We start from the raw sequence: 258,138 nt of genomic DNA on the forward strand, positions 1-258,138 counted from the left end.
CTTCCTGCTTTTTAATGGCAGTTTTAATACCTACTGGTAACCTAAGAACTTTCTAAATTAAAATACTAATACTATTATGAACTCAAAGCGCTCATCAGAATCAAGACTTCTTGGCTCTATCAGTGCTATTCATTTTCACATATTTAGATATATTGAGAGTATGTGTTTATTGCACCTTAAACTATACTATTACCTATTCTAGCTATACTGCAGCCCTTTTCCTAATCTTAATTGACCATAATTTATACCTGGAACAATTTCCTAATTCTACTGCCTCCTCATTTTTCTGAGGAAGGTAGTAGACCTTTGACCTTCTGTTCTACAATATGTACTTTTTTCTGTGAGGTTTTGCTGTAAAGACATTTCTCAGGTGGGAAGCTCCCACTAGTCACCAAATAGCAGAAATTTCTACATGCTCAGCAAATAGCAGACTGAATTTATCATTGCACATGGTTGATAAGAAAGGGCGCCTATTGTTTATTAAGTAATATTCCAGAGAATTCATGTGAGGGTGATGGCACCCAACCCTCAAAGCCAGAAAATAGCAGCATTTTTCAACTTCATTATAAGGTGAAAGAAAAGTTATTGCACAGTGGCTGTGAACAATGAGGGAACGCTGACCTTCCTAAATCAACCGTCAGTGCGGTCGCATAAAGGCCAAAGTGTAACTAGGTTACTAAAGATGTATGGAGAGAAAGGGAATTATAGTATTGAAACATTCTAGGAGCAAATAGTGGATGCTTTTCAACAGAGAAATAGGCCATTTAAGTCATTTAGTATACAGAATGTCCTTCCATGACCTTTCTATACTAAGGACATAAAATTAGCAAATTACATTTTCACTCACCAATTATATGAATTGTGAAATCTCAAGAGTTATTCTAGCATTATCTCAGGAGAGAGAAGTGGAAGTCATTTGACTATGTCTGTGCATCAAGAATGGCATAGGAGTATGAAGGGAAAGTCACCTAAACACATCCTTTTAGTTTGGTTCAGTTTCAACAGATTTCTCAGACAAGTAATTAAAAGACATGAGAGCCACAGTGTTTTGAAATAGGACATTCAGCTTCCTAACGTATATTGTTTTATTTATGTTAATAAGGAATAAGGATACCCTGGGCATTTTGATATTTAAACTTGGTCAGTGAACTTACTACAGCATTATTTCCTGAAGTATGTTCTGTAGGAAACTGGTCAGATAATTTAGGAAAATAGCGCAGAAGCTAGTGAAGGCTCTAAAAAACGCCACAATTAAAAACCCTGTTTAACTCTGTTTGCCATGGAGAACCTTATTGTTTTTATTGATATATGAACTTTTATTTATTTGATAATTCTTATTAATATAAACAACTCTAGGAAACTAAGAAATATAGCAACCGTTAAAGTGTTTATTTGTAGATGCCATGATAGCTTTTCAACCTTTAACATAACTAAACTTTGTTTAGGGTCAAATCATGAATCATTCTGATATTAATTAGAATGAAATAGCCCATAATCAAATAGCATTGCAGTTTTTAGTACAGGAAAATAAAATGTGGCTTTACAGCCTCCAAAATAGGAAATATGGTAACAGAATTGAGTAGTGGTAAAAAGAACACAAGTCACTGTGAAGAGTAACCAAACTCCATATGGACTACAGTATAATCACAAGATACATGCATTTAGTTTATGCAACTTTCAATTATATAGAAAGAGCAATAATCCCTGGATTTCCCTGTCATCCTTCTTCACCCCCCTGTCCATCTTCAACTAGAATTCAGTTTAGAAAAGTAGAAGTCAATGTAGAATCAAAGAAAAACCAAAGAAATGAATTTTAGGTCTTTAGTAGGGACTTTGTCCTAAATAATTCCAAGGGGCATCTTTCAGGGTCTTCAGGAGTCATACAGTGTACAACTTGTATCCCCATGTATTATGTACATCTCTGGCTTTTGTGCTCCTAAAGACCCGAGTCCTGGTGATATACCTATATGTATCTATATCTATGTATTCACACATTCACTAACCTTTTCAAAATAATACCCTTATATTATTTTTATATTAAAACTACAAAAATATCTCTAACTGGAATGCCCTTGTGCATCAGATCTTAGGAACAGAAATACAAATTTCTGTATCACTTACTTTAAGATCCATCAATGACAGATTCCTTTTTCTTGTTAACCCAAGCTTGCATTGATTTTGCTCTAGTTTTGTGCTTTATTAATATCTGTGCTTTGGGCTGTATTACCCTATACTTGGATGTATGTAAATCTTATTCATGCAGTTGAGCTCTATGACAGCAGAAATTACTTTTTAATAAATAATAAATTCTTGTTGAATGTTTGAGGACAGATAAATGGAGACTTGATCAATGAATTCACCACAAAAAAAAGAAGGGGTTATCATAGCAAATGTGAAAAAGGGGACTTCCCTGGTGGCACAGTGGTTAAGAATCTGCCTGCCAATGCAGGGGACATGGGTTCGATACCTGGTCCAGGAAGATCCCACATGCTGCAAAGCAACTAAGCCTGTGCGCCACGACTACTGAGCCTGCGCTCTAGAGCTCTCTTGCTGCAATTACTGAAGCCCGCCCACCTAGAGCCTGTGCTTCTCAACAAGAGAAGCCACCACAATGAGAAGCCCATGCACTGCAACGAAGAGCAGCCCCCGCTCGCCACAACTAGAGAAAGCCTGCACGCAGCAATGAAGACCCAACAGAGCCAAAAATAAATAGAATTTTTTTTTTTAAATGTGAAAAAGGCCAAAGGGCATAGATTCAGTGGCAGGTCAGAAAGCGTATGAGTGAATAGCCTGTGGCTAGTTACTTTCTTTGGGGGTATTCCTCAAATTTGAAAACAGAATTTCATGCAAGAGAAAAAAGTAAACAGAAGTTAGCAAGATGTGGGTTTTCTCAAGATACATCAAGTATAAGACCTAGTAGTGTCAAAAAGCAGGAAAAGACAAAAGAAACTGACAAGTGAAACTGACCAGGTATAAGTGGCTGATTTGAATATGATGGAAAAATTTTAAATCTCTAGTGTTCTATGGAGGATGAAAACATTTGATGTAAGAATACTGTAACATGTAAAAATAAAGTTGGGTATTTTTTGCTTTATCCGGCTTTTAAATGGTCTCCATGCTTGTTTGTTTGTTTTTTCCTCGTAGAATGCCAGACTCTCCTGGTGAAGTTCCCGAATATCCTTTGTTTGTGACGGTCGGTGACTGGCTAGATTCTATAAAGATGGGGCAATATAAGAATAACTTCATGGCAGCAGGGTTTACAACTTTTGACCTCATTTCAAGAATGAGCATTGAGTAAGTGGTGCTATGTTTATTACTATATTTAGATGCTCCACTCAGGAGATTATAAATTCAAATACTATATCAAGAACACCATGGTTAAACTACCTTCCCTAATACTAGGATGGTGTTTCCACATCTTTCCTCACCATTTCTGTCGATCATTCTAGTGAAAGTTGGACATTGCACTTTTAACTATTTTCCTTTGAAAGAATATATTTAATTCAAAAAACTATTTAAAATTTTAAATGCTTTCTAAAATGCATATTACTCTTGTTCACATCATAGACTTTACATCAACATAGTTTTACCTTTGCAAATTAGTTTTGACTCATGTATACTAAATCAATTCCTATTACTTTCATCAAATGTAATAATTGTAATAATACAATATTATGTTATCTCAGAGCTTTTTCTCTATGTTACAATGGTCCAGCATTTTTCCACTTTCTCAAATGCTATCCTTTCATGGGTGCAGTGAAAATGCTCAACATGTGCTTAAAAGAAAGATACTAAAACTAGTAGGTGAAGCCATATTAAATTGCCATTGTTGTAAAATAGTAATGGTAATTTCATACTGTTCAACATAATATAATGGCATTTTTTCAGATTATTGAAAGACCATGACAATTAAAATGGAGTCCACATTATACTTTCTATCCTACATGCTATTTTGCTAATACTGTTGAAAATTTATACAATTACATAAAACCCTTGGGCTTATGAAATATCTGAACATTACATCGGTACCTGAATTCTTTGTACCCTTAAATCTGAGGTTGACCTGACGCCTTCTCTGGCACCAGGGTAAAGAAAAAGGTAACAAACTCCTGTTGTTCATTTATATCTCTGCTTAAACTCTCATTTTACCAGGTATACAATTTTTGGCAAATCTGACATGGGGCACATTTACCATATCTAAATGTTCATTTCCTCTCTGTCATACTTACCAGATCTAAATGTTCATATTCTCTCTCTCTCTCTCTCTCTCTCTCTATCTCTCTCTCTCTCTCTCTCAATCTCTCACAGTGATATTAGAAGAATTGGAGTCATACTCATTGGACACCAGAGACGAATAGTCAGCAGTATACAGACTTTACGTTTACACATGATGCACATACAGGAGAAGGGATTTCATGTATGAAAGTACTACAAGCACCTGTGTTTTGTGCCTCAGCATTTCTAAAATGAAAGATATCCTCTCTACTACCCTCTCTTCTGATTCTCCAAACATCACTTCACAAACTGCAGTCTCCTGTCAGACTACGAGAACACACCCTTTGTTTATGCTTCCAACCTGGACTTAAAAATCACTCATCATAGCTCCTCTCTGAATAACCTGCAAATAAAACCCTGGCCCACTGCAGATTATCATTACACAATGGTAAATAACTCAGCATGGATGTGTAACTTTGTATAATTGTATTTCGGAACTGTTCAAGGACTTAACCCAAAGGAATTTGGGGTTAATGATGTATTTAGAGTTTGATGGTAGATTAAAAAAAAAGAGTTGACCTTGCTTTCATGTTTTGTGATCGAGTAGCTTCCAAACTGACATGAATATTTATTTTTTAGATAATTATATTCAACTCTGTGGGTCATATCGTTAACTCTATACTACAATACTTTACCTGTCGAAGCCTGATGTTGTTAGAATTATTTGCAGAAAAGACCAATGTTTCATGTAGTGAATTCTTGTCAAGTGTGACTGGGGTGAGAAGGAAGTTATCAGGGAGGGTGAGGGAGAAACATACTGTGCTTTTAAAACTTCTTAAGTCTTGGTTTGTCATTTTTTAAAATTAACTTTATAGTGTCCTACATATTTCGTAGTAGGTGGTAGTTTAGAGGCAGGCTTTCCCCTCTAATTTTTTACTAACTATAGTATATTTCTCTACTGTGTTATGAAGATCACCCCTGGAAAGACCAAGAGTGATTCCATTGCTCTAAAGGCTATAAACAGAGTGAAGCATGGAATAATCCATGACTGTTTCCTTGGTTCATCTTCACAAGTTTGCAAGAGTAATTATCAAAGCATTAAGAAAATTATTCTCAGCAGAATTGCTTTGAATAAAAGATCTATGATTATAGCCTTAGATTAAACGTAACAAGATTTTAATTTAAACAGAATTTTATGATAGTTACATGGTGGCCCAAGAAAATAAACACATCGAACTGTCTAATATTGGTACATTTTGCAAGTTTAAGAATTTTTATGTTTTGTTTGTAAAAATAAGTTACACGAACATGCTGAGCTGTTTTCCAAACCTTCCAAGAGACAAGTATGCCGCTGCGTACACCAAAGAGGGTATAAACGGATCTAGCACATGAGCGTATATGAATTGTGTGTAACCCGAGTCCTTGATACAGTAACATAAAAATGTAAACACAGCTAAGGTGTGTTGTTGCCATAATCTTCTGGAGGCTGCAAAAACAGGCAAATATACTTTTCATTGAATTAAGCTGAGTCAGCTTATCAAAACAGTAATGTCGTATGAACAAATTCAATTATAAAATCAGCTGTTCCCTGTGAAACTATAAAAATAACTGCTGTGCTAGGTGGAAGAGTAGTGAGAATGTCTTAAGAGAAAAAAAAGAGCAGGTTGTCTGAAGATGCTGATTTCATATAAAAATGAAGTTTTATTTGATCTCGCAGATAAAGGTACCCTACCCACATCCTCAAATTCCTACCTAAATTACATTTTTTGGTGATAGTAGTTTTCTTGCTATAAAAGGAGTCTTGATTTTTTTTTTCCTATTTTAAGATTTTTTGATTGTCCCATTAGACTAGACCCTTCCACATATTTTCTTTTGTTGATTTATCTTCTGATTTTTGCCTCCCACAGCTAAAATTTTCTCATTTCAAAAGAAACAGAGAGAGCTAGAAGGAAGAGTCTTTAAAGTATTCCTTAAAGTACAATAAAAAAGAAAAAAGTGGGAAATCCATCACTTTTTAAGTAGGTGTGTCAGAAATAGCTAGCAACATTTTCCAGCCATCACCTGCATGGTCATGCATCACTCACAGACTGTCTGCAGTTTGCTTGTTACATTTACACAAATCTGGATGCATTTAGAGGAAATATAAAATTTCCATATTTACCTATCTTCAAATATATATTAAATAAGAACAGATGTAAAGCAGATTAAATTTATTAATCATATATATTTATTTTTATAATACAACAAAAACATATTTAGAAAATAAGGAATAGAATAATTATGGTCTTCCATAGGACTCTGTCAGCAACATCTGTATACTTTGATGAAATAAATTCTATAAAGTATTTAAACTTCTATGGGATGGGCATTCAGTGCTTGCAAGATTTAAATTCTCTGTTAAGAATTTTTTTCTTCAAAAATCCAACGATCCTATTCTATATCTGGTTAATTCATAGTTTTTTTTCCTTCCCAGACATCTTTCTGTAGTATTATAAAACTGCCTTTTCACTTTGTCTCTTACCCCCAATCCTCTTTAAAATTTACATTTATATTACATTTATATTTTTTGCTACTGTAAGCATGATAATCTTTAGTGTAAATTTGAACCTCATCATGGTCAGAACAAGGTATGCAAGATTAAACAGAAACATTAAAAAATAAGTATATCTATTTCTTTACTGCCTACCAATCACGATTTGAAAATTTTACATGAAATAGTTTGAGATTTACTAGTGCACATATTCAGTAATTAAAGCTGTTTAATATTCATAACATAGAACGTAATGATAGAAAGAAAATGAGTAACTTCCATAAATCACAAGCCTCCAAAAATAATCTTTAATAACTAAAATATGCATATATAGTCATGTACCTGCTTTATTTTAAATTTCCTAGTCTATACTACTGAGGGGCTTTTTAGATTTTGAAAATCAGACAGCTGAAGGAACCATTTTTTAAAATTTTCTACGTGGTCAGTTTCCAGCCTATAGTCAACTCATTATCTCATAGTATATATAAGACATAACTGGGAAAAAATGTAAAAACAATGTACAATCAAGAAGAGAGATTAGGTATGTAAATCATTACACTAAAAAAGCCATCAGAAGTTGCAAAGCTCTTGGTTTAACAAAAATCAAGAATTACAGCACTTTTGCACTGAGTTATAACTTGATAAATAAGTTCTGCATGCCATAATCAAGAAGGATTTCTTATTTCACTCTGTATTACTCTTTAAAATCTATCCAACTAAATACCTGAAAAAAAAAATTTTCCAGCCACAGCTTTAAGGCCCAACTCAGCCCATGCATGGAAAACAAATCCAAATTTAATCCTTGAAAAGCAGTCTTTAAAGGAGGTCTTCGGAAGACGTGGTGAAGAATGAATTACATTACCTATCCCCAACCACAATTTTCTTAAAAAGCCATTTTTATGTCTTTCCCTCCAAATTTCTACTCTGTAAAGCAGTCAGTTAAATCTCTTATCTCAAAATGTTCACTAATACTAGGTATTTTGGGTCCTACCACATAAATGGGAGCATTTACACATACAGAGGGTATGAATTCTGGCTTTTCATTAACTGGAAATTAAGTGCTTTGGAAAGTAATTTCAAAATGGATGAAGATGATCCTTTCCTACTGCTTTAGCTAGGGAAATGTGTTATTAATTTAAAAGAAATAAATATTTTATGAATCAAAAACTGTTATCAACTCACAGTTGTCGTACATGTCTTTATATAACAAAGAGATTAGAAGAAGATATAATCACTTCTTTTAGTATCATCAACTTAACTTTTCCAAGTTCAAATTCCATTAAGTATCAAAGACTTATATTAACTTTCGATCCAAAAATATTTTAGTGCTTTTTATATGAAGACTCCAAAAGGTAGAGGAGCACACTGTGTCAAATTGATGGTATTCTTCCATTAGAGCACTGGGCACTGAAGTCATCCAGCTTTTGGTTTTTATGATCAACATTTTCAACAGATTTTCAATTTTTTATAATAATGTTCAATAAAGGTAGTGTAAACTTTAGTTCATTTTAACAAATATCTATAAGATGTCTCCTACATGCATAAAATTTTATGGCAAAGATGAGTTTGACTGTAGTGTCCTTACGTTCAAGTAACTCTTAAGCTTAAAACTTAAAGGTTAGAGCCTATTTGCTATGTTTGCTGTGATTGCCATGTCACTAAAGGTTAGTTCTTTCCACAGAACAAAAATACATTGAATAAATAAAACCTTGTCCAGTGTGAAATAAAACCTTGTATAAAAAAAAAAAAACAAAAAACCTTGTCCTATGGAAAGAAATATGTTGGACCTCAAATTTTCCATAGAACACTCCACACTTCCTCTGGCAGAAGGGAGCACACTTGCTGGATTCTCTAAGAGAATCTCTCTGTTAACAGCTGATTCTCCTCAGGAGTCACATACTTCTATTGTCCAGTGGCATACTTTTCAGTTCAGGTGTAGGCTCACTACCTCAAAGGTACTTCCAGTTAGAAAACATCAGCCATTTTTCAAAAACGATTCTGGGGTAATCTCTTGCCCAAGCCAATTCACTGGCCTTAGTAAATGTAATAATGAGTATACAGCTGAAATGGTTGCATAAAATTCTTTCAAACATGATATATTGAATAAAGGAAAGAGATGATTACTCATGACCAGAGCACATTTATTACTAGATGAAATAAAGGAAAAGAAAAATCTTATATTCCAGAAGAATAAATACCCCATCTTTCTCTTACTATTCCCTTAAAAAGATAAGTATTAGACAAGGGTTTCAAAGATTTATGAGGATAAAATGTATTTTTTTTGTTATAAGAGGATGTGACGTGATATACGTGTCTCCTGGGGGAAAAAGATCCAGAAGAAGATCCAAGTCATCAAAATGTAATTTTAACTAATCCTCTTTCATCTAATAATTATATCCAATTTCAAATTAATGATGGATTTAAATGTTTAAAAAAGCATATTTACATCTTAATTGGAAGACTTAGGTTCTTTGCTCTTAATTCAAAAGAAGTTAACAAAAACCTGGTTGGCATTGGCTTTTTTGGGATATTAGAATAGATTTAAAAGTCTATTTTAGCTTATCAGTATTGATTCAAAATTATTGTATTTAAAAGTGATACAAAAAAATTAAAAGTAAACTTTTCAATTACTATGGATAGCAAAGCACTACTAAAAAATTAACTTCATCTTTTGGAAAAGAATCTGGCAAATACAAAGTGTTGTATTTCTCTTAATGCTACCAAGTCACCTCCATTTTATTACACTTTTGCACTTATCCATTGAACGCAAAGTTTCTTGCTAAACAAAATAAAGAAGGTTCTCACTTGAATTTCCACACTAGTTTATCAGAATACCAAATCTCTATATTCTTAAGGGAATTTTTTATTTATTTCATTTAAAGGGGAAGATCTCAAAGAAGAATTCCACTACCTTTTAAACCTAATTCATCTTAAGAATATAAAAAGCGACGAAAGATCTCTTTTAAATGTAATGATATAAAGATGTGGTATCTACTTTCGATTAGGAAATAAAGTACAGATTAACAATAGAATTTCCTGGGAGTTGTAGAAAAGTACCAGAATTACTGAAAATCTCCTCTCAAGTAAAGCTCTGTTCTCATCCATATTCCTCCATTATTTGTAACCTCTGGTTAATCTTTAATTTGTCATGATAAACTTACTGTTGGTTAAGATAATGTTATCAACTCAAACTGTAAATCAGAACAACTGAGATGTGACTTTAAGGTGTTCAACAAAATAATAAAAGGACAACCCTACTTCAGGATTCTAATTTAGTTAGCATCAGAGTCTCCATTTCATTAGAGAGAGATTGAAGGGAGAACTGTCTTTATTCCAAAATAATATATTATTTTAAAGAAAACTCCAAGGACAGGAGAACCTTCATTTTTCATATATCTAAATCAAATTTTATATTTAGTTAGGCATTATTAACTTTGAAGATAAATGTCCTTGTTTTCATTGGTTAAATATGAGCTTTCATGGCAAGCAATATTGATGTGAACATTACTATACAGGTTTTTCTATGTTTATAGATCATCATCCTTAGAACAGTCTTAATTTGCCTTTGTTCTTGAAAGACCAAATATCATTTCACTTTTTGAAATCCTGATAGATGGAGTGAACAGTGCTAAATCATAAAGATGAATAAACAATACACTTTCAAGATTTTTACCTAATTTAAAATGTCCTCTTCTATTGCTTTTATAATAAATTAAAAGTCTCTCTTCCACATTTAGTAATTTGTAGAATGATATCTATGCATTTAGATAGAAATTGTTTTTCTAAAATTTTCACGTAAACACATCTTCACTCAGAGAGAAGCCAGAATATAATTAATTATATTAGTTCATTTTTCAAAGTAGTAACTATGCTCTTTTTAGAATTATTTACCCAGTATTATCATTTTTTAAGTTGTAATGAAGTTTTTACTTAACTGTGCATGTTTTATTTATTGCCACATAGTAATGCTTAAATAAATCTGCTTAAAATTGTTGTCTTTAGAAGCTCTATGACAAAATTAATGACCACTCATTTGATAACAGACTTGTAACTGAACAAGCTATTTTATGTTGATATGATTGATGTGAGCATTGTTAAAACCAATTTGTTTGAAAATCCATTGGTATTTTATCTAGAGCTATTATTGCAATATCTTCAAGAGTATCTTTAAAATAATAGTGACAATATAATAATAATATTCGTGGACAATATAAAAATAAACAGTGACTGAGGCTTTTTAAAATTTCTGCGCTGCTTGGAAAATAAGGTTTAACTTGCATAAATGTTTGTCATGGAGGTTTTTAATTTGCTTTAATGGATGTTGTTCTCCCTATGCCATATGTATGTATTTAAAGAAAATTGTATTAATATATTTATACAATGCAAAAATCTCATTTTCTTCTTACAGATATGGAGTTTTGATATAATTTTAGGTGTTTTAGGCCTCCAAGAGAAAAAAATCAAAATGTGAGATGGGAGCATTTTTGTTTTTGGTGGGGCACAATACCTGAGCGTTCCTAACAAACATGAATATGGGTAACACTGGACTTTAAAGATTACTATATGTGCTTTATTTATGATACATTATTAATAATTTTGTTAAGCATACTTCATCGTTAGATTGTGTCATTGGAAATTTGAATAACTTTGCACATTTTTCACAAACTATACTTAGGTTTAATTTTGTATGCAGTATAAACTTTGACAGCTTAATTTTGACTTTTGATGGAATAATTGTTAATTAACAAGTCTATGTTTCCTAAAATGTTAGTTATATCTTCTAAAATAACCTTATGTTTTAAAAAATCACAGGCAGAGCATGAATGCAGAACATGAAAATGGACCAAGTTCCATTAAAACTGAGGAAAAGGCAAAAAGGTAATATAAAGAGGAGTTTGTGTTAAAACTATTAATTACCTCATTAAAAATAACAAAAAATTAATAGAAAACTGTCTGAAAATTATGTCATGTTACTCTTACTGGTAATTTTGAAGCTAAAATGCATTTTGAGGATGAGAATCTCTAATATAAATAAGTCCACTAATATTTGTTAAAATATGTATTGCTATATAAAATTAGAAAGAAATCTTACCAAAATATCAAAAATTTAAATATATTTTTTAAAAGTATATTACTGAATGATCACAATTATTAACATTTCCATACTAATAGTTCTTTTGATTTCTAAGACATATATAATTAAGAATTTGACTCCCAAAAATTGATTAGACTGTCAAAGCACTTTATACATATCACTCCTATTAATAAAAAGTTTTTCCTTCTGCTTTATTAAATGTAAAAACAGTATATATAAGATGCAGGTAAAAATAATTGAGTTGAAAGGGTAGTCTTTTTGAATCAAGTTATGCTTTTATACAGATACATAAATTTTACACATAGTCTAAAAAATACAGGACCTACATATTAGTTGTACATTATATCTTATGATCTCTAAATGCTTATATTCTTTCAAGGAGATTGCCTTCTCTTTTCGGTTGTTTTAAGTATTAGGAAAAAAAAGGACTGCTTTATATATTTCCATTCAGTCTCTCTAATATTGCTTGTAACCTTCCAATTCTCAGAGAAGTTGCAGCTAAAATCCATAACATAGTGGTTAGAAATTATTATTTTTGAAGCTACTGCTCTTATCTAATACCAGTCATATATTCCATAAAGTCTTCTGGAAAGAGCAAAATCTTTTACTTTCTCATGAATGGAAATACAAAAAGAAAGTCTTCTATTAGACTTTGTATATTCAAAGTACTGTAGTGAACATATATTTTTATAGTTACTTTTCCACTGTTTATTCAATTTTTAAATTTCACCAAATGGGATACTTCAAACAAAGGTAAAAAGCTATTCCATTTTTGCATCAATTGCTTATTTTCTATGGAGTATCCAAAAATTCCTTTCAGGAAGCAAAACATTCCCTTTCCCACCTCACAACTTTGATCACTCTACCATTAAATGAAATAGTTAGGTGTCTGTATTTTAATATAAAGAATAGCAACAACAAAAAAATTATGATTTGTCCAGTTAAAGCTATTTACACTATGGGGAACAGATATAATAAACAAACAAACACAATTAAATCAAGTGTGTTTGCTAGTCCAAAACTGTATAATTCCTAATTTTAAAAATAGTATATATACATATATACTGATTTACTTTAAATGTATATTTATCCATAAATCCATTCATTAATTAACTAATACTTACTAAACATTATCTTGTACAAGTGTCTTATTCTCAACACAGAGGACACAAAGCGACCAAGACAAGCAAAAGCCCCTGTCTCATGGAATTGATCTTCTAGTGGAAGAAGTACTGATAAGTGCTATGCTGAAAATTAAATTAATATTGTTACATAGCATGACTGTGGCTTCTTTATATTAAGTGGTAAAGGAAGTCTTCTCTGAGGATGTGATATTTAAGCCGATGTATGAAAAGCATGAAGGAACCAGTCATGAGAAAATCTGGGGGAATTCCAGGCAGAAGGAATAGTTTAATGTGTGAGACTTCAGAGTGTTTGAGGGTAGAGAGTACAGTGTGCTTGGTACACAGTTGATGAGCCAAAGAGAGGCAAAAATGAGATGGGGGTCAAAGAACATTTATGAGGCTGCTACAGTAGTTTAAGCAAAAAAGAAAAAACAAGGTGGCTTTTGTTAGAGAAGAAGTAGTGAAGATGGAGAGAAGTGGATGGATGTCGGGTATGTTTGAAGACAGGGCTTGCTAATGGATTGGCCCTGAGGGATGAAGAGAGAAAAATTGAAGATAAATTCTACATTTGAAAAATAAGAAATGTAGTCAGTAGTGGTGCAGGAGAAGCAGGTTTGGAGGGAAAAAAATCAGGAGTTTGGTTTTAGCCATGTAATGCCTGAGATACCTGTTAGATATTCAAATGGAGATATTGAGCAGACAGTTGTATATAAGAGTTCCAAGGAGCGATCAGGGCTAGACATCAAGATTTAGAAGCCATCAATATATATATGGTATTTAATGTTTTTAAATCACCTGGGAAAAGCCTGTAAGATAGAGAAGTAGGGCTTGATTGAGATCCAAGGCATGTCAATGTAGAAGTTAGGTGGAGAATTAGAAACCAGCAGAGGACCCTGAGGAGTATAAGGTAACGTAGAGAACAAAAAAACCAATTGGCCATCTGGATTAAATGCTTTAAGAAGCCAAGTTTAAAGTAAAGAAATGGCCGTTGGGCTTGGCAACATGGAAGTTACTGACGATTTTGAAAGGGCAGTCTCTATGAAGTAGTGAAGTCAAAGCCTGATTGAAGTGGATTGAGAAGATACTTTAGAAAAGAAGGTGGAGTCAGTATCTATACACAACTCTTTCAAGGAGTTTTACCATAAGAAAGCAAGAGGAACAGGGCAGTAGCTGAGTAGTTGGAAGTAGATATGGGGTCAAGAAAGGGGTGTGTGTGTGTGTGTGTGTGTGTGTGTGTGTGTGTGTGTGTGTTTAGAGAAAGGATGCTAGGGAATATTTATATATGAATGAGAATGATCTGGTAGAAAGGGGAAAACTGATTATGCAAGAGAGAATTTAATTAGAAAAGGCTTTGAGAAGTAGAAGGGTTAGGATTCATAGCTTAAGTTGGAAGGTTAGTTTTTGACAGGAGGAGACAGAACTACAATGGGAGGGAAGGCAGAGTGTGTAATATGCAGATAGGTTGGTAGATTTATGGTAGAAATGTAAGGATGTTACTGTGTGAGTAGTCTTACTTTACCAAGAGGAAATAAAAGTCAGTATAAGGAGTGGGAAGCAGGTATAGGCTGGAGAGATGTGTAAGTAGTTGGAAAGGGGGAACACACACACACACACACACACACACACATAAACATATATATGTGCATATATAAACATAGTCAATGGGGATTTGTATGTAATACACCACAGGAAAAAGACCTATTGTATAAAATATATTAAAGCCATTTTACTAAATATTTTGAGACATCTTATTTGGAAGACCTGAAACTGAATTCTGAGCTTTTCCAAGGATGCTGATAACAGAGTCCCCTTTCCATAATGTAGAGATTAAGTGAGGACTTCTCAATGCCATAGATACTTCCCATGTTTTGTTATTTTTGTCTACTACAGTGTAAAAGACAGAAACATCTTGTAGCCATTCTAATTCAAAGCTTATGAAAATTAGTTACTGCTTAAAGATGTGTATTATATATTCAAGCTGTCAATTTTCTCAAAACACTATTTTGAGATGGTTTGAGCCCACATCTGAAATTAAAATAAATAACTAAATAAAGGTAATCAGGCTCTAATCGTTTGGTAAAACAATATTTTATTTTGTTTTGTTTTCATATAAAAACATCTGTCGTTTAGGAGAAACACAAGGGCGATATTTTTTTTTTTCATTGTGCCCTGTCTATCCTATAGGAAGGATGTGACTTTTTCATTGTGCTTGGAGCTTTATTTCTGGATAGGCTGTATGTAATTCAGTGTGTTGGAATTTATACGTGCATATTTGTTCTTTGGATTTGATGTAAAATTAGACTGTGAATAATGGAATAAGATTGCTCTCCATTTTTTTCTGTTTTAGCATAGCCAAAAATATAAAGATATATGTGTACATATAAATATGCATTTGATTAAATTCAATATTTAAATGGCCATATCAAGTATTAAATGGTAGATTTGACAGTTGCAGTGTATTCAAAATAAAAAAGTTATAAAAATCTTTGTAGCACAAGTCCTAAAAAGTTTATTTAAATACTAAATAGTACATTTATATTAAATGCCTAGATAACAACTGTCCAGGTTGAGACAGTCCCTCAGAGAGTAATATTTGCCTAATGATAAACTGCAGCTGAAAACATTTTTTCTTCCTATGATTTTTAAAATGTATCTCTTTGTAACCTGTCATAAAGTTATTTATCATTAATTATGGATTTAGCACTGTACCCATCTACTCTTGCAAAAACGGGAAAAGATCTGTTTGTGAGAAGGAAGTGCAGCACTGCATTATTTTTTCTCTTTAGTATTACATCACTATTTAGAGCTTCAATATATGCCTTTCACTCAGGTTCCTTACACAGCCTATGTTCTTTTTTCTGGTTGTATCACAATATGGTAGAAAGATAAACACAGTAAGAGGGTGTTTACAACAGAACTGCAATCCTACCTATTATCTACTTCACTATGACAACGAAGTAGTCCAGACTTACTTGAAGGTGGTATTGTTTTCATCTTATAAAATCTACTGTAATATTATGATGTTCCATGTATATTTTCACATGCTGGCATGCTTACAAGTTAGTGTTATAGAATGCTCAGCTCTCAATGAGGGATTGTTTGCGGTGAATTGCATTACATATGTCATCTATCTATTTGCTGAAAGAATATGGTGTTTAGCAAAACTACCTGCTGAGCAACATAAGATTTTTGTACAAAGTACAAGTTACTAATTATTGTATTTTATTTTTCTATGATTTCCTAAGAGGCATTATCAGGGTCTTACAGATGGAGTAAGCCTGTTTATTAAAATATCTATTAGCAAATAAAAGTTACAGTTCTGGTGGTTGAATTTGTGACTTTTTTGTATTGTCGTGTTGATCATATTTAATATAATTTATCTTTTACTCTATTAAATCTAGATGCTCTTTACATATATTAGTAATTTTGGAGACAAAATCATAGCTGTAATTTTTCACAATAATAGCATTAAGGTCAAGACATAAATTCACATAAGTCACTGTAAATAATTAGTACATATTTTTATAGTGATTTTATATCAGCAAAATATTTTGTGAGATTCAAGTGAATTAAATTGTTCATTGCATAGGTAATACTGTATACAAACTGCAGATGACTGACAGATACACATAATGTACAACTGTTCAAACAGCTTTAGACTATCAATATTTATTCCAAAAACATCCAGTAAATTACCAATCATGGATTTTCTATATTTTTTAAAAGTTTCTGGTAAGAAAATATAGTAAAAGTATCCTGAATTAATCAGAATAGCACTGTACTCACCATATCTCACTCTTCTCTCTTTTATAATTCTTACCACAGTTCCAAAAGCCAGTATGAAATTTAAACTGGTAATAAAGTACTTGAAACTTTCTTTCCTTATACAGGTATCTTAAGAAGCCTTCATACAATTAAGAACCATTTTTAAAGCTTCTTATTCTCATAATAAGGAGACCCAAACTAACTTCTTAAATCAAGTGAAACCAATTTTTATGCTGAGCCTTGAGTGTATTGTTGAGAGCTGTTTCGGTTGGCAAAGCACCAAAACAGCAGATTCAACCATATGAAGTATTCACTTTTTTAAAGGTTGTTAGTTTCAAAACTGACATTTTCTAGATTATTGAGTAGATTGTGGGTTTCATGACCACTATTTCATCTCTAATAATAAGAAGCCAACATATCAACTACACTTATCTAAGATAACTATTTACTTAGCTAAATTTTTGTAAGAGAATTATGTACCTTAAGATAACTATTCACTTAGCAAATTTTTAAAAAAGAATTATGTTATCTGCTTAAATTGACTGAAAAGTTGGATATCCAATCTCTCCATTTCATTTCCAGTGTTCACCGAATGTTTTGTACGAAGCAAAAACAGAACTCAACCTAGGGGCAGAAAATATCAACTCCAAACAGGAAAAATTGTCTGTACACTAAAGTTTCCTGAAACATAAGATTTCTACTTAGCTCTAAGGAAAAAAAAAAAAGTCAAAATCCGGCTGTAAGTACTTAGCTTCCAACTTTTATCAAAGTGAGTCACAATACCCAGGACACACAGAAAAGTAATTAATACCTCACTGTAAATTCAGTGTCAGAAGTTAATGGACCACATTTAAAAATCTTACCCATATAATAAAAATTGCAGGACAAAGGAAGATAGGAAATTGTTTATTGAACACCTACTATGTGCCAAATATACACATACCTCTGTTACCTACTTATTCCTCAAAACCACCAGATGAGATATTTAGTGTCTTTTTGAAGGTGAGGAAGCTGAACAATAGAGCAGCGTTAACTGGCCTAAGGTTACACAATAAGGCGGAATATATTTCCATACTCCATTTTTTCAAGGACATTGGTAAGTAAGTTCTTTTGGATACGCAACTACAGGTTTTTTTTGTTTTTGCGTTTTGTTAGTTTTCATCTTTCAACAAGAGTCACTAGCCCAGAACATTTTTTTTTCCATTGTAAAAATAACAGAACCGCATTTGAAAATTTGGAAAATAAAATGCATCCCATGATCATGCAAATACAATCTTTGCCCCATTATTACTTTTATATAATTCCTTCTAGTCTCTTTTTTCACCCTGCTAATCCACTTAATAGGCCGAAATTGATAAGCCAAAGAACAGGTAGGGTAGTTAATATAACACTAGGTAGCTGGAGGGGGTAAAGAATCTCATACTCCTGGCTAACAAAGGAGATAAGTCATTTACTATTACTATAATACCCCAGAGCAATTTAAGAGGGTGGCTAACTTTAAGCATTGGGACTACAGATTCCTGACCACCTGCCGATTTGATTCTGGGGACTGTACTCTAATCGCAGGGGATTATGCCTCGTGGAAATCTCTTCAGGAGATCAGACACCTCAGAAACCAGGTTCAGGCAGACTTCCTTTGCCGAATAATGCCTGTGAGTTTATCTCCTCTCCTTGCCCGCACGAACGGTTTTGCTTCTCCAGGACTCCGGGGTCTGAGGCCTAACAGCCTGTTAAAGGGTGGATGCGATGGGCTACCAGGCAATTCTGGCGTACTTCTCGCCCTAGAGCTCATAGTCGGGTCCCGCAGTTGTCGCCACCGCGCTGCGCCCATGCTCGACGTCGACGCAGACTCCTCAGCGCTCTGGGCGCCACAAAGTGCGCCGCTCCCTCTGAGCTGACTTTCCCGAGAGGGCGGAGAGACCGTGCGGCGAGAAAGGCCCGAAGCCAACGCGGACGCCGAACACTTCCCAGCAGGCTGTGCGCAAGCCTACAACTCCCATTATGCTCCACCGGGGAACAGCGCGGCTCCTCGCTGGGAGGCGGCAGTTCACCCCTTCAACCTCGCTTACACTTCTTCAATACTCCTCGCTATGCCTCTGGCATTTGGGTGAGCTCTTCAATCCCTTAACGGGAGCACAGCGGCTGACGCGCTGAGACCTGAGGAGGCGTGGCTCCGCACCGGAAAAACCTCCGGTTGCCCGGGGAACGCCACGCACCACGGCGTCTGACCCGCCACTGATGCTTGGGCTGAGCCAGAGGCTACCGCTTCACCCAACTTGCGGAGGCGGCTTTGCTCAGGCCTAGGAATCCTTCCTGTGGAGACCTAGAGAGGAAGGCTGAGGGACGCCCGCACCATATTCCCGTTGCCGAGAGGGATACGAGCGAGTGCGTCCATTCCTGTTCTTCAGCAGCTCCCGGGCCCGCAGGACTAATCTCAAAGACCAGGTATCTCCCCAACCCCAATTTTTGTACCCAGCGCCACCCCCCAGTCCCCTCCGCCACCAATTTTAGAATTGCTCTTCCTCATGGTTTTCACTCCGTGTGCTGGTTTCTAATGTGCGAGAACTAGAAAAGAAGAAGTGGGCTATGGACCCCAGAAAACTCATGGAACTGCTTTGGGTGAATTTTTGTTTGATTGGATGGTTTTAACACTACCCGATTTGGGCCTCTTTGCTGTGTGGGAAGTATAATTGAAATTTCATCATCAAAGACTGAAAGCTGAATAAAAATATTTATTGGGGGTAGTGAGAGTGTGCTATAATTCACTCTAGAAACATTTTTAAAGTTACAAAGTACCATTCATGGTGTTTTCTTTGCTCGACCACTCTCTCTGTGTAGCCTACCTTCCAAGCTCGTAACTATGGGTAACATCCTAATTCTTCAGGACTTTTCTGGCAACAAGTTAAAAAAAAAACTTTAGAAAGCAGATTCTGGGACTTCCCTGGTGGTCCAGTGGTTAAGACTCCTCGCTTCCACTGCAGGGGGCCCGGTTCAATCCCTTGCTGGGGAACTAAGATTCCCTCGTGACGCCTGGAGGGGCCAAAAGAAAGAAAGAAAGAAAAGAAAAGAAAGCCATTCCTCAGATAACAGCCAAGAGAATTTGATTGGCTGGTTTGCAGAGAGAGGAAAACAGTAAAATAAGAAACTGGAAAGGTAGATTGGAGCCAGATTATGAACAACTTTAAAAGCTATGCATGGAGGTTTAGACTTTATTCTAAAATCCTGAAGTTCTCAATAGTGACTGTACATCAGAAACACTGTGTAGCTTTTTAAAATACAGATGCCCTGATTCCATCTTCAGAAATACTAATCCAGCTAGCTGATTCCAGTGTGCAGCCAGGGTCGAGAATCATGGCTATAGGAGTAGGTTGCTACAGAAAACTTTCACTGTATCTCCTTCTGTGCACTTAGGACATGGTTAATGAATGTCCAGTGACTTAAGTTATCTTGTTTCCTTATTTCATGCAAGCAAAAAGTAAATTTATAAAGATGTATAATTACTAAGAAATAGAAGCATATATAAGGCTCTATGATAGTTGTTTATAAAGCAACTTCAATAAATGTAATTATATCTCTTAGAACAACTGACTTTTTTTATTTTATTTTTTTTTAACATCTTTATTGGAGTATAATTGCTTTACAGTGTTGTTAGTTTCTGCTTTATAACAAAGTGAATCAGTTATGCATATACATATGTTCCCATCTCTCTTCCCTCTTACGTCTCCCTCCCTCCCACCCTCCCTATCCCACCCCTCTGGGGCTGATCCCCCTGTGCTATGCTAGCTATCTATTTTACGTTTGGTAGTGTATATATGTCCATGCCACTTCTCTTTTAAATTGCATATCCCACAGTATTTCAATAACAAGCATCAGGTGTTTGATAATCCATGAAAAAGGGGAGAGAAAATCACAATCCGATGTTCTATGAAAAAACGAATATTCATGTATCAAGCTTTTGACAATCAATGCTTTATTGTAGATGCCCAGAGGGGGATGATATGAGAAGTGGTCATATTTTTTAAAATCTATTCAAAATTGTATGGGAATTGGAAAACAGGATATAAACCTATATCAATACGCTTAGTACAATTAATAACAAAGTGAGTAATAGCAAATTTGCCTTGAATTAAAATGGTCTGTGTGAATTGTTTCATGATATCCGAAGGCTAACTTAAAGTAGATTCTACAGATGTCTATCCCTAAGCTGAGATTTAAAGGAATGGGTTGAGTGAGATTTGAATCTCCAACACAAGGAGAGAAGTCGATTCAAGCGGCACAAATGGAGTACCTGAAGTCAAACCCATCCCTTGGGTAAGACAACTGTGGCCCCATGTTTGGGTGGGGCGCTTTACCTTCTCTTTTCTGCACATCATTGGAATTCAGTTTTGAAATTTCTGTCCATAATGATCTCTGAAGGGGCCTAAGCAAAACTAATGATGCAGCCACCTTTCAGATGCAGTTGTCTTGGAAGCTTCTTATTTTTTAAGTTGCTGAATCCTCATCCTTCAAGGTATGGTCTTGCCTTTTTGGTGTGGAATAAAAAAAATACTGAAGGAGCTGTAAGATGACAAGCTTCTGGAACCTTAGATGGAGATGAGAATAAATCTATTAAATGAAACTGATATTTAGAGGGTTTTTTGTTTTGTTTTGTTTTGTTTTTTAAGAGAACTTTGAAAATGGTGGTTTGGAGAGTAATAGGAAATGTTTGGAATACAGGTGTATTGTAGTTACTGCTGTAGCAGTCCCTGCAGCAGTTGAGGGCTGGCAAAAGTGGTATCTCTCTTCTCCCACCACATAATAATGTTTTGGGAGGTGGGGGTGGTGATGGACCCAAAGGAAGAACCTTTGGAAAGTTTCATTTGGAGACCTGAAGTCTAAATCTAACAGTACCTTAGAAGGGTATGAATAGCCATAAAGTTATCACATAGCCAGCAACGCATCATCAGCAGTTTTATCTGACTTCAAAATGCTTGTGTTTGGATTACTGACAGAGTTTTTTTGAAAGTTTGCATTGGAAGGATTTGTTTTTCCAAAGAAAGAATTGATAAACAAATGAACACTTCAGGGACAAGTTAACAAAGAAACTTTTATGGTATTTGAGAAAATGAGATGAAAATGTAAGATTGGTATTTACATTCATATTCTTTACTAGTACACTAGTTAAAATTCTTTTAAAATGATACTTAACAGGATAGTTCATGTAAGTTATAGTTTCAAAGAAACAGGTATTTATTAAGGTTCAAATTGTGTGTGTGTTTTATACACAACCTTCTTCCCAAATGGATTTGTGGTGACTTACAAAGATATACGTAAAGACTAAGGAAAAATTAAGATAAATATATCAGTTAGGATTTTTTGTTTCTTTTCATAGAAGACATAACCTAAACTGGATATAATCAAGCAAAGAAACAAAAATGGTGAATTTAATGTTTATTACTTTGTATTATTGCAAACTACAAGGGGACTGGCTTTAGAAAAAGATGTGACCAGTGGCTCAAATGATGTAGCCAAAATCTCAGTTATTCTCTGTTATTCTGGTCTGCCTTCTACTTTCTAAGCTTCAGCATCAGGCTCACATGAACGCCATTGCCCATCATTGTTCCAGATTTCCAGAAAAGGGTGCAAGTATTCTCAAGTATCACAAATGGCAGACTCCACATGATTCTGAGTTTAACCACATTTTCTTCTTAAGTATTATATGTTACGATGAGAAATGTCCAGTTACTTCAAGGGCATTATTCTGTGTTGCCAGGGGTTATTATCTGCCAATCTGCATTTCAGTTAAGACTCCTTTCTGGTAATCAGCTTAAACTCTGTTTACTAAATGCAAAGCTACATTGACATGGTTTTCACAATATCACTGTGTCTTTAAATTCTGAAATTTGGGATACATATGCTCATATTTTCTATTCTTAAGGTGCCTGTGGGTAATATATCTTTTTTTTTTTCCCCTGACTTGCAGCTGGTTTGTAAATACTTGACTCACATTATGGGATTGCTAGACAGACTTTCAGGCTTGCTTGGCCTGAGGAAGAAGGAGGTTCATGTTTTGTGCCTTGGGCTGGATAATAGTGGCAAAACAACAATCATTAATAAACTTAAACCTTCAAACGTAAGTATATTTATTAGATACTTTGTGTATTTTTTTTAAAGGACTGTTTTTTTATAATCCATTTTTTTTTTATTGGAGTAAATTTGCTTTACAATGTTGTGTTAGTTTCTGCTGTACAATGAAGTGAATCAGCTATACGTATACCTATATCCCTCCCTCTTGAACCTCCCTCTCCTGCTTCTCCCACCATCTAGGTCATCACAGAGAACCAAGCTGAGCTCCCTGTGCTATACAGCAGGTTCCCACTAGCTATCTATTTTGCACATGGAAGTGTATTTATGTCAAACCTAATCTCCCAAGTCGTCCCACCCTCCCTTCCCCCCATATCCACATGTCCATTCTCTATGTCTGCATCTCTATTCCTGCCCTACAAATAGGTTCATCTATACCATTTTTCGAGATTCCACATATATGCGTTAATACACAATATTTGTTTTTCTCTTTCTGGCTTACTTCACTCCGTATGACAGACTCTCGGTCCATCCACGTCACAAAGAACCCAATATTGTTCCTTTTTATAGCTGAGTAATATTCCATTCAATATATGTACCACATCTTCTTTATCCATTCATCTCTCATTGGACACCTAGATTGTTTCCATGTCCTGGCTCTTGTAAATAGTGCTGCAGTGAATATTGGGGTGCATGTGTCCTTTTGAATTATGGTTTTCTCTGGGTGTATGCCCAGTAGTGTGATTACTGGGTCACATGGTAGTTCTATTTTCAGTTTTTTAAGGAACCTCCATACTGTTCTCCATAGTGGCTGTATCAATTAACATTTCCACCCACAGTGCAAGAGGGTTCCCTTTTCTCCACACCTTCTCCAGCATTTATTGTGTGTAGATTTTTTGATGATGGTCATTCTGACTGGTGTGAGGTGATACCTCATTGTAGTATTGATTTGCGTTTCTCTAGTAATTAGTGATGTTGAGCATATTTTCATGTGCCTCTTGGCCATCTGTATGTCTTCTTTCATGAAGTATCCATTTAGGTCTTCCGCCCATTTTTTAATTGGGTTGTTGGTTTTTTTGATATTGAGCTGCATGAGCTGTTTATATATTTTGGAGATTAATCCTTTGTCCATTGTTTCCTTTGCAAATATTTTCTCCCATTCTGAGGGTTGTCTTACTGTCTTGTTTATGGTTTCCTTTGCTGTGCAAAAGCTTTTAAGTTTAATTAGGTCCCATTTGTTTATTTTTGTTTTTATTTTCATTACTCTAGGAGGTGGGTCAAAAAAGATCCTGCTGTGGTTTCTGTCAAAGAGTGTGTTTCCTGTGTTTTCCTCTGAGAGTTTTATAGTGGCTGGTCTTACATTTAGGTCTTTAATCCATTTGGAGTTTATTTTCGTGTATAGTGTTAGGGAATGTTCTAATTTCATTCTTTTACATGTAGCTGTCCAGTTTTCCCAGCACCGCTTATTGAAGAGGCTGTCTTTTCTTCATTGTATGTTCTTGCCTCCCTTGTCATAGTTTAGGTGACCATAGGTGCATGGGTTTATCTCTGGGCTTTCTATCCTGTTCCATTGATCTATATTTCTGTTTTTGTGCCAGTACCATACTGTCTTGATTACTGTAGCTTTGTAGTATGGTTTGAAATTGGGTAGCCTGATACCTCCAGCTCCATTTTTCTTTCTCAAGATTGCTTTGGCTATTCAGGGTCTTTTGCGTTTCCATACGAATTGTAAAATTTTTGTTCTATTTCTGTGAAGAATGCCATTGGTAGTTTGATAGGGATTGCATTGAATCCATAGATTGCTTTGGGTAGTATAGTCATTTTTGCAATAATGATTCTTCCAATCCAAGAACATGGTATATTTCTCCATCTGTTTATGTCATCTTTGATTTCTGTCATCAATGTTTTATAGTTTTCTAAGTACAAGTCTTTTGCCTCCTTAGGTAGTAGGTTTATTCCTAGATATTTTATTCTTTTTGTTGCAATGGTAAATGGGATTGTTTCCTTGATTTCTCTTTCTGATTTTTTGTTGTTGGTGTATAGGAATGCCAGAGATTTCTGTGCATTAATTTTGTATCCTGCAGCCTTACCAAATTCATTGATTAGTTCTAGTAGTTTTCTGGTGGCATCTTTAGGATTTTCTATGTATACTATCATGTCATCTGCAAACAGTGACAGTTTTACTTCTTCTTTTCCAATTTGTGTTTGTTTTATTTCTTTTTCTTCTCTGATTGCCGTGGCTAGAAATTCCAAAACTATGTTGAGTAAGAGTGGCGAGAGTGGCCATCCTTGTCATATTCCCAGTCTTAGTGGAAATGCTTTCAGTTTTTCACCATTGAGAATGATGTTTGCTGTGGGTTTCTCCTATATGGCCTTTATTACGTTGAGGTAAGTTCCCTCTGTGCCCATTTTCTGGAGGGTTTTTATCATAAATGGGTGTTGAATTTTGTCAAAAGCTTTTTCTGCATCTATTGAGATGATCATATGGTCTTTATTCCTTAATTTGTTAATACGGTGTATCACATTGATTGATTTTCATATATTGAAGAATCCTTGCGTTCCTGGGATAAATCCCACTTGATCATTATGTATGATCCTTTTAATGTGTTGTTGGATTCTGTTTGCTACTATTTTGTTGAGGATTTTTGCATCTATGTTCATTAGTGATACTGGTCTGTTTTATTTTTTTTGTGATATCTTTGTCTGGTTTTGGTATCAGGGTGATGGTGGCTTTGCAGAACAAATTTGGGAGTGTTCCTCCCTCTGCAATTTTTTGGAAGATTTTGAGAAGGATTGGTGTTAGCTCTTCTCTAAATGTCTGATAGAATTTGCCTGTGAAGCCACCTGGTCCTGGACTTCTGTTTGTTGGAAGATTTTTAATTACAGTTCCAATTTCATTACTTGTGATAGGTCTGTTTATATTTTCTAATTCTTCCTGGTTCACTCTTGGAAAATTGTACCTTTCCAAGAATTTGTCCATTTCTTCGTGCTTGTCCATTTTATTGGCATATAGTTGTTTGTAGTAGTCTCTTATAATCCTTTGTATTTCTGCGATGTCAGAAGTGATTTCTCCTTTTTCATTTCTAATTTTACTGATTTGCATCCTCTTTTTTTCTTGATGAGTCTGGCTAAATGTTTATCAATTTTGTTTATCTTCTCGAAGAACCAACTTTTAGTTTTATTTATCTTTGCTATTGTTTTCTTCATTTCTATTTCATTTATTTCTGCTCTGATTTTTATGATTTCTTTCCTTCTACTGACTTTGGGTTTTCTTTGTTCTTCTTTCTCTAGTTGCTTTACGTGTAAGGTTAGATTGTTTGAGACTTTTATTTCTTGAGGTGAGATTGAATTGCTATAAACTTCCCTCTTAGAACTTCTTTTGCTGCATCCCATAGATTTTGGGTTACGGTGTTTTTGTTGTCATTTGTTTCTTTTTTTTTTAATTTCTTCTTGATTTCTTCAGTGATCTCTTGATTATTTAGTAGTGTACTGTTTAGCCTCCATGTATTTGTATTTTTTGCAGTTTTTTTCCAGTGTTGTGGTCAGAAAAGATGCTTGATACGATTTCAGTCTTCTTAAATTTACTGAGGCTTGATTTGTGACCCAAGATGTGAACTATCCTGGAGAATGTTCCATGTGCACTTGAGAAGAAAGTGTATTCTGCCACTTTCAGATGGAATGTCCTATAAATATCAATTAAATCTATCTGGTCTATTGTGTCATTTAAAGCTTGTGTTTCCTTATTTATCTTCTGTTTGGATGACCTGTCCACTGGTGTAAGTGGGGTGTTAAAGTCCCGTACTATTATTGTGTTACTGTCGATTTCCCCTTTTATGGTTGTTAGCATTTGCCTTATGTATTGAGGTGATCCTATGTTGGGTGTATAAATATTTATAATTGTTATATCTTCTTGGATTGATCCCTTTATCATTATGTAGTGTCCTTCCTTATCTCTTGTAACAGTCTTTATTTAAAAGTCTATTTTATCTGATACGAGTATTGCTACTCCAGCTTTCTTTTGATTTCCATTTACATGGAATATCTTTTTCCATCCCTTCACTTTCAGTCTGTATGTGTCCCTAGGTCTGAAATGGGTCTCTTGTAGACAGCATGTTTATGGTCTACTTTGGTATCCATTCAACCAGTCTGTGTCTTTTAGTTGGAGCATTTAATCCATTTACATTCAAGGTTATTATCGATATCTGTGTTCCTACTACCATTTTCTTAATTGCTTTGGGTTTGTTTTTGTGGGTCTTTTTCTTCTCTTGTGTTTCCCGCCTAGAGAAGTTCCTTTAGCGTTTGCTGTAAAGCTGGTTTGGTGGTGCTGAATTCTGTTAGCTTTTGCCGTTGAATATGAATGAAATCCTTGCTGGGTAGAGTAATCTTGGTTGTAGGTTTTTCTCTTTCATCCCTTTAAGTATATCCTGCCACTCCCTTCTGGCCTGCAGAGTTTCTGCTGAAATATTAGCTGATAACCTTATGGGGATTCCTTTGTATGTTAATTTTTGCTTTTCCCTTGCTGCCTTTAATATTTTTTCTTTGAATTTAGTTTTTGTTGGTTTGACTAATATGTGTCTTGGTGTGTTTCTCCTAGGGTTTATCCCGTATGGCACTCGCTGTGCTTCCTGGACTTGGGTGACTATTTCCTTCCCCATGGTAGGGTAGTTTTCCACTGTAATCTCTTCAAATATTTTCTCAGACCCTTTCTTTTTCTCTTCTTCTTCTGAGACTCCTATAATTTGAACGTTGGTGCATTTAGTGTTGTCCCAGAGGTCTCTAAGTTTGTCTTCAATTCTTTTCTTTCTTTCTTCCTTATTCTGTTCCTTGGCAGTTATTTCCACCATTCTGTCTTCCAGCTCACTTATTTGTTCTTCTGCCTCAGTTATTCTGTTATTGATTCCTTCTAGTGTGTTTTTCATTTCAGTTATTGTGCTGTTCATCTCTGTTTCTTTGTTCTTTAGTTCTTCTAAATCTTTGTTAAACATTTCTGTATTTTCTCAATCTGTGTCTCCATTCTGTTTCTGAGATTCTGAATCATCTTTACTGTCATTACTCTGAATTATTTTTAGGTAGGTTACCTATTTCCTCTTCATTTATTTGGGCTTGTAGATTTTTTACCTTGCTCCTTCATCTGAAACATTTTTTTTTGTCTTCCCTTTTTTTGATTTGATGGGTGGGATTGTGTTCCTGTTTTACTGGTTGTTTGGCCTGAGGCTTCCAGCACTGGAGTTTGTAGGCTGTTGGGTGGAGCTGGGTCTTGGTGCCGAGATGAGGACCTCTGGGAGACCTCACTCCAATGAATATTCCCTGGGGTCTGAGGTTCTCTGTTAGTCCAGTGATTTGGACTCAGAGCTCCCACTGCAGGAACTCTGGCCTGACCCCCATCTCGTGAACCAAGATCTCGCAAGATGTGTGGGGCAGCAAAAAAAAAAAAAAGAAAGAAAGAAAAGGAGCAGAATGATAACAAAGAGTAAAAAATAAAATTAGGTTAGAAAACTAACAGATTTGTTAGAAAGAATAAAAATATAGTTGAAACAACAACAGAAGGTAAAACAGAGCCACAATAGTAAGGAGAAAAAGAAAAAAAAAATCCGGAAAATGCCTTGGCTGTGGGGGGTAGGGAGTAGGCAGGGGTGGGTTTCAGGTGGGGGTGGGGCCTATGCTTAGGACCAACAGAGCAGGAAAAGACCCTGGAGGTGCTGGGTGGGTGGGGCGGTGAGTCTTAGGCTCAATGCAGCAGGAGGAGCCTCAGCAGGAGGGGCCCAGGCAGTGCCTCTGGCCTTGGAGGGTGGAGGACCTGGACCCAGGACCCCAGCAGGCTCACTGGGCCCGAGTGGGCAGGGGAAGTGCTAAGCATATTCCCCCCAATCCTCTGATCCTGGAAGGACCCTCCCCATTGCCCTCTCTTCTTTTCCCCTCTCCTTCCCTCTTATGCCCCTGGGACCCACACAGCCAGAGGAGATCCTGGAAGGCAGAGGACCAGACCTGGAAGCCCAGCAGGCTTCCTGGGGCCAAGTGGGTGGGGGAAACGCCCACAGTGCCTTCTGTGATCCCCTGGCCCCAGATGGTCTGCCTCTCCTCCTCTTCCCCTCTCCTCCCTCCCTCCCATTCTCCTAGGACCCACAAGGCTGGAGGGGGCCCTGGAGATCAGAGCACCAGGCCTGGGAGCCCAGCAGCCTTCCCGGGGCCCAAGTGGATTGTGGGGAAACACCGGCTGCACCTCCCCTGATCCTCCGGCCCCAGAGGGCCCCTCCCTCCCACCTCTCCTCTTCTCCCCTTGCCTCCCTCCTATGCTGCTAGGACCCACGCTGCCCGGAGGGGGCCTTGGAGTCCAGCAAGCTTTTTGCGGCCAAGTGGCCAGGGCAAAGGCCTGTTGCACTTCCCTGATCCTCCAGTCTGGAAGGGCTCCTCCCACCCACCTCTCCTCTTCTTCCCCTCACCTCCCTCCTATGGCTCTAGGACCAACAGGGCCTTGGAGGGTGGAGGACCCTGCTGAGGAGCCCTGAGGGCTTCCCAGGGCCCGACTGGGCAAGGGAGACGCTAGGTGTGCTCTCCCTGATCCTCTGAGCCCCCAAAGCTCCCTCCAGGCATGGGAACCCCTCCCCTCTCCCACCCACCCCTCAGGTGCACCAGTCCTGTCTGGCCTCCACTTCTCCTCCCCCCTCAATCCCCCCTCATGCTACCCAGTTGCTTGGGGGTTCCTCCCATCTCCTAGGGCGTTGAGGTCCCCCACCAGTGTCCAGCAGGCACCCTAGTTGTGGAGAAACGTGAACTCCGCGTCCTCTCCTGCCAGCATCTTGACTCCACCCCCTGTATTTTCTGCTAAAGAAAGATAAGGCAGGATTATTTTGTTTGCCATTGTAACTTCATTATCATGTTATGAAATCTTGTCAAATTCGTGGTACCTTAAATTAATAAGTATCAGCCAGCCATAATTTGCAGTGTATTTTATGCAGGTAGGTAGGTAAATCTTTATTATTTAAACTGGAGTATTTTCCAAATGTCTTTGCTTCTCAGATGATCTTCACAAATTTGTGGAATTTACTTTCAGGTAGCATTGCCTTCTTTTTGGCTCTCTCTTTACAAGAAGAGCAAAGCAAAGGGAAAGGTGAATCATTTTTATAGATTCTAGGATAATTAGACAGTTTCCCAGGAGTGTGGTATGCATATCAGTAGTAGCAAGCAAGATGACTGAGTCATTTACGTAGTAAGTAATGGAACATATTATTTTAATAACTGAAATATATATAAAGCTAGCACATCTACCACATAATGCATGAGTTACAGTTAGGTTCTGCTACATATAAAGAAAACCCACATAACAGTGGACTGCATAAGATACTTATTTTTCTGTCATCTAAATAAGTCCAGAAGAGGTATTCCAAGGCTGGTGTGGCAGCTGCATGATCCAGGCATCTTCCATCTTTCTGCTTTGATATCCTTAGTGCCTGGTTTTCTTCAAGATCCTCAGGATCTCCACATGGCCACCTTAGTTAACTATCTTATCTATATTCTAAATCACAGGGATGAGAAAAGAACAGGGCAAAAGAATAAGCCTTCTTGCTAAATAAGCCCTCTTTAAAGAGCTTACCTAGAAGCCCCAACTGATGACTCTTTTACCTCATTGGCTGAGGCTGGATTTTTTTTTTTTAGGCAGGACATATTGCTGCCTCCATTAGTAATAGGGGTCCTGTAAGTATGAAAGAAGAGGAGAGTGGATATTGGGTAGACAGCTAACATTTACAGTTGTAAGTACTTTTATCTAGGTAAAAACCATTAGTCAATCAATGAAAAATGCTGAGTAAAAATTAATATAGACTGCATACAGACAGAACAAAAATTAGGAAGCTGGTACTCTTAATGACTGAATGGCTGGAGAGTGGGAAGCATTGCTCCTAAATATGGTAATTGAAGGTGGACTTCAGTGCCTCCAAACAGTGCTTCAGGTTGAGCAGAATGAGAAGCCTTACTGCCTTTTTTTTTTTCTTTCTCCCAACGGCTTCAGTTATACTTCTGTTTAGTTCGAGATTGCTTTGGAATTACAAAAATGCCATTATTTCTTTTCTTCTGGTCATCATTCCCTTCTTCTATGTGAGTGAGTTTGCCATGTGAAAACAACTAACTGCTGGTGTATTTTCAGGTGGGAGTTTGTTTGAGGCAGCCGTGATAAGAAGTTGAAAATGGATTTGCAAAGCAATTTAGGTGTTTTAAGGGGCTCCCCAGCCAAGCTGGAAATCAGCTGAGATATACATGCTGAAGTCAGGCAGAGATAAAAGCTAGCAGTTTTATTGAAAAAGGTGATTGTGGAGGGCAAGGTTTAGGTCTGGCCAGAGGACTTGCTAACACTCTAGTTTATGATTCGTGTCCCAAAATTCAAGCTTTCCTACGCAGGGAAAGATCCTGCTCATCTAGGTTTACTGCATGCTTAAGAACAGGTGAGAATGCATGGTTTCAAGAAGCATGTGGCTCTCAAAGAGACAGAGACAAAGAGAGAGGCAGAACCAAGGATGTCGGTTTCCATTTCATAAACTGAGAAGTCAAAGAAGTCTCTTTTTTTTTTTCCCCTATGAAGAGGAATAAATTTGGAGAGGGGAGACAGAGTAACTAGAAGTATTATTTTAATGGATTTCTCTCTATATAGAGGCAGAGAAAAAGAGATTCTTCCCCAATAAGGAAAAGAACAGGTCAAAAAGTCCATATACATTGGAGTCTGTCTCCTGACCTAGGTGATTATGAGAGATTTCTTTAACAGTCCTTGAGAGGAAGATATAGCATCCTACCCAATTGAATGGGGTCTGAATTGAATTTAGAGAATGATGGATGTATGGTAAAAACAGAACCATGTGCAGCTGTGCTTGGGTCCATAATTAGTTCCATGGATCAGCTATCAGCAGATCAACCTGGGCTAATAGTTAAACTTAGTGGCTGGTGACCTGCACTTCTGCAGGTAAGGCTGTGAGCAAGATTATAAGGAAATTCTTTAGGTAGGGTCCTTTAGGTCCTATCCTATAGGAGATATTTCCATTTTTCTCCACGTGAAGGAATATCCTCAAAAGTAATTTTTTTGTAAAAGTAGTCTCAAATAAGTACAAAATGATTGAAACCAGAGCCACAGTTAATAGCCCCAAAGTGGACCAGCCCCCCCAGTGCCTACTATACTCAACTTGGCAGAAATGTCATTCAAAGAACAAAACAGAAATTACATTATCTTTTTCCATCACCCCCAACAGTATAGTGATCTTCTGTCCCAAGACATGGTTATTACCGTAGGGATAATCTTTGATATGGGTGGGAACAGCTTTCTTCTCTAAACATTATTGGTCATTTGTTTGGGGTAGAAGGGGAAGGAGGCAGCATGAGCTCAGTCCATCATCTTGAAATATTCTAATATCCCAATTTCAGACTAGTCCTGTGAAAGTTCTACTAACCCTGCCTAACACACCACATTAGTCAGGGAGAGTCCTCAGGAAAACCTAGGCTTGCAGCCAATAAGTAAGACTTTTTAATTAATCTTGTTTTGCTTTCCAACATACCTATCTCTCTGCTACCTCTGATGAATTATGGAACTAGCCTAGACTATCTCCAGGGCTATTATTAAGGAGATAGCCTAATTTCTGACACCACTTCCTGAGCCTTAATCTTTAGCAACTATCCTGTCTCCTGAGAACAATTGACCTCTACATCCTGAGAGCAGAGTAAGTTGCTTTACTTTAAAAAAATTTAGAAAACAACTTGGTGACAGAAGCCAAGAGGACACTTGAAATGGGACTTCTTAAAAACCCCAAAACCTCTGTCATTCAGGCACAGATATAACACTTGCTTCCTCCCTACCTTTGAACTCAAGAAAAGTGTCTTGTGAGCTTACATCCACTATGAGAAATTCATTATTTTTTTTTTACATCTGTATTAGAGTATAATTGCTTTACAATGGTGTGCTAGTTTCTGTTTTATAACAAAGTGAATCAGTTATACATATACATATGTTCCCATCTCTCTTCCCTCTTGCGTCTCCCTCACTACCACCCTCCCTATCCCACCCGTCTAGGTGGTCCCAAAGCACCGAGCTGATCTCCCTGTTCTATGCGGCTGCTTCCAACTAGCTATCTATTTTATGTTGGGTAGTGTATATATGTCCATGCCACTCTCTCGCTTTGTCACAGCTTACCCTTCCCCCTCCCCATATCCTCAAGTTCATTCTCTAGTAGGTCTGTGTCTTTATTCCTGTCTTACCCCTAGGTTCTTCATGACATTTTTTTTTCTTAAATTCCATATATATGTGTTAGCATACGGTATTTGTCTTTCTCTTTCTGACTTACTTCACTCTGTATGACAGACTCTAGGTCCATCCACCTTATTACAAATAGCTCAATTTTGTTTCTTTTTATGGCTGAGTAATATTCCATTGTATATATGTGCCACATCTTCTTTATCCATCATCTGATGATGGACACTTAGGTTGTTTCCATCTCCAGGCTATTGTAAATAGAACTGCAATGAACATTTTGGTACATGACTCTTTTTGAATTATGGTTTTCTCAGGGTATATGCCCAGTAGTGGGATTGCTGGGTCATATGGTAGTGCTATTTTTAGTTTTTTAAGGAACCTCCATACTGTTCTCCACAGTGGCTGTATCAATTCACATTCCCACCAGCAGTGCAAGAGTGTTCCCTTTTCTTCACACCCTCTCCAGCATTTATTGTTTCTAGGTTTTTGGATGATGGCCATTCTGACTGGTATGAGATGATATCTCATTGTAGTTTTGATTTGCATTTCTCTAATGATTAATGATGTTTAGCATTCTTTCATGTGTTTGTTGGCAGTCTGTATATCTTCTTTGGAGAACTGTCATATAGGTCTTCTGCCCATTTTTGGATTGGGTTGTTTGTTTTTTTGTTAAGAGCTGCTTGTAAATTTTGGACATTAGTCCTTTGTCAGTTGCTTCATTTGCAAATATTTTCTCCTATTCTGAGGGTTGTCTTTTGGTCCTGTTTATGGTTTCCTTTGCTGTGCAAAAGCTTTGAAGTTTCATTAGGTCCCATTTGTTTATTTTTGTTTTTATTTCCATTTCTCTAGGAGGTGGGTCAAAAAGGATCTAGCTGTGATTTATGTCATAGAGTATTCTGCCTATGTTTTCCTCTAAAAGTTTGATAGTTTCTGGCCTTACATTTAGGTCTTTAATCCATATTGAGCTTATTTTTGTGTATGGTGTTAGGAAGTGTTCTAATCTCATACTTTTACATGTACCTGTCCAGTTTTCCCAGCACCACTTATTGAAGAGGCTATCCTTTCTCCACTGTACATTCCTGCCTCCTTTATTCCTGCCTCCTTTACCGTATGTGCGTCGGTTTATCTCTGGGCTTTCTATCTTGTTCCATTGATCTATCTTTCTGTTTTTGTGCCAGTACCGTACTGTTTTGACTACTGTGGCTTTGTAGAATAGTCTGAAGTCAGGGAGCCTGATTCTTCCAGCTCCGTTTTTTGTTCTCAAGATTGCTTTGGCTATTTGGGGTCTTGTGTGTTTCCATACAAATTGTGAAATTTTTTGTTCTAGTTCTGTGAAAAATGCCAGTGGTAGTTTGATACGGATTGCATTGAATCTGTAGATTGCTTTGGGTAGTAGAGTCATTTTCACAATGTTGATTCTTCCAATCCAAGAACATGGTATATCTTTCCATCTATTTGTATCATCTTTAATTTCTTTTATCGGTGTCTTATAATTTTCTGTATACAGGTGTTTTGTCTCCTTAGGTAGGTTTATTCCTAGATATTTCATTCTTTTTGTTGCAGTGGTAAATGGGAGTGTTTTCTTGATTTCACTTTCATATTTTACATCATTCGTTTATAGGAATGCCAGAGATTTCTGTGCATTAATTTTGTATCCTGCTACTTTACCAAATTCATTGATTAGCTCTAGTAGTTTTCTGGTAGCATCTTTAGGATTCTCTATGTATAGTATCATGTCATCTGCAAACAGTGACAGCTTTACTTCTTCTTTTCTGATTTGGATTCCTTTTATTTCCTTTTCTTCTGTGATTGCTGTGGCTAAAACTTCCAAAACTATGTTGAATAATTGTGGTGAGAGTGGGCAACCTTGTCTTGTTCCTGATCTTAGTGGAAATGGTTTCAGTTTTTCACCATTGAGGATGATGTTGGCTGTGGGTTTGTCATATATGGCCTTTATTATGTTGAGGTAAGTTCCCTCTATGCCTACTTTCTGCAGGGTTTTTATCATAAATGGGTGTTGAATTTTGTTGAAAGCTTTTTCTGCATCTATTGAGATGATCATATGGTTTTTATTCTTCAATTTGTTAATATGGTGTATCACGTTGATTGATTTGCATATATTGAAGAATCCTTGCATTCCTGGAATCAACCCTACTTGGTCATGGTGTATGATCCTTTTAATGTGCTGTAGGATTCTCTTTGCTAGTATTTTGTTGAGGATTTTTGCATCCATGTCATCAGTGATATTGGCCTGTAGTTTTCTTACTTTACGACATTTTTGTCTGGTTTTTGAATCAGGGTGATGGTGGCCTCGTAGAATGAGTTTGAGTGTTCCTCCCTCTGCTATATTTTGGAAGAGTTTGAGAAGGATAGCTGTTAGCTCTTCTCTAAATGTTTGATAGAATTCGCCTGTGAAGCCATCTGGTCCTGGGCTTTTGCTTGTTGGAAGATTTTTAATCAGAGTTTCAATTTCAGTGCTTGTGATTGTTCTGTTCATATTTTCTATTTCTTCCTGATTCAGTCTTGGCAGCTTGTGCATTTCTAAGAATTTGTCCTATTCTTCCAGGTTGTCCATTTTATTGGCATAGAGTTGCTTGTAGTAATCTCTCATGATCTTTTGTATTTCTGCAGTGTCAGTTGTTACTTCTCCTTTTTCATTTCTAATTCTATTGATTTGAGTCTTCTCCCTTTTTTTCTTGACGAGTCTGGCTAATGGTTTATCAATTTTGTTTATCTTCTCAAAGAACCAGCTTTTAGTTTTATTGATCTTTGCTATCGTTTCCTTCATTTCTTTTTCATTTATTTCTGATCTGATCTTTATGATTTCCTTCCTTCTGCTAACTTTGGGGTTTTTTTGTTCTTTCTCTAATTGCTTTAGGTGCAAGGTTAGGTTGTTTATTCGAGATGTTTCCTGTTTCTTGAGGTTGGATTGTATTGCTATAAACTTCCCTCTTAGAAATGCTTTTGCTTTATCCCATAGGTTTTGGGTCATCGTGTCTCCATTGTCGTTTGTTTCTACGTATTTTTTGATTTCCTCTTTAATTTCTTCAGTGATCACTTCGTTATTAAGTAGTGTATTGTTTAGCCTCCATGTGTTTGTGTTTTTTACAGATCTTTTCCTGTAATTGATGTCTAGTCTCATAGCGTTGTGGTCAGAAAAGACACTTGATATGATTTCAGTTTTCTTAAATTTACCAAGGCTTGATTTGTGACCCAACATATGATCTATCCTGGAGAATGTTCCACGAGCACTTGGGAAAAATGTGTATTCTGTTGTTTTTGGATGGAATGCCCTATAAATATCAATTAAGTCCATCTTGTTTGATGTATCATTTAAAGCTTGTGTTTCCTTATTTATTTTCATTTTGGGTGATCTGTCCATTGGTGAAAGTGGGGTGTTAAAGTCCCCTACTATGAATGTGTTACTGTTGATTTCCCCTTTTCTGGCTGTTAGTATTTGCCTTATGTATTGAGGTGCTCCTATGTTGGGTGCATAAATATTTACAATTTTTATATCTTCTTCTTGGATCGATCCCTTGATCATTATGTAGTGTCCTTCTTTGTCTCTTCTAATAGTCTTTATTTTAAAGTCTATTTTGTGTGATATGTGAATTGCTACTCCAGCTTTCTTTTGGTTTCCATTTGCATGGAATATCTTTTTCCATCCCCCAACTTCAGTCTGTATGTGTCTCTAGGTCTGAAGTGGGTCTCTTGTAGACAGCGTATATATGGGTCTTGTTTTTGTATCCATTCAGGCAGTCTGTGTCTTTTGGTGGGAGCATTTAATCCATTTACATTTAAGGTAATTATCGATATGTATGTTCCTGTTCCCAATTTCTTAATTGTTTTGGGTTTGTTATTGTAGGTCTTTTCCTTGTCTTGTGTTTCTTGCCTAGAGGAGTTCCTTTAGCATTTGTTGTAAAGCTGGTTTGGTGGTGCTGAACTCTCTCAGCTTTTGCTTGTCTGTAAAGGTTTTAATTTCTCCATCAAATCTGAATGAGATCCTTGCTGGGTAGAGTAATCTTGGTTGTCGGTTTTTCTCTTTCATCACTTTCAGTATGTCCTGCCAGTCCCTTCTGGCTTGCAGAGTTTCTGCTGAAAGATCGGGTGTTAACCTTATGGTGATTCCCTTGTGTGTTATTTGTTGTTTTTCCCTTTCTGCTTTTAATATGTTTTCTTTGTATTTAATTTTTGACAGTTTGACTAATATGTGTGTTGGTGTGTTTTTCCTTGGATTTATCCTGTATGGGACTCTCTGTGCTTCCTGGACTTGATTAACTATTTTCTTTCCCATATTAGGGAAGTTTTCAACTATAATCTCTTCAAATATTTTCTCAGTCCCTTTCTTTTTCTCGTCTTCTTCTGGATCCCCTATAATTCGAATGTTGGTGTGTTTAATGTTGTCCCAGAGGTCTCTGAGACTGTCCTCAGTTCTTTTCATTCTTTTTTCTTTATTCTGCTCTGCATTAGTTATTTCCACTATTTTATCTTCCAGGTCACTTATGCGTTCTTCTGCCTCAGTTATTCTGCTATTGATCCCATCTAGAGTATTTTTAATTTCATTTATTGTGTTGTTTATCGTTGCTTGTTTCGTCTTTAGTTCTTCTAGGTCCTTGTTAACTGTTTCTTGCATTTTTTCTGTTCTATTTCCAAGATTTTGTATCATCTTTACTATCATTATTCTGAATTCTTTTCAGGTAGACTGCCTATTTCCTCTTCATTGTTAGGTCTGGTGGGTTTTTATCTTGCTCCTTCATCTGCTGTGTGTTTTTCTGTCTTCTCATTTTGCTTATCTTACTGTGTTTGGGGTCTCCTTTTTGCATGCCATAGGTTCGTTGTTCCCGTTGTTTAGGTGTCTGTCCCCAGTGTCTAAAGTTGTCTCAGTGGGTTGTGTAGGCTTCCTGGTGGAGGGGACTAGTGCCTGTGTTCTGGTGGATGAGGCTGGATCTTGTCTTTCTGGTGGGCAGGTCCACATCTGGTGGTGTGTTTTGGGGTGCCTGTGGACTTATTATGGTTTTAGGCAGCCTCTCTGCTAATTGTTGGGGGTTGTGTTCCTCTCTTGCTAGTTGTTTCGCATAGGGTGTCCGGCACTGTAGCTTGCTGGTCGTTGAGTGAAGCTGGGTGTTGGTGTTGACATGGAGATCTCTGGGAGATTTTCGCTGTTTGATATTATGTGCAGCTGGGAGGTCTCTTGTGGACCAGTGTCCTGAACTTGGCTCTGCCACCTCAGAGGCCCAGCACTGACTCCTGGCTGCAGCACCAAGAGCCTTTCATCCACACGGCTCAGAATAAAAGGGAGAAAAAGAAAGAAAGAAAGCGAGAAAACAAGAAAGAGAGAGAGAGAGAAAGAAAGAAAGAAATCGAGAAAGAGAGAGAGAGAGAAAGAGAGAAAGAAAGAAAGAAAGAAAGAAAGAAAGAAAGAAAGAAAGAAAGAAAGAAAGAAAGAAAAAGAAAGAAAAGGAGGGAGGGAGGGAGGGAAGGAAGGATGGAAGGAGGGAAGGAAGGAAGAAAGAAAAGAAAGAAAGAGGAAAGATGATAAAATAAAGTAACATAAAATAAAATAAAGTTATTAAAATAAAAAATAATTATTAAGAAAAAAATTTAAAAAAAAACGGACGGATAGAACCCTAGGACAAATGGTGACAGCAAAGCTGTACAGACAAAATCTCTCACAGAAGCATACACATACACACTCACAAAAAGAGGAAAAGGGGAAAAAATAGTAAATCTTGCTCTCAAAGTCCACCTCCTCAATTTGGGATGATTCGTTGTCTATTCATGTATTCCACAGATGCAGGGTACATCAAGTTTACTGTGGAGCTTTAATCCGCTGCTTCTGAGGCTGCTGGGAGAGATTTCCCCTTTTCTTCTTTGTTCTCACAGCTCCTGGGGCTCAGGTTTGGATTTGGCCCCGCCTCTGAGTGTAGGTCACCGGAGGGCATCTGTTCTTCGTTCAGACAGGACGGGGGTAAAGGAGCAGCTGCTTCGGGGACTCTGGCTCACTCAGGCCAGAGGGAAGGAGGGGTGCGGATGCGGGGCAAGCCTGCGGCGGCAGAGGCCAGCGGGACGTTGCACCAGCCTGAGGCGTGCGTGCGTTCTCCACGGGAAGTTGTCCCTGAATCCCGGGAACCTGGCAGTGGCGGGCTGCACAGGCTCCCCGGAAGGGAGGTGTGGATAGTGACCTGTGCTCGCACACAGGCTTCTTGGTGGCGGCAGCAGCAGCCTTAGCGTCTCATGCCCGTCTCTGGGGTCCGTGCTGTTAGCCGCGGCTCGCGCCCGTCTTTGGAGCTCCTTTAAGCAGTGCTCTTAATCCCCTCTCCTTGCGCACCAGGAAACAAAGAGGGAAGAAAAAGTCTCTTGCCTCTTCGGCAGGTCCAGACTTTTTCCCGGGCTCCCTCCCGGCTAGCCGTGGTGTACTAACCCCCTGCAGGCAGTGTTCACGCAGCCAACCCCAGTCCTCTCCCTGTGCTCCACCGAAGCCCGAGCCTCAGCTCCCAGCCCCGCCCGCCCCGGCGCATGAGCAGACAAGCCTCTCGGGCTGGTGAGTGCTGGTTGGCACCGATCCTCTGTGTGGGAATCTCTCCGCTTTGCCCTCCGCACCCCTGTTGCTGCGCTTTCCTCTGCGGCTCCGAAGCTTCCCCCTCCGCCACCCGCAGTCTCCGCCTGCAAAGGGGCTTCCTAGTGTGTGGAAACTTTTATTCCTTCACCACTCCCTCCCACTGGTGCAGGTCCCGTTCCTATCCTTTGGTCTCTGTTTATTCTTTTTTCTTTTGCCCTACCCAGGTACGTGGGGAGTTTCTTGCCTTTTGGGAGGTCTGAGGTCTTCTGCCAGCGTTCAGTAGGTGTTCTGTAGGAGTTGTTCCACGTGTAGATGTATTTCTGGTGTATCTGTGGGGAGGAAGGTGATCTCCACGTCTTACTCTTCCGCCATCTTCCCTGAACCCCCCAGAAATTCATTATTTTTAATGAATTAAGGTGAATAATAGAAATCTACAATGCTCTATTAGAAAATGTCTTGCAGAAGAAATCGCAAATCTCATTTTATAGTATCGTATTTTGGGGGGATAAAATCAGTTTCTAGATGACAAGATACTTCCTGAACCCAAACTAGTTTTTAATATTAAGCTGTCCTAATGTTCATTTATTGTTAATATACTGAGGTTGCTGATCTAGGTTTTCTAAACTGATGAATAGAGAGAGAGGAGGTACATTTTAACTTGATAACTTTCCAAGAACCTGATCTTAGCTGTCATTTTCTTGAGATGTGCTCTGTAAACACCTTTCTTCTACAATTCCCACTTTTGCCCCACTCCCCAATATAAATGCTCTCATTCTATCACATCATCCAGTTTTATATTCTTAACATTTAAAACAATCTGAAATTACCTTGCATATACAGTTGTTGTTTATTAAATTTTTCCTCATTGTAAAATTAAATTCCATAAGAGTATAGATCTTGTATTGTTCAATACTGAATCCCAGACACCTAGAATATTGCTTAGTAGTTAAATGTATTTTTGGACAAATGGACTGATGGGTGATTTTTTTAATTATTATCTTTGGGCAGGGAGTAATGGTCGATAGCATCGAGGATATCATTTTTAGCAGTCTTAATAAAGCTAACCAAATAGGGTCTCTCTTAGAAATCTTGTTCTACTCTTATTGATGTTGGTCTATTCCTGGGCTGTCTCAGATAGCCTAGTCCACTTAGGTACTAATTCCTGTGCCCTTTGCTTGCTTGTAAGCATTCCCTGTCCAATTTAGAGAATTACCAAATGTATTTGTTCCTGGATAGAGCAGAGGAAAGTTAATCGGTGGAGACTATTTCGGAATTGTTTAGAGGAAAATCTGGAAGTACCAGCCCGCATATCTTGTCCTATCCTGATTAATTTGTGGAGTTTCTTCTTTCTAATTATCTTCCAATAGAACTTTAGAAGTGAGGGGAAGAAAAGAAAGTTGATTAATTTTATCCCTATTAAAACAGCAAGTTAAAGGGTAGCTTGTCTGGAAACAGAAGGAGTTTGTGAAGAAACTGGGTGATTGTGAAGAGGCTAGGCCAATTTCTAATTACAGCTCACTGAAGACAAAGCTACTCATTTGAGGTATATTTTCTGAGATTTCTTTAAACTTTTAACCTTTTTTATTATTATGTTTTTCCTAATAATAATAGCTGATGATTTTATCACATGATTGACACATGAAAATCCATAAAATCGAAAGTGTTGCATTTTGGGACAACAAAAATTAGGAAACTCTTTATTCCAAAGTTTGTTGTGCAATGAAAGACCCCTAAGGTATGAGGCAGGAATCTGAGTAGCAGGAAATAAAATCTGTCTAACATAAACAAAAAGAGAGATATTTTTGGAAGAATACTAGGCAGCTCACAGGATAAAAGGAAAAGCTGAATAAACAAATCTCAAAGCCAAAACCAGGGCAGCTCTGGGAGGTCTTTTCACTAGCACATTACTATTAAGGTGACGAAGCTACAGTGACTTTTCACCTTCTGTCTTTCGATTTGAATTTTAAATTTTCAGGAGTAGACTACCAAAGTGAACATAATGATGTGGAGCAACAATTTCCCCTCTACTTCTCCTGTTTTTACATAAAAGCAACAGAATGAACTGAAAGGAAATTTTTTTAAGTTACACTTTGGGCAGTATGGAGAAAATTGGGGAATGAAACTGAAATCAGTGAGAGTGTAATTCTAATAATAGCAAACATTTGTTGAGTGTTTACTATGGACCAGACACTATGTTGAGTATTTTGCATCCATTAACTTATTGAATTCTCATGATAACACTATGAGTTAAGGATAGTAATAATATATTTTACATTTGGGAAAATTAAGGCTTAGAGCAGCGGTCCCCAACCTTTTTGGCACCAGGGACCAGTTTCATGGAAGACAGTTTTTCCACAGGGGGGGTTGCAGGGGGGTTGGGGGGGATGGTTCAGGCGGTAATGTGAGCGATGGGGAGTGATGGGGAGCGGCATATGAAGCTTTGCTGGCTCACCCACCACTCACCTCCTGCTGTGCGGCCCGGATCCTAACAGGCCGCGGACCGCTACCGGTCTAAGGCCCGGGATTGGGGACCCCTGGCTTAGAGAAGTGAAGTAACTTGTTTAGGTAGTATATTAGCAATTAGGAGTAATCAGGAGGCTGTTGTAGTAATTTGAAGCAAGAAACGATAATGGCTGAGCTAAGTTAGTGAGATAGAACCAATAAAGCTTAGAGAACGGTTGTATAGGGAATGTAAAAATGGGAGGAGTTGGGGGCTTCCCTGGTGGCGCAGTGGGCGCGGGTTCGTGCCCCAGTTCGGGAGGATACCGCGTGCCGCGGAGCGGCTGGGCCAGTGAGCCATGGCCGCTGAGCCTGCGCGTCTGGAGCCTGTGCTCCGCAGCCGCGGAGGCCGCGTCAGTGAGAGGCCCGTGAACCGCAAAAAAAAAAAAAAGGGGGGGAGGAGTTGAGAATAAATCCTAGGCATCTGGGTCAGAAAGTGAATGGATTTTTATTCAAAAGGAGAAAGTTTTGATGATAGAAGTATTATGATGCATTTGATGAGCTAACTTGTCCATTTAAGACCTTTTACTTGCCTGTGGGATGTGTCAGCAGGTCTCCCACTATACTCTTGCCCCCTTATAATCTCTTTTCCACACAGTTCCCACCATGGCCTTCAAGGCCCTACCTATCTTACTTGGTTACATACAGCTCTTTCCCTCACTAAATATACTTTAGACATACAGGCCTTCTACTTTTTCTGAGTGGTGGTGAGTTCCTCCCCGCCTTGAGGTCATGCCCTGGCTAATTCCTTTGACTGGAATGTTCTTTGCCAATATCTTGTCATAGCTTTTCCCCTTCTTAACATTCACTCCTGGGTGAGATGTCCCCTCATCAGAGAGGCTCTTCTATACTAACCCTCCTCTGCCCCATTGCCTCCCACCCTCAATCACCTTTCATAGCACTGAGCACTGCTCAAAATTGTGTTCACTTGTAACTCAGTTGTTTATTGCTGTTTACCTCCTCCAGATTATAAATTCCATGAGAGCAGGGACCATGTATATTCACCATCTACACATGAGCACAGTCCTCTGTAGCATATATAAACTCAATAAGTATGAAAGATTAGAAAGTCCTATATGTGAGCTGAAGGAGACTTTTGAAACCACTTTAAGTCCGTGGTAACTTGCAGCAAGCCACAAAATGTGAATGTGAAGACACACATGCAGATTTATAATTAGTAAACCTTAAACTTTATAAAGAATTCTCATGCAGTGATCTCATTGCAAAATTTATAATTTTGTTTAATCCTGTCATCTCCTTAGTGGCAGATTTTAGAACTGGAAAATCTGGGTGCTTTTTTTTTTAACCTGAGGAAAAATTCATCTTTGGTCATTGCAATTTTCTAAACTTTGTCTTCTCTCTTAAAGGCTCAATCTCAAGATATAGTTCCAACAATAGGATTCAGCATAGAGAAATTCAAATCGTCCAGGTAATTCATTTTATTAAACTTGTGATTAAGAAGTTGTGGGTGAAAAGTGATATTAGATCTACATAGTTATTCCTCCTACTCTTAGAAAAAAGTAAGTTGCTATTTCAGAAGCCCATAGATATTAAAATACTTGTACCACTACCTCTGGATTATTCTAAAGAATTTAGAGTTTAGATAAACTCTGACAACGTCACTAGCAAAGGAAATATCTTTCTTATATGTTACTAATTGTAAAATCATATTTATATTCAAAAAATTCATTCTATGGCACTTGTACTTGAAAGCTGGCCCAAGTTGAATATTGTATATTAAGGGTGGTTTCTTTGATTGAAAACAATTTAAAATTTTAAGTAAAAGTTAGACTTTTACTACCTTATAATGTAATCATGTTTTTTCATTTTGTTTGTTTTGTTTTATAGTTTGTCTTTTACAGTGTTTGATATGTCAGGTCAAGGAAGATACAGAAATCTCTGGGAACACTATTATAAGTAAGTATGTTTGTGAATGTTGGTAAACTAGATGGTTATATTTTAATAACCAGTAATGATTAGAAATCCAAATGATTACATGGGCTAGGTTGCAATGTTTATTCTTTATATAATTTAAGTATACTTCCTAATTTAAAAAAAAAGTATAATCATACTTCACATTATTTCTCAAATGCTTCAGATTCTTCCTGACCTTGCATATGTTGTTCTGTCTGTTTTTAGTGTCCTATTCTACCCTACTTCTCTGCAACTTAAGGTTAATATATTTGTTCTTTAAGGACTAGCTCAAAAGTCACCTCCTCTATGAAGGATTCCACTGTTTTGCCCAGTTATTCTGTCCCCCATGTTGACACGGTACTTCGTCCATTCATATCTCTTGAATCGTACTTATTACATCTTAAACTCATGTACCATAGCTGCCTCCCTAGTGGGATTATGAACTCCTCAAGGGCAGGGATTTTTTTTTTATTCAGTATTTCTTCAAGACCAAGTATGATTCTGGCCAGATAGATCAGTAAATACTTACTGTATAAATTTAGTTAAAATAACAGCACTAATAGTTGATCCATGTGTTCTACAAGCAATTCTAAACAAGATATTTTTAGCATGTGCAAATCAAGTGCTCACCAATTTCTTCAGATTAATAGCTGTCAAGTTGCTAGGATCCAAGTGTGTTATACTTTCTCAAGATTTGCATGCGATGTTAAAATAAATTCATTAAACTTGTAATATTGCTAGGACTTCTTCATTTAAGATGAGTGTAACTCACTTTTGGAGTCTGAAATTTATAAACAGTATCTCTTCACTAAATGCACTTTTGTTCTTATGAACTCTTGTCTTGGAATGGTGTGTGATGACTGCCAGATCAGATTTTAATTTTCATTGGCTAATTCTTTCATGCTAATGTGGGGACAAATGTTGTATTCCTTGGGTAGGAACCAAAGGAGATTTATTCCAGATATTCTTTAAATATTGAGGGCCTATTTAAATCATATAGAGCCAGAGGACCTCTGAGGTAGAAAGAGAAGAATGCTTCAGATTTGAGGGCCAGTTTGGAAAAGGAGGGGTGGAATGTTTGTGGTATCCTACAATAAATTCTCTGGGGGAAATGTGAGGCGTTTTTGTTTTTAAGGAAACCTCAGTTTTCAGTATAGGATTTTTTTATTCTTCCAATTAGTAGGTAAACAATTCTTTTTTCTAAAAAAAAATGTATTTAGTTACTTTAAAAAAATGTAACATTTATTTTAATTACGGAAAACAATACTGCATAAAAAAATAGTACTTTAAAAAGGAAGCTTTTTTTCTGACTTTAACTTCTTTTTCTTCAAAATCTTTTTGGAAGAAGTTAATGAATTCAGGAGTATTATAGGTACATTGTAGGTGGAATGCCGAATATGGTTACTGTTGAGAAGTCTACAGTAATAGTAAATTTATTTCCTGTATCTCTATACTTTTCTAATTGTGAAAGAACAAGTGCATTTTAATCTATTAGACTGAAAGAGGTTAAAAAGATTAAGTCTACTGTTGGCAAAATAAGCCACTCTTGTAGTGAGAATGTAACATCTTTCTTGGATAATTTATCAATATCTGTTAAAATGAAAAATGTTCATGCCCTGCAGCCATAATTTTTGCTTTCAGAAAAGTACAGTATGACTAGGACTACTGGGCAAAGATACACAGAAAAGAATGTGTGTTGAGAATTATTTATAATGACATTTTTTCATATCAATTATATGAAGAAAAAAATTATTCTTAATAAAAGTATGTGCTTAATATATATGGAGAGAGAAGAAAATTCTTAGTAGAATATACCGTACCATTAATAGCATTTGTTTTGGGAATAAGATTATAAAGGAAGTTTAGTTTGTCATTTGTATGACTCTGTAATGTTAATTATTGTATAATTTTTGCATATTACTCTTAGAATATAAAAAAAGTAATAAAGCATAAAATATAAAGAGTGCATATTTGGAAAGGAGTTAATATTTGGAAAATATAGAAAAGCATATTTAAACATTGTTTCCTGTAAATCTCACTAATAAATTTACCATTGTTAATCTTTTGGGTATGTTTCTTCTATTTTGAAATATATAATATACACTTTACATAATTGAGAAAGTAGCCTTCTAAAGTATGTACCGTGTACTATATAGTTTTTCAGTTAACATTTTATGATAAGGGTGAATCAGGAAAAACATAGAAAGGATGTAACTCTCATGGCAGCCTAATATTTTTTCATATTCCTGTGCCCAAATTTGCTTAATCATTTCTCTATTTTTGGACATAAAGACTGTTTTCAGTTTTTGAAGATTATAAGCAGTTCTTCAGTTAACATATTACTGTATAAATCTCTGTCATACTTCATGTTTCCTTAGTATAAATTCCAGAAATGAAATTACTGGCTCAAAGTGAACATTTTTAAAGCTCTTGATAGGTATTTCCAATTATATCAGTTTCCATTTCCACTAATAATATGTGACTGTGATAATCTGCATTCATTTTTTAAATGATAGGAGAAAATGGTATTAAAAATTTGTTTTATTTTTATATGCATGTGGTTACTAATGGCATTGAACTTTAAAATCTTAATTTATGATTACACTGAGTCACAAAACACATATAAATGTCCAATAAATATATGAAAATATATTGAACTTAATGAGCAATTAACAAAATACAAAGTAAAATAATATGCTGTTAGGATGGTAAAAAATTGAAAAGAATGATAAGAGCCATGCTGGCAAGGGAGTGGGAAAAGTGCTGGTAGTAGTATAAATTGATATAACATTTCCAGAGGATAATTTATCAATGTTTATCTAAAACTTTAAATTTTGTATGTATTTCTGGAAATTTTATTCCTAAGAACAGATCTTAAAGTATCAAGAAATTTTTAAAATGTATTTAGGAGGATGTTTATCCCAAAGTTTTTCATAGTAATGAAAATTGGAAGTAACCTATGAAGTGCAAAAATAGAAGTTTGGTACAATATTCAATGACACGTCCATTATACTTTATAATCATTAAAAGAAAGATGCGAAGGAAATCAGTGATTTTTGAAGTGCCACTGTGATCTGTAAGTGAATCCTTATACAATTGCAGTGGCTGGTTATCAGCTTAAAAGTCAAATAGAATAAAATAAAAGCTCTTTGTAAGTATTGTCTCAGGAGACTATTTCAAATATATTTACATATACTTATGTGTCTAACGGCATCTTAATGTAAAATGTATTTCTCACTATGGTTATGGTAAAAAATATTTGAGAAACACTGGTGTAGAGCTTTAATGTTTCATATAAAAGTAGTTCAAACTATACTGCAAAAAAAGATCAGGGAAATGTACATATATTTCAGAAAGGCAGTATAAAACAGCAGGATTCCATTTAAATACAGATGTAGATATTCATATATGAATGTACACAAAGGAAATGTTGAAAATGATTTACATGAAAATATTAATGGTTGTATCTGTGTAATAGGATTATGGTTTTACTTGTTATTTTTTAAAATTATGAAATGTCACTAAATTTACCATATTATGATCCAAATGAAAAGAAATTATTTTACATGAAATATGACTAACATGGTTAATATATTAATTACTCATATAAACTAATAAGAAATAGCACCAAAGCCTGTAATGTATAAATGGACATAGGACATGAAGACATAATACACAGGTTAGGAATTGCAAATGGAGAGTAAACATAGAAAAATGTTCAAGTTTATCTTTAATATTTCTCATTCTTTATATTATACAGAGAAGGACAAGCCATTATTTTTGTCATTGATAGTAGTGATAGATTAAGAATGGTTGTGGCCAAAGAAGAACTTGATACTCTTCTGAATCATCCAGGTACATGTGTGTGTCTTTCAGTCTGTGATGTCTGTGCTTTGGGGTCTGTTTATGTATGATGTTTTGTTCTTTGGTGTAAGCAAAACGTGTTGTTTACGCTGTGTGATCTTTTATTTAAAATTTTTGAATTTTAAAACATATTAATTATGCAGAATTAACAATATCTTTACTTGCAGTACCATATATTTTTTAAATTTCAAAGCTTTTTGCAATGTTTTTATTTCCCTGAAAATGAAAATGCCCTTTTTTTCTGATTATATAAGTAATGTGTCAATAGCAAAATATGTGGATGGACAAAGAACAAGGAAGAAAGTAAAAATCGATGTTTCAACACATTAAAATTTTTTTGGTTACCATCTTTTTACGTGTGTGTGTGTGTGTGTGTGTGTGTGTGTGTGTGTGTATGTGTGTGATCACAGCATTTCTTAGATATTTATTGTGGGAATTCTTTTAAAACAGATCTTTTCTGTTTTTAAACTACTCCCAGCCCTCTTTGAAGATATCAGTATTAACAATTTGGTACTTTTACTTTCATACCTTTATCTATATTTCATATCATATATACATACACAAACATATACAGGTACCAAAGATACATATAGTCGCCCTTGGTACCTATGGGAGATTGGTTCTAGGATCCCCAAGGATACCAAAAACTGTGGTTGCTCATGTCCCTTATATAAAATGGTGTAGTATTTGCATAGAATCTATGCGCATCCTCCCACATACTTTAAATAATCTCTAGATTGCTCATAATACCTAAGAAAATATAAATACTATGTAAATAATGCCAGTGCATGGTAAATTCAAGTTTTGCTTTTGGAAACTTTCTGTAATTTTTTCCTGGCGTATTTTCCATTCACAGTTGGTCGAATCTGTGGGTGTGGAGTCCACGGATACAGAGGGCAAACTGTACAGGGTTGGGCGCTATGAGAATTGTCATCGTTATTTACTAGACGGGATCATTTTCTGTACACTCTTCTGCATCTTCCTCTTCTCAAATAACACTGCATGATGGAAATCCTTTCAAGTCAAATTGCATATATATAATTATTCTTTTTAATGATGCCTAATATGCCATACTGTGAATGTACCATAGTTTATTCAGTCATTCACCTGTTGCTAGATATTCTTTTTTTTCCCACAGTAAGTTTTCCAGTAGTATTGTGAAATTCTGCATTTTTAGCCTTACTCATGGAAAAACATTTTAAGTGGTCTTTGTACCTGTGGTTTTAGAAAAGGACTTCTAACAATTCTTGCTGCTTAACCATAATATCTTTGGTATTTTTATTGGACAACCTCAAGTTTATGCAAGTATTTGGGGGGGAAATTATCCAGCCTGTACTTTTTATGTGACTTTTTCACTTTTAAAAACTTAGTCTTTTATCTGGGTTGAGAAGGCACTTGATTCTACATTCCCTTTTTTGTTAATATTTCCACTTTCTCCCCCAAAAGTGTTTTGACGTTGACCAAAAAATGAAATAGTTCCTGCAAAATCTGCTTTAAATACCGTGGGATCCTTGGTTTCCTCAACTGAAGCCTTGCCCATGTATCTTTATGTACTTACTGATGCATTTATTTTACCGTTAGATTCCCAAAGGAGGAATTTCTCAGCTGAAACGTATATGAAGGTTTTTTTAAAATTGAAGTATAAGTTGTAATACAGTGAAATGCTCAGATCTTAAGTATATAGTTCTGTAATTTTGACAAATGCATACACTCATGTAACTACGTTCCCAATCAAGAAACAGAACATTTTCATCACCTCAAAAAGTTCCTTCATGCCCCTTTCCAATCAACACCCCACACCTGGAAACAGAGGAACTACTAATCTGATTTTGATCCCCAGAATTTTGCCTATTCTACAATTTCATATAAATGAGGAGAAAGGGACATACATTTTTGTGCCTAGGTTTTTTCATTCAGCATAATGTTTTGGGGAGGCACCCATGTTGTTGTATCACTTGTTTACTCCTTTTGCTTGCTTTGTAATATTCTATTATATGAATATACCACAGTTTGCTTATCCAGTCTCTTGTTGATTAATATCTGGGCTGTTTCTAGTTCAGGGCAATTATGAATAAAGCTGGTGTGAACATATTTTTGAGATATAATTCACATATAATATTATATCAGTTTCAGTTATTCAGCATAATGATTTGATATTTGTATATACAGTTAGCTCCTTGAACAACTGGGGTTTGAACTGCACAGGTTCACTTATATGCAGATTTTTTTGAAATAATGCTACAGTAGTACTACATGATTCGAAGTTGATTGAATCCACGAATGTGGAACCGCAGATACAGAGGGTCGGCAACGAAGTTATTCACAGATTTTTGACTGTGCAGGGTTCGGAGCCCCACCTCCACATTGTGCCAGGGTCAACTGTATTATGAAATGATCACTATAATAAGTCTAGTTAACATTTTTTTTTTTTTTACAACACATAGGGTTTTTTTCATGGAATGAGAACTTTTAAGATCTGTTCTTAGCAACTTTCAAATACACAATACAGTATTACTAACTGTAGTCACCATGCTATACATTACATCTCATGAATTATTTGATGACTGGAAGTTTGTGTTTTTTGGACCCTTTCACCCATCTCAAGCTCCCTCCACCCCAGCCGCCTCTGACAACAGCCAGTTTCTTCTCTGCATCTATCGGTTTGTTGTGTTTTGTTTTCTTCAGATTCCACATGTAAGTGAGATCATATGATATTTGTCTTTCTCTGACTTATTTCACTTAGCATAATGCATTCCATTTTGTCATTTCCTATCTTGCAATGCCCCCCCCCCCCGATTTTGTATTAGGGCTGTAGAGACCTCATAAAATGACTTGAAGAGTATTTACTCCTCCTCTATTTTTTTATCTTTTGGATTTGTGTAGAATTGATATTATTTCTTACTTAAACATTAAAATAGAATCTACCAATGAAGCCATCTGGGTCAGGATTTTGTGTGTATGTTGGGGGCATGAATTATAAATTCAGTTTCTTTAAATGATGTAAGGCTATTAAAGTTCTGTATTTCTTCTTGCGTCACTTTCGGTAATTTGTGACTGAATTTGTTAATTTGTTAATTTATCTAAGTTGTGAAATTTATTGGCATAAAATTGTTTGTAACATCCTCTCATTATCATTTTAATGTCTGTAAGACCTGTATGATATACATATCTTCTTTCATTTCTAATATTGGCAATTTATGTTTCCTCCCGTTTTTCTTGCTCCATCTTTTAAAGAGTTTATGGTTTTATTAATTTTCCAAGAACCAGCTTTAGGTTTTGGTATTTTCCTCTGTGGGTGTGTCTTTTTTAAACTTCATTAATTCCTGCTCTCTTTTTATTAAGAACTTCCGTTTTTATTATGAACTTTCTGTATTTAAATTGAATCTTTTTCAGATGTAAGTGGAAATTGTTGATTTTACACCTTTCTTTTCTAATAAAGCATTTTACACCTTTGTTTTATAGTAAAAGCATTTAAAGTAATACATATTTTCTGAGTATTTAGCTATATCTCACAAATTTTGATATATTTCTTTTCTTTATTATTTGGCTCAAAGTATTTTCCAGGCTTAACCTTGTAAATTCTTCTTTGATGCTTGGATTATTTAGTAGTGTATTATTATTTAATTTCCCAAATATTTGGGAATTTTCTAGGTATATTTTTGTGATTGATTTCTGATTTAATTCCATGTGATCAAAGAACCTATTCTGCATGATTTTTATTCTTAGAAATATATGGCCTAACATATACGATTGAGTGTGGTGAATGTTCCATCTGCAATTACGTAGAATGTATATCTTGCTGTTCTTGGCTGAAGAGTTCTATAAATGTCAGTTGATAGTGTTATTCACTTCTTCCACATCCTTTCTTTATTGAGGTATAGTTGATGTGTTAATACAATATCATATAAGTTTCAGGTGTACAGCATAGTGATTCACAATATATTAAAGTTATGTTCCATTTATAGTTAATATAAAATATTGGTTGTATTCCCTGTGTTGTACAATATATTCTTGTAGCTCATTTATTTTATACATAGTAGTTTGAACCTCTTAATCTCCTACCCCTACCTTGCTCCTCCACCCTTCCCTCTCCTGAGTGGTGACCACTAGTTTGTGCCCTACATCTGCGAGTCTGTTCCTTTTATGTTATATTCACTAGCTTGTCGTATTTTTTAGATTCCACATATAAGTGATATCATACAGTATTTGCCTTTCTCTGTCTGACTTATTTCACTCAGCGTAATACCCTTCGAGTCCATCCATGTTGCAAATGGTGATATTTAATTCTTTTTCATGGCTGAGTAGTATGCCATTGTATATACGTACCACATCTTCTTTATCCATTCATCTGCTGATGGACACATAGGTTGCTTTCATATCTTGACAACTATGAACACTAGGGTGCATATATCATTTCGAATTAGTGTTTGGGGTTTTTTTTTTTGATAAATACCCAAGAGTGGAATTGCTGACTCATATGACAGTTCTATTTTTGGTTTTCTGAAAAACCTCCATACTGTTTTCCATAGTGGCTGCACCAATTTACATTCCAACCGGCAGTGTACAAGGGTTTCCTTTCCTCTACATCCACACCAACATTTGTTATTTGTGTTCTTTTTGATGATAGCCATTCTGACAGGTGTGAGGTGATATCTCATTGCAGTTTTAATTTGCATTTCTCAGATTATTAATGATGTTGAGCATCTTTTCATGTACCTGTTGGTGAGCTGTATATCTTCTTTGGAAAAATGTCTGTTCAATCTTCTGACCATTTTTTAATTGGGTTGTTTGTTATTTTGATGTTGAGTTGTATGAGCTGTTCATATAGTTTGGGTATTAACCCCTATTGGTCATATCATTTGCAAATAAGTTCTGCCATTCAGTAGGTTGTCTTTTCATTTTTGTCACTGGTTTCCTTTGTTGTGCAAAAGCTCTTAACTTTAATTAGGTCCCACTTGTTTAGTTTTGCTTTTATTTCCTTTGATTTAGGAGACAGATCCAAAAAAAATATTGCTACAATTTATGTCAAAGAGTGTTCTGCCTGTTTTCTCTTCTAAGAGTTTTATGATTTCAGGTAGGCTTTAATCAATTTTGAGTTTATTTTTAGATATAGTGTTAGAGAATGTTCTAATTTCATTCTTTTACATGTAGCTGTCCAGTTTTCCCAGAACCACTTATTGAACAGACTGTCTTTTCTCCGTTGTATATTCTTGCCTCCTGTGTTTTAGATTAAATGACCATAAGTGCATGTGTTTATTTCTGGCCACTCTGTCCTAATGTGGTGTATCACAAGGATCAGTGGATCCTTCCACTGATCCATGTGTCTGTTTTTTTGCCAGTACTATACTGTTCTGATTATTGTAGCTTTGCAGTATAGTCTGAAATCAGGGATCATGACTCCTCCAGTTCTGTTCTTCTTTCCCAAGATTGTCTTGACTATTCAGGGTCTTCTGTGTTTCCATACAAATTTTTAAATTATTTGTTCTAGTTCTGTGAAAAATGCCATTGGTATTTTGACAGGGATTGCACTGAATCTGTATTTTGTCTTGGGTATTATGGTCATTTTAACAATATTAATTCTTGCAATCCATGAATACAGTGTATCTTTTCACCTGTTTATGTTATCTTCAGTTTCTTTCATCAGTGTGTTATAGTTTTCTGAGTATAGGTCTTTTACCTCCTTAGGTAGGTTTATTCATAGATATTTTATTCTTTTTGATGCAATTGTAAATGGAATTGTTTCCTTGTTTTCTCTTTCTGATAGTTTGTTGTTAGTGTATAGAAATGCAACAGATTTCTTTATATTAATTTTGTATCCTGAAAATTTACTGAATTCACTGATGAGCTCTAGTAGTTTTGGGGGTGCATCTTTGGGATTTTCTATGTATAGGATCATGCCATCTGCAAACAGATCCTTGTGATAGTTTTACTTCTTCCTTTCCAATTTGGATTCCTTTTATTTCTTTTTCTTGTCTGACTACTGTTGCTAGGACTTCCAAAACTGTTTTGTATGAAATTGGTGAGAGTGGGCATCCTTGTCTTGTTCTTGATCTTAGAGGAAATGCTGTCAGCTTTTCACCATTGAATATGATGTTAGATGTGGACTTGTCATATGTGGCCTTTATTATGTTGAGGTATGTTCCCTCTGTACCCACCCTCTAGAGAGTTTTATAATCATTAATGAATACTGAATTTATTTCAAAGCTTTTTTTGTATCTATTGAGATGATCATATGGTTTTTATTCTTGAACTTGTTAATGTGGTGTATCACAATGATTGATTTGTTGGTATTGAAAAATCCTTTCATCCCTGGGTTGAATCCCACTTGATCATGATTCTTTTGATGTATTGTTGCATTAGTTTGCTAATATTTTGTTGAGGACTTTTGCATGTATGTTCATCAGTGATATTGGCCTGTAATTTTGTGTGTGTGTGTGTGCACGCGTGTGTGTGATATCTTTGTCTGGTTTTGGTATTAGGGTGGTGCTAACCTCATAGAATGAGTTCGGAAGCATTCCTTCCTCTGCACATTTTGGAATAGTTTGAGAAAGATTGGTGTTAATTCATCTCTAAATATTTGATAAAGTTCACCTGTGAAGCCACCTGGTCCTAGATTTATATTTGTTGGGATTTTTTTTTTTTTTTTTACTACTGACTCAATTTTATTACTGGTAATTGGTCTGTTTATATTTTCTATTTCTTCTTGGCTCAGTCTTGGGAGACTGTACATTTCTAGAAATTTGTCCAGTTTTTCCAGGTTATCCATTTTATTGGCATATAGTTGCTCATGGTAGTCTCTTATGATCCTTTGTATTTCTATGGTGTTGGTTTTAACTTCTCCTTTTTCATTTCTTATTTTATTGATTTGGGCCCTCTTCATTTTTTTCTTAATGCGTCTGGCTAAAGGTGAATCAATTTTGTTTATCTTTCAAAGAACTAACTTTTAGTTTCATTGATCTTTTCTGTTGCCTTTTTAGTCTCTATTTCATTTATGTCTGCTCTGATCTTTACTATTTCCTTCCTTCTGCTAACTTTCAGCTTTGTTCTTCTTTTTCTAATTCTTTTAGGTGGTAGGTTAGGTTGTTTATTTGAGATTTTTCTTGTTTCCTGAGGTAAGCTTGTGTCAATATAAACTTACCTGTTAGAACTGCTTTTGTTGTGTCACGTAGATTTTGGATCCTGTGTTTTCATTTTCATTTGTCTCCAGGTATTTTTTGATTTCCTCTTTGATTCCTTCAGTGATCCATCAGTTGGGTGGTAGCATATTGTTTAGCCTCCATGTGTTTCTGTTTTTTGCAATTTTTTTTTCTTGTAGTGATTTCTAGTCTCATAACATTGTAGTTGGAAAATATGCTAGATATGATTTAAGTTTTCATAAATTTACTGAGGCCTAACATGTGATTTATCCTGGAGAATGTTTCTTGTGTACTTGAAAAGAATGTGTATTCTCCTGCTTTTGGGTGGAATGTCGTGTATATATGTATTAAGTCCATTGATCTAATGTGTCTTTTAAGGCTAGTGTTTCCGTATTGACTTTCTTTCTGAATGATCTGTCCATTGATGGAAGGGGCACTTAAAGACCCCTACTATTATTGTGTTACTGTCAATTTCTATATTTACATCTGTCAATATTTGCTTTATGTATTTAACTGCTTCTATGTCCAGTGCATACATATTTACAATTGTTATATCTCCTTGGATTGATTCCTTGATCATTATGTAATGTCCTTCTTTGTCTCTTATAACAGTCTTCATTTTGAAGTCTATTTTGTCTGATATAAATATTGCTTTCCTTGCTTTGTTTTGATTTCCATTTTTGTATGGAATACCTTTTTCCATTCCCTCACTTTCAGCCTGTGTGTGCCTTTAGATCTGAAGTAAGTCTCTTGTAGGCAGCATATGTACAGGTCTTCTTTTTGTATCCATTCAGCCATTCTATGTCTTTTGAGTGGAGCACTTAAGTCATTTGCATTTAAAGTAATTATTGATAATATATGTTCTTATTGACATTTTATTCATTGTTTTAGGTTATTTTCATATCTCTTTTTTGTTCCTTTCTTCTTTTGTTCTCTTGTGATTTGATGACTCTCTTAATGTTATATTTAGACTCCTTTTCTTTTTTTGGGTGTATATCCATTATAGATTTTGGGTTTGTGGTTATCATGAGGTATATATGTATGTATGTATATGCATATATGTATATTTGTTTTAAGTTGCTGATATCTTACTTTCAAATGCATTTTAACAAGCCTGCATTTGTACTCTCCTCCCCTCGTGATTACTGTTGTTGATATCATATTTTGCATCTAATTGTTTTGTGTATCCCTTAACTGCTTATTGAGGATATAGATGATTTTACTACTTTTGTCTTTTAACCTTCTACTACCTTTGTGCATAGATGGTTTCTTATCTTTGCTATACATTTGCCTTTACTGATGAGCTTTTTCCGTTCATGCTTTTCATCTTTCTCATTGTGTCTTTTTCTTGTTCACTTAGGGAAGTTCCTTTAATATTTCTTGTCAAGCTGTTTTGGTGGTGCTGAACTCTTTTAGCTTTTGCTTGTTTGTGAAACTTTTGATTTCTCCATCAGATCTGAATGAGAACTTTACAGGGTGGAATATTCTTGGTTGTAGGTCTTTCACCTTATCACTTTAAATATATCCTGCCACTCCTTTCTAGCCTTCAGAGTTTCTGCTGAAAAGTCAGCTGATAGCCCTATGGGACTTCTGCTGTATGTTACTCATTGCTTGTCTCTTGCTGCTTTTAATATTCTCTCTTTATCTTTAATTTTTGCCATTTTAATTACAATGTCTTGATGTGCTCCTCTTTGAGTTAGTCATGTATGGAACTTTGTATTTCCTAGACTTGGATGTCTGTTTCCTTTCCCAGGTTAGGGAAGTTTTTCAGCTATTAGGCCTTCAAATATGTTCTTAGGCCTTTTCTCTATCTCTTCTTTTTCTGGTACCCTCATAATGCAAATGTTAGTGTGCTTGATGTTGTCACAGAGGTCTCTTAAACTGTTCTCATGTTTTTTCATTCTGTTTTCTTTTTTCTGTTCCACATCAGTGGTTTCCACTACTCTGTCTTCCAGGTCGCTGATCTGTTCCTCTGTATCATTTAGTCTACCGTTGATTCCTTCTAGTGTATTTTTCATTTCAGTTATTGTATTCTTCATCTCTGGTTGTTCTTTATATTTTGTAACTCTTCGTTAAAAACTTCTAATTTCTCTCTCTGTGCATCCATTCTTCTTCTGAGTTCTTTGATCATCTTTATGATCACTACCCTAAGCTCCTTCTCAAGTAGACTTCCTTGCTCCACTTCAGTTAGTTCTTCTTTTGGAGTTTTATTTTGTTCTTTTGTTTGGAACATGTTGTTCTGTCACTTCATTTTCCCTAACTTTCTGTTCTTATTTTTGTGTATCTGATAGGTTGGTTATATTCACCAACCTTGAAGAAGTGGCCTTTTGTAAGAGATGTCTTATGTCTCAACAGTACGCTCCTCTCTTGTCACCAGAGCTATATGCTTCAGGGTTCCCCCTCTATGAGGCTGTATGGGTCCTTCTGTTGTGTCGGGCTAACTGTGTGGGTAGTTTCGTAGGCCTGGTTGGCTCCTGGTTCATTGGTTGCCAGGTCCTGCTTTGTGTGGAGGCTGATGGCCACTGGTTGGCAGGATCAGCTCTCGAGGTAGCTGACTGCATAAACTCAAGAGGCCCTAGGGCTACAGCTGGTTTACTGGTGGGCGGAGTCAGGGTCCAGGAGATCCTGGGGCTGTTGCCTGCCCACTGGTGGCTGAAGCCACATCCTGGAGCTAGTGCTGGCCTACTGGCAGGAAGAGCCAAGTCCTGGGTTCTGGTTGCAGGGCCCAGGGGTCCCATAGCAGGTGTTGAATCGCTGGTGGGTGGGGCCGGTTCCTGACACAGTTGGGTATGGGGCCCAGGGTGTCTTGAAGCTTGTGTTCACCCACTAGTGGGCAGGGCCAGGGCCCAGCCAGTCCCAGAGCAGGGTCTGGGCAGGGCAAGGCTGAGATAAGCTAGAGAAGGATTCCAAAATGAGCTTACTGGCACCAGTGTCCACGTGGTACAACAAGTTCCCCAAAGTGGCTGCCTCCGGTGTCTTTGTCCCCAGGGTGAGCTTTACCTCTCCAAGATCAGCAAGTAGGTCTGACCCAGGTTCCTATCAAATTACTGCTTCTGCCCAGAGTCCTGAAGCCCATGAGAGTTTGTGTGCACCCTTTAAGAGTGAAGTCTCTATTTCTCCCAGTTCTCTGGGTCTTCCAAAAGTGAGCCCTGCTGGTCTCCTAAGACAAATGCTCTGGGGATTCATCTTCCCAGTGCAGGACCCCTGGGCTCAGGTGCCTAGCATGGGGCTCAGATCTGTCCCTCCTTTGGGAGAACCTCTGCAGTTATAATTATTCACTCATTTGTGGCTCGCCTACCCAGGGGTATGGGATTCGATTATATCTCTACTCCACCCCTCCTACCCATCGTATTGTGATTCCTTCTTTATGTATTTAGTTGTAGAATATCCTTTCTGATATATTCTGGTCTTTTTCATTGATGGCTATTCTGCAAACAGTTGTGATTTTGGTGAGCCCATGAGAGGAAGTGAACTCCATTTTGCACCTGAGAGAGTAGAGAATAAACTGCCTGGGGACAGTCCGGGAAATGAAGGCTCTGTGCTGCGGTTTAAGATAATCATCTGGGACAAGCAGCAGCACAGCCAGGCATCAGATGTCAGGGGGTGTGGACAGGGAGCCTTTTCCTCCCACAGATGCCACCCAAAGTTGCTTCTTCATTCAGTCCTGTGGAAAACAATCACACATCTCCCACAATCTTACTGATTTTTTTTTTGTCTACTTGTCTATCAATTTCTAAAAGAGGGGTGTTGAAGTGTCCACTATGATTGTGAATTTATTTGATTTCCCTTTAATACTCTCAAATTTTGCTTTATGTATTTGGAAGCTTGTCTCTTAGATACACACTTAAAATTGTTTTGTTTTCTTGATTGCTTCACCTTTTTATAATTTTTAAATGCCTTTCTTTTTCTTTGCTAATACCTTTGTATATTGAATACTACTTTGTCTAATATTGGTGTAGCCATGCCAGCTCTCTTACACCTAAGCATACGCATAATATGTTTTGCAAGGCTTTTACTTTCAACTTGTTTGTGTCCTTATGTTCAAAGTGTGCTTCTTGTAAACTTCATATCTTACTTCATATCTTACTTTTTTATCTACTCTGAAATTCTCTGCTCCAGGATAAATTCCAGCTGGACTAAATATTTAAATATAAAAATTACACTATTACAGCAGTGGAAGAAACTATGGGAGAATTTTTAAATTAGAAATTTACATATCCTTTGACCCAGCAACTCCACTTCTCAGATTTATCCTATAGATGTTCTGGCCCCTGTACAAATTTTTGTATGTACAAGTTTATTCATTATAACATTGCTTATAGTTGTAAATATTGGCAACAATACAAATATATCTCAGTTGGGTACTAGATACATAAATTATGGTACGTAGTACTGAAAGACAGGACATTCACAACCGTTAAAATAATGATGAAACTGCTCTCTGTATGTACTGATATGGGATAATCTCCAAGCTATGAAATTAAGTGAAAAGCAAAAGGTGTAAAATAATGAGAATAGTCTGCTGTAAGAATAATATATAATAATTGTTTTCAAATATGTAAAATATTCATAAAAAGATGCCAGGATGCCAAGAAACAGATGATGATATGGGTTGCCTCTTGTAGAGAGGACAGGTGTATGGACTAGGACAAAGGTGGGAGGGAGGAGATTCTTTTGCTGCATACAATTTTGTCTCTTCTGAATTTTGAACTATTTAAATGTATTATGTATTCAAAAGTAAAAAAAAAATGCTCCCAAAATTGTAACAAGGTAAAAACATCTTGTTAAAGTATCTAGGTTACTTATAATGCTGCAACTAAAATATAAAACCAGGATCCATTTTATACTCCTACTTCTGTTTGAAGTTGACCTCTTTTTTTGTTGACAGTAAAAATGAAACCCAAAATGTGTGACCCTTTTCTAGGTGCTGTTCAGTAACTGTTTAATGAGCCCCCCACTCCCACCTCATCCATCTTTAGTTTACAGTTCCAACCAGAGGGCAGATAATCTTAAGAAGAGGTATTTTTAAAATTCTCCTGTCACTCAAATACATGCTTCACAGTATATGTCTTTAAATGTTTATGTATGTGTGATATGGGAAGAAGTGATTGGAAAACAATTTCATTGGATTACAGTTTTAAGGATTTGGGAGAAGATAACCCAAAAAGCTGGAAATGTGATGATAGCCTTATTTTCTCTTTTAGATATTAAGCACCGCCGAATACCAATTTTATTCTTTGCAAACAAAATGGATCTTAGAGATGCAGTGACATCTGTAAAAGTGTCTCAATTGCTGTGTTTAGAGAACATCAAAGATAAACCATGGCATATTTGGTAAAGTTTTATATTTACTTTTCATTTTATCATTCTGAAAAAAATCTCCAAACTTTAAGGGTTTTTTCCAAGCTCACTTTATAAGTGGTAGGATGTAAGGTAAAGATTTTGTTTTATAGAATCGTGGCTTGCAGGTATTCATTAATATATTACTGTTAAAACCTTTTCAAATCTTTTCAGGGATAGACAAATAAAAACAACTCTTTAAAAGAACAACTTAAACAACCTACTTACTCACCCAAGTTCAGCCACACTGATATCCTTCTGCACATTGAATCAGCCAACCACAGTCCCACCTGAAGGTGCTTGTACTTGTTACTCCCATTGTCGGAATCATTCTTTAAAATAATTTTCCTGCTTGTTATTGCACTTCCTTCAGGAAAGAGACCTCTCTTAATAACTCTGAAACATCACTATACCTTACCCCCATCTCTTGTTTTTTCCTTACTTTGCTTTACTTTTGTATTTCCTTATGACCCCTTCTTCTTTTATTTTTTGTTTTATAGTCTGTCTTCCTACACTAGTGCATTAGTACCATGAGAGCTGGGATTTCATTGATTTTGTTTACTCTGTAACCCCCAGAATAGTAATGGTACCTGCCACTTAGTAGATACACAATAAGTATTTGTTGATATGAATAAATAGAAATGCAAAAATTAATATTATTTGGACATACTAATAAGGTTGAACTCTTAAATAATTAGTGTCTGAAATTATTATACGTTGTTTATTTGGAAAGCAGTTTCTTACTAATATATTTAACTCCAGTGTGCCTTTCTACCAAAATATTCCAACAAGGATAACCAGAAGTTATATATTAGTATTTTAAAGCCTACCAATACCTTATGTTAAATTAACCTTCCTTCTAACCACCTGCTTACCTCTCCATGCTGGAAGATATCCTTCTCTTGCCATTTTTCCCCTTTTTATAAGAAGATATCTATAGAGCAAGGCTGAACACAAAACAAGGAAGTGGTAGAGCTCAGAGAAGAACTTTAAGAGCTAACCTTGGTGCTGAAAAGAGAAGCGCTTGAGAAAGCCCTTGAAACTTTTCTGTACCCAAGGCTTCATATCTCAAGTAAAACCCTCCTTACTTTGGAAATCAGAGGAAAAGTCAGTGTTTACTAAATGATTCTTGAGTTGGAATTTGAGGTTTTGTGGTATTTGGTTGGTGAAGAAAGGAGGGACTTGGGGTAGAGAAATATCTTGAGATAGAACCTTTGTATTTTTGTATATCATACTTAAATTGATAACATCTGAAGTAGAATAATTTTTAATTTTTGCATTAAGTGTTGTGATTGCTTTGATAGAAAGTACAACATTCAAAACATAGGTCTAATTAGTAAAAGATGCAGTCCTCTTAATTTCGAAGTAGAAATTAATTTTACAAATGGAAAAATCTTTCTACTTAAAATAATTAGTAATTGAATTTTAACAGATTTATTGTGACACCTGAATATTTTTTAGTGAGAGAAAAAAGTAATACCTGATGCTAAAAGGATATGGACTTATAACATATTGCCAGTTTCTATATTACACAACTTATAGAAGAATACCAAGTTTTTCTTTTGAATTTATCTAAAATTTTGACTTCTCCTTAATTCAAACTGGACATCTCACTAAGTTCCAATTAGTGTTTCACTTGTTAAGTTTGTTTTTATCTTTTGCAATGTTTTTAAAGCATGTATGAAATTAAAAATACATTTATCCATTAATTTTAGAGAAAGAAAGTAGCACTCAGTGATGCAGACATAAAATATTGCATCTCTCTTGTCTTAGGTACAAGTAAATTTGGTCAGTAAAAAAGAGCTCATAGAGAAATATAGTCTGGAAAATTAAAGGAAAAATTTTTTGGTTTATTTTTGACCAGTGTACTAAACATATAGTCAACTCTGATTTTCAGGTCTGATTGTGTTATTGTTCTTACAGTGTGTTCTTTGACTAAGTCCCTGGTGTGATATATGTACGTATTTGCTTTTTTACTATCTTGTGAGGGAGACAGATAATAAAACAGGTAAATAGATGTATAAAATGTCAGTTGGGAGGATGAAAAAAAATGAAGTAGAATAGTAAGAGAAAGAATAATGAATGTGGTCCCTCTCTGAGATCTAACTGAAGTCAGGGAGCAGTTCACACAAAGGTTTAGAGGAATAACTTTCCAGATAGAGAGGCCAGCAAGTGAAAAGGCTCTTGGATGAGAATGTGCCCAGTGTTTTCTAGGAACAGCAAGAAGTCCATGCTGGCTGGAACAGAGATCTAGGGGGAAATTGTAGATGAGGCCACTGAGAAATAACCAGGGGCCATGTCACATAGGGCCTTGTAGGAAATGATAAAGACTTTGGCTTTTATTCCAAGTACAAGTCTTACGATTTATTTGAAAGGAAAGGTAGAATTTAAACATTTGGGAATTATTAGGAAAAGATGCAGGGTTTTTAGTAGGGTAGTGACACCTCCACCAACGGGGAAGGATTTCTTCATGGTACTGTACTCTTGTTTGGGACTAGAAGTTTTTGATAAAATCAATACATTGATCTTACTTGATATAAGTATTTCAGCTACTGATGTTTTGCCATTAATATAGGTAATCCATAGTTTGCTTTGAATAATTGTGTATCTTATGCTGTTTGTTTCTGTCTTCCTATTTTAAAATAATTTTATGATAAGTCATATTCTTAGTCTAACAAGTAATTCCTTGGAAGTAATTTCTGTTTTGATTAGAATCCAATTAACAGCTTTAAGGTAATTGAGTACATTTTAAAATCATGCTTCAGCACACTAAAAGGAACCCTAATCATTCAGAAAATCTAATTACGTATACTAATTGTTATTATACGATTATATTTTGAAAGGAAATAACTATATCAGTAACATGTTATGAGAAGCTATTAGTCTGTGTCTTTGAAAAGGATTGTTTGATACCCTAAAAATCTTCTGCATTTTATTATTTTAGTTTATATAAGTTTTTATTATTTATAAAATAATGTCACAGTAAGAATTTAGGTTTACTCTCAAGAATGGAAAGACAATGAAAAGACCCTGTGTTCAGTGTTTTATATCCATATCTCAAATATTTAATTCTTACAATAATCACCTGAGGCCAATGGTGATATTCCCCCAGTTTACAGAGGCAGAAACTGAAGGCAGAAGAGTTAAACAACCTATCCAGGTTTTTGAAGCCAATAAATAAAAAACTATGGTTGAAATCTCCTGGAATTTTTTTATTCTACTAGTTTACCAAAGTTACAATTACAGGTTTATGCCTTTTAGATATCAAACTTCATATCAAATAAAGTCACTCCATCCTATGGCTAAATTACAACCGAAGTATAGCATTTCTAATAAATAAATGCTGTTGAATCATTGGGGCTGGTAGGGTGGTGTATTCTATAACGCTTTTCTGCTACTGGGACAATAACTCAAAGTGTATGTTTCATTAATGCCAGTCTGAGTAATATTCCTAGAATAGTAACTTTTTAGTGATACACTTTTCCAAATGTCCATATAAATTATGAATAATTTTCTCATGTCTTGCTCCTGAACACTTAGACTTTTATATCCTATATATATTCAGTTTCAGTGCTTAGCCAGTTTTGCTCAGATATGTTAGTAGAATATATTAATTTGCTATATGGCAAAATTGTAAGTATTTATTCTTGTAGTTTTATGATGTAATGAAATGGATTTTTTTTACGGATTTTATTGCAGTGCTAGTGATGCCATAAAAGGAGAAGGATTGCAAGAAGGTGTAGACTGGCTTCAAGGTACATCACAAAATACTGTGCATCTTCAGCCTTTATTTCCCTTCCATTCACGTTTTCTTTCCTTCTTTACATTTTATTTTTGTTATATCACTGCCTTTCTTCCTCTTGTTTCCATTTATTTCTGCGATCAGAAAAAACAATACAGTAAGTATCCAATACTTTGCTCCATTTACTTCAATTACATTTTTGTAAAGGATTTATTTAAATACAGTGCTTACATCAACATGCATGACATCTCTAGAAAATAATTTTAATTTATGGCAACAAATTTCTGTCAGATCTAGTAATAGAAGCACATTTGAAGTTTGGGACAAATTTTAGACCTTACTGTCAATAACTAAAAATAAATCTTCATGGCATGTATCGTTCAAGAATCATGCTATACACCATATGTAGCTCCATTTATTCATGGCGTGTTTTTACAACTTTTAATACTCATATTTAGTATTATATATGCTGGTATTCTATTAATGTTTTGTAATCACAGTTCTATTTGTTATTCATCACAATAGCTATCATAAATTAAGATATATCATTTTTCCTAAGGTTACATTGTCTGCTAGACACAGGAATGGATTGAAGCACAGTGACCCACAGAGAGCAACAAAATGTGAATGTGAATGAAACCAAGTTCTATAGGTCCTTCTTATTACAGGACCCTTGAAGATCAGGCCAAAAAATTTCCATTTTTGAGCAAAACAGTTGAGGATGATTTCTATTAGAATCTCCCTGCCCTGAACAAGGGTGAAATAACAAGAGATTATAAATTCTAGCCGTAGTCTTGTGGCTATAAATTTAATTTCTTCTACACAACCCTCTCAATTCCAGTTATTTGTGGGTTTTTTTCTCTTCTGTATGTCATAGTGGATCTAAGAGTAGCCTGCTTGTCCATACATAAAGAGACATAGTATTTCTTTGGTTCAAAGTACTAAATGTACTTCTGATAAATATTTCTATGTGTTATTAGTAAAATGTGGTGTTTTAGGTAACTGCACAGACCATTGTATTTTTTTCTCTTTCGTGTTGTCATCATGACATTTACCATTAAACTGCAAAGAACCTTCTAGTTATATTTTACAATTAAGTGAAACTTAACTGAGAACCTCTAGTAGTTCTCAGAAGAGCTAGTGGGATTTTTCTGTGAACATACCAACTTCATTTCCTAGACTGTGCAAAGAAGTGGTCAAAGTGACCACTCTGGGACTGATTCCCACATAAAACAGATAGGTTACAGAGGAACATTATAGAGAAGACACTAGAAGCATATTTTCAGCCTTTACTTCTTATTTTACAAGTGCTTATTATTGTTCACAGTGGAGATATAGCATGGATGGAAACACCACAATTGCTCATAATATAGTAATTCAAAGCATAGTAACTTACTGAAAATAGGTTGATGGTCATCTGAATTTTAAATTGTAGATCTCTTTTTTTGGGGGGGGGGGTGGTATTTTGTCTGTAACAATGAGGCCACTAGGTGTCAGTAACGATCCAACATCACAGTGCCACTTGCCAACTCTGGTCTTACCTAATTTTTGTGTCTTTGACTTTTCTGATCCATTATCTTTGCATCTTACCTCCCAAGTCTTTGTAAGAAGGATACTTTATAGGAAAAATTTTTGTGCCCTTCTGTTACCATATTATTTTATGTAACCTTTACAACAATTTTCTGCAAAGTAAGTAGTAGTATCCCATTTTATGTGGGCAGCGTGGAATAATAGTAAAAAGCACTTGGGCTTTCAAGTCTAGCAGATTTATTCCACTACTTATTAATTATTAACTAATGTCTCTAATTATCTTATAAAAATAATTTTCTTCATCTGTAAAATTAAAAAATAAAATTTCAAAAATTGCCATACAGATTAAATGAAATACTGCATGTGTTAAAGTGCCTACCATAAGAAAGCACTCAAAAAATGTTAAATTTACCCTTTTACCTAACTTCTCCATTTAATAGAGGAGGAAACTTAGTATGTAGATTTAAAAGTATATCAGTTTGGTTTTGAGTAGAAGATCCTTTATTCATAATGTCTATGTAACAGTAAATAGTTTACATTTTTGATGCTCCTAACTGTCTCTCTGGATTTGAAAAGAGGGGAAAACCTATACTGCAAAATAGGTAGCAATAAATATAGGAGACTAGTCTGTGCCTATATCTGTTAACTTATTAGCCAAAAGTTTTTCTGTAAATCTGTGAAGGATGTTCTGAACTTATATCTCTTCATTTTCCTTGCAAAATTCTGAAATTTCCTAGCATGATAAACCAGAAGGCCTGTGGTTCATTTTGGACGAATTTAATCTTATTATTTTAAGTTTACGGTTGAAAAATTGTGGGTAAAACATTAAATGACACATTTTGTGCCATGATTCCATTCTCTTTTGGAAGGATTCTTAATAATTACCTATGCACTACAGCCAAAGACAAGAACCCATGAGTAGACTATGAAATATTTTTTAAAACCACCAGAGAATATACAGAAACCATTACAGAGGTAAAGAGAGATATTTATAAAATGAAATCCTCTCATGTGACTAATGAAACTTATTCATTGTATCACTTTATCTGTATGTGAAAAGTTAATAATGCTTCCAGGTTTTAATATAAGAATTTTATAAACTATGCATATGAGTATTCCAATGAAAGACCGAGGATTGAACACACACTTAGTTTCATCCCCTCTTCAGATCTCACTGACAGTAAAGGGACTTTTGTTTAAAGCCATTTAACCCAAAAAAATGGGAGCGACAAAAATGGCAACCAGATTTTGGAAGCCAAATATCTGATGAATGTTGAATAACTTAACAGACCTGAGAAAGCGGAATTCTAAGCTAGCACTGGAGAAAGCTGGAAAGCATCCTAATTTACATTGCAGATCCCCTCAAAGGCTCAGAAATTGATGGAAATTGGAAATAAGGATGAAGTGAGACAGAAAGGAGAAGACAGTTATACATCCTTGCCCCAAAAGAAGATTGAAGTTTCATTCTTTGCAGAGAGTCAAATAGTATCCCTGGACTGGAGAACACCAAGCACAACTGTATGTTGGCATGCTGACCTGAAAATGAGGAGTAACTGAAAGTTTCATACTGAAGGTTATAACCGTCTTCTGCCTTCTCCTATTTCTCCTAGAAGACACTGGCAATGGGTAGGAGACAGCAAGTCAACTTTGAGGAGTCAGACCAGACTAAGAGAAAAGACCTGAAGGTATTAACATCAGAAATTCTCAAGGAAATGGCTTAGCTAGATACACTAGACTGAAGATCACTTTTGACAAGCCTCACACATGTAACAAAATTCCAATCAGCTTTATAGTGTTCACTCATACATATGAGAAGATAGCAAAAGATCACCAAGTATTTGAAGATCAAAACATTAGAATTATGGAACATAAACAAAAAAAAGCAGATTAGAAGAAGACTATTTAGGGAGAACATTTCAAAAAACTATTAGAGTAGCTTCAAAGAGATAAGAGAGAATGTATTACTTTCATGAATATGACAAGAATACTACTTGAAAAATAACAAAAAAAATGAGTTCTTGGAAAATAATAATAGAATAGTAGAAATGGAAAACTCAATAAAAAGAAGATAAAAAAGAGACAATCTCTCAGAAGGTGCAAAAAAGACAAAGAATGGAAAGAAAAGATAAAGTAAGGAGTCATTTTAGGAGGCTCAATAACCTAATAAGAAGTTCTAAAAGAGAGAACAGAGAAAAAAGAGGGGAGAAAGTCATCAAATAAATCATCAAACAGTATTTTCCAGAACTAAATGATGAGTTTTTAGTTGCAAGGCCCCTTGAGAGCCCAATGCAGTGGATGAAAATATTCCCACACCAAGGTGCATCATTATTAAAATCGACACTGTAAGACAGAGGAAGATTCTACAAGTTTCCTGAGAAGAAAATAAGAGGTTTCATCTAGAGGATAAGGAAACAAAGTAGCAACAGACTTCTCACCAGCAACACTTGGAAGCAATGCCTGGAAGAATCTAAGGAGAAAATAATATTCCCTGGCAGTATCAGTGTATTATAACTGTATAATTAAGACATCTTCAGCCATGTAAAGTCTGAAGAGTTCACTTTCTATACCATTTACTAAGGTAGCCACTGAGGTGTACTGATCAAAAACAAAAGAATAAACCAACAAGAAAAAAAAAAATAAGGGAAATAGGAAAATCTGCACAAGAGAGTTGGGAAGGAATCCCTAGGATGATAGTGGAGATCCTAGAGTGATAATGAAAGATCTCATATGAAAATAACTGGGCAAACATGGAGAACAACTGGTTCAGATTAAATAGTTTTACACAAGACTAAGGGAGAGTTCTTTAAGAAAGTGAAATTGATTGACTGTGTATTATGCTTCATAATAGTAAAGGTTGAAACAGTGTGAGAGTAGTGGGATTGAATTAATGTTAAGTACATTTTAAAAAAAAGCTAAAGCAGGGTTGGGGATGAAGAACAATTAGTAACTGCAGGGAAAACAAAATGTAGTAGAAGAAAGGAAAAGTAACTGGGGTATATCACTCATTTCAGCTGTGAATAGCATTCATATAGTCATCCTATTGATGACTACATCACTGTGTTAGGAAAATGGGAGTATTGGTCACATGATGAGCGTGGCAGAAGAACAGTGTACAAGTGTGTGAGAACCGAAGCCCCTTATTACATTGAAGGAACTGATATTTCAAGAAGTAATAATAAAAGCATATTATTTAGAGATACACAGGTAATCACCTAAAAGGGAGTTGAAAGTAGTTGCCTGTGAAAGGAGAAAGAGGGGATGAGGCAAGGAACTGCTTTTTTTAATACAAGCCTTGTAGAACTAGTTGATTTTAATTAGGTGCATGTACAATGACAGAAATACAAACTATAGTGTGAATTGTGCTTTTAAAAAGAAAAAAGCGTACACATAGGTTTCTACCATGTTCTTATGGATATGTCTTGGATTACTTTAGAGAATGGGTTTTGCCCTGTAGAGACTGATAATTTTTTATTTGGTTTTTATTATCAGATCAGATCCAGGCTGTGAAGACATGAAAAGATAGTATTCGGAAACCTCAACAATTTTCAATTCAAGGAATATATATTAAGGCAAACTGAATACTTTAAATTTTTTGAAAGTTTTTACATCTAAGAATACTTGATAATCTTCTGCTTATATTTATGGACTCTGAATGAGGTTTTTAAGAACATAAGACTTCAGGTATGCTAATCTGGCCATTAATTATATAAAAACTAAATGTTTCCTGAAGGGCTCCCTCCCCAGAATTATCAACTTCTTGAAAGGTCTACATTTGATTGTAATTAGAATGTGTAAAGTCAGAGTTATCTCAGTATCTCATCTTGATTTATGATATCTTTAATGCATTTTATTTTTTTAATTGTCTTCTAAAAACTTAGCTTATGATATAACTTTGTAGTAAGATTATGCTTGTGAAAAAGAACTTTTAAATATTTATAAGGGACCATGGGTAATTAATATATATTGAAGTTTTGCTATATGTCACCATCAATAAAACATAAAATGTAATATACAAACTAGTGTGCTTTATATGCTGAAAAGAATAATGCTGTGTTAATATGGTGTTTGGTATTTTACTGTCAAACATTTGTAAATTACCTGAGTCCAAGTTAAGCTGAATTTATTTATTCAGTGAATAAAACACTGAATAAATAAATGAAACATCTCTGTACCTATACTAGTTTGGCATTGTCCTAGGCAATGGTGATAAAAGGTAAACAAAACATATTCCTTATCCTCAGAGAACTTAAAATTTAATGAGGGAGAATTTGAGAATCTTTTCATACAGAGTATCTAATTTTATTTCATTGGCTGACTGAAAATATTGCATTTTAAGATTAAGAGGTATAAAAATGAATTAATGTGATTCTTCATAATTATTACAACTGCCTTATTCTTTCTTCCTTTAAAATGTCTCCAGTTTACTGCAGTACTTTGTTAAAATAGACTGTGACTCACCAACTGTGTTTTTCCTGGGCATAAACTGCTACAAAAATGTTTTTTAGAATTTTAAACATATCTCTGCCATCTACTGTATGCAAATTGTGTTACTTCTCACAACTTAGAGACTGCTTATAATTGTAAACTCTAAATAGAAGCTTTCATTTTTAATTAATCACTGGGAAACAGTGGATAGAGCAATGGTGTAAATCCTGAAAATATTACATATAAAGAAAAACTGTAATATATAATGTGTAACATCATAAATATCCTTAGGTGTGAAAATGATGAAAACAGAAGACAAAAGGTAAGTGAGTAATAAAGATGTATTATGATAACTACAGTAGTGGTATGTTTCACAGAGATTTGAATAAAATATTTTTAAAACTTCAGTAAAAGTTCTATAATTCAGTTTCTCTTAGTCCAGAAATCCCAGTGCTTTCGAATTTGGCACATTGAAAGTCATCCAGAATATTCCAGTGATCCAGCATTTTAGCTAGCTTGCCAGCCTCTCATAAATTGTTTTGATGAAGATACAAAGTAAGTCTCATTAATCTAGAGGTGCCTCAAATATAAAAAAACATGAACATGAAAACACTGTAATTCAACAAAAAAACCCTAATATGCTATAACTATTTTAGGAGGATGGAGAAAGGGGTGTTTTAAGAGAATTCAAATCCTCATCTACCGTAAGGTAACAATAACAATGATAAAAGCTATCACTATATTTTGAGCAAGATATTATTACATGTATGGGATTTTGCATCATATAATCCTCATAATAGCCTTATGTAGTAGATTCTAGTGTTTGTTTTATAGACAAGGAAACTGAGGCCTAAAAAAGGTTGTTTATGGTCACAGAGCTAGTAAATGGTGGTACTGGGATTCAGAACCAAACAGTCTGTTTAAAATGGATGATTCAAGAGCTAAGAGTATTACTGATTTTAGAAATATAGAGATATCTGCCATAAGAATAGCTAAAAGGATGGGAAAAATCTCTCACGGGGGTGGGAGACCAGGATTGGGGTGCTGGAGGTCAGGGACAAGGGACTACTGTTTTCTTCTTTTTGCTTGTTTTAAGTCTATTAACACTTCAAACTTTAAACTCTGGACAAGAATGACTATGATAAAAATGATTCTTGAAATTATGTTGATTTGTTGATTCTAAATTAGTATTCCACAAACTACAGTCATTTACACCTATGCAAATATGTAGAAGAGAGTACTAAATGCTTCCTTTGTTTTCATGATCTCCAGATCTAGTTTATAGTCTATAAACATCCATTCATACTCTACATTTTCATGTAAAGATTATGTAGAAGCAAGTTGGGCTACAGTGGTCACAGCATGCCATGTGTGCATACACTGAGGTTATTGCATTTGTATTTAACATATTATGCAATTAAAATTTATTGCATTAAAGCTCAAGCAAGTGTTTTTTTATGTTTAGACATCACTGTGTTAACAAAGTTTAGTTCATTAAACTCCACATTTCAATGTGACACCTCATAAAATGTTCAAAAGTTAGCCTATTGTATGTTTTGCATTTAAATATTTATAATGTGGCCCTATTCAGCCTGTGCCTTATAAATCACAAAAGAGCTGAGTTGTATATATTTTTCATTTATAGGTCGTCTGCTAAAAATTATGAATTGCCTTCTGATTACTTATTTTTTTCCCACCATATTGTGATTTCCATAAATATATGTAGTTACTCTAGAGAAAACTTAAGGCAAATACATCCTGCATGTAGCTCTGGTACATTAAAATACATTAAAAATGATTTGCTTTCTGATTTTTCCTTCTTGCTTCTTAGTTAAAAAATAAATAAAACCAATATTAAATGCTCACTTAAATGGATGTTATAATAGGTTTGTTCATTTCTGTGACTGGAAGGAAATACTTTGAGAAATGGTTATTGTGTTTAATTAAATGTTTCAAGTAACTTATTTATTACATTTTTATTGTGAATCTTTCTCATTAAGGATGTTCCTTCTGGGATTTACAAGGAACTGCCTCAGGACCATTACTGATTGTTCCCTCTGATCATTCGATTTTAATGCCACACTTGGCAGCTTCATGAACATATAGTATTAAGCTTTTCTCTGGTGATTTAGAATAAACCAAAAAGGAAAAATTTAATTCTTCACCAAATTTCAAGTCACCAAGTAATGCTAGAAGTCATAGAGGAATAGGAGGTACTTTGAAAATAAAATTTGGTTAGAAATATAGTAGAAATAATAAACATTTTTGTGGGTTTTACTATGTGCCAGGTACTTTCTAAGCATTTTATATATGTATATTACTTCATTTAATAACATAATATGTATAAAATGGATAACTAATAAGAACCTGCTGTATAAAAAAATAAATAAAATTCAAAAAAAATCATCATAACAGTTCTATGAGGTAGGCGCTATTATCTCTATTATGTAGGTCACGGGTCAGCAAACTACTAATCTGTCTTTGTATGGCCCTTGAGCTAATAATGGTTTTACATTTTTAAAGCGTTATTTAAAAAAAAAAAAAAAGGCAACAGATACAGTATGTGGCCCACAGAGCATGAAATTATTTACTGTCTGGGGCTTTACATAAAATCTTTGCCGACCCCTATCATCGATGATGAAAGTGAGGCAAAGGAGGTTAAGTAACTTGCCTACAGTCCCATTGCAAATAAACAAAAGACCCCAGATTTTGAGTCTAGACTATCTGGCTCCAGAATTTGTGTTCTTAACCTCTACAAGGTTTCTTGAAAAGCTAAAGAGCATTCTAAAATGGAATAGAACAATTTGAAATTACTTCTTTCTTAAATAATTATATTAAAGATGAAAAATCAGATGCGAATAGCTGAAAAGTAATGCTCATTGAAATCCTTCCCCCCCCCCCCCCAGTTATATTGATGTCTTGGCCCTCTGATGTCTTTTTCCTTCCTTTTCTTTAAATGGGTGGCAACAGATGGGGCTGATTCTGAAACATCAGACATGTTAATATTTCAAAGTTTAATCACACACAGATTATCCCCAAGCGTCTGGCGTGGTCTTCCAGATTTCTCAGTGACTTTTACCAATATTTTGAGTTAACTGATAACTAGTGTTGACAGTCTTGAAACGTGGTAAAATGTAGGCGCATTAATAATCCAATTTGTGGATATGCATTTTAAGTTGTGACCCCAAGTAACAACTATAGCTAAAAATATTTTCTTAATTGCAAATATTTTATGGCTTTGCCTCAATGTTCTAAATTTTTGCCATTTGACTATTGGAATAGCATATATCCATAAAGGCCTAGGCCCAGAAATCAGTGTGTGTGTGTGTGTGTGTGTGTCTGTGTGTCTCATTGTCTTTCGGAAAACTTTATAAACTCTTCCAATTATTTAATGAAATGTTATAATGTTACAGTAAAATATTACTGAGATAGGTTTACATTTCCTTTAATTGAGAGTAATCATTAATGTTGGAGTTAAAGCCAATTTCACATTAAGCTCTATTTAGGCTCAGTGTGTGCATGTGTGTGTCTATCAGAATGTACCATCCTAAGGTCATAGGAAGCTCTCACTTCACTCATTTTAGTGATCACTAACTATTTCCCCAGGGCTTTCTTGGGAAGGTTTATAGATAAATCTTACAGATACGTTATTCTTTCTGTGTTGTAGGGTTTTTTATTTTGTTTGTTTTTGTGATGCTCTTAAATGATACGTCAGTTCTTGCCATTTCTGGAAACTTTATTATCTACTTGATAGAGTTTTTACTGCATTTTTTAGATGCTGGATTATTAGTGTATTAAGTACTGTCCACTAATTCCATGAGCTTAATTTATAGATTCACAAAATATCACTTATTCCTTTTTACATTGTAAAACCCCCATACTGTGACTAATTTTATTTCATTTATACATAGCAGGACAAAATTTCTTAAGAAAAAATAAAATGATTTCCAAGACCCTGTATCAACATGGTATCTTGTTAATGTTAAAATCTGTTTTTCTAATTTGAAATATGTCTAACACAGAACTATTTTTTAAATATTAATGCTATGTTTGCTGATTAAAAAGTGTGTTGGTCTCTATAAAGGCAAGAGGCAGTATTTTTCTACTAATTAGACCTTCAGATGTAACAAGCAGATATATCAATACTTATCACAGGACTTGTCTATGTGGGAAATGGGTATAAACTTAAGAAATAGACTATAGTTCTTTCTTAGAGAGATCAGGACAATCCTGAGGCTTCGCCTCCATATCAGGAGGTCTTAGTCTTTTTTAGGAATAGGAATAGGGCTTGCCCTACTGTAGAAAAGGATTCGAGCAGCAACTTTGTCGAGGAAGCCTACAATTGTATTTCCTTTTAATATAAGAGAATTACTAGTGCCACAAAGAAGACTTTATTTACATTTAAAGATTATACAGTACTCTGTATTTAACTTAATACATCCTTATTTTTATTAGATTTATTTAAATATCTGTCTTATGTATCCTACCTTCCAGAAGGAGACTGAGGAATATCTGCATCCTAAGGTCACTTCATAATAAAATGAAAAACCGTAATGCTAAATGTCTTATTCTAAGGAAACTTAGAGGTTATTCACTTAACTCATGGTTAGTTTTTATTTTTTTCATCCTTTTTACTTTAGCCTTATTTCAAATTGTTCTTCAAAAGGCATAAGTTAATATTGATGTATATGCATTTATTAAGACAATCCTTTAATCAACTACAATCAGAAAAAAATTTCATAGTGTAACTTAAGTGTAAACTCTCTAATTATAAAGGAGGTACCCAAATCCTTACCTTCTCTTCCTTCTTACAGAAAATAGTATGGAGTGGGAGGGTTCAGTGGTGCCCTGGATGAAACTCAGATCTGGGCTAACTCACAGAAAAATCATGATTTCAGATTACTTCCAAGTCCTTGTAGCTATCACTGAGTAGATGGCTCTCTAAAATTGATAGCACATTTGCTTATTCCAGTAAACCCAGGTCACAGCCTGGAAGCCAGAATGTGAACACATTAGGGATTGACGTGGCTCTGCAAAGTAATGTAAATCACTTCACAGACTATATTTTATTTAGAAAAATTGTTTCCCTCAAAATTATTCTAGAATTTGACTCAGTACTTATTTTAGAGATGTGTGCATAACCTTGATTTGCAAGGGCAATAATTGTGTCTTGAATGTTTGAGTCTTTACCATAATCCTTTATTGAGGAAGCTGATGCATTTCATCTTCCTTTTTTACACATCCTAGTCACTCTTGTTTTGAATATCCACTCACCACCTAAGATCCTTTTCTCTGCTGGTTCCTGTCTTAAGTGTTTTCTAAGCAAGTATATCAGTTCCTAGGGTTCCCTATGGAAAGTCTTAACATATTCTATTTAATTGAACCATATGACATTGCCATTTTGTAGTCCCAAAGCAGCTGAATGATAGCACTTTCATATGGATCAGTTAAGGTCACCTGGAAACTTCTGAACAGCTTAATTTTTCAGTAAGTGTCAAAGAAATCAATACCTAAGCAGCCACAACCTAGCCTGGCCCAAAAAAGACGTATGGTTTTTTTGGCCACAATACTTGGTAAGTTCCATGCCTCAAACCAAGCCAGTAATCTGAGGGATTTCTTAATTTTTAAGGTATATATCATTTCAGACACACTTTATGAGCCATTTCAGATTCTCTCAGACTCACCATCTCTTGTTTCAGCTGCCACTGCTTTTAGGCTCCAGCCAACTATGTGTAGGTGCAGAGCACCCTATTTTTGTTCCCATGCCCCTACCCCTACCATTCCAAAACGCACATAACCCAGCAGGGGAACCATTGACAAGTGGAAGACAAGAACTAGTGAATAAATTCTCCCCTCTTTCTATTGTTCCCATCAATCATGGACAGTCTAGAGACTCACCATCTATAGCTTCCGGGGTGATTACTGTGACTCTAACAATTAGTCACACTCAGCAGCAGCCAGCTCAGAAACACCTCACATTGCCACTCTCCTAACCTGCTTCATTCTCCTTTCCCATGACTTTACTTCCTAATAATACAGAATCTCTCTGCCTCAACAATACTTTCTGAGGAACCCAGGCTATATCCAACAATATTCTCAAATTTGCATCAGAGTCACCTATGGTAGAATACATGCTGAAGTTTGAGAAGTATTCCCCTAGGACTTTTCTTTCTTCATTTTTATATTTTAAATGTTTTTAATATTTATTTTATATTGGAGTAGAGTTGATTAACAATGTTTTGTTAGTTTCAGGTGTACAGCAAAGTGATCCAGTTATACAAACATCTATTCTTTTTCAAATTCTTTTCCGATTCAGGTTATTACAGAATATTGAGCAGAGTTTCCTGTGCTATACAGTAGGTCCTTGTTGGTTATCTGTTTTAAATATAGCAGTGTGTACATGTCAATACCAAACTCCCAATCTGTCCCTTTCCCCCCCTGGATAACCATATGTTCATTTTCTAAGTCTGTGAGTCTGTTTCTGTTTTGTAAATAAGTTCATTTGTATCACTTTTTTTTTTTTAGATTCTACATATAAGTGATATCATATATTTGTCTTTCTCTGATTTACTTCACTTAGTATGTTCATATCCAGGTCCATCCATGTTGCTGCAAAGGACATTATATTATTCTTTTTAATTGCTAAGTAATATTCCATTGTGTGTGTGTGTGTGTGTGTGTGTATATATATATATATATATATATATACCACAACTTTCTTTATCCATTCATCTGTCGATGGACATTTAGGTTGCTTCCATGTCTTGGCTATTGTAAACAGCACTTCAGTGAACAGGGGTGCATGTATACTTTCGAACCATGTTTTTCTCTGGATATATGCCCAGGAGTGGGATTGCTAGATCATATGGTAGCTCTCTTTAAAGTTTTTTAAGGAACCTCCATACAGTTCTCCATAGTGGCTGTATCAATTTACATTCCCACCAACAGTGCAAGAGGGTTCCCTTTTCTCCACACCCTCTCCAGCATTTATTATTTGTAGACTTTTTGATGATGGTACTTCTGACTGGTGTGAGGTGATATCTCATGGTAGTTTTGATTTGCATTTCTCTAATAATTAGTGATGTTGAGCATCTTTTCATGTGCCTCTTGGCCATCTGTTTGTCTTCTTTGGAGAGATGTCTATTTAGGTCTTCTGCCAGTTTTTTGATTGGGTTGTTGGTTTTTTTGGTATTGAGCCACATGAGCTGTTTGTAAATTTTGGAGATTAATCCTTTGTTGGTCACATCATTTGCAAATATTTTCTCCCATTCTCTAGGTTGTCTTTTCGTTTTGTTTATGGTTTCTTTTGCTGTGCAAAAGCTTTTGAGTTTAATTAGGTCCCATTTGGGTTTTTTGTTTGTTCTTATTTCCATTACTCTAGGAGACAGCTTGAAGAAGATATTGCCGCGATTTATGTCAAAGAGTATTCTGCCTATGTTGTCCTCTAAGAGTTTTATAGTATCTGATCCTTCATTTAGGTCTTTATCCCATTTTGAGTTTATTTTTTTATATGGTGTTAAAGAATGTTCTAATTTCATTTTTTTTACGTATAGCTGTCCAGTTTTTTTCCCTGGGTCCTGGTGCACACAAGACCTTGTGTGTGCCCTCCAAGAGTGGAGTTTCTGTTTCCCCCAGTCCTGTGGAAGGATTCCTGTGATCAAACCCCTCTGGCCTTCAAAGCCAAATTCTCTGGGGCTCTTCCCCCCGTTTCCAGGCCCCCAGCTAGGGAGCCTGATGTAGGGCTCAGAACTTTCACTTCTGTGGGAGAACTTCTGTGGTATAATTATTTTCTAGTTTGTGGGTCTCCCACCCGGTGGGTATGGGATTTGATTTTATCACGATTGCACCCCTTCTACTGTCTCATTGTGGTTTCTTCTTTGTCTTTGGTTGTAGGGTATCTTTTTTGGTGGTTCCAGCATTTTTCTGTCAATGGTTGTTCAGCAATTAGTTGATTTTGATGTTTCCATAAGAAGATGTGAGCTCATGTCCTACTCTGCCATCTTGTCACCAGGATCCTCATTTCTTAAATAGACTTTATTTTTAGAGCAAATTTAAGTGCACAGCAAAACTGAGCAGAAGATACAGAGATTTCCTACATACTACTGCCCCCACATAACGCATATACCCTCCCACACTGTCCACATCCTGAAGCCCTAGGATTTTGAAGCACGTAAAAGTCACCCTCAAGTGAGCATAGTGATAAACAGTTGATCAAAAGCTACCTTGGAAGTTCTGCCTCTGGGTAAGTTAGAGTAAGTACACTCCATCCTATCCCCACCAAATGCAACCATAAAACCTGCATAGACCAGGTATTTGAATGCATGGTCCAGCTACTTGAGGACTCAGAGTGGCAGTCAGATTGAAGAAGACCAGAATTTAACATACCACAAGACCAACAGTGAGTTTACCCGTATTTTCCCCTTTGGTAGCCCCTCTACTTGGGCTTAAGGCTGCTTAAAACCCAGAATTGGGATTCTGTGCAGACAGAGCTCCAGAGAAAACCTAATTTTGGCTCAAAGAGTGGGAAGGGAGTCTCCTAATGACCAGCAAAAATTAAGAAAATACTCCATTCTCTTTTTCTATGTTTTCTTGCACACCAGCTCTCAAACAACCTGAGGGTGTCAGCAGCAACAACAGTGGCAGTGGCAAACCCACAGACACCTAAAATTCTGAGGAAAGGGAACCTTCGTGTACAATCAGAGGAGCTGTGGCCCCAAGAGGATGTGGTAAATCCCATTGCTTTTGTTCTCTCTGTCTTCCCACTGCTTGGCCCCAGACGGGCATATTCATAGAAAGTGTGTGGTAGAGCAGGGCACATAAAGCCTCAGCTTTCTAGCTGGGAGGTTAAAAAAAAAAAAAAGTAGGGGGAGCCCCTGGAACTAAAGTACAGAGGAGATTGGGAGATGGAAGAGATCAGCAAAGTAAACCCCATAAAGTTGCTTATGAAATCTCAGTCTTGCCCTCAGTGTGGGTCTGAGTCCAAACGGCATACACAGACTTGGAGAAGTAAACTATGACCCAAATCCAAGATTAGCCACTGGGTGGCTCACACATGGCCTAGATATGAATAAAACTCTGGAGGTTTTTGAAAACAGAAATAACATTGAACTATGACTCCCACAAGGCTGGTTGGAACTTTTGACCTGAATCTAACCAGAATGAAGGCCTGCTAAAGAAAAATTATCAATAATCTCCATAGAATTTAAAAAAGAGGGACTTCCCTGGTGGTGCAGTGGTTAAGAATCCGCCTGCCAATGCAGGGGACACGGGTTCGATCCCTCGTCTGGGAAGATCCCACATGCGGCAGAACAACTAAGCCCATGCGCCAGAACTACTGAGCCTGTGCTCTAGAGCCCACAAGCCACACTACTGAAGCCCACGAGCCACAACTACTGAGGCCTCTGTGCCTAGACCCCATGCTCCACAACAAGAGAAGCCACCGCAATGAGAAGCCCACGCACCACAACGAAGAGTAGCCCCCGCTCGCCACAACTAGAGAAAGCCCGCGTGCAGCAACAGACCCAATGTAGCCAAAAATAAATAAATTTATTAAAAAACTAAAACTAAAAATAAGTAAATAATTAAGACTTAGACTCTCATTACATAATACTCAAAATGCCCAGGACAATCCGAAATTACTAAGTATACAAAACCCAGGGAAAATTCACATGGGAAAAGAAAAAGCTGATGCCAGTACCAGCATGACACATATTTGAGCTATCTAACAAAAACCTTAAAACAGCTACTGTAAAAATGCTCAAAGTAAGTTTGAACACAAATTTGGTGAAGGGCAGAGTGTACACATTTCAGAAGCTCAGCTTGAAAGCAGCCAGAGAAAATGACATATTACTTATAGGGAAACAGCAATTTAAATGACTACTGATTTCTCATCAGAAATCATTGAGGCCATAAGGAAGTGGCACACCATTTTCAAATTGCTTAAAAAAAGAGAAGGAAGGGAAGGAGGGAGGGAGAAAGAAAGGAAGGCAGGGAAGGACTCTCAACCCAGAATATCTAGCAAAAATATCTTTTAAGGATGAAGGTGAAATAAAAACACTCGGAATAAGAAAAGCAAGAGCATTTATTGCCACCAAAACTGCTCTAAAAGAAATGCTAAAGGAAGTTCTTCAAACAGATGGGAAATCTTACCAGAAGGAAACTTAAAGAACATCTTATGTTCTTTAAAACATGTTTGACAGTTGAAAACATTGTGTTATGTTTCAATGTATATAGTTGTAACATATACTACAACCACAAAATAAAGGAAAATAAAGGGTCAAATGTGGTGCTTTTCTACTCTTGAAGCACAAAAATATTTTTCTAAGTAGACTGTGAAAAATATGTTTATTGTAATACCTAAAGAAGCCACAAAAAACTATACAAAAAAATTAAAATCATAAGTAAGTTAAATACTGAAATATATTCACATGATCCAAAAGAAGGCACAAAAGGGGAAGCAGAGAAACAAAATATGGAGGGAACAAACAAAACATAATTGTAGACCTAAATCTAAAAATATTAAAAGTAAGTGGCCTAAGCATACCAATTAAAGAAATTGAATGGATAAAAGCATTACAAAACTATATTTATTTGCTTACTAAGTTACTGTCTATAACCTCTCCCTCAACTAAAATGCAAGCTACAAGAGAGCACAATTTTTGTTTTATTCACTGCTGTGTGTGTAGTGCCTATAAAAGTATCTAGCATGTGGCAGTTACTCAATAAATGAATGCACAGAGAGATGAATGAATGAACTGCAAGTAATTCAATTCAAATATAATGATATAGGAAAGTAAAAAGGTAAGAAAAGGTTTACTATGCAAACACTAATCAAAAGAAAGCTGGAGTGCCTATATTAATATCAGACGAAGTAGATTTCAGAGCAAAGAAATTTATCAAGAATTAAGATGGGCGTTACATAATGATAAAAGGGTCAAGTTACCAGGAAGACAATATTTTTTTGTTTTGTTTGTATTTTATTTTATTTATTTTTTTATAAAGCAGGTTCTTATTAGTCATCCATTTTATACACATCAGTGTACACATGACAATCCCTATCTCCCAATTCATCACACCACCACCACCAGCCCCCGCCGCTTTCCCCCCTTGGTGTCCATACGTTTGTTCTCTACATCGGTATCTCAGTTTCTGCCCTGCAAACCAGTTCATCTATACCATTTTTCTAGGTTCCACATATATGCGTTAATATGCGATATTTGTTTTTCTCTTTCTGACTGACTTCACTCTGTATCACAGTCTCTAGATTCATCCATGTCTCTACAAATGACCCAATTTCTTTCCTTTTTATGGCTGAGTAATACCCCATTGTATATATGTACCACATCTTCTTTATCCATTTGTCTGTCGATGGGCATTTAGGTTTCTTCCGTGTCCTGGCTATTGTAAATAGTGCTGCAATGAACATTGGGGTGCATGTGTCTTTTTGAATTACGGACTTCTCTGGGTATATGCCCAATAGTGGGATTGCTGGGTCATATGGTAATTCTATTTTTAGTTTTTTAAGCAACCTCCATACTGTTCTCCGTAGTGGCTGTATCAATTTACATTCCCACCAAAAGTGCAAGAGGGTTCCCTTTTCTCCACAGCCTCTCCAGCATTTGTTGTTTGTAGATTTTCTGATGATACCCATTCTAACTGGTGTGAGATCATACCTCATTGTAGTTTTGATTTGCATTCCTCTAATAATTAGTGATGTTGAGCAGCTTTTCATGTGCTTCTTGGTCATCTGTATGTCCTCTTTGGAGAAATGTCTATTTAGGTCTTCTGCCCTTTTTTTGATTGGGTTGTTTGTTTTTTTAATATTGAGCTGTTTATATATTTTGGAGATTAATCCTTTGTCTGTTGATTCGTTTGCAAATATTTTCTCCCATTCTGAGGGTTGTCTTTTCGTCTTGTTTGTAGTTTCCTTTGCTTTGCAAAATTTTAGGTTTCATTAGGTCCCATTTGTTTATTTTTGTTTTTATTTCCATTACTCTAGGAGGTGGCTCCAAAAAGATCTTGCTGTGATTTGTGTCAAAGAGTGTTCTTCCTATGTTTTCTTCTAAGAGTTTTATACTGTCCGGTCTTACATTTAGGTCTCTAATCCATTTTTGAGTTTATATTTGTCTATGGTGGTAGGGAGTGTTCTAATTTCATACTTTTACGTGTAGCTGTCCAGTTTTTCCAGCACCACTTATTGAAGAGACTGTCTTTTCTCCATTGTATATCCTTGTCTCCTTTGTCATAGATTAGTTGACCATAGGTGCATGGGTTTATCTCTGGGCTTTCTATCCTGTTCCATTGATGTATATTTCTGTTTTTGTGCCAGTACCATATTGTCTTGATTACTGTAGCTTTGTAGTATAGTCTGAAGTCAGGGAGTCTGATTCCTCCAGGTCGGTTTTTTTCCCTCCAGACTGCTTTGGCTATTCAGGGTCTTTTGTGTCTCCATACAAATTTTAAGATTTTTTTGTTCTAGTTCCATAAAAACTGCCATTGGTAATTTGATAGGGATTACATTGAATCTGTAGTTTGCTTTGGGTACTATAGTCATTTTCACAATATTGATTCTTCCAATCCAAGAACATGGTATATCTCTCCATCTGTTGGTATCATCTTTAATTTCTTTCATCAGTGTCTTATAGTTTTCTGCATACAGGTCTTTTGTCTCCCTAGTAGGTTTATTCCTAGGTATTTTATTCTTTTTGTTGCAATGGTAAATGGGAGTGTTTCCTTAATTTCTCTTTCAGATTTTTCATCATTAGTGTATAGGAATGCAAGAGATTTCTGTGCATTAATTTTGTATCCTGCTACTTTACCAAATTCATTGATTAGCTTTAGTAGTTTTCTGGTGGCATCTTTAGGATTCTCTATGTATAGTATCATGTCATCTGCAAACAGTGACAGTTTTACTTCTTCTTTTCCTATTTGAATTCCTTTTATTTCTTTTTCTTCTCTGATTGCCGTGGCTAGGACTTCCAAAACTATGTTGAATAATAGTGGCAAGAGTGGACATCCTTGTCTTGTTCCTGATCTTAGAGGAAATGCTTTCAGTTTTTCACCATTGAGAATGATGTTTGCTGTGGGTTTGTCGTATAAGGCCTTTATTATGTTGAGATAGGTTCCCTCTATGCCCACTTTCTCGAGAGTTTTTATCATAAATGGGTGTTGAATTTTGTCAAAAGCTTTTACTGCATCTATTGAGATGATCATATGGTTTTTACTCTTCAGTTTGTTCATATGGTGTATCACATTGATTGATTTGCATAGATTGAAGAATCCTTGCATCCCTGAGATAAAGCCCACTTGATCATGGTGTATGATCCTTTTAATGTGTTGTTGGATTCTGTTTGCTAGTATTTTGTTGGGGATTTTGTTGTTGTTGTTGTTGTTGTTTGCGGTATGCGGGCCTGCTGTGGCCCCTCCCGCTGCGGAGCATAGGCTCCGGACATGCAGGCCCAGCGGCCATGGCTCACGGGCCCAGCCGCTCCGCGGCACGTGGGATCCTCCTGGACCGGGGCACAAACCTGCGTCCCCTGCATCGGCAGGCAGACTCTCAACCACTGCGCCACCAAGGAAGCCCTGTTGGGGATTTTTGCATCTATATTCATCAGTGATATTGGTTTGTAATTTTCTTTTCTTGTAGTATCTTTGTCTGATTTTGGTATCAGGGTGATGGTGGCCTCATAGAATAAGTTTTGGAGTGTTCCTTCCTCTGCAATTTTTTGGAAGCATTAGAGAAGGATGAATGTTAGCTCTTCTCTAAATGTTTGATAGAATTCACCTGGGAAGCCATCTGGTCCTGGACTTTTGTTTGTTGGAAGATTTTTAATCACAGTTTCAATTTCATTACTTGTGATTGGTCTGTTCATATTTTCTATTTCTTCCTTGTTCAGGATTGGAAGGTTATACCTTACTAAGAATTTGTCCATTTCTTCCAGGTTGCCCAGTTTATTGGCAAAGAGTTGCTTGTAATAATCTCTTAGGATGCTTTGTATTTCTGCGGTGTCTGTTGGAACTTCTCCTTTTTCATTTCTAATTTTATTGATTTGAGTCCTCCTCCTCTTTTTCTTGATGAGTCTGGCTAATGGTTTATCAATGTTGTTTATCTTCTCAAAGAACCAGCTTTTAGTTTTATGGATCTTTGCTATTGTTTTCTTTGTTTGTATTTCATTTATTTCTGCTCTGATCTTTATGATTTCTTTCCTTCTGCTAACTTTGGGTTTTGTTTTTTCTTCTTTCTCTAGTTCCCTTAGGTGTAAGGTTAGATTGTATATTTGAGATTTTTCTTGTTTGTTGAGGTAGGCTTATATAGCTATGAACTTCCCTCTTAGAATTGCTTTTGCTGCATTCCATAGGTTTTGGATTGTGGTGTTTTCATTATCATTTTTCTCCAGGTATTGTTTGACTTCCTCTTTGATTTCTTCAGTGATCTCTTGGTTATTTAGTAACGTATTGTGTAGCCTCCATGTGTTTGTGTTTTTTACGGTTTTTTTCCCTGTAATTGATTTCTAATCTCATAGCGTTGTGGTCTGAAAAGATGCTTTATATGATTTCAATTTTCTTAAATTTACTGAGGCTTGATTTGTGACCCAAGATGTGATCTATCCTGGAGAATGTTCCGTGCGCACTTGAGAAGAAAGTGTAATCTGTTGGTTTTGGTTGGAATGTCCTATAAATATCAATTAAATCTTATCTGGTCTATTGTGTCATTTGAAGCTTGTGTTTCCATATTAATTTTCTGTTTGGATGATCTGTCCATTGGTGAGGTGTTAAAGTCCCCCACTATTATTGTGTTACTGTCGATTTCCTCTTTTATGGCTGTTAGCACTTGCCTTATATATTGAGGTGCTCCTGTGTTGGGTGCATATATATTTATAATTGTCATATCTTCTTCTTGGTTTGATCCCTTTATCATTATGTAGTGTCCTTCCTTGTCTCTTGTAACATTCTTTATTTAAAAGTCTATTTTATATGATATGGGTATTGCTACTGCAGCTTTCTTTTGATTTCCATTTGCATGGAATATCTTCTTCCATCCCCTCACTTTCAGTCTGAATGTGTCCCTAGGTCTGAAGTGGGTCTCTTGTAGACAGCATGTATATGGGTCTTGTTTTTGTATCCATTCAGCAAGGCTGTGTCTTTTGGTTGGAGCATTTAATCCATTCACGTTTGAGGTAATTATCGACATGTATGTTCCTATTACCATTTTCTTAATTGTTTTGGGTTTGTTTTTGTAAGTCATTTTCTTCTCTTGTGTTTCCCTCTTAGAGAAGTTCCTTTAGCATTTGTTTTATAGCTGGTTTGGTGGTGCTGAATTCTCTTAGCTTTTGCTTGTCTGTAAAGCTTTTGATTTCTCCATTGAATCTGAATGAGATCCTTGCCGGGTAGAGTAATCTTGGTTGTAGGTTCTTCCCTTTCATCACTTTAAGCATATCATGCCACTCCCTTCTGGCTTGTAGAGTTTCTGCTGAGAAATCAGCTCTTAACCTTATGGGAGTTCCCTTGTATGTTATTTGTCATTTTTCCCTTGCTGCTTTCAATAATTTTTCTTTGTCTTTAAGTTTTGCCAGTTTTATTACTATGTTTCTCGGCATGTTTCTTCTTGGGTTTATCCTGTATGGGAATCTCTGCACTTCCTGGACTTGGGTGGCTATTTCCTTTCCCATGTTAGGGAAGTTTTCAACTATAATCTTTTCAAATATTTTCTCGGGTCCTTTCTCTCTCTCTTCTCCTTCTGGGACCCCTATAATGCAAATGTTGTTGCGTTTATTGTTGTCCCACAGGTCTCTTAGGCTGTCTTCATTTCTTTTCATTCTTTTTTCTTTATTCTGTTCCACAGCAGTGAATTCCACCATTCTGTCTTAGAGGTCACTTATCCGTTCTTCTGCCTCAGTTATTCTGCTATTGATTCCTTCTAGTGTATTTTTCATTTCAGTTATTGTGTTGTTCATTTCTGTTTTTTTGTTCTTTAATTCTTCTACATTTTTGTTAAATATTTCTTACATCTTCTTGATCTTTGCCTCCATTCTTTTTCCGAGGTCCTGGATCATCTTCACTATCATTATTCAGAATTCTTTTTCTGGAAGGTTGCCTATCTCCACTTCATTTAGTTGTTTTTCTGGGGTTTTATCTTGTTCCTTCATTTGGGACATAGCCCTCTGCCTTTTCATCTTGTCTGTCTTTCTGTGAATGTGGTTTTTGTTCCACAGGCTGCAGAACTGTAGTTCTTCTTGCTTCTGCTGTCTGCCCTCTCGTGGATAGGCTATCTAAGGCTTGTGCAAGTTTCCTGATGGGAGGGACTGGTGGTGGGTAGAGCTGGCTGTTGCTTTGGTGGGCAGAGCTCAGTAAAACTTTAATGCACTTGTCTGCTGATGAGTGGGGCTTGGTTCCCTCCCTGTTGCTTGTTTGGCCTGAGGCGACGCACCACTGGAGCCTACCTGGGCTCTTTGGTGAGGCTAATGGCAGACTCTGGGAGGATTCACGCCAAGAAGTACTTCCCAGAACTTCTGCTGCCAGTGCCCTTGTCCTCATGGTGAGACACAGCCACCCCCCGCCTCTGCAGGAGAGCCTCCAACACTAGCAGGTAGGTCTGGTTCAGTCTCCTATGGGGTCACTGCTCCTTCCCCTGGGTCCCAATGTGAACACTACTTTGTGTGTGCCCTCCAAGAGTGGAGTCTCTGTTTCCCCCAGTCCTGTTGAAGTCCTGCAATCAAATCCCGCTAGCCTTCAAAGTCTTGATTCTCTAGGAATTCCTCCTCCCATTGCCGGACCCCCAGATTGGGAAGCCTGACGTGGGGCTCAGAACCTTCACTCCAGTGGCTGGACTTCTGTGATATAAGTGCTCTCCAGTTTGTGAGTCACTCATGCAGCAGTTATGGGATTTGATTTTATTGTGTTTTTGTCCCTCCTACCATCTCACTGTGGCTTCTCCTTTGTCTTTGGGTGTGGCGTATCTTTGTTGGTGAGTTCCAGTGTCTTCCTGTAGATGATTCTTCAGCAGTTAGTTGTGATTCTGGTGTTCTTGCAAGAGGGAGTGAGAGCATATCCTTCTACACCGCCATCTTGAAACAATCCTCTATTTGTACTCATTCTTCAATCCAACTCAAGTTCTCAAATCAATAATGAGTCCTACAAAATTTGAGACATCCCTTTTTCATTTTCCTGTGACTCATACTTCTTTCTTCCTGGCAGTTTGTTGGGGTGGGGGTACGAGGAGGAACTCTCCAAAATCCGGAACTCCACACCGAGAAGACAATAATTTTAAATGTGCATTCACCTAAAAAACATCTTCAAAATACTTGAAGAAAAATTGACAGAGCTGAAAGAAATAGATCCACGGTAATAGTTGGTACTTCAACACATCTCTGTTAATAAGTGATAGAACCTGTAAACAGATGATCAGCAAGGTTATAAATGTCATCAAACTGCTATATTGAAATGACATTTATAGAACAACACTCAATCCAACAGCATCAGAATAGTACTTTTTTTGAGTGTATAGGGAATGAATCATCAAGATAGACCGTATCCTAGGTCATAAAACAAACGTTAAGAGACTTAAGACAATTGAAACCATTACAAAGTATGTTCTCTGACCATGAAGGAATTAAATTATAAATCAATGACACATTTAAAAATCTCTAAACACTTAGGAATTAAACAACACATTTCTCAACAATCCATAGTTCAAAGAGGATAATTCAAGGGAAATCAGAAAATATTTGTAACCAAACAAAATGAAAATGCACCATATCAAAATTTCTGGGATGCAACTAACAGCACTCCAAGGGAAATATATAGCATTAAATATATAGCATTAAATTAGAAAGAAATTATTTCAAGACAATAATCTATGCTTCTATGTTAAGAAAATTGAAAAAGACAAGAAAATTAAACCTAAAGCAAACAGATCAAAAGACATAATAAAGATTAGAGAAGAAACCAATGATATTGAAAAACAATAGAGAAAAATCAATGAAACCAAAAGCTGGTTCTTTGGAAGAAATAAACTACCATAGCTTTGAAAGGGGTTCTAGGCCCCTCACATATTCTCTTGTTTTCTGATCCTGATTTAGTTATTAGGTAAATCTCACTACTAGAAATAGAAAACACTTTATATGATAAAATCAGATTTTTGATGCAACCATGGGAGATTGAGGGATATTTTTCAAGGCCTTGACCAGCCATGTAAATCGAACTGTTTAGAAGATTGACTTAAGAACTGGAGACAGATAGTAAACAGCAGCATTGAACTATTTCTTATTCTGTGTTTTTGACAACTTGTTGTGTGTAGATATCTATGTAAATACACTATGTATGTATGTTTGAATCAGGACAGATTTAGGACTCTGAGAAGCTAGATAATTTTTCACAAAATTAATTTAAAAGAAGATTCTTTATATTTCTCCTTAGAAATTATAACTTATTAATACAAGTGATACCCTAAAGTTTCATAAAGCATTCATTCTCTGAAAAATACCAATACCTTTTAAGCTGTTAATGAGGTCTCCAAAATGTTTAAAATTTCATGCTTTTTGTTTCACATATGCACATTTTGGAAATCCTGGATGGTTATATTACAACAGTACTGATAATAAGTTTCATTTTCTGCTGTTAAATAAAGACCAAATGACATCATTTTGTACCCTATCCTAATATTTTACAGTAGGGTATGTAAAGAAAAGTGGGAGAATTGAGTAATCACAGTATTCACAATTATATAAACATGGCAAAATCAAAAGAACTTATCCATTATAATCAATATTCCATTCACTTTGCAAATAAGTATAGTAAGAAGATCCTATCTTTATATGTACCAACTTGCATGAGTTCATTTAGCCAATCAAAATAAGATATCAGGAATTAAAAATGGGTTCATTGATGGGACTTCCCTGGAGGTCTAGTGGTTAAGACTCTGTGCTCCCAATACAGGGGGCCCAGGTTCAATCCCTGGTCAGGGAACTAGATCCTGCATCCCACATGCCATAACTAAGAGCCCACATGCTGCAACTAAAAGATCCCACGTGCTGCAACTAATACCCAACACAGCCAAATAAATAAATAATTTTTTAAATGGGTTCATTGATAGCAAAGTAAAATAATGAAAATAATACTGAATGCAAATTATGATTCATTATGCCAATAATCAAATTGATAACAATTAAAATATGAAGAAGAGATATAATTTCTTCTCTCATGTCCCTCTTACAATCCATCAGCAAATCCTGTTTCAAAAACAAAATCCAGAATCTGACCTCACACCCCCTTCACTAGAATTTCTCTAGTCCATACCACCATAGCCTCCTGTCTGGACCTCTAAATTCACTTCCTAGTCACTCCACTTCCCTTCTACCTCAACAACAATGTTCTCCCTTCGCAGCAACCAGTGTCATTTTTCTTTTTAAAAAATAGAACATATCACTCTCCTATTCTGAACCTTCCAGTAGCTCCCCATCACATGTAAAATAAAATCCAAAACTTTACCAGGGCTTACAAGGGTCCCTACCTCATGTGTTCCAGCTACATCTTTAGTCTCCTTCCCAATAATTTGCTGCACTTCAGCTTATTAGTCCTCAAATGAGCCAAGCCCATTCTCTTCTCAAGACCTTTGCATTTGCTCTTCCCTCTACCCAGAATACCTTTCCCTGGATCTTTGCATGTCTCACTCCATTTCATTCAAATCACTTCCTCAGAGGTTTCATCTCTAACTATCATATTCAAACCAGCAAATTCACCCTCCTCTATTCTCTTCTCCTGCTATATTTTCCTTAAAGCACTTTATCATGACCTGATATTATTATATATATTTCTGTATTCATTGTTGGTCTTTTACACTAGAACATAAATTTCACAAGTGCAGGGAATTTATTCACACCTTACATTCCAAGTGCCTAGGACACTGCATGGTATATATTGTGCCCACATTTGTTAAATGAATGAATATGTAAGCCAATATTATATGTAATTTTTACCTGGTCCACAGATTTTTGGGGGCATATTAAATAAATTTGGAATGTTAGTGAAGGGTTTTTTTTTAATTTTATTGAAGTAGTCTTTATTTTTGTAAAACAGAAAAGAATAAAGAATAAAACAAGCAAAAACACCAATTATCCCTGTACCCAGAGAGTGTTTGTTAACATAGAGAAAAATTATACATACATAAGATTTTTCAAAAATTAACAGTACAGAAATGTAAATATTAAACAATGTCTCTCTTACCCACCTCCATGGTTTCCCCCCACCATCTCTCTCCCAAGAGATGTACCTATCACATATTTCTTATGTCCTTACAAAGAAAATAAATTAAATTTTATGGCATATATAGATCCTTTGAAAATGTATACACCATATTGTTACTCTTTATCTTCCTTTAAAAATAAAATTAATAGTTAACTATACTTACTGGCATTTTCCATTTCATCTCTATTCTTTTTAATGGCTGCATAGTTCTTTGTTAATATGTACCATTATTTGTCTAATTTGTCCCCTTAAACATCTCCATTTTTTCTACCACTTTTTGTATCATAAGCACTGTGGCAATGAATTTTTTTTTCTTTGCTTAGTATTTGTAGATTTTTTTAAGTTTATTTTTTATACAGCAGGTTCTTATTAGTTATCTATTTTATACATATTACTGTATATGTCAATCCCAATCTCCCAATTCATCCCACCACCAACACCCCCACTTTCCCCCCTTGGTGTCCATACATTTGTTCTCTACATCTGTGTCCCTATTTCTGCCTTGCAAACCGGTTCATCTGTACCATTTTTCTAGATTCCACATATATGCGTTAATATACGATATTTGTTTTTCTCTTTCTGACTTACTTCACTCTGTATCACAGTCTCTAGTTCCATCCACATTTCTGCAAATGACCCAATTTCGTTCCTTTTTATGGCTGAGTAATACCCCATTGTATATATGTACTACATCTTTATCCATTCGTCTGTCGATGGGCGTTTAGGTTGCTTCCATGACCTGGCTATTGTAAATACTGCTGCAATGAACATTAAGGTGCATGTGTCTTTTTGAAATTATGGTTTTCTCTGGATATATGCCCAGTAGTGGGATTGCTGGGTCATATGGTAATTCTATTTTTAGTTTTTTAAGCAACCTCCATACTGTTCTCCATAGTGGCTGTATCAATTTACATGGAATGTTAGTGAAGGTTAATATTTGATTATGTTAGTCTAAATAAAATATTAAATTATTCAGTGATTAGCTATTTTTATTTTTATTTTTTATTTATTTATTTTTTTGCAGTACGCGGGCCTCTCACTGTTGTGGCCTCTCCCGTTGCAGAGCACAGGCTCCGGACGCGCAGACTCAGCGGCCATGGCCCACGGGCCCAGCCACTCCGCGGCATGTGGGATCCTCGCAGACCGGGGCATGAACCTGTGTCCCCTGCATCGGCAGGCAGACTCTCAACCACTGCGCCACCAGGGAAGCCCAGGACATCATTTTGAAAACATACTTTAAAATGATTCAGGGAATAAAAAAGTTCTTTGTACTATTCTTGTAGTTTTTCAATAAGTATGAAATAATTTCAAAATAAAAATTATCTTTACATAAAAATAATTTTATACAAAACAGTAATATAGAGTAAGTGGCATTTTACATAAGAAGAACCAGAATAGAATATAGTAGATTTGAATAATTAATTTTCAAAAAAGAAAGTCTAAAATTGTATAACATAAAAATCAACGGCCTGAATATGTTGACAACTGCAAACAGTATGGGAAATGTGAATATATTTATTATATGAGTTATAGATCTCTTGAAATTTGTAGATATACTATTAGACAATACAGCACTGCTGCCAATTTTTAGAGGAAAAAAAACACTTTAACCACTAATCATAAACATGGACCAGGTGACTTCCTGGATTTCACAACAGAAATAATAACAACCTGACAAGTTAGAGTGAATTCAGTGAGAAAGGCAATTTACAAGAATGCCAAACAAATGTCAAACTGTTTTGGTTCTTGTATACACTTGATTTTGGTCCTAAATTAGATATTTGGTTAGTAGTAAGACTTCTCCATCCTGATTTACTGGTCTAACCTGTCTCAGTCAGTAATTGGCAGATATAACTCAGATTATGTAAATCGAGTTAGGATCAGTGCAGCAGTTTCTCTGCTTGCATATTTCTCATACTTTATTATTGTCGTCTACTTTTTAATTATGCTATTATTTTAAAGAATGAAGCAAGTAGTTCACTTAAAGGTAGTTTCATATTAACATACCAAAGCCCTTGAATATCCTTATGTTATACATATTATTTGATGATTCACAATGTAGTAGCACCCACTGACTGTAATGTCTCCTCACCAAATCAGATAGCAGATATTAATTATATGTCTATATGTCTATTGTATGCACTCCTGTTGGGCTTTGATACTGCTTTCTGACAAGTGTGACATTTCTAATATAAATGTTTCAACAGGTGTTTTAACTGGTTGTGGTTGCAGGACTTTCTGATCCATGTTTCTGGAGCCTGATTTGTGAAATCTATCCCTGACCTCAAGTACAGCCTGCCCAAGTGATACAGTTAGACACTTTCTTCTCCCCTTTTCCCATGTATGTATTTCTCACTTTTCAAATCTATCACACTGTCCTGTGATTTGTAACTGTCACTTAGTTCTGTTCTCCTTTTTTGAGACAATGTCTTGAGGTGGATCACATTCATATTCCAATCGCCAAACGCAGGGCCTGGAACAGGTAGAATGTTTATTGAACAGGTAGAAGCCCATAAAATAACTTTGTAGATGGAATATTGTTTTTTGGTTTTTCTTAATATATATTCCTCCCACCAACTTTCCTAATCGAGTTTGAGGCAGCTAACACTAGAAGAATGACTACTAGGTCAGTGATCTTGATTTAGGCTCTATCTAGATCTTTATTTCAGAATTTTCCATTTTCTTATTTTTTGTTTTGTTTTTCTGAAATGTAGACTGATTAATAAACTTTTCAGTAAATACTTAATTTTTAAAAATTTCTCTGTCTACCTTCCTTACCTACTAAGGAAGAGTTTTCCAGTAGCTACTTTTTAAATTTTATTAAAAGATGCTTTTTATTTCTAACCTAGATTGTGTTTTATTTAAGCTGCAGAGACTACATATACCTACAGAATGTCTTTAAGTGGTAGGAAAAACTAGAATGAAAGTGGCAGAATTTAAGATGAGTAAGTTAATTTCCATTCCCCTCAGACTGCATATGGTTTATAAAGTTGTGGTGTGGTCAGCTCTTTCATTTGATGATGTACATGACTGATCATTTGAAGTGGAGTTCCTGTTGAACCAGATAGAAATGGAATCATCATTTCTGGAGTTACTTAAATTAAGACCAACTGTGAAATTGATAAAAAACAATTTGTTCATTTGATTGTCTTCCAGACTTGATAATTCAAAGTCATATGTCAATATATTCACCTGTAGGAGAAATAAACCAAATGACTTATGATGGAAACTGACTACCCAAAAGTACTTATTTGGAGAGTTGGAAGAAAGAAAAGTAAAGTAGAAGATAGGATGTAGAAATGAATGAAACTTAAGAATGGTTGTTAATATGAAATCAATTATAAGAATTACCTTTTTACTTTGATACTGGAGTCAAAATATTCCTATTGTAACTTCTTCTGTTTTACCTTTTTTTCATAGGTAACTCCTTTTACTATTTACCAATGAAAAGTTGATTGGAAGAGGTGAGGAAGGAATTCAGTTGCTAACACAGACTGATGGAAATATTTGATGTAGGCTGCTTTTGTTCATTATTTGCAAAACCAATTAAGTTACAGTTTGATAAATTTTTAGAAATTTTTCATAATGAAAGTGGAGGCATTGAGAATGTACTTACTTCATTTCTAAAAAATCAAAATTGTATCCTCTGTAGTAACACTTGATTTTATAAGCTCCATATGGATTTTTAACTACATTTAGCAATCTTTTTAAGTGAAATTTCATGAAATTTGTTAATGATATTATTACTTCATAACGGACTATGTAAGATTTCCATAGGTAAGTATCAGTACTTCATCACTCCAGATTATAAACAAAGTGAATAAACATCTAGTCCATTCTATACAAAGAAAATTCATGTAAAGGAAATGATGCTAATCTCAATTTTAGATTAGGTAAAGTCCGCATTTGAAAACTGTGGCTTATCTTACGTGACAGCATGTATCATTTCCAGCTGCTTTCTCTCTCTAATCAAAACATTTGCTCACAATAACAGCTGCCTCTATGCCTTGCTTTTAAACCATTTGCAGCAAATCAAACTGGGAGCATGTCCATAGTAAGAAAACTCAGGATTCTGGGATATGTCTGTTCTCCAACTTCAAAATAAAAACAACAAGAAAGCTAATTCACAAACCAATTATCTTTTTCCTCTGAAGCTTTGTTTCATGAGCCCTAATAAACAAAATTTACAATAAACACTAAAATAGTACAGTCCAGAAATTTATAAACAATTGTTCTTTTCAAAATAAATCCATTTAAAATTGTATATCAGATATGTACAATACAGTGCATAACTTCTGTACTCATCAATTATTTTGAGAAAACAATATAGGAACTGAGTTTTGCAAATAATAGTAAATTATTCTTCTCAGCCATTATCTGTGTCATCTGTATGAAGCTGCATTACTAAAAGTTAATAGTCTACATATCACTTTATATTAGAGATAGCTTTTGACTCAAACAAAAGATATATCAAACTGAATTGGTATGAATAACTATTTTGGAATAGATTTTATAATCTATGTTTGCCAAAGAAATCCTTCTTCTATTTATATACCCTTTAGAATACAATGGTTTGGTATTAGCAAATTTTGCACTGTTTTAGATGAAAATATTTGTTAATGTTATAATTTTTTAAAGCATTCATTTCTCTTCATAAGTATCATCATCAATTTCAAGGGAAGAAAAGTAAATATAATTTAGGTCAGACTAACACATCTTAATTTAAGCATTAAAAGATGTGTGTTTGAAAGATGTCAATCTCCACATGTTCTGGAAATAAAAACCAGACAAACAATACAACAGAACTTCATGCATCCCATAGAAATCTGAATAACCAATTACTTAAAATTTTACCATCTGCTCTCATTGAAGCAGCAAGACTGAGACATTTTCCCGTGTTACAAACCATGATAATTAGAATGTAACAGAATGAGAAATGCTAACATCATTTTCCCCCCTTCCTTATTTGCTGTTGTGTTTCTTAATGAAAACCTGGGCTATACAAAGGAAAGGGGAGGACGTTCCCCCGCCCCATCTCCTAACTGAGGGCTTATACCAAGCAATAGCTTTCTACTGCCCTGGGCAGCGTGACATTGCCTCATTTGGCCAGCTATTATTCTAGGAGGCAGCTAGTGAAGTGCCCCGATCCATCTGCTTGCTTTTCATGGACTGGTGCTTTCCTTGATGTTGACAGCTGTCTTAGTATTCCTGGGCCACCTGCCACATAGTAAATACTGTGCTCCAACATATATACAGAAGCTTATCCCTCTGGTGGACTTTTTAGAACAAAAAGCTTAACATTTCTAAACTACACTTGCATCTTTGTTGAAATGCTTCAGAGTCAGCACTTTGTCTTTTCTCATACTTTTGAGGAATACAGTGCTTGTGCATTGGGAATGGTAGTTCAGTTACAGTGTGATGAACTTCAGCTTTTCTCAAACATCAAATAAGTATTGAATTGCAGACCTTTTGTGGAAGTCACGGTGGTCACAGGAGGCAGAGGGGAAAAAAGTTATCTCCTCTAGTGAGCCTTCCTGGAACCTTTTAGACTAAGTTGGGGTCCATCCTATTTATACCCATAGAAAGATTTTCCCTGTCCTACCTGCTTTGCTCCTCCGTTTACCCCATCAGACTTGCTCCTTGAGGGAAAGCACTGGTTTTTATTCATCACTGTATCTCTAAGAATGAGTGTGTATCTGACACATGGTTGGCACTCAAGGACAGACCAAGGTTTTAAGGTACGTGAAGATTTTTGCAATTTCTCTTTAAAGAGAAAGATTTAAAATTAAAAATAAAAATTAGATATAAAAGTGAATGAAGCCGCAACTACTGAAGCCCATGTGCCTAGAGCCCGTGCACCGCAACAAAGAGTAGCCCATGCTCGCCGCAACTAGAGAAAGCCCGTGAGCAGCAACGAAGACCCAATGCAGCCAAAAATAAATAAGTAAAAATTTTTTAAAGTGAATGAAAAAATAAATCATACAAATTACCAATTTTAAAAGGTTGGCTAATACTACAAATATCACGAAGTCTAGAAAAACAGTATTTTTTCCATTAACTGCCTGGTATACCTCTATAATATTTTTTTCTTATACCTTTGTTGGTATACTCTTTGATAGCATTTCATATGACAATGATTTTCTAGTGTCATTTTCTGTACATATAATGGAAAGAGAATTCAGTCTTTCCTCAAATTTGATTGAGTGTATTATTGATAGAAGGGCCAGGTAAACATACAACACTATACACTCACATACACACTCATTGTTTGTGGTATTGCCACAGGTTTTTGCCCTACAAACAAAAATTCTGAAAAATTCTATTTTACATGATTTTCATTTAAAAAAAGTTTGCTGAATTTACAATTATAAAAATTATATACACTCCATTATTGAACATATTACTGTTATGAGAGAAATTACATCAATTAGAAGTGATTCTTTCTGTTCTGGTTTTGTCTTCTGATGCCTGAAATAATTTTCTACAACTCACCTTTTGCTGTTGTACATTTTGAATCTTGTTTCACCTCCACTACCCACACATATTTTCAGTGTTAGGGGAATTAGGATGTGTTTATGTAGTGATAATGTATCCTGGGTGTAATGCTTGGTGAGTTGCACAATGGACAAATTGGAATTTAAGCAGTAACAACTATTCTTTGGAGAAGCTGACAACCAAAAAAATATATCCTACTAAATCCAAACTGAATGTATCCCCAGCGCAAATTTCCCAGCAGATCCCAAAGTGCCCCCAATAACTCCAATACCAACTGACTCTAGGCATAAGGTGATGGAGGGAAAATCCAAGTGGAAAGAGATTGTGGTCTTAATTGCAGTTTAAATGTTTGCTTTTGTAAATTTGTAAATTTCATAAACACACACAACCAAGTGATCACATTCCTGAGTTCACACTGGAAGAGACCGTACCAGTGGGATGCCCTGAAGCTTCAGCTTCATCAGCTTCACAGTAAATGTGCTTCTACTGCAGATACTCATTAAATGTCTTCAGGAAAACTGAATGAACAAATGAAGGCAACTGTGCTAAATTAGCATCTCTAAGATCCTTACAACTCTAAAATTCAACTTTTTTACAGACTTCCTAACGTAATCTTAGAACTTAGTATTAAGAAATTTGTTATTATGAGTTTAGAATAGAAGAATGGAGGACATCTAGGAACTGATAAGTACTTGAAAAGTAAATAAATTAAAATTCAGGAATCATTAATTTATGGTTTTAAGCTAATTTTTCATAGACGAAGTTTGCCTTAATGGAGGCAGGACACCATGTATACTTACCTTACAATTCATTTAAATGCTTTGTTCTACCACAGGCTGGAGATTAGAATATCGTTAGACATTGTTTCCTTCGTGAAGTAGTTGCTTTTGAGGAAAAAAATATATATATAAATATTTATAAAATATAAATATAAATATTTATATATATATATCATGGGTCTGTATTGGACCAACTGTTCATTTTAGGGGCCTCTAATAACATTTATATTATCTTATACCTTTGCAAGCTGTTTATTAATAGAAGGGATTCTAGCTGAATGAACATTAGCATTATTTCTACTACATATACTATCACCACCAATACTATAAAAAGTTTCTATATGAATGAAGGACTTTACCCATCATGATTCTATGCCTTCTCATTTACCAAGGATAGTGGTTATTGAAAGAATATGACTATCACAGCATTCTCCTTGACAACTATTTTTTAGAGAAATTCCTTTCTTTAAAAAAAGCATTATTAGATAAAACCATAACTCGGTAATAAATCTTACTGTGCCCAGTAAGTTTTTATCCCCAGAAAGACTTCCTGAAAATCTACCCTCTGGGTAGGTATTAGGGTGTAGGGCTTGCTTTGGTCAGTACAGTACAGTACAAGTGGTGGACACATCTGGTAGTTATTTAACATTCCTTTGGGGAGATTAATTCTCTAGCCCTTCTAGATGGAGGGAATGGTTTGCTTCATACTTTCTTTGCTTTCATATTCTCTGGGCTTTCTGGTAAGCTGGCCTTTAATGGAGATTCTTCCCTAAAATAATAAGGCTCGAATTGGGAATTTTACTTGTCTTATTCTAGTGTATTAATCTAGCTTTTCCCTTTTTTCTCAGACTCACAGAGAGGGAAGAAAGATTTGCAAAAGAGAAGGTGCTGACTAGCACTTTTGATCCCAGACGATTCCAATCTTGAGGGATCATCTGGGATGAACCCAACAGAAGGAAACTAGACTGATTTGACTTTGGTAGGTTAAATTGAGCCAGAACAAATTAGAGTGATTGGTTTTGGGCTCTGCTGCAGTTAGTAGGGGCTGGAGTGCTGCTGCGAGGCAGCTGTGGTGTGGCAGGGAGGCTCAACAGCCATCAGCTGGTGTTGAAATGACCTGGGGTGTATAGCCATCCAATCGACTCATCAGCAACCTTCTCTTCTTCCAGGACTCCAAAGAAAGAGGGGGGATGACCCCAGGGTACCTTCCTGCCCCTCCCCCAAGTCAAAACTGCCTTGGACATTTCATTTTTATCTCATTTACCTGTATAACATTTTCAGTGAACAGGTATAGGATGTTCACTTTTCTGATTTCTACACCCTCACAGGGGCAGCTTAGCTTTAAAACAAAACACCTGCGGTGTATGGGCCCCTTGATATTTTCTCTACTAGCCACTAGGGTATAAAAAACTAAAAAAAAAAAATCGTGCTACTATATTAGTGAAATAAGTCAGACATAGAAAGACAAATACTACACTATATGGATTCACTTATATTGATGAATCTAAAAAAGTCAAATCCATAGAAGCAGAGAGTGGAAAGGAGGTTGCCGGGGGCTGGAGATGGGGAAACAGGGCGGTATTATTCCAAGGGTACAAAGTTGATGTTATGTAAGACGAGTAAGTCCTAGAGTTCTACTTACAGCACAGTGCCTATAGTTCACAATACTACATTGTATGCTTAAAACTTTGCTAAGAGGGCAGATCTTACGTCATAAGTGTTTATAATAATAATAAGTAAGAGGGTGGGAGGGAACTTTTGGAGGTGATGGATGGTTTTATGGCATAGATTGCCATGATGGTTGCATGGTGTATATTTATCTTCAAACTCATCAAGTTGCATACATTAATTATTACAGCTTTTTGTATGTAACTTCTTTTAAAAACTGAGAAAATCCAAACTACAGTATTTAGACATATTTAAAAGCAAATCTTAAGGACCTTTTTTGTTCTCCAGATTTCAGTGACGTCTGTGTAATAACTACAAAATATTTGTTCCAGCATTTACAAGTTTGAATTACACTTGTTTTTGATCAGTGACGTTTTGCAAGAGGGTTCGCCGGGGAGTAGTATGTAACACGGAGTGTGAGAAATACCAAAACACATCTGGGTTAGGGTAAGTTACTCCACACAGTAGTAAGCCAGCCGAACAAGAAACGAGTTGTTGACAGATCTAGACCAGGCACCTACGGAGCCCTCCACTTCTAAGACTCGGCCACGGGGTAACCTCATCTTCTGCAGCCCCGGGTAGCTGTTCTAGGAACAGCTGTTAGTTAGCTGAAAGGCAGCCCAGGCCATTCTGGTACCGCAGTTTACCAGGTGTGTTCACAAACTTTAGTTAATGAACTTCTTTCAAAAGTCTGAAAACTGTTCCGTCCATTGGCTGGAAGATAGAAAAACAAATCAGTAATAGGAAGGAAAATTTGAGCGAAAAGACAAACGGGCTGGAGCTCGTTTGGGCGGGAATCCCGGAGCCGGGCGTAGCGGGGTTCCGCGTCCCCACGGGTCTCAGGCCAGCACCGGCAGCGAGGGCCCGGCCGGCGGTGGCGGACGGCCGCGGGGCCCGGGCTCGGGGCGGTGCCGCGGCCTCTGGCTCCTCCCGGGGGCGGGCGGGCTGGGGGCAGGAGGAGGAGCCGCCGCACAGCGCAAGAAGTAGCCGCGCTGGGAGCGCATCGTGCCCGCGCTTCTCCTGCCGGAGATGGACTGAGCCGCACAGCCCGCCCGCCCGCGCCGAGTCAGTCCTGCCCTCGCCGGGTCCCGCGGCGCCGGTGTCAGGGCGCAGGACACCGTCTCACGCGTTCCCCGGGGACGGCCGCGGACCGGCTGCCGCGCCGGGGAGATGTCCGGCGGCCGGAGGAGGGGCGGCGCCCCCTGGCACAGCTTCTCCCGGTTCTTCGCTCCCCGAAGCCCTTCCCGGGACAAGGAAGAGGAAGAGGAGGAGAGGCCGGGGACAAGCCAGCCGCCCGCGCCGGGCCGGGGCGCAGCCAGGTGGGAGCTGCGGGGGGGACGTCGGGGGGTCCTGCGCCGACTCGCGGGACGGGGGGCTCCTGGCCCCGGTGTCCGCAGCCAGCCGCTCTCGGCCAGGCTGCGCTCGCCACTTTCTGTTCCTCCATTGCTCAACTTTCGTCCTTCTCGCCCAGTTCTCTTGCCGCATCGCTTGGTTTGTTAAATCCGGGTGAAGTTCGTGACCCGAGGCCTCGCCAGCCCGCGGGGCGCTCTGCCTCCCCACCTCCCCTCCCCGGATGTGATTCGGTTCCCGTCCCACGGTCGCGTCTGCTCTCCAGGTTCTGCGGCAAAAGCGAGTCCCCCGGCGTCCTGCCGACAGTAATGGGAAACAGTTGTGAGCCCAGCCATCCGCCAGGGCAAAGAGGGCGCGATCCGAAAACCACTTCTGTGGGAAAGGTAACGCTTTGGAGCGCCACCCCCTTGGCTGGGATTTTACCATTTTATTCATAGTTTCTCAAAATGATTTTTTTTTTAAAAAAAGTATGGTGATGCTGAGTTCCGAAGACTCCATCAAAATATAAAACCCTCGCTAGGCTTATTTACCATTGCCTGACATTTAGATGATGCCGTCCTTCTTTCCCATGTCTCTTCGGAAACATCTGCCTCAAGTTCCCAGACAGATTCCAGAAACCAGAACTCGAGCTGCCTTGGTTTCAGTAATGAAAACTTGCCCCTTCTCTGCAGTCCTTTTTCCTTCTCCACCTGCTGCTATAAAATCGAAATTAAAAAAAAAAATTCATGTCTAATAAAACTACCTATTCCTGAGTCCTTTCATCTGAGTCCCGAGGGAGGAAGAGGGGTTAAGTGATATACAACTCGCTGTTTTAAACTTTTGATGGCAAGAGAGGCTTACTGCTCCGTCTTCCCCCAAATCGCACTAGAAGATCACTCATGTGATTGGAAGGACGCTCTCCAGAAAGCTGTGTTTACTTCAGATGTTAAAGCCTTCGTGGAGGCCTTCAAAGAAAAATGGATAGGAAACAGAACTGTAACTGTGACTGAGCTGATTCCATCAATATTCATTCAGGTCTTGTGATTTGATTCCAGTCATTTATGTGTTCCTCAGTTTCCCTATTTGTGAAACATTTCCATTTTGACCATCTGTTAATAAAATGCCACATCTTTCCAAGAAAGCTCCTATATAATATTTGGAAAACTTCTCCTGGGAAACTTTAGCTATTATTGCCCTGTTAAGAGAAAATTTAAAATTCAGAGTTACACAGTAGTTAAAAATAGTTTTGAAGTCTGACAGGGCTCAACCAGAATGTCTGAATGCTGGTGTGGGCAGACAGCCTGTGGTGCCTGCCATCACTGTAACAGCACTAACAGCCTTGGATAATATGGAGGCAGTGTTTAAAAGAAATCCCAAGTAGACTCAGCAAAAGTTGGAAACTTGTGTCAGTGTTAGCAGGGAATAGGCAGGCCAATTTCAGGTTTATATCAGAATTGTCCTGAAACCCTGCCTGCTGCCCTGCCGTCTTTGGGCTTTTTAGGCACTTCTCAAATCTCTTTTCTCTCTGGAGCTAACCGCTACAGCAACTTGTCTCTTGTCTTCTTACCACTCCTCCATTCTCATCTCCAGAGAGGCACACACTGTGGCTTTTTGACAATGAGAAATTTAATTGTGCTTATATGAACACTAATTGTGTCCTTATCTTTTTTAGAACTTGCCAGATGTTAAGGGGATAGCAGATAATCCTTTGTGTGGGTGTTTTACCTTTTAAATGAGTTTAAATCTTTCTTTTCAAGGATATAAACAGACACAAAGCGTTTATTGAAAGTTTAATGAAACTAACGGAAACAATGTCCTAGTAACACAGCACCTGGTGTTAACAAGATTGGAAACAGAATTGCGATTTGTCACTGTGATCTTATTTCAAAATGAAGGGGGTTTTGGCTGTTTATTTTTAGAGGCAGTAAAAGCTTTTGGTTTTATTGGGAGCCTAGTTTACCTTTTGTACTGGTGATTTTAGATGCAGGGGAGTCCGTTCGGACACGAGGGGCTTGGTGTGGTAGGGATGTAAAGATGACTGAGAAAAAGGTCCTTTCTCTCAAGGAACTGGGAGAAGGGAAGAAGACCACTTGAAAACAGTCATCCTACCATCTATGGTGTGTCTGGCCCATTACAATTGACAGAGTACTTTTAATAATATTACACTTTGAGGTTGGACAGACCTGTACGATCAGTATTTTCATTTTACTATAAGAAACAGTTAAAGAAACTTCCCCAGTCACACAGCTGCTTTTCAGTTAATGAACAAGTATTAAGTCCTATGCAGTGCCTGCAACTCTGAGCCCTCTTAACATACATTAAGTATTAATCCCTGCATTCTGACTTTTCCATGTACTCAAAACAAAATGCATTCTCTCAAACTTGGGTTGTATAGTCTCTGTTTCTGCACTTCCAGTGTTGGCTTACGTGAATTTTGTGATGTAACTGTGTGTGTACAAACAAATGGGACATAAATTCCTTAAGAACAGAATTCCTTAACAATTTCTTAAGAACAGAATTAAAAATTAAACACAAACGTAACCACAAGACCAATAAAAGTAAAATTTACAGCATTATCCTAACAGCTGTTTTTTGGCTACTCACAAAATGCATATGGTACCAACTGGGACAAACACAAGTTTTTTGGGGGTTGCTAGGATTCTAGCACTGTGTACCATGCCATGATTCAGGTTGTCCAATATTTCCCTATTTGAACCATAGGAAAACTTTTGCTTTTATGGTGTGCTGTTAAGTTATTTGGGCATCATTTGCTGTGAACACATCATTTATATATTGTGTTCACTGCTGTTCTCATTAACCTTCAGCAGTTAAAGAAGGCCTGTTTGCATCAGCACTGTTGTATATGGGAATTCAGGTGTTGGCAATGGAATTACATTTCAGTACTTATGTCTTAGGTGGTTGACCAGATCCAGGAAGTGTTTATATTAATTTGTTTTAGGTGTTATAGAGATGAAAACTGCAACTGAATTCAATTCACTGCTATAATGTTTAGCCCAGTTTATGAGCATGCAGTGAATGGACTCATTAGAAGTGATAGGGGAGAGCAGGGAGGGCTTCATGGTGGAGGTGGTTTTACCTGGGCCTTCAAGGCACTGGTGTTTTCCACAGGTAGAGAATTTAGCCACAAAGAGAGAAATAGGGAGTGGGTTTTCTAGGCTGAGCAAAAGCCTTCAGAGGTTATGATCTCTTGGGGGCTGTATACATTAGTGGGGCAGAGTGAAAGAGGCGTTAAGAAAGCTAGATTAGTGCTGGGCCATAAAGAGCGTTTGGCTCTCAATTTAAAGCTTAGAGAATTTTTGTGAAGGTCTTTCAAACAGATACTGCTAAACTGAAATTTGGAGGATACCTGCTTTCTAATTTTCCCCACTTTGAGAAGATGATTGCTCAGTTTTGTTTCTTTGCTATATCACACATGATGGACGTGTTTAAAATGAGCTCCGTACAGCGTTCATAAACTCGGGAGGGGGATAGTAAGGCGAGAACAGCATTTATTCAAGGGCCCACTGTGCACTTCCTCCCGGGCTGGGTACTTTTACTTGCATTGTCTCATTTAAATGTCACCCTCAGCCTGGAAGGTTGGTATGCTTATCACTATTCTGACAGTTGAGCACACTGAAGATGATAGGGTTCTTAGGCGTGGACACTGTTGGCATCTTGGGTGGAACAATTCTTTGTTGAACTGGGCTCTCCTGTGCTTTGCAGGACATTTGGCATCTGTAGCCCCACCCGCTAATTGCCAGCTGCATCCTCCGGTCATTGGGAGAACTCGAAACACCTCTACCTGGGTGGGTGGCAGGGAGAGTGATAGCACTCCCAGTGGAAAACGATTTACTCCAAATCATGACAGGAGTAAGTTTCAGGGGTGAGATTTGAAATTGGGTCTCTCTGACTCAGAAGCTCTGATTCTTTTTCCACACCATTCTGCCCACCACCCTGCTGAACTGTGCTCCTTCAAAATACATCTGAATATGTAAGTCAGTTGGACCTTTCCTTCCTTTATTCCAGAATGGGTAACGCTGTGGCCCGTTTCACATATACTCTTTTTGGTTGTTCCTTTGAGCGTCCCAATATAGTGCTATTGATAGAAGGTAAGACAGGATCACGAGACTCAAGGCAGGGCTGTGTCTCATCTTGGTGTCCCCTTTACCTAGCTCAGGTGAGGGAGTGAATCTCTGTTGATGGAGCATTAAAGCACTTACTACTGGCTTTAAGCGAGGGTTAGTACACTCCTACCCTTAAAGTGGGCATTTTGAAACATGGGGGGACCATAAAGCTCTCTAGACAGAGTGTTTGGCTATTGATTTAAAGTTCAGAGGATATTTGCTTTGCACCATGGCTGAGTGTGATTGATAAATGGGTAGAGCCAGGATGCTAATGGGATGCAGTGCAGGAGATAGTCTCATAAAAATGTCAATAATGCCCCTGATACCAGCATGAGAACTGTTGGCCTTCAAGTTAAATGTTGACCACAGCATCAGTTATGTAAGGAAAAAGAGCTTTGTTCTCCGAATTTTTATGATGATTGAATTTTCATTGATTTGAAAACGCTATAGAGAATAATTGATAACTAGTTTAGTGGAATAAGAGATACCTATGTGGTGTTGAAGGACCACATCTGTAGTTCATGCCTGCAACAGTAAAGATGACTGGGGGCTTCCCTGGTGGCGCAGTGGTTGAGAGTCCACCTGCTGATGCAGGGGACACGGGTTCATGCCCCGGTCTGGGAAGATCCCACATGCCGCGGAACGGTTGGGCCCGTGAGCCATGGCCGCTGAGCCTGTGCGTCCGGAGCCTGTGCTCCGCAACGGGAGAGGCCACAACAGTGAGAGGCCCATGTACCGCAAAAAAATAATAATAATAATAAAAAAAAATAAAGATGACTGGAAAATTCCAGAAGTCCTCAGCCCTGTGTATTTTGTGAGAATCTTGAGCTTCCAGGTTAATGGAAAGCACAGAACCTACCTTTGGCAGTGGATTAGAAATATAGACTGTTTTATGGTATTGAAACCATACTTTTTTTCAAGTGAGATTTCTGACTTTTGGGCTTAACAGGGTGTCTGCCAGATGCCTACCTTGGGGATTCTGTTTCTTGCTGAGGAAATTCCTTGAAAGCTAACTCAATTGTACACTCTAAACGGGTTCGAGTTGCAAGTGTACCTCAAATTGGCCTGCAGTAAATTTAATCAGCACTTCTAACTTTGAAAGTTCTGATTAAACAAACATTTTTGTTTTGTTTTTTTATCTCAGTGGAAAATACGTAAAAAGGATAATAGCACATTCTGTAAAGTAAGAGGAAAATAATACTCCCTCAATAAAATATTTTATCTCCTAACCAGAGTTTTGATGAAATACACTGATGTGCAGATATACCAGAAACGCCAGTACAACTGTGGTAGCAAGAAAACAGGTTGACAGAAATTGAAACTGGGGAAAGTAATCCAGGCTCTCTACTGAAAAGAGAGTATCGGCATGAAGTAAAAGTTAGTCCTATTTTTTTAGTCTGTTCATTCCATAAATTTGAGTGACTGCTACTTGTTGAGTATGTCGCTAAGGAGTGGGATACAAAGATGAATGAAAGACCAAAACTGCCCTCAGAGAGTTCCTAAATTAATGGAGGAGGTAAACATGTATGTCAGTATTTTCCAGATGAGCTCATTATGCGCCAAACATGTATTTGGTGTGTGTGACATGTGGTTCAGAACGCATGTACTGTATCACGAGGGTCAAACATTGTATGAAGACTTTCTCATACAAAGTGACCTCTCGCTGCTCTGAACTTCTCTCTGAGCGTGGTTTGATGAGCAGCCTTGGCCAAGGCAGACTAGTGGGGAGATGTGGCAGTAACTATACCAGCAGGGATGGAAGTGCTTTCCCTCAGTCCCGCCTGCTCCTCCTTGACTCAGCAAGTCTTAGATGGAGGCAGAAATGCGTATCCTTTCAAAAGTCCGCATGCCGGGCTTCCCTGGTGGCGCAGTGGTTGAGAGTCCGCCTGCCAATGCAGGGGACACGGGTTCGTGCCCCGGTCCAGGAGGATCCCACATGCCGCGGAGCGGCTGGGCCCCTGAGCCATGGGCGCTGAGCCTGCGTGTCCAGAGCCTGTGCTGCGCAACGGGAGAGGCCACAACAGTGAGAGGCCCGCGTACCGCAAAAAACAACAACCAAAAAAAGTCAGCATGCCAAGTAAGCGGAAATCCCTATACAAAATGGCTTGGTGTTGATAGAGAAATAAGTTGAAGTTTTGTGACCAGAAATAACCAATTCTTAATGTTTATTTGTCAGTTGTGAAGGCCAAGTACTGGTACAACTCCAGCAGGATTACCTCTCAGTGTTTAACTCCTGGGGGTATGTAATTGGAAATATCCCAAAGCAGCGAAACAACTGTTTGCTTAGTCAAGTGTTTCTTTTTGCCTGACAGATTAATGATGACAAAACTAAACTACCCTTAACCGGGAGATTGGGATTGAAACATATATACAGTAATATGTATAAAATAGATAACTAATAACCTGCTGTATAAAAAATAAATAAAATAAAATTCAAAAAAACCAAAAACCTAAACCACCCTTAATCGAGGCCCTAATAAGATCCAAGCCCTATGATTGGGGCTTTAAACATATACATTCACTTAATCCTCAAAGCAACCTTATGAGAGAGGAATCTTTACTCCATTTTACAGATAACATAATTTAAGGCTTGGAGAGGTCCAATAACTAATCAAAAGTGTCAACATCTTGTGGTAGAGTAAGGAGTCGAATTTTCCTTCCTGAATTCAAAGCCTACAGCATTATGTGACTACATCCCCTGCTTAACTTGGGAAGACCCAAACAGAAGGCAGGCCTTAGAAAATGGTATTGATGGCAATAAAAGACAATGGCATGCAGCTGGATGTCTGTCCAGATGGCCTGGATCAGTGCTCTGTACAATAAAGAATTTATGGTCCTGGAAGTTGAGGAAAATATATACACTTATACAACTTATAAATTTATATTTGAACACGTAAAAAGAGTCAGTCTCCTTCGGAAAAGATACAAATTAAGACTAGCAAGATACCATACTCCACCTGTTTGATAATCAAAACTTGAGTTTGTTGGGAGGAACTCTCATACACTACTAGCGGGAGTGTAAATTGATACGCCACTTTGGAGGGCAATTTGACAAGTTCTATCAGTATTACACATTCACATACTCTGATTTAACAGTTCTCTTCTAGGAATTCCATTGGCTGTATACAGTTTGTAAACAGGCCAAAAGTTGCCTCTACAAGTTTAATCATTGCAGTGTTGTTTTAATTAGCAAGAGATGAAAACTAAAGTGTAATCCCATCAATAGTGGACTAATTGGTAAATCATAGTATATCCATGTAGTGGAATATTATACAGCTGTCAAAAAGAATGATAAAGCTTTTTATATACTGATAAGAAAATGTCTCTTAGATACATTAAGTAAAAAATTAAAAAAGCAAGATACAAACCACTGTGTATAGTATGCTCCTGTTTGCATATGAAAATGGGGGAGTATGAAAAAAGTCTGTTACTAGTATTGTGTTAACTACTTAGGGAGGATGAGAGACTGGGTGAATTAATGAGGAACAGGAGGGAGACTTTTCATTTTAGACCTTCTTATACTTAAAAAAATTATGTGAATTATCTATTTCAGAAAAAAAAAAAGACTGGTTAAGACCTAGTGAATATCTCTGTATAAAAGAGGAAAAAAGAGAGAGAATTTATAATCCTGAGTTGGCAAAAATTCTCCAAAGAAAGAATGAACTCCATTAACTTGTTCAAGTGAGAAAAATTATGATTAAGCCTATAAGTAAATGGAATATTTATAATGCAGAATAATTAGATGTTTTGATACTTTCTGCAGGTATGAGGAAGGCTTATGTATTATTAGTCTGCAATGTGAAACTGGGTGGAGTTAACAGAGCATCAGAAATATCAACTGCGCTTCCCTGGTGGCACAGTGGTTGGGAGTCCGCCTGCCGATGCAGGGGACACGGGTTTGTGCCCCGGTCCGGGAGGATCCCACATGCTGCGGAGCGGCTGGGCCCGTGAGCCATGGCCGCTGGGCCTGCGTGTCCGGAGCCTGTGCTCCGCAGCGGGAGAGGCCCCAGCAGTGAGAAGCCCGCGTACCGCAGGAAAAAAAAAAATCAACTCATTTTTGTGAGATCACCTAAATCATCTGCTTTAAGTAGCAGTGTGACTCTGGGTAGTTCATTAGCTCTCTGTCTTTGATTATAAAGCGAAGGAGGTGGCCCTCATTGCTAAGGTCTCTTCCAGCTTTATCGTGCCAGCCAAAACTCCGTAGGGTAATAGGTGTGTACAAAATAAAGAAGTATGCCTTATAGATTAGGAAGACTTTTGTTTTACTGGAAAGGTTACATATGAATATGCATTGGGTATTTCCCTCTGTGGTTCTAACATTTTCATCAGTTGATTTGAAAACCTCACCAATGTTTTAACAAGAATTCATTTGGTACCACTTGTGCCAGGCCCTGTACTAGCCTCTGGGAATCCAGTGCAACATGGTCTTTGGTTCAAAACACTCCTGCAGTTTTGTGGGGAAGGCAGACATAGCACAAATCTTTCTTTCCCTCTTAAAATAAGTACCAAGGTGTCTCACAGGGCTGTGGAGGATTTAACAGGTGTAGGCCCATTCTTGAGACTCTCTTCTTAGAGGAAAAGGTTTTAGTCTCGTTTAAGCTGTTTCTTCTGGCCTTTCTGTACATGTGTCTATTTACTATTCTTTCTTGATTTGTAAACTTTAGACAGTTTATATTGATTTCTGATGATGGTAGATGAGGACTTAGCTATTTTACACCTCTTCCCACTTCCCTTTATTCATTCAGTCAAAATAAGTGTTATAATTTTGGGACTAAATCAGAAGTCAACCTTTCCATGTATATAAAATACAGTTTTGTTTAGAGTAGTACGACATGCTTTTGAAGGAGCACACCTTTTATATTTTCTTTATGACAAGAAGCGCAAATGGTAGTGCCAGAAATGACATGAAAATGGTATTTGAATGCTCTCACAAATACTAATTTTGTGTGATTTCTACATGATATGTTAGAAATTTCTCCTTTACTCTGTGCTAAAATTTATACAGAACGTGGATGCTACCTTAGTGGCAGATCATAATTTTTTATAACTGCCATGACAAGGAATGAAATACTTTGAATTTTAAAGTTTGATAACTGGGAACAGGTTGGGTGAGATGTAAACTCTCAGCTTTTTATTGTCTTTGTTGTCAAAGCACGAAGGATCATACCCTGGCTGGAGGGGTGGCATTGTGCTGTATTAGTCAAAGCTGAAAATATGTATGATAATTTTTTTTTTTTTTTTTTTTTTTTTGTGGTACGCGGGCCTCTCACTGTTTTGGCCTCTCCCGTTGCGGAGCATAGGCTCCAGACGCGCAGGCTCAGCGCCACGGCTCTCGGTCCCAGCTGCTCCGCGCCATGTGGGATCTTCCCGGACTGGGGCACGAACCCGTGTCCCCTGCAGCGGCAGGCGGACTCTCAACCACTGCACCACCAGGGAAGCCCAAATATTTTTGATTGTTCCATTGTTCTAGGTAGGCAGATAAGGATATTATTTGGCAATGTTGTATTTATTATGATACAGAGAAATTGCCATTATGAAATATTTGTACTGTTAGTATTTAGTTATTTGTTTACTTTAAATTTACTAGCATTTTTCACTAACTTGTTTTTGTGTTTTAAAATCAACTACAATACTTGTCTTTTCTTCCTTTTGATAGTAATATATGCTTTTCTAAAACAGCTATGAAATTATAAGAAAATCAAAAATTAAAAAAGCACAGCTCATACATAACCCTATCCACCCGGAGACGAGTACTGTTCTTCTAGATCATTTCCTATGTGCTTATCTACATGTATACATATTTTTAGAAAAAGTGAAAGTTCTCTTCAGGATTTTGAAACCTGAATTTTTTTTTCACTTAACAATGGTGCTTTGTCATTTTCTACAATAGTACATATACTTTTACAAATTATAAAGATAATTTTAACCCTTTAAAAAATCTTAGATGGGTCATTGCTTTTCAGAATCTAGTTTGAATATCTAAATGTGTCTCTGCTTACAGAGGGTTTGTATTCCGATGGGAAAGTTATATAGATTTATATATAATGTTAGCTTTGAAGTAAAATAAAGCTGGGTGAGGGAAGAGGACGTGATGGAAGTAGTGGGTCTGTAATAAGGTACAGAGAGGATGGTCATGAAACGCCTCTCTATTGGGTACCATTTGACCCAAGACCTGCATGACATTTGGAAGTAAGGACATGAGCAAATCAGAGGAAAGGTCTTTCCAGGAAGAGCGAAGAGCCAGTTTCAAGGTCCTGGGGCAGGACCATGTTGGCACAGATGCCAGAATAGGCAGAGACCACAGAATGGAAGGGAGCCAGGGGCCAGTTGAGGTAGGTCTTGGTAAGGAGTTGAGATGATGAGATTACTTTTTCTAAAAAAAGGAATCACTGAGGCATGGGTTTATATGTACTTGTATGTTTGTATATTCTCACACAGTTTATCAGCTTATTGGTATCCAGAAGACTTGACAGAGGACGAAGAGTTTGAGTTGGAGGTAAGGTCAGCCTTGGTCGGCTCTGGGAAGGCCCAGTCTCACCTGTCCTTGCATCTCCAGTGCCCCTCCCTCAGGGCAGTTTGTTGAATGGTACACGAATGGGTGTCCCATTTTAGACAGCAGCTAGAATACTGCTTTGAGTTCATGTCACAGCAGAAGTTCAGGGTATTGATTCTTTTTTTTTTAATTATTATTTGGTTGCACCCGGTCTTAGTTGCGGAGGGGTATTGATTCTTGTGATTTGGGTCACAAATGTTCAGAATCTGAAGGGTATGAGGAAGAAGACTTTGGGAAAATAGAGCAGTTGCTGATGTCATGTGTAGCTGGACAGCTCAGGTCACATCAAACAGACTGAGCTTCTCTATAGCCTGTGATTAAACTGTAAGTATGGGTCTTGTTTTGGGAGCATGTGATGGGAACAGGAAGTAAATAAGCTTCAAGGTGGATACATAAATTATAGGAGAGGGTTGACATTATGGGGAAAGGACTGTCAGAAGCTCTAAGACTGCAAAGCCATGAAGCTTCATAATCATGTCTATTACCTCTCCTCCTTGCTCCCGGTTTCTCTCCAAAGAGTTCCGAAATTTAGACGCCAGATGTTTGGGCTAAAATACATGCTGTTTGTCTTAAAAGTGCAGCATTTTGTTACCTTTTAATTTGAAACCCAGAAATAGCCATAACCACCTGTTTTATATTCTGTTAATAGTCATTAAAAAAAAATACAAGTACTACTCTACTGCTGGCAGTCACTGTTTATGAATGGGGTTGTTTGGAAATTGTCGGTGTGGAACTGTCTTTATTCCCATAGAAGCAGGGTTGGAGATGCTGGGTGGGATTCCAGGCCAGTGCACAAGTCAGTCTAATCCATAATGTACCTGCAGTATAGCAGTGAACAAAGAGAACTCTAGAGCTTGTCGTGTGAAGATGTGTTTCTAAGATCCCCAAGGTAGTGTAGATGCCCCAAGGAATGAGCAGACCCTTTGGAAGGTGTGAGGGTGCTATATTTAAGGACCCAAGTGAGGGATGAGAGGGAACAGCCCAAGGGAATAGAGGACAGACCCCGGCTTGGCCTCAGTCACTTTGAAATAAGGGACAGTAGAAGTTTCTGCCTCCTTTGTGATGCCCTGATATCAGTTTTGACTGAGTTGGTTTCTTGGTCACAGTCTTTTTCTTCCTTTACCACAGAAGCCTCAAGGTTAGTCTCCCTGTTCCTGTTTCCCCTCACTCTGCTTACTGAAGGATCATATGGGATTTTAGATATGGCAGAGTGCTGAGCTGACACTTCCAATGTACATATTTGAAAACATCAGATCCAGAAAGAAGCATTTTGACTGAAGTGCCTTTTGTCCCTAAGGTGCCATCCCTGAAACAGACCTATGTCCGTTTTGTTTTATTTTACGTCTGGCATAAAGTAAGTGGTTGCTTAATGACTGTAAGTTGGATTCCTGGTTTTCAGACATGGTCTAAATATGTTTGCTTCAAAAATGAGGAGCTTCTGTGTCACTTTGACCTTGATATTTATCTGGACCATTTTCAAAGAGTAATTTCCAGAGTTCTGTTAGCTAAGTAAGATGAGGCTATTAAAATTCAAGGGAGTCTTATTTGTGCCTACGTGTGATTATGATTACTGCCCCTCACCCCCTGCCGTGAGCAGAATGTGTGCTTTCTAAAAATACTGCTGTTGAAATAATTCCCGGGTCCCAAAGGGGGTTAAATTGTGAAAGAACAATAGGAAAGGCTTGTCGTCTTTCTTAACGTTTGAAGTCATCTGAATTGGAAATGTTTCTCTTTCTCTTGTATTTTTGAGAGGCTGAGAGTACCACTCCAAGTCTTTCGAGACTTTTCTGTTAATGTTTCTTCTTCTTCGTCCTCCTCCTAAGTTGACATCTAAGTATGCAGTATTTTGAGTGTCTTTATAGATTCTCTTCTAACTTTTTTGTGTTTTGTTTGTAAATCAATTGGAAATACCCTTGTTGCTACTGAGTAATTTTCTTCTCACAGCCCTACTCCCCTCTTTATACCTTTAGAGAAAGATGATGCAGGATGAGAGTGGATGGTACATGCTCTCAAGAGACTTATACTAGTATTTCATTAAGGAAAAAAGACTAATGTGTATTATTCCATTGTTCCCAAATGGAATAGTGTTTTCTGATTAAGCACACATAACTGGAGACTGTTTAATATCAGTTATTTTAAAAATTCATTTAACAAACAATATTTGAGTGCCTTCACACTGTCAGGCGCGATGCTAGGCTCTGGGATACAGCCATGAATGATATCGTTCCTGAGTTAAATGAGTTCAAGTTCTAGTTCGACAAATGGACAACCAGCCAGTCATTACCAGCAGAAATGTATGAGGGGTATCAATGAGTGCAGTGGAAGCACAAAAAATACAGGTTAATGGACTTCCCTCGTGGTGCGGTGGTTAAGAATCTGCCTGCCAGTGCAGGGGACACGGGTTCAAGCCCTGATCCTAGAAGATCCCACATGCCGCAGAGCATCTAAGCCCGTGCGCCACAACTACTGAACCTGCGCTCTAGAGCCCACGAGCCACAACTACTGAGCCTGCATGCCACAACTACTGAAGCCCGCGTGCCTAGAGCCTGTTCTCTGCAAGAGGAGAAGCTACCACAGTGAGAAGCCCGTGCACCACAACGAAGAGTAGCCTCCACTCTCCGCAACTGGAGGAAGCCCGCGCCCAGCAAGGAAGACCCAACACAGCCAAAAATAAATAAATAAATAAATGAATACATTTATTTTTAAAAAATACAGGTTAAGCTAGAACTAAATTGTAAAGGATTAAGAGTTGGACAGGGTGGGGAAGGATGTTGCAGGCAGGAGAAGAAAGTGGTTTGCTGGCACGTGAATTTGGTGCATTCTGAGAATGGGAATGAGTTCTATGTGACAGGTGTGTCTGCGACCAGGAAGTGAATAACTTTCTATATCTATATTAAGGACTCTTCATTTTATTCATCAGCTGATGGAGATTTATTGAAGGAGTTTTTGAACAGAAGAGTGTCATGGTCAGATTGAAAATCACTTTGACCAGGAAGAATGGATTAAAGCAGAGTGATCCTGAAGATGTCTGAAGATGTCAGAGACAAATGAAGAAGGGACTCTAGTAATCTAGGAAGGAAGTGGGGAAAGCTTATCTGAAGCAGTGATTTTTATACTTACCCCAAATTTTAAAATATTTGTTTTAAAATTCAACACATTTTAAAATTTTGATTTAGCAGTAAGATTAGTGAAACAAACATAGAATGTAAGTTTCAGAAAGTTTTACGAGTGTCAAGTATTACTTCTTTTGGTGATTTCAGCTTTAAATTCTTCAGTTGTTTGCGCAATGCAAAATACTTATGTGCTGACTTAACAACTGTTTTTCTGGTATTTTGTGTGTGTTTATAGTGTGGAAATGATTATAGCTGCTTGAAAATACTGAGTTCTGCCTTAAATCCCATGGACGCCGAGCTGCATTTTCTGCAGAGTTTTTGTATTGGAAAAGACACTTTTACCATTTTCATTTACAATTTCACTAAGGCAGTAAGTTTATAGAATACCCTGTAAACACTCTAAATAAGTATACTTTCAGAAATCTTGAAGCAAGAACTAGGATACTAAAATGCCTATTGTATGTTTAGATAGTTTTTAGGTCATTTAAAATAGATTGTAGTTAGAGAATACACTTATAAAATCACCATAATCAGTAGTATTCATGATTATACTCCAAATTTTTATATCATGCTCTTTTTATGTGTATTTTGCCAGTCTCTTCCTTGATTTGAGCTTAAATAGACAAGTATTGACATTTAATTTAAAAAACCTGAATTGTAAATAACGTTGTGGCAAAAGATAAGCCTAGTAAAATAGGAAAAAAGAGATAAGGACCCACTCACATTTAAAATATTAACCATCTGAAACATTCTTATTTTATAGACATGTACATGTATATAGGTTACAATTCTGTGTTGTACATTATTTTTTCTACTTTTGTTCCTGTTTTTTCCTGTGGAATTTACATGTGTTAAACACATAGCTCACAGATTTATCTTATTTACATGCTTGCTTTTTCCTATTTGGCATTTAAAAGGCTTAAGACAATGGCTGTTTCTTGTTGGTCCTTGTATTCCTGCATAGAGTCTGAGACTAAATGAGATTTTAATCCATTATATTTTCCAGGTGTTCATGATCTTTTTATTTGTTCCTTCTGTGTTTTGGGTTTTTTTTATCATTATCGCTTGTTGCCTGGATAGTCTGCTCAAGTGCACTGGATTGTATGGATAGAAAATCTAAGTAGCACAAATGTGGCCTCTTTGCATCCTGTTGTGAGCTATCGACCCCCTCCTCCTTTCCATTCCCCCCCCACCCCCGCCAGTCACCACGATTCCATATGTTTTCCCCCACCCAGTCATTCTCCTGTCTGAAGGCTTCCCGGTGCTTCTCACATTCTGTAACTGGTCCTCTGGTCTCATTCTCATCTTTAGCAGGATTACCTCTGCCTGTCACAAGATCCTGTGCTCCAGTCTTTTTTTTTTTTTTTTTTTTTTTAAATTATTTTTGGCTGCCTTGGGTCTTTGTTGCTGCGCGGGCTTTCTCTGGTTGCGGCGAGCGGAGGCTACTCTTCGTTGTGGTGCGTGGGCTTCTCGTTGCGGTGGCTTCTCTCGTTGTGGAGCACGGGCTCTAGGCGCGCGGGCTTCAATAGTTGTGGCACGCGGGCTTAGTTGCTCCGCGGCATGTGGGACTTCCCGGACCAGGGCTCGAACCCGTGTCCCCTGCGTTGGCAGGCGGATTCTTAACCACTGCGCCACCAGGGAAGTCCCCTGTGCTCCAATCTTATATTAAAAACAAACAAACAGAACACGGTTTCCCCAAAATGCCGCATTCTCTATCACCTCCTGCCTTTGTACCTCCTCTGTGGGCACTTGACTAAGCAGGCAGAATCACTGCCTCTTGTTTCCTCTGTGCTCTGTGGCATTTCTTTCATTCAGCAGTTGTAACTTGTATCAAGTTGTATTATTTGTTTGTTTGTGTATCAGTCTCCCCTACTAGACTTTTTACAAAGACCCTGACCTACTCCTTCTTAAATCCACAAGGCCTAGCACGTGGTAGAGTGTCATGATAACCTTTAGAGTGGAGCTACTCAATTTGTCTAGGATTATCAAAGTGTGAAAAGAAAATAATATGTAAACATAGAGACATAAATATTTAGATCTAAAATGTATGTGTGCCTAATAGGCAAAATAGGTTATTGTGACATCTGTGAAGGTATTCCAGACAGGACAATTAGAAGTGACTATCTGGAAAATCAGAATTTTAAGGGGCCATCTGGGACACATTTGGGGTTAGATAAACCTGCATCTATTTTGAGTGTCCCCAGAATTCGCTAGATGACCCTATACATTTATAAAAATTTGCTGAGTAGAAATATATTCCAAATAACACTCAACATAGGCATTAAAAAAAGATTAGACTGTGGAGAACCTTAATAGAGATAAAATCAAAGAATGGTAACACTTTCCAAGATTATGATAGTTGTACACGGGTGCTCCTTTGTTCAGGTGCATCGTTAGTGTGATGCTGGTCGTCCGCATAAGAAAATACAGCGCAGAATGGACTCACAAAAATGTCTGGAGTCTAGATGAGCATTTTCAAATGTGTGTTTCAAGTGTAGAGACTCCTATCAACATCTTTTTAGTATAACACTTTGTATATGAATCTTGAGTATTGCAGATATAAAGGACCTTTCCGTTTTTTCATTAAACCCAGAAACTGTATGATTTTAGTAATTCTCTTTTAATTTCAAAAGAAACTGTGGTTTTTATTTTTCAGTGTTGAAAATGAGCCCATGAGCACAAGTCAGAAAAAGGAAAAGGTACTTTCATCAGAAGCAGTAAAGGTATAGTTTTAAATTAATATTATTTTATATTAAGCAAATATGTTTCTTAGTTTCTGCTGTTTCTTATTCTTTTAGATTCTGTCATCTCATTTTACGTTTCAAAAAGAGCATAAAGTCTTATCACTTTATGTGGAACTCCAGCCCAGCTCTACTGGACATTTGCATCTTGGGGTGTGGGTAGGGGGGAGAGGACTGAGGAGAGACTTGAGGCAGTGGTGCTCTCACCCCAGCGTAGCCACTAACCAACTGTGAGGCCTTCAGCTGAGGCATTTAACTTCTTTGTGCCTTGGTTTTCTAATCTGTAGATTGTATCATCTGACCTCCACAGTCTCTTTTCTCTAGGAACTTCTTTGATTTATGTTGTGTTTTCTCAAATGTTTCTGACAACTAAGAGTGCTTTTGAGGGCATAGAAGTTAAAGACATGTTCGTACATGTCATTAGTATGTGATGATATGTTTGTCAGCTCATATATGAACTGGCTTTCCCTGCATCTACAGGACAAGCATGAAAAGAGTATAAGGTACACTTCTACGCAAATAGTTACTGAAAAGTGTGGTTAAAAATCCTGGAAAACCACTAAACCTTAATAACATTTCTTTTTAGTCATAAGTGATTTTATAGAAATTGGATGTTTATGTTGTTTGGGGATATGAGGCCAGGTATGTGATCAAGTTTTGGCAGCTGTCTCCCATTCATGGAGTTTGGTCCCAGTTACTTTCTTTTTAAACGATTTGTGACAGTCAAGGAGAAAGCTTGTGCTTTCCAGGGATTTCTGGGTACGTTAGCTTGGTCAGTGGAAGGACCAGAAAGTCATCTTAATTCTTCCTTACTGATATGGGGACTCTTAAACATTATATGAGATCCAAAGACCTTAAATATGGTAAAGATAAAGCTGTGTTCCTTCTTTATTCCCTCCTTCTCTATCATAGTTAGCAATATAAATATTTTTTGAAAGAAAAAAAAATCAGAATCTGATTTTTTTTTATTTGTTTGTTTTGTTTTGTTTTGTTTTTTTGCCATACGCGGGCCTCCCACTGCTGTGGCCTCTCCCGTTGCGGAGCACAGGCTCCGGACGCGCAGGCTCAGCGGCCATGGCTCACGGGCCCAGCCGCTCCGCGGCATGTGGGATCTTCCCAGACCGGGGCACGAACCCGTGTCCCCTGCATCGGCAGGTGGACTCTCAACCACTGCGCCACCAGGGAAGCCCTGATTTTTTTTTTTTAACTTTATAGAAAGAAAAAAATCAGGATCGCCTTGCTTCCCTTCCCTTTCTTCTTCCTTTGTGAATTTGGCTACTAAATCCTGCTCCCAGGTTTGATAACACCTCCTACCTATTCTGTTTCAGCTAGTCGTTAGCCAGCTTGCTGGTTCACCACTGCATGGGCTCTGTAGCTTTCTGCCTCTTGCTCAGTTTTCACATGTCCTGAGATGCCTTACTTCAAGATTTTTGCTTGAATTCTGTAGGTGCAACCTTGCTCTTGAGTTGCTTCACAGGAAGTACGTATGTTACTTCTGAGATCTCAGACTTCACAGTTGCTTTGGCTGCCAGCTCCTGTCATTCTCTCTCTTAATCTCTCATTGCCTCTGCACCCACCCTTGAGCTTCAGAGAACCTTCATGTTTTCCCTGCTCTCTTCTCCTCTCTTGGTCTCTACTTGTTTGTCTACTTAGCCTGGAACTGATATGTAACACTCAGCTATTAATCTCACTGAAAGAAACAGTCTTCAAACTTGGCCCTCAGACTTTAATTTCCAGTAGTCCTGCTTTTTCACCTGCAGAGTTCTGCTCTAGAAAGTTACATCTTTGTGGCTTCAGTGTCTATGTGGTGGCAGATATAGTGGCTGGGCCTCCATGATTATGATCTTTTCTATCCATTCTTAGTATCTTGGTTTGAGTGCCCAGGATAATTTCAGTTTGGGATTTGGGCCCCCAAGTAAACAGGGCTCATGTTGTGAAACTGTTTCTCTTATGGTTTAAACGAGACCTATAGGATTACTTATACATGGGCAGTTTTGTTAGCCCATGATAGAAAGGGCACCGTGGCACTCTCACTGGAGTAGTGTAAGCATTTTGGACCATGTAACTGCTTTTTTTTTTTTTTTTACTTTCTGGAAATTATTGGTAGGATTTCCTCAACCTCGCTACGCAGACCCAGTTGTTCTGGGACTTACTGCTGCCAGGCATCAAAAATACTTACATTTTGCAGATTATATTCCATTATAAGTTATGACCAGCTATTGGGTATAATTCTCTGTGCTATACAGTAAATCCCTGTTGCTTCAATTAAAAAAAGGAAAGAAAAAAGTACATATTTTGATAATATTAATAGTCAGATGCATACCTAGGGGGAAAGAAAGGTTAGCAACAATATCTATGATCTTATTATTTTAACTAGTCTCATTTAAAGTTTTTTATTTAGCAATTAGTATAAAACACGCATTTGCTTTCTTTGTAACGAATGGTTTTCTGAAACAGCACTCCACTGTAATGTGCCATTTCTTGCCGTGCTTCCATCTTCTTAACCTGGATTTTATGATAATGCCTTCCATGATAAGGAAAAATGTGTACCATTTTTCCTCTCTAGTGTAAAATGTAACAGATTTATGTATAATGAATGTTTTTAGTGCATTGCTTTTTGTATTTGACCTTGAGATACCAAATCAAGATATTGAAGATTGTTTTGTTATAAATTTAAGTTACAAAAAATTAAGTATATTTTTCGAACAGCTAGAGACTGTAGAAGCTTTATATTATCTTTGAACATAATTAGATTCTTAGTTCTTAAAATATCACTTGTACGCTATACAAATTTTGCTGTTTTGATAACATTGGAATCTGTTTCTCACGTGTGCATCTACCGTTCCACTGAAATATATATTTCTTCTATATTAATCAGTTTTTGTATCTGACTGGCAAAATTCCAGGTATTTAGTCCATATTCTATGTTTATTTCTCTATAGGGAATGTAGATTCTTGTCTTGCAGCCTTAGACTCTTCCTGTGCTCATGTCTACTGTTATTTAAAAGAGAGGGAAGGCATGTTATAATGCCCTGCTCCCTTCTGCCTGTTTCAGAGGACTATTCATCCCTTCCTGCCTTCCAAGGCTAAACTCCCTAAATCCCCCTGCTAGTGGTACTGGTCTCTAATTTCCCACCTTCTTTTGGACTTCGCCTTGCACTGCATCCATCTCTCCATCTTCACTGGCTTCCTCTATTTCTCTCTAAATATATACAATTTTTAAAAATATACTTTTTTCCTTTCATGGGTCTGGATTCCTTTCAGGCTATCATTTCATTTTACCTGCTACCTTTAACTCAAAGATTTCTTATGAAAGTTTGTCATAGTCACTGTTTAATTCTTAATGCTTAGTCTGACTCCGGTCTCCCTCCTGGTTCCCTTAGACATGGGGAAACCAGTACTGTACCTGCCATACATTGTCATAGTTGTTAAATGAGTGAGAGTCATTCCATGAAACCCTGACCTCTTGCTAACCATCAGTGGCCTTTTCTTAGTTCTTATTTAACCAGTTGAGACACTTGATTTTCCAAGTTTTGTCTCCTCTCCAGAAAGTCTCTTTTTTATATTTGCACTTATGATATTGTACATTCTTGTTTCAATTCCTGCCTCTGGCCATTCCCTTCTGTTTCCTTCACTGATTCTCTTCTGGCTAAATTACTTTTCATGTAGATGTTTCTTAAAGTCCTCGACCCTCCTCAACATCAGTCTTTCAAAGCAGTATCTTCCAATCTTATTACTTCATCTTTTGGCTCTCAGATCTCTACCCGACATCCCTCTTGAGCTCTAGACTTGATTGTCAGAGTTCCAGACATTTCTACATGGATGGCCTTTGATACTGCAAATTCAGTCTGCCCAAAAGTCTCAATATTTTCAGAGATGTTCTCTCTATATAAATTTGTTTGGGAGATAGAGGTGTTGGGAGGTAGGGAGGATTGTTTAATGGCTTGGGATGGAGGAAGAGCCCTGGGGGTCAAGTACTCCATTTGGAGATTTTCAATCAAACTCTGCTCTTAATCCCATGTCTCATATTGCCCTAAGTAGTACCTAGTATCTTCAAATCCTGAGCTTTTCCAGGTGGTCTGCTGACAATCTGTCTGTAGATTGTTTCCCCCTTATGATCAAAGTTCCCTGTTGCAGACACTTGGGTGGAAGCTTCTTCTGGTCAATTACCATGCCTTCATCTGCTTTTGCCTTCTAAACTTTTTCTGAAATCTCTTATGTGCTAATATCTACTCTCTTCCTCTCCTTGTATTTATAACTTAAAAAAAAACCCTTTACTGTCATTTTAGAGTGTTTTGTACAAGAGAAGAAATCAGTGTGTGTGGTTTATCCCCAGTGTTAATCAGAATTTTTATCTCTCTTTCTTTCTATAAATTTATTTATTGATTTATTTAATTTTTGGCTGCACTGGGTCTTTGCTGCTGCACGCGGGCTTTCTCTAGCTGCTGAGAGCGGGGGCTACTCTTTGTTGCGGTGCGCGGGCTTCTCATTGTGGTGGCTTCTCTTGTTGCAGAGCACAGGCTCTAGGCGCACGGGCTTTGGTAGTTGTGGCTCGCAGGCTCAGTAGTTGTGGCTCGCGGGCTCTAGAGCACAGGCTCAGTAGTTGTGGCGCACGGGCTTAGTTGCTCCACGGCATGTGGGATCTTCCCAGACCAGGGCTCGAGGCTGGGTCCCCTGCATTGGCAGGCGGATTCTTAACCACTGCGCCACCAGGGAAGTCCAGAATATTTATCTCTTAATAGTTGAGGAAAGTGAATCTCAGATTGTCACTTGACAAACTCATATTATTATTGAGAGGAGGCAGGAGAATTCAGATGCAGTTCTATACCATAGTGCTTCCCATTTGTGAACTTAATTTGTAAGGTATACTTATAAACTTAATTTACCAAAAAGAAATCCTATTAAAAATTAAAAGAGCTGTGGCGGTAAGTCTGTTTTCAGAATGAGTCATGAGCTAAATAAAATAAATTAAATCTGAACCATAGGTTATAGATTTTCCAAACCAGCCCTAAATAACTTGGTGATTATTAGGCCTGTTCTCTGTAGCTTGGCATCTGCTTTATGTAAAGTTTAACTCTTGCCCCATTTTAGAATTGTTGCTCATAACTGATCATACAACATTGGTGAAGGTTCTGGTATCTTTTAAGAGATGTCTGGTTGCTATATGCCTATGATGTTTCTAGGGACAACCGAGGAGTATCAATCTAGTGCATATTACTGTTAGTTGTTAATAGTTCATAACCCTTATTTTTAATATTATCATAAATAGTTTACTAAAAAGAACCACGCTTGTTTTTATTGTTGCCACTGTTCACTGATATGTAAAAATGGAAGAATTGTAGCTCAAGAGTATCTCACTGAATAAAAATAGTCACAAATTGTTCTTTATATCAATGCCTATATTGAGGGTACAGTACTGTTTAGTAAGATGAATATATTAAATTATGCATTTGTTTATATTTTGATTCGTGTAACTCTTATTTCCTTATTGGTCTTTTTCAACTCTTTTTTGGCCAGAGGTGAAATGGTAGTCAAATTTAAATATATTAAATGTTTGCATGGTTAGGAGAAATTTAATTACTGAACTAATTTTTAAAAATAAATTATAGCCTTAATGCATGCTTGCTGTCCTTTTTTTCTCAGTGATACAAATAGCAATATGACATCAATTTAAAATCAAGATTAAAAAATTTTTCTTTTTCAAACACGGGAACTCTCTTTTCAAAAATTTCAACTATAGTTGGACTTGGAACCCCATATGTAAACAGATCCAAGCAACGCTCCCCTGTTGACGATGGGAATGACTAGCCTGGAGCCTCAGAGTCAGCCGCTGTTCCCTTCCTCTGCCAGCTATGGCACCTCCTTGGAACAGTTTTAAAATTACATGTGCAGTGATGGAAAGAACACAGTCTTTGGAATCAGACATATCTGGGCTTAAATCCCAGGTCTCCATGTGGTAGCTTTCTAACCTTGGAAAACGTACTCAACCTCTCTGAACTTTGGTTTGCTGCTCTGTAGTGGGAGGTGTCAAACCTTATTTATTTATTTTTTTTGCGGGACGCGGGCCTCTCACTGTTGTGGCCTCTCCCGTTGCGGAGCACAGGCTCCGGACGCGCAGGCTCAGCGGCCATGGCTCACGGGCCCAGCTGCTCCGTGGCATGTGGGACCCTCCCGGACCGGGACACGAACCCGTGTCCCCTGCATCGGCAGGCGGACTCTCAACCACTTGCGCCACCAGAGAAGCCCCAATCCTTATTTTATAGAAGTGTTTTAGAATTAACTGAGATAACATGTGCTGCACTGCACGATACCCAACACAATTTAGGTACTGAGGAAAAGAGCTGTCTTCCTACCTTATGCAGTCTGACGAAAACTTAGAATCTAACTCTTTGCTTAAGAATGGTGCTGACTTTTTCTGGGTGAATTGTATGGAAATCAGCTATTAGAAACATTGATTCTCTGTAACATTTGAAAAGAAGGCATGCATGAACGTATGTGTGCACATGGAACTTTAGCTAGAACTCAAAAACTCTCACCCCTGATTGCTTCTATAAAGACCGGGTGCTGTCAGCGTGCCTGAAGTGGAGATTGCACTGCATGTTACTGCACCATTCACATGACCAAAGGGGCTGCCAGGGCTTAAGCCTGTTGATATGGCTGGTGCTGCTCTGGGGCCTTGATATCTCAGAGTTCTTGGATGTTGAATGTATTGCATGGTATCTGGTTTGATTTGCAGCGGCTCCAACCTCTCATAGACCTGGAATAGTCCTACTCTGTGGTGTGGTGGCGTACCTTATGAAAATGGAAACTGGGGGTGAAGGGTCATGTACATACTCTAGATTTTTTGTGAGTAAATTTGCCTCCACAGGTGCCAGATACTGATTTGAGAGCTCCAAAAGGCTCTCACAGAATTAAAAACATTTATTATTCTTGCCCAGTGTTTTCGTTGGAGAAGTGTTTATACCATAACAAGAAGGAATGGCTTTCCCCCTACGCTATGTCATCTTGTTCTTTTCTCTTCTCACCTTACACACCTGCCCTGGTTGATTTGATTTTACCTACATCTTAGCCAATGACAAAAATCACATCTGTCCCTCCAGCCCAATGTGTTCTCCTGAGCTTCAGGGTGACGGAGCCAATTCTTTGATGGACCTTTCCTGTGAAGGTCCCTGAGTATGAGATTTGACTTCCTCAAAGTTGAATTCAGTGTATTTTATCCTAATTTCCTTCTGTTCCTGTATTCCCTGTCCTGCTGAAAGGTGCCGCCAGGTACCCAATCTTGGTATCACGGAATGATTCTGCCAAGTAATGTGTTGTGGCCAGATATCTTAGGAGAAGACTAACTAGAATTGTCTAGTAAGCAGCTGGGTTTAGTTTATGAATGCCAGATTTTGGTAACTGTAAGTAATCTAGGTAATAGTCCTACTCATGAAGCAAGCATGAAGTTGTTTGCCCTAACCTTGTGGTGACAAGGAAAAATAGGATGTTAAGAGTTGTTTATTGGAAGAACACGCACGCACGCACGCATATATGTAGGCAGTCTCCATTCTGAAAAACTTTTGAGTTGTAGTAGGAATTTCCCAGGCAAAGAGGGCAAGGGATAAATGGTCTCAGCAGTGGTAATAGCTTTGTGCAAAGACATACCTGTAGTAAGAGAAAGAGGAAGCAAGAGGGCAGGGGGGAGAAAATAGGCTCCCATGAATGCCTGAGACCGCATATGGTGACATTAGGCATTGCGAGTGACAAGACATCAAATCAGAGAGGGGCTAGACCCACCAAGACCCTAAATGCCATGCTAGGGAGTTTGGATTTTATCCTGACAAGGGTGCACAGCCAATGGAGGCCTTTAAGGATGATTAGATTTGAAATCTTTTAGATCGCTGTGGCTTTTGTCTGGAGAGCAGACTGGGGAACTTTAGGAAACAAGTCATTCATTGCTGGCAGTGTTCTAGGAGAGAGGTCATGGTGTCCTGATGTTTCATCTGACTTTTTAACAAGTGGGAATGTTAAAGTTTACAGAAAATGGAGGAATGGAGACACAGCATGGTCAAGTTCAGTTTTGGATGTATTGGGTTTGAGGTGCCAGTGAAGCATCCAGGTGGGTGTGGATGTTGGGTTGATCGTTGGATATACAGTCTGAGTTGAGAATACAAATCTGGCAATCATCCGATTAATCTGTGAGAAATGAGACCCCATAAGAAAATCATGAAGGTAAAGCAGCCCCGGGCTGGAAGTTGGAGAAACATGACATGTAGGGAATGGCTAGAAGGATGTGAACTTGAAGGAGATGGAGAGAGAGGAAGAAGGGAAACCTCAGGGTGATGTCATGGAAGCCAAGGAAGACTGGTTTTCAGGATCAGATTCAGTCTCACCTCCTGTAGACGCATCATATGAGACCAGGGCAGAAAGAAAGTACATTGAATTAGCAAGTAGGACAGTGTCTCTGAGAGATCGTGGTCAGAGCACAACTGGGGCAGAAGCCAAATTGCAGGGGCTCAAGGAGTCACTGGGAGGAAAGGGAAAGAAGATGGTGAGGGTTGGTGACTCCTTTTAAGGAGGTTGGTGGTGAAGGCAGAGGAGAAGGCTGTCCCTGGACTTAGACTTTTGAACAGTGGGCTCGCAGAAGGGGCAGACGAGGAAGTGGGGTTCCTTAGGAGACATCAAGTGTTATGAAGTGGTGCCCTGGTGGATCCTTAGAGGAGGAGTCCTTCATCCCTTTATGCTGAGGGTGAGTGAAGGCAGTGGGACGGATGTGCTGTGAGGCAGGTAGAGGAGGGGTGGAGGCAGGACCATAGGAGAGCATCTCCATGAAGTAGAAGGTAGGTGCCTCTGCTGGGCGACGGATGGGATGGTGGAGGGGGTGTGGCAAAGGTTTGAAATAGCTGCTGTGGAAAACGGGGACTGTCTCAGACTGATTTCCAGCAGAGGCTGTAAATTGTGAATTATTGGCAGCCTACATCTGCATAGTTGTGCATATCCCTGTGGATTTTTAGAGCAAGATGCATTCACTTATGAGGAAAAGATAAAACTAGAATCTTTCCGGGTGGGGATGACCAGAGAACAAGTAAAAGAGGCTCTGAGGGTGTTAGCCATATTTGATGTCTGGATAGAAAAGATACGAAAATTGCGGGAGCTGAAAGGGACAGAGTGAGAGAGGCCAGAAGCTGTGATGAGGCAGGAGGACATTGTGTGGTGGGTGCACCTGGGACAGTGGGTTAAGAGAGCTGGAAAGATGATAGGGTGTGAACACTTGGGAATGCCTGAGATTGAGATTCACAGGCTGGGTGATTATGGGTAAAGACAAGGGTCAGGGGTTGCCGAACAGTGAGGTCCAGCAGAAGTGGAGGTCATCGGAGTTGAGGACGCTAACACAGGTCAGGGTGTTGCAAGGATTATCCCTGCTGTGTACAGTGAAGGCAGAGCCTGAGGTGGGTGGATGACCAAGCCGGGTGCTTGAGACGCTAAAGGAAGGGCCATCTGGCTCTTCACTATTTCTCATCAACAGACTCTTCGTTTGGTGACACTCTCTACCCCTTGGCCTTCTTGACCTTGTTCCCTGTGCCAGTCACCATGTTGGGACAGCACCGGCCACCTGTTAGAGGCTGATGAAGGAGGTGACAAACTAATGCCAATTAGACCTGAAAATAAGTTCTCACATCCCTAGAATGTAGGCTCTGTGAAAGCAGGGCTCTTGGTATATTTTTTTTCACTGTTGGATCAACGCACATAGAGTTGTATCTCGCTGTTCATCATTTATATAAGAATGAATACCTTAACATTTACATTGACCCCGACTGTTCCTTGGAACACCTGGTCTCAGCCTATTGCTGCATTCCCCCAAACGCTCTTCCAAGTCTTCTCTATTTGGGGAGCTCAGATCCCAGCTCCACCTCTGTGTCCCTTCTTCAGCGGAGCATCTCTCCTCTCGCTTTACTGAGGTCAGAGCCACTCGTTGGACCTTGCTCATAGTCTTCTCCCCCTTACAGAATTGCTCAGGCTTTAGCCACTTCCTTATCACTGTAGCTGGAAGAGGAAGTGCCCCTACTCAGCTCCAAAGCTCATTCCTCCCCTTTATTAGAAGTATTAGAGACTGTACTGGTCTCTTCATCTCATCACCTTCTGCTTTTCTTCCTCATATCCGTCATCCTTCTGTTGTACAGCAGTTACTCCCTTCCCCCCAGGTGTAGAGCTGAGCCACAAAACAGGAACAAAAAGTCATTTCTGCTGTCTTGGACCTTAAACTGTCACCTTTTTACCTTTCCTCTAGTTAAAAAAAAAAATCAAAAGTGTTGCCTTCTATTGAATTATTTACCGAGTGTTTCTATCTCTTTGCTCTGTGTTCACTGTTTAACACCTTGCGTTTGGGGCTGTACTCAAAAATTCCTGAGCTGTTATGACTATTTCTCCTGCATTCCTAGGGCTTTTCTATGGTCTTCATTCCTTCGTTTATTAGTGCAACAAGGATTTAAGCACCCCTTATTGTCAGGCACATTTCAAGGTGCTAGAGACAACAGCAATGACTAAAACAGACAAAAACCCCTGCACGTGTGGCTTTTACTTTCTAGAGGAAGAAACATTAAATAATATGTGTGTGTGTGAGATGTGTGTATTTGATACTAACAAGTACAAAGGAGAAAAATAAGGCTTTTACTTTCTAGAGGAAGAAACATATTAAATAATATGTCTGTGTGTGTGTGAGATGTGTATATTTGATACTAACAAGTACAAAGGAGAAAAGGCAGAGAAGGAATATAGGCTGTTTCAGAGTGGAGGAGTTTACTATTTTAGATAGAGTGACTGGGGAAACTTCAAATGGAGATGACAGTTAATAAAGGTTTGAAGGTGGTGAGCGGGTGTGAGTCATATAGCTCTGTGGGGGAAGAACATTCTAGGCAGAGAGAAGGGTGAATGCACAATTCCCGAGGGATGAGTGGGCCTCATGTTTTTTGGGTTTTTTGGGGGTTTTTTTTTTTGCTGTACGCGGGCCTCTCACTGTTGTGGCCTCTCCCGTTGTGGAGCACAGGCTCCGGACGCGCAGGCTCAGCGGCCATGGCTCACGGGCCCAGCCGCTCCGCGGCATGTGGGATCTTCCCGGACCGGGGCACGAACCCGTGTCCCCTGCATCGGCAGGCGGTCTCTCAACCACTGTGCCACCAGGGAAGCCCGGGCCTCATGTTTCTGAAGAACAGTGAGGAGGAAAGTCCTCATCTTTCTTGACCTTACAGTGGCGTTTGGCATTTGCTCCCCTTTGCTTTCGGAAATATCCTTCGTTGTTTGCCTTTGGAGACCAGCATTCTGGTGGGATGACTGTTCCGGCTTTGGCCTTCCACATCTCTTTCACTGATTTTTTTCTTCTTTGTGCCTGCCTTTTAATCTTTTTTCCCCAAGGCTCTTTTGTTGGTCCCCCTGAACACACTGTGTATCGCCAAATTGTGTTCTTAACTGTGCTCTGACTGCTTCACCAGGGGACCACAGATTCTGCACGTTTGACATCTAGTTTGTTGCCTCACCTCCCCTAAACCCCACAAAGGCTCTAATCTCACCTTTCCTTCTATTTCCCATATCCATTTTTGTCTTAACTACTTAGATAGTTTCCCAATTTAGAACACTTAATCATCTGTGACTTTGTTATCTCTCACCCTCCACTTCTAATTGGTCATCTTATCAACTTCATTCTCTATCCTCTGTGCCCCAGTCTTCTTCACCCACAGCCCTGCCGTAATAAACGTACTTCACACTTCTGTGTGCTCGACCCAGGCGCTACCTTATGTGTTGAATGCTCTTCTCACCCTTCAGGAGCAAGCTCGAACATCACCTCTGTGTAGAGAATTCTCCCCATCCCCAGCCAGATTAATTTTGTCTTCCATTGTGTACATATCTCTCCCTTGCCCCACCCAGTGATATAATGATGAGTATCTTGCTGGACTGTAAGTTCCTTGAAGCCACAGCTGAGTATTATTAATCATTGTTCTTAATGCTTTCCTGTGTTTCCCTGTATTGGGCACATAGCAAAGAGAATAGTTAGATAGATGGATGAATTTGGACCTAAGGACACTGCGTTACAACATATTGAGTATGAAGGGAAAAAAAATTAAATTCCCAAGATACATATGCCTTCATTAGTAGCCTTTATATGTTACATTCGGAATACCAACATCTTTGAGGGCAACTGGAACCGATGTTTTGTTAACGTTTGCTTGAATCCTGAGTGCTTTCATTCTAGTACTCGTTGGAACAGTGGCAGACAGTACTATTGGCAGGTGACATTGGCCCTAGCTTGTGGCAGGCTGAACTTCATTGTTGTCTAGGCTGAGGTCAAAGAGCAGCTATTTTATATCAAATTTTAAGATGTAGTTATATAAATACTGGGTTTGTTGTGTTAACTTTGAATAGCAGTGCTCTTTCGTGCTAACTTTTGTCTCTAAATTTAAATAGTTTTTTGGTGGTGTTGTTGAAGGTATTTTAATTACTGATACAAATTTCTCACAAGATTAGTAGGCAAAAATTAAGCAACTAAGACATTAAAATGCTCTTAAGATACTGGGATTCTGGAATAGCAAAGAAGTGATAATTGAGGGGAAAGAGAAACAAGTGATTTTTTAAAATTTTATATATATCATTGTAAAAGCGTTAAATGAGAAGGCTTTCACTAGTTTAGCAAAATGTATTTTCCTTGTTGAGACAGCAGTCCATTATATTTTGAAAGGAATCGTCAAGTAAAAATAATTGAGGCAGTGAGAGAAATAGTATTTTTGACAAATTATTTGTCTTGAGATTTTATGGATGTCAAAAAATGTAATTTCCATGTTCTCTAAGTTTTCCTTTTTCAAAAACCATTGCCCCAATTTTATAGAACTCCTTTGTGACTCTCTAAAGCATTTCAGGAATATTTGTGTTATTTTAGTGAGCAGCCTGTAGTTCCCGTTCCTCGGGTAGCCTCCCAGGAGGAGTGATGATACTCGTTGCAGGAAACAAATCACTGTTCTCTTCATGCTGCAGTCTTGGTTCATTTTGAAGCAGGAAGAAATATTGTGGGTGGCCATTACAACAAATTAAATGGAGTAGTTAAAGGCAAAAAAATATATGTCTTTCATACACACGATCACTTTCAAAATGTCAACTAGCATATTTTCTGCTGCTGTACCGAGAGGCCATCTATGCTGTCAACGCGAGGAGAGGGCGCAGTTAATTTATAGGGCGGACCCCATAAAGAGCAGGAGGCTGGGTGGGTGAAGTGGAGGCGCGTGGGATTGAGATGCCGTTGAAACCAGTAAAAGGCGAGACTTTGAGTGCCTCTGGAAGGCTGGTGCTACTCTAAACGTAGAGACTCACAAGTTACATTAAGGACGTAACACACAGAAAAATGCTATGCTGTGTGTTTACTCAGAAATATCCCTGACTTCTAAGGTGGGAACAAACAAAAAATATTGTTCAAAAAAAAAAAAAAAAAAAAGGGCTTCCCTGGTGGCGCAGTGGTTGAGAGTCCGCCTGCCGATGCAGGGGACATGGGTTCGTGCCCCGGTCTGGGAAGATCCCACATGCCGCGGAGCGGCCGCTGAGCCTGCGCGTCCGGAGCCTGTGCTCCGCAATCGGAGAGGCCACAACAGTGAGAGGCCCGCGTATCGCAAAAAAAAAAAAAAAAAAAAAAAAAATATTGTTCACTTGAAACTAATTTCCTGGGTTAATGGGTTCTAAACATTTTCTCAACCCTCCATATGCCAAATATTATTAGTGGTTAGTGGAACACTCCTTTAAACTGTTTTGAATTTGGATTAAAACAGGGAAGGGGGGTGAACAAATGACATTATACTTATGATGTTCTTGGCTTCTTGAAGATCAGCTTCTTACAAAACGTTTTCCTGTGAACCTGCAGTGGCCTAAGGTGGTCTCACCTTGGTGTCCTGATATTTTTCTGACTCACACTTGAGCTTTCCTTTTATAAGGACTAGTGAGTGTGACATCTGACACATACTATCAGACCGCATTCCTTTCACAAGTAGGTGAGCGAGCGTGTTGGGAAGGCAGGCTGAGCTGGTCCCTTGGCCTGAAGCTAACACAGCTTTAGGGAGGAGTGTGCCCTGGAATGCCAGCGCGCGCTCGGATGGAGCAGCTCCGTCTCCTCACACAGAGTACGCGTGAATGGGAGCTTGCTTCACTAGTAGGTTAATTATGAGCAGGTAAGATGCACCCCTGAAAGTGTTTAACGTCTGCAAGAATTCCCGGTGCTGCCCACCGTTTGCATTAGTGCACATATCAGGGCTTTGTGTTTTACCTTGAAGAGTCTGTAGCGGGCTTTTCCTCTAAATTGATACACCATGTTGCTGTCTTTCCTCATCTTCCTGAGGAACAGTTTTCCACCATGTGGCAGCTTCAGAGGTTAACACAGTGCTGAAATGATGAAGTCTATTTAGGTGTTGTCTGATGTACCGAGTGTGTGAAAATACTGTCCATTAGCTCTGTAATAATAAAAGCTAAATTTAAACACCTCTGAGGTCTGCCATGATCTGTCCTTTTACTTATCTCTCCATACTTAACTTTTTGCTCTTCTCATTTTACACTCTTACCTCCAGTCCTTTTAAACTCCTTAGAAGCTGACACCTCTCTAAATGCAGAGAGACGGGGAGAAGAAGCAGGGAGCGGAGAACAGAGAGTGAGGGAGATGCACAAGCATCACATAGGCACTTTTTAGGTCTCCTTCAGAGGACACTTCCTTTAGGAAGCATCCCCTGAGTTACCTCCTCTGCTCTCTCCACAACCAAATCTGGACTGGTTACTCCTGGGTCCCCATGTGGGCTGTCCTTCCCCCTTTGTGACATTTACTATATAGCTTTGTTAAAGTTGCACTGACGGTGCCCTTCAGTAGCTTGTAAACTACTAGGGAACAAAAGCCATCTGTCTTATTCACAGATGTATCCCTGGCATCGGGCACAGAGTGTGTCATGTAATAGGTTATCAGTTAGCCTATGTCATTTTTTAAATGATGTTGCTTAATATTCTCTCTTTTGTTTTCAAAGATTCCCCAAAGTGAGGACAAAAGGAACCATGCTGAGAAGCTAATCACTCTTCCAACACAGGAAGATTCCAAAAAGCCAAATGACCTTTCCGGTTCCACTTCAGATGCCAGAATGGGAGAAAGCGATAAACAGCCGAAAGAAAGCTTTTTTCAGTTTCTTGGTAACTTATTCAACATCTCAGGAAAATCATCTCTTGGTGAAGCCAAGCAGTCTTCTTTCAAAGATGAACATGACAAAACTGAGAAAGACTTACGAAATCCCAGTGACCATCCTGATGAAGGGGTCCAAAGGGAGAGGGCTGTTGTCAGTGGCTCCCTGGGAACCCTGGCACTTCCAGCAGAAGCACAAGAATCCAACTCAGCTGAACTCTCAGATGCCTTGTCTTTGGATACAACACAAGACAGTGAACAGGAAACCAGTGATTTGCTAAGAAAGTAAGTTTAAAATCTACTTATCTAAAAAAACTGAGCTTTTGGACCTAGCTTTTGAGCCTTAGTTCTACTACTGTTAAGTAAGGGGATTAGAAAAAGTATTCTGTAATGTCCCTGCTACTAGGTGAAAAATTATATGATTCTGTGTACCATACACATATCTAGGGCCCTTTGAGCTATTTTAGGGGGTGGTACTAATACCTTTTAGGTGCTAACTTTGTCATAGTAAACGATTTATTTCTGATTTAAGACTTCCTTAAATGGGAGTGTTTTCTGTTGTCTGAATTCTTCTGTAGTAGGACAGGCAATGTGTTCAGTATCTGCATTTTGGGAACAAAAATAATCCTACGGTTTGTGTTCACGTTCCATCAATATCTTTTCTTTGTGGAATCCAATTAAAGGGGTTAAGAAAAGAAATTAAATTGACTTTATTTATGGAATTAGCCTTTTGAACCTTTCCCACAGCTCCAAGAAACAAATCTTGAAGAAATTTAAGAAGCACTTCACCAACCCTTTTTTCTTTCTTTGATTTACAAATGGGCACTAACTTGTTTTTCTTTGACGCAAATGAGCTAGAAGGAACATTTTCTATCCAGAAAATGTTTGTAACAATGTTGAGTCCATTAGACATTTTGTGTAACATAAAAGTATTCATTCATAACTGATAAGGATCTGTTTTATTTTATTTTTAAAAATTTATTAATTTATTTATTTTTGGCTGCATTGGGTCTTTGTTGCTGTGTGGGCTTTCTCTAGTTGTGGCGCGCAGGGGCTACTCTTTGTTGCAGTGCTCAGACTCTAGGCACGTGGGCTTCAGCAGTTGTGGCACAGGGCTCAGTAGTTGTGGCGCATGGGCTTAGTTTCTCTGCGGCCTGTGGGATCTTCCTGGACCAGGGCTCGAACCCGTGTCCCCTGCATTGGCAGGCAGATTCTTAACCACTGTGCCACCAGGGAAGTCCATGGATCTGTTTTACTGATTTTAATTTAAACTCTACTTGAGAATTATTTTTGTTCTTTGAAGAGTTCATTAATACTATAGTCAGATGACAATTTAGACTATGTGATTCTTTATAGTTTCAGAGAGTCCTCATGCATGTGATTTCAGTGAATTCCTCATAGTAAGCTTTTGAAGTAGGGGTAGGCACAGACCCATCTTACAGTTGTGAGAACTGAGACCCCAGATGGATTTGGGTTTGCCCATCAAGAGTGATGAGGTCATATGTACAATGGAATATTACTCAGCCATAAAAAGAGACGAAATTGAGCTATTTGTAATGAGGTGGATAGACCTAGAGTCTGTCATACAGAGTGAAGTAAGTCAGAAAGAGAAAGACAAATGCCGTATGCTAACACATATATATGGAATTAAAAAAAAAAAAAATGTCATGAAAAACCTAGGGGTGAAACAGGAATAAAGACACAGACTTACTAGAGAATGGACTTGAGGCTATGGGGAGGGGGAAGGGTAAACGGTGACAAAGCGATAAAGAGGCATGGACATATATACACTACCAAACGTAAGGTAGATAGCTAGTGGGAAGCAGCCGCATAGCACAGGGAGATCAGCTCGGTGCTTTGTGACCGCCTGGAGGGGTGGGATAGGGAGGGTGGGAGGGAGGGAGACGCAAGCGGGAAGAGATATGGGAATATATGTATATATATAACTGATTCATTTTGTTGTGAAGCTGAAACTAACATACCATTTTAAAGCAATTATACTCCAATAAAGATGTTAAAAAAAAATAAAAAAAAAGAGTGATGAGGTGGGGCTTGCCCTACCAGTTGTTAAAGTGTACTGATAAAGCTACGTAAATTGAAATGATGTAATACTGGTGTAATATTTGCTAGACATTTATATGGAACAGAATAGACAGTCTAGAAATAGACCCTTGTGTATTTTGTGATTTGAGCCCTTGAATGTGATGGCATTATGTATTCTTATAAAAAGGAAGACTTGGGGAAATGGGATAATAATTTGGAGAAAAAAATAAAAGCTAGATACTCATCTCATTTTTACATTAAAATTAAAGTGGAATAAAAATGTTTAAGAAACATACAAAACTAAAAGCAGCTAAATGTGAATTATTCTGGTGAGAAACAATTTTCTAAGCATGATAGCAATGGAAAGTATCAGGAAAGAGAAGATCAGTAGATAGGATTGCTTCCAGTTTTCCAACTCTCTATGATAAAAACTGTGAACAATGATACATTAAATTGGCAAATCAGAAAATTATATACAAAATTTGTATGTAAATAGTATATACAATTATATGCAAATATAATCATATAAATATACAAGTCAAAATTTAGACAAGTTATTACCTATAATTTGAAGTGTTAGAAAAAAATCCTTATCAAAAAGCATTGTAAATGATTTCATCTTCACTTAATTAAAAATAATAAACAGCTGTGTAATTGTTTTTATGTACCGTTGAGTATGCAAATTTCATTTTTAATACCAATAAAGCCTTTAAGTAAACCTGTTGTGCTAACACTTTTTAGATTACTTTCCATACATTAACTCATGCTTCTCGTGTAATTTATGTAGGAAGCTACTTCACTGTTGGATTGAAATTCTTTAAAAAGTTCTGCAATTCTTACATTTTCAGCAAATTCATATCCATCATGAGAAACTCTTCTGTCAAAACTTTATTGTGCTTTTTAAGTAAATGTCTGGTTTTGCAGCTTTTCTTTACATAAAATAGTTAAAAGCCTTCCCTATTGTGAGAGAAGATATTCTTTTAAAAAATTATTTTTATTTTTATTTTATTTGTTTTGGCTGCATTGGGTCTTTGTTGCTGTGCGCGGGCTTTCTCTAGTTGCAACTAGCGGGGGCTACTCTTCGTTGCGGTGCACGGGCTTCTCATTGTGGTGGCTTCTCTTGTTGCAGAGCATGGGCTCTAGGTGTGTGGGCTCAGTAGTTGTGGCATGTGGGCTCTAGAGCACAGGCTCAGTAGTTGTGGCACATGGGCTTAGTTGCTCCGCGGTATATGGGATCTACCCAGACCAGGGCTCGAACCCGTGTTCCCTGCATTGGCAGGCGGATTCTTAACCACTGCACCACCAGGGAGGTCCCAGAGAGAAGATATTCTTTTTTAAAAAAAATAAATTTATTTATTTATTTTTATTTTGACTGTGTTGGGTCTTCATTGCTGTGCATGGACTTTCTCTAGTTGCAGCGAGCGGGGGCTTCTCATTGCGGTGGTTTTTTTTGTTGCAGAGCACGGGCTCTAGGTGCGCGGGCTTCAGTAGTTGTGGCTTACGGGCTCTAGAGCGCAGGCTCAGTGGTTGTGGTACACGGGCTTAGTTGCTCCGTGGTATGTGGGATCCTCCTGGGCCAGGGATCAAACCCATGTCCCCTGCATTGGCAGGCGGATTCTTAACCACTGTGCCACCAGGGAAGCCTGAAGATATTCTTCACTATGTAATTTGAAAGGAAATAAATCTTAACACTAAAAATGTAGCTTAATCATACTTACTAAAAGTGAATTAGATATACTGAATACTTTTGCTCTAATGCTATTATTTTCAGGCTGCCTTTATAGAATTTTCTTTGAAGAATGACACATGTCTTTGGTTGATCTTTGTAGTATCAGATGCATTAAGTTTATCCAGGATAGAGTACAGCCATATGTAGTACTTGGAGGCTTAATAAACTTGCACATGATAGGTAGTTAGGTTTGGGCTGAAATGCATAAAACCCTTTCCAGATTTTAAATATGTATGTCTATTCCCTTAAATAGTTGAAATTTCTAGATATTTTACTTTTTTCTTAGTGTTGTTTGGATCACATACCTCTACTTATATTGAATAAGCTACAGATCCCATGCACAATTACATAATACATGAAATGAATATGTTCTTTATTCAGTTTGTGAAAATAAACCTTTTTAATTTTCTATCTTTAGTTTATTTGTAAAGTTATGTATTTTTGACATTTCCATTTTCTTTCTATTTTCTGTATTAGGGAAAATCTTAATTAAAGGACAGTTTTATGGTCTTAATACTATTCAGTTATGAAGACTCAACTACAACCTGTGAGAGAATGTTGTAGAAAATAGACTATCTTGGCATGACTAACCCTTTACAAAGTGTGAGTGTAGCTCATCAGTACCTGAAAGGACTAATTATAATACATGAAGCTAAGCTTGAAACTTTGATGTTCAGTGCTTTAAACGTGATAGTATAGTTGTTTAGTATAAAGGGTACATATTTTAGTCACAAGCGTATAACATTTCCACCTAGGGTGCTGAGGGACATTATTTCATTAGAAATTTATACTGGTTCATATAAATCAGTTTAATCATTCTAGTTGACAGTAACCAGAAAGCTCCCAAGATGGGAATGGAAAACAATTATCCGTGCCCCACCCCCCCAAAAAGGACTCCAAAACTACCAAAAGGCATTCTTACAGTGAACTGAAATTTTTTCTGGAGTGGATTTTTCTCTGTGCTTTATTTTAATAGAAGTTCTTTTAGAGCAAAAGTCGCATTATTGGATTGATGTAGAATAAAACGCCTTGACGTCTCGTTAGGATGGAGTTGGTAGTAAGAGAACCTGAGATTACTATACTTGAAGAATAAACTTCTGATCCTTATCTCTCGAGTCTTATTTCTTCGGACATCATGTACATTTTGGTGATCTTTTAGGGAAAAAAAAATTTGCAGCCTTGAAAGTAGGTTTTAAGTATAAAATTTAAAAGCTTTGAAAGAAAAATCAAACAATAAAACTTGTCATCTGTTCATACTTCTGGATCTTCGTGTATTGTTCTGAAAGGCTCTTGTATTTTCTGAATAATTTATGCATTTTGATATAGGATTTTACCAATAACATTAATTTACCTATATGTATTTTTTCTTCTGGTATGTTTTCTTAGATAGGTTCCCTTATCCAACTTTTAACTTTGTTTCATAACTGTCTTTGATCTAGCCTGAAATTTGTGTAGTAGCTAAAATCACTTCTCCAAGGCAAAGCTTTTCTCTATACATCTCCTGTAGCTCTTTTAAAATAGACAGTAAAATGAATGTAACTAATACAAATTTTTACAATAGTGGTGTGGTAGGATTTTATAGGCCAGCGATTACATAGATTGAAATAAATTATTTCAGCTAAAATTCAAGAACTACGTTAAGAGGCACAGTTAATTGAGATTTTACATGTCAGAGGTTTACTTTGTGTTTTATCATGTGGACAAACCTAACATTCTTCATGGTGTTGCTTTAAAGTTGGGGAGAGGGCTTCCCTGGTGGAGCAGTGGTTAAGAATCAGCCTGCCAATGCAGGGGACACGGGTTCGAGCCCTGGTCCGGGAAGATCCCACATGCTGTGCAGCAACTAAGCCCGAGTGCTACAACTACTGAGCCTGTGCTCTAGAGCCCGCAAGCCACAACTACTGAAGCCCACGTGCCTAGAGCCCATGCTCCACAACAAGAGAAGCCACCGCAGTGAGAAGCCCACACACAGCAACAAAGAGTAGCCCCTGCTCTCCGCAACTAGAGAATGCCCGTGCACAGCAATGAAGACCCAACGCCAAAAAAAATAAAAATATTAAAAAATTAAAAAAATAAAGTTGGGGAGAAAATACCTCATTTTTAGATACTGGAATACTGATAACTGGATTTCTTAGTTATTCATATGGGTTCTATAATGTTTTGTTAATTATATGTTAAACCTGAAAAAGTTAGAGCATACATCAAGTTTTTCTACCATACATTTTTGTAGCTGGGACCCTAAAATGTAACTAGAGAGCAGAATTGAAAACACTTTAGTATCATTTATAAGGATTAAGACAGAAACAAATTACTTAGCGTTTAGTATCATTGCTTTACTTAGCCATTCATTAATTCACACAAAGTTATTAAACATACATCATTTGCCAAATCTTATGTAGGGCACTTAAAAATATGAAAATGGGGCTTCCCTGGTGGCGCAGTGGTTGAGAGTCCGCCTGCCGATGCAGGGGACACGGGTTCGTGCCCCGGTCCGGGAAGATCCCACATGCCGCAGAGCGGCTGGGCCCGTGAGCCATGGCCGCTGAGCCTGTGCATCCGGAGCCCGTGCTCTGCAACGGGAGAGGCCACAACAGTGAGAGGCCTGCGCACCACAAAAAAAAAAAAAAAAGAAAGAAAATGATGAAGATGTAGTGCCTGCCTTCAAATAGGCACTAGGTTAGTGGGGAAATAAATCAGTGCATATATCTTTATAATCTAATATGGCAAGTGATGTGCTCAGGGCCCTTTGTCCCCACAGATCAGAGGCTAACTGCCCGTTCTAGCAGTAACGGGGTCTTGGGGTAGGTTTGCACTGGGGTTAACTTGGGAACTGAGTCTTATAGGACAGAAGCTTCTGTCTGGGGCTGGAATTGAAGGGGAGAGAAAGGTGTGTGTTAAGGGCTGTAAGGCAGCATAGCATAGCATAGCATAGCATCAGAGCTCCCAGGGGTAGATTCTCCAAAAGAAGTTAGATGCTGAGGACATCAGGAACTTTATGCTAGGGTTGAGAAAAAGTAGGGAACTTGTGCTAGAAACCTTTTTTGATTTCTGCATTCACCCAGCCAGTTTAATACTTACTCTGCTAATTGAAGAACTTAACAGGAGAGAGGATTTTTAAGGGAATTCTGTCGTTTATTGACTTAAGTATATATTGAGTGCTTACTGCAGGCTAGACATCTTGCCAGGTGTTTTCGTTACAACTTCTCTAACTCTGTGCTAAAAGTTGCTGTTCCAAATTCACATCTAAAGAAAGGAAGAGAAGCTCGCTATGATGCTCTGATATGGTGGAGAAATCAGTGATTAGCCATGAGGTACCAGTATGAGGCACAAAGGCAATGTGGTTCCTTCTAGTCAAAAACTCTTTGGAGATCAGAGCTAGAACTCCGGCCTCAGGCTTGTCAGCCCACATTCTCTCCATTAACCACCGTGAGAGAGACAGACGTAATCAGGTGAGAGGGACAGTTCTGAGGAGCTCAGACATTCATGCTGGTTGACACTTATGTGCTGCTGGTCACGTCTGTATTATGCTTAATAAAGATAGGTTGAACTAAAATATTCTAGGATTTCCTTCCCAAGTTTGGACATATGAAGAATAGGAGTGTTTGAAAGATATACTTCACTATGATTTCTGGAATTACTGTTAAGTGTTACTAATTATATTTCCTGATACTCTCATGCTATTTCTTTTTGCAGACAAATGGATGGTACACCAGAGAGGCCTGTAGTAACATATGCCACGTACCGAGGCCCCAGACAAATTAGGAAGTATTTGAAGCAGCAGACGGCGCTGGAAACCTTGAATCCCTTAGACAGAGAAAATGAAAGTTCCGACTCTAGTACGAGCACACATATTGGCCTTGGAAGTGAGATAGAGGCTGGGATGGTGTCATTGTCATCAGCTAGCACAGACGTTTCTGTGAAAGGACAAGTGCTTAAAGGCCGGATAGAAGACTCTGATTATAATAAAATAAATATCAACCCAGAAAGCCATTCAACAAACAACCGAGAACTGTCTAGCACTGCTTCTTCTAGGGATGTTTTAAATAAAAATGATCCTGGGGGACCTGAGAGAAGTCGGTCATCCCATTCTGAGACTAACTCTAGCTCCACTGATGGAGAATTTGACTCACAGCACCATTTCAGTTGTATACCAGTTTCTCAGACTGACAGAAATTTGGTATGTTCAGCATTGTTTACAAAAAGTAACAGTAGCAAAATTCCTTGCAGTCCAGACTTGCAGAGGACAGCAACACCAGAAACAACGGTAATAGAAAACAGCTCGATGATGAGTGATGGGACACTGGTGCAAAGAGAGGAGCGTGTTGAGCCTGAGAACCCTGCTGTTTCCGACTTCTCTGGTAGTAAATCTGATGGGAGTGACACTACCAAACATGCAAATACAGATTTGCCAAGTCCAAATAAATCAATTAGGCATCAAGCTCTGCAGTGGCCAGAGAGTAAGTGTTCTGACAAGCACACCGAAGGTAACTCGTCAAAGCACGCTGCCAATCACACCAGCAACATTGCTCTCCAGAGACATGCTGTAACAGACACAGAACTTGTAAGTGAAGAAAACAGATTGTCTGCCCTGGACACACAGGAAAATTTGGCTCCTACAGAAATCAAGCAAGAAACAGAAAGCACCTCAGTTGGTGAACCCACAACTTCAAGTCATGGAAAAGCTCCAGAAGATAGAATTGAGTCATTACCCAAAGGTACTGACAAGTTGTTGGTAACAGAAGCCAAGAAGCTCGTTAGGCCACATAGCAAAATGCCTCCCATTGTTAGAATGAATGAAAAGGATGCTGCCTCTGTACAACACACCAGTGAATTAGCCGTTGTAGCATGCTTAGAAAATAAAATATCACCTGAACTGGATAGAAATCACATTTCAGGATCTATTCTTGACTCTCAGAGTCGTCAGCAAGCCAAAGCCTCACCTGATGCCAGGACATCTCTTAACCTTGACCATAAAAAATCAGATTTCAATACTTCATCTCCTACCTTTGTTTCCCGAGCTGGCCTGCTGAGCAGGTTGGATATTCCTGTCTTAAAGAATGAAGGTTCCTCTGTGCTCACTGAAACTGGGGATGTCAGCATCATTGGTATTTCCCATCAGCCTCGTAAGTGTCAAGAAGAAAATGTGGCAAATCATGCTGAGGCCACAGACAGGAAGAGTCTCCCTGCTTGCCTTCATCCTGAGCGTGCATCTGCAATTCCTGAGTCCAAGGAAGTGCTTCCTGATAGTGGAAAATGCCAGTTTCCACTAGGTCTTGAAGCCAGTGACACCCACTTAACTGCAGTGGACTTGAGCTTTGAGTCCGAAAGCCTCTCTAAGGACCACAGTTCCACTTCATCTCAAGACCGTGATAAAGCAGAGTTCATGCTGTCAAACGCCAAAGCAAGTCAGGGCACTATAGGCAAGTCTGATTCTCTTTTCTCCTTGGAAACCAAAACTGATAACCTTGCAGAAATGTTGTCAACGTCTGAAGTTGACAGTCAGAACAGTGTTCCTGTTGGGTCACATTCTGGAAGAGGAAAAACTCTAGGTCTCTCCAAGATATCTGTTCCCCAAACAGAGCCCAGAGACACTTCTCAGGATACAATCTCTTCTCCACTTGAAATTACAGATGAGCCAGCAAGTCCTCTTTTATCAGAATTGACTTCCCTAGAAGTTGAACAGGACAGAAGTTTTCAGTTAGTGGGTCATAAAGAGATTAAAGAGAAATATTCAGATGCCAGCCTTAAAGAGAATCGCCAAACTGAGGTTTCTCCTTCTGCCTCCAAATATCAAGGTACACAGGAAGCAGAGGTGGAAGCCTCAGGTAATTCTGCTCTTCTCCAAAGTAATATACTTGGGACTTTACCTGCTGTTCATGATGGAAAAGTCACTAGGCAAATGGCACAGAACTGTGAAGCCAACACTTCTGTGATTCATCAACCTGCAGTTATCTGTGGGACCAAAAAGATTTCTGGTTTTTCAGAAATGGCAGAACTCAGTTTCACTAATACTTCCCCCAAATTCCAAGAAACTGACAGCACAGCAGTAAATGCACCTTTTCTGGGCTCTGGTGTGAGTTTGGAAAAAAATACGTTTGCATCTGAGGATTCAAATTTTCGTACTCATCCTTCTGTGCTGAGATCAGAAAAGAGAGCCTCATCTCACAGAAAGAAAGAGGGTGCTCATCTCCTAAGTGGTGGTATTGATGGCATGGCTTCTTCCTCCAGTAACTCTGAAGAAGTTAGCATGGTTACAAGTTCACAGAATCCCCCAAAGGATTTTAGTTCTGTAAAAGTTACCATAGATGTCCCACATGAAGGTGCCTCCTTGACTAACCTGCTGTACCCTGATAGCTCTTATTTGGAATTTGAAACATCTCTCCCAACAGGGGCAGAAGTCACCCCACTTCAGGACCATTTTGGGGATCATACTGGGATGGTATCAGTTGATTTCCCAACTGCTGCCCAATTTGACAGTCCTATGGAAGCAGAGACTGGAGCAGTTGCTGGGGCCCCAGCGTCAGTTAACAGCTCAAGCCAGCAGTGTTCTGAAGCATCTGCTGAGCACATAGAAGCAAGGAGGAGAGCACGTGAGCAACTTCTGGACCTCGAAAGTGGTTTATGTAAAAAGGCTGATACATTGATTGGTGAGATCTTTAATTCTGTCAGGGAAGAGCTAAAGTCCAGACACACAGTTGGTACCTGCCAGGAGTATATAGCCGTAGGCGGCATAATGAATCCAGGTACCCTAAAAGAAGACATCCTTGAGAAAAGCCCATCAGAAGTGACACTGACAGGGATCCAGCTGACAGAGCATTTGGAAGAGCAGGCCGTGGAAAACATGTCTGAAGTCCAAGGGGAAGAAAAGGCTTGTGCTTCACCTATGGTTGGTGAGAAGAGTCTCCTTTTTGATTCTGATAGAATGAATGTATCTTGGTTGTTAGAAGATCAAGCTAGGGAATTAGTCAATGAGATTATTTATTCAGCCCAAGAAACCTTAGCAAACGATGCTCGGGATACCCGGGATTCTGAACTTCAGGCTAATACTTCAAAACTTCTGAACAGTGATAGTGTTAAGCCGCTTGATATGGTAAGGGAGTTCTTGGTGTCAGAACAGGCAGGAAATCAAAGCACATGTGAAATTAGTGAAAAAGTATTAGGTAGATTCTTTGCTGTAAGTAACTTAGTTAGTGACACAGAGTCAATTAAAGGAAGAGAAATTGTTCTCTACCAAAAATCCCCTTTTTCAGGAAATAGAGGTGGACAGTCTGATAGTATAAACTTGCAGGAGTCAGATACTGTTTTACTAGCTGAAGACACGCCCCATACAGGGTTAGATGATAAGTCAGAAGCACATTCGTTTCTCAACAAGGACTGTAAAGAGAAAATGGAAATAAAGGGTGTTGATAATCACAAAACTGAGACAGAGGAAAGAAGAACTCTTGTATTAAATTTCACGTGGCCTCCATTTGTGAATGATGACATCCATGTACCTGGGACATCTAAAAGCGGTTTGTCTGATACTCTTTTATGTATGTCTGAAAAAAGCTTGCCAGGACATAGTAATAAAAGCGTACCCCTTGCAGTGTCAGAAGTAGGGAAAGTACACAAGAAGGACACTGAAGTAAATGTAGGAAGAATTGAGCTTATACCTTCCATGGTAGAAATGGGAAAACCAAATAAGAAGGATGCTGAATTGAATATTATGAAATATGAGGCAGTTCCCCCTATGTCAGAAGTGGGAAGAGCACATAAAGAGGATGCTGAGTTGCATACCTCGAAAACTGAGCCAGCAACTGAAATTCTTAAAATGAGAGAAGCATACCAAATGGATGCTGAGAGGTATATTGAAAAAACGGAGGGATTACCCGCCATTTTAGGAATGGAAAAAGCTTATGAAATGAGGGATACTGAAGGGGATATTGGGAAAACTGACATAACACCTGATATGTCAGAACTGAAAAATGTCTACCAAAAAGATGCAGAGGGAATCACTGGAAAGACTGAAGTGATACCTGCTACGTTAGAAATGGAAAATGTTTACCAAAAGGATGCTGAAGGGGATGTTGGTAAGACCGGGATGACTTTGGTTATGTCAGAAATGGACAATTTCTACCACAAAGATGTTGAGGGCACTGCCAAAAAGGTTGAAATGATACCTGCTACACTAGAAATGGAAGATATTTACCAAAAAGATGCTGAAGGAAAGGTGGACAAAACTGAGGTGATGCCCATTACATTAGAAGTGGTAAATATCTACCAAAAAGATGGTGAGAAGATCACTGGAAAGACTGAAAGACCTATGATGGACGTGGAAAACACTTACCAAAAGGATGCCAAAGGGGTTATTAGGAAAACTGAAATAGTACCTCCTTTTGTGTTAGAAGTGAAAGAAGCACACAAGAAGGCAGTACCTGCTTCCTTAGAAATGGAAAAAGCATGTAAGAGAGATGCAAAAGAGACAATTGGAACGATTGTGTCCATGCCCTTTAAGATAGACATGGAAAGAACATCCCCAGAAAATTCTGATGGGACTGTCAGGAAACATAAAGTGTTGTCCACAGCGGTAAACCTTGAGAAAACATACGAAACAGATCTGGAATTGCCTGTTACACAAGAAGAGGCCACACCTCCCATATCTGAAGCTGAAAAAGCACCCCAAGAGGTTGCTGAAGGGAGTGGTGGAGAAATGGAGAAGGAGCCTACTGAAATGAAGGCATGCTTGACAGCGTTTGACACTAGACTCACCGCTTTCAGGGGTTATGAATCACCTATGCTAAGTAAGGATTATGAAGGCTACCCAGCCTTAGCAATGCCAGATTTTCAACCCGAGGCTACCATAGGAAAGCTAGACAGAAGAACATCTGTTACTGCAGTACATAAGAAAATAAGAGATCTAGATTATGGAGATGAAAAGGAAGAGCCTAACCTAGCCTTCGTTGCTCAGGATGAACAAGAAAGTTCTTCCTTTACTATATTATATGAAGAGCCTCTTCAAGATGAGGACAAGTATGCTACTGCAGAAGTAAGAAGAACACAGTCCCTCCTGATTCCTGACATATCCACCAACAGCATGCCTGTTTCCGCGTGTGAAAGGTCTGAGAGTAGAACTGACCTCTTCCATCATTTTGAAAAGGAAACTAAATTAGGTGAGACATTCGATGATGATAGTTCAGAAATGATCTTATCAGTAGAGGCCAAAAGGTACAAGATTTATCCCTTAGCTTTGTCTCCCATTTATGAGGATGACAGCTCTCAGGAGGACATTCTATCCAGCGAAATCTCACCTGGCCATCGTGGCTCCACGAAATCGAGAGAGAGTGCAAACCAGTCCTCTTCTGTTTTATCGCTTCTCCAGTCAGTATCGGAGCGTTTAAAGATGAATTTGGATGAAGATGACAGATGGAGGGGAGGGGAAGAGGAGAAAGAGGAGGAAGAGCCATTGCACAAAGGAAGTCTGAGCGCTAGAAGGCGGGAAAATGTTATCTTCAAGCTGCCAGATTCTTCTGTCACATTTTGCCCTGATGATGACCAGGAAAGTACTGGCGTTTCTAAGAGTTCTTATGTGATGTCAAATGAGCCTACTACCTCTAATCTGCAAATTGGTCTGTGGCCAGAAAAGGCCTCATTTCTACAAAAATCTGACCTTACTTCCAAACTACATTCTTCTTTAAAGAGTGCTTATCATCAGTATTTGCAGACTTCCAAAATCCGTTCTTCAGAAAAAGGAGCCAGATTTGGTGGAATTTTTCAGGAACCGGTGTCAAAATATTGCTGTGCTCGAGACACCTCAGGCCGATTAAGCTCGTTCACAGAGGTGAGTTATTTTGATTATTAACTAGTGAAGTAGTGCTTTGGATCATGAAATGATCTAAAAGTTTATTAAGAAAATCAGTGTTGGGCTTCCCTGGTGGCGCAGTGGTTGAGAGTCCGCCTGCCGATGCAGGGGACACGGGTTCGTGCCCCCATCCGGGAGGATCCCACAGAGCGGCTGGGCCCGTGAGCCATGGCCGCTGGGCCTGTGCGTCCGGAGCCTGTGCTCCGCAATGGGAGAGGCCACAACAGTGAGAGGCCCGCATACCGCAAAAAAAAAAAAAAAAAAAAAGTCAGTGTTTTGAGGTTGTGAAAGATTTTTTTTTTAAAATACCAGAGGTTACTTTGTACTTTGAAGTGTATCATAACTCATGAATTTTAGCTGGACTGGTATATTTGAGAAAACAAAATTGCTTCATCAGAATTTAAAAGGCATAAGAGAGAAGCAAGTTATATCCCAGTTCTTTGCTAATTTTTAGTTTTCAAACTAAATTAAGTGACAGCCTTCTGAGTTTCTCAAGGTACTGTATGTAGAAAAATTGTCACTTGCTGTTGAGCTTATGTGTCTCAAGAAAATATTTCACGATACTTAAAAATACTTTAACTACTTAAAATATTTTAAGTCTTTGCTTGACAACAGTCTCTCACTGTAGTTGGTCTTCTTCTTGTTCATACATAGCAGGGCAATGAACAGACTAATTCAGAGAAAAGGAGATGAAAACATTATAGCTGGAAAATGTCTTGAAATTCAATTACACTTTTCTTCAACTTAGAAATATTTAAATGTTTACTATAGACTATTCATTGAATATGGGACATTCCTTTTATTTTTTTAATATATTTATTTATTTACTTTTGGCTGCTTTGGGTCTTCATTGCTGCGTGCAGGCTTTCTCTAGTTGCAGCAAGCGGGGGCTACTCTTCGTTTCAGTGCACGGGCTTCTCATTGCGGCGGCTTCTCTTGTTGCGGAGCACAGGCTCTAGGCACGTGGGCTTCAGTAGTTGTGGCACGTGGGCTTCAGTAGTTGTGGCTCGTGGGCTCTAGAGCGCAGGCTCAGTAGTTGTGGTGCACAGGCTTAGTTGCTCCGCGGCATGTGGGATCTTCCCAGACCAGGGATCGAACCCATGTCCCCTGCATTGGCAGGCAGATTCTTAACCACCGCACCACCAGGGAAGTCTCAGGACATTCCTTTCTGACATTCCAAGATCATGGAACTTTCTCTAGGATTCCCAAGGACTGTATCTGTACTTTGAATACCCTTAGTAGCAAGTACTAATACTTGAATACCAACCAATAGCTTGCAAGGCAAGGTCCTTTTAAAAGAAAGCTTGGTATTTGAAGAAATGTTTCTTTAATGGTTCCTGGTTTCCTACTAAGTCAAGTGCAACCTCTTCACTCTATGACGAGTTCCCCAAGTCTTGTTTGCTCAGCGTTCTCTCTTTGTGCGCTGGTTCCACGCCTTGTAAGAGTCTGCACTTTTTCTCAAGATGGTCTCTTCCTGTAATTTTTTTCTTTACTACCTCCACACCAACCTGCCACATTTTTTCACTTACTGAAGTCCTGTTTTTCAAGGTCTGCTCCATACCACTACTTCACACAAGCCTCTTGGGCACCTTCTTCTGCCATCACCTCACCTCCATGCTGGTGCCATTTCTCTTGACTTCCGTAACTTGGCATTTTGATTGTATTTTACCTGAGGGTTTAACTTAATCCCCCCACCTAGAAGAGACATGGGAATGTGATCACCTGTTTCCCCTTTCTAAGCTATAAACTTCTTGAGGGCAGAGACAAAGCTTTATTTTCCTTTGTATTTACCTTTATATCCCTTATAGTACCTAGAGGTGCACCTTGTAATGATGCCCACTAAATAAATATGCGATAAATTGGATCTGTGACCGCTAAGAAAGTGAACTGTATATCTTTCTGTTTATGTTTCTTAAGGCTTACTTCTTCCACTTTTATTATTTCAGAATGTTGACAAACAGACTCTGAAGTGTAACCCAAGACCTGGGAAGGTAAGCACAAGTTTCTTAGGTAGACTAAAATAAAAGAAGTAAGGTTACTTTTACGTTTGGGAGTTTAAAGTAAGTACTTTTAACTGACTTAGAACATGATTGTTTTACTCAAGTGTTTAGCATCTAAAGTAATATTTTTATATATTTAGGATGTTTTATTTTCTACATTCTAGGACATTTTGGAATTTTAAATGCATTCTTAAAATTAGTTATTGTGCCTACTTACTGTGTGTTGCAGCTGGTTATCTATGATCTCCATGGAAGTAAATATAAACAAGAGATCTACTGTAATATTCCCGATGCTACATCTTGGTCCTTTCCGAATGGGGTACTGATAAAGGTTGTAAGGGGCTGGTAAGAGATCTCTTAAAATTTATAGCATTTTCCCCCTAAATTAAGTGTTTTCTTGCTGTTTATGCTTTATGTTTTTTGTATTGAGGTCACATTCCTTTTCCTCTAGAATAACTGTTTGAAACGTTATTTGTATTTTATAACTTAATTGTTCTCTTTATTTACTGTGACAGAAAATACAGGTTGTTTTTAGTACTTACAGCCTGCAGTAAGTAGTAAGTCCTAATATATACAGTATATATAATCAGTACCATTTTGTAACTGCATTATTAGCAGGATAGATTTGGCAAGTTTAGTTGAAGGCTTCAATTGAACGAAGCATAGCTTTGAAAATGAGTTCAAAATTTGTGGGACACTAAGGAATGTGAAGGCCACATGCTTAAAGTCATTTGTATCGGGCTTCCATGGTGGCACAGTGGTTAAGAATCCGCCTGCCAGTGCAGGGGACATGGGCTCGAGCCCTGGTCCAGGAAGATCCCACATGCCGTGGAGCAACTAAGCCCGTGCACCGCAACTACTGAGCCTGCGCTCCAGAGACTGTGAGCCATAACTACTGAGCATGCGTGCCACAACAACTGAAGCCTGTGTGCCTAGAGCCCGTGCTCCACAACAAGAGAAGCCACCACAATGAGAAGCCCACGCATTGCAATGAAGAGTAGCCCTCACTCTCCGCAATTAGAGAAAGCCCACACACAGCAACAAAGACCCAATGCAGCCAAAAATAAATAAAATAAATTTTTAAAAAGTCATTTGTATCACTGATCTGCTCAAGAAGTGAAAGATTCTTTGTATGGTGTAAAAATGATGGAAAACCTCATTTGTTATTATGGACCATGTCCCCTGGACATGTGGGGGCCAGAGTTTCTTTGTCCAGTGTTTGCGTTACCCACTGGTCAGTCACGTTAAAGCAGTGTCGTGTAGTGTATCTTCATGTTATAAAATGAGACACATGTGCTCTATTGTCCAATGACAGGAAAATTAGGGTAGAAGTGGAATTTGGAATTGTTAAGCTATTGTTTTTTTTGTTTGTTTGTTTGTTTTGCGGTACGCGGGCCTCACTGTTGTGGCCTCTCCCATTGCGGAGCACGGGCTCCGGACGCGCAGGCTCAGCAGCCATGGCTCATGGGCCCAGCCACTCCGCAGCATGTGGGATCTTCCCAGACAGGGGCACGAACCCGTGTCCCCAGCATTGGCAGGCGGACTCTTAACCACTGTGCCACCAGGGAAGCCCCAGCTATTGTTTTTAATGTAAATGTGTATACAGCATCTGTAAAGTGTATGTATACATAAATATAGGCACAGGCATAGACTGTGGTGCTGTGTTCAGGAAGTATTACTTCCAAGTTCTGTGCACTTTTATTCTTCACTCTTTGCTTATCCTTACATTAGCATATTTATCATTGTTTCAAAATAGGATTATATGCTAGTAGTGGAAAATAGCCCAGATATTAAAATTTAAGTAGAGAAGATGGTCTGTGAATTATAAGTATCATTTGTTTTATGCCTCGTTTCTTAGAAAATTAATTATAACTGATCATGCTTTCATATTTGTTCAGCTGGATTTTATATGAGAAACCACATTTCCAAGGTCAGAAATGTATACTAGAAGAAGGGGAAAAGGTGTTAAATCATGACTGGATCCTTCAGAACAGAAAGCATCCACAAAGAAACTTTGTATTGGGGTCTATCAAACGTGTCTTAAAGGTAATGGAACAGTTGATTTTATCCCTATTTTTTATTTTATTTTGTTTGTCATGTAGTAAAGCTGTACTTTGGCCCAGCAATGCTAGGAAATGGTTGCTAATATTTGTGCTAATTTTATTAATCTTCATATCATATTGATAATTTTTTGACCAGATATGTATAAAGTGTTAAGTGAATGAAAATTTAAAATATTACATGTAATCTGGCACATAAAATGTTACGTTATGTATATGTATTTTTAATAGTAGTAGGAGTATACCATCCAGACATCTTTAGGATAAGATATTTACAAATATATCTTTTTCTAGTGTAGATTTCTATTCCTCATTGTAGGGGTGTGTGTGTGTGTGTGTGTGTGTGTGTGTGTGGTGTTTATGAGAAAGGGGGAGAGAGACGAGTGTTAGAAGAAATTAGAGAAGGAAGGATGGGGAGAGGAAGCGAAAAAGTGTTGCTTTTTTATTTTCTGTTTAGAAAATATTATTTAATACTAAGATGAGGAAGGTCTTGCCACATAATGAAACATTTTGTGGGAAGTGCCTTGGTGGTTTAGAGGAGGGGTGAGTTAGTGATAATGACAGAATTCTCCCATGTATTCTTAAGAGTTCCTTCGGCAGTAATGTAGTCCATGATTTAGCGCAGTGACTCCTGTGACAGTCGTGGACATATATATTTTTCAAATTATGGAGATTCCATTTATATGCTAAAAATGTCTAAATTGGAGTGGACCCTATCATGATGACTTGAATCAACATTATTTAACCTTGATAGTTGCAGATAGCATATAGAAAAATAAGAGGACATACAGGAAAACTCATATTATCATAAAGGAGTGTCTGCATGAATTAATACCTTCTGCAAAACTGTTAAACAACCCTTTGTCTAACAAATGTTTGTGTCTTCTTTTGGACCCAATACTGTGATAGGCATTGGGAATAGAAATACAAGTGATGTACGGTCTTGTACTTCAGATTGCTCAGAGTCTAGGTCAGAGACAGCTGAATCACATGACCATATGTTGTGAGAAGTACTACGCAGGGCCCTACAGGTGCTCGAAGAAGAGGTACCTCACCCAGAGGAGGTGGTACCTGATTGGCATCTTGACTGAGTGAACAGGAGTTAGGCAGCACGGGAGATGTGAGGGAGTCCCTAACAGAGCCACATGTGTCAGATACTGAGGTGAATGTTGGTGGCTTGCTGGTACTTCAGGGAGATTGATGGCTACAACATAGAGGGCACTGTTCGTTTTCATTGAAGAATTTAATCGCAAGCAGTTCAGCTCAGCAAGCAGCATTTGAGTGCTCACATAATTAGCTAACTCACGAGAAATTCCTTGAAACAGATAATTAGTTTGTAGGTGGAATCTTCTAAGATTTAAATAATGTGTGGTTTTGTGCCTGCCTTGTGAATGTCAGGCACTGTGCCAGGCATAGTGGGGGAAAAAAAAAAAAGATGAATAAAGTATTGTAAGCAGCAACCTCCACCCAGAATCAAGCAACAATAAAATCAAACAAAACTTCAATCTGTTGAGCCTGGGTATATAAATGGGTATTTGCACTTCCGCCATTTGCTTCGAATATATTATAAGAAAGAATAAGTCATACTTGCATTTTTTTCTTCTTCCACTGTTTGTTTGTGGAGTCATTTTTTAAATTGCAGTGTTAGTGCCCGCTTGTCTTGGACATGCTCGCAACTATTAGTGAGGAAGGAAAATAGAACTATTGAGCATTGAATGGAAAAAGCATTAGCATTGTTCTAAATATTTTACAAAGCAAGAATCAGGCATCAAACTGCTTCCTTTCTCCCACCTTGTCAAAATTCTGCCTATCGATAGCTTCATTTTCCTGGCCGCCATTCCAAATTCACCTAGGCCTACGCCAGCTTTAGCTTGTTCCAGCATCTTTTAGTGGCTCTAGTCTGAGTAGTCAAACTTTTAATGTTCTTTAAAGAAAATACTTTCATGATGTCTTTGTTTTGCCGTGAATAGATAGAGCAAGTAACAGAAGATACCATCAGTCATCAGCAGTTGTAGATTCTGCTCAAGGGTCATCTTTGCCCCCAGTGGAAATAACTGGAGGTGGGGTAGCAGTGCAGTGAGTCTTGAGTCAAGTGCTTTCTTTTCTCAAACAGAAAGAAGGAATATTGCGCATTACTCTGTTTATTACGCATTTAATATTTATTTTCAAAGAATGACATTTCCCTCTTTCAGAAGTTACTTAGGTTGTGCCCTCATTAATGAGCTGAGAAGAGAGAGATCTGTTGTTCGATCAGGGACTGGAGGTATTTCATGTAAGGTGGAGGCAAGTTTTTCTTACTGTTTTTGTAATTCATTCCCACCCTGTTTCTCTCCTATAGCTTTGTCTCCATTCCTACTAGTCGCTTTAATAGTCTAAGCTTGTAGATTTCACCAAGATATTATAAAGTATATCATGACTAGAAAAGTCTGGGAGGAAGCCATATAAATTCTACCAGGAGTAAACTGCTTCTTGTTGCTAGGTTACCATAAGGCGCCCTTCAGTTGCTAGTGTTTACTGCCTTTGTCAAGAATTATACAAATCTTGCAAAAGACATTACTTCTGTGAATAGCCACCGTGGAGAAAATAGAACTCATCACTGAAATCTTTTTCAGTCAACTAGAGAAAAAAATTTGTCCTCTAGTAAAGATAGTTGAGAGCATAAGCATTCTTATTTTTATTTTCAATTTTTTAGCCATCATTATGCTTTTTCCATTATCTGTTTCCTTCTGTGTTGTGGTAGACTCATGCCTCTTAGCTTTTTCCCTTTTAAAATACACCACCCAAACATTGTTTGTGTAACACAATGCAGAGGAAACTTATTTGTGTGAGACACTTAGTTATGTATTCTGTTACTGTACCTCAGATCCCTGGGGGAACATTAGTATGGCAGCATTTTAAATAATGTTACTAGAGCTCTATTTTTAATAGCAAACAAAAGAGTCTTGAAGATTGACAGGTGACTTCTGGAGATTTCTGGCTGTTTTTTAAATGAAACTTTAGAAGGAAATATACCTTTTATACTTTAAAGGATATTTTAGGTTATACCTTTTTACCGTACTGCATTTTAGAACTAACTTTCTGAAAACAAGATGTATCAACTTGCTTGCTTTTACATATTAATAAGAATGATTAAGAACGATTAATAAGAGAACTCAGTTTGAAGAAAGATTAAAAAATCAGAAAATTGCAGTTTTAAAATTGCAAAGCAGATTATAATAAAAATATAATTGTTTAATAACTGTCACCTCTAATTGTTATTGCATTTACCTATTTTATTAAAGCACAATCATTTGAATTTCACAATGTCTTGGATGAGAATTATGCTACTGAAACTTGAGTTGTGTAATTAAACATTCATGATTACTGAGATAGATTGTGTGTTCAGACAGAAGCACATCTGTAGTTTTAGAGAAGAGAAAAATAATTGTGGTTTTGATTCTTTAAGAAATGATAAGGTATTTTTTTAAATTAATTTATTTTTGGGGGGTCTCTCCCATTATTCTTTTTTTAAATTTTTAAATTATTTTTTTAACATCTTTATTGGAGTACAGTTGCTTTCCAATGGTGTGTTTCTGCTGTATAGCAAAGTGAATCAGCTATACGTATACATACATCCCCATATCTCCTCCCTCTTGCATCTCCCTCCCTCCCACCCTCCCTATTCCACTTAGAGGTGGTCACAAAGCACCTAGCTGATCTCCCTGTGCTCTGCAGCTCCTTCCCACTAGCTATCTATTTTACATTTGGTAGTATATATAAGTCCATGCCACTCTCTCACTTCGTCCCAGCTCTTTTTTGAGTTAGGACTTGACTACCAAAAACAAACTTATGGTTTGCAAAGGGGAAACGTGGCTGGGAGGGATAAATTAGGAGCTTGGGATTATCGTACATACTACTGTATATAAAATAGATAACCAACAGGGACCTACTGTGTAGCACAAGGAACTCCACTCAGTGTTCTGTAATAACCTATATGGGAAAAGAATCTGAAAAAGAATGAATATATATATATATATATATATATATATATATATATATATATATAAAACAATCACTATGCTATACACCTTAAACTAACACAAGATTGTAAATCAACTATATTCTGATAAAATTTAAGAAAAGATTTTCGTAAGTAATAATACAGACAATTTTGTCTTTAGTTACAATAAGGGAAACATTTACCAAGGTTAGAGAGGCCAGAAGCAGAGGTAGTATGGATACCAGTATGACTGAAGAGTTTTGGGGAGTTAGTATAGCTCACTGGGTTGTTGTCATATTATAGAAAGGAAAACAGAAATATAAATTTGAAATGCTTGGGTCTTGAGCCAAGGATTATGATGAGGGAAGTGGTGTTCTCACAGGCCCAGCTCTATAAAGAGTAAGCTTACTCGACTGGTGGCCTAGGCCCATAATCAAAGTCTTGGCCTTGATGAAGAACCTTGACAGTGGAAATTTTAAAGGAAAGTTTGACAGGACATGGTGACCGTGGACGTGTGACGGAGTATAGGTTCAAATTTCATAATGCCTTTCTTCTTCAAACCAACTTGTACTAAAGAAAATAAATACCACAAGTAGGAAAACATTTCCTTTGCCCTCACCTCTAATTCCTATTTCTTTGTCAATGTAAATTGGATAACATGCTGAGGGAGCAGTGCCTCTCTGTTATTTATTTTTTATGTTCCCCATGAGATCAGCTTTTATTTAACTCCCTTCCTCCCTATGGCTTTGTTATGCTTCTAAGAAGGAAGGCTTACAGACTCTTGGCACTCAGATAGTTTGGTAAATCTGAACCTTGGTTAATGGAGCAAGACTTTTAAAAACAAAGCAGAGAGAATTGGAGTAATACTTTTTCAATCAATAATATTTATAATTTTCATGTTATCAACGTAACTCCTTAGAAAAATTTATTTTAACAGACTGGTAAGGAGAAACAGTACTTCCTTTAGGCTGTTTTTGGATAGAAATTCAACTGAACAATGAGAATAATTGTAACTGCATGTCCAGGGTGTTGAGAATACTGGAGTGTGTGTCTCTAGATATTTCAAAGCCAATTTTTTTTTCAGGATTGCAGCATTCCAGAGATAGAACTTTGCCCACAGTCTGACCCAGCATGTTGTCCTATCTACCTACAGCAAGCAGTCCCCAATTTGGAAGAGCTGAATATCCCCAAATCTGTGTCTCTTACTGTGAAGTCAGGAGTGTACGTATCCGTTTCTCTTTATTACAGTGATTGCTGGTTACCAAAGTTAACTTTTTGTTTAATGTTTCAATTGGTGACATACACATTTCTGAAGTTTTAGTTAATTTTACTGTTTATACTTCTGGATACCCAAGGAAGACTTTTGCAGGGATTAAAACAGATTCTGTCTTTGTTCGGATCCAATTAAGTCTTTGGTATGTGACTCACAGGAGCAGATACAGATTCTCAGACGTAGTTCTTGATAGATGCATCCATTGTCTTTTCATCTACCAGACTGTGGGACTGAGAAATAAATACATGTCCCTGGCCTAAAGTTCTGGAGCCTGAGCTATTTGTAGAGTGTCTCAGTGCTGATAGTTATTGAGGGCCTCGTAGGACCAGGGACATGGCACCTTTTTATTACTCCTCTATTCCTGGAAGACAGGTAGAGCTGCTCTCATGTCATGAATGAGGAAATTAAGTGGCTTGTCCCAGGCTGCCAGTTGGTAAGCGTTAGATTTGATACTAGCCCTTTCTGATTCCAAAGGTATCTTCAGGACTGTGGATCTAAATTCAATCTTAATTCAGTCCCAGATTGGCTTAAATCATAAGTTTTGTAATGTCTGGTTCAACATGGATGCTTCTCTCTTTCAGCATTTTCATCTGCTCTGGAGATGGTTAGTGTCGAATTTGGGGGTCACTGTTGGACATCTTTCTTCATCTCCCCCAAGTGTAGATTAGAACTGTTGGGCAGACCCAGTAATTGACATGATCCTGAGAAATGTCTGTAATTATCAAGTTTAGCTGGTTGCTAAATGGGTTTTTTAGGAATCTTATTTCAAATGCTGTTCCTGAGGCAGCCCAAGAACTGATATTGATTCTAAAACTGTGGGTCAAAGGTATAAAACGCTTAGTGGAATCCCTACCTCTTATTGTCCTAGTTTAAAAAAGAATGGAATATAGTGGAATGGTTTTTATTTTTCAGTTACATCCTAATTGTAATTGTTTCACACCTTTTAAATATTGGAAAATTCTAAAGAAAGCAATGCCAGTGCTTGGAAAACATATAATAAACTTAGGATAGTATCTGAATGTAAGTACTTAACAACTTGTTAACTCATTGTTATATGCTGTCTGGCAATGTCACTTTGAGTGTGTTTTACTAGTGTAATTCTGTGACAGAGGTTTCTTTTACTTTTTGTAGCTTTTTTTTTTTTTAACTTTCAACTCTTACAGAACCAGATTAAGGTATTCCTATTATACTTTAACCAACCATTCATTTCTTACTTAGTTGGCTTGCCTACCCAGATATTAATTTCAAGGGGCAAGCCACAGTTTTGGAGGAAGACCATGGACTCTCTGAGATTTCTGCAGCAGAAATGAAATCATTGCATCCACTTCAAATGGTAAGCATATTTAAAAAGAAGCATTTTCCCAAGTATCCATGAATTCAAAATTAAGATAGCTCTGATGATTGGTCATGCATCTCGGTCTTGAGAAATGTATATGTATCCTACTGAATGGGCAAACTATTCATACATTGTGTTTCTGTTTCTTTCAGTGTGTGTGAAAATATTTTAATGTTTTCTAGAAGACAGATGTCTGAATTTACTTTGTGCTAAATTTATCACAATACAAGCAGTTTCTTTATAGTAGTATTCTGTGAAAATTTTGCAAACTTTAAAAAGTTCTGAATTTGTTTTTTTGATGCTTATTAGAAAATTGCTTGTTGGAAATTATACTCTTCCATTGCAGTAATGAATGATAAGTTCAGCATTAATAATAAATGGGCAGTTCTGTCAATGGTTGCCTTCTTAAAAGTAATAAATGCCTGCATTAATGATTTATTTTGTTGCAAACATTTTTACTTGAGGGGCAGACTTCAGTTAAATGATACTATGTGATAAACCATTATGGTTGTGCTGTGCCTTTAAAAAAGCAACAGGAAAAACTGGGAAATTTTAAGGAATATCACAGTGTGGAGTACCATTGGAAACAAGGAAAGTATAAACTAGAGCTTTTGTGAGGAGTGGGTTACCTTTTATGCTCTACACCCCTGTGGTCACAAAGATAGTAAGTGTGATACGACGTGTTGATAGAACTTGGAAGAGGAAGTGCTCTCTCTAATGTAGAAAGCCCAAGCAATTGTAGAGAAGCAATTTAGTATTATGTGGTTTAGAAATGTACTCTGCCAGATGAAAGTTTTAAACCTACTAACAGCTCCACTGTTTTGAGACACTCCGCTGTGGGGTTAAATCTTTAATTGGTCACATGTACTTAAGCACTAAAGTTTGGTTTCCTTCCTTGTAGCGGTTATACTCTAGAAAGTATCTTTTAAGATTTCTTACCCCATCTACACTGATGTAGAGTAGTCTGACTTGATTTTGACCACTGTAGAGTTCTCTACTTAAATTTCTAAATTTTAAAATACACAACTTAAATTTGACTAATATGTAATCTTCACTGATCAGATTTTTATATAACCTACATACATCACTTAGTTACTTTTGAGTACTTTAAATATGTGTATGTCTAATATTAAAATTTCTTGTCATCTTAAGGGTGGACTGAAAGTGGAAATGCCTATGAACTTAAAGGTGAGTCTTAAACACACTTTGGTAGCAGGCTAAAAAGTTTGAGTATTAATCTTTAAGTATTTTGGACTATTAAAATAAAAAAATGATTACCTGAACGTATGCTAATGATAGCTAGCTAATGCATATTGGGGTGGTGGGAAGTGACTGCACACAGTGGTTGCTGAGAGCCCAGGCTTGAATGAGGAGAGGGCTCAGTATGCAAAGGTGGAGGTCTGTTCTGACAACCTAGTCAGACCCAATAAGTACCTCCTAACAGGGTGGAAAGATGATAGGTTTGATATTTGTTTTGTGGAGTGGTTGAGGTGACAGCTAGACATTCAAGTGGAAATACCTGGCAGACATTTGGGCGTGATGCTGAGGATGGAGATCAAGGATGATGGAAGGAGGTGTAGGCAGCTCCTATGAGGTGATGTCAGTTTGAAAGTATGAGTATCTGAAGGGAACGGTAGAGGCAATGAAACCTGGGGTAGTAATAATGCCAGGATTAAGTACATTTTGGGAAAGGAAAAGAAATGGAATTAGAAAATTATGGTAAAGAGAGATAGGAAGAAACCCTCTGTTTAATTAAGTTACAGCATTTCCAGAGACAGGCAGGGAGACAGGGATTCATCCTCCTCTCCTCCAAAACAAGGCACAACTCCTCCAGCTTTCCCATTTCTGGGCTTCCTAATTTTTGGAATTGACTACCGTTTTCTCAATCACATAGATGGAGTTTTTTAAAACTTAGTATCTGACTATCTCTAATACACCTTGGCTGTATGTTGGAATCATACATGTGTGAGCTTTAAAAAAATACTTATGCCTGGGTTCCACTGGAAGAGATACTTTTTTTGGTCTGGGGTGTGGTTAAAATTTTTCAAAGCTTCTTAGGTGATTCTAACATACAACCAAGGTTTCGAACCAGTGACCTAATAGTTTCAGAATTAGTTGTGACACAGTTAGTTGTGACACTCCCTGAGTGATGTCTCAATCTCCTTGTCTGCTGAATGAGAATTTCAGGTGCGACAGGCTGGGAGTCTGACAAGTTGTAGAGGTGTGTGAAAGGAATGGCTATCCTAGATAGTCACAATTTTTACGTTGTTAGGTGTTGGCTTATGACTTACTCATCAAAAAATTATTGCTTCTTACTTAGTTTGAATGTGTTCAGCATATGTAGCATGTATTAAACCCAAATAATACTTCATCACTTCCAATAAACACTCTGAAAATTTAATACGTAGAAAACAGCAGGAACAGTACTACATATTTTTTTCAGTCTGCATAATGTTCTCAGTTTGTTTTTTTAATAAAGAAGCTATAACTTGCTGGTTCAGTGTGTCTAAGCATGGGTCTTATTTGCCAATTGTACACAAATTATGCCATTAGCCATAAATAGGACCAAGTGATAAGAGTGTGGATAGATGAGCGCTGTTATCACTCTTATCACTTTCCTGTACTAAGGGCAGCTTGTGTTTGGGAAGTAAAGAGCATCAGAATGGTAGAAGAGAAGAACTACTACCAATCCAAGTTTGAAGTAAATGAAATACTAGAAATCTGTTTCCTACTACATTCCCTCCTCCCCCATTTGAACCAAATATCCAATAAAAATACCAAAATTCTTTCAATCATTTCAAACTTTTAGGAAGTTTTGTATTTAAATTCAGGAATTTGCATATCTAATTCTTCTCAGTGATTAGTAGTGACCATACAAGCAGTGCTACAAGACACAGCATGTTCTCTCAAACCAGTAGATAATTTGTCATTATGCCCTGGAACCCCTAGAGAGTTTTTATTTCTTATAGAGGACATTAAATAACTGTAAGGCAGGTCTGTATCAAATTTTGAACAGAGAGAAAAACGTAGAAAGATAATTCAAGAACCAGTTATAAGACAGTTTACTCCATGAGATGGTCCTAGGATTTGGGTAACTAGAACAATGTAATCATGCTTGAGTATAGTGATACGAGAGAAACATATTATCAAGATGTTTTAGCTTTATGATGATAAAGACTCACATATTCCTTGTGAATGTCAGACAGCGTGCTATATTTTGAGTATGTATTAATGAAGAAAATGGACAGTGGCCCTTAATTCAGGTTGTGGCCTTTAGTGTCACTTAAGTAAATCAGTATGTATCTATTCTAAAATATGAGCCTGCTAAGTAATTTTCTTTCATATTTTTCAGGTTATTATTTATGAAAAACCTCACTTCCATGGACAGGCCAAAGAGTTTAGTGAACATGTAGACTCTGTCCCTAATTTTTTAAAAAATGATGTAGACTTTCATGGAATTGGATCAATGCGTGTCATCGGTGGAGTGTGAGTGTTATATTTTCAATATGTGACTCAGTTGTCGATTTTTGAAGATCGGCACAAAACACGTGCTAAGCAGAGCAAAAAACAACCTACCTTAGTCTAAAACTATACATCCCTTCTGAAATGTGGGAAATAAAAAATATTAGTTACTGACAGCTTCCTGTGAACTCGTTAGTATTAGAGATTTTGAGATAGATTAAATGAAGAAAACAGTTTCTAAAACTTAAACACTTAGTATTTCTAAACACAATATAGAAGATAAGAATTGCAAGATAAAATTACTTTTTGACAGATCGTGCACATGAATGAGAGCCCCAGTTTTTACCCCCTATTCTACCTTAGTTGACTTTCTGTGCTGAGCATCTTGGCAGTGAGTCCTCCCTCATTAAAGAAGTAGCCTGGATTGTGTGTTTACAAAGTCGAGGATTCTTGACACTGGTTATCCTCTGGCCCTGCATTGTTTTAAGAAAGCTCCCTAAGAACTTCTAAGTACAAACCCAAGTGTAACCATCATGCTGCTATCCTAGTCTCAATCGGCAGTTACTGGGGCAAGAACCCCAGAAAATCCATGACTGCACCTGTGATGTGCCTTTGTATCCTGGCAGGTAAAACCATAGAGAAGAAGCCTTCCTCATAGCTTATTTGCCATTGTCAACTCAGTGCTAGACTTCCTTCAGACCCATTGTGTTAGTCTCTCTGTTGATAGGTTGGACTGTTTGGAATGATGGTTTAGTTTAATTTAAACATCCATATCTCGTATTATTTGCAGTAATAACATCATATAACTTGTTCATGCTATTCTAGCAAAAGATGCTGCTCAAATATTTTATTCATAGAAGTTAAATAACTTGTTTAAGATCAGTCAAGGGTCTACATTTAGAGACTTAACCTTTGCAATTTCTGACAATAAATCAAGCAATGGCCACACTAGCCAAAATGGAAATATAAGAGAGTATGCGATGCATTAGATATGTAGGTCATGTCCATAATTAGTCTTGTTACTTACCAGGGTTCTTGGCCTCTTTATTCAATAGGAGGCTGACAAGAAATGCAGGCAAGTCTTCACTGGGGCCCCTGCTGTAGCAGGGAGGGAGAGAGAACAAACAACAAATTCCCTTTCTTACTCACTCCCTGAGCGGGTGGTGAGCTTGTTCCTTATATGGGGTGAGGGTAAGGGTGTGTCCAGGGGTTGAGCCCGAGGGGTAGCTTAGGTAGTTTGCCCACCCCTTAGGTGGTGGTGTGTGCAGGGGGCATGGACAGTGCCTTGCCTTTGCTCCCCAGCCCCCTGCCTTTGCTCCAGGCACTTCAAAAGTGGCAGTTGTGTTTTTTGGTCTCTTTGTATCTTTTGTTCAGAATTTGCCCCAACTGCACATGTACTCAGTTATTTTTAGTCCCATATAGTTTCTTTGTATTTTGTTGCTCCAGGAGAGGTTTGTTCAGGTGCAAGCATTGCAGCACTGCAGCAAAGGGTCCCAGGTTCCAGCCTGTCTGAGTCTGACATATTAGTAATCAGCTAATTCCTTATCTTTGAATTTAAAAATTTTATTAGAGGCTTGAAAAACACAGCTCTTTTAGATAAACAGATTTTTATTGTGTTGTATTTAGTTAACAGTGTTCTCTGATCTGTGGACACACATGCTTCTTGTTAATCCTGATATAAAATATTTTTTGCCTTTTCTTTCCTTTAGGATCTGAATGGTTTTATCATTAACTATATAGTGATTTGCATTGTTATTTTCTGAGTGTATTTGCAGTTATTTTATAAAAATCTCAAAATATTATGCTGGTAAAACAGTATACACACTTTCATTTTTTATATGACACCTGCAGGAGAAAAATGTGATGTCCTAATTTAAAGGTGAACAACTGACTTCGTTAGTTTTTCACAATTTCTACTATTTTTTTGTTTTGTTTTACTGCTTCTCTATTTCATTATTTTCACTTTTAACTTTTGAACTTTATCTGTAAGTAATAGGAACTCTTCCTCACCTCTGTCTTGTCTTGAGGAGTCTAGGGAAAGTGAGGTTGATGTGTCTTAATTTTTCTCAGATAACATCTATTTTTAAATATCCCAGATATATAAATTGAATACTAATCAAAACTTTATCTATTGAGAAAAGCTGGGCAGAAGATTTTTGAACTGTCATTATGTAATAATTGCTGATCTGTCCTTTAATATTAGATCTTCTATATCTTATATTATTTTTCCCATTCAGGTGTATTAAAAGCATGTTTCGAATAGCTACATTTATGTAAACTTAGAATTTGAAAGTTCTCGTGTGAAATTTATTTTCACATAATAGTTTAAGAATAAAATAATGTTAGTTTCTTTATATATTACAAATTAATGAAGATGTATAAAATGTTTTTTCCAACTCATGTGGACCCTTACCCTGCCATATGCACTAAGGAAATTGGAGACAGGTTCATGGTTACTGAGTGGCTACTGTTATTTTTGTACCCTATGAAAACGGTTCTTTGGGATATTCCTTGTATTTTCCCAAAATAATTGTAGTCAGCCCTACCTGGCTTCATTTTGTCAAGCTCCAGAATTCAGAGGTCCCTAACCCAGGAGCCCAAAATAGTCACCCTTGAAATCTGCCCCATTGGAGGGGGTCCCACTCTAGTTACACAGTGCCAGCTGAAGGCAGATTTAATCAGGTCAACGTGTGTTTTGAACCATCTATGCCCACGTTGCGTTAGCTACTGTGGATTGCTCCAAATAAAGGTAAGTTTCCTGGAGGACTAATGACTAACGGTGTTTATCAGTGTTCTGTACTGATAATTTTAGAAGTCAAGAAACCTGTGTCCCTGGAAAGACTGCCACAGTGCTTCCAGTTTCCATTATCACCACTGATAAACTAGTGGGAGCAACATTTCCTACCCATACATATTTACAGGAGTCTTTGTATATACTTAGGCCACGAGGGCTAATACCAGCCCAGTCGCATTTCCCAGTTCTTGCTTGCTAAACCCACCTGTAATGTGTTTCAGATCTGAAGCTGGTGACGGGTTCCTTTGATTTAAACCCTAAATAAATATTTAATATAGTAATCATTCTGGGGTTCCAGCAGAGCTTAATCAGAAAAATAAGACTGATTATCTTTGAATCTCAGTGTGGGCTTGCACTATTTCTCATTGGCTATTTGTGCTTTCCATTAGTTTTTACTCGGCAAACTATTCTCCGACCATGTTGAGATGTAGTATCGGGTCATGCTGCAAACATTTAATGAGAGTTCCTCTGTTGCAGTTCTACAACAGTTAAGCTTTTGTTGGGAAAAGCCTCCAAACTATAAAAACTATTGATCCATGAGGCATACACCATTTGTTTGTCTCTGTAAATGGTAGCAAAATAAACGTGTTGCTTTTTAAAATACGGTGATGTGCAACGCGGTGCTTTATGATGATTTCCTCTCTTGCGTTCTTGCCTGCAGTTTTATCAATGACTCAGTTGGATGTCCTCTGTATTTCTAGGTGGGTTGCCTATGAAAAAGAACATTTTAAAGGCCAGCAGTTCTTGCTTGAAGAAGGAGATTTTGAAGACAGTAGTGCCTGTGGCGCGTTAAGTGGTTCCATCTTGTCTTTCCGGTACTTACAAGCTGTGAGTTAGCCTCCTTGTTCTTAATTTTCTTTTTTCTTCTTTAGCTCTGCATGTAAACTGGATATGACCTCTGGTAGAACATAAGATTATAAAATGTTTCTAATACCTGAGAGCATTAAACTGAACGGCTTATGTGACTTGCATGCCTTTCTTAACTGCCATGATTAATATAGAATATTTATGTTTAGTTTTCATCCATTGATTCCATAATCGTTTTTGACCACCTGCTTTGTTAGATGTATTGTGTCAGGTGCTGGAGATATGGTGGCCAGAGACTCAGTCCCTGCCTTCGCAGAGCAGGCAGTGATAGGGTAGATAGCACCTATATAAATGTTTGATATTGTTTGACTATGACTGGATTAAGCACAAAGTACTCAGGATACCCAGAGAAAGGTCAAGTACTTCCCCTTGGAAGTAGAGAGGAAAAGAGGGCAGCTGAGCTGAAATTTCAAGTTTGAGAGTTAGCCAAGTGAAGAAATTTGGGGACAGGGTGAAGAGGAAAGACAGGTGTTTCAGCAAGAGGTTAACATATAAAAAGGCAAGGATGTAAGCCAGTGGTTCTCAGCTGGGGGTGATCTTACCTAGGGGGCATTTGGCAGTGTCTGGAGACATTTTGGACTGTTATGACTTTGGGGCGGGGGGTGGTATGGCATGCTACTGACATCTAGCGGGTAGAGGCCAGGGAGGCTGCTAAACCCCTGCGATTCACTGAACAGCCCCCCACCACAAAGAATCATCAGCCTAAAATGCTAATAGTGCTGAGGTTGAGAAACCCTCATGTCAGTGAACCTGGTGTGTTTTGGAAATGCAGCAAAGTCGGGATATTAGGCAGAACTTTGGGAAGATGAATACAGAGGCAGATAACGAAGGGCCTTATATGCCATGTTGAGGAGCCCACACTTTTTTTCTTGACCTTCTTGGCATGAGGTGAAGAAGGTAAGTAAGCCTGGAGGCAGGAGGTCTAGAATGTTCCAGGACTCCAGGCGGAAGCTGATGTTAGAGAGTTCTGCAGGATATCAGGGCTTCTCAAATGTTGCTCATTTTTCTGACCAGCTCTGGAGACTTTTTTGGTGTGTTCAGAGGGGCATGTTTTCTCATAATTCAGGAGTTATACCACCGCAGTGTATTTCCAAAATAATCTTTACCCATATAAACTCTAAGCTATCTGGCATGGCCTCCAAAGCCTCCTTTAGAAGGAATTGATAATGAAGTGAAGGGTGATTATTGGGTCCACGTGGGCTTTGCATGAGCACAGGGGTTATGTGCTCTGTTCCTTAAGTTTCTGTCTGCCGGGGGCCACCAACACCACTGGTGCAAACCCTCACCTGTTCAGGCATGAGGAGCCCAAATGGGAGAGAAGCAGCACAGGGAACAGGAGAGCTTTTTTTTTTTCCCATGAGTGATCATTGTTAGTAAGAAAGTGAGTTGGAAACCGGTTCTACCAAAAAGAAATGTAACACAGTCCACTGAAGATTGGGCACTGAGTTTGCATGAGCAATGGATAGATAGCTTTTGAGGTATTTAGTTCACAATTCTAATGTACAAGGGCCACGGGTTTCCTCTACATAGCTACTCCTTACTTGAGCACTAAAAGGCAAGCCAGACAAAACACAATACAGCCTTTTTTTTCTTTTAGGTCATTGTGACCACACGCGTCGAGGAAGCTAAGGGTTGTGATTCAAAGCATCTTCCACCTAGTATTGAGTAATTTTTAAAATTTTCCCTCCTGATTTAAAAAAAAGAGTTGGGTGGAAGTGTTGCTCCTAGAAATGTTCAGCAGCGAATATGATGGTATCTTCCAAAGATGACTATGACTAAAACAAGCAAAACACAAACCAAAACCCCAAGATTTCACTAGTTGAACTCTCCCAATAGTAGAAAATGTAAAAATTAAAAATACTGTATAACTATGTAGCTAAAATTTTAGGAGATGTTTGATATAGACAGTCTATGATAAAATATATTGGAAAAATTAGCAGAGATTGGCATGTCAATTACCTCTGCAAACAAAAGTTTTGGGTATTTACAAAAATGATGTCACAGTTTTTGTACAAATAAGTACGACTTTCCTTCAAAGAAAATCTTTTTAAATTAGATTTTAAAAAAATTAGGACTATGGGGCTTCCCTGGTGGCACAGTGGTTAAGAATCCGTCTGCCAATGCAGGGGACAGGGGTTCAAGCCCTGGTCGGGGAAGATCCCACAGACCGCGGAGCAACTAAGCCCGTGCGCCACAACTATTGAAGCCCGCGCCCCTAGAGCCCGTGCTCCTCAACAAGAGAAGCCACTGCAGTGAGAAGCCCACGCACCGCGACGAAGAGTAGCCCCTGCTCGCGGCAGCTAGAGAAAGCCCACGCACAGCAACGAAGACCCAACACAGCCAAAAAAAAAAAAAAAAAAAAAATTAGGACTAGTTTACCTTGTAAAGATGTTAGCATAATCCTCATTATAATAATCCTAACATTTTCAGGTACTTATTAATGGCTTTACATGCATACATGCACTTAATCTTCACAAAAATGAAGAGATAGAGACTCACGATTCCCATATTATAGATACAGAAGCTGAGGATCTAAGATGTTCAGTACTGTGCCCGAGTGTGGAGCTGTGATTTGAGGGGCAGTCTGTCTTACTCTAGAGCCCATGTCGTATTACCCATTTTCCTTTATTACAGAATGATTAGAGTAAAAAATTTAAGCACTTCAAGAGTAGAAAGCTGGAATTTCATTCAGCCAAAGGATTATTAGCATTTCATTTGTAGCTATAAATATATAGTTACTCTGCAGACTACTACACATGTATAAATATAAATAAATATTTACATAATTTTCAGATTATTTATAATTTAAATGTATGTTCACGAAAATGTTTTCAGATGAAATATTTTATACTCTCCAGGTATAGCATATAATTGGGGAGGAGTTCTTTTTTAAAAACCACTTTATTGAGGTATAAGTGACATGTAAAAATCTGTACATATTTTTTGTATACAACTGAGGAGTTTGGGAATAAGTATACACCCATGAAACCATCACCACCATCAAGGCCATAGACATAGCCATCTCCTCTCAGAGCTTCCTCGTGCCCTGTTTATAATTATTATTAATGTTTTTGTGCTGTAAGACACAACATAAGATCTACCCTCTGAAAATTTTAAATATATGATACAGTATTGTTAGAAATAGGATTTAAAGCTCTTGGGGTTGTCACCTATGTCAACCTATGTGATTAGCAGGCAGAGTTGATGTGAGACATCTTTTCCCCATGTAGACTCTCAGAGGTCTCTCACCTGGGAAGAGTGAAGCACTGCATTTAAGATCTAAGCTGAAATAATAGAAAATAGAGGACAGAAAAGTTGCATAACACAATGCAGTCTTCTAACATCCTGGCTGTAGCGCGTGGAACACTCTGGATCTGCGAAGGTCAGATTCTGGATATGTTCCTTAGGGATAATGTGATCTGTGTCATGGATTGCTTTGGAGAGGACAACCAGAAATGTGTTTCTAATTCCAAATGAGTCAGGCAGATATGTTGACTTGGAGTTGATTACTTTCTAAAGCGAAAAGGACCAGAAGGAATATAGCAGTATTTAGACTCCAGGGATTAAAGAAGGAATTTTTATTTCTTGGTTTCCTCTATAAAACTTTCTTGGGATGCTTGTTTTTCCTCAGTTTCATACTAGCCTAACTTCTGGATTTGCTTTTGATATGATTTTCAGACTTGGGGCCTCTTTTCAGATCTCTGAAACCAGGTGGTGTGCAGCAGACACTGTTATGTCTCCTAAATTAATGGATACACCAGATCCCAGCTGGTGTCTCGTATTACGCTGCCCACCCTGGGGGGTTGTAGCCTAAGAGTTCCAGGGCCCAATGAGCTGAGGGATTTTATGGAATTTAAGAATAATCAAATTACTGATCCTTAAGACTTATTTTTGGTCCTGAAGCAATGGCTCATTAGCTTGCTCTAACAGTGGGGAGTACTGTACCTGAAACCATATTAGACTACCCAGATTTTTCATTGGATTTAAGTTCTTTAAAAATACAAAACGGAGTACAGATTTGAGGTTGTTACATCATTATTCATCCTTCTGGAGCAACAGAGCTCCACTTAAATCTGTGTGACTTTCAAAGTTATTTGATAAATTTAAGTATTATGTAATTGTGCTTATAGTCAGAATGATAATAACCTAGAATAACCTAGTAACCTCACAGGACTTGTGTCCTGTGGCAGTCACCTCCTGAGCAAGGCAGTTAGAAGTTTTGGTTTTTTGTTTTTGTGTTTTCTGGCATATTTTATCCCATACTTTATACATGTGACCCTTGAGATTTAGCCCCAGATGAGTGGATTTGGCTTGGAGTTAAGAACTCTGACCAGCAGGGACACCATATTGATGGCAACTAGTCAACTGGATCAGATACTGTATATTTGGTAGGTTTGAGTGAAAAATGCAGAGGGGGTCAAAGACCAAAGCCTGGCTCAGAAACATACTTAGAAAAAGATGGAAGGCAGAAGCTACAAGGCATGAATACACAAAAGCAGGAGATTAAAAAAGAGAACGATGTCACTTAGGAGTCTCCTGTGGCCTTTGGCCACGTCTCTGGGAATGGTAGCCAGAGTAGGAAGGACACAAACTCAAGCCACATGAGTAAATTTATTTGTGAACCCATGTGCTGCCAGCAGTTGTACTCGGCACTGCGTCCTGTGGCAGTGGGTCCCTCCTCCTCTGCTCAGCTCCCGGCTGCATCATTGCCAAATGGCCTGCGCCTTCAGCCTGCTTCCCAGCTCACCCTCCTCACTGCCGCCACTCTCCCACGACCCACACAGTAGGCTTTGTGCAAATCAGTGCTCAAGTAGAGTCCATGACACCGTAACACAAGTGATTTCTCAATGAAAAGGCACAGTCCCAGCACATGTGCACATATCTGTGCTTGTCTTTGTCCCGTTTCACTCCAGCGTGACGCAGTGACCCATGGTTTATGTCAGCTTATCCCCACTCAATTCCTACAACCCTAACAGGGAGTAGAGAACAGTTGTAGGGGCAGAGGAGATAAAAGCAGAGATGGAGCGTTCCAGAATCACCAGAGTATGGGAGGAGGGGTCCACGTGTGAGAGCTGCTGAAGACCTGCCCATTGTCATGGGGCCTGACTTGGTCGGCAGCTGTTGATACCAGTTCCTGACCAGGACCCAGATGGGCGCCTTCAGTTGTCATTACCGCATTGTATTCTCACAGCCGCCTGGAGCTATTTACACACTTTCAGGTTGCAAGAAACAGAGGCATGTTCGTGTTCCTTGGATGATGGAAGTTTATGTTGTCAATATAACCAGGTTTGTTGATGTGGCGCCCAGGCTGTAAAATGTCATTGGGGAGGCTTGTCCTGGACACCTTAAGGCAAATCTCTTCTAGGATGTTGAAGCCTTGATTTAATATATGTATATTCTAGATTTGTATCTGGAAAATGGCAGATCTATATCTGTAACAAGATAGATATAGACATCTGTGTATATGTGCACGTATATGTATATATATGTGTATATATACACATATATATGTAAAATAAGGGTTTAAGGGGAGCTCAAAAGAGATAACAAGTGCAAGTGTTTTGAAAAGTGTTCTATTAATAAAATGAGGGATGGTGGGAGTCATGAAGAGTAAATCCACCCTGCTCCCGTTTTCTTGAGAACCATGAGAAAGTAATGAAGGTGACAGGTGTTCTCAGGTTGCACATGTTTACTCTCAAGCAGGAATTGAGAACACGAATATGGGTTAGAAATTATTTTATAATAAAAATTTCTGGTAAAAAGCCTTTATCTTTGAAAATTTCAAATGAAATTTGACCCAGCTGTGTTAGCAGTTTTTAAATCCTTCAAACTTGACAAGTTGTAAGTGCAAGAGAATTTGTTTTTAAATGTATTTTCTTTCTCTCCTCATAGGTGCTCTGTTTTTATTGGACACTGTTTTGCTTGCTCATGTAAAATGAATGGTTATACTAGAAATCTTAGATAATATTTATAATAATAATCATAATGAGAAATTTGATAGTGTTTGAGATGTATAGAAGCTGATAACATTTTTCCATAGGTCTAAGACTTGAGTTACAAACAATGAAATATAGTAGGCAGAAAGGAAGAGTCTTTGTTTTTTGTTTTTTTAAAAAATATATTTATTTATTTACTTGGCTGTGTCAGGTCTTTAGGTACAGCACGCGGGATCTTTAGCTGCGGCACGTGGGAATCTTTTAGTTGGGGCATGCAGGATCTAGTTCCCTGACCAGGGATTGAACCGCGGCCCCCTGCATTGGGAGTGCAGTTTTAGCCACTGGACCACCAAGGAAGTCCCTCTTGTTTTGTTTTTTTAATGCATTCTGTATTTTCCATTTAAAAATATACCTATTATAAAGTTTTGAAAAAAATATAGGGTAAAATTGTTCAACTTCTGGACCCAAAGTTAACCAGTCTTGGTATTTTCTTTTTTTTCTTCTAGTCTTTTTTTGATGAAAGTTGGGGTTTTTTGGAGAACTTGTAATCTTACCAAGTTTTTAAGTTTTAGTTTTTGTCCTACTGTTTCATCCTTACATTTATATCTGACAGTAATTAAGAGTTTAGAGTAGACAAATAGACAGAGTTGGACTCAAATTCAATCTCTGCTACTCAGTAGCTGTGTTATATCAGGCAAGTTACTCAGTTTTGTTAGCTGTAAAATGGGAGTGATAGTAATATAATCACATTGGAAATAAGGCATGTAAAGCTCCTGGCCACTAGTAAGTGTATGATATAATTTTTAACTGTTAGCTTGTTAAAAACTCTGCTTAATTGTATTTATTCCATCAAGCACTGGATGCATAAAGGTTTATGTTTGTAAATCTTTGGGGCATTTACACTTTTTACAGCTTTCGCTATGATAAATAATTCATCTTTGCATATAAATTGGCTATCATTTAGTTTTAGGAAACTTAAGAAAAAAGGAATTTCAGACTCAAAGAATGTAATCAATTTCAGTCTTTTAAATATATATCTAAATTATTTTCTAAAGTAGCTGTAAAATTTATATTTCCACCAGGAACGTTCCCTGGTAAAACTGGGTTTTTAGATCTTTCTTAACTTAAAAAGTGAAATTGTATCTGTTTTAATTTGAATTTCTTCATTTTTATGAGTGAAATTATACATTTGTTTGTTTTTAACATTAATCTTTTTTGTGAATTATGTGTGCCTTTTGCTGATTGTCAAGTTGGGTCTTAGAATCTTTCTGTTATTTTTGTTTTAAATATGCCGTCTGACTATACAGAGATGTCCTCTGATTTTAATTTTTAAAGAACAATTTTTTTGTCAAGCGGATTTTATTTTTTCTGTTACATTTAAGCTCATAAAATCCTCTCCCACAATGCCCACAGTACATTGTGTGTTTACTTCTCGGTTCATATGGCTTTTGCTTTTTAGGCATAAGTGAGACTTTAGTTTCCTTTACATTTAGTGTCATATGTGATAGTCTGTAAGTCCTGGCAATTTACTAACTGTTGACTAATTTCCAATTTCATAAAAATGTGTTTTCCTGATTAAAGTAAATTCAGACTTATTTTTTTTCTTTAAAGTATATAGGAGTAGTGACTATTAAAATTGTTTTCAGTGCCATTTAAAATTCTTCCTGGATTTATTTGTGTGAAAATCATCCCACAAGTATGTGAAAATTTGCTAAAATACAGCAATCCGTAAAACAAAATACCATTGTTCTCCTAAACTTTCCTCTTCCTCCTTTTAGAATTTCATAGAATCTTCTATCACACTGTTTGAATCTGATCTAGAAAGTGGAAAGTTTATTGACATTACAAATCAGGAAATTTCTGACTTAGAAGAAATGGGTTTTGGCAGTGAAACAAGATCCATTCACGTTAAAAGTGGCGTGTAAGTTGTCTCCTATTCTGAGAACCTAGAGCTTCTTTGGTGTTTAAAATTATTGGTTGCTCGATTCTGTGTCACCTCAGTTCTTTTTACTTTTTATCCTGCTAGATGGGTTGCCTACCAGCAGAAGTTCTTCTGTGGAGAACAATACATTTTAGAGAAAGGGAAATACAAATGCTTTTTTGACTGGGGAGGATCAAATAATATAATCATGTCAATACGACCTATCCAACTGGTGAGTTAAATGTGAACATAACCAATGCCAGTGACATGTAATGGCATACAATTGAACACATGGAACAGGCTTTTGTAAAAGTGGAGCTGTTGGATTATTTTGTATGTATCTATAGAGAAAATGAAACAGCATATGGATTTCTGCAGATTCCATAGAGAGCTAGTAGATTGGCATTAGCACCTCGATGATTAGGTACTCTGTAATTTGATCAGTTCATTCAGTAGCATTTATTTAGTGCCTTTGCTGTGTCAGACAGGACTGATCACTGGAGATGAAAGATGAATAAGACTGCCCTGTCTCAGTCTCTTAGAGAAGACAGGCATATGCACAATTGCTTATGGTATGACTAGTGAGGAAATGAAGTGTGTAGGCAGTGCTGAGGGACCAGGGGAAGGGAGAATGGAGAGCCTGGGGAGCTGGGGACCATGCCTCTCCTCAAGAAGAGGATGCATTGAGTCATGTCTTAGAGGATAAAAGCAATTTTGCCAGGAAGGGAAGTGGGGCAGAAAAGGCAGTTCACCAAGAGGGAATCATCTCCTCATGTGCAAAATTACGAAGTTATGAAAGAGTGTGGCCAGTGTGGTTAATAACAAACACTGCAGAACAATAGGGTGCCCAGGAGATAGTGACGGGAAAGAGAATGTTGGCAAGTTCAGACTCTCTTTCTGATGGACTATTGGGGCACATTTTTCTTCTAGCTATAATATTACTCAAAATGAATTAGTAATAAACATTAAAATTATTATAAGCTAATTTAGTAGGTTATATGAGGGTCCTAACCAGTTCAAGGAATCTAGTAAATTGGTCAGACCATATATTTTTTCATTTTTCAAAGGAGATTTTCAGCACTTTCAAAGACAACTGTGATTATACAATTATAATTTTTAAAATGTTTTAATGTATGTTTCAGGAACCACTTGGGATAAATGAGCCTCCACATTTGGTATGTTTAAAAATATTCTTAACTTATAATTGTTAAATTGTGTACTAAAAATGTATGCCCTTTCTCTCAAGTCTATCCCTTTCCCTCAGATAACTTTTATGGGTCTGTATGGCAGGGCAGTTTCTGTTGTCCTAGGAACCTGTGAGCACAAGAGTGCCCATCTTTGTTACTGATCATATTGGCCTGGATTTGTCACGGTTCCTTTCTTTTTCTCCTACTAGAGCTTCAGCACTGACCACTTTGGGTTCGTCTTGAACCTCTGCCACTCCTTCCTTCCTGTTGCCCATCCATTCTTCAGTGTCACATTCGTATTCAGCACAGTACGTTATGCTGACTGGAGGAGCAGACTTACCAGGGAGAAATGGCATGCTTATTATGTAAATGTAATTCTAATACCTAAATCACATATTCCTTAAAAGCACAGATAAAACTGCAACCCCGCTCCTTTATTTCTAGTGTGTTAATGGTTTGAAGGATTGGGTAATACTCTGGAGCCTAATGTTTGTTTATTATCCATTGAGGGCTAGAAATTGTGCTTATTTAATGCTTCTGATAACTCTGTGAGGTCAGGATTTATTCCCATTTATTAATGAGAAAGCAAAGATTTAGAATTTAACTAAGCGTCATTTCACACAGCTACAAGTAGCAAAAGAGGCATTTTCTTCAGTATCTAATTCCAAGATTTTACGTCAAAGAAAGACATATCATGATATGAGCGGTACAACCACAAAAGAAAGGGGATGAGTTACAGTGCTTCCTCTGTCTCATTTTAAATAACCAATTTAGAAAAATTTCTTCAGAAAACCAAATACAATGATTAATTTTTAATATTTGACATTTGCTAGTTTTACATAAGGCTGAATCTTTTTCTCTGAGTTGTGTATGTTTTTCGTGTTCATGTCAGTGTTTATATATTTCAAATCAGCTTAGTTTAACTGTGATTCTGTTCACAATGCTTCCAGGTTTTATTATTTTCCGATTAGCTCAGGCCTATTGGGAACATTTCCTCTCTGAATATAACTCAGTTGCTGTTCTGGAGACACTTCCTGCCAGCTCTTTATTTTGAATCTTAGAAAACTCTGACTGTGGACTTTCAAAGCACTTTTTCACATGCATCAACACAACCTGAGTAGATAAAGAGGTAAACCAGGATAATTCCAAACTGCACATTCTCTGAGTTTTAAGTGCAGATAAAAAAATCACATTCTTTTAAGCTCTGTTTCTCCCCCTCCTACATCCCTGTTCTTTCTTATGAACTTCCTTGTTTGGGGTAGATTGCTCAGAGGATTTACAGCCCAACTTGAAGAGAAAGTAAGCAGCAGCAAACACCCAGTGAAATTGGCCCTGTTTAATTTTCTCAGTAAAGCTCAGCCATTGCCTTGTGAAATAAAGGTCTCTGACTAGTGTATGACAGCTGGATATTTGGTAACATGCAGACAAAGCCTCCTTAGTTTACCCAGTATCGAAGCCCTTATTATTTCCATTGGACCAAATATTCAGAAAGTTGTGCTTGTTTTCATTTACCCAAATGAAAACAAACAGATCTTGGCTGATAGTCTGGTTCCATTCAGTAAGTAGAAGGTATTTTCTCCTTCGCAAGTAGTTGTGATAGGTTGACGATGCAGAAGCCGTGTTCATTTGGGGTAATTTCCCTATCTAAGGTACAAGGAGGAAGTTACATCTCAAGTTCAAGTGAGAGAGGGAATTCTTGTCTGCTGGTGATTTGAAAGGAAACCTCAAGCCACTTAAGGGAAAAGCCAGAAGATATATGTGTGTAGAAATTAATATATAGCATGAGAGTTATGCTAATAAAAATATTATTGCTGATGTGTAAGCATATTATGATGATATATGTCTTTTTTGGGACACAGAACATCACCTTTTATTGAGAAGATTATTTTTTCCCGTGGCTGAAGATTGATCACCAAGTCTGATTGCCAACTCACAATATTTGATACAGTGACAGGACCATTATAGAGTTCTTCATAGCAGCTGGCATTTTATTTTTGTTTTTATTTTTTCCCAAACAAAACAAACAGAATGTGGATTATGTCCAGAATGTCCTCATCTCTCTCTTTTAGCAAGTCCTGAGTATCAGAAATCTCACTAGATTAAATCTCATAAAAGTGAGTTTCGTTTCTAGAGAGGCTGTAGTCAGGCATCCATTCTCTAGAAATTCTAACCAGTTCCCCACTTTGACCCAACCAAGGACCTTTCTTTCCTGGAATCTTTTAAAAGTCCATTTGCAAATATAATTAGAAGTTTGGATTTCTTTAAGTACTGAGCCCTCTGTTCCATTTTATACATGATTCTAGCTGAGAAAAAGCAACTGAATATTTTCTTCTATTGGATAATTTGGCCAAATTGAATTTTAGAGCGATCACAGGATCTTTAACAGTGGTGGTTACTGTTATCATGTATGGAGGAGAAGTAAACAATAGTTTTAGTCAAATATCAGTAAGATTCAAGAGCAGTAGAGGAAAACATTTTTTTGGTACTACGACCAGATCATTTTTATAGAATCCAGAGACCAGAAATATTCAGGAAGTAGTACTTATCTAAGTAAAGAAAGCCTTCTATGAGTAAACAGGGAAGTAAGATTATTATTGAATATGTAACGAATGTGAAAACTACATAGCACTGCATTATGAGACAATGTGATGTAATGGAAGAGTGGAAACAAAACTGTTCTTTGTTTAACAATCAGTACATTTATTTGAAGGAAGTCCAAAGGGCTGCAGAAAGTCTTGTTTAGACAGGATAGAATGTTTCTCAGAGAAGTTATTTTAGCATTGGAATAAATAAAATTACGTTCAAAAATTATTCTGATATTGTGGAATAAATTGAGAAAGCACAACTGTTGTTCAGTAATTAAGTTCTTGAGGTTTTAGTTTGTCATATTGAAGAACTATTACGTCTATTTCTATATATCGTAAATGAAAAGTACATAGTAAACAAAGGATCTCTACAAAATTTTCATCATAAAGAGGTGATAATATCTGCTTCAAAGGGTAGTTCTAAAGAAGATAAAAGATAGATATGTGAAAAGGCACCTTGGAAACCAGTGATACACTGTTGTTGTTTTTTTCTTCTTCCATACAGTTCCATTTGGTGCTGGTAGGGATTAAGCCATGCTCACATGGCACGGAGGAATGGGCATAGTTCGAAATAAACTCATTTCTTGTTCAACTGACTATTCATCTGTGTTCTAAGCCAAGTTGTTAATTTATTCTCCATTAACCTGGAAAGGAAACCAAAGTAGTGAGTCATCCAGCTAGCTTTTCACAGGACTTATTCTCACCAAGGTACTGCCACTTAATTTCACCAAGGGTAGAAACCACAGATTCATTATTATAATTAGAAAGTGCAGAGTTGGTTTCGGGTGGTCCATCCTCAGAACATTATTATGAGAATTATTCTGTTCTGAGGCATTTGTAAGGTACTCAGAATGAGGGGTTACTTTTCTGGGGTTGGACAAATCCTGAGTGAACTGTGTATCAATACCATATCTCATTTGGGGGGTAAAAATAAACTCAGGTCAGTATTAAGTCCTTTTTTTAAAATTTGGGTTAAGAGTATTTTAAATCATCAAATCAAAACAGTACTTCATGGCAGAGTGAGTGTGTGTATGTGTGTGAATTTTAATGCTTCTGAGTGTGACAACTGAGACTAAAAAGTAGAGGTGGCTGTTACTACATCAACTGCAATATGATTAGCTTGCATCGTCAGTTGTCCAGGATTTGACATTTCACGACTTCATGATGAAATACTGAAGTGTAAATCTTAGGCTCAGCAATATGAATATAATTAATTCAACAAACTGGGAATACACGTAGTGAATCAGACAACCGTGATCTCTGTTCTCATGTGCTGTTTCTGATCCTTATTGTGAATAAAGATAATATTTGCCTGTAGGAGAAATTACTCCACATTTTTGGGAGTTAAATGTGATTTACTTTTTAGCCTCATGTTTTATAAACCTTTAAGTTAAAAAACATAGTCTGAAAAACCACTAACTAAAATATATGCTCTTATCAAGGAATCCAGGGCAGTGTGCCTGGACATGTAGAATTGTTCTTATACAGGGAATCAGTCGTTCCAGAGGTTTGTATTGTTTTGGACTTGCGTTTTCTTTCTATCCCCTGTATCCACCAAAGGACCATGATGTAGGAACTTGATGGATCACGCTTCCTTAAGGCAGGGAGTCCCTTGGTGTTTGAATGCTCCAAATAGAGCCTCGTTTCACATTAGGAAATCGTATTGTGCAAAAGCCCCGGTTGGTCGGGGGGAATGGGTTCTCTCGGCTTTCTGGTTTTGGCTTCGCTTTGATATCAGACCTAGCAAGGTCAGAGCAGAATGAGCTAGCTAAGAAACAATTCCTCAGAACTCAGAGACCACCCGTCTCTAAGAGGACCCTTGGGACAATGAAGCTGAACTTCAGCTGCTCAAAGAAGCCTTGTTCTCCAGGACAGCCGTGGCGGGAGAGAGGGCGGTGCTGTAGATGATCATGATGCGCTCTCAGCTGCGACGCAGGCCTCTTGGTGCCGGGTGGATCTGTGGGCCATGTTATGTCAAGGCTCCACTGTATCATGAAATATTTATAGGCCTCATTCATTTTTTCTTACTTATTGGAGATCCAAGGCCACTAGTGTTGCAGATTATTATATCTCTGGTCTAAAGGGAATTAGAGTTGAGACTTCATGAATTTTCCTTGACAAGAAGGACTAAAGCAGAAACGTACTTATATAAAGCTGTAAGCTGTGCATTTAAGGTGCTCTTCAGTAAACTGGAACCTGTAAGCTGAAATATATGGCACAGACATCTTTCTTCACCATAAATCTTCCACTGATCCCATCATTATTGTCTTCTCTGCCATCTGCTCCTGTGGTCTCACAGTCACCCTCACGCTCTCTTACGAGCATGCGCTTGTGCTTTCTCCGTCTCCCTTTTATTAACTGCGGATCAAGAAGGCTTGGGGAGAGAAAAGGCATAGCCACCACACCTCATACCACTCCAAACCGCCTTCGTGTTTAGCACTAAATTGCCTCTTATTTTACACATGTAGTCTCACCATAGGGGATAATAATTGCTTGATACAATGGGCAAGGACCACATTTTAGTAGAGGAGGGACTCTGATTTACTCTTATAGGTAGAATTATTTTCCAGGCCTCTGTGCCCAGCATCTGATGCAAGAGATGGATGGAAATGATAAATAAATCTTGACACTTCTGGCAAATACATAAGGGGAAAAAATTGAGTTTAAGGAGAATGTCATCCTTAACATGGATTCCTTGTTAATAAAACACGAGTCGAGTATTTTGCTGAATTCTTGTAAGTACATGAAATGGAAGGTTTTCATTTGCTTTGTGATGATGTCAAGCAACTGTTTTCTGTTTCATTGTTGTGTTGTTGCTCTTATAGCTCAAAGCATTCAGTAAACCAGGGTTCCAAGGTGAATGTATAGATTTTACCAAAGAAATTTCGGATTTGACTTCACCATTCACGCCATGTTCTTTTAAAGTTCTTCGGGGTTGGTAAGTATGCTTACGGAATGATTTCTGCTGTTGTTTACATAACTAAATTTCTTTTAAATTTGCAGAGATTTAACTTTATTTTTTGCGTATACAGTGAAATAAACATATTTAATCATTAGTCAACTGCTAATTTGCCTATATGATCTTTGCCCAGCTTGTATTACAAGCTACTGTGAAATAGAATGCTGATTAGCCAACATTGGGAGCATTTTTGGTGGGTTTTTTTTTTCTCACTGTTATCTTAGATTATTTCCTAAATGTTTTGAATGTTTATATTGTGTGTTTACTGTGTAGTATAATAGAATGCTATAAAAATTAGCATTTTTGTCCAGATAAGACATATTATTCCTAAATTTAAAAAAAAAAATAAAAAACTTTTTGTTTGTTTAAAGTATTCATTGTCCCCATTTCACAGATGAGGAGCCCTGATTCAGAGTTAGTTTCCCAAGGTCACACACCAAATGTCAGACCCAGGATTGTTGGGCCGTTTTGTTTTTTTTTTTTTTTCCTGTGTTCTTCCAACTGTGGCAACGTACTGGACCTTTCTCACATGTATATGAGACTGTATGTGATTCTCAACTTATATTCTAACATATATTCCTTTTTTTTTAACATCTTTATTGGAGTATAATTGCTTTACAATGGTGTGCTAGTTTCCGCTTTATAACAAACTGAATAAGTTATACATATACACATGTTCCCGTATCTCCTCCCTGTTGCGTCTCCCTCCCTCCCACCCTCCCTATTCCACCCCTCTAGGACATATATTCTATGTATCATTTTTTATTGTGGTACAATATGTATAACATGAAATTTATCATTTTAGCCACTTTTAAGTGTATGTATCTTTACAGTGGCATCTCTGTATGTCAAGTATCTACCTAATAACTCATCAAAGTCTCTCTTCTCCCTTCAAAATATATTGGATTCATCCGTTCTCCTCCGTTTCTCTTGAACTGGTAGAGGGGTCCTATCTTCCACTTGAGGAATTTCAGTCCCCTAATGAGCCACACTCCAGTGTCATCTTTTTGTTTTTTAATTAATTAATTTTTTGGCTGCATTGGGTCTTCGTTGCTGTGTGCGGGCTTTCTCTAGTTGTGGCAAGCGGGGGCTACTCTTTGTTGTGGTGCGCGGGCTTCTCATTGGAGTGGCTTCTCCTGTTGCGGAGCACAGGCTCTAGGGACGCAGGATTCAGTAGTTGTGGCACACGGACTTCGGTAGTTGTGCTCATGGGCTCTAGAGCACAGGCTCAGTAGTTGTGGCGCACGGGCTTAGTTGCTCCGCGGCACGTGGGATCTTCCTGGACCAGGGCTTGAACCCTTGTCCCCTGAATTGGCAGGCAGATTCTTAACCACTGCGCCACAAGGGAAGTCCCCCAGTGTCATCTTATTTCCAGTGTTTACCACAAACCAATCATAGCCCAGTTATTTGTCCCAAAGTCCAGCTTAATATTTTACTACTCTTCTTTAAATCCCACTCATTCTCTAATACCAGTCAGATCAAGTTCAAACTCTTCCTTTTCCAGGATTTACCATCGATGAGTCTCATTTTCCATATCCATACTCCATTTTATCCTTGTACTATCCTCCTTTCCTCCTGTCTTTGGGCATTTCCTCAGCTATGTGTTTTCCTCCTTACCATCTGTACCAGGGGTCAGCAGACATTTTCTGCAAAGGGCCAGGTAGTAGATATTTTCAGTTTTGTGGGCCATACAGGCTTTGTCCCAGCTACTCAGCAGTGCCACTGTAGCACCAAAGCAGCCATAGGCAATACATAAACGAATGAGCATCGCTGTGTTCCAGTGAAACTCTGTTCATGAATGTTGAGATTTGAATTGTATATAATATTTGCATATCACAAAATCTTCTTTTAATTTTTTAAAACCATTTAAAAATGCAAAAATCAGTCTTAGCTTGTGAACTGTTGGAAAACTGGCTATGAGGTGGATGTGGCCTACATGCTGTAGTTTGCTAACCCCCGCTCTGTATCAAACGTGGTAGGTTTCAGGTAAATCTAGCAGGTGTTATTTGGTTGGCCTACACACTGTTTAAAAAGTTTTTTGGGGGCTTCCCTGGTGGCGCAGTGGTTGAGAGTCCGCCTGCCGATGCAGGGGACGCGGGTTCGTGCCCCGGTCCGGGAAGATCCCACGTGCCGCGGAGCAGCGGGGCCCATGAGCCATGGCCGCTGAGCCTGTGCCTCCGGAGCCTGTGCTCCGCAACGGGAGAGGCCACAGCAGTGAGAGGCCCGCGTACCGCAAAAAAAAAAAAAAAAAGAAGTAGTTTTTTGTATCAATACTTAAGTTTAGAATATTTTTCAGAAGAACCTGTTTTTCACCATCCCTTTAAAAATCAGAAGATTTGGAAACTCTGGGGAAACATTCACGTTTGGTGATAATTAGCTGGTGTTGAGTAGAGGCATAAGTGCTCCCCAGTGTACCATAGGATATATTGCCAATTTGTTTTTTTTGTTTTTTTTTTTTTTTTTGCGGTACTCGGGCCTCTCACTGTCGTGGCCTCTCCCGTTGCGGAGCACAGGCTCCGGACGCGCAGGCCCAGCCGCTCTGCGGCATGCGGGATCCTCCCGGACCGGGGCACAAACCCGTGTCCCCCGCATCGACAGGCGGACTCTCAACCACTGCGCCACCAGAGAAGCCCTGCCCATTTTTTTCATCTGGTACACTAGTCATTTATATTACGTGCCTGACCTCCTGCAGGTACGTAAGTTCGTGAACCCTGCTTAATACTAACCTGCATATATGTTTTTAAGGTTCAGTCCATCCTCATTCCCTCTGTTAACCTTCTTGATTAACCCTAAATAAAACAGTCTTTTCCCTTTCTGATTTCCTATAACTCTTACTACTTTGAACCTCTCTGTATCTGTTACTGTTCTTATACTTACTTCCAAGAAGGATATGAAAGTTTTACAATGTGAAAACACATAAAGTAGGACACGGTTAGTTAAATAGATGATCTGCAACTTAGTGAGAAATATGTATATCAAGGGCCTGAGATAGTCTTGTTCCTAGTATTTGAGTTTTCTTCTCTAAGAAAAAAGAAAGTATTTTGCAAGATATAGTTTAAATTTTCTGATAAAAGGAAGCACTGAAGTTGTTTTTGGAAGGGAATGTTTTTGTCCTAGACACTGAAGTCTAGGACAAATTAGTCATATGTGTTGCTTCATGTAGGAAATGTATATGTTATTTACTTATAAATATATATATATATATATAATTTATACATATTTTTCAGTATAATGTGTGTGTGTGTGTGTATATATATATATAATTTATATACACAGTTGTCCCTTGATATCTGTGAGGGATTGTTTCCAGGAGTCCCCATATATACCAAAATCCGTGGATGCTCAAGGCCCTTATATAAAGTGGCTGACGACAGTCGGGCCTCTGTATCTGCAGGTAGGAAACCTGTAGATACAGAGGGCCAACTACATACAAAATGTACATTTTATTTACATATTTTATTTAGATTTATGTGTAATTTATTAAACTGTAGTTTTAATAAAAGAATACAGGAACCATGGTGATTGTTTAAGTACCGGGGATGCTTCAGAGATGAGGATTTGAGCCCAGTTCACCACTATGTAATCTCAAGCAAATTGGACCATTTCTCTGAACCTCAGTTTCCTCCTGTGTAAATGTGGGCTAATAACAGTACTTACCTCAAAGGATTCTTATAAGGACTAAATAAATAATGCACGTAAGGGCTTAGCTGCATGCCCAGCACATTGAAAAACCTTTCGGAAATATTGGCTATAAAATGCTTGTTACGTAGGAGACGTGGCAGTAAATTTTGTCACAGAGCATTTCTGTGGTTATCTAAAGTTAACCTTGTATAGCTAGAGCATGGTTCTGGTGATCTTAAAATATAGAGCTAGAACTTAAACACACCAAAGCTAAAGTAGTAACGGTCAATTAATTTCTCCCTTGTGCCCCTTCTTTCCAAAATGGCATGTCTTAGCCAAGCTTTTGATGAGTGCTATATTGAAGATAATTTGCTATGGAAGATTCTAAAGGGTTCATTTCTTTTTAAAAATCTCCGCTTGCTATCAGCTATGCAGGTGACAGGTTTTAAATACTGTTGTGTGATTTTTGGAGTCTAGCTTCTAACTCAACCTAGACTGAAAGCAAACTCATCATTAAATAAGGATACAAATTTTTGTTTTCCTCAAAAGGAATTTCTAATCTGTTAAAGTACTTAATAATTACTATAATTTGATCCCAGGTTTTTATACTTGAAAGCACTGAATGAAGTTAATGTCTTTAGCTTACAGCAGATGTTTTATTTCAAATTTATTTAATAGTTGGGGGAATCTTGGGCAAATCACCTAACTTTTCTACCTCACTTGTTTCTACCTCATAAAGTAATGAGTACGTGGTGAAATAATGCATGCAGAGTACCTAGTCTGGCACATGGTAAGCAGTCAATAGGTGACAGTAGTAGCTTTTTTTTTTTTTTTCCCAAACCGACTCTGGGTATTCGCTGCTGACCAGCACCAGGAGTTTTATGTCTTGCTCCTACCCTGGCTCCCACTGCATGATGACGAGTCAGACTGCCAACTGATGCACTTTGACTGAATGTTTCACTGCTTGTTTTTTCAGCTGGCTCCTGTATTACCAAGAGGACATTTCTAATCGTCAGTGTGTGTTAGAAGAAGGGCTGTATGCTGACCTTACTTCCTGTGGCTGCCCAACATCTAGAGTCAAATCCCTCAAGCCCATTGACTATGTAAGTACTTCGCTGATGCATATTTATAAGACTTTTTCTTGTCCAGTTTAATTACCATGAATGATAACATGAAGTTGGAAGAAATAATACAGGGAAAATATAAAAATTTAAGTAACTTGCTTGAAGATTGTAAAATTGAGATTCACTCATGAAATCCAACTAATGAAAGATGGATTTTTTTTTTTTTTTTTTTTGCCGCACCGCGCAGCTTGTGGGATCTTAGTTCCCTGACCAGGGATTGAACCCTGGCCCTCGGCAGTGAAAGCACTGAGTCCTAACCACTGGACCACCAGGGAATTCCCAAGATTGATATTTTTCTTCTTTCTTTGTTTTTTTTTTTCATCAGAATGCAAAATTTAGGAAGTAGAGTAATATAGCCCTGAGCTTAAATGAATACTTTAACAACTTTGGGTGACATTGACAAAGTTACTTAGTTTCCTCATCTATAAAAGATAGTAGTACTTTGTAAGGCCACTGGGATATTAGATGCGATGGTGCTTGTAAAATGCCTAGCACATGGTGAGCGCTCAATAAGTATTAGCTGTTAGTATCGTGACTGTAATTGGTAGAGCTGCTTAATAAAAATAATAACCTGATCATTTTATTATTCTGCTAGATAAGTCACATGACAGCTTGTCTGCTACTTAGGTTTGCAGTGTTACTTTAAGTCACGGAACACCGTTGGTATTGATTTCAAACCTTGTTTTGGGGGAACTAGGGCTTTCCTGCCTAGAGTGTGCAGAGTTATCTGGGTCACCTTGGAGGCTTACATTTATAGAGTAAGTAATTTTACTCCTTTCTATCATATTTACTCAGAATTTTAAGTGTGAGAAAAACAGGATAGCTATTCTGGGACATTCATTCCGGGTCCCTAGTTAGTAGTGTCTTTGCAGAGGAAGTAGTAAGAATCTGGAATATTTTTAAGATGTCTAGTTATGATGATTCCCTAGGAGCATTTGGTCAAAGCTGAGATTTACACAATGATGACTAGAAGCCCAACATGGTGACAGGAGTGACTCAGTCAGATCTTTCAACCAGAGCTGACTCCAGGAGTGATGATCATACTCAGGATCTTCGATCCCAACCTCAGCAATGTAGTCTTTTTTTTCCTTAAGATTTATTATTTATTTTTAATTTTTTAAATTTTTGGCTGCATCAGGTCTTAGTTGCGGCAGGCAGGCTCTTTGTTGCGGCACACGGGCTTCTTTCTGGTGGTGGCGCACAGGCTCCAGAGCTCATGGGCTCTGTAGTTTGCAGCACGTGGCCTCTCTAGTTGAGGCGCATGAGCTCAGTAGTTGTGGCTCATGGGCTTAGTTACCCCGCAGCATGTGGGATCTTAGTTCCCTGACTAGGGATCGAACCCGTGTCCCCTGCATTGTAAGGAGCATTCTTTACCACTGGACCACCAGCGAAGTCCCAGCAATGTAGTCTTATTTCAAGGCATTCCTGGAGAGAGTATTCTTGGTATCAGGGTAAAAATAGAGTCTTGGCTGAGGAACAAGAATAAAAATAGAGGCTCGGTCTCTCTTAGTGGCCTTTAGACACCAACTTGGAAAGACTAAGTGGCTACGATGCTTCCTGTCTATTGGAGGAAAACTGGATTTAAAAAAAAAAAAAAAGAATGTGTTTTGGTCAGTCTCTCCAAGTATTGATAAGGCTGAAAAAGGCATGGGAAAGTAGTCTGCATTTACTGGGAAGGGAACTTTTTAGCAATTTTTAGAGGTCAAACTAGCAGACAGATACTTAGGTGCTCCAAATGAATGGTATTACTATTTTTGTTTGAGGAGTTACATTTCTTCCACATTCATGAAGTCAAAAATAAATAGTTAAAATTAGGAGTAAAAATACAGACAGAGAAAAGAAACGTCTCTACATAAGTTGAATTATGCAGTTGCATGTCCCTGGTTTGGTCCTGTGGAATCCAGGCAGTGTAGATGAAGGTGCCTCTTGGAAAGGATTTGAGAGCTATAGCCTTTTCACTTCAAGAACTGATTAAAGAGTGTATTCAGTTTATGTAAGGAGAGCATATAAGTTTTCTTAATGCCTTTACCAGGTATGTTTTGAATCTCTGAAAGGTCTTTGTTGAAGCCATGTTTAGGCAGTAGGTTTGGTGGTGAAATGGAAGGAATATGAGGTGACATTGGGCATCCCAGTAAAGATCTGCAAGCTGACCAGGAGGCAGCCTCAACAGGTAACATTTCCTTGGTGAAGTCAACCATGCTTCACCCTGGTGGCCCTGAAACCCTGAGTTGATCAGACCTAGGAGATTGATAGGTGAACCAGAAGGCCAACCTGGTAATTTTGTAGGAGGTGGATTCTAGTAACTAGAATACTTGAGAATTCTGTCCTGGGTATTTTTCTGCCTCTCTGGAAGAACGCAGGAAATGGAATTAGTCATCAGACATTTTAATATTTGGATAAAATTAGGTAGATGAGTAGTTTACCTAGGCTAATATTCCCCACAAAAGAGACTCCACCACCCCACCTCCCCAGTTGTTTGTATTCTCCAAATTCTGTGTCTCCGTTCCTTGGAAAATTCTAGACACACTGTATCTATCCTGCTTCTCTGATTACTTTCACAGCCCCTGTCCCCCTACTGTGTTCCCACTTAGGAACTGATACGCCTTTTTCTATAGATTGGTTAATACTACTGCCTATGCCACAATCCAGTGTGATTCTGGATTCATTGTGGGAAATGTTACATCCAGCTGAGTTAACTTTACATATTATATGAGCTAAATTTTTTTATTTTTGCTTTTATTAGTTAAAACTGCAGAATTATGAGGGTGTTGCTTGTAGTTGGCATTCCCAGACATGCTGGGACTTTTAGTGCTAAAGTGTCATAATGGTATAATATTGAGGAATCCTAACACTTCATCTTCATACAAGATCAGTATGTCTTGCAAATGACAGTTTGCTCCAGGCTGATTTCTATCTGTGCAGACATATGTTACATTCTAGAGGTCCATGGATGCATAATTTGCAGTCATTTTACAGCGAAAGGAGCTGCGAGCATGGTTTACAGTTCTGCTTTTCACTAGTGTGACCTTGTACAAATCACCTAATTTATTTTGACCTCAGTTAACTCACCTGTAAAGAAACTGTTAGAACAGGTATTTTTACAGGTATTTTTACAGGTATTTTACATCTTTACATCTTTACATCTTTACACTTCAACAGAATAAGTATCCTGGGCATATTTCTAATTGGACATGAAAAGCAATGTGTCCAGTCTTAGGCCTCACATGGTCTGAGGGAATAAGATGGTATGTTAGCTTTCAATAAAGTTTTGCCAAATAACAGTCCCCAGAACAGTTGGTGAGGGGCTAGAGGTGAGTTGGGAACATTAAGTAAAATGTTTTTTAAGCATTGGTCTAGTCGTGTGTGGGGTAACCTGCTTTTGTTGCATTTCCATGGGAGCAGCAGTCTTCTCATTACTTCTTTAGTGTCTCCATGGTGGCTTGGCATGAAAGTTGGCCTCCTTTGAAGTATAATCCAATCCTGGTAGCTATAAGCAGGCAAAGCAAAAGAAACATTGTAACAAGAGATTGTAGAAAAAGTTCAAATGAAATTTATGACTGTGATGACATAAATGATCTTAAAAGGTAGAATAAGAATTGGCAAGACAATAATTCATTCTGTGCAAGAGTAATGAATAAGGGAGGGGTACAGCTATAAATAGATGACTGTAAATCCAGCCACAGATGAAAGGAAGCAATGACTTTATAAAGTGTAGGGGAGTTTGGTTACTTTTAAATTTTCAGATGAACTTATATATAGTTAATAGCAGTAACAACTGTGTACATTTTGAACATGAAGGCCAACAAAAACCTACAGTAAACATCATACTTCCAAGTAAGATACCTGAAGCATTTCCTTTTAAATTCAGGCAGAAGACAATGGTCTCTACTATCACCACTTCTATTCAACATTATTTTGGAGTCCTAGGCACTTTAATAAGATTAAAACCACAAAAGGTATAAAGGAAGAAACAAAATTGTCAAGAATATCCACAGACAAGTTATTAGGATTAATATGAAATCTTTAAAAGTTGCCGATTACAAGATAAATAGCAATTAAAATATAGGATACTTAGAAATAAATCTAACATATGCAAGTAAGTTCTTTATGAGGAAAATTGTTAAAACTTTCTTGAAGGACATAAAAGATGGAGAGAGATTTTATAGATGAAAAGACTCAATATTGTAAATATTTTGGTCTTCCCCAAATTAATAAAATTTCAGGCAGAATGCTTACAGAATCTTTTGTCTTTTGCAGGGGTGGTGGTAAGACATGATGAGCTCCTTCTAAAATTAATTTGGCAAAGATAGGGATTCAAACTAGCCAAGATTATTTTTAAGAACAATAGGCAGGATCACTTATCCTACCAAATACAGATATTGCATTATTCATCAGTAATAATTAAGGTAGTGAGTATTGGTACAAGGAGAGACCAATAGAAGAGTGGGATAGGAGAGCATAGAAACTGACCTTCATGAATAATGGAATTTGGAAGGTGACAGAAATAGCATTTCAGTGGGACTATTATGAAAGACAGTTGGCCCTTTACATGGAAAAAGATACCATTTGAATCTTGCTTTATTCCAAACACCAAAAATAAACTCCAGATGGATTAATGGCAACCTAAATGTGAAAAACAAACCTGAATGAAATGTACAGTGCCGGGCATATAGTTAGTAATTACGTAATATCTTTGTAAGGTGACAGATGACAACTCGACTTCACGGTGATTGTTTTGAAATGTATAGAAATATTGAACTACTGTATTGTGCACCAGGAACTAACACGGTGTTGTAGGTCAATTATACTTCAAAAACAAACAGACAAACGAACTCATAGAAAAAGAGGTCAAAAAAAAAAGAGGTCAGATTTGTGGTTAACGGGGTGAGGGGTGGCGGAGGGGGAACTGGATGGCAGTTAGTCAAAAGATGCAGACTTCTAGTTATAAGATAAATAAATACTAAAGATGTAACTTGTAATATGATAAATAGAATTAACACTGCTATATGTTATATATGAAAGTTGTTAAGAAAGTAAATCCTAAGAGTTCTCATCACAAGGAAAACAATTTTTTCCCATTTCATTTTGTATCTATATGAGATGACGAGTGCTCACTAAACTTACTGTCCTCCACAACAGTGAGAGGCCCGTGTACCGCAAAAAAAAAAAAAAAAATTAGTGCTGAAAACAACAGAAATGATCTTACATTTCTGGAGGTCAGAAGTCTAAAATAGGTCTTACTGGGGTAAAATTACGGGGTCGGCAAGACTGCATACCTTCTGGGAGACACTAGGGGCGAATCTGATTCTTTAACTTTTCCAGCTTCTAGAGGTGCCCAGCATTCCTTGGCTCATGGCCCTCTTCCATCTTCAAAGTTTATCACTTCAATTTCTGTTCTCTATCCTCTGTCTCTGACCCTCTTATAAGGACCTATGTGATTATATTAGGTCTATCTGGATAATCCAGACAAATATCCCCATCTCTAGATTCTTCACTCTTTTTTTTTTTTTTTTGTGCGATACGCAGGCCTGTCACCGCTGCGGCCTCTCCCGTTGCGGAGCACAGGCTCCGGACGCGCAGGCCCGGCGGCCATGGCTCACGGGCCCAGCCGCTCCGCAGCACGTGGGATCTTCCTGGACCGGGGCACGAACCCGTGTCACCTGCATCAGCAGGCGGACTCCCAACCACTGCACCACCAGAGAAGCCCTAGATTCTTAACTCTTAATCACATTTGCAAAGTCCCTTCCACTATATCAGCTAACATATTCATAGGTTCCAGGATTAGGATGCAGACCTCTTTTTGGATGGTGGTGGGGGAACATTAATTATTGAGCCTACCACAGCAAGCCACAGACTAGAGAATATATTTTCAGCCCTTATAAGCTACAAAGGTTTAATGTATAGAATATAAAAAGAACTCTTTCAAATCAATTGAAAAAAAAAAAGAAAAACCTATTTTAAAAATCAGCAGAGACTATGAATAGCCAGTTCATAAATGTGAGAAAATGGCTAAGAACATACAAAGGATGTTAAACCTCACTAGTGATCCAGTAAATGCAAATTATCAATAAAATAGTAATTAGGTAGCATTACCTTACTTTAGATACAAACATTGGAAGATCTGACAACACCAAAGTTTAGTCTAGTGGCAGAGAAGTGGGATTATTCGTACAAAGCTAGTGGAAGGAGTATCAGTTGCTATGAGGGAAAAATAAGGATGTTTGTTGCAGCATTGATGGATGAAACAAACTATAGTACAGCACAATCATAAAAGGAAATATATTAACTGAGGTTCATGTGTTACTAAGGATGTTACAGTAAGATATATTTCTGTGAAATTTAAAAACAAAGGATGTATAAAGATTCACAACTTCATCATAGTGGTTACTTCTAGGGAGGGGGGGAAAATTAAAATTCATCTGTACATGTTATGATTTTACTTGTTTATACAGTTTGATATAAATATAGTAAAATTCAAATGTATTACTTCTGGGTGCTGGATACATGATCGTCTAGATATTATTTATTCTTTTTTGAAATGTATGATAACTTTTTTTTTAAAGGAAGAAGACCAGTTAGAAAGGTAGGCCTGTGATGAAACTGATTTTCTAAGCCAAGTGAAAGAGGCTCTTATGAGGGGCATTATAGTTCACTGGAGAAGAGTTTGGTTTGAGAGTCTGACAGACCATTGCTTGTTAGCTGAGTGACCCTGGGCATGTTTCTGACCACTCTATGCCTCAACTTTCTCATCGAATAAAATGAGGATTATATGAGCTAGTGCATATGAAGCCTTTAGCACATGAAAACACTCAATAATATTATAATAGCTCATAGACAAGAATTCATATTTGTTGTGCAACATCAAGATTTGATAAGACTGAAAGTATTTATGTGATTTTGTTTTAAATGGGCCAAACTTAGAAGATTCCAGATTAGAGTCTCATTAGAGATTTATGAGCCTTCTATTAGATTTTCATCACTGCAGATACGTTTTTGCCAGCACACTGTTTGGTATTTCTCTGGATTGGAATGGTATTTGAGGTGCACATTATGGTTACTTTCCTTGAATTCAGTCTAGTTGTTCTTAGTTTTTTAGCCATGGTTCACTTGGCAAAGATTAGGGTGAAGTGATATTGTTGGGCTGTACAGATACGGCTGTTCTTAGTGGCTGTTTGCTAGATATTTTTAAAATAAAAGAACATGTTATATTTAGAGTCTAACCAACTAACATTATCCTAAGGTAATATCAACACCTTTTCCATACAAGCAGTGATTTGAAACTCAAAGAACTATACAATGCTAATGTACAGGTCTGTATGTTTTTTTTTTTTTTTTTTGTATGTAAATAAATGAGCATGTTTATTGCCCAAAGGGAAAGAGCCAGGAAAAAGTGGAAGGTGGAAATGTCAGAGACAGATGATATGGGACAAAAGAATTCCCCTGGACTTGGCAACTGGAAATACCTGGAAGAGTGAAGATCTGGTTAAGGCAGATAAGGCTGTAAAGTGCTGAAAAGCAATAGAGATGATAGTAACTTTGTTACTCTGACAGATGAGGCTGCAAAGCCCTTTGGAGATCAGAACGTGAAGGGCTTTGTATACCATGAAAGGAAGTTTTGGACACTTCCTGTTAGAGGTCAGAGCTCAAGAGCTTCCTTCCATCTCAGCGTTTGAACTTGTTTAAGTATCCCAGGCACTTGGCAAATTATCTGGCGTGCAAGAAAAATTCAGAAATGTTTGCTAAATTGAATAATTTCTGCTTTCTTCTAAGCAATGAGAAGTAAGGCAAAATTTTATCAGATGCTTTGTTTTTAGTATTAATAGTCAGTAAACTTTCCAAGTAGTTTTCACCTCTGTTCTCACTTCCAGAATGGCCTCTTTTTCTCCAATAAATGTGGTCTTTGAACGGGATGTTCCCTTTCATTATGTTTTTGTCAGAGGTCTCTCTTCCACCCCCGCCAACTCCCCGCTTTTAGTCTAACACAGACTCTAACTAGAGATATTCTGTGTGATTACACAAACCATGCTTCTAGGACCCAAACATATTTCCATTTCAAAAATCTTTTGACTATGTGCTTTCAAGTTATAGTTTATGTACTCCCTGGAGTGAAAGATTGAAGTCTTGGTCTCATGTTGACACTGAGCTAACCAATATAATTCAATATTTGCTTCGTCTTTAAAATTAGGAAAAGACCATTTGACAGACTTCATTCCACCTCAAAGACTTGCTGTATGGATAAAAAAAATAATGAAAAAAATATCTAAAGTACATATATTCTCTTTACCATCTTGCAAACTCATGCAATTGGTGATTAGGGAAACTAATTCACCCCCATTGTTAAATACTGTTCAAGTTCATATTCAAGTCTGTATAGTTTTAAGAAATGTCAAAAATTAGTAGTTAGATTTAAACATTTTATCCAATATATATTGAAGATGTGTTGATATAAATGTGATCCTTCTAGCAGAGTACCTGTACCCAGGTCTCAGAGCTTCAAATTTAGATGGTGGACACACTTGCTAAGTTGATGGGATAGGTAAGAATGGGGTCATAGATATTACCCAGATGAGCAACATGAAGTCAACTGCTTCAGATAATGTCACACATGCCAATCAAAAATATTCTACATGATAAAATTACTTAGAACATTTTAGAACTATAGTGGAGGGGTTAAGAACACAGCCTCTGAGGCCATTCTGTCTGGTTTCAAATGCCAGCTCTTTTATTTACTGTGTGTGACCTGTGCCTTCATTCTTCATCTGTAAAGTGGGGATAATAATGGTACCCATGTCAAAGGAAAGTTGCATGGATTAAAGGAGTGAACACAGTTCTACAATTCCTAACATGAATGTATTTTGGGATTTGGAATTTTTCATATTTTAAACAGTAATATGGTTCATAGATAGCATATAAGACAATAACCCCAGAAAGGTTCTGGGCAACACCCCATAATTAAACACATTTCTGTTGCTGTAGCAAAATATAATCATGGCTACACAAGTTGGATAAATATTATAAATAGTTTTCTACTTATTCAGATCAGATTTTGTTGCCAAATGAATTCGGTTAAAAAAATCGGGATATATGTATATGTATATATACACACATGTATATATACATATATATATCCATCCATTCACAATCCCTTCTATATAGTTTGTGTGTATGTATGTATATATGATGCCCAGCACATATTAAGTGTCATGTATGTTAGTTCTTACTATTACTGTCATTTAAAATATTATTTTCGTTGATGGAGTGATAAGTTTTCTTTTCATTTATACAGTTTAAGTATTCTTTTCCTTTCTTAACCACAGCCTCCTTTTAGAGGCTGTATCCTCTTTGCATGGCTTAGACTTCACCCAGCAGGAATGTCCTGTTGCTGCTGACACCTAAGAAGAGCCTGTGGCCCCAAATGGTTGGCTGTCTTCTAAGTTAGCATGGACTGAGGCCGAGAGATTTGCAGAGCTCAAATTGTAATTAAGTTCTGGTGGCTTCTGTTGTCCTTGGAAAGTTCAGATTACTCTGTCATCTTCAGTTTTAAAGACTGTTAATAGTGTATATATACTCTTCCTACTTTCATATTTGGAAAATGTATCAGAAAAATAAGATTTTAACATAGTTCTTCAGTGCTCTTTATTTCTGAATGATTGCCTTCCTAACCTTTAGGTACATTTATAAATCGAGTACATTTATGAATTTAAGTACAGTTGACCATTGAACAACACAGGGGTTTAGGGGTGCTAACCCCCCTGTCTCCACCCCCATAGGCAGTGGAAAATCTACGTACTGCTATTTCTGCCTCAAGACAAAGGAATTGATAAATGCCTCACCCAAGGGCAGGAAGGTGAAACAATTTGGATAGAATCAGGACTCGAACCCAGTTCCTTTGATTCCATATATTGTGATCTCTAATGAACACAAACTTTCCCCAACACTTAGTTAATTTAAAGAACTGTAAAATGAAAATACAGATACTAAATTTATTGGGGAAAAATCCACGTTCGGGTGGATCTGCACAGTTCAAACCCATGTTCAAGGATCAACTGTGTATTTATAAATTAAGACCATTTAAGTAAAAATAATTTAAATAGAGAAAAGTCAAGTTAAATATATATCTCAAACCTCTAAAGACGGAATGACTTTAAGCTTAGAAACAATAGTTGTTCACAAATGAAAAGTTTGATAGATGGGACCACATGATGATATCTCGTTGTTGTTAATGGAAAGGAGGGAGGTTTGTCCATCCCTGTTAGTCATGTTTCCTACTTGGTTAATGCTGTTGGTTTGTGTTCTTTGCCCATTTAGGTACTGGGTCTCTTAGAGGATCCTTACTGATTTATGTAAACTTGTAAAAATATCTTCAGTCATTTTCTGCAATTTTTTTCTCAATCTTCCTGCATGATCATTTTTAAAACAATTTTTGAGATCCCCTCCATCAGATTTTGCATTGTTATCGTAAGATAAATTTCTAGGTCCAGAATTGCTAGATTGTCTTTGAAATGGGGAGTGAATTTGATGCGATGTGAGTGATAATGGTAGTCTTTTAAAAAATGCCTTTGAAAAAAATAAAAAACACCTTTGTGGACATTCCACAAAAGGAAGGTGAAAAATGTACACAGGACCTATTTTCTTAGAATATCACTTAGCATTTAAGTTATATCCTCACATAAGATTTTAATTTTTCCCTGTGGAATATAAAAGAGTTACCTCATGTCAGCGTTAAATGCCTGTAATGTAAGTGCCACTCTTACCACAGCAAACTCTTTACTGGGGAGAGTGTTGCTGGTGGTCGATCACGAGCCCAGTCCAGGCTCCTTGCCTGTCTGCCCTTCCTTACTAATTAGCAACTCAACAAGTAGAGGTAAGCTGAAATGTTTCTTCATTAGCTTAAGGGTGAGAATGTTGGGAAAAGTCCAGCAATAAAGTCAGGGGCTTATCTGTGGATTTTGACTGTCCACTAATTTTCGGTCACCAGTTTTAGTGGGTAATTTAAAGGCTGCTATTGGCTGCATTTCTAAACTACTACTGTTCTCGACCCTCCTATAAGGACACTTCTTCTATAAATTGTTGGCATGCTTCCAGTTTTTATTTTGCAGATAGCAGAAGAGGAGCCTGATCTGGTCTGCAGTCACTCAGGAACCTCAGTGACTTGAGAGGAATTTCCATTCCTGACCCAGTTTATGTTGTTTACTGAAGGAAAATCAGTGCTCCCGGGCAGTCTTTTTATGCTTAGCTTACTGTCTCACTGCACACAGTGACGCTTACCTTCTTTTCCAGCATCCTCTAACCCCTCAGTCTGCACTATCTGATACCATAGCACTAGCCACATGTAGTTTTTTTAATTAAAATTAGATAAAACAAATTCACTTTGGTCACACGAGCCACATTTCAAATGCTCAATGGCCATGTACGGCTAGGAGCTACCATACTGAAGATACGGATATACAATATTGCTGTCGCTGCAGAAAGTTCCGTTGGACAGTGCTTCACACCTTCCTTGATCCACAGGCAACCTTTGCCACATAACATAAAGAGAAAATTACAACACGTTTTACCTATTTTAGAAACCTGGAAATTTCTCGGTATTCTTTCTCTATCTTTCCTTGTATTTCAAAGGTAGCATATTTCATCCTTTTCAAAGCAATCCTTTCCTCATGGACTGATTCCAGTCAGGGGTTCTGCACTGATGGGACAGTGGATTGGACCTCCGCCTTCTTCCCTAGAACCACCCCTCTTGTCTTGCATCATTCAGGTTCTTCCCGTTATGCTGCCACCTTCCACCGTGCCTGCCACGTGGACCAGCCGCCGATTTCCCTCCTCTTTACCAAACTTCTCTAAAAAATAACCTGTATGCCGTCTACAATCTCTTCCCGCTTATTCCTCAGCCCTTTCAGCCTAGATTCTGCCCCTCATCTCCTGCATGTGGCTCAGTGAGCTCTCTCATTGGTTACCAGCTGCCCCCTGGTCGCCAAACCCAATCAGCCTCATCGCAGTCACCCTCTTCCTTGAAATCGCAAAAGTATTTGATACTGTGGCCAACTCTTCCTTATAATTTTCTTTCTCCTTTACTTCTGTGATATGTCCTCTTTGGTCTCCTCTCTCCTAGTTCAGTCACCTCCACAGGCCTGCCTTTGATCACCACCCGCTTCGTTTGTCAGCACAGTTCTGTCCTCCTGTCATTTCCATTTTCTTACCCATAACTGGCTCCAGTTATTACCCAGATTCTGAGAGTTCCCAGATTATCATCCCTACATTCGATCTTCTCCCTGAACTCCAGATCAGAAGGTCCAGTGTTCATTGGACATTTCTGCTAGGATTATTCTGTCTCTATCTCAACCTTCAAACCTCCAGTTCTCAATATAAGTTCTCAGCTGCGGGGCGTATTTCCTCTCCAGATTTTCTTATAATTAGTGTTGACTCTTGAACAACATGGGGGTTAGGGGTGCCGACCCTCCGCACATTTGAAAATCAGCGTGTGCCTTTACTGGTGGCCCTCCATTTCCGAGGTTCCACATCCAAGGATTCAACCACCCTCAGACTGTGTAGGATGTATTTATTGAAAAAAATCCCTGTACAATTGGATCTGTGCAGTTCAAACCCTTGTTGTTCACGGGTTGACTCTGTACCACCGTGCCCCCAGCCCCACTCTCGCACATGTTTTTTCTCACTTTCTCATTCCATCTGTTTGTCTCACTTGGTCTCTCTCATCACTGCGATAGTTTTTCTGGCCATCCCTTATTCGCCAATCCTAACCTTCCAACACCCCCCCCACCACCACCACCTCCTGTTTTAGGTCTGACTCTTCTTCTTTGGCCTGGGGGATTCTTCCCCTGTACTGATACTTGCATTCTTTCTTTTCTTCACTCATGTTGTTGCCAGATAAGTTTTCTGAAGTCCATTTAAAGAAAAATATGTGCAAACACATTTACATGCAAACATAGGCATAATAATTACCAATTTAAATTTTTGAATAAATATTTCCATGGTTCAAAAATCCAAAAGGAACCAAAAGGCATGCAGGGAAAAACTTGGCTCCCACTTGGGCCTTTTATCTTCTCAGATCCTAGTTTCCTGACAGACATATTCGCCATGGAGTAGTTTTATATTGATTTTTTTAAGGAAAATTTTAATGCATATAAAGCACATGTTATATGTGTGTGTACATAAATTTTCCCTTCTCTACACAAATGGCAGCATAAGAAATGTGCTCTTCTGCACTACTCTTTGTCTTTGCCACGAAAGAACATATCTTAGAGATCTTTCGTAACAATCTCATTCTTTTGTACAGCTGTATAGAATTCCTCCACAATTTACTTAACCCGTGCCCACTTGATGGACATTTAAGTCATTCTCCATCCTTTGCTATTCCAAACACTGCTGCCAGGAATAACACTTTGATAAGTCATTTTGCTCTTATGCAAGTGTATCTACAGGTCACTTGTGAGAGCTGGTCGTTGGACTGTTTATTTACTGTTCTCTGAACGTCCACAGTCCCTGTCCCCAGTGCTCTGCTTCTCATGTACCAACTTACACATAGTTCAGCCCCTTCCTACTCCTCTGCCCAAAAGCCTTCAAGGACTCCCTGTTGGCAGTACATCTGTCTCTGCCCTGTCAGTGTAAAGGAGAAGCAGGCAACTCAATACACAGTAGCAAACAGTGGGAGCGCTCGGCACTGTTTCTTGTTGGACTCTGTGTTCTAGCTACATACGTCTACCTGCTGTTTCCCTAACGTGGCCCGTGCCTTTCTGTCTCCCTTCTTTGCACAGAGTGCCTTCCCTTTATTCTCTGTAGGCCTCTCCAGATCCGTGGCATCTTTGGAGACTGAGCTCCTACACCACCGTGTCTGTGAAGCTTCCTTGATTCCTGCACCCTTCTGCTAGAAAGAGTCTGGGCTTCCCCTGGGTACTTTCATAGGGCATATCCTTCTCTGCCCTGGATTACATGCCGATATCCGTGCAATTCTTCTAGTTTAGCTTCTAGTTAGTAATGCCCCAGACATAAGGATGGTGACTTGTTTTGATTTCTCATCCCCCAGAAGTTGCCTAACATGGTGTCTTGTATATACCAATGAATGAGAAAGAGCAAAGTTGATTCTATTCTTGTCTGACGTGAGGGTTGGGGGAATACTTAAGAGCCTAGAGCCAAGAAGTCTTGTATTCTCAGTGACTGCTCCTGTGACCTCCTGGGAAATGCGAGTTCTGTTCCATTCTATGTTTATTCTATGGCCAGCTAAAAGCATTGGCAGGACCAAAAATGCGGTCTGTATTACAGCACAACCAGACCTTAATATGTGATTGGAACCAGGTCTCCATTTTTATTATGACAGCGAGACTCCTTTTTTCAAGCTTCAATTATTTACAAAAAAATTGAATAAAAATTATTTATGGAATCTAGTCTCACCACTGCAGCTTTGACTGTAAGGCCATTAGAGGGTAGAGCAGTAAACTGCATATGAAACCGTGGATCAGGGTACCCTGCGTTCTAAATGGGATGTCACTGAGGTGTGGCCACTGTGTATGGTGATGTTTTCTCTTTTCTGTGCTGTTAGGTTTTCGAAGAACCCTCCATTAGCCTTTTTGCTCTGGAACATTGTGAGGGGAGAGAGTTACATCTAGAAGAGGCTGTGAACTCTGTTCTGAACAAGGACCTGCACTTCTACACCCAGTCTGTGTGGGTAAAAAGTGGACTGTAAGTATGGGACAAGGGCCTGGCCTGCTTCAGTCACTCTTGTAGGACAGAGTTGCACGGTTGCTTTTTATTCCCCCACAGCTGCTGTTACTTGGTCTGATGGTACTCTTACTCCTTCTTTTCTCTCTCCATGTAATAATAGTAGTTTCTCTCAAATAAGAGAAGACAGTGGACTGTGTCCAGTATGAAGTAGCAGGCAGTGGTCTGGGAGAAGAGCCTGCTGCGAGAGAAGGGCTGCCACGTGTTCAGAACATGTGTCCTAGAGAAGGTGGACCAGATGACCGTAGCAATTTGAGCCCACTTTCCTTTCAGAAGAAACTTAATTAAACCAGCCGCTTTGACTGGTTGAGACCATTGCCTGCTTATGACAAGTGACTAAAACTAATAGGGTTTTTTTGTATTTTGATTTGACATCTTGTTTATTCTAGAGCTGTTTGCTCCAAGGCAGTTATTTTCAGGCTGGATGTCCTGGCTGACCCAGCCCACCTACCAGCGTTGCTGTTCATTCAGGATGTCAGTCAGGGTGGATCCAGGTCTTGCAGGGCCTGCACTTTTACAATCTAGGGAGATGACTCTAAGAAAAGAAATAAAAAATGATGGGTATGAACTTCATTAGGTATGAACTTGCAAATTTATTCAGAACAGAAATGGTAAGTGGCCTGCAAGGGAGGGGCCCTGAAGTTGAAGCTCTAATGCTTCCTAGAAAATCTACATCTCAGGCCGTTTCTGAGAGTGGCTGTCAGCCTGCCCCTCCTCCTGTACCTTTGGTGTTTAGGTACCAAAAGTCATCTGAAAGAACACACATTGCTCTCAGTGATTAATATAAAGATGCCTATTTTTTATGTCTTATGACTTTGAAATTGTGTGATAATCAACTCTCCTTGTTAAACTATCTTGGGGATAATGAAAGACAAAGCTGAGACTATAAGTTGATTTGAAAACTGAGTTAACTATTATAATAAGTGGTTTCTGTATCATTCACGTGTACAGCAGTTTAAACTTTCTTCTGCAAAGCATTTCACATGGTTTGACGTTTATTAAACATAAATTGCTTTACTCTCTCTAAGCATAATAATCCCTATATTATATTCCAGTATATCCTTTACCACTTAACTAACTCTGAACTGAATTCTACATCCCTGTGAAAGTTAGGACTTTCACAGCAGTTTTTTTAATAATAAATTTATTTATTTTTGGCTGCGTTGGGTCTTCATTGTTGCGTGTGGGCTTTTTCTAGCTGTGGCGAGCGGGGGCCACCCTTCCTTGCGGTGCACGTGCTTCTCATTGCAGTAGCTTCTCTTGTTGCGGAGCATGGGCTCTCGGCGTGCAGGCTCAGTAGTTGTGGGATCTTCCTGGACCCAGGGATCGAACCCGTGTCCCCTGCATTGGCAGGTGGATTCTTAACCACTGCACCACCAGGGAACTCCCTTACAGCTTTTTTATACATTTCTTTTCTTTACATTTCTAAGTGGAACCGATAGTTACTGACTCACTTCTGGAAATTTCTCACGAGCTTATTTCACTCTTTTGTAGAAAACTGCTGCCATTTTACCGTAACATTCTTATTGCTTCTCTTTAGTTTATTATGTACCTCCTCTCACTGTTCTGGATTCTCTGACAGAGAATTGGTACATGGAGTAAGGACTAGTGAAGGCTGTCTGAAGGTTTTCCTAGGCCACAGATGGCTCCCAGAATGCCACTTAATGCACAGCCAGCTGCCCTCAGTGACAAGTTTTGTTTTGTTCTGTTTAATCCCTGTATTATGCCACATCTCTGATCTGTGGTGGTAATGGGGGCCAAGTTAATGCTTTTCAACTGTGAAATTCATTAGATTAATATATAATGAGGTATAGTTTATTGAAACCTTGCCTAGGTTTTATAACTGAGACATTCCTGCCTGTCTAAAAAGAACCTGCAAAGCTGGAGAGGTAGCTCAGCCCCTCCATGGTCATGCTGTCCTGACTCTGCACCAACCTGATGGTTTATTTAGATTGTGTTGGCAAGAAGGGGTAGAGGGAAGGTCATATGCCTTGTTCATCCATTCATAATTTAGCCAAGCCTGATCTTGGCTGTGGAGAGCAGGAGGCTTCGTCTGAACCAAGCAAGGCAGCCACCTCGTCTTCATGCCTACTTTCTGAAAGCACCATATGCCATGACCTGGAGTCCTGCTGAGAATTTCAGATCCTCCTGGCAGTCCCAGCTTATTCTCCTTAGTTTGATAACCACCTCAAGCAGGGCTCAGCAAACCTTTTCAGTAGGGGCCAGGTGGTCTTTTCAGTTTGTTGGCTATCCTGACTCTGTCACAAGCATTCAACCTGCCATTGTGGTGCTGAAGCAGCCGAGGCCAATCTGGAAAGGAATGGGCGTGACTGTGTGCCACTGAATGAGTCTCCAGGCTCCAGACACTCACCTTGAGGCCCTGCACACTTTGACACCCTGTAACTTGGCCCGATTTGAAGGCCCCTGGGGTACTGAGAAGTATTTGCAAAGGAGCTAGACCTTGAAGTAAGGGTTCAGACCAGATTTCTGTGGATAATTTTAAGTAGCCCTTGCTGGGAGTTGTTGTGGAAGGAGGTGTGTCTGCAGAGGTCACCGGAGCTGTCCAGAGAGGCTGTGAAGGATGTGGGACAGTGAGCCTAAGAGTGGAGAGGAAACAGGTGGTTTTTAACTGGGTGAGTAGGGAGGAATTACGGTCTATCTCTGAATGTTAAAATGTTAGGAAAATAACTTGGTATCATCAAAGGAACAAAGAATTCTAAAGCTGGAGGGAACCTTGTTTTGGACATAAGAAAACCAGATTCCTGATGAATCTAAATCTTCTAAGCCACAGTCCAGTGGGCTTTCTCCTAGTCCTCCCTGCTTTTTCCGTTAAAATATACAATTGCACAATGTTTTTTCTTAAAAACAGTCTACAAACCTGGAGGTTTTAAAGAAGGAACCCTATATGGTATAGTAAGAGGTATTTTTGTTAAGAGATTGCTTTCTGTTTTAAGCATCCCATTTTGTTTCCTTTCCTCTTCTCGTATAGGTGGATAGCTTATGAAGGATCCAATTTCTTAGGAAGACAAATCCTACTCAAGCCTAATGAGATCCCAAATTGGACAGCATTCAGTGGATGGAAAACAATTGGTTCCCTCCGTCCTATGAAGCAGGTAAGGAGAAGAGAACCATACGATCCAAAATAGCTCCATTTCTTAGTAGAAATGTCAAAACCCACAGCATCTGAACTATGGACCGTTTAATTTAGTTTGCCATTTATGTTATAGGAGGATCTGATTAGGATGGGGATTTTATAGATTTTAACTAATTCATAAAATTGTACCTAAGGTCAGCACTGGGTTTTAGCTTTGAGTCCAGAGTCCTATTGACCTTGTTGCCTTTTCGTGGGAAAATAAGTATCATAAGCTCTGTGGCAAGCAGTGGAAAGAAGAATGAACTCTGAGAGTGCACTAGTTTTACTTCCTAAGTACTTGGCTTTTTCCCCCCACTTATGTAATACTCAGGATGGATCCTGGCAATTTAATTAACATAGTATTTATTGCACACCTACTGCTTGTCAGTCTTCTATTCAAAAGCTTCCCACTGTACTTCGGATATAGTCTAATCTCTTCAACGTGTCCTATGTGATCTGGCTCCCCCTGGCTTCTCCAGCCTCATCTCTCATCATCTCCCACTCACACGCATGGCTGTCACATGCACCAGCACACAGAGTGTTTTCCCACGCTTAACACAGGCTCTGCCCTCTGTCTAGAAGTTTCTCCCCCCATTCTTTGCCAGGCTAGTTCTTACTTCTCCTTCTAAGTTCATCTGTAGTTTCAGGTCCTCCGGGAAGCCTGTTTCACTCTCTCTCTAAAACCAAACTACATCCTTAAAGACCTGGTTCTTTTTCTACAAGACACTGCCTGCCGTTTGTCATGACATAGTTGTTGTTGGACTGGGTGCTTTCTCACTCTGCTAGAAGCCCTGTGAAGGCAGGGGCTGTGCATACTCTACCCTGTCACAATGTCTGGCACATTGTAGGAACTCAGGGACTATCTGTTTAATGAAGGAATGAATGTATAAATGGATAAGTGAATGTTTGACATTATGCAGAAAAATTATGGAAGATGTATAAGGGTAGACATGATTTTGGCCTTCTTGGAGCTTACATTTTTGTTGGGTAAAAAACATGTCCAACTCAAAGCAGTAATATAAACTGCAAAGTGGGGAGGGGCCAAGATGGCAGACTAGAAAGACCCTGAGCTTACCTCCTCTCACAAGCACACCAAAATCACAACGATCTGCAGAACAGCCATCGATGAAAAAGACTGGAACCTATCAGAAAAGACATTCTATAACTGAAGACATATAGAAGGAACCACAACGAGTAGGAGGGACAGACTTGCAATATAATCAAATCACATACCCCTGAGTGGGTGACCCAAAACCTGGAGAATAATTATATTGCAGAAGTTCTCCCAAAGGAGTGAGGGTTCTGAGCCCTACATTGGGCTCACCAGCCTGGGGGTCCTGCACCAGGAAGACGATCCCCCAGAGCATTTGGCTTTGAAGGCCAGTGGGGCTTAATTTCGGGAGCCCCACAGGACAGGGGAAAATAGAGATGTCACTCTTAAACGGTGCAAACAAAATCTCATACACAATGCCCAGGGCAAAAGCAGTAATTTGATAAGAACCTGGGCCAGACCTACCTGCTGGTCTTGGAGAGCCTCTCAAAGAGGTAGGTGGCAAACGGATCAGTGAGCTGGAAGACAGAGTAGTGGAAATCACTGACACTAAACAAAAGAAGAAAAGAGAAAAAAAAGAGGACAGTATAAGAGCCCTCTGGTACAACATCAAGCACACTAATATTTACATTGTAGGGGTCCCAGAAGGAGAAGAGCAGGAGAAAGGGCCTGAGAAAATATCTGAGACATAATAGCTGAAAACTTCCCTAACCTGGAGAAAGAAATAGTCACTCTAGTCCAGGAAGCACAGAGAGTCCAATACAGGATTAACCCAAAGAGGAACATACCAAGACACATTGTAATTAAAATGACAAAAATTAAGGATATAGAGAGAATATTAAAAGCAGTGAGGGAAAAGCAACATATAACATACAAGGGAACTCCCATAAAGCTATCAGCTGATTTTTCAGCAGAAACTGCAGGCCAGAAGGGAGTGGCATGATATATTTAAAGTGATGAAAGGGAAAAACCTACAAGCAAGAATATTCCACCCATCAAGGTTCTTGTTCACATCTGATGGAGAAATCAAAATCTCTACAGACAAGCAAAAGCTAAAAAGAGTTCAGCACAACCAAACCAGCTTTACAACAAATGTTAGAGGAACTTCTCTAGGCAAAAAAGAAAAGGCCACAACAAGAAACAAGAAAATTATGAAATGAAGAAGCTCACCGGTAAAGGCAAACAAGCAGTAAAGGTAGGAAATCATCCCCACACAAAGCTAGTAGGGAGGTTACAAAGCAAAAGTAAAACCATCTCTATCCACAGTAAGCAGTTAAGGGATACACAAAACAATTAGGTGTAAAACATGACATCAAAACAGTAATCATAAGGGGAGGAGAGTACAAAGAGAGGCTAGTTAAAATGCATTTGAGATTAAGAGATCAGCAACTTAAAACAGTCATTTATATATAGAGACTGCTGTATGAATACCTAATGGTAACCAGAAACCAAAAATCTACAACAGATATACACACAAAAAGGGATGCAAACATAACACTAAAGATAGTCATCAAATCACATTAGTAGAGAACAAAAGAAGAAAAAAGGGGAGAAAAGGGCCTATAAAAACAAATCCAAAACAGTTAACAAAATGGCAGTAAGAACATACATATCGATAATTACCTTAAATGTAAACAGACTAAATGCTCCAACCTAAAGACACAGAGTGGCTGAATGGATACAAAAACAAGACCTGTATATATGCTGTCTACAAGAGACTCACTTTAGATCTAGAGACACATACAGACCAAAAGTGAGGGTTTGGAAAACGGTATTCCATGCAAGTGGAAATCAAAAGAAAGCCAGAGTAGCAATACTTAACATTAGACAAAATAAGACTTTAAAATACTGTTACAAGAGACAAAGAAGGACACTATATAATGATCAAGGGATCAATCCAAGAAGATGACATAACAATTGTAAATATATATGCACCCGACATAGGAGCACCTCAATATATGAGGTAAATATTAACAAACATAAAACAAGAAATTGACAGTAACACAATAATAGTAGGGGACTTTAATACCCCATTCACATCAATGGACAGATCAGACAGAAAATCAATAAGGAAACACTGACCTTAAATGACACATTAGACCAAATAGATTTAATTTATATAGAGAGAGCATTCCATCCAAAAGCAGCAAAATACACGTTCTTTTCAAAGTATACGTGGAACATTCTCCAGGATATATCACACGCTAGGCCACAAAACAAGCCTTGGTAAATTTAAGAAAATTGAAATCAAGTATCTTTTCCGACCACCATGCTATGAGACTAGAAATCAGCTGCAAGAAAAAAACTGCAAAAAACACAAGCCTGTGAAGGCTAAACAACTAAACAACCAATGGATCACTGAAGAAGTCAAAGAGGAAATCAAAAAATACCTACGGACAAATGAAAATGAAAACACAACAATCCAAAACCTATGGGACACAGCAAAAGCAGTTCTAAGAGGGAAGTTTAGTGATACAGGCTCACCTCAGGAAACAAGAAAAATCTCAAACAACCTAAACCTTATGCCTAAAGCAACTAAAGAAAGAAGAAACAAAACCCAAAGTTAGTAGAAGCAAAGAAATCATAAAGATCAGAGCAGAAATAAATGAAATAGAGACTAAAAGCACAATAGAAAAGATCAATGAAACTAAAAGCTGGTTCTTTGATAAACCTTTAGCCAGACTCATCAGGAAAAAAAAAGGGGAGAGGGCCCAAATCAATAAAATCAGAAGTGAGAAAGAAGTTACAGCCGACACCACAGAAATACAGAGGCTCATAGGAGACTACTACAAGCAACCATCTGCCAATAAAATGGACAACTTGGAAGAAATGGACAAATTTTTAAAAAGGTATAATCTCCCAAGACGGAAGCAGGAAGAAATAGAAAATATGAACAGACCAATTACCAGTAATGAAATTGAATCAGTAATTCGAAAACTCCCAACAAACAAAAGTCCAGGACTAGACGGCTTCACAGGTGAATTCTACCAAATATTTAGAGAAGAGTTAACCCCTATCCTTCTGAAACTATTCCAAAAAATTGCAGAGGAAGGAACAGTTCCAAACTCATTCTCTGAAGCCAGCATCACCCCGATACCAAAACCAGACAAAGATATCACACAAAAAAAGAAAATTACAGGCCAGTATCACTAATGAACATACATGCAAAAATCCTCAACAAAATACTATCAAACCAAATCCAACAATACATTAAAAGGGATCATACACCATGATCAAGTGGGATTTATCCCAGGGATGGAAGGATTTTTCAGTATCTTCAAATCAATCAATGTGATATACCACACCAACAAATTAAAGAATAAAAAAAAACATATGTTCATTTCAACAGATATAGAAAAAGCTTTTGACAAAATTCAACATCCATTTACAATAGAAACTCTCCAGAAGGTGGGCACAGAGGGAACGTAACTCAACATAATTAAGGCCATATATGACAAACCCACAGCTAACATTATACTCAAGGATGAAAAGCTAAAGAAATCTCCTCTAAGATCAGGAAAAAGATAAGGATGTCCACTCTTGCTGCTTTTATTCAACACAGTATTGAGAGTCCTAGCCACAGCAATCAGACAAAAAAAAGAAAGAAAATGAATCCAAATTGGAAAGAAGTAAAATTGTCACTGTTTGCAGATGACGTGATACTATACAAAGAAGATCCTAAAGATGCCACCAGAATACTAGAGCTCACCAATGAATTCAGTAAAGTTGCAGGATCCAAAATCAATATGCTGGAATTTGTTGCATTTCTATACACTAACAATGAACTTTCAGAAAAAGAAAGTAAAGAAACAATCCCACTTACCATTGCATCAAAAAGAAAAAAACACCTAGGAATAAACTTACCTAAGGAGGCAAAAGACCTGTATTTGGAAAACCTTAAGACACTGATGAAAGAAATTGAAGACAACACAAACAGATGGAGAGATTTACCGTGTTGTTGGATTGGATGAATCAGTATTGTTAAAATGACCATACTTCCTAAGGCAATCAACATATTCAATGCAATCCCTATCAAAATACCAATGGCATTTTTCAAGGAGCTAGAACAAATAATTTTAAAATGTATAATGGAAACAAAAGACCCCTGAATAGCCAAAGCAATTTTGAGAAAGAACTGAGCTGGAGGCATCACACTCCCTGACGTCGGACTATACTATTGTACAAAGCTACAGTAATCAAAGCATTATGGTACTGGCCCACAAACAGACACATATATCAGTGGAATAGGATAGAGACACTGGAAATAAACCCATGCACCTACAGTCATTCTATGACAAAGGAGGCAAGAATATGTAATGGAGAAAAGACAGTCTCTTCAATAAGTGGTGCTGGGAAAACTGGAGAGCTACCCATGAAAAAATCAAATTAGAACATTCTCTAACACCATATACAAAAATAAACGCAAAATGGATTAAAGACCTAAATATAATACTGGATAGTATAAAACCCCTAGAGGAAAACATAGGCAGAACACTCTGACATAAATCACAGCAATATTTTTTTGGATCCATCTCCTAAAATAAAGGAAATAAAAGCAAAAATAAATGGACCTAATTAAACGTAAAAGCTTTTGCAAAACAAAAGAAATCATCAGCAAAACGAAAAGGCAATTTACTGAATGGAAGAAAATGTTTGCAAATGATATGACTGATAAGAGATTAATATACAACACATGAAAACAGCTTGAATAGCACAACACAAAAAACATACAAACTGATTTAAAAATGGGCAGAAGAACTGAACAGACATTTTTACAAAGAGGAAGGGCAGATGGCCAACAGGCACCTGAAAAGATGTTCAACATCACTAACCATCAGAGAAATGCAAATTAAAACCACAATGGGATATCACATCACACCTGTCAGAATGGCTATTATCAAAAAGAAGACAAAAAAAATGTTGACGAGGATATGGAGAAAAGGGAACGCTTGTGCACTGTTGGTGGGAATGTAAATTGGTGCAGCCACTGTGGAAAACAGTATGGAGGTTTTTCCAAAAACTAAAAATAGAACTACCATATGACCCAGCAATTCCACTCCTGGGTATATGTCCCAAAGAACCAAAAACACTAATTCAAAAAGGTACGTGCACCCCAATGTTCATAGCAGCATTATTTACAATTGCCAAGATATGGAAGCAACCTAAGTGTCCATCAACAGATGAATGGATAAAGAAGACGTGATGTGTGTGTGTGTGTACACACACACACACACGATGAAATACTACTCAGCCATACAAAAAAATGAAATTTTGCCATTTGCAGCAACATGGTTAGACTTGGAGGGCATTATGCTTGGTGAAATGTCAGAGAAAGACAAATACTGTATGATATCACATGTGGAATCTAAAAAATACAACAAACTAGTGAATATAACAAAAAAGAAGCAGATGCACAGGTACAGAGAACAAACTAGTGGTTACCAGTGGGGAGACTGGGGAGGGGTAATATATAGGGGAGGGGGAGTAGGAAGTAGAGACTATTGGCTGTAAGACAGGCCCAAGGATGTATGGTACAACACGGGGAATACAGCCAATATTTTGTAATAACTGTAAATGGAAAGTAACCTTTAAAAGTTGTACTAAAACTTTTTTAAAAAATTAAAAGCTAGGGGCTTCCCTGGTGGCGCGGTGGTTGGGAGTCCGCCTGCCGATGCAGGGGACACGGGTTCGTGCCCTGGTCCGGGAAGATCCCACATGCCGCGGAGCGGCTGGGCCTGTGAGCCATGGCCGCTGAGCCTGTGTGTCTGGAGCCTGTGCTCTGCAACGGGAGAGGCCGCGGCAGTGAGAGGCCTGCGTACTGCAAAAAAAAAAAAAAATTAAAAGCTAAGAAAAGTGCAAAACAGTGTGTAATCATCTAAAAGCCACAGGCAATCCCTGATTCAGAGGAAGGAAGCATGACCATGTGTAGGAGTGGTGGGAGGTTTCACGGAGGGTAGGAACCCATGCTAGGCTTTAGGGGTACTGTGGCCAACGGATATGCCATTGGTACTTCTATGAATCCTTTAGAAACACTTTCACACTTGATTCCAACAATAGTCCTTTAGGGTAGGAGTTATTACAGTTGACTCTTGAACATGGGTTTGAAATACGTGGGTCCACTTATACTCCAATTTTTCCAATAAATACTACAGCATTACAGGACTACAGTGATCCAAGGTTGGTTGAATCCACAGATGTGGAACTGAGGATACAGAGAGCCGACTATAAGTTATGCTCAGATTTTCAACTGCGCAGAGGGTTGGTGCCCTTCACCCCTGCATTGTCTAAAGGTCAACTGTATTCCTGTTTTCTAGAAGGAAAAATAAGGCTGAGAGAGAGAAAGCAAATTGGCAAAAGTCATCCAAGTGTCAGAACCAGGATTTGAACCCATACCTATTATGCTCTAACATCTGTGTTCTTAAAACAACCACACCCTACTTTCCTCCAAAATAAGAGAAGCATTTACAGTGTGGTACCATATACTTCAGGCACTGAGCGAGTGTAGGTAGCATAGTGGGTATAAATGCCGAGGCTCTGATTTTCAGATCTGACATATAAGTGGTAAATAAATGGTAGCCAATAAAGTTACCCTAATTATTGGTCTTGCTGCCCCCTTCTCTCTCTCGCTCTGTCACACACACACACACACACACACACCCCATGCTCATCCCTACCACTCTGGTTCTGTTGGTTCAAATCCTAGCTCTGCCTCTCAGAAGCAGTATGACTTGGGGTGAGTCACTTCATTTCTTGGCGCCTCAGATTTCCTCACTGGTGAAACAGTGATCACATTGCTTACCTCTCAGTATCACTGTGAGGGTTAAATAAGAGTCTGACACAACACGTGGCTCATATTGCTGTGGTAACACATTTATTTTGAAAGGTTCTTTATTCACGATGTCCTTTGAGAGAACCAGAGATGCCCAACTGAGGGATACTAAACATCAGTGCACTTTCTTGGCAGAGTGTGTGGTACAGGATTTCCTGACCCTCACATCTTGCTTATTCCTCAGTCCTGTCACATGGGATGATGGGTAACCGCCCTGAAAAGCCGTGGGGAAAAAGCACGGCTGAAGTGGGATTTCAGTTTAGCTTTTACCGACTATATGATAACGCTTAATCCCATGTCGTTAGAAACTTCAGAAGCCAAGTTGGATGCTGAGAACATTTCCCTCACTTTTGAAAGGGGGTTCCTTGCTGGGGAAGGATGTCCCTGCCTATTGTTCAGGGCCCTGAGATAAAGAATAGCTAGAACAGTGTCCTCTGATTTTACGTAGTTTTTTGACAATTAACATTATATATCATTCTCCTTGCATTGTGCTTTGGGAAATTATTCCTGGTTAAACGTTTAATTTCAAAATAATATTTTAATAGATTATTTTCCTTTGTTTATTTAGGCCACAGCTTTGAAACGCAGCAAAGGAAGTCTAGGTTTCTAAAACAGTATCATGGGTCCTATTTCCTTTTTGGTAAAGCTCTTGGCACTGCTTTAGTTTATATTCTTGTTTAGAAATTCAGGAATCATTAAAATGTGATCCTCTTTGAGCTTGGGAATTAGGAAGTCACTAAGGTAATTATCTGCATATCAGTGATTAAATGTATAATTACAGAGGAGTCAGACTACAAGTGTGTAAAAAGGGTAATTAGTACCTTGCTTGAGTTAATGGATTAAAACTGTGATGTTTGGTCCTAACATAATTGGAACTCTGTCATCTGTGAAGGTCACACCTGTTTCCTTATATATATAAGGTAAGGAAACTGTAGCAAAGAATGTACTGAAGCGTCCAGAATTAATTGCGGTGGGAGATTTATAGAATTATATGATTTATAGACTTTTGAATTATAGGAGTTTACCTACTGTTGCACTATGAATGTGGAAGTAGTAGTTTGAAACACTTAAAACATTTTGCCTAGTAGAGGTCTTTTTCACCTGCTTTAAATTACCAGATTAAAAAAAAAAATGTCTTTCTATTTGCTCATTTAAGTGTTCCGAATGTTTATTTCCTTAGGAAGGCAAACTTTAACTGGTCTCATGTTGACCCATCTTAAATTTCAAAATAGAATATTCATTGGTGGGTTTACCATGATACCTTGTTGAATTTACCTAGCACTTACATTTCTCAGAGTGAAAGTGCTCTTTTGTTAAATCACAGATCATGTATTACTGTTATTTGACAGGGTTGTAATTGGGATGCCAACACCTGACCCAAGGTGGGGATGTTGGGTGTCCTGTGTTATATTACATTAAGACTGGAGGCCTAAGTCCTGGGGCTGAAAGAATAGTTTCTGTGGAGCTTCAGTCATGTGCTGTGTCCTCCTGTCATCTTATTTCACTGCCACTTTTGGAATCGGTCTCATTCCCTGTGTCTGAGAGTAACTAGTGCATTTCTCACACAGGCCTTAAAGCATCAGGGTGAAGAGGGAGTGTTTTGGTGCAGACAAACCTGGCTCTTCCTTGTCTGCGTCACCCTTATTTACAAAACTGCGGGTCATAATTGTACTTTCTTGAGGGGTTGTTCTGGTCATTAATTCTGACTGTGGCCCAGAAACCATTTAGGACTAAGTCTCAATAAATAATAACTGTTACCCATAGAGGCAAGTCCCAGATTTAATATTTTATTTGCAAACTTCTTGTATATATGCCAGGCCCAGGAGATGAAGTCCTCTGTTACCCAGTTTTTGAATACCTACATAGTGATCACCTACATGCATGGTCTCTTTCCTCGACATATTAAGGTCAACAAAGTATAAACAAAGAAATTACCAGTGCTACTAGGGCCCTCAGCTACCTGGGTTTTTCAAGACCTCCCATAGCATTCATTGGGCACTGAATCATAGCTCAAGCCAGTATGTCTGATGATTGTACTGTCGCTGCTAAGTTGTTGTTACATCCATGTAGGTAGTACCCTGCCCTTATTCCTACTCCTCTGCCTTCCTCAGGCCAGCTGGGACATAGTAGTTAGTGAATGAACCTCATTAAGTGCCGAATTCTGCACCGCCCCTTGCCATAATGGAGTGCGAGTGAATGAAACTATTACCTTTCACCCTTCCAAAAGAGTGTATTTCAGAAAAAATATAATAGAGACTGTACAATTTAAGCTGTGTGCCCTGTGGTGTAAGGATCTGTTAATAGAAAATATTAATTTACACACATCTGCTAAAGTGAAACAGATATAAATAAGCTAAATTCTGTTACCTCTCACATCCCCCTCAAGCTGTCCTTTGGAAAGATTGATTTCCAGATTCAAAAGGTTTTTTCAAAATGTCTCTGTTCCTCCCGTCACAGCCTGCAGTGTACATAAGAATAAAGAACCGAGCCCAGGATGAGTATCTGACAGTCACCGGAAATGTAGCTGACACGAGGGCAACATCTGTGTGCCTTTCTCCCTACAGTGGGAAGAATACTCAGATCTGGCACTACTGTCGAGGACTCTTTAAATCCAAGGTAACCAACCCCGCTGATAGTACACCCCGCTTTTCAGTCTTTGGTCTTTTTCGTTTGGAAACCAGAATCTTGCCAAATCAAATGGCATGATAAAATAATGCAATTTCCTATCAACAGTTTTTTGCATAATTATAAGAACACTGACATATATATTACTGAAGCATCTAGGTGAAATGGGCTTAGAAACTAGATTTTCTACATCAAAAAATTCTCTATTTTAAGTAAAAAGTAAGATTAACACATACTATGGATATTCCTAAATGGTTTTTTTAAACCAGTGATAAGTCACTGTACCCAAATGGACAATGTACTTTTGTGAGACGTTCCTTACACTCTGCGGCCCAGATTAATTTAGCTGTCTTTGTGATTCCAAACATGTTGAAGCCTCCTCATCTTCAAAATATACAACGAAGGTAGAGCTGCTGTTTTTTGGAGGAAGCTTAGAAAATAAAACTTAGGTTTCTTTGTTTTTCTGCAACCCTTCCATTATGTTTGATGCTGTGGGGAATAAGACACCAGTTTTATTATATCACCAGTGGATTATCGACCATTTTCTCATGCTTCAAAAATGAGAAGCACTTAGAAGTAATTATTGTCTGGGTATCTTGCACATCACCCAAGGTTTTTTTGTTTTTTGTTTGTTTTTTTTGCGGTGTGTGGGCCTCTCACTGTTGTGGCCTCTCCCGTTGCGGAGCACAGGCTCCAGATGTGCAGGCTTAGTGGCCACGGCTCGTGGGCCTAGCCGCTCCATGGCATGTGCGATCCTCCCGTACCGGGGCACGAACCCGTGTTCCCTGCATCGGCAGGCGGACTCTCAACCACTGCGCCACCAAGGAAGCCCACCCAATGTTTTTGTAAGAAAAACAGGCTCGACCTTACACATTTAAGCTAACAGGGATTCAACATTTAATTGTAATTCAACAAACCTTTGACCATCTGTTGTCAGATCCAGACCATCCTTTTAAAAACAAGTACCTCTAGTTCAGTATGTTTATTTCCATACCATCTCCTTCCTTCAGCCATAAAGAAGACTTAAAAAGTTGACTGAATTTATAATTATGCTAGTTTTCTTTTGAGATTAGACAGTCATGTCTCTGATCTGTTCACATGAAAGAAAAGGGGCCCAATCCAATTGATTTTAGTAAACACAGTACTGCCAATTTATTTCTTGACCCTTTTAGGCCAGTGACACATGTCTCGATGTGATTGGTGGTCGAGACATACCTGGAGCTAAAGTTGCCCTATGGACTGAACATGGGCAGTTCAGGCAGAAGTGGAGACTGAACAAAAATGGGACCATCAGCTCCTACCTCAGTGACCAACTTGTCCTTGATGTTAAAGGTAGGCCTGTGATGAAACCCAGTGTTCTGTGTCCTTGGATATTCCTTTTAAATTCCAAGCCTCCTCCTCCTTATGGGTAAAAGAAGTCCTTATGCTTAAGGGAAATATTAAATCATTTTAAATTATGCTTGGAAAAAGTCGAGATATCCCATTTTAACAAAACAATTAGCTATGTACGGATCAAGAAAAAGCCTAAGGACCAAGCCTACAAAGGTTTTTGTTTATCAGTACAGCTGTAAAATTTTCAATTTCTACATGATCTTTGAGAACATTTCTAAATTTGAAGCATCATCAACCACAGGATGTCATCCATTTCCTAAAGAAATATTTCTCACTTTCTGTTGTGCATTGCTGTGGTCCTTAAAATGTATGGTCCTTTAAATTTATCATTTAAACTTGTTTTTGAGTCCAGCCAAGGTCAGGGCCAATATTATTCAGTGCTGTCGCTTTAATTGAGTTAGTCATAGCCACTCTTGGGGTAGAAACTAAAACCCAGTACCTGCCGCTGAGCTAGAGCACTCTCAGAGCACTGTGTTAAGAATCCCATTGTCAGGGCACACCGCTTATGCAAACATCTATTATACCACTTAGCTTTTCAATCAGTCATAACGTCTGATTTGAGGTGAAGAATAGCTATGCCCATTTAACCTCAGTTTCCCATTTCAGACCGCTTTACAAATGACATATTAATCTACCCCAACAGTGAGTGGGCTGAGCAAAAGCCTGTGACAACTGAAATTGCTAAGCACCTGTGTGAACAAATAATCTTTCCTTTTGGGATTTCTGTTTTAGGAGGAAATTATTATGACAAAACTCATGTAATTGTAAATGAGCCCCTGGAGGGAGAAGAAACACAGAAATGGGACATTGAAATATTGTGAGAGAATCTGCAGCATCCCTGAGAGAGAGCAAGGGGAGAAGGACCCTCATGCCCCGTGAAAAGGAAGCTACCTGTCCTCATGCTTCTGGGATCACTGAGCAGAATGAACTTCTTCCCCAACCTTGAAGACTATTGTTGTTAACCATGGAAAAGCTCAAAATATTCTTGCCAGTCATCCAGTGTTCCTATGAAGAAGGCGTTAACGATTTCTGGGAAAGGTTCTACTCCTGCTTGATCTCCAGCTTCGGTGAGCAAGCTTCTTGAAGTCTCTTCTCTCTCCTTTCCACCAAACACGAATCCTATCCCTGATAGCCATTATAGGACACTGGTGATGCTGTCATCCTGTGTTAATTAACCTCCTAGTAGATGTGTGTGTGAATGCAAGGCACAGAGAAGCAGAGTCCTATAGGTCAAGTCATACTTTTAAAAAGATGAATAATATTTTTAGCAATATCTGAAAACATATTTAATAAACCTTACTATTAAGCTGCTGTATTAGATAAACATTAAAGGTTCCCTATTGAAGCTTTTATAACTGAAGCACCGTAAGTATTCACACTTGTAACTGACCCCAGGGAGGGGACCTCAGCTTTGTAAGGAAAAGGCTCAAGTACAGGAGTGTTTTCTGTGGCTGTTGTTTGCTCGGTCCTTCAAACTAAAAAAGCACAAGTAGCCTGCGGCTGTCCTTGCACTCTAAGTATTAACAGAGACACCCTTCTGGGTGACAAGACTGTAAGTAACTGGGGCTTACCTATCCTGGTTCTGAGACCTCACCTGATCTACCCTCAAGAAGTGTTTATAAAGACTCTGTCACCTACGTGTAAGAATAGTCAAATTTTTCTTTGCCTGAAGTAAGGGGAAATTTCAGATGTTCAAATTAAGACCAAGTAGTATGTGATCCTTGACTATACCACTTTACTTTACAAAATGTGACAGAAAACTCAGTTTTTCACTCCCATTTTAAATAGCTTTCATTCAAGCAAAATCAGGTAGGATAATGTCTTTGACTTAGTTTCAAGTAATCATTACCACCATCACTATACAATTCTCAAGCATTTTTCCCTCCTGAGTTGGTTTTAAACTTACATTGAGACAACTGTTCCCTTCATCCCCAACTTTTGCCAGAAGGCAGAAAAAGGTCTGCTCTATTTTTATATACAGAAAGATTAAATTCTCCAATGATATTTTTAAAAATATCAACCTGTATGCACTTTAGAATGTTAACAGTGAACTGTTTAAACTCAAAGACCCACTATTTTGAGTATTTTTTATAGACTTGGTCTTTCCATGTAAATATTATTGTGTTTTTTTTTTTCCCTTCCCTTCAATCTCAGGCTCTTTTGTCATCTTTCAAGCAACATCTGTAAAACTATTTTATGCCCACTGATGTGAGTGCCTGTTAGTGTGGCAGTATTATTTAATGAAATTGATGTTATAGGGTAACTTTATTTTAATGGGAGGCCTTGTGTGTACACAAAGGTAGGTATGTATATTTTCACTGTAAAAAACCAAGTTAAAAAATTCTTCATGTTAATTGTTTAAAATTTTTCTAGAGCCAGTGAGGCTCTTTAAAGAAGTTGTTTCTTCCAAAGAACAAAGACAAAGCCAGGTAACGACATGTAAATTTAAATGATACATTTATTGAGCTGTGCCTTTTCTACCACACTGGATTAAATAAACTTGTCAAGAAGTACGGTTTTTGTCACCTTCTGGGACATTTAGTAATTTGCTGTTCTTTCTTCTATGTACCTCTGTTAGTACACATGGCCAACTGGTCACCTTTAACAGGTAGGTCTCATGTTATGTTATTAGATACACAGGTAAGGAAAGTTACATTCATTATGTCCTTGGTTCAAAGCAACAGGGGCTCCCTAGCATGTAAATCTTTGCAGAATCAAGTGTCTACTATTTTATATATACATATTTAAAAAGAAGCAAAGGCACTAGACTACTTGGATTAGACATTCTGTCCAGAGGGCTAATACCAGGCTTTGCTTTTCCTCATCTGTAGTAAGTTTCAGGTCCTTGACAGAAATAGCTGAACTGTTCCAAATTTGCTTCAGTGCATCGATATGTGATAAAGGAAAGCGAAGTCCATGAGACTGAAAAAAGATAAACTATTTAGTCACTTAGGTGGCATTTTCCATAATTTCTCAATACATCATTATTGATATCCTTCACAAGTATGAAACTTGTTTCAGATAAGCTACTTACAAAAATTATGATAACTTACGAAAGTTGCTAATTCCCACATGAAAACTCAGACTTCATGAAAGGTATTCTATTTTATAGAGTAAGAAATATTAATCCTTTGAGAAATGCTTCACATTTGCTACACCTTTCCCACAAGGCCACAGGTCCTAGTATCTTTTAAAGTGGGTACATATATCACAGAGATGTCTGACTTAATCATCCCTGTGCAAGGGCTGTCAATTTGTGAAATGTGAAGTCCACACTGCAGTCATAAAAAAGGTCATTACCCATAAATCAAAGGTAACAGATTCTTCCCAGCCACCAAATCGCAGGAAAGACATGCATTTTAGGTTGGAACAAACCTCTGTTTCCTCATTTCCCATCATGTGTGTGTCTCTCCTATTCTTTAAGGAATGATAGATGTAAACCATCTTTTCTCGAGTTTCATCCTTAAAAAAAAAAACACAGCAAGTTGTCAACACCAAAATATTGAGCACTTCAATACTAGGAGGGTTTTCCAATAACAAAGGTCAACACCAAGAAAAATCTTAATGCCTCAGTGCTTAAGTGAAATTTATTGAACACTAAAGAATCCTTCTGGCAAAAAAATTATGAGATACAGATAAATATAGATATATACACACGCAATGTAGAATATACGTATTTCATTATAGTGCTCACAGATTACTATTTGTATGCAGCAAATAACCACTCGTCATTTTTCAAAAAGATAACAGCATCTTCAGAAACGACCTAATGAAAAAGCAACCATTTATATATCAACTTACCAATGAAACATTCAAGTTTTTCGTTTCATCATACCTGCACTATCTTTTTGCATCAGAAAAATTTGACATTCCTAGGTATACATAAATGGACAATTTATGAACACCACAGAGTAAATATTAATTCCTAAGAAATACCAGCTATGTGATCTATAAAAACTTCTATTCCACGTATAGTAAAGTAGGCTCCCGAATGGTCTCGACTTCCCGTCCCGCTCCACCCACCATAACACAGTGCAGTTTATTATCTCTTCCAGAACCTTTAGAAATTCCTTGTCACCTCTCACTCAGACGAGGACCCAAAGCCTTAGCCTGAAATAGAACGCCTCAAACTGATTGATTGGTTAGCAGAATAACTAGGATTTTCTTTTTTTAAATGGGGATGTGGGAGTATATACTTTTTAGGTTTTATATCTATGTTACAAACCAGTCTTCTCCAGGGCTGGCCCTGATGGCTGGAAAAATAGGGTTCTGGAGACATCTCGGTGCCCCCCGACTCTCATCCCCTCCAGACATTCATTGGACACCTCCCAAGAAAGCTGATTAGGAGGAACAGGGTGAAGCCACAGGGCATGGGAGAGTTCCCAAGGGCTTTAGGGTTGTGTGGGGTGCTTTCAAAATAAATGCAGAGGCTCCACACCAGACGAAGCCCAGGAACTTACAAGTTCTAAAAATTTTCCAGTTGACTGTAATCAGCCAGTTTGGGGAACCACTGGGCTAGGTGGCAAGGGTATGGAATGTAGATTTTCCTCTCCATCATCTACAGAATAGAGAGTTTTCGAGAAGAACCATCAACAAAACCATATGTAAAGGCAGGTCTGCGCCGTATACGGGATGGGCGAGGGACTGAGACAGGGAGACGCATGAACGGGGTCTGCGGCCGTCTAAGCAAAGGCAACCTGGCCTGAATTAGGAGACAGAGAACAGACATTTAATTACTAATTAGAGAAAAGAAGGAGGGTTCTGTGGGGCCGAAGACAAGCCCTCAAATGCCCAACAGGCAGGAAACCTTGGAACCATAACAGTGAGATCTGGGCATGATCTGATCTAAAGAGATGGCGTTAAGCTGTGAGGAGGTGGATGCCCAAAGGAGGAGGGCAGGGCCATTTGTCAGTCTGATAACCTGGGGCCTATGATGGAAATGCCCTGAGAAGAACGGAACCCCCTTCCCCTCTGGATACTCACGGATGGGTCCTGATCGGGTCCTACAGTGAGGACAACGTGGTCTCTAAATTGCAGCCTCACAGTGCTGTCCAACCCCGGTAACCGTCCACCTGGAAAACCCAGAGACAGGGAAAGCCATCTTTCAGAGAGGAAAGCAGCAGGCTCAAACCTGCTTGCAGGAGCAACTATTTAGGAAGTACACTTAGTAACAATTTGCAGGTGAAGCCAAATGTGGGGCGCCCTCTCCAGCTCAAGTATTCGCTCTCCCCGACATGTACGGTGATCTGAAAAGTGTAGCTGACATCTTGATGGAGCTCATCCTTATACTGAAGACACACATACAGACTTCTGTTGTTATTTATCTAACTGTAAGTTCATTTAAATAGTTGTCACCAGTACCCGGGGAGCACATACTATCACAGTACAGACAGGGCCACCATGCCTTCTGCACAGGATGCTCTCACGTCTCCAGTTTCTCTCCCCTGCTTGCTCCACATGTGGACTCTGAAAGGACTTCCAGAGCTCAAAGTGCACCACCCCTCCAATTACTAGTTCCATGACCATGGCAAATTATTCAGCCTGTGTAGGTCAAGTGCAGTGTCATAAAAAAGCCACCTAATAAAGTCCACAGGAAAAACTACTCTTTCCTAGATTGGATTTAACTTAGTGAAAAAGCAGCCACTACAATCAGACCAGCCTTACAGGGTCTTCTGGCTGGAGAAAGAGTTGAGGGATCATAACTTTATTGACTATAAGGACTAAGGCAAGGAAAACTCTGGATAACATATCCTGGGCCATAAGCTGATACTCAGAACACTGTTCTGCTAAAGATTAAAATATGTGCTGAGAAAACATGTGCTATTTTGAGTAGATGCTATCAAAAACAAATTTTAAACTCCCGCCCCCCCCCCCGAGACTATAATAAAAATGTACATAGAATCAGTGTTAGAAGGGACCTTGTAGAGTGTGTATCTCAGTGGTTCTCCACTGGTGATAAGGCTTTTATGAAAATTAGTGAAAATGAAACTCTCCCTGTACCTGACTAAGAGAGAAGGAGCCTGAGAGCCAGCCTGGCACTCACGGCTGTGTCTCCATGTTCTCCAGCTGAACACAGGCCATTACACAGAACCGCGATATTAAGCAAGGCCACGCTGTGTCTGAGAGAGATCGAGACAAAACCAAGACCACTTCATCATCAGGTCAGAACTCAGGCCAAAGCAAGGACACTGTCCACACCACAGAAGTGACCAGACGTGCCCTATCCTGGCTGACCTGAGTGACTGCTGCTGCTGCTCTACCAACTGTCACCTTGGCTTCATTTCACTCCTCCTGCTACTGGCGAAGATTTACAGGAGACCCAATCCGAGAATCCCTCCTTTTTCCCGACAGCATTCAATCCCGAGCAGAGCCCTGCTTCCTTGAACCCTCCTGAAAATCACCTAACTCAAACCCAAATCCTATAAATCCTTTCCAACATCCTTTTACCGAGGTGCCTACAGCCCCCAGTGGCGTGCTCTCTTCCCTGTTACAAGTCAATAAACCCAGCTTTGTCCAACTACAGGAGTGTGGTGTGGTCTCTGCTCCAGAACACCGGTATCACCATCCACCCAGAAGTCTATCAATGTCATCTGTACCTGACACCTGTCACAAAATAGTCACCTGGGACTTGGGAGCAGGTCTGATAATCTTGGGCATTCTGGTAGTTCCCCTGCTGATGGCAACATTTTACCCATCCCTGGGTTAACTCCAACAAGATTATTTCAATGTTCAAGTTCTTAAAACTTCCTGAAGATGATGAATTCCAGAGGGACCCTAACCACACATACTCCTCACCCCAAATCACAGGGCTCTCATTCCCCATCAGGCTGCATGTCCTGTCCAACCTCACACTAAGGATAGGCCCACATTAATCCTCAAATGCTTCATACATTCCATCAGCTCAAAGAGGTGCCCACCCAGAAAAGCTCAAAATAGCCCACATTAGCCCCTGACCACCTAGAAGAAAAGAGCAAAGCTCTACCTGGTGTTGAAAGCTCTGCTCCATCTCCCACATAGTACGGTGGGAGTCTGTTCATAGCAAAATCCTTCTTCATGTCTGCTGAAAGCAGTTCTCTGGTGCCCTCCAGCCGGTCTGCAAGCATCCTCAGAAAGCCACTTAATTTTCTTGTTGCAACGGCTGTGGTTTCCACCTGCTAGAAACACAGAAGTGAGTCCGGGCCCAGACTCCAGTGACCTTACTGCCCAGGTCCCAGTCTCTGGAGTAGTCCACTGACCACCATCACCCAGGGCAGACGCAGATCCACGTCACTCCCTTAAGAACAGTATCCCTTTATTTCCTTATAACCACTGTTCATCTTAAGCTGCCTACCGTTTGCAAAAAAAGATCAATTTTCAGGATTTTGCCTGAAAAGAGGGATCCCTGGGAATATGGCACAGTCTCGGCTTTGCCTTTTGAAAAGCAAATCGCGTCTAAGGTGTCTGCTTCAGACCGCAAAAGCGCCCTCTGCTCAACTCAGCACTGATGCACTCAGCTTCTCAAAACTAGCCAACAGGGCCGCTGTTTCAAAGGTAAAACCAGGACGGACAGGAAAGCCAGGGAGCATACCAAGGACAGGCTCTCCAGTGGGTCTGTCCTAACTAGTGATCTCACGTGTGCTCAGGCTACAGTTCCCAAGCCAGGTTAGTTATTCATTCAACCACTGATTCAGCCAGAGCTCCCGGTGCCTGCCATTGCCGCCATGAAGTACAGGAAGCGGGCCGTCTGCACAACACTGTTGGTCCTTTGGGCGGCATGCAATGTGCAGCACTCCGTTCTGCAAACCACCGTGCCCGGGAGAAGACGAGCTTGGCTCGCACGGGGAGGACTCTGGGGTCCCGAGGAGGGAGCCACAGCTTCAGCTGGCCTGGGCCGTGGTTACCCCTCCTTTCCCACCTGCCTTTACGCCTTACCAGGAGCAGCTGCCGGGGTATGCCGGCCCGTAGCTCTACGTCTGCCTTTGCAGTATCAAACACGAGCCCTGAAATGGTGTCCAAAAGGAAATCTCCCCATGAACTGGAACGTGTACCAAGAAAAAAAAAAAAGAGTGAACACATAAGAAATGTGCACAGAACACTGATTACTAAAAGCCTAAAGCTACAAACTGTCACACCAACTCCCCTGCCCTGACGTCCTGAGTTCCACTAATTTCACATTACTCAGCATAAAGACTTACGGCCTTCATCAGTCAGTCTTCCCTTACTTCCCATCCCAGACACTCAGGTGCAAAATTAAAGGTGGGAAGCTAGGCTTCCTTCATGATTTGTCTTAAATGTAAAGATACCAGAGAATTAATTACAGACTGTCATAAAGTAGGAAGTTTAAGGGACCAATTTTTTTTTTTTTTAATGTTTTCAACTATGTAACACAGAGCCTCGAGGAGAGCTTTGCAGGAAACTTTAACCCTCAATCATTATAGGACCTAAAAGGATTTTTATGTGTAAAAAATCCAAAGCAACACATTTAGGGTAACAGCAAGATCCCCGGACTGTGTAATCATCTGAACAGTTAAACACTACATTTTCCTTTGTTCCTTGTAAAAATTCCTCAGCAAAATATCCAACATCAACAATTTCAAAACAGTTGATTTTGCAACTTGTTAAACCCTGGCAGTGGTTTTACTGGGGTAGGAGATAGAAGCCAGAGGCCAAAAATACCATCTCGGGACGAGCATCAGTGTTCAGTTGCCTCTGCTTTCTCTGGGGCATTGAGAATGGCTCGCTCCTCAATGTGTGCCAGTGTGAGAAGCACACGCTGTGGGGCTGCTCTCTTTAAACACTTCTGAGCTGTTTAAAATTTTCCTCTGTGTCACCAGCAGATTTCAGATTGCTGGCTGCATGCAAGATGGAAATTCACAGTATGACTTTTGCTTCTCACGCAGTAACAAAATTAACACTTTTATGCTTCCCTCCTGGAAAAGTGGCAAAAGAGGACAAAAGCCACATGAGAGACACTTCCCCCAAGACGTCCACTCCTCCGTGGTAGCCTCACCGCTTGTGACATAATGCTACACCCAACCTCACACCTTTGATTGAACTTGGACCATAGAGACCTTTCAGCAGTATGAAATAATATCGTCCTTTGAAGGGTCCCAGGTACAAGTCATGCAGCAGTAGCTCACAGAGGAGTTTAAGTGCCGTTAAATTGAGCTCTGTGTTCTTCTAGGAAAACGGATCTTGGGCCTTTCCAAAGTTTGGAAACAACACCTCTGGAGGGGTTCACTTTGGTAAAGCAGCCAAATCGACAGGCCACTGTCTCACACAGCTGGCCCTAAATGTTCCAACAATGCTACCCTTGAGAGGGGTTAGGAAAAGGCCCAAGTCCTCACTCTGCCACAGGCCTTAAGGAGCACCAGGACCAAAGCATAGGGACACCTCCGGGGACCGATGGTCCTCGAGTTACATCTGTCCCGTTCTAGCACCGGCCCCACTGACAAAGGCCCAGGTCGGCATCCAGCTTAGATGCACGGGTCACGGTGCCTACCCACAGCCCCCAGCAGGCATCCTCTGTGACTCAGACCTCTCTTCCCCAGCCCTGCTGCCTGCAGAGGGGGTGGGTGGGACCAGGGAAGGCTACCAGTTCATCCTGGGGACTGGGAAACAGCAAGTCAGGCACTCAGTGGAAGCAAAAGCTAATAGGTTCAACGAGATCGAGGGAGGTCAGAGTAGTAACTGAGGATGCCTTGTGATGAGCCAATGTTGTGAGTAAATAGAAACCGAGGAAGGAAAACAAGGGAGCGAAAACCGATTACTAGGAAACCAAGAGAAATGAAAAAGAGGGAGAATTAGAGAAAGAGGGAGCAGCTGAGTAACCTCAACGGCGGGACACCAGAAGATGGACATTCATGGGGCCAAACTATCAATATGCGGCTGCCAAGGCCCAGAGCTGCTTTAGTCCAGAACGAACTTCTGGTTCAGCCTCCCTGCAGCCTGCCCTTCCCCAGTTCCTATGACCCACCCCCTCAGTCACCTCTGTTCTTCTCGAGCTGCCCTCAGAGACCGTTTCTCGCTATGCAAGGCACCTAACCAGTCACGGTGACAAGGGCATTTTACATAAAGGAAGCCCCAAACAAGCTTTAGCTTCTACTTGTGGGCAAAGAGAGCCTAACTTCAGGCCAGACTCCAGCTAGCTCCTCCTGTCTCTTAAACACAGGGGGTTCACTTCTCGCTGAAAAGCCAGATGAGGAGGCAGAAGAATGCTTACTCACTTGTTCTGCAAGATACGGCTTTGAAGTTAGGAGGCGACTGGCTGTCCCTCAGGCCGGGAATATCCTCTCCTACTCTGACCTCCTGACCCACCTCTACTTACTCATCCTGTAAATCTCCCTCAGCTTGGGTGTCAAGTCATTTCCAAAGCCTTCCCTGAGACCCCGGCTTAGCTAAGTGTGTTCCTCTGTGCTCCCAGAGTCTCCTCTGCAAACCTATGATGGGATGTGTCACACTGTTTGGTAACTACATGCCTATCTCCCCTCCTTCCACCACTTCCAGAGAGTAAGTTCTCTCAAAGCGCCTTCAGTCCAATGCCTACAATCTCAGCAACTAGCACAAGGTGTAGTGCTGCATGATGAATAAATTAATGACTGGCGTTTTTAATGGGACCTGGACTACTGAGGTTGCTGCTACCAGGAAATGACTCACTGGGCACTGCTGCCCTGGCCCTGTCATGTGACGAGGCACTCGCTGAACTGGAACGTGGTTTTAATTGGAATTGTTTTTAGCACGTGTGCTTTCAGGACTCACTGTTCCAGACTTCCTTTCTGACTTTAATTTCATGAACTGTAAAAAAATGGAAGCCTTAAAATAGACCCAGAGGTTTCAATGGATAGAGTTTCTGTTTGGGGTGATGAAAATGTCTTGGAAACAGGTAGTGGTGATGGTTGCACAACAGTGTGAATATAATTAATGTCAGTGAATTGGACACTTAATGGTTAAAATGGCACATTCTATGTTATAAATATTTTACCACAATCAAAAAAAAATTTGAAGGGGGCGGGGAGAGAGAGAGAGAGAGAGAGACAGAGACAGAGACAGAGACAGAGAGAGACAGAGAGGGGAAGGGAGGGAGGGAGGGAGAGAGGCAGGGGATGGGGTTGTGGGAGACAGACTACAAGCCCAGCCTGGCAACACGAACACACTGCCACACCCACAGCTATGCTTCTATCTTCCCAAACCATGGGAGACTTTATTTGGGCAATTCCCAGCGTTCTGTGGAGTCAGGGTCATGACAGGCCAGGAGGAAGCCTGAGTGAGTCAATGGCACAGGTAGGACGCTGAAGGAATAGGAAGTCAGCCGGAAACCCCGGGGCCGGGTAAGGAGGAGAGAAGCAGCTAACTCCCTCACGTCTCCCGAACACGCCGCTGTGGCCACAGCTCGGAGCTGTCGGGGACGCGAGGCTGCAGGTGAGTGCTCACCTGCTCTGGTAGGTGCTGATGGTCACGTGCGTGGAGTGGGCCAGCCCTGAGGGAGTGTCCGCCTGATGAACGGTCCCTCTGGGAAAGTACAGCAAGTCTCCTGGCTAAAGGAAAAAAAAAAGGGGGGAAGGAGTTAGTAGGGAGGATATCTTCTCGTTCTTCTAGAAAGGCTGTTTCAGTTCTGCATTCTAGAAACCTCTATGTGGTGATTCGAGCAGTGGTCTGCATGCCGTTCTCTGTGGTATCCACCCGTCTAGCTCTGCTGTGTCTGTCAACCTGTCACCATGAACCCCAATCCTGGAGAGGCTTCCAGAGCCTGAAGTCACTTTCTTTATTCATAAGCTGAGACCAGATACACCTGAAGCCACCCTGGGATCAAGGTGACAGCCCGTGCCTGGGAAGCCTGCTCCCGCCCTCCACACCCGTCAAAGGGGGCAGTGAGGATAGGAGCTTTAGAGCCATACAGAGGCTACACTCCCTGGCTGCTGGCCCCAGCAAATTACTTAACCTCCCGAGGCCTCAGTTCCTTTATGTGTAAAATGGAAGCCATCGCCCCAAATCTCACAGAATTATTTTGAGGATTAAAGGAAAAGAGTTCTTGGAGCTGCCTTCCCTGGCGGTCCAGTGGTTAAGACTCTGCACTTCCAATGCAGGGGCCGTGGGTTTGATCCCTGGTCGGGGAATTAAGATCCCACATGACGCACGCGAGGCACGGCCAGAAACAGAAAGCTCTTGGAGCAATGCTGGGCAAGTGGCTGTGGCTGTATTATGATTCTTATTGTACCTGCCAGTCCCTGAGAGTCTGTGAGCTCTTCCAAGCAGGGTCCAGATCCATCTTGTATCCCCAGGGCCTAAACCACCTAAGCATTCAGCACACACCAGAGGCTCAAAAGATGTCTGGAAGAATGGATGAAAAACCCTGTGACCCTTCATTTGAACCTAAACACGATACGTAACTAAAGATCAGTCCCTTCTCGGGCAGGTGAGCCTCCTCCACCCTGTCCTATTTCTTTCCCAAGCCACGGAACAGAAATATTTTCCCCAAATCACTACTGCCCTGGAGCTTCCTCCTCCCTAATCCCAACCAGAAGAACATTCTGTATACAGCAGTTGCCTGAGCAGAGGAGAGGGAATCTTGGGAGTCGCTTATCTGCTCTCTGCAGCCCTGCGAAGCCTTGTCTCACTGGTTAAGAGCATGGGCCCTGGAGAAAGAGCTCAAGAAATATCAGATTAAAAAAACTTCTCTTTTTAATGTTAAGTACATACATAAGTAATTATATATGTACTCATAAGAGCTATCTTGCCCTGGATAACACCAATCTGACAGGGAAACTAGTACTTCCAGTAAACAAATGCATTACTCATAATTACAGGCATCATTTGTGAGAGTCTGTGGGCCAGCCCTGTGACTGAGGCCCTCACGTACATATTTCATCCATCCATTCATTTATCCATCCCACAAACACCTGATTAACCCTTCCCTGCCCACCACCCACGCCAGGGACCTGTGCTAGGCACCGGGGGAGAGAGCACTGAACGAAACAAAGACCTGCCCTGATGGAGCACATTCCAGAAGAGAAAAACATTTGAGAAGGGAGAAGGTACACTAGACAATGAAGACATTCTAGTGGGGCAAGAAGGATAAAATAAAGCAGCAAATAAGTAATGTCAAGTGATGGCGAATGCAAAGAAGACAAAAAAAGCAGAAAGAGGAGGAGGGGAATGATGTTGATGGAAGTGGGGGGTGGCGGGGGGTGTCTGGGATTAGAGGGGCTATTTGACCCAGGATGGTCCATTAAACCTGACTCTGCTAAGGTGACATTTCAGTAGAGACTTCAGGAAACGAGCAAGCCAGCCATGCAACGACCTGGGGAGAAAGGATTCCAGGAGGAGGGAAGAGCAAGTGCAAAGGTCCTGAGGTTGGAACGTGCCTGGCAGGTTGAGGGGCATCCGTTAGGCCAGTGTGTCAGGAAGGTAGTGAGTGAAGGTGGGAGTGATGGGAGGTGCAGTGAGCAGGCAGCAGAGGCGCCAGGTTACAGGGCCTTCTAGACCATTTTAAGGACTTAGCCATTTGACATACCACTGTCCTGTTTCTGTTTACTCTGAAAGAACTAGAAAAGCTAATTATTTTAACCAAGAAAAAAAATATTTCTGGCTTCAATCCAAAGGCTACATAAACCAGCAGCATAAAGCCTTGAGAAAAGGAGGATTGGGTATAAATGAGTTCCATTTTCATTGTCTTTAATTATTCCATTGGTATTAATGCCTTTGAAAATATACACAATGGTAATGAATATGGTGGTACACTAGAATGTTGAAAAATATTTTAAAGAAATTTTATTATAATTTTCCATTAATTAGATCATTAAAACTTACTATGCTATCAATTTTCCATTTAAGTAATAAAGCATTGGTTATTTTTTAAAAAAAGGACTTTGGCTTTTATTCTGGGTTTAACGGAAAGACAGTAGAGGTCTGGGCAAAGGGTTCAGGGATCACAAAAGGATCATCATGGTTGTTATGTCAGAAACGTCTGCAAAGGGGACACTAGGTAGGAGGCTTCTGTATAAATCTATGTCCAAGGATTTTGCCCCAAACAAGTAGAAGAAGAGTGACACATCTGCAGGGAGAAGGAGGTTGGGGACAGGGTAGGACATGGGATTTTGGTTTGGGGAATATTAAATTTGTGGTATCTTTTACATTTCCAGGGAAGACATTAAGTGGGCAGCTGGATTATGAGTCTAGAGTTTAGAGATGTGGGCTAGAGATCTAAAACAGCATTTAAAATACATCAGTGTAGAGGGTATTTGAAACCTTCGGAGGGGATGCTGACTGATCAAAGAAGTCCAGGAAATGAGCCCTGTACCCCAAATTAGAGAAGTAGGAAGACCGAGGACAAAACAGCGAAGGAGAATGAATAGGACAGTCAGGAAGGTGGAGAGAGAACCAAGAGAAGGTTGCATGCCGGAAGCCAGTGGACAGGGTGGAAGTGACCCACTGTGTCAAATGCTGACGACAGGCAGACTAAGAGGGGACTAGGAGTTGACCGCTGTACCTGACAACGTGGAGGTACCCTTGAGAATATTTCTAGAGGAACAATGAGGAAGAAACCCTGCTAGAAAGGTGCCCAACAGTGGGAGAGTCGAGGAAATGAAGACAGGCCATTATGGCAGGGTCTCCAAAAATGTCTACATCCTAATACCTGGCATCTGTGAATACTTAGGTTACACGGACAAGGGGAATTAAGGCTGCTGACGGGGTATTATTCTGGATTATCCAGGCAGGCCCAATGTAATCACAAGGATACTTAAAAGTGGAAGAGGGTAGGGCTTCCCTGGTGGCGCAGTGGTTGAGAGTCCGCCTGCCGATGCAGGGGGACGTGGGTTCGTGTCCCGGTCCAGGAAGATCCCACATGCCGCGGAGCGGCTGGGCCCGTGAGCCATAGCCGCTGAGCCTGCGTGTCCGGAGCCTGTGCTCCGCAACGGGAGAGGCCACGACAGTGACAGTCCCGCGTACAAAAAAAAAAAAAAAAAAAAAGTGGAAGAGGGTATTGGAAGAGAGAACCAGAGAGAGGGCAGCATGAGAAAGACCAAGCTCCATGTTGCTGGCTTTGATGTCGGAGGGAGGGGCCGTGAGCCAAGAGATGTGAGCAGCCTCCAGAAGCTGTAAAGGGCAAGGACACAAATTTTCCCCTAGAGCCTCCGGAATGAACACAGTCCTATTGACACCTTGATTTCAGCCACGTGAAACCCCTTTTGGACCTCTGAACTGCAGAACTACAAGATAATAAATTTGTGTTGTTTCAAGCCATAGAGTTTGTGCTAATTTGATAGGCAGCAATACACTGACGTATAGCCATCACTTCCATGGAATTTCACTGTAAAGGCAGCATCAAAGTAATATTTTTAAATCTTTACAACCTACAAGATAAACATTATGATCTCCATTTTAACAAAGAAGAAACTGAGACAGAGATCAATAACTTGCCCAAGGACATGCAGCTCGTTAAGTGACAGCAGCTGAATTCAAACCCAGGTTTGTCAGATCCCCAAGCCACAGAGATGTCTATCCATTATAGGGGTGGTCTTCACCCCAAGACCTCAGGTTTGGCAGACGTACAAGTCAGGCTGCCACTTGGGTAGGAAGGAAGAGGGGTGAGGAGGGCTCCAGACCGCTCATCGTAGCCCCCAAGCCCACCCCCACCCAGAGCGACTCAGATCTTCAATTTCACACACTGGGCATTTATGCAAGATTTCATTTGAAGAATTCCACTGATTAAAAACTCAATAGACATACAACTTGAAAATCCCCACAGGACACAATGCTGTCTTTCTCCTTCCAGGAGACTCAGGGCTTCTCGTAGTGAGCTGGGACCAGGATGGGCACGAGCAGCGTGCAATGCTCCGTCTCCTGCAAGTCCCATGCCCTCTATGACCACCATGAAGCCCGACCCACTCGGGCAGGGCAAGTAGCCAGATGTCAGTCTGGGTAACTCAGCCCTGGCCTCAGAGACCATGGACAGCTTAGTCTTTGGCTTAAAAATAATCAGCCAAGAGCAGGGCTGGCAAACTCTCTCTGTAAAGGGCCGGACAGTAAATATCTGTGGTTTGTGAGCCACATGGTCCCTGTGGCAACTAGCTGACTCTGCCCTAGACAGTACATAAGGAATGAGTGTGGCTGTGTTTCCATAAACTTTATATAGAAAATCGGGCAGCAGGCCAGACTTCTGGCCTATGGGCCATAGTTTGCTGATTGCTGACCAAGAGCATAAAAAAAAAAATGAAGAACGGTACCTTTATTGTTGTATTTATTCAAGTCCCCTATAACACAGGCACCCATCCTAAAAAGGGAGATTGTTTCTCCCAGTTATGGCAGGCAGGCAAAGATCTTAAAATCAAGAAAGAGCTATGAGGCCCTGAGTAGCAATTAGATACTAAGCATAACGTCAAGACACAAGAAATACAAAAACAATAACCATTTGCAAGTTTGGTTAGAATCTTCGGTATGGTTTAAATTACCTATTTTCTTATTACCACTGAAGGAAATTAAATTTTAAGTTTTGTAGGAAAAGGTATAAAATTTAATTATGCAGCTATTCTTATCCAAGATTTTTTCCTCAACAACCCCACCTGCTGGGGATTGGCTATGATCCCATCCAGCTAACTGCTCAAAGACACACTTTCTCAGCAGCAAGATGCCAGCGAACCAGCACATGCTCGAGCCACCTGGCTTCCTGGGGAAAGCCTCCTCAAGGGCTTTCGTGCTGACTATTCTTCTGGGTACTATATGCAGGGGGAAGGGAGCGCAGAGAGTCTACTGCACAATCAGGAGGAAAAGGGGTCAGACTGGAATTTTACCAAAAAAAACTACTGGGTCCCTGGCCATGCTCTGCTCAAGCAGCCTACGACCCAGTGGTGACCACTGGCCATGCCTTCCACTTTTGCTCTAGAGAAGTCAGTGGTTACTGAATTCATAATTCATTCCTGTTGCACTTGGATTATAGTTGGAGACAGGTGATTTGGAAAATGAACTTAACATTTCCTCAGCTCACTTCCGCAGCTAAAAACTACCAAATGTCCTTTAAGAAGCCCCCCCGCCCCACCCTGTGCTGGCTAGCTGGAATGGGAGCCACTTGCCCCCAGCCTCTTGGGTACGGACCATTACACAAACCTCAAACCAAACCTGTGTCAGGAAAGGCACCCACGAAAGCAGGCCCGTACCTTCAATGTGAACTCGTGTGCTGGCCTCCCGATCCTGTCCTCAGCCTCCAAGCTGTACTCCCGCGCCAGGGGCACCGTCGGGTGGTACAGGCGCCAGTGTTTCTCTCCCTCCAGCTGCAGGATGAAAACCTACAGGAAGCACAGGACCCCGGAGTGTCAGAGAGCCTCCAGACAACTCATGAGGCAAAGTGCTTCTAGAGTGTTAGCCCTCTCAGGGCTTAGATGAATCACAAATTTCAGATAAAAAAATAAAAATAAAAGATCACAGATACATTTCACTATACACTTAAAGTTGCCACTACTGGTATTCACTTTTAAAAACAGGTAATCGTGAAGTCTGACACTGGAGGGCTAGTCATTCTTTTCACTTTCATGAAAGCCTCGCTAAGTTCTTTATATTCCAATATCTATCCCACTATCTCATTCTTTTAAATCTTCCATCAGGCAGCTGAAAGCCCATAATCTCTGATGGAAAAGCCAAGCTTCGGATATTACTGAGTGTCTAAAATCCTGAATACAATCCTTGGCACATAGGAAAATGTCAAGTTTTTTTATTCTTCATTCAACCAAAGATATTTTAAAGTTCTGTTAGAAATATATATTTTTAAATTTATTTATTTTATTTATTTATTTTTGGCTGCGTTGGGTCTTCACTGCTGCACGCGAGCTTTCTCTAGTTGCAGCAAGCTGGGGCCACTCTTCGTTGTGGTGCGCAGGCTTATTGCGGTGGCTTCTCCTGTTGCGGAGCACAGGCAATAGGTGTGTGGGGTTCAGTAGTTGCAGCACGTGGGCTCAGTAGTTGCGGCACGTGGGCTCAGTAGTTGTGGCTCGCGGGCTTAGCTGCTCCGCGGCATGTGGGATCTTCCCAGACCAGGGCTCAAACCCTTGTCCCCTACATTGGCAGGTGGATTCTTAACCACTGTGCCACCAGGGAAGCCCTATTAGAAATATTTTTTTTTAATTTTTTTGGAAACAGTATTGATATCAAATTGCTCTCAAAGGAGGGGGAAAAAAGAGGTTTTTTACTAATAACTCTGTGTTCACACATTGTCTTGGTACAAAAATAAAACTATGAAATACCTAAGCCAAAGGGTTAACTCTTTTTGGCAGCCACATGAGAATGAAATCAACACTTGTCAAGGCGCCAGCGCTTAAGTGAAACCATGACCTTCATTCAAGCTGCCCCAAGATCTTCACAAATGGAAAAAATATATACTTTTGGTAGCTACAGAAAAAGGACAAAAGAAAGCAGATGTAAGAATTACTTAAGACCTCACCTTATTAAAGATCATACATTATAATATTAAAGAAAAAGCCAATCACACTTTTCTGTAGAAAATTCAAAAAACACCTATTTCAGAGGAATGTGTGGCTCTTTATATTAGTAAATAAACAATCTCCCCTTTCTGAAGGAGCAGGAAACCAGTTTGATGGGATTAATTTTGGCCCAACATCCCGGTGACTGAGGTCAAGCTCTGCAGAGCCCGCACAGGAAGAGTTGGCAGAGACCCGGCCCGAGAGCTGAACTGAACCCTGACAACCCACTAACCCGGGCTGGCAGCAACTCGTCCTCCCGGAGCCGAGCAGTTTCCTCCCCCCTCACCTCTACGTCATCATAATGGGGCGGCAGGCCCTGAGAACCCGCAGGGGTTATGTATACATTCGAGCCAACCAACGAGCCAAAGTAGCACTCCAGCTTCTCCTGGATCCTCCAAAGCTCATCCTTTAAAAAAAAAAAAAAAAAAAGATGGAGGGGAAAGAGGTGAAAAATACATTAGAAACAAGGAATATGTTCTTATGCGCTCAGCAAGTCTTTATCACACAGCTATTATGTTCCAGACACCTGGAATTCAACGGTGCCCAAGCCAGCACCTCTGTCCTCAGGACCCTTCCGTCCTCGTGCAGAACAGCACAGAGAAGAGGCAGCAGCAGACGAGACTGGAGAGGCAGGCAACAGGGAGTCATAGGATCTTAAGCAGGACAAGGACAGGATCCAATGCACACTTATAAAAGCTCACTCGGGCTGCGGTGTGGGGAATTGATTGTAGAAAAGCAAGAGAGAGCCGTGGGGAAGCTACGAAGGCAGCAGCGTAGGCTGGGAGTGACCAGGGTGGTGGGCAAGGGAGAGAGAAGTAGAAAAGTCGAGATGCGCTCAGAAAGCAGCACTGACGGGACATGCTGATGGCTGGGGTATGGGAGCGGGGAGAATAAATCAGAGAAACATTCTTGGGTTTTTGACTGAGGCAGTTAGTCAGCTCCCAGTTCCACTGAAATGGGAAAGATCTGCTAAAGAACAAGCATTCAGGGGGAAGAAAAGAAAAGCCGTACATTAGCAGTGTTAAGTGTGAGCTGCTAAGACCCCCATGTGCTGCCTGGCTAAGTCTGAAGTTCTGGCAAGACGAAGAGCTAGGGGGTACATCTGGGAACTGCCTGCACAAAAGGGTACTCAGAGCAATGGAAGCAGAAATGACTACCTAGGAAGGGGGTACAAGACAGCGAAGGGGCAAACAGGGTCGAGGAATGCTCCCTTTCTCCAGTGGCTAATCAGCTCTTCAGGGCCTAAGTCGAACTGAGGGGCCTAGAGAGGAGCCACACATCCCTGCAAGGTAGAAACCTGACTGTCCCGAGGCAGGTGAGAGAGGAGAGGCAGCAGTTAGGCCACGTAGGTATCGGCACTTCCTATGTGCCAGGCACTGTTTCCAAGTGCTTTTACCTACTTCAGTTGTACAACCCTCCCCGCCACCCCGTCTCATATGGTGGGTCCTACCAATGAGGAAATGCCAATGAGGAAACGGGCACGAGAACACACAGCCAATGAATGATGGAGCCAGGATTCAAATCCATGCAGCCTGGCTCCGGAGCCCACACCTTTAACCATGACTCTATATTGCCCCTCTAAGGAACTACCTTAAAGAAGTCACCTACAAAGAACACTGCAGAGCCCCTTCAAGCACATGCATGTACAGTGCCTGCCACACACGAGACACTGAAACGTCGAAAGTATCTGCTGAGTAAACCAGTGACCACAGCTTGGGAGTCAATCCTACCACTGGACTGAAAAACACCAAAAAAAAAACAAAAAAAACTACAGTATTAAAAATGCCAAGTGGGAAAGAATTGGGTCAGCATGAAAAAAGCTTTGGGAGACATCTTCAGTATAGACCACTGAGCTTCTCTACTTACACATCTCAGGCAACACAGGAAGGATGATTTTATGGCATCTGAATAGCTCCCGAGAGTTAAGAGATCTCCCAAGCTGCCTAATTTATACCTGGGAGGGGCCAGCAGGACCTGGCCCTGTAATTACATTTATACAGTAACTAGAACCAGTTTCTCTCTTGCTCTTTCTCTGTCTCTGATGGCCTGAGAGGTGTCTCAGGACCATATGGGTGACTTTATGGCCCCCAACTCAAGCTTCTGGGTCTGTAATTGAGGAGTACATGTCTCTTTTCTTCTGAAAAGTTACTGAAGGGCTTCCCTCGTTGGCGCAGTGGTTAAGAATCTGCCTGCCAATGCAGGGGACACGGGTTCGAGCCCTGGTCCGGGAAGACCCACATGCCGCGGAGCAATGAAGCCCGTGCGCCACAACTACTGAGCCTGCACTCTAGAGCCCGCGAGCCACAACTACTGAAGCCCGTGCGCCTACAGCCCATGCTCCACAATAAGAGAAGCCACCACGATGAGAAGCCTGCGCACCACAATGAAGAGTAGCCCCTGCTCGCCGCAACTAGAGAAAGCCCGCGCGCAGCAACAAAGACCCAACACAGCCAAAAATAAAATAAAATAAATTAATTTAAAAAAAAAAGTTACTGAAAACCCCATCATTTGTACAATTTTTCTATCTCTCCTGGAAATAGAACCTTTAGCTTCTCAGTCTGCCCAGTGTGGCCCACTAGAAAGGGATCTGGAGTCAAATCACCACCGACCAAGTTGTAGGTACAAGTCAGCTTCTTTATTTGCAAAGGAAGACTCCCACCCTAAGACTGTGGGAAACAGCATATTTATCCCAAAGCCTATTTACATTGCAAAGAAGTGTACAACTGTTACAGCTTCACCAGTGCTGACTCTGGCACAAACAAGGCTCCTGAAATCTGTCTCCTTTGACTCGTGACTCCCAACTATGTCTGGAGATGCCAAGGAGGACCCCAGAACAATGGGAAAGGGAAAGGGAAAGAGGAGGCTCCTCCTCTCTCCACTGACCTATCTGCAGGCTCAGCTGAACACAACAGCTAAGACCGGAAGCCCACACTCACACCTAAAGGTGAAAGCAAACATGCCCAAAGCCCTACTACATTTCAATTAATATCTTTAGATATATGGTTAGGAAAATGCTTTAATTTTGGAATCAGAAGTCCTTACTTAGTAGCTATGGAAAAGTCACATCTGTGAACTCGTTTTTTCCATGTAAAATGGAGACCACAGTGATTGCCCCAATTATTTCAAATGTCTGTTGGAGGGTTCAAAAGTGAACACATGTAAATATCTGGTAAACTCATCTGGACTCCTGATACACGGATTACCCAAAGCAGATGGGGAACAACCCACCACTCTCTGGTTACCTCCTTACTCATTTCCAGACAAACTAGAATAATAAACTGTGCACACGGTGTGACCTGATAAAGAAAGGGCTGACTGTTCACTCTGATACTCTCTCAATCTGGCCAATGAGGAACTGCCTCTATACTTTCTCTACCCTGATACCGACATATCCATTAGTAAACACACACACAACACTAAATCTGGTCACAATATAATACTTGGAACCCGGCTTCTAGTGTAAGAGGGTGAGCTCCTGAGGCCCAACAGATTTCTCAAGTCCTGGTGGTGGAAAAAACAAGCAAAACAGGATGCATCCTAGTCTAGCCCGGGGGCTGCGTTGAGATGGGAAAGCTCATCCTTCCTGCTTTAATAAACATGGCTAGAGAGCTGAGTCAACAGGGCAAAGGAAACACAGTCTTGGCCACTTGAAACTGGGGAAGAGGAACATGCAGCACTTAAGCAGACGAGCAGAGAAGAGCCCAAGATGATTCTACAGCACAAAAATGACAGCCACAGAGGACACCACACATATGCCAAACAATAACTTTCTGCTGGTCTGTGAACAAATTACATAATCAACATCAGTGATCTTTTCTATTCATACTTCTTAGGTGTCTAAAAACCACTCTTTTAAAAAAAAGTGCTGCTTCTAGCTAAGTAAAGAGTCAAGGGCAAGCTCAGAGGGAAGTACCTCGGTGTCCATATTTTCTGAATACACATCATGACTTGGTCTGCAAGTGATTTATAAATTCCTTTTGGGTGCTAGGGACAAAAGGCTGGCATTCGAAGGACATTTCAACTGCTCATGATTGCCTCACTCCTTTGGAATGAGTGCTTGTACTGAAAAGTCTAAGAGTACTTGTACTTTATCCAGAGTACAAATAGGTTCAGGATCCTGCAGACAAGAAAGGGAAAGGCATTCAACAGATGAGAGAGGCCTAATGGATCTAATAGGGCAACTTGAGTTCCATCGTGAGAAGCATTACTGGTAATTGATGACAAAGTCCTAGGAGCCACCACACAGCCAGAAGCCACCCGGTCAGTGTGGAACTTCACGTGCTGCTCTCCTCCTCCTAAGCTGACATTTTGATTCAGCCATGGGTCACAGAAGGGCATTTCTGAATGGGGATAAACTTTATCTAAAACTCAGAATGGGCCCTCAACTGTTCTGGGCCACCTGTCACATAAAGATCTCATGCCTCTAAGAGCAGATTAGCTCATCCTAAGTCTACATTTTATAAACACAGAAACTGAGCACAGAGGAGGCAAATTATTTCTCAAATGTCAACCACTGACGCAGAATAAATAAAAGGTTAGCCAGTCTTCCCGACTTGCAAATCCAACCTACCCTCCACCTGCGAATGCCCCCCCAGCAGCAGTTCCAGGACCCTGCCCCTCAGTGCCAGGCGGGCTACTGTTAATAAGGGTGAAGTCTCTTTCTTAAACGTGCCTCTGGTGCCTATGTGGTCTGGTCACTGCTCAGAAGTCTCTACTTAGGTAGATGTAGGCAGTAGAGGGAGGCAACTTTAAGGAAAAAATGATCACCTTGACACTATCATGCCTTAAGTTACAGTGAAGGGACAAGCCAAACAGAAATGTCTACCATGTGTCAAAACATAAACCAGCCCACGGAAACGCTCCTGGAGGTGTAACGTCACTTTAACAAACTTTATAAACCTTAAGTATAATTTAGTTTTTGCACCTCACCACGTCCAGCCTGAGTTGTTGCAGATTCTAACAGTTTAGCCAAAAGGGAACACAGAGTCACTGAAGTTGTAATGCATTTGAAGACCAAACAGGTGCTACCTCTTCTCAAACTGGCAGCAGCCTAATCATCATCAAAACAGATTTACCCCCGAGCTGATCTGTGGCCAAATGGTAGCACTTTAATACACACCAGGATTCTGCACTGGGGAGAACCTGTTACCTTAAATCTCTGAGGTTGGTGAAACTGAATTGTTGCCCTTTTCTGATCAAAATCTTTTCTCAGCTGAAGAAAGTGCACTTTGCCATCTTTATTTAAAACCTTCTTCTTCCCATTGACACACCGGCAGACATTTACGTCTCTTCCATAGTACATACCCCGGCTGCACAGACTCTTCAGATCTGAGAGCCTGAACAGGGACCGGTAATATGTGGCCAACACAGGGTCATCTCTCTGGATAAGAAGGGGCTTCTGCTCCCAGAATTCCTTGAAAAAAGTCTCTGTCTTGACGGGCGAGATTAAACTTTCAAAGAGGCCACTGGGACTATCAAGGTTCAAAGGGGAAGGCCCACCAGCTGCCTCCAGCTTCACCTGCTTACAGGGAACAGGCCCCTCTTCCTTCCCATCCCCTGCAGGCTTCACTTTCTTTGGCATCGCTGTCTTCAAGACAAGGCAGTGAGGAAACGCAAACCTGCCAAAAAGAAGAAAACACTCGTGATTAGGCGTCCCAGTTTCAGTGTCAGAGGATCTCATACACACAACTTGCATGACTATTAGGCCTTTGTGCGAACTCTTCCTAAACCAAGGCCATTTCTACCAGAATAAGAGACAGCCTGAAGCCAACACCATTTCTTCCAAGATATGATTCAGCCTCAAACACTATGCAGATCACATATTCACAGAAAGGAAGGCGTGTTTTTCTTGTACACGAGCACTAAGTCGTGGAATTCATCACTTATCGGAAGGTATAATTATCCCAAATTAAATGATTCAACTATCTCAGCAGTTCCTAGTCACAGTTTTTAGCCTGTGGCCATTGACACAGCGAAGTTGAAATCTTAAAGTTGGCTTTAATCAGCACCAGATCCCAAATCTAATTAGATGCACTCTGAGTTATAAATACTTGACTCAAGAGCTGCCCACGGCCAGGTGCTCCTCACCAAAGCACTACCCCCAGCTGCTGTCCTGGAGGCCACCTGGGCCAGAGGCGCCACCTGACGGCTGGGGCAAGAAGATGCCTGCTCCCAGGTCCTTAACCACCTGAATTGCCTCACTTCCAAACCTCAGCTTGTTCCTAAAAATTGCCACTTTATCAGAAAAATTAAAATAAAGCAGAAAACTAATTGGGGGCTGAAAGTGAAGGGTAAAGATAGTTATATCTCAAGGCTTTTAAAAGCTCTACCTTTTTAACTAAAATAAGACATAATAAAATGGCAACGTCATTAACTTCTAACAAAGCTCTCCTCCCTCCAGCCTTCACGTGCACACACATCCCCTGGGCGCCTAGGGCTCGGGTGGGACTTGAGATTCTGCATGTCTAACAAGTCCACAGGTAGTGACGCTACTGCTGGGCCACAGACCACACTTGAGTAGCAAGAGAATCGACTCCCCTGAGTATTGCCAAAGGTCTCTCAGAACTGCCTCAAACCACAACTGTCGTCACGTTTACAATGCAGGTGTCCTGCATCTGGAGTTCAAGAATGTATGAATTTAAATTATATGAATTTCCTGAAACAAAATGCTATTTTAAAATCAATTTTTTTTCTGGGAAAGGGGGTAGGTCCATTGCTTTTACCAGATTTTTGAAAGAGTCCCCATCCCCCAAAAAGGTTAAGAACCACTGTGCTTATAAAAACCAATTTTTCCCAGAGACCAGTAACTTATTTATAAATGTCATGCTTTTCTATTTTGTTGGGCTATCAGAATTGCAAGCACACTGTTTTCTGCTCTTTTGTCATTATAACTAAGCTGTATTTCAGCTACACTATAGACTGAGTAGAATTAATGGTCTGGCCTGGGAAGTAGGCACCCGAAAAATGTGTTACACATTGCAACAACTTACAAATTTATAATTGATAAATTCAGAATAAACCTAGAAAATAAATTTAGAATTAATCCCTCTGTCTAGTGTACCCAGACCATTAGTCACTTAGTGGCCGTCTTGGTGATCAAACTGACTGTCCTAGTATCAGAAAGCTTGTCTTCCGGTGACCCTTATTTTACTTTATAATGATGGCCCCAAAGTCCAAGAGTAACGATGCTGGCAATTCGGATATTCTCTTACTGTGCCTAATTTATAAATTAAACTTGGTTATAGCTATCTGTGAATAGGGAAAAAGCACAGTATATACAGACTTCCGTACCATCCACGATTTCAGGCATCCACTGGGTGTCTTGGGACGTTGTCAGCCGTGGATAAGGGGGCGCTACTGTTTAAAACACTCTAGTGGCCTCATTTTAGCTTCTAAATATTGTACCCACAAATAGCTCAGTTCCTTCAAAAGGTCCAATGCTTTGGGCAGGAAACACAGGACCATAGTATAAAACTAATACAAATTGAAACTAAAAGCTTGCATTGAAGGGGTAAGGGCTTAAGCTTTTTTCTTAAACTTTGGGGAAAAAAACTTTAATGTCTTAGGATATATCATCAATGAGACACATTTTCTGAAAATATTTCTTATTCTTTTTAAGTTAAACAGACCAGCGTGCTTTCTCAACTGAAGAATCAAAGCTTCAGTGAGACAAAGTACTGCTAGTACTTGGAGCCCAGAAGTGATGAAGAAATACAAGAGATACGAAAACAGATTCAGTAGACAGCATTGCTTGTGCAGAAAAGAGCCACCTGCTATCCTCTGAAAGGTCAGCATGTGGTGGATGTCAGGTCTGGGAACTTAGATTTCAGATGTGTTCCCACCACCATTAACTGAAAAGAGGGACTCACTGTGTCTAAGCTGTTTGGACAAACAATGCAGGTTAAACTGAGCACCCGCATTCCTTCTGGGTGTCTGGAATTTTGATACATGCCAGCCAGAAGGTCCTACATGATGAGCCCCCAATAAAAACCCTGGGCACTGAGTGTCTAATGAGCTTCCCTGGTTGGCAGCATTTCACACATGTTGTCACAACTAGCTGCTGCAGCAATGAAGCACTTGGTCTCCATCTGCTGTAATAAATCAGCTGTGAGTCCTAGCAAATCACTAACCCCGGGGATGGTGTTGGGGACCCGGGATACAATGCTCACATTTAATTGTTAAAAACTGTTAGGTTGCCTCAGAAGGTTTGCATAATTAAAGGTGTTTATTAATGGAAAAGTAATTTCATATTCAGCTACACATTTCTTATCCCTTACAATTGGTCAGTTTAAAATTTATTTAAGGGATGGGAGCAGCAGGAAGATGCAAACAAAAGGCTTGTTTTCCTTAAGCACAGTATATGAATACAGTATAAGCATATTCACCAGGAAGTGTGGTGAAACAATGTGTGCAAAATACTTAAGCCAAAAATAAAATCACTTGAAGCATATTTCCCATCTACAATCAGTAACAAAATAAATCCCAACAGTGCATAACGAATGCTTTTGTTAGACTATGAATTTCACTACTTTTACTGCCAAAAGTTACATCATTTATTGTTTCTATGTGTTCATTTTGAAATGATTTGAGGCTCAGTTAATTGGAACGTAGATTAGTGGTTATTAGGCAAACATACTATTTCTCTGATTCTCACATTGCCCATACTGTAAGACAACCATTCTTTTTAACAGCTTTTGGGAGGTTGAGAGAACAGATGACATACTCCACCATATTAAACTTACAAAATAGTAAGCTGCATCACAATTTCAGAAACATTAAAAATGAAAAAAGCAAAAAGTGTGTTTTGTAATGTTAAGAAATATAGGAACTAAACAAGAGAATGCTTTGTCTGGAAAAGTACAGCCAACACTAGCCTGCCTCTGAATCTCACAGACCACCCAAACAGAAGTTAAGAGTAAATATTTTCATAAGCTACAGGGGGAAAAAAAGCAAGCGTTTAAAAAGCAATTGTTTCCAACTTAAGTTGACCACAGCATTCAAATGTAAAAAGATTAAAAGATTCAAGGTTCATATTTTACTAACTGCCCACAGATGAAAACCAGCAACTAATCTAAACAACTTTGAAGGATTAAACTCCACAAGAAAATCAATAGTGATACCCATTCTACAGGCAACAAATACAAACAAAGCCTTTATATTTTTAAGTGTCCTAACTTCCTTTTCTATGGTAATATTCACTGACCAGAAGTCTTAACACATAGCAACTATCTGCACATTTTCAGAGCCTAGCACAGACCAGGGCACCTAGGAGGTCCTCAATAAACATTTGCTGAATTTTTTTCCCCTTTTCATCTTTTGTATACAATTTTAGAGGAAAAAAATCTCAAAAGCCTTACACAAAACAGAGTTAGGGGAAAACAGATGGTTTGTTCAGTGGGGATTATTCTTCTGATGGCAGCTGTAGCTTGAGTATTCAACAGTACGGTCAGAGCTGAAAGGCACCTTAGCCATCAGAGGTCATTACCAACCAGGAGAGGGACGTGTGTCTTTATAAGCTCCAGAGCTGTGTTTTACAAAGTGTAGTCAAATCACCAGGAAAGCTTGTTAGTATGCAAATTTATGGGCCCCATATCAAACCTACTGGACCAACACTTCTGGTAGCTGAGCCCAGAAATCTGCAGTAACACAGTTTAAAAGAAGTTAAAAAAGAAAATTAACAGTTCTCAGCAGGAGAATTTTAGATCCACTAACATAGAGGAGGATCATAGGCAAACTCAGCTCAGTTAAACGCACACAAACTGACAGAAACGATATATTGCCTGTAACAAGGTTGCCTAGGCTGACTTAAAATATTTCCTTTGGGCCCTCATTGATGTTTACCAGTTCAGAGAGGGAAAAGTGGTTCTCCTGTTGACCTAAAGCTGTGATTGGCACTTATCTTTTTAATTCTATTTTAGAAATAATGTATTGAACCTCATTAAAGTATTTTAGTAACCCTGAGGTTACAAAGGATGAGGGCAGAGAGGCAAAACTATCCAAGCGATGGTGTTAGAAGCTGGATAAATCAGGCTTTTCCACTTAAAGATGAGCCCAGTGAAATCAAAGGCCCGGCGCCGAATTTATTGGAGTAATCAGAGCCTGCGACTCCCAGGCCAATACTTCCTGAAAACACAGTGAACCACCTGGTCTCATTAACCTGATGGACGACCCAACAGTCGAGCAGCCGTTCTAGAAATATTCGGTGACAAATGAAAGAAAGGGAGGGTAGGCTGTCATTTTAAAGTTACGGTGGGGAGAGAAAGACGCAGCTCTCCCGCCCGCACTTCAGGTTTTGCTGCTGTAAAGCCGGTCTCCTAGGCCCGCCCGGCCGCCCGGGAGGACAGCCCACGTGGCGCTCCCATACAGCCCGCCGAGCGGGGCCAAGGCCTGCATCACCCTCCCTGCAAACCTCCAAACTTTCCGTGTGCTCGTCCCGTCTCAAGACCACCGGCCGAGCACGTGGTTACTCTTGGTGCCCAGGCCATCCGCAATCCTGGGCGGCACCACACCCAGCGTGTCCACTATTCCAGTGCCCGGGATCGTCGAGCGCGTCGGCGCGCGTCCCCCGTCCCGAAACCAACAGAGCCCGCTGGCCGTGGCCCGGCCTTACCGAAGCTCTCGGCCCGAGCCCTGCGGTCCCCCCCGCCCCCACCCCGACCTTGCTCCATCCACACTCGCGCCTGGACGCCCGGAAGTTGAGCACCACCCCACATAGCAGTGGCGGGGACGGAGAGCCGAGACCGCTCCACTCACCGGGCTCTGCGTGGGGCGCGCGGCCGCGAGCCAAGCGGGCGGCGGCGTGGGTTGGGGGCGGGGCAGCGCAGAGCGGCGCGACGTGAGCACGCTCCGGCGGCCCCTCCTGCTGAGCGCCCTTCTCCACGCCCGCCGCCGGCCCGCAGCGGGTGGGAGGGGGCTTGCTTCTAGCTCCGGGATGCAGGGGTATGTTGGGAGTTCAAGCCCGCACATTTTCTTCTCTGGTGCAAAAAGAAATAAATGAGGGTTTTTCTTGAATTGGGGCGGGATGAGGCTCAGGATTTGGGGACGTGCTCTAGTACCGCACTGTTCGTTTAATGAATGGAGAAACTGAAGCCCGGAGGGAGTAAGTGAGCTGCCCAGGTTTAGGGAGCTAGCGGTCCAGGTTCTCCATCGCTGTCCTTTGGGGCTCTCTGCTACACTGTGCTGCTTTGTACTAAGTCAACTATAATTACTATCGTGTTGCTCCCGGAGAGAGAATTAATCCTGATTTTAAAGGATGCTGGAAATTCTTGCTACTGTGCCTGTAGAAGAAAAGAGTAAAAGCAATTATTTGAGTAATTTCGGCCTAACACTCTCTCCTTTTGACTCATTATCAGGACTTTTGGGTGGGGAGGCTGGCTGAAAGGAGTTGTCAGGGGATCAATTGCTCACCTCTGCTCTGGCATGTGCGTTTCATAGCTCTGTACACAGGCAGAGGGGTCACAAAGAAAGTCCTTATTTCATTCTGTTAATATGATTGAAACCAGAAGCTCTTTCTGATGATCAAGGGACACATGAGCAAATGGGAACAAAGTTTACCCTTACCCAACACTTGTCCAAACTAACAATAATCGCAGCCAGTAACGAATATTTCTAAAAATGAATGCATAAACTGTGATGAAATAATTTGTATAGGAGTAAATCTAATGGGATTTTCACTTGAAATTTCACTTAATGCCCCAAAACAGGAGACAATCATAATACTTTTGTTGAGCACCTACCGTTTTCCAGGCACTTTTTAAAATTTGTACTCAAACTTACTAATGCATACAAAAATCTATGAGAAGGATGCTACAGTTATCCTCATTTTGCATGTGAGGAAAATGAGGCACCAAGAGACTAAGTTCTTAGTCAAAGGTCACAGAGTACACGGGTCAGAATGGCCATCATCGAAAAATCTACAAACAATAAATGCTGGAGAGGGTGTGGAGAAAAGGGAACCCTCTCGCACTGTTGGTGGGAATGTAAATTGATACAGCCACTATGGAGAACAGTATGGAGGTTCCTTAAAAAACTAAAAATAGAACTACCATATGACCCAGCAATCCCACTAGGGGGCATATACCCTGAGAAAACCATAATCAAAAAGAGTCATGTACCACAATATTCATTGCAGCTCTATTTACAATAGCCAGGACATGGAAGCAACCTAAGTGTCCATCGACAGATGAATAGATAAAGAAGATGTGGCACATATATACAATGGAATATTACTCAGCCATAAAAAGAAACGAACTTGAGTTATTTTTAGTTAGGTGGATGGACCTAGAGTCTGTCAGAGTGAAGTTAAGTCAGAAAGAGAAAAACAAATACTGTACGCTAACACATATATATGGAATCTAAAAAAAAAAAGGTTCTGATGAACCTAGGGACAGGACAGGAATAAAGACACAGACGTAGAGAATGGGCTTGAGGACATGGGGAGGGGGAAGGGTAAGCTGGGACGAAGTGAGAGAGTAGCATGGACTTATATACACTACCAAATGTAAAATAGATAGCTAGTGGGAAGCAGCTGCATAGCACAGGGAGATCAGCTCTGTGCTTTGCAACCACCTAGATGGGTGGGATAGGGAGGGTGGGAGGGAGATGCAAGAGGGAGGAGATATGGGGATATATGTATGCATATAGCTGATTCACTTTGTTATACAGCAGAAACTAACAACACTGTAAAGCAATTATACTCCAATAAAGATGTTTTAAAAAAAAAAAGTTCTCAGAGTAATAAGAGGTAGAACCAAGATTTTAATCTGGTCAGTCTGGCTTTAGAGCAGGCTTTCTTAATCTGGGCATTACTGACATTTGGGGCCAATAATTCTTTCTCGTATGGGGCTGACCTATGCTTCGTAGCAGCACCCCCAGCCTCTACGCTTTAGATGCCAGTAGTGCCAGCACCCAATTTGTGACAGCCTAAAATGTCTCTAGACCCTCCATAATTTCTCTGTGGGGAACTACTGTGTTAGTAGTAACCCCTACCCAGCTTTTCACCTCACACTATGCTGCAGTTACATTCCGCACTTCTCAAGAGGAGGTGCTCAACGTTGCCCTACAGGACTCACTAAAATAGGTTCCATGACCATCACCCACATTCAGAGTATGTAAAGAGAAGACTGGAAATTGAAGGGCAATCTGTGGCAGTAGGGAATATATGGGACTAGAAGATCATCAGACTAGTGGAGATTGCTGTAGCATTTCTCCTCCTCCCCCAAGCCAAGTGACAGGGACTGCAGAGCCCATCAGAGAGAATGGGGGCATGTGCAGAGGAGTACCTGACCTGCTGCTTGCTGAGCTGTGAACCTGCTGGTCTGTGCTGGGGCTGCTATCAAAGAAGAGCCCGGTGTAGTTACAAAGTTCTTGGATCCCTGAGACATGGCTGTGGGAGCTGGGGGATGGTTTGTGGACAGAGACAAGTGGCTGCTTCTTGCTGGGAGGATCCTGAAGGAGGTGGCACTCTGAGGCCAAAAGGCAGCATGAGGCAACTGCTCTAACACCCTTTGTCTTGTCAAGGACCCTTGAGTATCCTCTGGGTGGAGGGGGTGCTGTGGAAAGTATCAATACTTGGGCTTGGTCCATCGGGAGGTACCCTGCCAAAGAGAGTGACATAGCAGCTGATGAAGGCCAAGCATTAGGAGGCAGTGGGGTCCACTGGCATGGACAGGAAAGGAGGTATGGGGCCACAGGAGGTCAGTCAGAGATCTCAAGTTTAATTTTAATGCAGCCCAGTGTGTAGACCTCCAAAAGAACCTTCACCTGCATCCCTTGTAAACTTCAACATTTGAACACCCGTTATCAAGGCCAGCTACATAATTGGTGGGGCTCAGTGTGAAATGAAAACGTGGAGCTCCTTGTTCCAAAGGTAGGGGAAAAGTGTCATTAAAGGTTCTAAGGGGGCTTCCCTGGTGGCGCAGTGGTTGAGAGTCCGCCTGCCGATGCAGGGAACACGGGTTCGTGCCCCGGTCCGGGAAGATCCCACATGCTGCGGAGCGGCTGGGCCTGCGCGTCCGGAGCCTGTGCTCCGCAACGGGAGAGGCCACAGCAGTGAGAGGCCCGCGTACCGCAAAAAAAAAAAAAAATGTTCTAAGGTATAAAATGGTTCCTTTCCTTTGCAGCCTCTCTCTTCACTATGATGGTGGTGTTTTCAACTTGCTATTTAGTGTCATGCTCTAGGGAGCACAGGAATACTTGAAAGGTGAGTGCAGACATTCAGGAGCACTGGAGGGCCCTTCCGTGCCACTTGGACCCGTGTATACACAGGACCACCTGTCCCACAGGCTGTCGAGGTCTCCCATCTGCTGAACACTGGTCCAGCACTGCTGTGCCCTGGCCAGGGGTGGAGAAACCAATCCCTGATGCACTGGTCATGGCCCCAATCCACAGCAAACCAGCAAACCTCAGGAGATTGCAACCTTCCGCCCAGGGAACACTCCTTACCTGGGCTGGGGTAGTGAGAGCCTTGCTCTAGTCCAGTCACCTTCCAAACACACCAAGGTGCTACCTGCCCAGGGCGGTTACAGGGTGTGGGATGTGTGCCCCGACCCAACCCACCCTGCATCTGTGAGGCTTCAGACAGGGGCAGAGGGCAGCCATGGGCTTCGGGCGGGGCAGGGAGAGGGGGCCAGGAAAGCGAGGTCCAGAACCCATCTCACAGGGAGGGAGGCAGAGCTGCACAAAAGACTTCACTTAAAAATCAAATTCAGATTACATTATTAACAACTATAAGATAGCAAATGCAGAGCATTAAACTCCAAGGGTGAGGCCCTGTGTGAGGGCACTGACTGCACGCCCAGGAAGCAGACCCTACCTGCCAACCAGAGGACATCAACAAACTCAGCTAAAATACATGTCATTTCAGTAAAAGATTTGCCAACTCTTTCCCTAATCCTCCCCGTCCATTCCTTGCCCCTAAAACTGGTGGAATGGAGGAGGGTGAGAGAGAGGTGTGAATTAAAGAGCAGATTCTACGTTCTTCCTTGGACCATTTCTTCAGTTCAGGGTGCAGGCCTGAGCTGGGAGATGGGAAAACAGACTTGAATCAGTCTAGGCATTATAACTGAAAATTATTATCATTGTTATCAAAGTGAGTATTTTGTATGTATGTATGTGCTTGTTGATTGATTGATAATTCAAAGTATCCAAAAAGCAATGGGATTCACCTGAGAAGTCAGCAAGGGGCAGAGAAGGAATAGCTAATAAAGCATGTTTGACAATAATTGATGAAAAATACAGCCATTTTCTACCTGTACCTCCAACAAGTTCCAATTGTTTCACATAAAACTATGGTTCAGGGATATGATAAATGGGTAACAAAGTAGAACTCACCAGAAATTCTCCACCAGTAAATTCACTGCATAAAAGGGGTAAGTGATAAAGTCATGAGAGAGTAATTTGAAATGGGTTATTTGTGTCAAGATGGCATATTGATTACTTAGTGACCAATATGCCATTTAATTGCTTTGATTGCCCAAAGACACACCATCTTTTGTACAAATGAGCAATAGTCATCTGATTGCATTAATCTAGACCAGGATATTAACCAAAATAATCAAAGTAATTAATTCTACATTCAAATCCAAATCTTTCTCCAAGATATATGGGACTTTAAGGAGTTTGTTTTGTGGATCAATCCCATTTTTAGCTTCCACCTTGGTCTTTCCTTTGCCTTATTTTTCTCTCCTACTTTAAATTCATATTATCTTTATAAGTCATATTAAATTATTTGAGCTCATTTTCACAAAGCTTTCTCTTTCTTTTCTGTCTACCTGAATTGCATATTTATTTAAAAGCTGTTTATCAGGTCCTGAGTGAGCCTCCTTTCACCTTGATTCGCCATTTAATTTAAATATGACCTCATCCAAGATACAACCTAATTAACAAAAGATATTTTAAGCTATTTTGGGGTGGTGTGATAGCTCTAAAAATGTATTTGATGAGTGGGTTTATGTTTATAACACTTCTTTAAAGTGCAAAATGCTTGAAACACCTGCATTAATGTTCTCTGAAGTAAGAGAAGAAACGAATATGGGTGCAACACATCCATCCTTCGGATGCCTTGTTCAAAGAGTCTGCTTGGAAATATTAGAACTTATATGTCACTTTTAAAAGACAGTCTTGTATATCAAACCTCAGAAAGTCTTATTACTTCACACTAGCTTTAAAAATAGTTGGTAATGACACTAACTTCATCTATTGATACTTTTGATTGCCTAAGGCAAGAAGTGATCAACTAGCAGCACAATTTTGTAGAAAGCCTTTGAAGCACTCTTGTATGAATAAGTTTCTATAATGAATTGTATTGATCCTAGGTTTAAAAGTAATAGTTCATCCTTCATATGACCTAACTGATAATAAAACATAGTTCAGTTTTTCCTACAACAAATTATCTATATATTGAAAAGAAAACTATGATAATTTTTCCCAATGACCGTGAAATCTGTCATCACTTGGCCCCATCATTGACCAAAAAGCATTATGATTCAGCAGTGGATTAAAATGGAAGAAAAACTGACAGTGTTGAACTTTTTCTGAAGCCCCAGCGTTCATGGAAAGCACAGCAAAGGTTGAAAAATCCCCCCACCATTTTGTTTTCTGAGAAATGGTAATTTTGCTCTCATATATTCTGAGATAAGACCCACCGCTACCCTTCCCCAGTGGATCTGACTCCCATGTTTAATATACCTCTTTGGGTTTCTCAGTCCCCTTCCTTTACTTTGAGATGTTCCTAATTATGAACATCCTTCCTGTTGCAATAGCCTGAAAAAATCATCTCCTTAATTATCCCATGCATTTTGTCTTGCATAACTTCTTTTTTAAATTTAATTTTATTTATTTTTGTTTGTGTTGGGTCTTCGTTGCTGCGCGTGGGCTTTCTCTAGTTGCAGCGAGCGGGGGCTACCCTTCCTTGCGGTGCACGGACTTCTCATTGCGGTGGCTTCTCGTGTTGCGGAGCACCAGGCTCTAGGCTCGTGGGCTCTAGAGCGCAGACTCAGTAGTTGTGGCGCACAGGCTTCGTGTCTGCGGGGTATGTGGGATCTTCCCGGACCGGGGGTCGAACCCATGTCCCCTGCAATGGTAGGCAGATTCTTAACCACTGTGCCCCCAGGGAAGACCCATAACTTCTTTACAAGAGGAAAAAAAAAGTGTTCAAGCTCTTCATTAAATCCTGGGAAGTCAAATTGCAGTTGGAAAGTGATATGACTTTGAAATTAGGCAGGACTTTAAGTTTGATCGAGTGTTTAAAAACAATGTTTACAAGGGAAGAGTGGATGCCTCCATTCACAAATGAGGTAGTTGGAGTGTAACACTGACTGCTTTGCCTAAGGCCCCGCCAGGAAATAACAGTAGCACCAGGTATAGAATTGTAGTTGAAATAGCAATTTCCTTACCACCGCTTTCTTTTGCTTCTTTAAGGATGTTACTTAATTTCATTGGAATTTTGACCTTCAGTATGGTAACAGAATTAGATATAATTATTTTCCTCATTAATCTTCATGTTAAAAAATTATATGTGTATATATGTGTGTGTATGTGTGTGATTTGAACAGGCTTATGAGTCGTACAAAACAAAATGAGACCTTACACATTAAAACTAACCCACCTGCAAGGATTAAGACAATGTAACCATAAATTATGATTTTGTAGCAACTCATATACAACTATTTACAATCTCAGTTATTCTTCTACTTACAAAGATGGTTTGTTGTGGGAATAGCAGTCATGCAAGGAAGCAGGATTTCAACAAACAGGACTGCTTTAATATAAGCATTTTATACAATGCTGAAACATCTTTTATATAAAAGGAATGCCAGTGGATATATATTCATATATATACATGTATGAAGGCTCTGCTTTGGGGGGAAATTGAACTAAAAAAAGTTCCTTTAGTTACAGTAATCTATACTCCAGAGCTTCTGGACAAATAGGCGAGTCTGACATGGCAGATTCTAGTAGCAAATAGGGATTCTTATAGAGAATAAATGCTGAAATTTGGATAGGGCTAGAAATTTCATTTGTTTCTAAAATAATTTCACTTCTAAATATTCTTTATGTTGCTAACTGCAACCCATTATAATGGCACACAATGGGAAATAAAGCAGATGTCCCACAGGAGGAGATGGGCTAAGTAAAGTGCACTCATTCAGTGGGCTGCTCTGCAGGCATAAAAAATTAGTTTGCAGGAAAAAATGGCATAGTTGTCTATGGAAAAAAATTAAACAAATTGAAAAATATATTGTTTATGATCTAAGGTAGAAAATCTGGCTACAAATGGCACCGTTTAGACACATTTTCAAGTAGAATGTATGTTCAATAAGTCAGGGGGTGTTCATCTTCAGTTACTGTATCCCCAGCAGTGTTTAGTATGACATAAGGGTTTACATTAATAAATGAAGATATATACAAAATGATTTCGTTAGAAAAATATATGTTATGCATAGAAAAACTCTAAGAATATTCATTAAAATATGAACTATTTGAGTGGATTTTTTTTTTGGCCAACTGGTATTTTTAATTTTTATAATGAAATTGTATTTCTTTTGTAATCAGAACAAAAACAATAAACTTAAGTTAAAATATATCTTTTCATAGGTTTTTCAGAGCGGTCCTTATAAAACAGTCCTGATAAAATAGCCCATTTCTATATTTAGGCAGTTTATAGAGTTGGCTGGCTCTTTCTTAATCTTGGAAAGCAACTTATTTTCTGAAATCTTCACATTTTATCCAAGCTTATCCCTCAGTGAACAATCACACACAGTCTGTTCCAGATTGTAATCAGTAAATGAAGTGAAAATCACAATGAGATAACTATTGTATGCTGTCTGTCACTCACAGATTTCCCAGGTAGCTGTGATTTCATTCTTCATGAAATAAGAACCAAACCAGGAACGTTGTTGCTCCCCAGCAGAAACAAAGCTCACTGGAACAGTTCTGTCCTCACCATCTTCAACAAGCCACTGATTTGAGAAGAAAATGAGCTAAAATCCTAGGAGCTTATTGTGAACGCTCTAATTAATGCTCTTGAGCAGTAAATATATTCTAGACATTTATTACTGAAGAATGCAATGACTGTGTTTCTAGACATTAACAAAAGTTACATTTGCTTGGCCAACAATTGTGCATTAATGCCCCTCAAGAGGAATGCCGAGTGTATGTGTCCTGTGATAGAGACCCATTTTTCTGGGCTAGATTGCCAAATGTATAAATGATGCATTTAAAATTGTGCAATGAATACGCCCAAGGGAAGTGTTAGCTGTCCTGAACGTTATAGATCAAATGGAAGAAAGAAAGCAATGTCTGAAAAACTGGAAACTCAGAAGAAGGGAATTGTGCAGATTTATTCTGTTCATTTGCAGATTTGTCTTTTCTTTTTTTTTTTTGCATCGATTATATACAGAGTATATCATATATCAGACGTAGAAATGTTAATCCAACTGTAGTATTTTGCTTAAATAATAGCTACAAATTCCCAAAGAACCACCTAGGATATTAATCTGTTCTAGATTTTGAAAATATAATCCTAGAAAATTTTACCCCCTTTAAGTCAAGCTTAAAAACTATTAAATGAATACTTATAAATTGTATTTATGGTTTATCCAATTAAACAGAGAAAGTTTCCAAATAAATTATATTAGCTCAATTTTGGACAGTTTCCTAGAAAAATATAATCCTTGGAAAGTTTTGAAATAACTGAAAAAGTTGTCTTAAGAAAATAGAATGAAGTATCCCAGAATTAGCCTGCCCATGAGGGAAGTCATAATAGAGAAAGAATTTGCCTTTAAATCTTTTGCACCCAAGAGGAAAATAAGTTTCTAGAACAGTATGTTATTCACAATAGAGAACCAAAACCAATGTTATTGGTAAACAAGCAGGACGTTATTTGTCTCTTCACCCGGCATGAAATAATTCAAATCATTTTAGTTCACTTTATGGTAAAATAAATGGCAAGACACTGAAAGTAATACACCGTTTAATTTATTTCCCTTAATTCAATCCCAGAAATCAAAATAGGATGGGAAATATTTCATACTTCCTATCAAGAACTTATCTCTAAATGGAATCTTTTTCACAAATACTCAACACAAAAGCATGCAAACTGTCAATCTACAAAATGAATGCTGATCATTGGAGGGTTTTCTACTTACCAAACATTTATTTAATACCCACTTGACCTGATTTACTTGGTTCAACCAAAGTTACTACAGATTGCTACGGGATACATAAATTTCATTCAATTTTTTCACTCAATACCAAGTCTGTAAGCATCTTCAGTTGTTTTTAAATTGAGAGCCCTCATCCCTTCATGGATGTTTTTTCCCTTCTTTTGATATCCTCTTTTCAGAACCCAGGTAGCGTAGTGTCTATACCTCTATTTTAACATCCATTACATTTTTTATTTACTGTAGCTGCCATTTCACTGTTCCTACTATGCTGTGCACTCACTGATGGCAGGAATGTCATTTTGTATTCATTTTTTAGTACATAACACCAAATAAAATACCTAGTACATGTAGGAGGTCAATAAACATTTGGTGAACAAAGGTAACTAATTAAATACCTCCAAAAAGCTATGAAAGCTATAACTACGAGATGCTACTATTGAAGATTAATGTATTAATCTAACATTAGGATGGGAAGACTGAGTTATGTTTAGATTTTTTGTCCCCCCTTGGTGTCAATAACATATGAAACTTAATAGTAAAATAGGATGAAAGACTTGATTGGAGATGGAAGAAGGAGGCTCTTCATGGGAATCTCAGCTGTGTGAGTGACCATGGTGCCACCTTGATGTTGATAATTCTACCTCAGAGGGATTCAGCACTGTTAAGTAATCTAGCACTAAGGAACAGACTCTCCTGGAATTATTGTGATAGTCCAGCTTTATTCCTCAGTTAAATGCAGACAATTTACATTTAGAAAGCAAGGAGAATCTAAATGAAGCATTTACAAAGCCCTTCCCTATGGAAACTGTATTTCCATACTCTGCATGCCTATGACTATTATTTTTCTTTAAATCTTTATTTGAGTATAATTGCTTTACAATACTGTGCTAATTTCTGCTGTATAACAAAGTGAATCAGCTATACGTATACATATATCCCCATATCTCCTCCCTCTTGCGTCTCCCTCCCATCCTCCCTATCCCACCCCTCTAGGTGGACACAAAGCACGGAGCGGATCTCCCTGTGCTATGTAGCTGCTTCCCACTAGCTATCTATTTTACATTTGGAAATGAATAAATGTCAATGCTACTCTCTCACTTTCTCCCAGCTTAAACTTTCCGCTCCCCGTGTCCTCAAATCCATTCTCTAGTAGGTCTGTGTCTTTATTCCGGTCCTGCCCCTATATTCTTCGTGACCATTTTTTCTTTTTTTTTTTTAGATTCCATATATATGTGTTAGCATATGGTATTTGCTTTTCTCTTTCTGACTTACTTCACTCTGTATGGCAGACTCTAGGTCCCTCCACCTCACTACAAATAACCAAATTTCGTTTCTATTTATGGCTGAGTAATATTCTGTTGTATATAAGTGCCACATATTCCTTATCCATTCATCTGTTGAAGGACACCTAGGTTGCTTCCATGTCCTGGCTATTGTAAATAGAGCTGCAATGACCATTGTGGTACATGACTCTTTTAGAATTATGGTTTTCTCAGGGTATATGCCCAGTAGTGGGATTGCTGGGTCATATGGTAGTTCTATTTTCAGTTTTTTAAGGAACCTCCATACTGTTCTCCATAGTGGCTGTATCAATTTACATTCCACCAACAGTGCAAGAGGGTTCCCTTTTCCCAACACCCTCTCCAGCATTTATTGTTTGTAGATTTTTTGATGATGGCCATTCTGACTGGTGTGAGGTGATACCTCATTGTAGTTTTGATTTGCACTTCTCTAATGATTAGTGATGTTGAGCATCCTTTCATGTGTTTGTTGGCAATCTGTATATCTTCTTTGGAGAAATGTCTATTTAGGTCTTCTGCCCATTTTTGGATTGGATTGTTTGATTTTTTGATATTGAGTTGCATGAGTTGCTTGTATATTTTGGACATAAATCCTTTGCCAGTTGCTTCGTTTGCAAATATTTTTTCCCATTCTGAGGGTTATCTTTTCGTCTTGTTTATGGTTTCCTTTGCTGTGCAAAAGCTTTTAAGTTTCATTAGGTCCCATTTATTTGTTTGTGTTTCCATTTCTCTAGGAGATGGGTCAAAGAGGATATTGCTGTGATTTATGTCATAAAGTGTTCTTCCTATGTTTTCCTCTAAGAGTTTGATAGTTTCTGGCCTTATACTTAGCTGTTTAATCCATTTTGAGTTTATTTTTGTGTATGGTGTTACGGAGTGTTCTAATTTCATTCTTTTACATGTAGCTGTCCAGTTTTCCCAGCACCACTTATTGAAGAAGCTGTATTTTCTCCATTGTACATTCTTGCCTCCTTTATCAAAGATAAGGTGACCATATGTGTGTGGGTTTATCTCTGGGCTTTCTATCCTGTTCAATTGATCTATATTTCTGCTTTTGTGCCAGTACCATACTGTCTTGATTACTGTAGCTTTGTAGTATAGTCTGTGGTCTGGGAGCTGATTCCTCCAGCTCCGTTTTTCTTTCTCAAGATTGCTTTGGCTATTCTGGGTCTTTTGTGTTTCCATACAAATTGTGAAATTTTTTGTTCTAGTTCTGTGAAAAATGCCAGTGGTAGTTTGATAGGGATTGCATTGAATCTGTAGATTGCTTTGGGTAGTAGAGTCATTTTCACAATGTTGATTCTTCCAATCCAAGAACATGGTGTATCTCTCCATCTGTTTGTATCATCTTTAATTTGTTTCATCAGTGTCTTATAGTTTTCTGCATACAGGTCTTTTTTCTCCTTAAGTAGATTTATTCCTAGGTATTTTATTCTTTTTTTTGCAATGGTAAATGGGAGTGTTTCCTTAATTTCTCTTTCAGATTTTTCATCATTAGTGTATAGGAATGCAAGAGATTTCTGTGCATTAATTTTGTATCCTGCTACTTTACCAAATTCATTGATTAGCTCTAGTAGTTTTCTGGAAACATCTTTAGGATTCCCTATGTATAGTGTCATGTCATCTGCAAACAGTGACAGCTTTACTTCTTCTTTTCCAATTTGGCTTCCTTTTATTTCTTTTTCTTCTCTGATTGTGGTGGCTTCAACTTCCAAAACTATGTTGAATAATAGTGGTGAGAGTGGACACCCTTGTCTTGTTCCTGATTTTAGAAGAAATAGTTTCAGCTTTTCACCATGAAGAACGATGTTGGCTGTGTGTTTGTCATATATGGCCTTTATTATGTTGAGGTAAGTTCCCTCTATGATTATCATAAATGGTGTTGAATTTTGTCGAAAGCATTTTCTGCATTTATTGAGAGGATCAAATGGTTTTTATCCTTCAGCTTGTTAATATGTTGTATCACATTGATTGATTTGTGTATATTGAAGAATCCTTGCTTCCTGGGATAAACCCCACTTGATCATGGTATATGATCCTTTTAATGTGCTGTTGGATGCTCTTTGCTAGTATTTTGTAGAGGACTTTTGCATCTATGTTCATCAGTGATATTGGTTTGTAGTTTTCTTTTTTTGTGACATCTTTGTCTGGTTTTGGTATCAGGGTGATGGTGGCCTCGTAGAATGAGTTTGGGAGTGTTCCTCCCTCTGCTATATTTTGGAAGAGTTTGAGAAGGATAGGTGTTAGCTCTTCTCTAAATGTTTGATAGAATTTACCTGTGAAGCCATCTGGTCCTGGGTTTTTGTTTGTTGGAAGATTTTTATTCTTTTTTTTTTTTTTTGGCGGTACACGGGCCTCCCACTGCCGCGGCCTCTCCCGTTGTGGAGCACAGGCTCCAGATGCGCAGGCTCTGCGTCCACGGCTCATGGGCCCAGCCACTCCACAGCATGTGGGATCCTCCCGGACCAGGGCACGAACCCACGTCCCATGCATCGGCAGGCAGACCCTCAACCACTGCGCCACCCGGGAAGCCCTGTTGGAAGACTTTTAATCACAGTTTCAATTTCAGTGCTTGTGATTAGTTGTTCATATTTTCTATTTCTTCCTGGTTCAGTCTTGGAAGTTTGTGGTTTTCTAAGAATTTGTCCAGTTTTTCCAGGTTGTCCATTTTATTGGCATAGAGTTGCTTGCAGTAGTCCCTCATGTTTCTTTGTATTTCTGCAGGATCAGTTGTTACTTCTCCTTTTAAATTTCTAATTCTTTGATTTGAGTCTTCTGCTTTTTTTCTAGATGAGTCTGGCTAGTGGTTTATCAATTTTGTTTATCTTCTCAAAGAAACAGCTTTTAGTTTTATTGATCTTTGCTATCATTTCCTTTGTTTCTTTTTTGTTTATTTCTGATCTGATCTTTATGATTTCTTTCTTTTTGCTAACTGTGGGGGGTTTTTTGTTCTTCTTTCTCTAATTGCTTTAGATGTAAGGTTAGATTGTTTATTAGAGATTTTTATTGTTTCTTTAGATAGGGTTGTATTCCTATAAACTTCCCCCTTAGAAACGCTTTTGCTGCATCCCATAGGTTTTGGGTCATCGTGTCTTCATTGTCATTTGTTTCTAGGTATCTTTTGATTTCCTCTTTGATTTCTTCAGTGACCTCTTGGTTATTTAGTAGTGTATCATTTAGCCTCAATGTGTTTGTATTTTTCACAGATTTTTTCCTGTAATTGATATCTAGTCTCAGCGTTGTAGTTGGGAAAGATACTGGATATGATTTCAATTTTCTTAAATTTACCATGGCTTAATTTGTGACCCAGGATATGATCTATCCTGGAGAATGTTCAATGAGCACTTGAGAAGAAAGTGTATTCTGTTGTTTTTGGATGGAATATCGTATAAATATCAATTAAGTCCATCTTTTTAATGTATCATTTAAAGCTTGTGTATCCTTATTTATTTTCATTTTGGATGATCTGTCCATTGGTGAAAGTGGGGTGTTAAAGTCCCTTAGTATTACTGTGTTACTGTTGACTTCTCCTTTTTTGGCTGTTAGCATTTGCCTTATGTATTGAGGTGCTCCTATGCTGGATGCATAAATATTTACAATTGTTATATCTTCTTCTTGGATTGATCCCTTGATCATTATGTAGTATCCTTCTTTGTCTCTTATAACAGTCTTTAAAGTCTATTTTGTCTGATATGAGAATTGCTACTCCAGCTTTCTTTTGATTTGCATTTACATGGAATATCTTTTTCCATCCCCTCACTTTCAGTCTCTATGTGTCCCTAGGTCTGAAGTGGGTCTCTTGTAGACAGCATATATACGGGTTTTGTTTTTGTATTCATTCAGCCAGTCTGTGTCTTTTGGTTAGAGCATTTAATCCATTTACATTTAAGGTAATTGTCGATATATATGTTCCTATTACCATTTTCTTAATTGTTTTGTGTTTGTTTTTGTAGGTCTTTTCCTTCTCTTGTGTTTCCTGCCTAGAGAAGTTCCTTTAGCGTTTGTTGTTAAGCTGGTTTGGTGGTGCTGAGTTCTCTTAACTTTTGCTTGTCTGTAAAGGTTTTAATTTTCCTTCAAATCAGAATGAGATCCTTGCTGGGTAAAGTAATCTTGTTTGTAGGTTTTTCCCTTTCATCACTTTAAATATTTCCTGCCACTCCCTTCTGGCTTGTAGAGTTTCTGCTGAAAGATCAGTTGTTAACTTTATGGGGATTCCCTTGTATATTATTTGTCGCTTTTCCCTTGCTGCTTTTAATATTTTTTCTTTGTGTTTAATTTTTGATAATTTGATTAATATGTGTCTTGGTATGTTTCTCCTTGGATTTATCCTATATGGGACTCTCTGCATTTCCTGGACTTGATCCACTATTTCCTTTCCCACGTTAGGGAAGTTTTCAACTAAAATCTCTTCAAATATTTTCTCAGACACTTTCTTTCTCTCTTCTTCTGGGACCCCTATGTTTCGAATGTTGGTGCGATTAATGTTGTCCCAGAGGAATCTGAGGCTGTCCTCAATTCTTTTCATTCTTTTTTCTTTATTCTGCTCTGTAGTAGTTATTTCCACTATTTTATCTTCCAGATCACTTATCTGTTCTTCTGCCTCAGTTATTCTGTTTTTGATTCCTTCTAGAGAATTTTAAATTGCATTTATTATGTTGTTCATCATTGTTTGTTTGCTCTTTATTTCTTCTAGGTCTTTTTTTAATACTTTCTTATATTTTCTCCATTCTATTTCCAAGATTTGGGATCATCTTTACTATCATTACTCTGACTTCTTTTTCAGATAGACTGCCTGTTTCCTCTTCATTTGTTTGGTCTGGTGGGTTTTTACCTTTCTTCTTTATCTGCTGCATATTTCTCTGTCTTCCCATTTTGCTTACTTTCTGTGTTTGGGGTCTCCTTTTCACAGGGTGCAGGTTCGTAGTTTCCATTGTTTTTGGTGTCTGCCTCCAGTGGGTAAAGTTGGTTCAGGGGCTTGTGTAGGCTTCCTGGTGGAGGGGACTGGTGCCTGTGTTCTGGTGGGTGGGGCTGGATCTTGTCTTTCTGATGGGCAGGGCTGCATCCAGTGCTGTGTTTTGGGGTGTCTGTGAACTTAGTATGATTTTAGGCAGCCTCTCTGCTAATGGGTGGCGTTGTGTTCCTGTCTTGCTAGTTGTTTGGCATGGGGCATCCAACACTGGAGCTTGCTGGTCATTGGGTGGAGCTGGGTCTTAGCGTTGAGATGGAGATCTCTGGGAGAGCTCCCGCCAGTTGATATTACATGGGGCCGGGAGGTCTCTGGTGGTCCAATGTCCTGAACTCGGCTCTCCCACCTCAGAGGCTCAGGCCTGATACCAGGACAGAGCACCAGGACCCTGTCAGCCACACGGCTTCTGAAATGTAGTCACATTCTCCATTTAATTTGCAACTCCTTGTAGAAAAATGATTAGCCAACAATAAAGACTGCAGCCGGGCAGCGCTCTCTGTCTCTGTCTCTCTGACTTGCTTTCTCTCTCTCTGTATATGGTCCAGATGTCTCAG

The 258,138-nt window shown here is 39.0% G+C and overlaps 4 protein-coding genes and 2 long non-coding RNA genes across 15 annotated transcripts in view; 4 read left to right on the forward strand and 2 right to left on the reverse strand.

Moving 5' to 3' along the window:
- EPHA6 (EPH receptor A6) overlaps positions 1-8,405 on the forward strand; it is an 867,569-nt gene extending 859,164 nt beyond the window's left edge. For both annotated transcript variants that reach the window (XM_060010502.1, XM_060010503.1), the window contains 2 exons: positions 3,145-3,294; positions 4,309-8,405. In XM_060010502.1, the coding sequence (XP_059866485.1) occupies positions 3,145-3,294; positions 4,309-4,423 (265 nt within the window). In that variant the 3' untranslated portion in view covers positions 4,424-8,405. The remainder of the gene's footprint in view (positions 1-3,144; positions 3,295-4,308) is intronic.
- Positions 8,406-18,400: 9,995 nt separating this feature from the next.
- On the forward strand, positions 18,401-71,891 carry ARL6 (ARF like GTPase 6). 4 transcript variants are annotated; one of them, XM_060010506.1, is made up of 9 exons: positions 18,401-19,174; positions 20,895-21,040; positions 22,692-22,841; positions 43,443-43,504; positions 43,924-43,992; positions 47,750-47,844; positions 60,194-60,323; positions 64,029-64,084; positions 69,091-71,891. In XM_060010506.1, the coding sequence occupies exons 3-9, from the start codon at positions 22,719-22,721 to the stop codon at positions 69,114-69,116; spliced, it is 561 nt and encodes a 186-aa protein (XP_059866489.1). In that variant the 5' UTR covers positions 18,401-19,174; positions 20,895-21,040; positions 22,692-22,718; the 3' UTR covers positions 69,117-71,891. The 4 variants fall into 4 exon arrangements, with proteins under 4 accessions (XP_059866489.1, XP_059866491.1, XP_059866488.1 ...); XM_060010508.1 differs by having other exon boundaries at positions 20,910-21,040; XM_060010505.1 differs by lacking the exon at positions 20,895-21,040 and having other exon boundaries at positions 18,402-19,174.
- A 5,726-nt stretch (positions 71,892-77,617) lies between these two features.
- On the forward strand, positions 77,618-91,507 carry LOC132424034 (uncharacterized). The gene is made up of 3 exons (XR_009519157.1): positions 77,618-78,268; positions 78,627-78,752; positions 91,292-91,507. It is a non-coding gene; the product is annotated as an uncharacterized lncRNA (long non-coding RNA).
- An 8,786-nt stretch (positions 91,508-100,293) lies between these two features.
- Positions 100,294-215,219, forward strand: CRYBG3 (crystallin beta-gamma domain containing 3). Its single transcript, XM_060010509.1, has 22 exons — positions 100,294-100,528; positions 116,985-117,051; positions 132,084-132,517; positions 139,698-145,821; positions 147,789-147,833; positions 148,072-148,187; positions 149,741-149,888; positions 154,966-155,102; positions 156,373-156,487; positions 157,643-157,678; positions 159,843-159,976; positions 163,448-163,574; positions 171,328-171,470; positions 171,576-171,702; positions 172,613-172,645; positions 178,068-178,180; positions 182,799-182,925; positions 197,498-197,637; positions 200,666-200,789; positions 211,147-211,305; positions 212,487-212,646; positions 213,439-215,219. Exons 1-22 carry the CDS (start codon positions 100,380-100,382, stop codon positions 213,525-213,527), a joined length of 8,847 nt encoding a protein of 2,948 aa, XP_059866492.1. The 5' UTR covers positions 100,294-100,379; the 3' UTR covers positions 213,528-215,219.
- On the reverse strand, positions 186,044-201,953 carry LOC132424641 (uncharacterized). 2 transcript variants are annotated; one of them, XR_009519232.1, is made up of 3 exons: positions 201,885-201,953; positions 198,128-198,211; positions 186,044-186,433 (listed from the first exon to the last, which is right to left on the reverse strand). It is a non-coding gene; the product is annotated as an uncharacterized lncRNA (long non-coding RNA). The 2 variants fall into 2 exon arrangements; XR_009519231.1 differs by lacking the exon at positions 201,885-201,953 and adding an exon at positions 200,048-200,135.
- On the reverse strand, positions 215,052-241,975 carry RIOX2 (ribosomal oxygenase 2). 5 transcript variants are annotated; one of them, XM_060010510.1, is made up of 10 exons: positions 241,905-241,975; positions 236,302-236,770; positions 231,385-231,558; positions 229,836-229,964; positions 224,116-224,219; positions 220,618-220,720; positions 219,689-219,860; positions 217,690-217,778; positions 216,082-216,168; positions 215,052-215,628 (listed from the first exon to the last, which is right to left on the reverse strand). In XM_060010510.1, the coding sequence occupies exons 2-10, from the start codon at positions 236,731-236,733 to the stop codon at positions 215,470-215,472; spliced, it is 1,449 nt and encodes a 482-aa protein (XP_059866493.1). In that variant the 5' UTR covers positions 236,734-236,770; positions 241,905-241,975; the 3' UTR covers positions 215,052-215,469. The 5 variants fall into 5 exon arrangements, with proteins under 5 accessions (XP_059866493.1, XP_059866494.1, XP_059866495.1 ...); XM_060010511.1 differs by lacking the exon at positions 241,905-241,975 and adding an exon at positions 241,561-241,696; XM_060010512.1 differs by having other exon boundaries at positions 215,053-215,628; positions 231,439-231,558.
- Between the last annotated feature and the right edge of the window lie 16,163 nt (positions 241,976-258,138).

The sequence above is a fragment of the Delphinus delphis genome, chromosome 4, assembly GCF_949987515.2.
Source record: "Delphinus delphis chromosome 4, mDelDel1.2, whole genome shotgun sequence".
In the NCBI taxonomy this organism is placed as follows: Eukaryota; Metazoa; Chordata; class Mammalia; order Artiodactyla; family Delphinidae; genus Delphinus; species Delphinus delphis.

What these genes read in the sequence shown, in the direction of transcription:
- ARL6 (XM_060010506.1), top strand. Translation starts at nt 22,719, where the DNA reads ATGGGATTGCTAGACAGACTTTCAGGCTTGCTTGGCCTGAGGAAGAAG. An exon ending in CTCTGGGAACACTATTATAA is followed by an intron (nt 43,993 to 47,749) that starts GTAAGTATGTTT and finishes TATATTATACAG; the next exon opens with AGAAGGACAAGCCATTATTT. An exon ending in TACTCTTCTGAATCATCCAG is followed by an intron (nt 47,845 to 60,193) that starts GTACATGTGTGT and finishes TTTCTCTTTTAG; the next exon opens with ATATTAAGCACCGCCGAATA.
- RIOX2 (XM_060010510.1), bottom strand. Translation starts at nt 236,733, where the DNA reads ATGCCAAAGAAAGTGAAGCCTGCAGGGGATGGGAAGGAAGAGGGGCCT. An exon ending in ACGAGTTGCTGCCAGCCCGG is followed by an intron (nt 229,965 to 231,384) that starts GTTAGTGGGTTG and finishes TGCTTCCTGTAG; the next exon opens with GTTTTCATCCTGCAGCTGGA. An exon ending in TACCCCGGCAGCTGCTCCTG is followed by an intron (nt 219,861 to 220,617) that starts GTAAGGCGTAAA and finishes CTGTGTTTCTAG; the next exon opens with CAGGTGGAAACCACAGCCGT.
- CRYBG3 (XM_060010509.1), top strand. Translation starts at nt 100,380, where the DNA reads ATGTCCGGCGGCCGGAGGAGGGGCGGCGCCCCCTGGCACAGCTTCTCC. An exon ending in CATTGCATCCACTTCAAATG is followed by an intron (nt 156,488 to 157,642) that starts GTAAGCATATTT and finishes TGTCATCTTAAG; the next exon opens with GGTGGACTGAAAGTGGAAAT. An exon ending in ATGCGTGTCATCGGTGGAGT is followed by an intron (nt 159,977 to 163,447) that starts GTGAGTGTTATA and finishes CTGTATTTCTAG; the next exon opens with GTGGGTTGCCTATGAAAAAG.